General features: G+C 42.7%; 5 protein-coding genes across 15 annotated transcripts; 3 read left to right on the top strand and 2 right to left on the bottom strand.

Annotated features, from left to right (window-relative positions):
* Positions 1-8,321: 8,321 nt before the first annotated feature.
* RUFY3 (RUN and FYVE domain containing 3) lies at positions 8,322-127,699 on the top strand. Of its 7 annotated transcripts, none has more exons than XM_083174541.1 (19): positions 8,322-9,121; positions 53,097-53,150; positions 66,749-66,922; positions 67,880-67,997; positions 70,929-71,030; positions 72,961-73,084; positions 73,287-73,348; positions 75,457-75,522; positions 91,905-91,974; positions 92,067-92,147; positions 93,113-93,196; positions 94,156-94,323; positions 96,086-96,183; positions 100,129-100,248; positions 115,006-115,141; positions 118,788-118,858; positions 119,286-119,319; positions 121,631-121,705; positions 127,125-127,699. In XM_083174541.1, exons 1-19 carry the CDS (start codon positions 8,683-8,685, stop codon positions 127,266-127,268), a joined length of 2,220 nt encoding a protein of 739 aa, XP_083030667.1. In that variant the 5' UTR covers positions 8,322-8,682; the 3' UTR covers positions 127,269-127,699. The 7 variants fall into 7 exon arrangements, with proteins under 7 accessions (XP_083030667.1, XP_083030668.1, XP_083030687.1 ...); XM_083174549.1 differs by lacking the exon at positions 8,322-9,121 and adding an exon at positions 30,269-31,120 and having other exon boundaries at positions 127,125-127,696; XM_083174542.1 differs by lacking the exon at positions 53,097-53,150 and having other exon boundaries at positions 8,323-9,121; positions 127,125-127,698.
* A 2,846-nt stretch (positions 127,700-130,545) lies between these two features.
* GRSF1 (G-rich RNA sequence binding factor 1) lies at positions 130,546-151,423 on the bottom strand. Of its 2 annotated transcripts, none has more exons than XM_083174587.1 (10): positions 151,291-151,423; positions 141,877-142,027; positions 139,632-139,787; positions 137,968-138,156; positions 136,939-137,077; positions 136,259-136,431; positions 134,069-134,190; positions 133,789-133,927; positions 132,038-132,124; positions 130,546-131,176 (listed from the first exon to the last, which is right to left on the bottom strand). In XM_083174587.1, the coding sequence occupies exons 2-9, from the start codon at positions 141,944-141,946 to the stop codon at positions 132,075-132,077; spliced, it is 1,038 nt and encodes a 345-aa protein (XP_083030713.1). In that variant the 5' UTR covers positions 141,947-142,027; positions 151,291-151,423; the 3' UTR covers positions 130,546-131,176; positions 132,038-132,074. The 2 variants fall into 2 exon arrangements, with proteins under 2 accessions (XP_083030713.1, XP_083030708.1); XM_083174582.1 differs by having other exon boundaries at positions 151,053-151,404.
* Positions 151,424-151,525: 102 nt separating this feature from the next.
* MOB1B (MOB kinase activator 1B) lies at positions 151,526-254,716 on the top strand. 4 transcript variants are annotated; one of them, XM_083174591.1, is made up of 7 exons: positions 151,526-151,768; positions 163,721-163,895; positions 238,485-238,651; positions 240,013-240,106; positions 242,434-242,567; positions 245,293-245,456; positions 247,017-254,716. In XM_083174591.1, exons 2-7 carry the CDS (start codon positions 163,882-163,884, stop codon positions 247,092-247,094), a joined length of 651 nt encoding a protein of 216 aa, XP_083030717.1. In that variant the 5' UTR covers positions 151,526-151,768; positions 163,721-163,881; the 3' UTR covers positions 247,095-254,716. The 4 variants fall into 4 exon arrangements, with proteins under 4 accessions (XP_083030717.1, XP_083030733.1, XP_083030730.1 ...); XM_083174604.1 differs by lacking the exon at positions 151,526-151,768 and adding an exon at positions 151,910-151,934; XM_083174597.1 differs by lacking the exon at positions 151,526-151,768 and adding an exon at positions 153,253-153,377.
* LOC146062432 (uncharacterized) lies at positions 189,611-197,456 on the bottom strand. The gene is made up of 2 exons (XM_083174579.1): positions 197,029-197,456; positions 189,611-192,318 (listed from the first exon to the last, which is right to left on the bottom strand). The coding sequence occupies exon 2, from the start codon at positions 191,957-191,959 to the stop codon at positions 189,974-189,976; it is 1,986 nt and encodes a 661-aa protein (XP_083030705.1). The 5' UTR covers positions 191,960-192,318; positions 197,029-197,456; the 3' UTR covers positions 189,611-189,973.
* A 16,402-nt stretch (positions 254,717-271,118) lies between the features above and the next one.
* Positions 271,119-286,048, top strand: DCK (deoxycytidine kinase). The gene is made up of 7 exons (XM_083174611.1): positions 271,119-271,600; positions 271,925-272,040; positions 272,908-273,101; positions 275,828-275,975; positions 279,747-279,862; positions 280,521-280,620; positions 283,618-286,048. Exons 1-7 carry the CDS (start codon positions 271,495-271,497, stop codon positions 283,642-283,644), a joined length of 807 nt encoding a protein of 268 aa, XP_083030737.1. The 5' UTR covers positions 271,119-271,494; the 3' UTR covers positions 283,645-286,048.
* Positions 286,049-288,358: the final 2,310 nt, after the last annotated feature.

Genomic DNA, 288,358 nt, shown 5'->3' on the forward strand with positions numbered 1-288,358 from the left:
TTGAAGCCTTGCGAATCCACCAAACCCGCCTTGCAAATGGAGGCCTTGCCCACCACCCATTCGCAAGGACGATTCCCTTGCAGGCCCTGCGAATGGCTGTTTCACAGTAACATCCATTCGCCAACCATCGAATGATGTGGGTGGTCAGTGACCATCGAATGATGGCGAAGGTGCACCACATAAAAGTGATTCTAAAGTCACCTTCAGGAGGAAGTAGGTGGGCAGCTGACATCAGGTGATGTCAGCTGGCCGCCCCCGCACCATCAGGGCATTTGCATGAGAATGCTCTGCATTCTCATGGGAACACCCATGAAATGCTGGGTGTTCCAATATGCAAATGGCCCTGTCCACCACCCCCCACCCACACACACACACTTGGGTACGTGCCCCCAGCAAACACCCTGTTAGCACCCAGCCTCTGCACATGCGCAGAAATGACCCTGTGCATGTGCATATGCCCACCATTGGACGGACCCCTTGTGAATGGAAGGGTCTGAACGAACAGACCTGAATAAAGCCCTTAGTGTCACAACAGCTCTGGCAATGGCAGCTATCTATGACAGATAGATATACAGATAAATCTATCTATATATACATATAGCTATATATATATTGAACCTCTCTCCTTAAAGTTCTTGATGATCTGATAAATAGTTAATTAAAGTGCAAACTTACTAAAAGCAATATCCTTGCCTTAGGGATGTTCTTTGGGAATTATTGATGGTTTATGACCAATGTTAATTATTTTGCCATCAATGGGAGAGAACCAGACGGTTTTACTCCATCGATGGCACAGAATAAACTAATAAGGGGATTTTTGTAAGAACTTACCGTTCAAATCCCTTTCTCTGAATCCATCCTGATGACACAGCTCAACCATGGGATATAGGAGGGTCTGAAGGAGCCAGGCACCTATGCTAAAGTCTCCTCCCTTCTGCATCCCTGCATTCCTCAGTTCAATTTCCAGAGCACACTAGGATACATTAACTCAGTACAAAGCCTGAACATATTAATATGCACAATCAAATAATTATAACCATCATAACATGACCAACATGAAACGACATTACTTACTGAGCGTATAGGGAGGGATCACTGTGTCACCAGGATGGATTCAGAGAAAGGGATTCGAACAGTAAGTTCTTACTAAAATCCCCTTTTCTCTTTCATCCATCCTGGTGACACAGCTCAACCACGGGATGATCAAGAGCCGGTCCTTTGGGAGGGTATGCTCAGGCCCGCAGTTCTCATCACTGCTCGCCCAAATGAAGCATCCTCTGATGCAAACTAATGGAACCTGTAGAATTTGGTGAATGTGTGAACAGAGGACCAAATGGCAGCCCTGCATACTTGCTCCGCCGTAGCCCCGTGGTGCACAGCCCAAGAGGCAGCAACCGACCTGGTGGTATGAGCATTAGATCTGGAGGGCACTGGTTTGCCAACTTTAGTATAGGCAAATGCAATCACCGACCTTAACCAATGGCCAATGGTCTGCTTTGAAGCTGGCCAGCCTCTTTTGTGTACATCATACAAGACCAATAATAAGTCAGTTCTACAAAACCCCTTCACTCTGTCCACATAAATGCACAAAGCACGAACCACATCCATATTCTTTAGTCTGTCCCTATTCCTGACCTCCTCAGGAGGACTAAACACTGGAAGAACAATTTCCTGGTTTAAATGAAAAGTGGAAACAACCTTAGGCAAAAACTTAGGGACTGTTCTCAGCACAGCCCTATCATCATGAAATACCAAAAACGGAGACCTGCTAGACAAGGCCCCTAACTCTGAAACACCCCTGGCAGAGGCAAAAGCCAACAAAAAGGTCAGTTTCCAAGTAAGAAACTTTAGGTCAGCCGATCTTAACGGTTCAAATGGAGGTTTCTGTAGAACAGATAACACCAAAGATAAATCCCAAGGAGCTACCGGTTGTCTATAAGGAGGATTCAAACATGTTACCCCTTGGATAAAGGTCTGCACCTCCGGTAGAAAGGCCATTTTCTTCTGAAAGAAAATAGACAATGCTGACAATTGCACCTTCAGAGATTGAAGGCTTAATCCTGATGAAAATCCATCCTGTAGAAACTCCAACAGTCTTGAAACTTTAAACCTAGACGTGTGAACTTTCTGTCTTTCACACCATCTAATATACATTTTCCAAACCCTGAAATAATTAGCTGCAGAAACGGGTTTTCTTGCACTAAATGTTTCAAGAGCCAGGCTGTCAAATTGAGCCGAGGTAGGTCCTGATGAAGAAGGGGCCCTTGTCTAAGAAGGTCTGGCTGAAGTGGAAGATTCCACAATGCTGTCGACAAGCTCAGAATTTTGGAATACCAAGATCTCCTTGGCCAATCCGAATCTTGAAATTCCAGGGCACTGTCATGGCATCCACCGCCCAAGCCAAAGGATCCCTGGTCCTCACACAGAACATGGGAAACTTGACAATTGTGCCAGGACACCATCAAGTCCATCTCTGGCAGTCCCCAACGAGCCACTATTTCCTGGAATACCCTCCGGTTGCAATGCCTATTCTCCTTCCAGGAGATCCGCTCTGCTGAGGAAATCTGCTTTTACATTTCCAAACTCCTGGAATGAGGCCAGAACATTGGCTTCTGCCCACTCGAAGATCCGAGACAGTTCCTTCATCATCATTATGCTGCGAGTGCCCCCTTGCAAAAGCCTCTTCCAGACTTCTCGCAGCTCCAGTACATTGATCGGTAAGGCCGATTCTTCCCTGGACCACAGGCCCTGCAATCTCAACTCCAGGGCTACTGCCCCCCCAGCCCCTGAGACTGGAGTCGTTGGTGAACACCAGCCAATCCCATGACCGAAGGGAATGACCCAACTGGAGAGATTCCACATCTGTCCACCACAGTAAGGAATTCCTCGTTTCTGGGGTTAAGAGAATCTTCTCTGTTTTCATGGTCTTGGGGTTCCCTGACCAACACGCAAGAATGTTCCATTGGAACGGCCTTGAATGGAATCTGGTGTACTGAAAGGTCTCGAAGGTCGCCTCCATCTTGCCCAGCAGTTTCAAGCATTGCCATACTGACGGACCGGGTGACTGTAAAATGGTCCAGACTAACTGGCAAATGTCTCTGGCCTTTGATTCTGGAAGAAACACCCAATGAAGATGTGTGTCCAGAAGGACTGCCAAGAACTGAAGCCTCTGAGTAGGGCACAGCTGATACTATGGTAGATTTAAAATCCACCCATGGCTCTGCAGAAACTGAATTGCTGCTGACAGATCTTCCTGCAGCTTCTGTGCTGACTCTGCTTTGAACAAAAGGTCGTCCAGATACGGGATAATGGCAATTCCCCCGAAGCCTGAGTGCTGCTGCCATGACCGCCATTATTTTCGTGAACACCCTTGGAGCTGTTGCCAGTCCAAAGGGAAGAGCCCGAAATTGCAGATGCAAATCACCTATCGCAAAACGCAGCAAAGACTGATGTTTTTCACATATACAGTAGGTACGTGCAAATAGGGTAGGAATTCTCCTGGCTCCAGGCTCAGGAGAACTGTTCTTAAGGATTCCATTCTGAAGTGATCCACCCACAAGTGTAGGTTCAGAGACTTCAAGCTCAGAATTGGTCTGAGCGACTTGTCCGGTTTGGGTACCAAGAAAAGAATAGAGTAAAACCCCTTCTTCCTTTCCTCCCACGGTACCGGGACCACCATGCTCTTTTCCAGGATCGACTTCGCCACCCCCAAAAGGGCCTTTCTTAAGCCTGCCTCCCTGGGTAAAGGTGTAGGGAGAAACCTCCTTAGAGGTACTCCTCTCAGGTTGATCCTGTATCCCTGGAAACCACATTGAGAACTCAGAGATCCTGGCCAGATAAGGCCCAAGTGTCCCGGTACGGCAAAAGGCGACCCCCTCACTCTGAATCCAGACCAGGGAGCCTCCGGCCCATCATGCGGAGGGCTTCTCCTCACCCTTGGCAGCCTGTTTTTTTGCAAAGGCTCCAAAACGGAACTTGGGAGCTTTTCCTTTCCCAGCAACAAATCTTCCTCTACCAGACTGCCCTCTGGAGGATGCACCCCCTCTAAAGGAGGGACGAAAGGACTGGCAAAAAGCAGCAAACCTAGAAGATACTTGTTTTACTGCCCGTGTAGGAAGATATGTACTCTTTCCCCCAGTTGCCTGTTTAATGATGGATTCCAATTTAGAACCAAAAAGTAACTCCTCTTTAAATGCCAATGCCCAATGAGACTTCTTATGCCTGGTACACACCAGGATGATGGTGCTCGTCAGTGGGTTATCACAGGAACGTACGACCCGCTCATGAGCTGACGGCGTCACCGACCCACCGCGAAAATGCCCCTAATGTGATCGCGATCCGATCGTGACCCCCACCCACTACAATGGTCGTTTCTGAGATCCTAGCTGCAGCAGAAAAGACCGACCAACCAACCGGGCCACGCATCGGATCGGGATCGCATCAAAAGGGCAGTGAAATGGCCCAAAACACGGCCGATTTACATACAATTGTCCTGGGGTGTACCCCACATTAGATTTGTTGTCGGCATCCAATGCCTTAAGCCACAAGGCCCTTCTGGCAGTCACTGAAATGGCCAACACCTTAGAAGCCATTTTGACTCCCTCTTCACCAGCCTCAGGTGTATTCAGCTGCCGCCTTTAATTTCTCTGATAAGGCAAACGCTTCTGAATCTGCCTGAAAAAGCGAACACAGGTTATTTGCCCAAGCCATCATGGCCTTAAAGACCCAGGCTGAAGCAATAATAGGTCTCAGTGTAAAACCTACACCTTCAAAAACTGCCTTTAAACAACCCTCTAACTTTTTTATCCACAGAGTCCTTGAATGCAGCACCCCCTTGCACATGCAAAGCAGTTGCTTTAGACAGCCTAGCGACCGGGGCATCTACCAGTAGGACTCTCTCCCACAATTTTACATGCTCCTCAGGCATAGGGTACAGACTTAAAAACCTTTTGGGCATAAGTAGTCTCTTATCAGGCCATTTCTTCTTTCTGGTCCCATGACAAGTCTTCCATACACTCCCCGTCTTCCTCAGAGTCAATATTAGGGGTAGGTGCGGTGGATAAAGGACATCTCGGAGAGACCTCCGACTCCTTTGTAAACTGCTATATAAAAGCATTAATCTTGTGCACACTCTGAGCAGTGTCCTGCATCACTTGTAAAATGGCAGGGTCCCCCTGTGAGGGGGGAATGGAGCCAACCGAATGTTGAGAAGAGGACAATGGCCTGGGAGATCTCACCAACTCATCTCTCTGCCTGTTCAAAGCTTGTACTAAAGCAGAAACAGACTTTCCCAGAGAAGCTGCCCACGCAGGTTCTGGTTGCTCAGCCCTCTGGGCTTACGCTCCACTGGGCACAGACTCGCATATAGGACATATATCCCTATGGTCTATCTGTTCAGGGGTTAATTTAAGCACACAAAATTTGCAGTTAATTAACATGGCCAACGCTCCCTCCCCTAACACAGCAGCATTACACCTTTCAGTCATGATTATATCACAGTGCAATAAGTCAGGCATCAGTACAAAACCAATATAGATCAGTGTACTTACCTGTCTGCTGTATGACCCTCTGTGGTCACCGGGGATGGCGTTGCCTTAGAAGAAACTAGTCACTCTGTCTGCAGGAAAAAACTCTTCTTCCAGCTCTGCACAGTATGGGTTAAAGGTCGACAGGACAGAGTGAAGGAAGAGACCAAAGTCCCTGCTACAGTGGGGAGGGAGGCTCTCTGGCGCCTTTTTCCCCCTGTGAGCCGCTCCTACTGCATGTTTCTTCTGTTTCCTGTGTCTCCCCTTCAATGGGGACCACATGTTATCGCCCAGCTGTGCGGAGCTCTTATAACAGGCTGCAACCTCCGCAGAGTTCAGCCTGTAAATCCTTTCAAGATGATAGCCGCCATCGCGGGGTGCCCGTCACCCATGATCCCCCCCTATGCAGGGAGCTGGCTCCTGGGTCCACCAGGGTCCAGGAAACCTCTCTAGTGAGGTTTTAGCACTGTGCTGAGAGACCAGACAGCATCTCTCAGTACACAGAGAAACTTATATTTATTTTTGCAAGATGCCGGGACACTGAGCAGAGCACCATCCCTGACACTTGCAAATCCCACCTCTTGATTGGCCCATGGGCCATTTACTGAAAGAGCAAGGCAATTGGCATTCGATACAATAGTTGGTGACCATAGATAGACATTAGCAGCTTGGCAACCATCGATGACAAATTCACCAATGGTCATCCCTACCTTACCCATAAATCCAGCTTTGTGCAAAGCAATAATGACTGCTAGGTTAACAGAGGAAGAATAATTTCAAGCACCACCCTCCTTTTAAAGTTTCCAGTCTGTGATTCCTAAACTGGGTACACACTAGTAGATATATGTGCAGATCAATTGATCTGCACATATAGCTACAATGGATCGGGCAGCATGTTCTCCATACACACTGCCCTATTCACAGTGATTGACATCAAAACTGGGCAGGTGCATTTCCATTGAGCTCTCAATCACCGGTGGCACCTGCAGAGGATGTACGGGTGGTTGGCCAGTCACCCGTACACATAAAACGATGGGTACTTGTTTCCTAGCACGTCGCCCCCGATTTTGATCAAAGTGCATCTTATCGCATTGCATCGCGATGTGATGCAATGCGATTTTTAATTGTACAAGAACCCTAATGGGTGCCTACAATGTTAAATGCACCCCCATTGTCAACGCCACCCCCACTGTCAACGCCAACCCGAAGCGTGGCGAGCGCAGTGAGCCCGCGAGTGGCAGCAGTACGCGTCCTCCGACCTTTTCATATCCCCACTATCCACGTCGGTGTGGAGCTGATTTTAGATAGTGTGGCGAGCCCCGCGAGCCACCGAGCCCGAAGCGTGTCGAGCACAGAGAGCCCCGCGTGGGGACACGGATTACTTTACATGTATTCCGCGTGCACTCGCCACGCTTCGGGCTCATATTCCGCGTCTGCTCGCCACGCTTCGGGCTCGGGGCACTATCTAGAAATCAACTCCACGCCGACGTGGATAGTGGGGGTATGAAAAGGTCGGAGGACGCGTACCGCCGCCGTTAAACACGCTTCGGGTTGGCGTTGATAGTGGGGGTGGCGTTGACAATGAGGGTGCATTTAACATTGATGGGTGCCATCAGGGTGCTTGTACAATTAAAAATCGCATCGCATCACATCGCATGCCATTGATGCTATGCGATATTTCATTGTACAAGCACTCCCGGTAATGTAACGGGAATATTGCATCGCATCGCACACCACTAAATATGGTATGCGATGAGCGCCGTGCTAGGAAACAAGTACCGAACGATGCGCCCATATATCTTTAGATATATCCGGCATTGGGGATGGCCACCGATGATTCAAAATCATTGATGGTTTATGGCCGATGTTGAATACTTTTGCCATCGATTTGGGAGAACCAGATGGTTTCCCTCCATCGATGGCACAGCAAAACTTTTTTCAAAGTGCTGGGACACGGATTATAGCTCCGCCCCGACACCCACGAAGCCCCGCCCGTGTGTTTTGATTGGTCCACAGGCCAATCAGTCAAACATAATGGATGACCATCGATATGTAAAACATTCGATCATCATCCATTGCATCATTTTTTTTTATACTATCGATAGCCAGTTGCACTTTTGTCATCAATAGCAAAGGAAAGATGTCCATCCCGGACTAGTATTGGCAGTGTTGCACTGTCACCGAGGTGATATATCTGTGAACTATGCAGTTCACAGATATATCAGTGGTACACACTGGCCAATGGTCCACCGATATATCGGCCAGTATGTACGCACAGTAAAATAATTAGCATAACATTATCAGCATCTTGTCCTCGTCAACACTCACCTGTGTCAATGAGAGAATCACAGAGCTGGTCCTTTTGTGGTAGAGCTGAGATGCAGTGGAAGTATTGTTTTTTGGGAAGTTCATTGTCATGGCGAAAAGGGACTTTGCAATAAATTGCTATTCATCTGGTCACTCTTCATGACATTCTGCAGTGTATGCAAATTGTTATTATAAAAACTGAGGTAGCAGACTTTTTGAAAATGTAAATTTATTTCATTCTTAAAACTTATAGACATGCCTGTTAACCAAGAACACGTACTATATACTATCATTATTTCTGTTGTTTACATCCTACGTATTGCATGTCATGATAAATCCATTTCAACGAAACCAAACGCTGTCAGCAGCAGCAGGTCTCTGGTGCACACACACACACATAGCAGCGCCGTGTACACCGTATCATGTGTGCGTGCTCACACAGCCTGAGGAAGGGAGGAGTGCTGAGGGCGGAGCAGCAGCCGAGGAAGAGCCCGGCTTTCGGGCAGCGTCTGCTTCCTCCTGGCTGACGGCAGAGTTCCGGGCGTGCGCGCGCTGGCCGGGACAGTCAGTGTTCTATGTCTTACCTCCCGTATGTCTGACGTCTGCTAATTAGTGGGGAGGGGAGTGCTGTATATCCCTCACCCCGCCTGTGTGTAGCCGCCTTTCCCTCAGCCTGTATCAGCATGGAGTGTGAGTGAGCGGGGCTGGCGGAGGAAGACACGCAGAGGATACAGTAAGAGGATGACCGTAGGAGCTGTGTAGTACCGTTCCCGGGCGGCACCAAGAGCAGCGCTAAGCACCGAGAGCAGCAGCAAGGAGCGGAGACCCCGTCACACCCGAGCCGCTCAGCATGGAAGGGGAGCAGCAGCAGCAGGAAAAGAACGGCTTCAAACCCAGCACAGGGGTGCACGGCAATGGCAGCCCCCAGGGAATGGCTCTGCATGGGCGTGACTTGGAAGTAATCCCTCTGCACCTAGAGGAGAGTAGCTGCCAGCAAGGTGTGGATTCCCCCCCTGCATCACCATTGCCTCCGCCCATATTCCTCTATCCAGGTGCAAGGAGGCACAAGCATGTGCGATCTGCCCCATGCAGTGCTCCTGAGGCTGGAGTGCACCTCCTGAACGAGTATACCCGCACCTCTCCCTCCTCTTCCTCCTCCCAGCCTGGGTTCCCAGACCTGCCATCGCCTGGAGCAGGGGCTCTGTCCCCCACATCCTCCCTGCAGCTCATGATGCTAATGATGAATTACACAGGGACAGGCAGCGGGGGCGCAGATAAAGTGCAGAAAAGTGAGTACAATGGGTGCTTCTGGTTACACTTATGGACCATTTACTCCATGTACAGCGATTGTGTACTTCGATGCGTTTTGTTTATGTGCAGCTCTATTGTCTGTTCTAGTTGCTACTAATGTTTGTATGCAAGATTTGTTTATGACATGTGGTAGTGACGAGACCGAATTCTGGGGCAGATGTATTAAGATTTAACAAGAGATAAATCCCAAGTGTTATAAGGAGAGATGAACGTCCAGCCAATCACCTGCTAACTGCAAGGAGCTGATTGGCTGGACGTTTATCTCTCCTTATCACCCTTGAATTTACCTCTTGTTAAGGCTTGTTACATCTGCCCCATTGTTTTATCTTTCTATTGACATGTCATTTAAATACTAAAGATGCCCATCCACTAGTGCAACTTATCGGAGGCTTATAGTTGCATGTCAAGTCCCTTGAAGTAACCGGTAGCTTCCTTTTGCATACAATTGGGCAGATGTATTAAAGCCTTAACAAGAGATAAATGCAAGTGTGATAAGGAGAGATAAACGTCCAGCCAATTACCTGCTAACTGCCATGTTACACGCTGTGTTTGAAAAGTCAGTTAGGAGCTGATTGGCTGGACGTTTATCTCTCTATCACCCTTGCATTTATCTCTTGTTAAGGCTTAATACATCTGCCTCAATGTATTTTATGCAATCCTAGTCATGGCTGTGAGATCCTTCAAATCCTTTTGACAGCCATGACGATCTCAGAGTCTGATCTGATGTGCACAGGACCATGCAATGGAATCAGTGGTTAAACGCATGCGATATGGCGATTTTCACATGATTTATCTGCCTGATGGGTGAAAGTCTTGTGAAAAATATAGTGCAGCCTGTGCATTTAGTATCCTGTATCCGTGCATCCATTATCCGAATTATTCCAAAAACCATGGTTATTGGAATCATTCGAAAAAATTTTTTTACCCCCCCCCCCCCCCAACCCTCTTTTCATACTTACCAAGTCCCAGGGCGTCCACAGCAGGCCTCCGGCATCTTCTCCAGGGCCTCCAGCGGTCCCAGGACACCCGTGCAATGTATTCCTGGGACCGCTGGAGACCCAGAGAAGATGCCGGATTCCTGCTGGGGACTGCGTGGACGCCGAGGGACCACCGGACACCATCGGGGGAGGGGGACAGGTAAGTAAGCCTAAAAAAAAATATTCGAAAATTTCCCCTATCCGGAAAGTTCGTGGTTCCGAGCATTTCATATAGGGGATACTCAACCTGTAATAGATTGCATCGTATCTAGTGCAAAAAGCATGCTGCTGTAGCACATTGTATGCTTTTTGTTCTAGATACAATGCAATATAGTACTAAAAGCACATAATTCATTGATCTGTGTATGAGCACCTTAATATGTGTACAGTGTCAACAGATTGCCAGAGACTGACAGGTCCGGTCTCAAGCTGGCTCCTTTATATATTTGATTGACAGCTCCACAACTTTGTAGTCTGTTAAAAATAACTTATATTTTTGCCATAATTCAGACATCTCATAATTATCTATCTATCTCTGAACCGTATAAAGACATCATTTCTATATATGGTTCATAAGTTAAAAGCAAGTGTTTTTTTTGTTTTTATTACAGTATTTTCTTTGTTATTTTAGGTAAACAGACACAGGGCAGTCTTGCATTTTAATACGCTTCACTCCTAATGTAAAAGCTTTAAAGGAAAGCTGAAAAAATTCTCAAACTTAACAAAAGGCCATAAAGAAATGATGGTTATTGTGTTAAAGAAAGAAAGGTACTAATATGTTAGTTGGGCGCCCACTATAGTTAGTACGCTCATACCCCCACTATCCATGTCGGCATGGAGAAATCTTAGTTTAGGCAAATATAACTGAACTATAACCTTAACTATTTATGACCCAGTGTATGTTTTTGGTGTATCTAGACAAATGAGGCTTTAATTAACCCACAAATAAAAAAAAAATGGTTTATTTGCTTTAGTTTTTACAATTTCCTAGCATTGTATGTAGTTCGTACACCAAAACATTGCAATTCATTTAATTCAATAATTTGATACTCTGGCAACTCTTCTTACTGTTCGTATAATGATTTAGCTGAAATTTGATTAAGTATGTCATTTTACATGCTTTGGTGATCTTTCTGGGTGAAGCCATTTTTCAAACTCGCAGCTACTGTTTCATGCTGGTACAGCCATATGCCGGAGAAACATTATGTTCGTACATTTAAATGTACATTGGGATTTGAATTGCAACCTTCATTATGATACAGTTTAACCAATATTGTTGGTACTTGTTTCCTATCTGGGCGCCCGCTACGTTAATTGCGCACCATGCTATTCTCCGTATGAAAATCGGATCGCATCGCATCGGATACCACAAATGCACATACACGATATTGAACGATGCGATCCGATTTTTTTCCCACTTTTATGGTTGGCCCATAGGATATATAGGAAACCCCCCCCCCCCCCTGATGGTTTAAAATGCGCCTCCATTGTTAACGCCACCCCAGTATTGACGTCAACCCGAAGCGTGGCGAGCGCAGCGGTACGCGTCCTCCGACTTTTTCATACCCCCACTATCCACGTCGGCGTGGAGTTGAGAATAGAATAGTGTGGCGAGCGCAGCGAGCCACCGAGCCCGAAGCGTGGCGAGCGGACGCGGATACTTCACAGGTATCAGTGTCCCCTCGCGGGCTTCACAGGTATCTGCGTCCACTCGCGGGGCTCGCTGCGCTCGCCACGCTTCGGGCTCGGTGGCTCGCTGCGCTCGCCACACTATTCTATTCTCAACTCCACGCCGACGTGGATAGTGGGGGTATGAAAAAGTCGGAGGACGCGTACCGCTGCGCTCGCCACGCTTCGGGTTGACGTCAATACTGGGGTGGCGTTAACAATGGAGGCGCATTTAAAACCATCAGGGGGGGTTTTCCTATACAAATCGTGGGTTTGCGGGGTTATTACATTGAAATCAATGTAAAATCGGGTCTCAGGGACCATTTAACATTGATTCCAATGTAAAAATCGGGGTTGATCGCGTCACCGCATGCGATGCGATCCGATTTAAAATGAAATCGGGTCGGATCGCATCGTATGCCATCGTACATCATCGCGTACCGAATCCGATGCGATACGATTTCATTACGGTGCCGTACGTTGAAAACCTGGGCGCCCAGATAGGAAACAAGTACCATATTGTTTTTAATAATGTCCATTTAAATGGACAAGTGGTCGTAAAGGGTTTTGTGCTTTTTTAATGTGTAATCTTATGTAGGTTTCCCATTTTAAAAAGCTGAAGTAATGATTAGTTAAGTAATAAATGATTAATATTTGTAACCCATCCATGGTAAAAGAAAGAAAAACCTTACCAAGAATGTTCACTTGGAGGCAGCAGTCAAAAAAACACTGTCTTTGCTAATGTTCATAGCGGTCAATTCGATATGGCGTGCAGTGAATAGTGCCGGGAGGGTGTTCCCGGGGCTATTCTAATCAGTGCACTGCCAAGTTGGAGAGTTCTGGTACTGGCGTTTTTCATCTTAAGTGCCCGCAGCGATGCTCTTTGTGCCGTGCAAGGACTCAAAACAGCATAGTCCTGCTCTTGACCAGGATTGGAGTGCCAGGATTTAAGACCCGTGTTGACCCTTTCACACCACCAAAAAATCTGGGTTTTGCGGCAAATTACCAGGTTGAAAAGCTTTCACCCAGTAATTTGCGGGTGGTGTGAATGGGGTGGCTGGTGTGAAAGGGGTATAAGTGTGCGAAGCAGGTAAATACCAGGAGAAACACCACTAAAGGTGCCCATACACGTTACAATTATTGTATAAAATATTGTATCTCATCTCATTGCATAGGTTTTGCAATGCAATGAGATGAGATCTAGTACAAAAAGTATGTGCAGCACATACCTTTTGAGCTGTGCGAGGAGATGTGACAGCAGTGCGCATCTCATCGCACATAACAATTGTACCGTGTATGGGCACCTTAAGTCCTAATTTTTATAGCAGCAACACTACATGGCATAAAATGGTCCACAATTCCCTAAATGCTCCTCCAGCCATAACCTGGGGGCTACAGAGCAATAGATGAAAATGATCTGTAATAACTGTAATGTAGCTGGCCAGTGATGTCCACAGGGGACCTAATGCATGTCAGATGAAACGCACCACACCCTAACAGCGCCATCCACTGACCCGTTGAATCATCCATCTGCCTGAAACCATTGAACCTTGACTCATTGGATCAGGCTACACAATTCCAGTCATCTTGTTCACACGCCCAGCCAATGTGCACAGCCTTGTGGAACCCGTATGCCATTGGCTCTGTACCCCATAGAAGAAAGGGAACATTGCACTGGTTTAAAGCTAATGTTATTGTGTCCCCAGCATTCAATTATACAGTTCTCTTTTGGTCATTTGTTACATTGCATGCCACTCTATGCGGTCTACAGTTAGCCATAGTTTCTTCCCCAGTCACAGCGGTGTTTTACTCTGTATGTCTTCCTTGATGTAATTGCATTCCACCCATGAAATCGTTGCATGTGAAAATCCAAATTCCTTGTTGATTTTAGAGATGGAGACTCTAGAATAGTGTGCCGAGTGCAGTGAGGCACCATGCCCGAAGCATTGCGAGAGCATGCGGTGCACTGGTTAGTGGCAAAAGAAGTGTGAAACCCAGGTCAACATTTTCACTGTCGGCCTTCCCAATGTCTACCCAATGCTTGTGTCGACCTTTATCACCCTGTCAACCTGAAACCATGTTGACCTTTTGAGTGTCCACCTAAGGACTGTATACCATATGTGTTTCAGAAATAAATTGCAGAATAAAGACTGCAATCCTCAAATAGAGTAAAAGAAATCATGATGCTTCCTGTCTTACATGCAGTATAGGAATGGCTTCAGTGTTCCTGGTGAATGAACGAGATGAAGGTATATGGTTGTTGGGTCAACTAGTGTTCATTCTAGCACCCGCCATATTTGAAAACCCATGCAGTTCCTCTTCCGTGCCTGGGGTGTCACTGTCTGCTGTAGTGCTTCTAGCACAGTGTGGTCTGTAAATATGAGCACTGATATGCAAACTAGATCTGTGCTAGAAACACCACAGCAGACTGTGACACCCCAGGCAGGGAAGAGGAACTGCATGGGTTTTCAAATATAGCGGGTGCTAGATTGAACACTAGGTCAACGACGTCAACCACTGAAGGTCAACACATAGCTCGACATGGTTTTTTTTGAGCCGACATATGCCGACAGGTGGTATTTCATGCCCTACCATCCACAAGGGTGTGGAGGCAGAATAGAATAGTGTGCCAAGCAAAGCGAGGCACCGTGCTCGAATCATTGCTAGAGCAAAAAAAAAAATTTTTTTTAAAGTGAAAAACCCATGTCAACCTAGACACTATCAACATAATGCTTGTGTTAAACTTCGATCCTTGTTGACCACATCCCCCTGAGTGGTGGACTTCCCTAGGGCAGGACAAACTTACCAGGGCAGGTTTGTCCTGCCCCAGAAGTATTCACCACTCAAGCTGCATCCACTGGTATTCTGCAACAGCCGCTGCTCCCCTGGGGCTACTGCTGCCTGCTTCAGCTATTTCAGGCCGCTCGGGGATGTTCGGGAGACCTCAGGAATTCGTGTGTTCAGGCGCCCGAACACACGAACGGCCTAGGGCTCCCGAATGTCCCCGAATGGGGCCTGGTGTCGGTGGGCAGCCATAGGGGAACCCTGGCAAACCAGCGTACGATCGCTGGGGAGCCAACATGAGGGATGTGTGTGCCCCTAGAAGTGGTGCACTGCTGGAGGCACCACTGGCGCACACCTAAGATACTGTAGTAATAGCGATTTACATCATTCAATATCTTTAAACATTACAAGAGATAGACGTGAGTATTCAACCTGATTCGAATGTCATTTATTATAGTGCAGCATTCCATTTATCTAGGGGTTAAATTTAAAGTTTCTAAAAATGAAGAGGTGATGTTGCCCATAGCAACCAATCATATATTTTTAGATACTTTAGTATATTTGCCCCTTTTTATACCCCTTTCATATTGCAAATACCGGGTCGCACACGGGATTTGGTCACGGGACCGTCCCTGGAGTAACCCTGCATTTGTGATATTTGGTACTGACAGCGACCCGGCTTATTGCTGGGTCACTAACATCAGCCAGGGGCCTTGGTGGAGCATCAGGCAGGGGCAGAAGAGGAGGCAGCACTGAGGTAGCTCAACCCGGGTTACCCAAGTCGGACTACCCAGAAACCCAGGTCCGACTTGGGAATAACACTGCTTATCCCCTGGGTCGGATTGCCGGGTTGCTACAGCTGGGATATACAACATGGTCCTTTCATATCACACACAGACCCGGGATCGACCCAGGTTATTTTGATGATCTGAAAGGGTTTATAAGTGTTTTCATGTAATCGGGAGGGTTATTTCTTTCTTTCTCTATTTTTGCAAGTGCATGTTACGTTAGCAGGGTTCTTCCCTTTTTTTTTTATACACCAAACGTATTTACGTCAATAAGGGGCCCATTTAAAAATGTTTTTATTATTAAGCAGCCCATACACGGACCGTTTAACGGATCCGTTTGGGACTTAAATAGTACACATCGGATCGGATCGCATCCCTAGTGCATGCAGTGTGCATGCACTGCGATCCGATGTGTACCTAGTACAAAAAGTATGTGCAGCACATACTTGTAACGTACTATGTGATGCGCGGGAGCGCGCATCGCATAGTACAGAACGGAGCCGTACACAACGGACCGTGTATGGGCTCCATTTTTATTATTTAACTTTCTTCGTATTTGTTTTCCAGGACTTTTCAGTGGATAAAATTACAAAAAAATATGTTAAAACAACAAAGATGTGTTTGATAGTGTTAATAAAATGTAATCTCCAATGGGCACATGAAAATCCCGGAATTTTGCCGTATGTCTGAAAGGGGTATTATTAGTTAGAATATGCTGAAATGTATTGGCAGTCTACCTACATGGAATAATTTAGTGTAATGCATATAACTGACTGTAGGGGGCATTATTGCCAGTGTATTTGAACTGTTAGAAAAGTGAATACCTTGTTCAGTTACTCCGGTTTAAAACCTGTTCCCTGTTTGCAAACTGTTGACTATAAAATTTAACGTTGGAGTGTTGTACGTGCTGTTTAAAAATGTTTTTTTGGCGTTTTGTGCCAGGCTCCAGAATGCAATGTATTCCGGAGCTTGAAACCTGTGGGTAATGCCATCTTGATGTGGAGCTACCCAGTAGAAGCATTACAGGTTGAGTATCCCTTATCCAAAATGCTCGGGACCAGGAGAATTTTGGATAACTGATTATTTGTATTTCAGAATATTTTTATATTTCAATGATGTATCTTGAGGTATAATACATTTTTGTTGTACAAACACAAAATACACACAAACATATATTTTATTTATGCATGAAACAAGGTTTCAAAACATGAAACAAAGTGTGTGTACTATTTAGGGCACTGACCGTGAATGCCAATCAACCATTTTCTTGCACATATTTAGTGCCAGTCACATATCATGTCCTCAGTAGTGCCAGTTACTGTAAATATCCTGTCCCCGGTAGTGCTTTTAGCAAGAATTTTTTTTATTTTATTTTTCACTTTCTGGAATGTATGGTTTTCGGAATAATTTGATTAAGGGATACTCCTACTGTGGTGGTGGTTGTTTAACTTCTTCTAGATTAATTTGGGGTAAAAGTTCCGTTATCCAAATTAAATCTTCAGTTAAATACATTAAGCGAGGGAGTGCTATTCGTTGTGATGTGCCTCTAAGGATCTCAATGCCCAGCCATGCGCTTAATGGCACTATATTGTACTGTCATCACAAGTTTTCCCTGATGTCTTTATACTTTTGATGTTAGCAGATGGGATATGGTTTCCTAGAACAGCATACAGTATTATGCCCATTGCACTGAGTTTAATTCTAGCTGGGGGGGGGGGGGGTGTGGTTTATGGGCAAATACACTGCAGCCAACATAGGCAGAAATAGACTTGTCTGTACAGTCTATTTTCCGTGCGATACCGACAGTGCAGGCCGCGCATTGATATCGCATGCAGGGTAAATGCAGTGCGATTTTTGGATCTCTTTCTTTACAATTTTGACTGTAATCAAATTTGAAAGCGAAAATTGCATCGTGTTAATGGGGAAAAACAAAAATTATCCATGTGGCAGTGCCAGAAATGACAAAAAAACAAAAAACTCTTTAATATCTTCTTCACTCTGCAGTCACAATATGTAAGTGTGTGCATTACATTTTAAAGCACAATTCCCAGTTTATACATAACCAATCATATAGTTAAAGTGGACAGCATTGTTTAGCTGTAAGGTCTGTGTCAGTTTATTGGCATGTGGGCACAGTCGCACACACCCATAATAACATGTATGCCATAAGTCAGTTCTGTAATACACAAACCAAGCAGGCCCAATAAAACTATTTGTGTGCTGGTTTAAGAGCTCCAACAATTACAAGGAGCATGTGAATGAACATTTTTATAATGGATTACAGTGTCCATATACACACTAGCTGATTTTGACCTGAAAATCGCTAATTTTGGCTGTTTTGAGCGATTTTTCAGCTGAAAATCGCCTAGTGTGTATTGCCCACCGATGGCAGACTAGCGATGATGTGTGCTCCTGCATCATCGCTAGCAAAGTCTCCTGGTTTTACCAGCATGCCCGCGATGATGGCTGGTTTCTCAGCCATCATCGCTGAGTGTGTACAGCAGCCGGGCTGAAAGATGAGCCACTATCAGCCTGCCTGACAACCCTGCGCCATCCCCCAGCTCCCGCCCTGTATATGGAGCATACTCACCGACTGCTGCCCGGCTCTGACACTGCCACATGGACTGCTCTGCCTGCTCCCACACCGACACACACGCCATCGCCCCCCGGCCATACATCACTGCATGATGCCCCACCCAGCGGAACGCCCTGCTCCACTGTGTGGAGCATACTCTGCCCACCTATGATTTTTCTAAAGGCAGTAATATATACATGGCTGACACATGCCAGTCATGTATATATTACTGTCACCACTGCCCACCAATTATATTTATAAGGCAGTAATACAGATGGGGTCGCACTCTCCCTTGCCGCCAGCTCACCATATCGCTGGAGATGGCGTACGGTGAGCGCGATCATCTCTTTGCAGAGAATGCGGCACGCGAGCGTCTCCTGCGCGTGCACACCCCATTCTCCCCAATGGGAGCCGCTCCAAAGCAGTGGCCCCATCTGTATATACAATGTATTTATTACTGGCACCACTGCCCACCTATGTATATTTATATGGCGGCAACGTATACAGTTCCAGCAATGTATACATTGTGCAAGGCTGCAAATAATTGTTGCCATGCATATGGAGATTTAGCTTCAACGGGGTGGAGTTTTCCAGAAATGCAGTGAATAAATGGCCGCTGCTCCCACCCTTGGAATTCAAACCCCACCCATTATGTAGATAACCTTATATATGACAGATTTTCAGCAAAGTCTTTTGCCACCTGAAAATCTCTTGCTCTTTGGGGAAATAGCTTAAGGTCCGACTAGCGACTATGTCCAGTGGTTATGGACAGCGATGATTGCGTTCATCGCTGCGGGGAAAGCCACTCAGTGCATACACACTGAGCGCCTTTCCCCCTGCCCAGCGCCGACAGAGGGGGGAGGACGGCGTTGCAAAGCAGCTCATCTGCTGGGATAACCAGCAGATGAACGGCTTTCCCGGCGATGTTGCGGGAGCGCGCAGCAGTGCTCATCCATACATGCGCAGCAGTGCCGGGCCATACACACTGGGCGGCTTTGAGCGAAAAGCCGCTCAAACCTGCTGTTTTGAGTCACTTTCAGTTCAAAGTTGCCCAGTGTGTATGGGCCTTTAGTGCGTACGCACTACTTTGGTAAAAGATATCTATCAGAGATTTTGGCAAAGTCTTTTGAAATGAAAATCTTCTAATGTGTATGGGCCTTTAAATTAACAGCTTTTTATTTTTTTAAGGAAACAAATGCAAGAGTATAGAATAAAGAGAGATGGACATAGATCTCACCCTATTTTGTGCTACAGAGTTTTTTCGATGATATCGGCAGATCAGTGCACTGATTAGCAGATTTCATCATGTTGTGGCCTCCTGAAGAGTGTTGGTACTTATATGTTAGTTGGGTGCCCACTATAGTTAGTACGCTCATACCCCCACTATCCATGTCGGCATGGAGTTGATTTTATATAGTGTGGCGAGCCACCGAGCCCGAAGCGTGGCGAGCGTACGCGCAAAACTAAGAAAATAGCTTAGTGGGCGCCCAACTAACATATAAGTACCAGAAGAGTGTTTGTATGTGATGAGTGAGTTGATAATCAACCTTCAGAAGATTCTACCGTGATCTAGTTGGTGTGTGGTTTAAAGTATACTGTAGGACAGGGCTGGGCAATTGCGGCCCTCCAGTTGTTGATGAACTACACATCCCAGGATGCTTTGCATTAGTTTTGCTATGTGGCCATGCTGAAACTGATGCAAGGCATGCTGGGATGTGTAGTTCATCAACATCTGGAGGGCCGCAATTGCCCAGCCCTTCTGTAGGATATTCTTTGCATTCACTGATGTCCTGATGACGTCTTCACCAGCTGCACATCTGTTAACATAAACCGTTTTATTAAGATGAGTTTTTTTTTTATTTATTTTTTTATTGTAACGCCAATTTCTTCTTATGGAGCTCACATTTGGGTCGATTCTGTTCAAAACAATGTAAATAATGCCAGGAGAGAGCTTTCTGCGCTATTCTATTCAGCATGCTGCTAATTTGGAGAATGCATCTTTGACTTAAGTGCCCTGCGGCGATGCTCTTTGCACTGCGCTAGGGCACAAAACACAATCTCCACCCTAGCTTTGTCAGATTTCTGCTTTTCACCCCAGGATGGGTGCGAGCAGGAATTTGCTAGTCGGGGGTAGCAGAGCTCTGATGAGAATAGCTTCGGGAGTATAGAATGGACACCCATTGATTGTTGACACATGTCTGCCAGTTTTGAAGAGAAGCTTGTGATGAAATGGCAGCATCTGTTAGCTTCTGTGTCTTTCCTGCTCTCTTGTATTGATCTCTTTGCCTGTGTCTTTTGTTATTTCTGTGGTTTCTTGGCATCTACACATTGATTTTTAAAGTTTATTCATGTCCTGTGTATGACAGCCCCTTAAGCCTATGTGCACGGTACAAAATAAAGAATAGAAGAAAACCAGTTCACTATAGCTAGAAAAATAATCCTGAGCTCACAAACTGTGTGTGTGTGTGTGTGTGTGTGTGTGTGTGTATGTATGTATGTAAATAATTTACATGTGTTTTTTTCAAAGTAAAAGCTGGACTGCCAACACAAGTGTACAGTATGTGTAAAATTGTTTCATCCTGACTGCATCTAATTTGACACTACAGTTTTTTTTAGATGAATCAATGCAGTAAATGTTACGCTTACAATCAATGATTACCACCAATGGTGAAACTGCGATCAGGTATCACAAACCACACGAAGGCTGCGGCCGCACATTGCGGCTTAGCGGCACCCGCTTGGCCAGAAGGAGCCTGCCCTCAGCGGGACCCTTAGTGCGACTGTCCACACATATGCGGCAGGGCTGCAGCCACTGGATACACCGGTAGCAGGCAGTGGTTGGACAAGATGACTGAATTTCAAGGCGATCACATACAGTATATTCAAATGTATGTATTCACACAGTGCAGCTGTGTGTGTTCTACTTGAAATCTGTTCACCAGTGGCCGGATCCTGTTCTGTAGGATCCGGCAAAAATGCTGTTTGTGACTCCACGCAGCCTTCTTCCGGCCAAGAGGGTCCTGCTGAACGGGGCCCACAGTACCTGTGTGTGGCCGAAGTCTAAGCCATAGGTTCACTAAACAATGCCACTTCATAGCATTACATCACTCGCTTACTTGGTCAGAAGTGCAGAGAATGTTGAAGCCGGCACCGCAGGCAGGGCCACTGTCAATTTTCTCTAAATCAGCTGATCAGTTATACTAGTATATTACTTGCGTTACAGCACATGATACCTGTCTCTTAGGTTGACATGGGGTTAGGTTGACAGGGTCATTAGACCGACACGAGGAAGGTCAACAGTCAAAAGGTCGACATGGGCCTTTTCACCTTTTATTTTTTTTGTGGCGACAAACGGTATTTCATGCCCTACCATCCACTAGGGCAGCGGTTCCCAACCTGTGGTACGCGTACCCCTGGGGGTACTCGTCCACATGCTGGGGGGTACGCCGCGGCCCGGCCTGTAATGGCGGCCGCGGCAGTCAGACAGGCACCTTCTAATGACCTGGCACCTCCCTCACGCTCGCACGCAAATTAATCCATTGTGCCGTTTCTGGCCAGTACTTGCCTGCCGCTTCCAGCGCGCAGGAGATAAAAGCCGTCACACGCCATTGCGGCCGGGTCTGCACAGGGTGCTGCAGCGCTGGATCCTTTGCTGCTCTTTCGTCCCCCACCTATTCTTCACATCCCTGCGCAGCATACAGCGTGACGCGGTTTACACCGCGCGCCCGCCCACTTGGCTCAGAGTGACCGGACCTCACTGCTGTGACTTCCTGACTCCTCACTCACGTCTCTGTCTGTCTGCGGGCTTCAATCAACACTGGTCACCAGGTGTTCCCCCTCCTAGGAGGTAATGTCGTGAATAGCCAAGAAAAAAATAGAAATAATAAGTTAATATGTCTGTCACTTAACTTTACAGTGTTGGCCGGTGGGCAGGAGCTGCTGCAGCATTAACTGAGTGTCTGCTGCAGGCAGCATGTCAAGGGAGAGAGGGCCAGGGGGGTCCCCGGAGGCAAGATGAATGTTGCTGCCCCTCCACAAATATAAATAAATAAAAAAAAAAATATATATATATATATAATATATTGCATAGATAAGTGGCCAGTGATATAGATACCCATTAGACAGCAATAGACACACCCCGGGCCTCAAATTGTGCACCCTCAAATAAAATGGCCTGCGCACGCCTATGGCGGCAGCTACATGGCAGGGGGACACTGGACTGCCCTCTCCCCAGCAGCAGCGTCAAAGGTGAGTGTGCTGCTGCTGGGAAATACTATGGGGGCATTGCTGGCACTGTGGGGCATACTTGTTGCTGGCACTGTGGGGCATTGCTGGCACTGTGGGGCATACTTGTTACTGGCACTGTGGGACATTGCTGGCACTGTGGGACATTGTTGGCACTGTGGGGCATACTTGTTACTGGCACTGTGGGGCATTGCTGGCACTGTGGGGTATACTTGTTGCTGGCACTGTGGGGCATACTTGTTGCTGGCACTGTGGGGCATACTTGTTGCTGGCACTGTGGGGCATTGCTGGCACTATGGGGGTATACTTGTTGCTGGCACTGTAGGGGCATTGTTGGCACTGTGGGTACATACCCAGTACCATGGGGTCATACCTGGCACCGTGGTGGCATTCCCGTTTCTGGCACTGTGCGGGCATACCTGGCACCATTGGAGCATATGTGTATCTGGCACTTTTGGGGGCATATGTGTATCTGGCACTATTGGAAGGCTAACGTGATCCGTTGGAATGTCTGTTGCTTCAGTAATAGAGATTTGACAAGGTTCTGTTATTTTATATGCTGTCCGCAGAATGGGCTGAGCTTATATTGTGGTCAAGTGGTTGCACTTTTTTTTTTCTCGCCATTGCCAGTATGACTTGCCCCTGTTAAGCCACACTCCTTTTTAGGCCACTCCCTCTAAAAATTTCACGAGGGGGTACTCATAAATGAAAAGCCTAATCAAGGGTACGGGAGACAAAAAAGGTTGGGAACCACTGCACTAGGGCGTGGTGAGAGAATAAAGTACCGAACATAGCGAGTCACCGTTCCTGAAGCATGGAGAGCGACTGTGTCGAAGTTCGGGACAAAACTAGTGAAAAACCCTATGTTGATCTTCCCCATGTCGACCTAATGACCCATTCGACGTAAATCCATGTTGACCTTGAGGCATGAGCACCTTGTGGTGTCGACCTAATGCTTGTCTGTCCAATGATCCCATTCCCATTGTACACTCTCCTATCTAGCACGGAATCAACTCTGTTATCAGTTTGCACCACTAGTTTGTGCTATGAATGGTGGGGAACCATTGTTTTTCTGGCATTGATTGCAAAGTTATCTAATATTAGCATTAGACAATCAATGGCATGTAAAAATAATCATGTAATAATAATCAACTTATAATGTCCAACCCTATCATTTGGAATGGGAACCGTTGGATCAGTTGAAATGTAGAGCAACAAGAGTATTACCCCTTTCCCACTGCAGCTCTTAAATGGTAATTTGCCGGGTTTTTTTTTAGCCCTTTTAAACGGGTAGAGCTGCAGTGGGAGAGCTCCAGGTTGCTTTACCCGTTTAACAAATACCGGTATTTGTTAAACGAGTAAAAGGCAGTGTTTTACCCGTTTTAAGACCCTTTTTTTGGCAGTGGGAAAGGGTCTGAAATGGTATCCCACACTGGTCTCCCCCCTCCCCTGGTACCTTGCAGCTGGTGCCCCTCCCCTGGTACCTTGCAGCTGATACCCCCGCTCCCCCCTCCCCTGGTACCTGGCAGCAATCCTGGGGAACCAGGCAGTGCAGTCTGTGCTCACGCGGAGGAAGCAGGTACATTAGGAGAGTGTGTGATTTCCCTGCTGCAAATGGGAACTAGCGGGCCGCTCATTACATATGTGCATATGTAATGAGTGGGTCATTCATATGCGCATATGTAATGAGTGGCTCATTCATATGCGCATATGTAATTAGCAGGATCCGCTGCCTCCTAGCTGGTTTCAAACCAAATTAATTGACTAACACAATCGTGTTGAACGCAAGGCATATGTTAAAGGAAAACAAAACCTAAAATACAAGTTGCCTTGTATAAGAAAACCTAATACCAATTCAGTTTTTTGTCTACAATTTTCCTATTAAATTGGTAATCATTTTTCATGGACATGGACCACCAATCCAGGGCACCCCTGCAAGTCCCCCAAGGCACCCCAGGGTGCCACGGCACACCACCTGGGAACCACTGCATTAAAGTATAAAGTACTGTAAAGCTGAGTACACACATAGATATTGGCTAATGGCCAATTTTAACTAAGCAATTTTGGCTAAAGGCGATCAAAATTACATTATTTATTTACAGTTTCTTATATAGCGCAGCATATTCCGTTGCGCTTTACAGTTGGAAGCAACAGTGATTAAACAAACTGGGTAGATACAAACCAACATGGAGGAAGGAGGGCCCTGCACGCATGTTTACAATCTATAGGGATAATCGTGATACATAAGGATAGAATTCCATAGCATTCCAGTCCCATCAGATTACTAGATGTCCTGATGGGATGCAATTAGATATGAATGCTAGTGCAGGTTGTGTGGGGGTCCTGAATATGATAAGCGAGCCTGGAGAGGTGAGTTTTGCAGGGAATGCTTGAAATTTTAGAGGCTTGAGGAGGGTCTTAGTGTGCGTGGAAGGGCATTCCGTAAGGTGGATGCTGCCCGACAAAAATCCTGCATGTGTAAGTGGGAGGGAGTAATGAGTGTGGATGAGAGACGCAGATCTTGTGCAGAGCGGAGAGGTCGGTGGGGATATATTTTGAAATAAGCAAAGAGATCGAAGTCGGTGTAGTCAGAGTGATGGCTTTGTATTTAAGTAGAAGTATTTTATATTGAATGCGGGAATATACAGGCAACCAATGGAGGGACTGGCAGAGCGGATCAGCAGACGATGAGCATCTATCCAGGAAGATTAGCCTCGCAGCTGCATTCAAAATGGATTGTAGCAGTGAGAGTCTTTTCTTAGGAAGACCGGTAAGGAGGCCATTGCAATAATCAATGCGTGATCTAATGAATGCATGGATTAAAGTTTTTGCAGTGTCTTGTGTAAGGCACAGACTAATTTTGGATATGTTTTTTTAGATGCATGTAACATGATTTAGAGCAGGGCTTGACAAATTTCTAAAAAATCTAAGAGCCAGGATGAAAATGTAGGAGCCAGAAAAAAAAGTGACAGTGTGCACCAAAAAGTAACACCATAATGCCTATTACATATGTCACATACCACAATGCCCATTACACATTATGCCACACTCCGAAAAACCTTTTGGCCATTACATATACAACACACACCGCAATGCCCATTACACGGTGAACCAAACACGTAATACCCATTACATATAATACCACCCAACGTAATGCCCATGGCATATTATGCCACAGTGCTGCTTACTTACATGCTCATTGCTATGGGTTTCTGGCTTGATGCCAGGCAGGGGCAGACTGAGAAAAAAATGACGGGGGTGCCTGCCTCTGGTGTCTGGTGCCTTAGGTGTCTGGTGCCTCTGCGTGAACAGCGGGTCCCCGTGGCTGGTTATACTATCAGCACTTACAATAGCCTCGGGTGCCCCTGTTAAAACAAAGACACTTAAACAGATGGCCCTGCAGTGGGATCTGATATTATGTTCAATATAACAGCCAGCCCGGCGGCAGCACGGCAGAGCGGTGCACAGCTCTCCCGGCTGCCGCTGCATCAGAGCAGGTCCGCAGCGCACCTATTTCAAAACTCAAGCACGGAGCAGCATTGGTAGCTCCCGATTAGCTTGTGAGCCGCCTTGACTTATGTAATAGTCGTGCCGCGGACCTGCTCTGACGGGAGAGTTGTGCACCGCTCTGCCGGGCTGCCTGTTATAATGAACATAATAACACGCCGCGGCGCCAACTGTTTACGTGTCTGAAATGTGCTGAAAGGATAGCAAGCCACTGGGACCCGCTGCTAACGCAGAGGCTGCTGCCAGCTCCCTGCCTCTCCATGTCCCTCTCCCGGCAGCTGGGAGAGTTGTGCCCTGCTCTGCCGGCTGCTGCCGCGGTGGCTCTTACCGTATATCTAACAGTATAACCCACAGCGGGGCCCGCTGCTGTAAAGCCACCACTCTGCCCGGGGGTTCTGCTTCCTGGCAAATCTGGTCGCCAGGAAGCAGAATCTGGTCGCCATGGCGACCTGGCCCCCGGGTTTTGTCGAGCCCTGATTTAGAGACAGATTGAATGTGAGGAATGAAGGACAGTTCAGATTCCAGGATGACCCCTAGGCAGCGAGCTTGTGGAGTAGGATTAATTGTTGTGTTCTCAACAGTGATAGAGATATCAGGTTGGTAACTACTCTTGGCTGGTGGGAATATAATTAATTCTGCTTTGGAAATGTTGAGTTTGAGGTGGCGAGATGACATCCAAGATGAAATGGCAGAAAGACTGCGCATTACCTGTGCAGTCTATTTTGCGAAGTGATATTGACTTAGCAGGGCCACGCATCACTATCTTCTACAGAGGAAACGCTGTGCAATTTTGGCTAACCTTCTAGACTATTTTGACTAGTCAATATTTCCTGCCATAATTGCTGCGTACACCCGTTTTAGCGTTAATTGCCCCGTGTGTACACCTTTTTAAATCCATTTTTATAGTATTTATTAACAGTACGGTTTTCTTAAACAGGGACTGCTGGGATTCACTGATGTCAGTAGTCCCAAGTTCCTTGGAAAAATAGTTTCTTTCAGTGGCCTTCTGCATACCAAAGAGCTACATGTTTACAATTACAATGTGTCACAGTAGAGTAGACGGCTCAATAGCTGGTAAAACTGGTTCCTGGGTGGGAAGATATTACTCTGGGTTTGTTTGTTTGTTTGTTTGTTTGCAACGTGAATTATTTGGAAAGAAGAAAATAAATCTTTGTTCACCCTGTCATTTTTAGAGTAAAATCTGGCTCTTGCTCTGTATATTTACAAAGCAACTGGGGCAAAATGTAATAGGGTACTATTTTTAGACATATTTTTTTTGTTTGACAAAAATAGGTGAATTTGCACGTTTTACAAATAAATCGAACCTGTTATAATGTGTGGATTGCTTTAAAATGTGCACGTTTTTACCTGTCTAACAAAATCGCACATTAAAAATCGCATCCATGTCCATCAAAATAGTAAATGCACTAAAAAAAAAAAACTGTGGGCAGCCCCAGGCTCTTGGACCGGTCCTGGTTCCAAAAATACAGGGGACAAAAAATGTAGGGGTCCTTTGTATTTTGGATCCAACAGCCAGCAGTGTCATGCCACAGCTGGGGGACACTTTTTACGCAAGGTCCCCTGGCCGTCACATGAGCACCGTGGCTGGTTAGCCCGGGATGCGGTACCTAGGTGAGTGTGGACTCCCCCCAATAGAAGTCCATTGCCATGAAATCAATGTTTCCCTTAGCAGCTGATCAAAAAATGAACATTGCAGAATTTTTATTTTTTTTAGCAGAAACAAAATGTGACAGCCGCTTGTGTGAACAAGTACACAGTGATTTTATCTAGAGCACAGGTAGTTCACAAACTTCCATTAGAAATGAATGAAAACTGCTATAACCTTGCACAAGAGCTATACAACTATAAATGCAGTATTTGTATACATATAGTGTAGAAATTGGGCATTCATTAGACCTCTATATCTGAGACTTAACTTATTATTACTTGCTATGTCCTATGGCCTTGAACGCACAGCTGGATAAATGCTATGGTGATATAGTGGCCAATTTTGTAATCCGCCATTTTTTGTCTCTCAGCGACGGCTCTTGACATCACAGCCCTGCGCCGCAATGCTATTGTATTCTTCTTGGATGCGATTGCCGTTTGAACCTTTAAATTTATGTAAGAGAAGTCATACATGTAACTGATATATATATATATATATCTCTCATACACATGTACCGTATATACTCGAGTATAATTTGACCCGAATATAAGCCAAGGCACCTAATTCTACCACAAAAAACTGGGAAAACTTATTGACTCGAGTATAAGCCTAGGGTGGGAAATGCAGCAGCTACTGGTAACTGGTAAACCGCATATGTACGGGAAATGCTAACGCAACACTTGCAGTAACAGTGCGTACACGCAGCATGTATATTATGAGCCCTAACACAGGCTGCTCTATGCATCCCCTGCATGTTACATGATTTATTTAATTAATGTGCTCATAACCAGACAAACCATTATTAATGTGAAAAAATATTTCTGATGGGTTCTGCTGCTGTATGTTAGCAGGCACATGTCTCTTCCCCCTTACACTGAGCTGCTGCCTGTGGTGTGTGCAGGGCTGTGGAGTCGGTAGATAAATGTTCCGACCCCGACTCCTCGTACTTATGACGCCTACTCCTCGACTCCGACTTCTCTGTATTAATATGCGAATGTATTTGATACATTCCTTGAAGGAAAGAAAGGCAACATACATATAATTCCTACAGAAACTAGAGGCTGGGAAGCCAACAGTCTACTGTATTGAACAGTTTAAGCAAAGGACAAACACATTTTTTTATTAATTAATTAAATGGCTGGATAGTAGCAGTAGGCCTAAACATCAGGAACAGGAACTTTACCAGTTCAAAGATAAAAAACACATTATTTGGTTGTTTTGGGAACAAAAATAATAGGAAAGGTTCAGAAGTGTGGAGCATGAGTTCCGCATGCTTTGTGACGACAACAAAAATCAACGAGCCACAATCTTCGCTGGTTTGCTTTCTCGTCACCGTTCAATTCATGGACACAAGGAACGATTTCTTTACCAAATCGTTACTGAAAAATGGTGCCTGTACATCAATATGAACCAGCGTAAGGAATGGCTTAGTCAAGGTAAAGAAACGACCCCGCGCATGAAACAAGATCTTCATCCGCGTAAAAATGTTGTGCGTATGGTGGGAGAGCTTGGTTGAATGAATTTTTCGAGTCTACACCAGGTGATTTCTACCAACGAGGTATTGAAAACCTTATTGAACGTTGGAAATAAGTTGTAAACTACAAGGGAGAATACATTTATAAGTATTGGTGCTCCGAATTGTGCGTTGCTTGCCATATAGTGAAGCACATGAAAAGCATGCTTTTTCACGGTCACTTAACGTGTTCGTTTTGCGGTTACGTGAGGCACTGCATGCATTGTCTTTATTCTTACAGTAGAGAAGTTATTAATTATAATTTTCAGAGTCGGTGCATTGTTTGCTGACTCTGACTCCAGGTACGCAAAATTTCCTTCGACTCCCACTCCGACTCCACAGCCCTGGGTGTGTTTGCCATCTACTATTAGCTAATATTGTCCCTCCTCCTCCCCTGGCGAGCTGGCTTCCCCAGCGCTTTGCCTGCCCCCTCCTGCCTGTCACTCCCCAGGCAGGCTAGATGTTACAAACAGCCGCAAGAGATCCAATGGGAGCCAGGGGAGGGGAGGCGGCGGCTGCCTAGTGACCTGAGCCGCACAAGATCCAATGGGAGCCAGGGGAGGGGAGGCGCCAGCATAGTGACCTGAGCCGCGCTAGGTAACAGACAGCCGCGAGACCCAATTGGAGGCTCAGCACCTCCCTCCCCTGTCACCGGGTCCCGTGGCTGTCTGTTACCTAGTGCAGCTCAGTAACATGGAAACAGCCAGCATAGTGAACCCCCATGATGCCGACCAACCACTGCAGGGGATGTTAACTCTTCCGGCGCTGAGCTTCCGGCAGCACACGCTGGGCAGTGTATGGCTCTTAGATTCTATATGCGCTGAGCCTCCCGCTGGGCACAGAGGATGCCGCTGTGCAGCGCTGGGGAGAAGACAATTCTGACAGGTAATACACACTACTGCCCCAGACCCTCACTTAAGTATAAGCTGAGTAGGGCTTTTTCAGCCCAAAAAAGGGCTGAAAACTCTGCTTATACTCTAGTATATACGGTATCTAGAAAAAATATGTAAAATTAACTAATAAATATTTCAGAAAGTCTGAAAGTGTGTAAATAAAATAGTTTTCAGCTTTTGCAAAATACATTTACACTGTAAGAATCATGGTACTGGGTTTGTGTGTACATAAATTAGTAATATATAAAGCATCTCCTTAGCTGATTTATATGAGTAAATATTTCTTATTTTTTGCTGAAAATGAGCTGTTTACAGCTTTCATAGTGATGCTTTTTCCAGTCTTGGTTAGCTGTGTTTAGTGTATGAACCTGCTGCTTGGGGTGACGGAGTGAATAACTAGCTTCATTGTGCTGCAAGGATTCTGTTTGCTAGTACAGTCTGAACTGAGGAGGAGTTACAGAGTGGGGAGGGGAAGGCTGTCACAGAGAAAGCCGTGGGGTTGGGTACTGGAAGAGAGAACATTTTAATTGCTCTCCCTGCATCAGCAGCATCTAGACAGCATCCTGGGACTTGCTTACGTTCCTAGCATCTCTGGTCACATGAGTGTGAATTTTCTCTTCTCTTCATTAGTCAGCCATTTTGGTCAACACCCTGCTTACTGCGCACAACCAATCCTACAAGATCACAAGTGCCTGGGCTGTGCAGACCTGCTGCCCTCTTTGAAACATTCGGATTCCATGAATTGCCTCTATTGTCGTTTAGGTCATAGTGGATGACTGCATGGACTTCTTATCTTAATGACTGGGACAAAGGAGAGTCTTATAATCTGGAGTTAGTGCTTTAGCAAGCAGCTTTGACGCATGACGATTGACAGCAGAGCAGCAGGGGGGCGGAAGAGGCAGAGACGACTCTCCGGAATCCAGAGCAGCCCAGAGAGGTGTAACATCTCTCCATTATTGTTGTAAAACTGAAGAAATATTCTTGTAACGTTTGAAAAAATATATATATATCTTCTGTTTGCATGTTCATTGTGCAACTTTACCTCTGAGCTCACTGCCTTCCTCACTAACGCCTAATCATATTTGGACTCCTTAAAGGCTCTTCCTGCTGCTACTCTGTGTTTTTTTTCTTCTTCTTTATTTCTATTTATTTAAGTGGTGGTCATATCAACTGAGCCACCATGTCGGCTCTCACTCCTCAAAGCGACATGCCTACCCCCACGACTGACAAGATAACACAAGCTGCCATGGAGACCATCTACCTTTGCAAATTCCGCGTCTCTATGGATGGCGAATGGCTTTGCTTGCGTGAACTTGATGACATCTCGCTTACGCCAGACCCCGAACCTAACCCTGAAGGTATGGGCTGAATCGCTGCCATGACAACATCCCATAATATCCTTCTGTGTAATTCTTGATTCTTCCATATCCATCTCTTGTGCATGGTCTCTAATAGAAAAGAATCATTTATTACTTTTCTACTATTTTCTTGTCCTAAAGTGATTTTCTATTAGAAATGTTACTTAGAGATCATTTGATATATTGTAAATATAACCCTTTAGGTGGTTAAATACAGTATTCTCTTTTCTAATTAGAGTTGGATATAGGGCTTTTTCTAGTTCATAGGTTTTTAAGGAAAAAAATCCTCTATTTCTTAATTGTAGACTTGTGAAGGTCAATAGTATCTCAGCTTGCTGAGATGTTTATACAATATTTATGTGCTCTATAACTGACTAGATTTTGGTCCATAATAGACTTTGTAAACAGCAGCATAATATTGATCATGTCATTTTTTTTTTTTATCACTTTATGATCAGTAACCTTCATTCTACCTTTGTAATATGTGGTGCAGTGAAATCTGCCACATCACTGAATGAATTGCTCTAATGTGGTATGCTTCTGGGCCTGCATGGATTGATCTATTATTGCTGGGCCATCTGGTCACAGTGATTTTTGTGGTGTGTGCAGCAGTGAAGTGGTTAAATGGCACTGCCGCCTCCCTTATTGTAGAGCTCATGTCATTCTGCCTAAATAGTTTTTAGACAAAAGGCCAGTTTAACATACTGAGAGCTGCTGTCAGTCTGTAATCCCTAGTTTAATGTACTTTCACTCCCTCTCGCTCGTGATTTGTGCCCTATTCCAACTCTTCCATTGTTTTCATTTTTTGTTTATTTGCTTGTTTTTAGGGAGCCTATCTATATGTGTCTAATGATATATATATTTTTGTGTCCCATACACACCCCTGTAGATTTTCCATAATAATATGGGAGTCTGCAACAGATAGTATAACACATTCATGTGGGCCTTGCCTAGGTGTTGAGACACACCCCTTGTGACTTGAGAACATATAGCAGAGTAATGGGGCATATACCCTGAGATTTCTGCATCATTTTTATTATTATTATGTTACTTTTTTTTTTTTCCCATACTAAATCGCTCAGCACAAATCTCTTGCGCAAATCTCTGTGTGTATGGCAGATCTAGGGGGCGATTCTCTAACAGAGAAATGCAGTAAAAACCCTGATATCTGGGTTTTTATCGCATTTCTGTATGTTCGGTGTCACCGCTGCGGAGGGAATCACCAGCAAAAGCTGGCAATTCCCTGCAGAAGCCTATGGGTTTCTTAAAGCAGCACTGTGTGAGTGATTCGTCACGGATCCCTCCCAGCATGCCCAGCACCGGCGCCACATCGCAAGGGACAGCTCTTATTGCAGGAGCTGTCCCTTGCGTTAATAACCGCATATGTTAGAGCATATGTGGTTATTAATAAAGCGATTATTAGACTGTGGGAAATTCTAACATCCGCTACACTAAATTGCTTAGAACACATCTCTTGCTCAAATCTCCCTGTGTGTATGCCCCATTAGTCCATATTTTAAAATCCATAATTTTAAATATTGTTTATCCTTATTTTCTTATTATTAAAGCTGGAGGTACACACACACACACACACACACACACACACACACACATTTTTATGTCCAATCTGTCTGGTGTGAACAAAAATCTGATAATGAATGAAAGCATAGGGCAATCAAATTTGCTTCCAAATCTGAAAATTTGACAAATGGCAACTGTAAGTTAACATATCTCATCAGAGCTCTCCCAGTGGCAAACGCAGGATTTTCAGAAGGGGGTTTCCAGAGAGGGGCGGAGCAAAGCACGGAGATGGACACTTAGGTGACCCAGTATATGCCGAGTCAGTTAAAGTATTATAGATAGACCAAATGTGTATGTGTATATATATATATATATATATATATACAGCAGTGTAGACCCCTGGGCATAGCACTGTATTGGGGCACCTACCTATCCTCCAGTGGTAGGGGAGGGGGGTGCTATGAGCGGAAGCTTTGATGTCCCGCAGGTGGTAGGGGGTATTATATCAACCGCTCAGCATGTAGGGCCTGGATCAGTAATTTCCACTAATTACCCCTTTACTGCACAGATAGTGGGAGATGGGTTAGGAGAAGGGGGCATTGGGCTTAATGAAGGGGCCCTGTTGCATAACTTCCAGGGTGGTAGAGGATGTTTAATATGCAGAGGAGGGGTGTAGTGGGCTTATTATTCATAATTTTCTGGTGGGAGGGCAGCTTGCTTGACTGCAGATATCTCCAGTTCCTGGAACTAGATTTCTTAGCTTTTAATGGAATTAATGGACTAGGGGATCAGAGTTCAGGAAGCAGAGCAATCTGCCAATGAGTATCTAAAACTACATACCAGGTGTGTGGAGCTGGAGCAGTAACCAGCTGCTGGAAGGCCGATATCTCTGGTTCTGGGAAAAACTCTAAGTCAGACAGAACCTTAAATATCTGACTGGGAAGAGCAATTAACAGGCTTGGATGGGAACCACTGTTTGAAATCAGATATCTCCGGTTCCCCAGGGCCGATTTTTTTTAAATTCTTGTACCCATGGAAAGAGGGGACCCTCAGCTTTCAGAATAGTGCCCTTAGATTCCTGGGGGGATTTCTGGGTACTCAGAAACCCCCCCCCCCCCCCCCCCCCTGTGTGCGCTACTGTCTCCCCACCATGTTTTTATACTGTATTTATCGGGATCGGAGTCGTATTTATGATATACACTATAGATCAAATATATTGATAGTTTTACGATCATATTGTTGGGGACTAGCGAAGTATATATTTGCAATATTTTCCCTTCAGGTCTTAAGTGTATCCCTAAGCATCTGTATATTTGGAGTATAAAGTGTGATTAGTCAGTAAATACTTGGGAATGCACTGTATTCTTGTCAGTTATGTCTGCCATACTCAGTGGTTTCTAATGAAGTACATCTGAGACCTAGCTTAAGAGGAAGTTATGACTTACAGTAAAACAATAGGAATGTTTTTTTTTTTTTCCTATTGTGACAACTAGTTGGAAAAATGTAATTTCATGTTTGTAGGACATCAGTCACACAAATACAGAAACGTATGAACTCCTCTATCTGTTACATTTTTATCTCTTGCTGCTAACATTGATATATATAATAATCTGACCATAGAGGAAGTGCACATGATCTCAGCTCCGCACTGTATCCGGACCACATATAACAGATAAGCAATGCAGACTTTTGCCCACAACACTTGACTGTTGTGTAGGACCATCAATGGTTTCACCCACTGATTACCATCCCTGCTTTTCCACTGACTGGCCTGGGCTTTATGGATGCATTGGGGTAGGGCAAGGATCCCTATCCTTGGACAACTAAGGTTGGGCTATCAAGGGCTCTGTACTATCGATAGTGGAGAAACATTGATTCTTTGCCATTGATTGCAAAACTATCTAATGTTCGTATTTAACCGTTGGTTTGTAGCCATTGTTTAAAGGGTAACCTTAGTTGTTACAACCAATCAGTGCTTTGTTTTCAGCAGTACAGAACACATGTTTTCCATGTGCAATACTCTTTATGGCTGAAATTGTAACAGGGCTAACATGATATGAGAAAGCGTGTGAAGAATGGTACATATATGTTGGTGTCTGTGGATAAGCAGGTTTATAGAAAACCAGTGTACTGTATGTGCTTGTTTAACTGCAAACATCTGCTTTCCCTGTGTTCAGAAGTTTGCTTACTAGTGTCACACACACACACACACACACACACACACACACACACCCACCCACACACACACATAATGTAGTGTTTCTTCTAGGAACCTCGGCGGGCAGGGCACCACTTCAAAGGGGGCAGTGTGAAAGGGGCGGACCGGGCCCGCTGACATCACTATTTTGGGTGGTCCCCGGCCGTCGACGTCACAAAAGGGGCGTGCCTGGGCCGCTCCGTGACGAAAAGTATGTGAAGCCCCGTGTCTGACCCTGATAATTTGGGTCTGACACCCGGGAACAGGACTTGGGTTATTTTTTTTTACACCAAGGCCTGGAGTGGAGCTGCAATAATCCGGGTCGAGGCTCTGGTGTAAAAGGGGTATTATGCATCTTTGACCTATTTTTCCAAATGTGTAATCTGAAAAACTAGATAAACTCCAGTTAAAAAAAAAAAAAAAAAAACAGTGCTCTCAAATCTGTTATTTCTTTGAAATAAAATGTGTCTTTCCCAGTCCCATGCTTTTCTTACCCTTTTTAATATCCATTTGTGTAAGGTTCTATAGGATTGATTATTTTAACTTGCTTGAGTTAAGGGATGTACACACGGTGAGATTTTGGCAGAAGGTTTTGACTAGATAATCCAAAATCTCCTAAAAGGTTAACCAAAATCTCCCAGTGATTCTCCTTCTTATACCCCTTTTACACCAAAAACCCTGGTCGGACCCTGGTCTTTGAACGCTGGAGTATCCAGGGTCTGACCCTGCTTTATACCCCATTTACACAGCACTTTGACCTGGGTCTGCACCATTTACACTGAACCTGGTTCAGCCCTGTCTTAAATAATAAATATATATATATATATATATATATATATATATATATATATATATATATATATATATATATATATATACTACTGTTTGAATACAATTTTTGAGAGGGTAGATTGGGAGTGCTGTCCCCGGATGCTGGGAGGAGGGGGGTCCCTGCGGCTGCTGAGGGGAGGGGGGGTACCGGTCAGCCTGAGGTCGGAGCTCAGCGGAGGGGATGATGTGCGGGAGGAGGGGGGTCCCTGCGGCTGCTGAGGGGAGGGGGGTACCTGTCAGCCTGAGGTCGGATCTCAGCGGAGCAGATGATGTGCGCCGCTGCTGTATGTCTCCTTGCAGCTGCAAAGTTCCTGCGGCGAATGTACAGTCAGTGGCGGGGGTCCCTCTGGTGCATGGGAACTAGTACTAGTTCCCATGCGCTGGAGGGACCGCCGACACTGACTGTCCATTCGCCGCAGGGACCGGCTGCTGGGGGGTGGTACAGCAGCGGTGCACATCATCCTCTCCGCTGAGCTCCGACCTCAGGCTGACAGGTACCCCCCCTTCTCCCGCAGCAGCTGGCCACAGCTTCCCCAGCGCTGCACGCTGTGGACCCGCTGCGGGTGCCTGCACCCGCAGCCGGACCATTTACACCGCCATTTACACGGGTCCTATCCGTGTAAATGGACCCCGTGTAAATGGACACGGATATACCCCATTTACACCGCCGATGATCCGGGTCTGACCCGGATTTTTCGGCGGTGTAAAAGGGGTATTAGTTAAATTAAACGCTTTTGTGCATCTAATCAAAATTGGCCATTAGCCAATATCTCACCGTGTGTACAAGACTTGATGTGAGTGATTTCCAGTTAAAATATCAACAATGTCTAGGTCAAAAGGTCAACACCACATTGTTGACATGCATTAAGCCGATGGTGACAAAAAGTTGGATAGATGAATGGTTGACACATTTGCTTTCAACAGTTTTAGCTCTAGGCTGCTGGAATGTGGGGGAGGGGCTTACAGTTAGGCTTTGAGAGGGGTGGATACAGTTAGGATATGGGAAGTGACAGGTTTAGGCACTAGGGGAAGGGTTGGGGTTAAATTTGGGCTAAATTTCCTAAAAAAATTGTGTTGCGCATTTGTGTATTGATTCCCATCCTTAGTGTCGACCATTTGGTGTAGGCCTATTGATTGTCCACCTAGACATCATTAATATATAAATCAAATGATTGCTGGAAGTGCGTAGTAGTAGTAGTAGTAGGCAAACAAAAAACAAATTACAAGGTAACGTAAAGGGTGTGTTGAAAGATACAGTATAAATAGGGGTATAGCTGGTAGAACTAAAGTGCATATTTTAAGTATACCTTAAAAAGGAAACTCCTATTCTGTTTACGCTAAGAGAATCAACTCTCTATGGAAAAGGTTGCCAAGCTGAATGTCATGATGCATTGGGTCACTTGCAGGCGTGCCTTGGGTTGGTGGTCCAGGAGTAATTCAAATTCATATTGGCCTGTATAGTGGGAAAAACCAATGCTTGTTGCTTCCCATAAAATATGTGGACACAGAAGTGAATCCTGTCCCTCCCCACATAACTAACCCTATGGATAACATATAAACACAATTTACATAATTTAATATTTTTATGGGGTTCTGTGAAAAAAAATCTAATGCTCTTGGGTGCCGTGATTCAAAATTTTGGGGGAATAGCAAAATTTTAATTACTGTATTAAGGTTACCGTTGTAGTGAGATAGATGAAACTTAATAGCCTTCAACCATAAATAATGCTGTTACAATAAAAGGTATTCTATTCTTATGGCTCATTTCTAATATGGCCATACATCAGAAAGACCGGTCTTTGATTGTGTACCTTCAACAATTTCCCTTCAACTCCCCGGCAGTCCTTGGTTTTTGGACACAAAATGTACTCACAATCTGTCATACAATCCATCTGCTTCATGATTGTATGATTGTAGCTTCATTTAAATAGGGGCTGGCCTACTAGGATCAAAAGGATAGGAGAACCAAAAATCCTGTTTTTTTTTTAAATTAACAGGTTGCCAGCAACTACCAATCTGCTCACATCTGCTGTGTTATGCCATTTATTAAATAGCCCTAATGAAGCAATCCTCTGAAAAATGTTTTTTTTGGAGTAGTGATATAGTTGCGCAAAAGGAAGTCCACCGCTCTTTTCAGCCGCCCACCCATCTGCCACTGGAAACTTCTGCTGTTCCCAGCATCTTCACGGCTACCGGCCGGCCGAAATCTGTGCCTCTCTTCTCTGCTAACCAATCCGCCAATCCCCCGGGCCGGCATTGCACATGTGCACACAATCTGCATACAATCCATCTGACAATACATTGAGTTTGTATTTTTGGGTGCAATGTCTTTCAGATGTATAGGGGCCTTAAGGGGCATACACACTAAGCGATTTTGTGCTATTTTCTAAACAATCTGGCTAGATTGCTTAGAAAGTAAGCACAGATCTCTCCCTGTGTATGCCCTGATAGATTAATTATCTCTTGCTGTCAGTGCAGTCAAAATCTAGTCAAATTGCTTTGCAGGTGACTGCAAATCTGTGTGTGTGTGTGTGTGTGTGTGCAGAATGAGAGATACTGATCGCAATCTCTCATTCTGGCCTTTTTTTTTTTTTTGCTTAAAATTTGCTAAATTGCTTAGCACAAATCTCTGCATGTGTATGTGCTTCTCATGGAAGATCTGGACACCAGGAAATCACCTACCCTAAATAGCTTAGCAAAATTGCTTAGCACACATCTCTACGTGTGTGTGCCTCTTAAGGTGCGTACACACAAGGGCGATTATTGCAAATATCCCTGGAAATATGATTGCTAAGCGACCATATTTCCAGCGATGGGAGTGTACACCGGCGATAAATCGCTGAGTGCGCGCTCCCGGTTTTAGCCCCTGAATGGTCGCTGGTCGGAGGAGCATGATCCTCCGACCAGCGACATCCCCTGCCTCTTCAGCAGTGTGACCTTTTCATCTGCGACCATCTCTGGTCGCAGATGAAAACGGGACACTGAGCTATACGATTGCTGAGCAATATATTGCCAGCGATCATATTGCCCCGTGTGTACGCACCTTAAAAGCTGTGTACACACAAAATCGCTCAGCAATATATTGCTCAGTGTACTGGCAATATATTTCAGCAATATATTGCTCATTGTACCCTTTTCATCAGTGACCAGCGATTTTGGCTGAAAATTGCATGCTATTGTCTCATTCTGTCTCTACCTCATTTAGACTAGAAATCGCTGGTCACTGGTGCACAGTGCATTGTGCATCAGTGACCAGCAGTATTTAGTCATAATCGGAGGAGCATGCTCCTGTGACCAGCGACCATGAAGGGCTGGCAACGAGAGCGCGCTCCTGTAGATTGATCTCACACAGCACATGAAATCACTTGCAATATGTGCTGAAATCGCCCCCATGTGTACACAGCTTTAAGAAATCCTCAATTTTTCACAGGAGCAACCAACTAATGCCTGAACAGTGGGATTATAATGGTTTACTGCAGTGCAATACAAATAATATTTATTTTCATTTATGAATCTAAATATTGTGTATAACATATGCATCATTAAAGTCAAGAGGGTTCAGCTTAATTGCAGGATTTCCCTGAAAGATTAGAGAAAGGGTGTTTGAACTATTTCAGATCTGATTATTTTTTTTTTTTTTTAAATTGAGGTGTTTTTTTTTGTGCAGGGTAAATACTGGCTGCTTTATGTTTACTCCCTGTGTCACTGGGCTTCCAAAAGCCAGCCCAGCCCTTTTTGTAGCATGCACATATGCCTACAGAATGTTAATGTTTTTGATCCTTGCACTGCCCCCAAGTCTTGTATTATCCTTTCCTTGCTCTGAGCATGTATTCCCAGAAGTGGCAGTAGCCAGATTTTAAAGCGATACATCACATGGATGGAGACAGGAGAATGGATCTTGTGTCTCCTGGGAGCAGCACATTCAGTGCACAGCTAGATCAGATATCCGTTCGTAATCTACAGTATGTTTAAGCCGGATCCTATGCATTTCAGCAAAGGCATGTGTTTCTTTCTCAGAAAATAGAATACGGAATGGGGCCAGATGTATCACGCTTTAAAAACAGATAAAATGGAGAGTGATAAACAGCCAGCGAATCAGCTCCTAACTGTCATTTTTTCCCAAACCCAGCCTGTAACATGTCATTTAAAGGCTGATTGCCTGGCTGTTTCTCTCTCCACTTCATCACTTTTTCAAGCTTGATACATCTGGCATTTAACCCCTTCACGACATTTGACGTATATATACGTCATGGCCGGGAAGTACTTCCCGACCGTTGACGTATATATACGTCATGGCTTAAAACTGTCACTGCGTCTAGAGACGCAGTGACAGAGGGACGATGTCTGCTGTCCCTGACAGCAGACATGTCCGTGCATGCCCAGGGGGGGCTGCGATGCCGCCCCCCCGTCGGCGATCGCTGTGATTGGCTGTTCAGTGTGAACAGCCATTCACAGCGTTTTCTGTGTCACCGGCGAATAACGTTCGCCGGTGACACGGGATCGGAGGTGATTGGTGCTGTAAAGTACAGCACCAATCACCGCGGGGTGTAAGGGTGACACTGGTGTCACCCCACCTCACCCCGCCCGCCCCCAAAGGCCGTGATTGGTTCGTCGGACCGACGGACCAATCACAGCCAAGGAGGGGGATTTAAACTAACGGTGACTGCACTGCAGACGCCATTCCGGTCTGGAATAGCGTGCAGTGCGGTCACCGTGCCCAGCTGCCGCCACTACTGACCAGAACCCATCCAAATACTTACCTGATCACTGCCTAGATATTGCTTATTCTTGTGACATCTTGTGGCATCCTGTGATATCTTGTGCTGCTGCGAGTTATTAGATAGAGAGATAGAGAGAGAGAGATAGAGAGAGATAGAGAGAGATAGAGAGGCCTAGTGCTATATTTTGTGCTGCTGCAGTGTGATAGAGCTATAGATAGAGAGATAGAGAGAGATAGATAGAGAGATAGTGACAGATTGTGCTATATATTTTTTATATAACTGAAAGAGATAGAGAAAGATAGAGAGAGATAGAGAGGCCTAGTGCTATATTTTGTGCTGCTGCAGTGTGATAGAGCTATAGATAGATAGAGAGAGATAGAGAGAGATAGAGAGAGAGTGATAGAGAGATAGTGACAGATTGTGCTATATATTTTTTATATAACTGACTGCTGCCCCCCCTTTTGTGCTGATCAGTATAAATTAACTGATCAGCAACTTTTTGGGGGCGCAGGTTTTTTTTTATATATATATATATACCTGTCAGTGCTGCTGCTGCAGTGTCATAGAGTGAGAGATAGTGAGAGATAGTGAGAGATAGTGAGAGATAGTGAGAGATAGTGAGAGATAGTGAGAGATAGTGAGAGATAGAGAGATAGAGAGAGATAGTGACAGAGAGTGATAGAGAGTGCTAAATTTTGTGTCTGCTGCCCCCGCCTTTTGTGCTGATCACTATATCTGAGGTGATCAGCAACTTTTTGGGGGTACAGAGGTTTTTTTTTTTATATATACCTGTCAGTTGCTGCCAGTTGCACTGTCAGTTGCACCAAAGGTTGTGCACCTGCTGCCCCTCACTGGTAATCAGTGTCGCATCACTGATCACCTTTTTTTATTTTTTGTGAGTGCTGTGGGGTCTTTTTTAAATTTTTTTTTTACACACACTGTGATTTTGTGTGTGTCCTGTGGCCACTGTGCGCTGATCAGTGACGTACATCACTGATCAGCTTTTTCGGCACAGGGTTGATCTATTTTTTTTTTTTTTTGATCAAATTCCTGTTGCCTTTGAGCGCTGTTCAGTGACGGACGTTACTGACCAACATCTGTGCTCAATTTTTGGCGCAGGACCTTTTTTTTTTTTTTAACCCCTTCCATTTTTTTTTTTTTTAACCCCTTCCATTTTTTTTTTTTTTAACCCTTCAATTTTTTTTTTTTTTTGGTATTTTTTTTTTTCTGCACTACATACACACTACACACTACATACCCCCCGGGTTGAAATAAAGTTTGTACCCCCCCCTACACTATACACGTGTTGAAACATTTCACTACCAGTAACACAAAAATATAAATGGCATCCCAAATGTCATCCCAAATGTCATCCCAGTCATCCAGAAGAATGTATTCAGTGGAGGAGGCATATGCCATGCTTGCCTCTGACTCTGACACAGCCAGTGAGGCAAGCGGGGAATTTGAAGGATTCGTCTTAAGCTCCTCTTCCTCCTCTGGTGATGAGGGACCCCCTCAAAGACGCCCCCGTAGAGCAGCTGAGACCCCCCCCCCAATAATTGATCTCGTATGGACCCCACCACCAGACAATTTTGAGCCCCAGGTTCCTGAGTTTTTGGCCATCCCAGGAATCCAATTTGATTCAACAGGTCTCAGAGAAATTGACTTTTTCAAATTATTTTTCTCTGATGATTTAATAAATTTAATGGTGGACCAAACTAATTTATATGCCCAGCAGTTTATTGCTCAAAACCCCACGTCATCATTTGCTAGGTGGACCCCTGTAGATGCAGTAGAGATGATGACGTTTTGGGGTCTGGTGTTACATATGGGCATAGTAAAAAAGCCACAAATTAGGCAATATTGGAGTACAGATGTTCTGTACAGCACCCCATTTCACCGTATGGCCATGCCCCGGGCTCGTTTTGAGGCAATCCATAAATTTATACATTACACCGATAATGCACAGTGCCCACCCAGAGATGATCCCACCTTTGACAGGCTATTCAAAGTCAGGCCGGTCATTGATCATTTCAGTGCCAAATTTGCAGAGCTATACATCCCTGATAAATGTATTAGTATCGACGAGTCCCTTATACATTTTAAAGGAAGGGTTAAATTCCGCCAGTACCTTCCCAGTAAGAGGGCAAGGTATGGCCTAAAAATGTATAAGCTGTGTGAAAGCACCACAGGGTACACCCACAAGTTTAGGGTATATGAAGGGAAGGATTCAAGAATTGAACCACCAGAATGCCCCCCCTCCCTCGTAGGTGTTAGTGGAAAAATTGTCTGGGATTTAATGCACCCCTTCCTGGATAAGGGTTATCACCTCTATGTGGATAACTTTTACACCAGCATCCCCCTGTTTAAGGCCCTTGGTTCAAGAGGTACAGCAGCTTGCGGTACTGTGCGCAAGAACCAAAGAGGCCTCCCCAAAACGCACATTGCCCAAGTAATGAGAAGGGGTGAAAGCAGGGGAATATGCACCGAAAATATGTTGTTGGTCAAATATAAGGACAAGAGGGATGTCCTTATACTGACAACAATTCATGGAGACAGTACCACCTCCATCCCTGTACGAGGTACCAGTACCCACACCTCAAAACCAAATTGTATCCTAGATTACAATAAGTACATGGGCGGAGTGGATCTTTCAGATCAGGTACTGAAGCCGTACAGTGCCCTGCGGAAAACAAATATCTGGTACAAGAAGCTGGCCGTGTATATCATCCAGATGGCACTGTATAACGCTTACGTGCTATTCCGTTCTACCGGCCAGAGGGGGACATTTATGCACTTTCAAGAGGAAGTCATAAAGAGCCTAATATTTGGGAATCAGCAGGCAGAGGGCCCCAGTACTTCTAGTACTGGCCCCCGTATTGTACCAGGGCAGCATTTTCCCAACGAAATCCCCTCCACTGCAAGAAAGGGCAGGACACAAAAAAGGTGCAAAGTTTGCTATAAAAAGGGAATAAGAAAGGAAACTATTTTCCACTGTGAAACTTGCCCCGACAAACCCGGCCTATGTATAAAGGAGTGTTTCAAAATATACCACACATCTATGGATTATTAGGTTCATCATTTCACCGTGCTTCGGGGGTCTTGCTAATGCCACATAGCACCCACCATTCATTCCACCAGAATCTGAGCTGCAAAATCCAAAAATCACTCATTCCCTTCTGAGTCCTGCCATGCACCCAACTGGTATTTTTTGGTCACATGTGAGGCATTGCCGTACTCTGGAGAAATGGGGGCACAGATTTTGGGGTGCTTTGTCTCCTTCATTCCTTGTGAAAATGAAAAATTTTGAGCCAGAAGTACATTTTTGTGTAAAAAAATGTATTTTTTTCATTTTCACTGCCCAGTTGTACCAAAATTGATGAAACCCCTGGGGGTTTGAAATGTACACTATACCCCTAGATGAATTCCCTGAGGGGTGTAGTTTGCAAAATGGGGTCACTTGTGGGGGGGTTCCACTGTATTGGTAATGCAACATAGCACCCACCATTCATTCCACCAAAATCTGTGCTCCAAAATCCAAAAATCACTCCTTCCCTTCTGAGTCCTGCCATGCACCCAACTGGTATTTTTTGGTCACATGTGAGGCATTGCCGTACTCTGGAGAAATGGGGGCACAGATTTTGGGGTGCTTTGTCTCCTTCATTCCTTGTGAAAATGAAAAATTTTGAGCCAGAAGTACATTTTTGTGTAAAAAATTTATTTTTTTCATTTTCACTGCCCAGTTGTACCAAAATTGATGAAACCCCTGGGGGTTTGAAATGTACACTATACCCCTAGATGAATTCCCTGAGGGGTGTAGTTTGCAAAATGGGGTCACTTGTGGGGGGGTTCCACTGTATTGGTAATGCAACATAGCACCCACCATTCATTCCACCAAAATCTGTGCTCCAAAATCCAAAAATCACTCCTTCCCTTCTGAGTCCTGCCATGCACCCAACTGGTATTTTTTGGTCACATGTGAGGCATTGCCGTACTCTGGAGAAATGGGGGCACAGATTTTGGGGTGCTTTGTCTCCTTCATTCCTTGTGAAAATGAAAAATTTTGAGCCAGAAGTACATTTTTGTGTAAAAAAATGTATTTTTTTCATTTTCACTGCCCAGTTGTACCAAAATTGATGAAACCCCTGGGGGTTTGAAATGTACACTATACCCCTAGATGAATTCCCTGAGGGGTGTAGTTTGCAAAATGGGGTCACTTGTGGGGGGGTTCCACTGTATTGGTAATGCAACATAGCACCCACCATTCATTCCACCAAAATCTGTGCTCCAAAATCCAAAAATCACTCCTTCCCTTCTGAGTCCTGCCATGCACCCAACTGGTATTTTTTGGTCACATGTGAGGCATTGCCGTACTCTGGAGAAATGGGGGCACAGATTTTGGGGTGCTTTGTCTCCTTCATTCCTTGTGAAAATGAAAAATTTTGAGCCAGAAGTACATTTTTGTGTAAAAAATTTATTTTTTTCATTTTCACTGCCCAGTTGTACCAAAATTGATGAAACCCCTGGGGGTTTGAAATGTACACTATACCCCTAGATGAATTCCCTGAGGGGTGTAGTTTGCAAAATGGGGTCACTTGTGGGGGGGTTCCACTGTATTGGTAATGCAACATAGCACCCACCATTCATTCCACCAAAATCTGTGCTCCAAAATCCAAAAATCACTCCTTCCCTTCTGAGTCCTGCCATGCACCCAACTGGTATTTTTTGGTCACATGTGAGGCATTGCCGTACTCTGGAGAAATGGGGGCACAGATTTTGGGGTGCTTTGTCTCCTTCATTCCTTGTGAAAATGAAAAATTTTGAGCCAGAAGTACATTTTTGTGTAAAAAAATGTATTTTTTTCATTTTCACTGCCCAGTTGTACCAAAATTGATGAAACCCCTGGGGGTTTGAAATGTACACTATACCCCTAGATGAATTCCCTGAGGGGTGTAGTTTGCAAAATGGGGTCACTTGTGGGGGGGTTCCACTGTATTGGTAATGCAACATAGCACCCACCATTCATTCCACCAAAATCTGTGCTCCAAAATCCAAAAATCACTCCTTCCCTTCTGAGTCCTGCCATGCACCCAACTGGTATTTTTTGGTCACATGTGAGGCATTGCCGTACTCTGGAGAAATGGGGGCACAGATTTTGGGGTGCTTTGTCTCCTTCATTCCTTGTGAAAATGAAAAATTTTGAGCCAGAAGTACATTTTTGTGTAAAAAATTTATTTTTTTCATTTTCACTGCCCAGTTGTACCAAAATTGATGAAACCCCTGGGGGTTTGAAATGTACACTATACCCCTAGATGAATTCCCTGAGGGGTGTAGTTTGCAAAATGGGGTCACTTGTGGGGGGGTTCCACTGTATTGGTAATGCAACATAGCACCCACCATTCATTCCACCAAAATCTGTGCTCCAAAATCCAAAAATCACTCCTTCCCTTCTGAGTCCTGCCATGCACCCAACTGGTATTTTTTGGTCACATGTGAGGCATTGCCGTACTCTGGAGAAATGGGGGCACAGATTTTGGGGTGCTTTGTCTCCTTCATTCCTTGTGAAAATGAAAAATTTTGAGCCAGAAGTACATTTTTGTGTAAAAAAATGTATTTTTTTCATTTTCACTGCCCAGTTGTACCAAAATTGATGAAACCCCTGGGGGTTTGAAATGTACACTATACCCCTAGATGAATTCCCTGAGGGGTGTAGTTTGCAAAATGGGGTCACTTGTGGGGGGGTTCCACTGTATTGGTGCTTGGGGGGTCTTGCTAATGCGACATAGCACCCACCAAAATTCCACCAGAATCTGAGCTGCAAAATCCAAAAATCACTCCTTCCCTTCTAAGTCCTGCCATGCACCCAACTGGTATTTTTTGGTCACATGTGAGGCATTGCCGTACTCGGGAGAAATTGGGGCACAGATTTTGGGGTGCTTTGTCTCCTTCATTCCTTGTGAAAATGAAAAATTTTGAGCCAGAACTGCATGTTTGTGTAAAAAAATGTAATTTTCCATTTTCACATCCCAGTTGTACCAAAATTGGTGAAACCCCTGGGGGTTTGAAATGTACACTATACCCCTAGATGAATTCCCTGAGGGGTGTAGTTTGCAAAATGGGGTCACTTGTGGGGGGGTTCCACTGTATTGGTGCTTGGGGGGTCTTGCTAATGCGACATAGCACCCACCAAAATTCCACCAGAATCTGAGCTGCAAAATCCAAAAATCACTCCTTCCCTTCTAAGTCCTGCCATGCACCCAACTGGTATTTTTTTGTCACATGTGAGGCATTGCCGTACTCTGGAGAAATGGGGGCACAGATTTTGGGGTGCTTTGTCTCCTTCATTCCTTGTGAAAATGAAAAATTTTGAGCCAGAAGTACATTTTTGTGTAAAAAAATGTAATTTTTCATTTTCACTGCCCAGTTGTATCAAAATTGATGAAACCCCTGGGGGTTTGAAATGTACACTATACCCCTAGATGAATTCCCTGAGGGGTGTACTTTGCAAAATGGGGTGACTTGTGGGGGGGTTCCACTGTATTGGTGCTTTGGGAGTCTTGCTAATGCAACATAGCACCCACCATTCATTCCACCAAAATCTTTGCTGCAAAATCCAAAAATCACTCCTTCCCTTCTGAGTCCTGCCATGCACCCAACTGGTATTTTTTGGTCACATGTGAGGCATTGCCGTACTCGGGAGAAATTGGGGCACAGATTTTGGGGTGCTTTGTCTCCTTCATTCCTTGTGAAAATGAAAAATTTTGAGCCAGAACTGCATGTTTGTGTAAAAAAATGTAATTTTCCATTTTCACATCCCAGTTGTACCAAAATTGGTGAAACCCCTGGGGGTTTGAAATGTACACTATACCCCTAGATGAATTCCCTGAGGGGTGTAGTTTGCAAAATGGGGTCACTTGTGGGGGGGTTCCACTGTATTGGTGCTTGGGGGGTCTTGCTAATGCGACATAGCACCCACCAAAATTCCACCAGAATCTGAGCTGCAAAATCCAAAAATCACTCCTTCCCTTCTAAGTCCTGCCATGCACCCAACTGGTATTTTTTTGTCACATGTGAGGCATTGCCGTACTCTGGAGAAATGGGGGCACAGATTTTGGGGTGCTTTGTCTCCTTCATTCCTTGTGAAAATGAAAAATTTTGAGCCAGAAGTACATTTTTGTGTAAAAAAATGTAATTTTTCATTTTCACTGCCCAGTTGTATCAAAATTGATGAAACCCCTGGGGGTTTGAAATGTACACTATACCCCTAGATGAATTCCCTGAGGGGTGTACTTTGCAAAATGGGGTGACTTGTGGGGGGGTTCCACTGTATTGGTGCTTTGGGAGTCTTGCTAATGCAACATAGCACCCACCATTCATTCCACCAAAATCTTTGCTGCAAAATCCAAAAATCACTCCTTCCCTTCTGAGTCCTGCCATGCACCCAACTGGTATTTTTTGGTCACATGTGAGGCATTGCCGTACTCGGGAGAAATTGGGGCACAGATTTTGGGGTGCTTTGTCTCCTTCATTCCTTGTGAAAATGAAAAATTTTGAGCCAGAACTGCATGTTTGTGTAAAAAAATGTAATTTTCCATTTTCACATCCCAGTTGTACCAAAATTGGTGAAACCCCTGGGGGTTTGAAATGTACACTATACCCCTAGATGAATTCCCTGAGGGGTGTAGTTTGCAAAATGGGGTCACTTGTGGGGGGGTTCCACTGTATTGGTGCTTGGGGGGTCTTGCTAATGCGACATAGCACCCACCAAAATTCCACCAGAATCTGAGCTGCAAAATCCAAAAATCACTCCTTCCCTTCTAAGTCCTGCCATGCACCCAACTGGTATTTTTTTGTCACATGTGAGGCATTGCCGTACTCTGGAGAAATGGGGGCACAGATTTTGGGGTGCTTTGTCTCCTTCATTCCTTGTGAAAATGAAAAATTTTGAGCCAGAAGTACATTTTTGTGTAAAAAAATGTAATTTTTCATTTTCACTGCCCAGTTGTATCAAAATTGATGAAACCCCTGGGGGTTTGAAATGTACACTATACCCCTAGATGAATTCCCTGAGGGGTGTACTTTGCAAAATGGGGTGACTTGTGGGGGGGTTCCACTGTATTGGTGCTTTGGGAGTCTTGCTAATGCAACATAGCACCCACCATTCATTCCACCAAAATCTTTGCTGCAAAATCCAAAAATCACTCCTTCCCTTCTGAGTCCTGCCATGCACCCAACTGGTATTTTTTGGTCACATGTGAGGCATTGCCGTACTCGGGAGAAATTGGGGCACAGATTTTGGGGTGCTTTGTCTCCTTCATTCCTTGTGAAAATGAAAAATTTTGAGCCAGAACTGCATGTTTGTGTAAAAAAATGTAATTTTCCATTTTCACATCCCAGTTGTACCAAAATTGGTGAAACCCCTGGGGGTTTGAAATGTACACTATACCCCTAGATGAATTCCCTGAGGGGTGTAGTTTGCAAAATGGGGTCACTTGTGGGGGGGTTCCACTGTATTGGTGCTTGGGGGGTCTTGCTAATGCGACATAGCACCCACCAAAATTCCACCAGAATCTGAGCTGCAAAATCCAAAAATCACTCCTTCCCTTCTAAGTCCTGCCATGCACCCAACTGGTATTTTTTTGTCACATGTGAGGCATTGCCGTACTCTGGAGAAATGGGGGCACAGATTTTGGGGTGCTTTGTCTCCTTCATTACTTGTGAAAATGAAAAATTTTGAGCCAGAAGTACATTTTTGTGTAAAAAAATGTAATTTTTCATTTTCACTGCCCAGTTGTATCAAAATTGATGAAACCCCTGGGGGTTTGAAATGTACACTATACCCCTAGATGAATTCCCTGAGGGGTGTACTTTGCAAAATGGGGTGACTTGTGGGTGGGTTCCACTGTATTGGTGCTTTGGGAGTCTTGCTAATGCAACATAGCACCCACCATTCATTCCACCAAAATCTTTGCTGCAAAATCCAAAAATCACTCCTTCCCTTCTGAGTCCTGCCATGCACCCAACTGGTATTTTTTGGTCACATGTGAGGCATTGCCGTACTCGGGAGAAATTGGGGCACAGATTTTGGGGTGCTTGGTCTCCTTCATTCCTTGTGAAAATGAAAAATTTTGAGCCAGAACTGCATGTTTGTGTAAAAAAATGTAATTTTCCATTTTCACATCCCAGTTGTACCAAAATTGGTGAAACCCCTGGGGGTTTGAAATGTACACTATACCCCTAGATGAATTCCCTGAGGGGTGTACTTTGCAAAATGGGGTGACTTGTGGGGGGGTTCCACTGTATTGGTGCAACATAGCACCCACCATTCATTCCACCAAAATCTGTGCTGCAAAATCCAAAAATCACTCCTTCCCTTCTGAGTCCTGCCATGCACCCAACTGGTATTTTTGGTCACATGTGAGGCATTGCCGTACTCGGGAGAAATTGGGGCACAGATTTTGGGGTGCTTTGTCTCCTTCATTCCTTGTGAAAATGAAAAATTTTGAGCCAGAACTGCATGTTTGTGTAAAAAAATGTAATTTTCCATTTTCACATCCCAGTTGTACCAAAATTGGTGAAACCCCTGGGGGTTTGAAATGTACACTATACCCCTAGATGAATTCCCTGAGGGGTGTAGATTGCAAAATGGGGTGACTTGTGGGGGAGGTTCCTAACTTTTAGCACTTATGGTGCCTAGAAACCTACATGGTGCCTAAAAAAAAATCTCATAAAAAGGAGGCTCCAAAATCAAGTAGGTGCTCCTTCTATTATGAAGCCTGTGGTTTGGTCAACGTGCACACTAGGGCCACATATAGGATATTTTTGAAAACAAAAGAATTGGGGGAATCAATTTTTAGTCACATTTCTCTAGTAAAATCTACTGTATTCGTTAGAAAAATGTATTAAAATTGAAACTCTGCAAAAAAAAAGAAATTTTGAAATTTCACCTACACTTTGTTTTAATTCCTGTGAAACACCTAAAGGGTTAACAAACTTCCAAAATGCTGTTTTGAATACTGTGAGGGGTGCAGTTTTTGAAATGGCATCATTTATGGGGGTGTCTCACATACAAGTCCCTCAAAGTCACATCAAAACTGAACTGGTCCCTAAAAAAATCAGTGTTTGAAATTTTCATGAAAATTTGAGAATTTGCTAGTCATATTTGAAGCCTCCTAGTGTCCAAAAAAATGAAAAGGAGGTTGAAATAATGATTGCAACATAAAGTAGACATATGGTCTTTGTTAGTTATTAACTATTTTAAGTGGTATGATTATATGTCTCACAAGCAGAAAATGTGACATTTTGCATATTGCTAAATTTTCCATTTTTTCACGATATTTTGGTATTTTTCACAAAAAAACACAGACTGTATCGACGAAAATTTACCACTAACTTGAAGTACAATGTGTCACGAGAAAACAATCTCAAAATCACTGGGATAAGTAAAAGCAAAAAAAAGTTATCCCCACTTAAGTGAGACATGTCAGATTTGAAAAAAAGGGCTCTGTCATGAAGGCACAAACTGGCTCTGTCATGAAGGGGTTAATCTCTTCCCTTTATTAGGGCCTAATTTTTTTTTTCCAGAATAAAGAGTTTTGACCCATTTTGTGTAAATGCACAAATGTAATTGCCTGTGGTGCAGCATGTTGGTCAAATTGTATATTGCTGAGTCGTGAAAATCTTCTTAAAATCTTGGCAATAAAGAAAAAAATGTTTATCTGATTTTTATGCCGCATGTAAATCTCAGTGAATTTTTCCTTTTTATGGTAGATTTACAAGAGCAAACCTGAACTACCCTCTCTTAAGCAGTCTCTGTCTCGCGCTCTCTGGCCATCTCTCTACATCCAAAAGCATCCAGTATAGTAGAATAATATAAACCACCCAAATTTTAATTTCTCTAAACAGGTAACATCTGCCTCCTGCGGTGCTACATGGTCTTGCCCACTTGCATTCTATTTGGCTTTACTTGCAAATATGATTGCGGCCCCATGTACACAATTAATGCATTGATTTAATTATTTGGGTTGAAATGCTGAATGAAATTAAATCACGATATGAACAGTATCTGCTCAATAGGTCTACACCATATATACAAGGTCGACATGGCATTAGTTTTTTTTTAGAATTTTGAGCGCTTTCTCATACTTTACCATTAATGTGGACTCTTATTGGGAAGAGTTAAGATGGAATCGGTACATCTGTCAGACCAGACTTAGGTCGACTGGCCCCAAGGTCGACAGGGTTTAAGGTTGACATGGGTTTAGGTCGACAGTCATTAGGTCGACATGAGTTTTTCACAGTTTTTTTTACCTGAATGTTGACACAGTCGACATGGACACAGTTGGAGTTGAACCGCAGTCCCTCGCGTCGCTCGCTTCGCTCACGATGCTTCGGGCACGGTGCCTCGCTACGATCGGCACACTATTTTATTCTCCCACCACACCCTAGTGGATGGTAGGGCACGAAATACCGCCTGTCGGCACATTTCAGCTCAAAAAAAAAAAGGTGAAAACCCAATGTCGACCTAAACCCATGTCGACCTTGGCCCATGTCGACCTTCAACCCTGTCGACCTTGGGGCCAGTTGACCTTCCGGGGTCGACCTAATGACTGTCGACCTAAGTGTGGTCTGACAGATGACCGTTTCCCCAACAGACAGACTTGGGAGGTAGGAGAGCCCTGCTGCAAGCTTACAATCTATAGGACCCATTGACAATCTATAGGACACATTGACTGTCAACCTAGACACTGTTGACTTCTTTGTAATTTAACCAATATGAACATGTATATTTAAATACGTCAAGATACATTTGTATTTGTTTTAATTGCTGCTGTTCATAGTTGTAACATTGTGCAGCTCAAATGCAATATTTCAGGTGGTGGCTAAAAATTATTTCAATTCAATAAATGATTGTTGTGTAGGATATCTATAATTTTTTCTTATCACACCATATCCATACCATTACTACTTTTTACTATTAATATTTACTGTGCTGTTAAAAGTTTTTATATATTTTTTTTTTTATATTTTGTCTTTGTGACGTTAAAGCAGGGATGGGGAACCTTCGGCCCTCCAGCGGTTGTTGAACTACACATCCCAGCATGCCCTGCTACATACTAAAACTGTTGCAGGGCATGCTGGGATGTGTAGTTCAACAAAAGCTGGAGGGCCAAAGGTTCCCCATCCCTGTATTAAAGCCTCGTACACATTAGGCAATTTTTTAGAAGATGACGCTCAGTAGGGCACTTTTTGTGTGTATGATCAATATCATTCATTTGTGCTCCCACGCATCTTTTACGATATCCAACCCCCACCCCTTTCTCTGTGCACAGGGGACCGGGTGATGTCTCTTATCCAATATCATGTGTATGCCCTATATTGTTTGACTAGCGGCACCCACAATATAGTTATCTATAATGCCGGTGCGGCTAGTCAACTAGTGTGTGCGGGGTTATTGCATGCTACTTTTGTACTGTTTTTAGATTGTGTATCTTGTGACCAGGCTGTGGTTTTAGATTAGAAAACCATTTTCATATGATTTTAAATTAAATCATTTGAATGAACAGCATTGTGTAGCAGTAGTAAATGTAGCGTTACTGATGTTTTTTTTTTATTCTGGACTTTTATTTGCATGACATGATTTTTGCTTGTTTCTTTTTTCTTACTTTTATTTTATATTTATTTATTTTTTTGGCTATTTGCAAAGACTCTTGGGAGGATTTGACAGAGTTGATGGAGCAAATGCGTCATGATACAGAAGGTGCGTTCCTCACCACCTCACCAAATACGCTAGTTAGGTGTTTGCTTCTATGCATTATATTGTCAACAGTCATTGTGTTTACAATTTGCGTAATTTATAACCTACAGATTATATGGTGGACCCTATGAAAGGATAATTTCAAACGCATCCAATTCTGGTTTTATATGAGAAATTTTAAGTGAAAATAATGTGGGGTGATGTACTAAACCTTCCAGAAAGAGAAAGTACCAGCGACTCCGCTCCTAATTGTCATGTTACAGGCAGTGTTTTAAAAATGACAGGAGATGTCTGGTTGGTGGTTTATCGCTCTCTCTAAGGGGGAAATCAATTAGCCGCAGTAACTTGCAGTGTTGTAATCCCCCGAAACTATTTACTTAGAGCCCTTTTATAGTTCCAATAAATAAACAATAATAATAATTAGCCCAAAGGCAGCTGGTAGTCTGCAATGTACTGGGATTTTTTTTTTCTCTGGTTTGAGCAGACAAAAAAAAATAATGAGTTTTTGGGTACCATAAACCCATTAACACACAGGTAAGGGAACTTATCCCAGATTCTATTGTCATTGCTTGAAAACATTGAATTTTGCGGATGATTGAATAGCCCCATGCCAGAGCCCAAGGCTAGTGGCTACTTCCCTTTTTGCACCCATTAATTATTGGCTCTAATTGAATTCCCGCCTAATGCTTAGTCCATCTGCTCTAATATAATTCTTCTGGTGTTGTTATCCCCCCTGTCCCCCAAACCAGTGTTTATTAGCCCTGCCTCATGCTGTAATTATTGCACGGCTTCATGTGACTCACAGTTGAGGCTTCAGCAACCGTATGGCAGAAAAACAGGTAAGGCCAATATAAGTCACTGGGTAGTATTCAATGCGGCCGGCGAGGGTGTTAAACAGCGAGGATTGCAGAAAACCAGCGATCCTCGCTGTTTAACCCCTCACCAGCTGCTCGCCCTATTCAACGTTTCAGGGGAATCCTCGCCGTCACAGGATGGCGAGAATTCCCCAAAACAGTGAGGCCTGCAGCTAATGCAGAAAACTCGCTGTATTTAGCCGTGAGTCTCGCTGCTTCTGGAGCCGCATAAACCAATTCCCCCTCGTTTAAAAAACGGAATGAGGGGAAATTGGCATATGAGGGGGGTGCATTGAATACTGACAGGGTGAGTGGTGACAGCGAGCAGGAAGCCCTGCTCGCTGTTGCCGCTCGCCCACAGCATTGAATACACCCCTATATCTTGATTCTCATTTTTTAAGTTATGAGGTTGGGCAGTGATTTAGCAAAATATTAATGACAGTAGGGCACCTTTTAATATGGTGTTGAAAAGATTAAAGAGTTCTGTCTACTTTGAGAATCATTCAAGGCTTATCAATAAAAAACTATTGTATTTCTATAAACTTTCATGTAAATTAATCCCAGGTTATTAAACAAACCTATTACAGTCATGCTGTTTGAGGTCTCGTACACGTGTGTGATGACCTAAGCACTCAAAGGGGGAGATGCATGAAACCTTTCAGAGAGAGAATGTGGATAATTTGCCCATAGTAACCAATCGGCTTCTGTCATTTCATAGCCTGTGCTAGATAAGATAGGTTGCCATAGGCACTTGTTCCACCTTATTATTGGGTTGATAAATTTCCCCCAAAATAGTAAATTTAGTGTTTGTTATATCACCCTGCATATTTCAAAATCTGAGCAGTTCCTCTTCTCTGCCTGAGTTGTCTCTCACTGCTGTGGTGCTTCTAGCACAGTGTGGTCTGTATTTCAGTACTGATCTACAGACCAGACCTGGGCTAGAAATACCACAGCAGAGAGCAACACTCCAGACAGGGAAGAAGAACTTCATGACTTTTGAAAGATGTAGGGTTCTAGAATGAACAATAAGATAAATGTATAGCTAGCTTTCAAGCTTTCACACCGGTCTTTGTCATGGGGGGGGGGTGTCTCGATTTCTCCTTTCATTAAAACAAGTCTCATCCTTATGGCAAAAGTAAGATTTCAGTCTTTAATAAATCACACCTGTTTTTCTTTTTGAGGAGGCAGATATTTTTGTGATCTGGTGAAATATTTAGGAAGGATCTTTAGGGATCTAGTGGTAGGTTATGCCTACACTGAGTACACATGTAGACTTATCTGTCCAATCTGTGTGGTGGGAACAAAAATCTGGTGATATGTGGGAGCAAATAACATTGACCATTTGCTCCCAAATGCTGGAAAAAAACTTTATTTTATAAAATGTATACGGCTGTGTAATGATAGACCTAATTGTTTTGGTACTCAGCAGCAGAATGCCTGTATGAACTATGCTCATATAGTTCCCAAGCACTGGAGTTATACTGTATAGTGTTTTTACTAGTTTATTTAGATTTTATTTTCCTCTTAAAGGTTTTCATTCTTCATAATTTACACACAGGTAAAACCGTGATCCACCTGCACTTTGTTTCATCTTTTTAATTAAGATATTTGTTGTTAAATGTTTAACATACTTAAATCTATTAAATGGGAGTCACCCGAGGAAAACAGCCTTTTTTTGTTTTATTAAACAGTCTAAAAACCTTTTCATGAGTCGCTGTGATCAGTGGGGTCAGACTGACAGTGGAGATCCAGCCTGCTTTTCTATAATCTGACTTCTGTTTAAATGCAGACTAAAAATTATGTTCTATATTTGGACATGGATTATTAATTATTATTACAGGTTGAGTATCCCGTATCCAAAATGCTCGGGACCAGGAGAATTTTGGATAACGGATTATTCCGTATTTCGGAATATTTTAATATTTCAATTATGTATTTTGAAGTATCTTGCATGTATGCTGTATAAACACATAAAATACACACAAATATATTTTATTACCACATAAAATACACACAAATATATTTTATTTGTTCAAAAAACAAGGTTTCAAAACATGAAAAAAAATTGTGTACTATCTCAGATATTGAATTTGAATGCCAAGCAATCATTTTCTTGTACATATATAGTGCCAGTTACATATCATGTCACCAGTAGTGCTGTTACAAATGTCCCCAGTGAGTTTTTAGCAAAAAAAATATTTTTTTTCACTTTCTGGAATGTCCGTATTTCGGAATAATTCGGATAACGGATACTCGGATACGGGATACTCAACCTGTATTATAATTATTAATATTATTTATTAATAAAGTTATCCACAGTTTTTATCTCTCTGCTGTTTTATGGTGCAGTATAAGAATTGTGCAATTTATTTATAATACTATGCACTCTGGAATTGAAAATTTGAGTATAAAACTGCTGCTTTAAAAATCACATTTGCTGGAGAAAATGGTTGCCAGCAAAAAGGCTTGTTTTTCCCTTTACCATACATTTTTAAACTAGTAAGCCCTCTCAAAGTAAAGGCGTCGAAAGCTAGTCTGCTACCTTGTGTTTGCCTCTGTGTTTGCATGTGTGGGAGAGATGTAGTGTCACTCGGTGCCAACAGATGGCAGTGTTTTGGAGACACACAAAACGGACACCAGACATATATATATATATATATATATATATATATATATATATATATATATATATATATATATATATATATATATATATATATATATATATATATATATATATATATATATATATATATATATATATATATATATATATATATATATATATATATATATATATATATAAATAAGAATCTTTGGGGCACAAATCGTCTTTTGTTCATTCTTACACATTACCCCTTTTCTTTTTATATTCACAAAATGGTATTAAACCCCAAATACCACCCTTGAGTATTTTGTAAATATGAAAAAGTACAAAACGGTACTTGTTTTCTAGAACGACGCCTATATTTTCTACGTGCGCAAACGTAGTGAAATCGCATCGCATGGGCCATTTTAGTGCCGTACGATGTGATTTTTTAAATTTTTTTTAATGTAATTTATTCAGTGGTCTGTGTGCCCCAGGGGATCGCATCGCACCTCTGGCAAAATCGCATGCGATTTTATAGGGTGTGCGATGCCATTACATTAGCTATACAATGATATGATTGTATGACATGCAATGATGTTATACGCACCCCCCACACACACACACACACACACTATCCACGCCACCCCGAAGCGTGGTAAGTGGCGGCCGAACGCGCCCTCTGACGTTTTCATACCCCACTATCCACGTCGGTGTGGATTTGATTTTATATAGTGTGACGAGCGCAGCGAGCCACGAGCCCGAAGCGTGGCAAGCGGATGCGGATAACTTTACATGTATTCCGCATCCCCCCCGCGGGGCTCGCTGCGCTCGCCACACTATATAAAATCAACACCACGTCGACGTGGATAGGGGGGGTATGAAAAAGTCGTACGACGCCGCAGCTCGCCATGCTTCGGGGTGCCATGGATAGGTGGGGGGGGGGGTGCGGAAAACATCATTGTATGTCATACAATCATATAATTGTATAGCTAATGTAATGGCATCGCACACCCTATGAAATCGCATGCGTAAAACATCATTTTATAACATACAATAATATTATTGTATACCTAATATTACATGAAAAAATCTCATCGCACGGGACTACAATGGTCCATGCGATGCGATTTCCCTACGCAGAATACCCCACTAAGCAAATAGCTTAGTGGGCGCCGTTCTAGGGAACAAGTACCTACAAAACTTTGTTTTAGACTGCTTCCATGTTTGCTGATTTTGGGGCTTCTGTAATGTACTGCATTTAATTTAAAGTGCAAAAAAAATTGGTAAATCCTAAAAATGTTCTTTTATCTGCAAATTAATATTTGCTTATTTTTATAAATGCTATGAATGACTTCTGGTGCAGGTTAAGTATCCCTTATCTGGATATGTGTTATCTAAATTATAACGAAAACCATAGTTTCTGGAATGTACTTATATCTATAACTGGCAAAAGGTGGACATGTAGGAAAAGTCAACACCTCAAAAGGGTGACATGTTTTTCAAATTTTTGAAAAACATGCTGAGCATGCGGACCCCCAATCAGTGTACCAGAGTCCCCTTGCATGGTTTGCATAACTCGCCATGTTTCAGGCCAGGTGCCTCACGTGGCGCACTCCAATCGGATTCCCCCGGGGGTGGCTAAAAATACAGAAATGAAAACATTTGCATAAAACTTCTGTCCACCTAGACATAGTCAGCCATATGGATACCATTTTAAATAATGTATCATAAATCCCAGATCTGATTATAGTGTGAAGTTGACCTGTTTTAGAGTCACTTTATGACCTAGAAATATGCCATTTTCCTCTGCCTCCGCCATGGCAGCCATCATGAATGGGTTTCTCCCTGCTGGGTAGTGCTTTTGGAAAGGAAAAAAAGACCTCTGGATCCTATAAGAAGACTCCTCCTCCATACACCAGTGTCTTTTTTTCCTTTCCGGGTAGTGCATGTGTGTGGACACCGGCTCACCTCAGGCTGCAGACTGTCGCTCCCTGCAGCTGCTGTGGCTTCATGCAGGGGAGAGGAAGAGCATGAGCTCTCATTATGCCGAATGCGGGCCCCATGGGGTAGCTGTGCGGCGGCGTCCAGGGGAGCGATGTATCAAGCCATGCAGGAGTTTGTTGCCGGCACGCGCTCCCCTGTCCCAGCTCTGTGCTAAGGGCGGGCGCCGGGTAGTGCGCGTGACGCGTCCCCAGGAGGAGGCGCGTCATTAGGGCGCGACTTCCGGTACGCGTCACGGAGTATAGCTGTAGCGGCGTTTGCCAGTGTCACGCTGTTCTCAGGCTGCGAGCGAGGGCTACACCGTCTGCGGGATGTGCTAACTGCTTGGGCTGGACTGTCAGGCGTGGCGAACTTAGCGGACGTTGGAGTGAGTTGTACCTATCGCTTGTATTATGTTTTCGTTACTGAATGGGCAGAACTTATTAGACGTGACTGTGTTTTTTAGAGAGCGCACTACCAATTATGGAGGAAGACAGGCAGTCTGGCATAAAAACTGGGTGAGCAGCGTGCTGGTGTAAGGGTGTCCACATGGTGTTGTTTTAAATAGTTCTTAGTGACTTGTTGGTGGTTGTCATTGTAGGTCTGAGTCTAGCAAGGATAAAGGGAAAAGCAAGCAGAAAAAATCTGCGCAAGGCAAATGCGCAACTTGTGACAAGATGCTGCCAGACAAACACATGGGGACTGTGTGTGAAGGCTGTAAGGCGTCTCAGTTATTTCCCCCGGCTCAAATGGCGAGCCTGGTACAGATGTTGAAAACGGCCCTGGCGGATACGTTCGCACCTAAGGAGGATCCGGGCAAAACACCCATTAAACGAAAAAGTTATGTGTTAAATGAGGATATAGATGATACAGCGGGTCAGTCGACCAGTGCTAATATACTTGGGGGCGACTTAGATGATGAAGAGGAGGATGATCCAGGGCAAGATAGGTTGGACGCAGACTTTAATGCCGACATGGTTGACAACCTTCTGGTCCGTATTTATAAAGCATTAAATATTGAGGACAAGCAGGAGGATGTAAGCTTGCAGGAAATGCTCTTTAAAGACAGGAAACAGAAAAGTAAAACGTTTCCCCTATCACAAACCCTGAAGGACATAATAACCGAAGAATGGAAGCAGCCAGACAAAAGAGTGGCTATTCCAGGGAAGGTGAACAAGATGTACCCCTTTGATAAGACACAGGTACTCTCATGGGAGGAGGCACCTAAAATAGATGCGGCGGTGGGGAGGCTGTCGAAAAAGACGACATTGCCACTTGAAGAGGCCAACGCCTTTAAAGATCCAATGGATCGGAAGATCGAGTTGGGCCTAAGAAAGCAACATCTAATTTCAGTGGCTTCCCTGAAAGCAGCGTCAGCAATGGCAGTAACATCCAGAATAGTAAGAGGCTGGTGCCAGCAGTTAGAAGGAGATATTCTGGATGACCTTGCAAGTTCTGAGCTGTTGAAAACTGTGCAAGATGTACAGTTCGCAGTAGAGTTTGTTTGCGAAGCATCTATGGATGCGGTAAGGCTGGCGGCCAGAGCAGGGGCAGCAACAGCCGCGACAGGAAGGGCACTATGGTTAAAACCATGGGCAGCAGACGTTCAGTCCAAGAATAAACTCCTGTCCATGCCGTTCCAGGGGGACTATTTGTTCGGCAAACAATTGGACGAACTAGTGGCTAAGATATCAGGGGGGAAATCTGTCTGGCTTCCCCAGGATAAGGGAGGCAGAAGAGTACCTCCGGCCAAGTTCGGAAGATTTCAGCCCCAAGACTACAGAGAGTCACGGGCATATAGACCAGGAAGGCCCTATAGAAGGGGATCCTGGGTCTCAAGGGGCAATTTTCGTGCCCAAAGAAATAGAGATAAATTCTCCTCCAAAAAGGAGGCACAGTGACGTCGGGTCACAAACAGTAGGGGCCAGACTGCTGAAATTTGCAAGCATTTGGTCCAGGACCACTGGAGACAAGTGGGTCCAAGAAGTGGTATCCTCCGGGTACAAAGTGGAGTTCAACAAAGTCCCCGGAGAGTTTTTTGTTCATTCTCCGATTCCCAAAAACAGGGAGGAGAGAAAAGCCTTATTAACAAGTTTACAAGAGATGCTGGAACAATAAGCCATCGAAAGTATCTAAGGTTCAGGCTGATGGGCACAAGTTATCAGTTCAACGCCCTACCATTTGGGCTGGCTACATCCCCGAGAACATTCACCAAGGTGCTAGTCGTGCTGGTAGCAGCACTAAGACAGAGCGGGATAAGATTGTTTCCTTACCTCGACGACATTCTAATAGTTGCAGACTCCGAGGAGAAGGCCCAAGAGCACACAGACAAGGTGGTGCGGTGCCTGTTGGAACACGGCTGGTTGATAAATCACAAAAAGAGCCAGTTGATTCCTGCTCAAGAACTGACATACCTGGGGGTAGTAGTCAATACAAAGGAGCAAAACATTTCCTTAACAGAAGTCAGAAGAAGAAAACTAGTGCAACAAGTAAAAAGCCTACAAAGAAGACGCGTTGTATCCTCACGAGGCTGCATGGAGGTGCTAGGCCTAATGTCATCAGCTATAGAGGTTGTCCCTTGGGCGAGGTTCCATACAAGGAAACTACAGAACTGTTTTCTTCTGCAATGGAACAAAAACTCAAAGGACTTGTCCCAAAGGATAGTCCTGTCCACAAAGGCCAAACAGGACTTAGATTGGTGGGCAGTAGAAGACAGGTTGATGGCAGGAAGATACTTTGGCACGAAGCAGCAGGTTACACTAACCACGGACGCCAGCGAAACAGGCTGGGGAGCAACCTTCAATCATCAGGTGGCTCAAGGAAAGTGGCAGCAAGATTGGAGGGAAGCTCACTCCAACCTGAGGGAAATGGAGGCAGTGGTCAGAGCCTGCAGGTGGTTTCAAAGTCAACTACAAGGGACAGAACTGATCGTGAGGACCGACAACCAGGCGGTAGTGGCCTATGTGAATCGGCAAGGAGGTACGCGAAGCAGAGCATTGATGGAGGTGGCCACCAAACTGTTCGAGTGGGCGGAAGGTCGGGTTCTGAGCATCACTGCAGTATATCTGGCAGGAAAAGAAAATGTGGTAGCAGACCAATTAAGCAGAATAGAATGCCTGCCAGGAGAATGGGGGCTCAACCAAATGGTATTCGAGAATCTGGCAGAAAGATGGGGATGTCCACAGTTAGACCTTATGGCTACGGCAGGAAACAGAAAAGTACCCAGGTTTTTTGCCAGGTTCTGGGAGCCACTGGCGGAACAAGTAGACGCACTTTCAGTGCCTTGGAACATAGAGAGGGCTTATGTTTTTCCCCCAATACCAATGATCCAGAGGCTGCTGAGGAAACTGCAGAGGGAGAAGATCGAGGTAATAACGATCCTGCCATACTGGCCTCGCAGAGCATGGTTCAATACGGTACAGAAGTTGGCAGTGGACGGTCCGTGGAGACTACCTTCGACCAAGGATCTACTAGTACAAGGAGAGGTATTCAAGCAACAGCCGGAATCGTGGAAACTGACGGCTTGGCTGCTGAAATCGGAAGTCTGAAAGCAAAGGGATTCAGTGAAGGAGTAGTGGATACCTTGCTTAAGGCAAGAAAGCTGGTAACCATGAAGGTATACTATAGAGTCTGGAAAAAGTATGCTTTCTGGGCGAAAGAAAATAGTAAGAATCCTCGTAGTGTGGTCACCGTACTTTCCTTCCTACAAGAAGGTCTGCGAATGAACCTCTCCCCAAGCACTCTGAAAGTGCAAGTTTCGGCTATATCATGCATCTTGGATTGGGACATAGCCAAGAACAGATATGTACAAAGGTTCATGCAGGCAGCGAAAAGAATTAAGCCAAGGGTAAGAAGTCCGATACCATCATGGGACTTGAACCTGGTACTAGGGGTTCTAACAGAATCACCGTTTGAGCCACTACAAGAGGTGGCCTTGAAATTTCTGTCATGGAAAGTATTGTTTCTAGTAGCCATGACCTCAGCTCGTAGAGTATCAGAACTCCAAGCGCTGTGGATAAAGGAGCCGTACTTCAAACTATATACAGATAGAGTAGTCTTGAGGACAAACCCAATGTTCGTGCCTAAGGTGGCGTCAGAATTCCATATCAATCAGGAAATCATACTGCCTACGTTCTGTACAAATCCTACGAATAGTAAAGAAAGCAGGTTACATTGCCTGGACTTGGTCAGAGCCCTGTCCATTTACAAGCAAAGGACGGCTGAGTTTCGTAGAGCCGACAATTTATTTATATTATCAGAAGGAGAAAGAAAGGGGCAAAGAGCCTCTAAGCAAACCCTATCAAGATGGATTAAGAGTTGTGTTCGACAAGCTTATGTCATAAGGCAGCAGGAGCCGCCTGAAGGGTTTAAAGCGCATTCAACGCGATCAATAGCGTCATCGTGGGCAGAGAAAGGATCTGCGTCACTAACAGAAATTTGCAAGGCTGCAGGGTGGTCCTCAGCCCACACATTTACAAAACATTACAGAGTGGACGTCTGGTCCTCTGCAGATGCCAAGTTTGGGAGGAAGATCCTCAGCGCGGCAGTAAACTAGGACGTGAAGAAACGTTCTTTCTGGAGTTATGAATTATGTGGCCGGTGGCCTGTTCTTATGTTATACGTGAGTATGACCCTCCCTATGAAATACAGTACTGCTTGGGCATGACCCATTCATGATGGCTGCCATGGCGGAGGCAGAGGAAATACCGGGTTATTACCTGGTAATGGGTTTTCCTCTACTCCGCCATGGCAGCGGTATTTCCCACCCTTAAAAAAAAAAAAAAAAAACTCTCGAAAAGGGGTGGGTTATGTGGAATAATGATGTTCGTTTGTTTTAAAGCTGAAAAAATATAAAGACACTGGTGTATGGAGGAGGAGTCTTCTTATAGGATCCAGAGGTCTTTTTTTCCTTTTCAAAAGCACTACCCAGCAGGGAGAAACCCATTCATGATGGCTGCCATGGCGGAGTAGAGGAAAACCCATTACCAGGTAATAACCCGGTATTTGTCCATATATGTAACAAGATCCTTATAAAATATTTATGGTTATATAAAAAAAAAAATGTGCTATTCACATACACAAAGCAAATAATCTGACAGCTGATATTTGTCTTTGTAGATGTGTACAGTTCCATTGGTTATACAAATAATATCACGTTCCTTTAGATCGGTTTGACAATTTTCTTTGACTTTGGATTGAAACAAAATAGAGAAATAGAGTAATCCTTTTCTAGGGAAGTCTGACAAACCATCCATGTGGAAGTTTGTGGTTGTGTGAACTACAAGGCTATTACATTCAGGACTGGCCTATGCTAACAGTCTGATCTCCTTATGGATAAAAGAAATGACTGTCTTGGACTTTAAAATCATAGTTTAAAGTCTGTTGTTGGCACTGCAGGTGCTGGTGCACTAGGTTCCCCCCTGTCTCTAGAACCACTCATTTTTGGTCTCTGGTGCATCTTCTTAGTCTTCTAGCTGAAAAAGAGCTTCCCACACATAGAAAGGGTTTCTTGTATGGCCATTATTCTTTTAACGGACTACATTTCCTGTTTGAAAATCAGACTGAACAGGTGTGAATTATACCATTTTTCCACCTGTATACTGGTTTAGCTGACCTGAGTCTGACCTGTCTCAAACTCTTCAGCCCACCTAAAACAGAGAGCTCCCCTGCTTTGAAGGAGATCTCAAAAGTTAATTTATGCACCCCTGTGAAATGTAATTTCAAAGGTCCTACCATGACCCTGTTCATCTGGTCACCCCCCAAATGCTTGCTACTATCATTCAGTCTGTGTGTGTGTGATTCCTCTGTGCAAGAAGCATGCAAATCCATCCTTGCGCGAGCACCGCACAGCTTTAATGCATGTGTAATGGATAACAATTGCTCTACTTGCGGCTGTTAACTCCGCATCTGAAGTCTGGCCCTCCTGTGCATGTTGATTTGCTAGAGCACCCTTTTGTGTACACTCTGTAAAATGCATGTACTCTTGGCACTTTTTAGAGATTTTTATACAGGCACAGTAACAGAAAAATGCTCAACTATGTGAACATCGGGATTGCGTGCGACTCTGAATCAGTCTCAAATTGTTTAGGCCAATTTAGAATGGTCACGCCGTACTTTGTGTGAAGTACCATAACAGAATTGTATTTGACACTGCTAAACAGAACTTATTTTACTTCAGTATAGTTGTTTTAGAAATGGCTTCACATTTGTTTTTGGTTCCAGTGATTTTTAAGTACTTTTAATCTAAACTTAATTGCAGCGTTTGAGTCTTTTAATAACAGTGTTGCTGGGATGCTGGGCAGTAATTAAGTGAACTATGGCACTTCTGTATTAAGGGAAACAATGTCCAATTTATCTGAATACTCTGTGATGGTGTAATTAAGGGAACAGAAATATACATTCTTTACCATGAGCACAGACAGAGAGAGAGGTGAATGGGCTCTGTATAAATTCCCAGCAAGTACCGGTAATCTCATTAATGGGGGTTCTCTTGCTGTAGACACTGTTTCTGTAATGTCTGCTCAAGTACTCAGTTTTGTCTTCTCGTTGATGAAGCCAAAATCTGATCTTAGTTCGTCGATTATCAGTTTTGGTGCCCCATCGTCTTGTGGGAGGATTGAACTGACCGATATTCTTGCAAAAGGTAAACTGATTCTTCCATAGAAGCGAGTGCCATTCTGCTTAGCATTTCCTTTTTAGACACCATGTAGTGCTTTTTCTGTAATGTAACTATAGATCTATGGCTACACCTCTAGGAATAGTAATGTATGTTTTGAATCCGGGTTCAGTACCACCCCAAAATATTTACTAGCTTTGAGCCTTTATTTGAAAAATGTAAAGTAAATAAATATGCACATGTGTTGTGCTTATGTGGACTTTTTTTAACTACACTTGAGTTGTAATTATTTCCCACAAAGTTTTTGAACCTCAAAGCATTTTTTTTTGTAAATAAATAAAAGTGCTGATTTTATTATAATTCAGTAGTACATTTAATGTTGCATTCGTTTTTGATTTTATATTGAGGTAGTTGCTCGAATTAGACAGCAGTACTTTTACAGAAGATCTGTGTTAACCCTTTCAGGTCTATCATCTAGTCAGGCTCAACAGCCATAGCGCCATCAGCAGATCCAATGGTGAGCCACTTTAGAATAAGAACATTAACATTGTTCAACATTCAATGTAGACTATTTTTGAATAAAAAAACAAACAGATATTAATTTTAAACATTTAAATCAGACTGAATTGCGAAAAAAAAATCTGGACTGCAAAGGGTTAAGATTGCTAATAGTGCAGTTCATGGCCTAGACTCTTCCCTGAGATAAGAGTTTATAAAATGTTTCATCTCAATGTCCTAGGAAAATGAGGTTTGCAACAATAATTTTATGTGCTTTTTATCGAACATAACCAAACACATTCACCAAAATGTAACCAGTTAACATGTGGTCATTCTCTAACAGGTGGGTAGTATGTGAGTTTTTTAAATGGGTACTCACAGCAACTCCGGGTTACAGGATCAGCTGTAGATGGTGCTGTAACTTTTTTACTGTACTGTAAAAATTAATTATTATATTGAGTATCAGAAGTGCTTATTCCTTAGAGAAGCATTACAGCCATACAGTCTACTCAACACATAATTGGTACGATGATGTAATATACAGTCCTGGTGCAGATTTTCTTTAGATTGTGTTTTATGCCCACCCCATCACCACATGCTGTTAAATTCTCTTAATGCGCAATGATGGCTTATACATAACATATAAAGCATATAGATATTGTACTGCTTTAATCATCAGTAAATGTTAACCTAAATAAGTGTGCTTTGGTTATTGGCAAACAGTACATATACAGGGAGATGCTTCCGCTACTGTCAGGAGGCACAGGCTTAGTGCAGCAGGAACCAGGTTGGAACTGTGATCAGGCTGCACATTAGTTTGCGTTCCTGATTATTTCTGTACTAGCTGCTTAGCATAAAATGTGTGTTCTGAGCATGATGCTTCCACAATTACTGATTTATTATGTATTATTTAAGTGTCCTAAACCAGCATAAACCATAAATATTGCTTTTAGCGCTGCCGATCATGAACTCATCAACTTTGACACCTCTCTGTTGATTCATATGTTTTGTGTACGTTGTTTTTTTTTCCAGGTTTTTAAAGTGTCATTTATTTATTTTCTAGATCCCAATTATCTCATGGCCAACGAACGCATGAACCTCATGAATATGGCGAAGTTGAGTATAAAGGGTTTAATTGAGTCTGCTCTGAATCTTGGTCGAACACTGGACTCTGACTATGCGCCTTTGCAGCAGTTCTTTGTGGTAATGGAACACTGTCTGAAACATGGATTAAAAGGTAGGAACATCTTCACTTTGTGTTTGTCATGCTATAAAACAAAATGCTATTATTGCCATCAGGTTTGCCATAGGCTAGTTTAAATGGTTAGACAGGGAGTTATGGAAGGATAATGATTAGATTAATCTCTACTGTAATATCAACAACATAAGTAAGCAGAGTAATTTGTACAGTTGCTCTGTTTTTAAATCTGCCCACTATCTTGTTAATATAACATTTAGGGGGAGATGTGTCAATGCTTGTAGAGTGATAAAGTATTATCCAAGTGGCTCCGTCCATTTTTTCAAACACTGCTTTTAAAATGGCAGTACGAAGCCGATTGGTATGTTCTTTCTCTCCAAGCTTGAATATACCAACCCCTTAGTAGTGTTCATTCTAGGATTTTTTTTTTTTTAGGACATGGTGCTGACCATCGGGCAGGGCACTTTTTTCAGTCTGGAGGGCACATTTTATATTAGAAATTTACATTACAAACACACACACAAAAAAACATATATATAAGATTGCACATTGCACTAGGATTACGCCCATTAAACATAGTCATACTCTGCTATGCCCATTACATATTCTGTCGTAATGACAATTAAACATTATGGCACACACTGTAATACCTCTTACACATTATACTGTACCACACACCATAATGCCCATTCCACATGATGGCATACACCGTAATACCCATTACACATGATGGCACACACCGAAAGTTCTCAAAAAAAGGGCAGGGGACATTTTGAGTTTTTAAAAATAGGCAGGGTGTAGCATCCTGCAAAAGAAGCTTAGACGGAACACTACTCTGTCAATTGCATGGCTTATAGTGTCTGCAGTCTCTATTACTTTTTGCAGCTGCTCAGAATTTCAACTCCCTCTTTCAACAGTCACTTGCAAGAGACCAGAGAGAGAGTTCATCCTGCTGTATTCTATATAGAGGTTAAATCTCTGTTTATTGTATGTTAGGAAAGAAAACGTTTCTAGGACAGAATAAGTCATTCTGGGGACCACTGGAACTTGTGGAGAAACTTGTACCTGAAGCATCGGAGATCACAGCTAGTGTGAAGGACCTGCCTGGGCTCAGGTAAGTGGCATTTTGCGTAACTGCAGCTTCGATATTTCCTACATTTAAAACACGCTACCTATACAGCAGAATAGCTGGGTAGGGAATTGGCTATATAAATAGAAATGGCTATATAAATAGAAATTCCCAAAATATAGATAAAAGGTAGTGCTTGCCTCTCTATCTATACAGCTGCAGATCTTAGGTGTGTTTGTGAGCACACACCCCTAAAATGATGGAGCTCTGTTACACACCGATTTCTACATATGTAGCAAAAAGCTTTCAATGAGAGATACTGCGCTTCATATTTAATATTCAATATTACCAAAACAATAAGCAATAAATATTGCAGAATGAGTTGCTCAATTCTGTATATATTCAAAATAATGGCATTTTCTCTAAAAAAAAAAAATAATTAGATGTATTTAAAATATACAGATGGCCGCCTGTAATAAAATATTAAAATTACTTACATAAATTAAAATTACTTACATAAATGTGGTTATCTTCAAATAGGAAGGTGCACCTTTAAATAAATAATCTTTTTCTTTTTGAATACTCCTCTTATGTGTAGGTAACTAGATGCATATCTATTAAATTCATCCAGGTATGTATACCTGCCCTGTGTCTGTATACGGGTATTTGGTTTAAACGGAATATTATCTACCTTCTAAACTTACCCATTTCCATGTGCTGACAGACTGGACGCATTCTTTGTCCTATTTTAAATATTGTTTTTTGTTTGTTTTTTAAATATGTTTATTGGTGAATCATGATACAGAATAGAAATAGCTCCATAAATTGAAAAAAATCAGTTGTTTTGCGGTGAAAAAGTTGTGAGAAGATGTAAAGTTAAAGGGAAAAGAAAGAGACCAAGAGGTATAAAAGGAAGAGAATAGAGGTAGGAAGGAAGGTGGGAAGAAAAAAAAAAGGAAAGGGAAAAAGGAGGGTCCTCGATGAAATATGATGATAGCAGAGATATGAGATATATTAAAAATATATTGGGGGACAGTCAACAAGGCTCGGTATCATATACTGAAAGGGGAGGTGGTCCGCTGGAGGGGCCCAAGGCATCCATACTGAGTTTAATTTTTTGGAGGAGTGTTTAAGGATGCTCGTCATATACTCCATGCGGTACACGTGCCATATGCGGGATATTATGCCGCATGGAGGGAGCCCCCAGCTTTTTCCAATCCATCGCGATTTGGCAGGTGGTCGCAGAGACCACATGACGTAACATTTTGTTTTGGGGCTTGGATAGGGTTGGGACATCCAGTGGTAAAAGAAAATATTTGGGGTATTTTGGAATGGGTGCAAGTAGTAGATTTTCTATATATTGGATGAACTCCTTCCATAGATCTGCTATCTTAGGGCATGTCCGCCAGATGTGCATGAATGATCCTGCGGCACTGCATCCTCTCCAACATCTGTCTGATACATTGGGGTATATTTTGAGAAGTCTAGAGGGGACATAATACCACCTATAAAGCAGTTTATAGGTGTTTTCCTTAATTTTGACACATATAGAACGTTGCCCCATATCTCTGTCCAATCCTCATCACTTAGAGAACCATTTAATTCTGTACCCCAGGCCTTTTCAGAGGGTTGGGGGGTGGATTTATCAATGAGCAATGTGTATATAAGAGAGATTAGTCCTCTAATGTGGACTAAATATTGCTTTTTATAAAGAATTATTTCTTCATTATATATGACTGTCTTAAAGTAAAATACTTCTTAATAAAAAAAACTGTTTGATAACACAACATTGCCATTACATCATTTTGGTTTAGTATATTCCTTTACTGGGAGGGGGGAGGGGTTTATGCACAGAGTTCTATTCTTTTAGTCCTGTACGTTTTAGCACGGATATTTGTATCATATCTTCTAAACTCAGCAGAGAGCCACTACCAAGTATGATTTAAGCGTAGCTTCATTCACCCAAACATGTATTTTTATCCTTGCGCCGCTGCACGGGTTATCTCTAGGCCCGATGTATGTACAGCTCGGCGCCCTCTGTCGTATACCCCATCTTAGGACCGATGGGTATCCTTGTCCCGAGCAGGCAGTAGCTGGTTTCTCTGCTGTCGTGTGCGTAAAGGCAGTTAGTGGGCGGCTGTGAATGGAAAGTGCTGCTGTAGCCAATGGGAAGGGTTTACTAGTACCATCCAATGCTATACCAGATTGAACCATCTCCCAACCAGTTGTATAAACATTGGTCTAGAGATAACCTATGCAGGGTCAGCCTGCACATTGGCATAAGGATAAGATTTTGGCATACACTTGATCTGTTCAGGTTGACCAAAAAAAATGATCTGTATATGCTTCTTTATCAAATTGCCATTGGTAAATAGCTATAATATATAGCTATTATATATAACAAATGCACACACCACTGCCTGGATAGGATCCGGACAACGGGTCTACACCTCAAAGGTCCACAACCATTAGGTCGACATGCAAAAGTGTTGACACAAGCATCAGGTCGACATGGGGAAGGTCGGCAATGAAAATGTCGACATGGGTTTTTTCTTTTTTTTTCGGGGGGTGCCGACAGGTGGTATTTCATGCCCTACCATCCACTAGGGCGTGGTGGGAGAATAAAATAGTGTGCCAAGTGTAGCGAGGCTCCGTGCCTGCAGCATAGCGAGCCATGCGAGGGGACAGGGTGCTACATTTTAGTGTCCATGTTGACATTTTCAACAAAAAAATGTTAAAAAACCCATGTCGACCTTCCCCATGTTGACCTAATGATTGTGTCGACCTTTTAGAATGTAGACCTTTTTGCATGTCGACCTAATGGTGTTGATCTAATGATTGTCAACCTTTTTGGTGTAGACCCCTTGTCCCACACCTGCCTGGATTAAGAAATTATTCCAAAAATGGCCAGTGTTTCTGTGGTCTTATAAATGTTGTAGATTGGATTTTTTTAATTAACTGATATTTCATTGGCAGGACACCTGTGGGCAGAGGCCGGGCCTGGCTTCGTTTAGCACTGATGCAGAAAAAACTTTCCGAGTACATGAAAGCCCTTATCAATAGAAAAGATCTCATGAGGTAATATGGCAAATTTAATTCCTTCTTTTTTGATTAGAGGTGTTCCTGGATTTATGGTTCCCTTACAGACTTTTCCAGGCACGTGTGTGTCTGTGCTCATCTGGTCTGTATATTTATCACTCATGCTGAATGACCAGGTATCTGTATAAATAAGGTTATCTGACGGAATTTATGAGATCTACAACAGTAACAATGAGCTTTCTGAGCAATGCTAGATGGATCAGATGGTTAAGATCTAGTAAGATCGCTTAGAAAATACCCCTTAATCGATACGTAAATTCCAATCTCATGGTGCTGGTGAACATCAGATGTTTTAGTCTCCTACACACTGATATTACCAGAGTGTTTAAAAGTCAGACTGTCAACTACAAAGCATTGCCATGCTAAGTTCTATTTTCTATTGCAACTTCCTTGTATTTTTTTAAATCAATAACTGAAGAGGTTTGAGCAGGATGGCTGAACAGGAAGTAGACAGCATATCGGTAATACCCCTTTCACACATCCATGGAAATCCCCATGTTTTTCCACACATCAAACAGGTATCTTTTATTTTTTTTTGTGTTGGTGTAAGCAAATGACCTTGCTTCCAACCACAGTCATGGAATGGAGACCCAGGCATTTGCCACTTCTTAGACCCAGCAAATTTCCAGGTCACATGTCTGAAAGCAGCATAATTGAATAGGCAATAAACCCAGGTAACCATATCTTTGCAAATACAGGTTGAGTATCCCTTATCCAAAATGCTCGGGACTAGAAGAATTTTTGATACCTGATTATTCCGTATTTCAGAACATTTTTATATTTCATTAAGGTATCTTGCATTTGTGTTTTATAAACACATGAAATACACACACATATTTTATTTGTGCATGAAACAAGGTTTCAAAACCTGAAACAAAGTTTGTGTCCTATCTCAGACACTTAATTGGAATGCCAAGCAATCATTTTATTGCACATATTTAGTGCCAGTAACCTATCATGTCCCCAGCAGTGCCAGTTACATATCATGTCCCCAGCAGTGCCAGTTACATATCATGTCCCCAGTGGTGCTGTTACAGATGTCCCTAGTAGTGCATAAAGCAAAAAATAAAAAGTACATTCTTGAGACTATGGTTTTCGGAATAATTTGGATACCTGATATTTGGATAAGGGATACTCAACCTGTATCGGCAACAACAATCTCAGTATTTCTATTATTATGCAGTTTACAAATCTCATTGCTAATACTTTTCAGTGTGCTCAGGGAAATCCCCCCCCCCCCCCCTGTATTTAGTATGACCCCTCCCTTTCATGCACCTGAGAATTATTAATAAATTGAGCAGCTACCATTTTATAATGCTGTTTTCATAAAGGCATGTAAATGATGTAATGCAAGATGGAATACGCCTATATATGCGGGATAACCTCATGAAAACAAATTGAGTTGACTGTTAGGCTGAGAGTACTTAGACATTAAATGCGACTAATTATGACTCCACTGGTGGCTTTTCCTGGATCCGTGCACTGCTTTCAAATGCAGAATTTGAACTGATGTACAATGAAAATGTCCTGGACACAAAAAACGAGGAAGCAGTCGCACAGTGCAGTAAGACAGTGTCTGAAATGATTCACCGCTACACAGATGGGTCCCGCATATTGATTAGTACTTAGGTGATGTATTTACAACAGGGAAATGGTACCGTGTGGAGTAACAATGGGGCTAGAGAGGCAGCTGTGCTTTATAGTCCTAGACATTGCTCACTAATGTACAGCAAAATGCCAAGCTGGGCATATTTGGTCACATTTGGTCACATTGTACAAACATTTTAAATCATTAACGGGTTGTATGTAGATGGGACCTAGATCTTAAAGCAGAATATATATGTGAATGATCAGATATATTTTACAATGATAAAGTCAATTTCATATTTTCTTTTCTTGTTTATTTTAGTGAATTTTATGAGCCCAATGCACTAATGATGGAAGAGGAAGGCGCCATCATTTCTGGGCTTCTGGTTGGGCTCAATGTGATTGATGCTAATTTTTGTATGAAAGGAGAAGACCTAGATTCTCAGGTGTGTGCTTAACTGGTATCCTGAAGTTCCAGAGGAAGTAAAGTATACTCAATATGACTCAGGGCAGTTTGTATAGCTTGTCATGTAATTCAGACTGTATTATTTCTAGATGACTACCAAAAGTTTTATTCTAATGCAATTATTGCAGCCATTATGTACTAATCTCGTATTTTTCTTTCTTGTTTTTTTGTTGAATTTTTAGGTTGGAGTAATTGATTTTTCAATGTACCTAAAGGAAGGCCCCATAACCAAGTGCAGTGAAGGGTAAGTACAATGTAACCTTTTATATACTGAAGCTGGTAGTAAAATCTCAGTCATTTTGCGTTCAGAAATCAGTTTTCACTGCATGTATTTACATGGTTCCATTATGTTGGGCATGACGATGGAGATCCTACATTGTGATCATTATTACTGATTTGTAAAAATGGCTACAGTATTGGTGAAGTTAAAATTCCAATTGAGGTCTGCAAGCTCCCCTAATGTAGCTGTTCCTGCTCTAATAATGTCTAGGCCAATATGGCCAAATGAGGGCACTTACCAATAATATAGAAGGACAATGTTAATCAGCCCAATCAGTTTACGGCCCACAGGCCAGAGGTTCCCCACTCCTGCCATAAAGGACAATGGTTACATCTGGATGAGAGTGAAAATCACTCTGAAATGAAGGGTTAACAACTCTATACAGCACAAATATTGAGGTCCTTTTTTCTTGACAACAATAAACAGATCAACATGTGACCAGCCATGGGCAAATTCCTGAGTGGATTTAATCTTCCTGTGTTTGGTTACACTTTTATTTTGCAGTTTTTTTCAGTTTAACACCAGACAAAATGAGTTATTTTTTTACATAAAATACATCCTATGCATCTGTGTGTACGAAGTATTGCAAATATTGAACCAAAAAAAATGATGTAAAAAATGTTTGTATCAATTTGTGTGCGCACCATCAGAAATATAAATGGGTCACTAAACCCCCAAAACACTATTATTTTCAGATATGAACCTCGATAGCAAAAGGGAATGTGCAGTGTTGATATTCCACTGTAACTCTGTTCCCCTCTCCTCCCCTGCTGCCTAAGGGACAGCAAAGGCTCCTCTTATATCTCGAAGAGGGTTTTTTGGGGGTGACTGGTCGCACAGAAATTATCGAGGAGTATTTAAAGCAGCCCCCTAAATAAGCATTGACGGTTAATCAGACATATGTCAATTAGGGGTGTGCTACCACTGGACACAGCAGAGTTGCAAAACAAGGGGGGAAAGGAGGAGTGTCTCGGTGTGGTGCACCTACAAAGTTTTAATAAAATATAACCTTTAATTGTTATTTTCTAAAAGCTGTGAAATATACAACACAAATACGAATACAAATATGACACGGACAGTGAGATTAAAAGGAATAATCCTCACACCGTGGGGCCCCCAGGATCTGTATCCCTTCTTTTTATCTGGGTTTGTCTGTAGTGGTGCTTGTGAACATTGGTACCATTAAGGCTTGGTTTTATCTGCACTGTGACAGTTGAAACAGGGATGGTAATAATCACAACAGTATCCAAATGCCAATTAATAAAGGGAGAGGTCTCCTGTCAATTAGTGAGGGCAATGAATCTTGCTAGCAATATTAGTTACTGTTGGAGCAATCTAACAGATCTATGTCTGTTGTCCCGGTGCCAGGCAGCCCCTGTATATAATAAACAGTGAGGTACCTGTCCTCTTATATCTCAGCTATGCATCCACCAATCCATACTGTGCATTTCTCTGTCTAGCTCTCAGTCATTGTCTGCTTAATTATCACCTCCCTTCAAAGGTGGCAGCCTGCTGCAGAGGAGTGACAGCACACTTACATATATTCTTAGATATAACGCCGTAATTATCTCTGGTTAATTCAGTGCTGTAGATACACACAGCAAAATACAGCTTTTTAAGGGTACGGCTCTTAACTGACCTAAATGTATCATAATGGGGACCATTAAATATTTTTAGGTTTGTGAAAGACCTTCATTCATTTTTCTGGAAAATGTTATTGAAGATGGTCTGTCATCTTTCCAGATATGATCCCCACCAATTAACATTAAAAATTAGTTTGTATATTGTTATCCTTGAATTAAAATCCTAAAGGCTGTTTACTGATCAATATTCATTCATACATTCTACAGGTAACTCCATTTAGCCCCTAATTGTTATATTATCATATTACAATAATACAACTTTCTGTATATAAAGAAAGCAAATATCTGCCTGCCAAGGTAGCTAACCCTTAGTCACAGTTTGTGTTCTAAGTGGTTAAGGATTGTATGGTAGAACCAAGGACTAAGATTTATTGTTATGCTATGTTAGGATATTCCTACGCTATCTGACAAGTTTCATTCTATGTACAGAGATGGCCAGATTACTGCTATACTTGATCAGAAGAATTATGTAGAAGAACTCAACAGACAACTAAGGTATGGTATGAATATTTTTAACAATGAAACTGGGCAAATACATGTCCTAGAAGGGATCATATCATATATTTTTAATATCCAATCTTTTTCTTTATGAAAACAGCTGGACTTTGTTCTATTAACATGTATGTTTGTAATGATTTTCACAAATTCAGAGAGCAGGGGATGCCAGCACTTTGTTTTTTTTATATATATATTTTTTTTATTCTTATAACCACTTCTATAGAGTGAACTAAGGTTGTATCAAGCTTCAAAAAAGTGATAAAGTGGAGAGTGATAAACAACCTGACAATCTGCTCCTACGGGGTGCAGTCAAAATCCCGACCGGGTCCAAATCCCGACATTTAAAATCCCGACAAGGTCAAAATACCGACATATAGAATGTACAGGTGAAACAGTCAACATGACTTTCTGTCATGAGGTCGACATGAATTTTTTCACAATTTTTTGACCCGACATGTGCCGACAGGCGGTATTTCATGCCCTACCATCCACTAGGGCGTGGAGGGAGAACAAAATAGTGTGCAAAGTGTAGCGAGGCTCCGTGCCCGAAGCATAGCGAGCAAAGCATGGGGCTGCAGTTCACTTCCAACTGTGTTCATGTCGACCGTGTTGACATTCGGGTAAAAAAAAACTGTGAAAAAACCCATGTCGACCTCACGACCTGTTGACAGAAAGTCATGTTGACTGTTTCACCTGTACATTCTATATGTCGGTATTTTGACCTTGTCGGATTTTAACTGTCGAGATTTTGTCCTTGTCTGTATTTTGACCCATTCGGGATTTTGACCGTCAGGATTTCATACCAAATCCTGCTCCTACAGGCCATATTTCAAACCCACCCTGTAACAGAACAGCTAGCAGCTGATTGGTTGTTTATCACTCTGCACTTTTTTTAATTTGTGGAGGCTTGGTGCATCTGGCCCAATTTCTGTGACAGTATTTGCTAAATTAATAACAAGCATGTGAAAGCTTGTCCTGAGTATGTGAGCTACTGTACATATTGGATAAACTCATGAGTTTAAGTGAGTATTGATCCCTTTTTTATTGGGGGAAAATCACTGAACAGGTGGGTCCTCACACACCTAGCCACAGTATGCCATGCACGTCGGCCATGCTGAGTGTCTTTCGCTAGAGTATGTGTTTTAGTTGCATTATGATGTGACAAAACCCCTTGACTTGACTAAATAATTTCCAGTGCAACACTTGTGAATCTGTGTGAATGAAACTGCATCTGTATAAGAAGCACGACGGAGCTTGGTGTGGGGAAGAAAAAGCCACGGCTGCTGCGTTGTAGCACTTTCTATACTGATTCAGTAAAGTCCACTGAAGTAGACCACACTGTGACCAAAATGTACATGGCCACAAAAGAGACTTCATCAGGGGGTGCTGATAGGGGGGTACTATTTGCCTGCTACAGGGTTGGGGATTCTTTGGCCCTCTGGCTGTTGTTGGATTACACATCCCAACAGCCAGAGGGCCAGAGTTTCCCCATCTCTGGCCTACTGTTATGATCACCCCATGTGCTCTGCCCGCTACTGCTTGCTGCGCCTGTAGAGCAGCTCAGCTGAGTGGACCATGGGGCACTGAGAAGACTGCTGCTGCATCAATCCCCTGTTCTTTCCTGAAATGCTGCTGCAGCAGTAGTGAGCAGAGAAGTGACCTGGAGGTGCACCCCTGCTCTTTGCGGCACTGTGTTGTTGTTTTTTTAAGGGGAGGATGGCCACACCTTCCTGACATTTGGTCACACTCATCAATCAGTACCCAGGCCCGCCAGAGATCTTAATGTGCATGGCACATGGATGTTTGGCTTGACTGCAGCAATATTGTATGATGTTACTGTACATCTGTTTATATTATATTCAGCTGGTTGAGACCTATACATTTCATTAGACAGTATCACTTCATGGTCAGGATCGTAACACATGGGAGAGATGCCAGGAATCATGATGATTGGCACATTGTAATAATTAGTGACCCAATGGATTTCTTCCTACCAACAGTGTACTGTGCCTTAACCATTCATTTCTCTAGCTGTCCCAACGGTTGCCTTTTAAAAAGCAAAATAATTTAAAGCTGTATTTGTTGCTTTAAATTAGGGGTAGCCATTCTCTTCTGTTCCACTCACTTTCTGGGAACAAAGAATAATTATTTCATTCAGACAAATCATGACGTTTGTTCTTAAATATATAAATAAGTCTTAACTTCTTTGTTAACAAATTGCTGTTAGCTTATGTCCCATGTATATACTTGTGATGTCACACAAAACACATTTAGTCCGTGTGCTTGTAGTTGATTTTAGGAGTAATTATAATTGCATGTGTTTTGATATCTGTTAAAGGTTGGGTGACTTTTCTTTACCATACAGCTGCTCCTGAGTATGTGAATAGGGGCACTGACCTTTTTGTTACATAATTATTCTGTTGGGGGTAGCAGGCACCAAGTATTAGCTTGTATAATGAGAAACATAACTTGTAAAGTGCATGCATTTGTTTGTAATTTATACATTTTGAGTTTATGGCGTGCTAAACGTGAATAATTGAAGGGCCGATGAGTGCTACTGACAGAGGAAATATCCATTTTGCCCCCAAGCAGATCAGTAATTTCAATTCACTCCATTTGTCCCATTAGTGCAGCACTGATATAAATAGCTTCCTGTGGTGGCGTAGGATGAGCATGATCACAAAATAGAAGCTGCCATTAATAACCGAGGAAGTGTATCTTACGAAGTAATAAAGGTTTGATTTTCAAAGGAAAAAAAAAAATCCCTATCGCCCGTAATATTTTTGATGTGTGTCAAATGTTTTCATTTTGTTATAGCTAAGATAGAGTTGTGCCTATACAACTTGCCACGGCTGAGTACTACTCAGATCATTTCAGTATTTCAGTGAGGATTACAAAAACTAGTCTTGCGCATTACTATAGCTTGTTGTAGCCATTTTTTTTTTTTAATTCCTCTTCAATGCCTTTTGGTGTTTTACGTGCTGAAGTCTCCAATTAGCAGTAAGTAATGCTGGGTAATACATTGTCAGATGAAATGTCGGTCAACATCATGAAATCGTGGCCATATAGTTTCCGATATTTCACAATGCTAATATCCTCCCCCAGGGAAGAGATATTTACAGTTTCCTTCCCTGTGAAGGAACATGGGAAATGTCAGTAAACTGGGCGCTGCTGTGCTACACTGCCAGATGTGGCTGACAAATGATCAGATCAGTATGTGGAACAGACCAATAATCACTAATCAGTCACAATCACACACACTGCGATTATCGGCCCACTCTGCTGATAATCGCTTAATGTATACCCAGCATAAGTGTGGTGCTAAGAATAATCTGTTGATATTATGAATCATAATAGATTCCCTTCTTGTATGGCATTGTCCTTTAAATGTGCTTCATTAGCTCATGTGTTTGTAGTAATATTGTGATTAGCAATCCATTCGCAATTTTCTCGCAAATTCACATGGGACAGGTGTCCTTTCTGTCTAGGCGGGATACTGTAGTAGTATACAGGGTATATTGAAATAGTCCTCTGACATACTGTCAGTCAATGGGGCTAGATCAGCTTGGATCGCTATTATGCAAGGTCGCAATTGATGGTGAGTTGATAGCGATCCAAGCTGATATAGCCCCATTGACTGACAGTATGTCAGGACTATATCAATATACCCTGTATACTACTACAGTATCCTGACTCCATGGATTCATGTAATATACAAATTCCTTTACTGGAAATGATACATATGTGATTTAAGTGCAAATACAGACATCAATGACTATGCAGTATTTCTAATTAATTAATTCCTTTGGCAAAGCCTAAATAGCATTAAAAATAAATATTTAATTAGCTCCACTCAAACCATAAGAGCTATGAAACATGCTAACTATAGCTAGGACATGACTACCACAGACCAACGTTGGGTCAGATCTAAAATACTGTATATATACATATTATTCAAGTTCAATTAACTAGAGATCTAATATGGGAGAAAGCCAAAGATTAAACACATAAGACATATTGTAATGATCCATGTTGTATTGCAGTGCTATATCGAAAGATATAACCAGTCAACTGATAGTTCAATTGTGCTTTCTAGGTAGTGCTTCTACAACTCGCCATGAATGGGAACCAACAGAAAGCTTATTTCCAAACTCTGCATACTGTTTATTTGTGGTAACATTAGCCGTCTTGGTGATACTTAACAAACCTGCTAAAGTAACATTGCACACTTTTTTTAACCCCTTCCTGACAGAGCCAGTTTTTGCGTTCCTGACAGAGCCCTTTTTTTCAAATCTGACATGTCTCACTTAAGTGGGGATAACTTTTTTTTGCTTTTACTTATCCCAGTGGTTTTGAGATTGTTTTTTCGTGACACATTGTACTTCAAATTAGTGGTAAATTTGGGTCGATACAGTCTGTGTTTTTTTGTGAAAAATACCAAAATATCGTGAAAAAATGGAAAATTTAGCGATTTGCAAAATGTTAAATTTTCTGCTTGTGAGACAAATAATCTTACCACTCAAAATAGTGAATAACTAACATAGACCATATGTCTACTTTATGTTGACATCATTATTTCAACTTCCTTTTAATTTTTTGGGACACTAGGAGGCTTACAATATGAATAGCAAATTCTCAAATTTTCAAGAAAATTTCAAACACTGATTTTTTTAGGGACCAGTTCAGTTCTGATGTGACTTTGAGGGACTTGTATGTGAGACACCCCCATAAATGATGCCATTTCAAAAACTGCACCCCTCACAGTATTCAAAACAGCATTTTGGAAGTTTGTTAACCCTTTAGGTGTTTCACAGGAATTAAAACAAAGTGTAGGTGAAATTTCAAAATTTCTTTTTTTTTGCAGATTTGCAATTTTAATACATTTTTATAAGGAACACAGTACATTTTACTAGAGAAATGTGACTAAAAATTGATTCCCCCAATTCTTTTGTTTTCATAAATATCCTATATGTGGCCCTAGTGTGCACGGTGACCAAACCACAGGCTTCATAATAGAAGGAGCACCTACTTGATTTTGGAGCCTCCTTTTTATGAGATTATTTTTTAGGCACCATGTAGGTTTCAAGGCACCATAAGATGCTAAAAGTTAGGAACCCCCCCCACAAGTGACCCCATTTTGCAAACTACACCCCTCAGGGAATTCATCTAGGGGTATAGTGTACATTTCAAACCCCCAGGGGTTTCACCAATTGTGGTACAACTGGGCAGTGAAAATGAAAAATTATTTTTTTTACACAAAAATGCAGTTCTGGCTCCAAATTTGTCATTTTCAGAAGGTATGAAGGAGACAAAGCACCCCAAAATCTGTGCCCCAATTTCTCCCGAGTACGGCAATGCCTCACATGTGACCAAAAAATACCAGTTGGGTGCATGGCAGGACTCAGAAGGGAAGGAGTGATTTTTGGATTTTGCAGCTCAGATTCTGGTGGAATTTTGGTGGGTGCTATGTCGCATTAGCAAGACCCCCCAAGCACCAATACAGTGGAACCCCCCCACAAGTGACCCCATTTTGCAAACTACACCCCTCAGGGAATTCATCTAGGGGTATAGTGTACATTTCAAACCCCCAGGGGTTTCACCAATTTTGATACAAGTGGGCAGTGAAAATGAAAAATTACATTTTTTTACACAAAAATGCAGTTCTGGCTCAAAATTTTTCATTTTCAGAAGGTATGAAGGAGAAAAAGCACCCCAAAATCTGTGCCCCAATTTCTCCCGAGTACGGCAATGCCTCACATGTGACCAAAAAATACCAGTTGGGTGCATGGCAGGACTCAGAAGGGAAGGAGTGATTTTTGGATTTTGCAGCACAGATTCTGGTGGAATGAATGGTGGGTGCTATGTCGCATTAGCAAGACCCCCCAAGCACCAATACAGTGGAACCCCCCCACAAGTCACCCCATTTTGAAAACTACACCCCTCAGGGAATTCATCTAGGGGTATAGTGTACATTTCAAACCCCCAGGGGTTTCACCAATTTTGATACAAGTGGGCAGTGAAAATGAAAAATTACATTTTTTTACACAAAAATGCAGTTCTGGCTCAAAATTTTTCATTTTCAGAAGGTATGAAGGAGAAAAAGCACCCCAAAATCTGTGCCCCAATTTCTCCCGAGTACGGCAATGCCTCACATGTGACCAAAAAATACCAGTTGGGTGCATGGCAGGACTCAGAACGGAAGGAGTGATTTTTGGATTTTGCAGCACAGATTTTGGTGGAATGAATGGTGGGTGCTATGTTGCACCAATACAGTGGAACCCCCCCACAAGTCACCCCATTTTGCAAAGTACACCCCTCAGGGAATTCATCTAGGGGTATAGTGTACATTTCAAACCCCCAGGGGTTTCACCAATTTTGATACAAGTGGGCAGTGAAAATGAAAAATTATTTTTTTTACACAAAAATGCAGTTCTGGCTCCAAATTTGTCATTTTCAGAAGGTATGAAGGAGACAAAGCACCCCAAAATCTGTGCCCCAATTTCTCCCGAGTACGGCAATGCCTCACATGTGACCAAAAAATACCAGTTGGGTGCATGGCAGGACTCAGAAGGGAAGGAGTGATTTTTGGATTTTGCAGCTCAGATTCTGGTGGAATTTTGGTGGGTGCTATGTCGCATTAGCAAGACCCCCCAAGCACCAATACAGTGGAACCCCCCCACAAGTCACCCCATTTTGCAAACTACACCCCTCAGGGAATTCATCTAGGGGTATAGTGTACATTTCAAACCCCCAGGGGTTTCACCAATTTTGATACAAGTGGGCAGTGAAAATGAAAAATTACATTTTTTACACAAAAATGCAGTTCTGGCTCGAAATTTTTCATTTTCAGAAGGTATGAAGGAGAAAAAGCACCCCAAAATCTGTGCCCCAATTTCTCCCGAGTACGGCAATGCCTCACATGTGACCAAAAAATACCAGTTGGGTGCATGGCAGGACTCAGAACGGAAGGAGTGATTTTTGGATTTTGCAGCTCAGATTCTGGTGGAATTTTGGTGGGTGCTATGTCGCATTAGCAAGACCCCCCAAGCACCAATACAGTGGAACCCCCCCACAAGTCACCCCATTTTGAAAACTACACCCCTCAGGGAATTCATCTAGGGGTATAGTGTACATTTCAAACCCCCAGGGGTTTCACCAATTTTGATACAAGTGGGCAGTGAAAATGAAAAATTACATTTTTTTACACAAAAATGCAGTTCTGGCTCAAAATTTTTCATTTTCAGAAGGTATGAAGGAGAAAAAGCACCCCAAAATCTGTGCCCCAATTTCTCCCGAGTACGGCAATGCCTCACATGTGACCAAAAAATACCAGTTGGGTGCATGGCAGGACTCAGAACGGAAGGAGTGATTTTTGGATTTTGCAGCTCAGATTCTGGTGGAATTTTGGTGGGTGCTATGTCGCATTAGCAAGACCCCCCAAGCACCAATACAGTGGAACCCCCCCACAAGTCACCCCATTTTGAAAACTACACCCCTCAGGGAATTCATCTAGGGGTATAGTGTACATTTCAAACCCCCAGGGGTTTCACCAATTTTGATACAAGTGGGCAGTGAAAATGAAAAATTACATTTTTTTACACAAAAATGCAGTTCTGGCTCAAAATTTTTCATTTTCAGAAGGTATGAAGGAGAAAAAGCACCCCAAAATCTGTGCCCCAATTTCTCCCGAGTACGGCAATGCCTCACATGTGACCAAAAAATACCAGTTGGGTGCATGGCAGGACTCAGAACGGAAGGAGTGATTTTTGGATTTTGCAGCACAGATTTTGGTGGAATGAATGGTGGGTGCTATGTTGCACCAATACAGTGGAACCCCCCCACAAGTCACCCCATTTTGCAAAGTACACCCCTCAGGGAATTCATCTAGGGGTATAGTGTACATTTCAAACCCCCAGGGGTTTCACCAATTTTGATACAAGTGGGCAGTGAAAATGAAAAATTACATTTTTTTACACAAAAATGCAGTTCTGGCTCAAAATTTTTCATTTTCAGAAGGTATGAAGGAGACAAAGCACCCCAAAATCTGTGCCCCAATTTCTCCCGAGTACGGCAATGCCTCACATGTGACCAAAAAATACCAGTTGGGTGCATGGCAGGACTCAGAAGGGAAGGAGTGATTTTTGGATTTTGCAGCTCAGATTCTGGTGGAATTTTGGTGGGTGCTATGTTGCATTAGCAAGACCCCCCAAGCACCAATACAGTGGAACCCCCCCACAAGTGACCCCATTTTGCAAACTACACCCCTCAGGGAATTCATCTAGGGGTATAGTGTACATTTCAAACCCCCAGGGGTTTCACCAATTTTGATACAAGTGGGCAGTGAACATGAAAAATTACATTTTTTACACAAAAATGCAGTTCTGGCTCAAAATTTTTCATTTTCAGAAGGTATGAAGGAGAAAAAGCACCCCAAAATCTGTGCCCCAATTTCTCCCGAGTACGGCAATGCCTCACATGTGACCAAAAAATACCAGTTGGGTGCATGGCAGGACTCAGAAGGGAAGGAGTGATTTTTGGATTTTGCAGCACAGATTCTGGTGGAATGAATGGTGGGTGCTATGTTGCACCAATACAGTGGAACCCCCCCACAAGTCACCCCATTTTGCAAACTACACCCCTCAGGGAATTCATCTAGGGGTATAGTGTACATTTCAAACCCCCAGGGGTTTCACCAATTTTGATACAAGTGGGCAGTGAAAATGAAAAATTACATTTTTTTACACAAAAATGCAGTTCTGGCTCAAAATTTTTCATTTTCAGAAGGAATGAAGGAGACAAAGCACCCCAAAATCTGTGCCCCAATTTCTCCCGAGTACGGCAATGCCTCATGTGTGACCAAAAAGTGGCAGGACTCAGAAGGGAAGGAGTGATATTTGGATTTTGCAGCACAAATTCTGGTGGAATGATGGTGGGTGCTATGTCGCATTAGCAAGACCCCCAAAGCACCAATACAGTGGAACCCCCCCACAAGTGACCCCATTTTGCAAACTACACCCCTCAGGGAATTCATCTAGGGGTATAGTGTACATTTCAAACCCCCAGGGGTTTCACCAATTTTGATACAAGTGGGCAGTGAACATGAAAAATTACATTTTTTTACACAAAAATGCAGTTCTGGCTCAAAATTTTTCATTTTCACAAGGAATGAAGGAGACAAAGCACCCCAAAATCTGTGCCCCAATTTCTCCCGAGTACGGCAATGCCTCACATGTGACCAAAAAATACCAGTTGGGTGCATGGCAGGACTCAGAAGGGAAGGAGTGATTTTTGGATTTTGCGGCTCAGATTCTGGTGGAATGAATGGTGGGTGCTATGTGGCATTAGCAAGACCCCCGAAGCACGGTGAAATTATGAACCTAATATTCCATAGATGTGTGGTATATTTTAAAACACTCCTTTATACATAGGCCGGGTTTGTCGGGGCAAGTGTCACACTGGAAAATAGTTTGCTTTCTTATTCCCTTTTTATAGCAAACTTTGCACCTTTTTTGTGTCCTGCCCTTTTTTCCAGTGGAGGGGATTTCATCAGGAAAATGCTGCCCTGGTACAATACGGGGGCCAGTACTAGAAGTACTGGGGCCCTCTGCCTGCTGGTTCCCAAATATTAGGCCCTTTATGACTTCCTCTTGAAAGTGCATAAATGTCCCCCTCTGGCCGGTAGAACGGAATAGCACGTAAGCGTTATACAGTGCCATCTGGATAATATACACGGCCACCTTCTTGTACCAGATTTTTGTTTTCCGCAGGGCACTGTACGGCTTCAGTACCTGATCTGAAAGATCCACTCCGCCCATGTACCTATTGTAATCCAGGATACAATTAGGTTTTGAGGTGTGGGTACTGGTACCTCGTACAGGGACGGAGGTGGTACTGTCTCCGTGAATTGTTGTCAGTATAAGGACATCCCTCTTGTCCTTATATTTGACCAACAACATATTTTCGTTGCATATTCCCCTGCTTTCACCCCTTCTCATTACTTGGGCAATGTGCGTTTTTGGGAGGCCTCTTTGGTTCTTGCGCACAGTACCGCAAGCTGCTGTACCTCTTGAACCAAGGGCCTTAAACAGGGGGATGCTGGTGTAAAAGTTATCCACATAGAGGTGATAACCTTTATCCAGGAAGGGGTGCACTAAATCCCAGACAATTTTCCCACTAACACCTACGAGGGAGGGGGGGCATTCTGGCGGTTCAATTCTTGAATCCTTCCCTTCATAAACCCTAAACCTGTGGGTGTACCCTGAGGTGCTTTCACACAGTTTATACATTTTTATGCCATACCTTGCCCTCTTACTGGGAAGGTACTGGCGGAATTTAACCCTTCCTTTAAAATGTATAAGGGACTCGTCGATACAAATAAATTTTTCAGGGATGTACACCTCTTCAAATTTGGCACTGAAATGATCAATGACCGGCCTGACTTTGAATAGCCGGTCAAAGGTGGGATCATCTCTGGGTGGGCACTGTGCATTATCGGTGTAATGTATAAATTTAAGAATTGTCTCAAATCGAGTCCGGGTCATGGCCATACGGTAAAATGGAGTACTGTACAGAACATCTGTACTCCAATATTGCCTAATTTCTGGCTTTTTTACTATGCCCATATGAAACACCAGACCCCAAAACGTCATCATCTCTACTGCATCTACAGGGGTCCACCTAGCAAATGATGACGTGGGGTTTTGAGCAATAAACTGCTGGGCATATAAATTAGTTTGGTCCACCATTAAATTTATAAAATCATCAGAGAAAAATAATTTGAAAAAGTCAATTTCTCTGAGACCTGTGGAATCAAATTGGATTCCTGGCATGGCCAAAAACTCAGGAACCTGGGGCTCAAAATTGTCTGGTGGTGGGGTCCATACGAGATCAATTATTGGGGGGGGGGTCTCAGCTGCTCTACGGGGGCGTCTTTGAGGGGGTCCCTCATCACCAGAGGAGGAAGAGGAGCTTAAGGCGAATCCTTCAAATTCCCCGCTTGCATCACTGGCTGTGTCAGAGTCAGAAGCAAGCATGGCATATGCCTCCTCCACTGAATACATTCTCCTGGATGACTGGGAGGACATTTGGGAGGACATTTGGGAGGACATTTGGGATGCCATTTTTATTTTTGTGTTACTGGTAGTGAAATGTTTCAACACGTGTATAGTGTAGGGGGGGGTACAAACTTTATTTCAATCCGGGGGGTATGTAGTGTGTAGTGTGTATGTGGTGCAGAAAAAAAAAAATACTTTATACCAATAAAAAAAAAATGAAGGGGTTAAAAATAAAAAATTTAAGGGGTTAAAAAAAAAAAAAAAGGTCCTGCGCCAAAAATTGATCACAGATGTTGGTCAGTAACGTCTGTCACTGAACAGCGCTCAAAGGCAACAGGAATTTGATCAAAAAAAAAAAATATATAGATCAACCCTGTGCCGAAAAAGATGATCAGTGATGTACGTCACTGATCAGCGCACAGCGGCCACAGGACACCCACAAAATCACAGTGTGTGTAAAAAAAAAATTAAAAAAAGACCCCACAGCACACACACAAAAAAAAAAGGTGATCAGTGATGCGACACTGATTACCAGTGAGGTGCAGCAGGTGCACAACCTTTGGTGCAACTGACAGGTATATATAAAAAAAAAAAAACCTCTGTACCCCCAAAAAAGTTGCTGATCACCTCAGATATAGTGATCAGCACAAAAGGCGGGGGCAGCAGACACAAAATTTAGCACTCTCTATCACTCTCTGTCACTATCTCTCTCTATCTCTCTATCTCTCACTATCTATCACTCTATGACACTGCAGCAGCAGCACTGACAGGTATATCTATATATAAAAAAAAAAACCTGCGCCCCCAAAAAGTTGCTGATCAGTTAATTTATACTGATCAGCACAAAAGGAGGGGGCAGCAGTCAGTTATATCAAAAATATATAGCACAATCTGTCACTATCTCTCTCTATCTCTCTCTCTCTCTATCTCTCTATAACTATCACACTGCAGCAGCACAAAATATAGCACTCTGTCACTAGGCCTCTCTATCTATCTCTCTATCTCTCTCTCTCTATCTATAACTATATCACACTGCAGCAGCACAAAATATAGCACTCTCTGACACTATATCTCTCTCTCTCTATCTCTCTCTATCTCTCTATAACTATCACACTGCAGCAGCACAAAATATAGCACTCTGTCACTAGGCCTCTCTATCTATCTCTCTCTCTCTATCTCTCTCTCTCTATCTATAACTATATCACACTGCAGCAGCACAAAATATAGCACTCTCTGACACTATCTCTCTCTCTATCTCTCTCTATATCTCTCTATCTCTCTCTATCTCTCTATCTATCTCTCTCTCTATCTAGCTAGTACACTGCAGCAGCACAATTTCACAGGAAGGCACAAGTAGCAACAGGATCCAGGAAGCAGTGATGAAGCAGCGATCAGGTAAGTATGGAGCAAGTATGGAGCAAGGTTCTGGTCAGTATGGCGGCAGGGAGGTACGGTGACCGCACTGCACGCTATTCCAGACCGGAATGGCGTCTGCAGTGCAGTCACCGTTAGTTTAAATCCCCCTCCTTGGCTGTGATTGGTCCGTCGGTCCGACGAACCAATCACGGCCTTTGGGGGCGGGCGGGGTGAGGTGGGGTGACACCAGTGTCACCCTTACACCCCGCGGTGATTGGTGCTGTACTTTACAGCACCAATCACCTCTGATCCCGTGTCACCGGCGAACGTTATTCGCCGGTGACACAGGAAAACGCTGTAATTGGCTGTTCACACTGAACAGCCAATCACAGCGATCGCCGACGGGGGGGCGGCATCGCAGCCCCCCCTGGGCATGCACGGACATGTCTGCTGTCAGGGACAGCAGACATGTTGAAACTGTCACCGCGTCTATAGACGCGGTGACAGTTTAAATCCATGACGTACATTTACGCCATGTGTCGGGAAGTGCTTCCCGACCATGACGTAAATGTACGTCAAATGTCGGGAAGGGGTTAAACTTTGTTTTGCTTCTCCTTTGCATAAGGACAGAAACATAGAATTTGACGGCAGATAAGAACCACTTGGCCCATATAGTCTGCCCCTTTTTTAAACATGTTACCTTAAACCATATTTGATCCTTATTTTTTTTGTAAGGAATCAATATGCCTATCCCAAGCATGTTTACATTGTACTACTGTATTTGCCTCTACTACCTCTAATGGGAGGCTATTCCACTTATCTACTACTCTTTCTATGAGCTAATTCTTCCTCACATTTCCCCTGAATCTTCCTCCCTCTAGTTTCAGTGCATGTCCTCTTGTTCTGCTGCTCCTCTTCCTGTGCAGAATGCCTCTCACCTGTACCTTGTTAAAGCCCTTGATATATTTGAAAGTTTCTATCATGTCCCCCCTTTCCATTCTCTGCTCCAAACCATACATATTAAGATCTTTTATTCTTTTCTGGTACGTTTTGTGATGTAGGCCATGCACCATTTTAGTTGCGCTTCTTTGTACAGTCTCTAATGTATTTATATCCTTCTGGAGATATGGCCTCCAGAACTGAACACAATACTCTAGATGAGGTCGTACCAATGACCTATACAGTGGCGTTATTACATCTTTCTTTCTACTGCTGATACCTCTTCCTATGCAACCAAGCATCTGACTTGCCTTCTTCATTGCTTTTGTTACATTGCCTACCTGCCTTTAAGTCCCCTGAAATAGTGACACCTAGATCCCTCTCTTCCTCAGTAGTTTCCATTATAGTGCCATTTATACTATATTTAGTCTTTGGATTTCTGAGACCCAAGTGCATGATTTTGCATTTTTGGGCTTTAAACTGTAGTTGCCATGCTCTTGACCTTTCCTCTAATCTACCTAGATCATCAATCATTTGTTTTACCCCTTCTGGTGTGTCTACCCCGTTGCATACCTTTTTGTGTCATCTGCAAAAAGGCACATTTTACCCTCAATTCCATTTGCAATATCACCAATAAAGATATTAAAAAGTACTGGTCCAATTACAGATCCCTGGAGTACCCCACTTGTAACCTTTCCCTCCTTTGACTGTACTCTGTTTACTACAACTCTCTGTTTTCTGTCCTGCAACCATGCTCTTATCCATGGGTTTTTAAACTGTGGCCCTCCAGATGTTGTGAAACTACAAATCCCAGCATGCCGTGCCACAGTTTTGCTATAAGGGAGTGTTATAACTGTGGCAAGGCATGTTGGGATTTGTATTTTCATATATGGAGGGCCACAGTTTGAAGACCCATGCTCTTATCCATTCAACTATTTTAAAATCCAAGACCAAGCTTGCAAGTTTATTTAACAGTCTGTGATGTGGGACAGTGTCAAAAGCCTTACTAAAGTCTAGATAAGCTACATCTACAGCTCCACCTTGATCTATTACTTTAGTCACCCAGTCAAAAAAGTCAGTAAGATGTGTTTGACATGATCTTCCCCTAGTAAACCCATGCTATTTCGGATCCTGTAAATTGCTGGTTTTGAGATATTCTACAACTCTTTGTTTTAAGAGTGTTTCCATCAATTTCTCTACTACTGATGTAAGGCTCTGTGGTCGATAGTTGCTTACCTCTTCCTTCCACTTTTATGTAGTTGGACTACATTTGCTGTTTTCCAGTCCTCTGGGATTACTCCAGTAGCTAGTGACTGGTTGGATAATTCTGTTATTGGTTTTACCAGCTGCTCTTTTAGTATCCTTGGATGTATCCCATCTGGCCCCATTGATTTATCCACTTTCAGTTTTGAGAGTTCTGTGAGGACTTTCTCCTCTGTAAATGTACTTGTGTCTCCCTCCGTTTTCTGACTAAGCTTGCAAGTTAACTGTGACCCCTTCCCCCTCTTTCAGCAGTGAATACTGAGCAGAAATAATTATTAATATGATCTGCTATTACATTGACTCTCTCAAGAAGGCTTCCACTCTCTGTCTTTAGTCTCTGTCCACTTTTTGATTTTCTCCTTTCACTTATATACCTAAAAAAAGTTTTCCCCCCTTTACCCTCTGACTGGGCCATTTTCTCTTCAGCCTGTGCTTTTGCACATCTGATTACCTTCTTAGCCTCCTTCTAACAAGCATCTTATTTAATTTCTTAAAGGCCAACTTTTTTGCTTTCGCAAACCACAAGGGCTTCCTTTTCCTTGTGTTTTTCCTAACTCTTTTGACACAATGGGCCTTATTCTAGTTCACTCTTTCTGACAAAATCCTTCTTAGATGGACAAAACCATGTGCACTGCAGGTGGGGCAGATGTAACTTGTGCAGAGAGAATTAGATTTGGGTGGGGTTTCACTTCAAAGTGAGATCTATATTGCAGTGTAAAAATAAAGCAGCCAGTATTTACCCCGCACAGAAACAAAATAACTCACCTAAATCTAATTCTCTCCGCACATTTTACAGCTGCCCCCTGCAGTGCACATGGTTTTGTTCATCTAAGAAGGATTTTGTCAGAAAGAGTGAACTAGAATAAGGCCCAAAGTTCTGTTGCTTTCAGTATTGCACTTTTTAATTTTCCCACTTATCCTGCACTCCTTCCAAGTTCCTCCACAAAGAATCCCTTACAGAATTTCCCATCTCTACAAAATCAGCCTTCCTAAAATCTAACACCTTTGTTTTTGTGTGCGATGAGTCGGTCTCTGTCTTTATTTTGAACCATACTGCTTCATGGTCACTGGATCCCAGGTTTTCACCCACATTTACATCAGATATTCTGTCACCATTTGTAAGTATTACCGTATATACTCGAGTATAAGTTGACTCGAATATAAGCCGAGGCACCTTATTTTACAACAAAAAACTGGGAAAACTTATTGACTCAAGTGGGACCCTCACTCGAGTATAAGCCGAGGGGGGCTTTTTCAGCATAAAAAATGTTCTGAAAAAGTAGGCTTATACTCTAGTATATATGGTAAGTCTAATATTGCGTCCTTACGAGTGAACTCCCTCACCAATTGCTGGAGGGATGCTCCTTGCAAGGAATTCAGAATGTCCCTACTTCTGGTGGAATTTGCGGGTAGATTAAAGTCTCCCATGATTATCACCTCTCCTTTTAATGCCATTTTATTGATGTCCTGCTATAGGCTCTTGTCAAGTTCCTCTTCCTGACGTGGTGGTCTGTAGATCACCCCCTATACGAAGAAACACCTTCTCCCCTGTTTTTATGGTCACCCAAAGGGCCTCAGTTTTTTCTTCAATACTTTGTATTACAGATATTACATGTTATAGTGTATTAGTGACACATTATATTGTATGTCTTCATTTATACCGGTTCGGTGTGTAATTTTGGAATTTATGGCTCCTGTAAACCGTTGTACACGGTAGTTAGACATCTTTTTAAAGGCCTAATAGTACAGTTTCCCTCTGTATTTCAGTGCAACTGTGAACAACTTGCAGGCAAAGGTGGATGCATTCGAGAAATCCAATACAAAGTTAACTGAGGAGGTAACCAGAATTGTACATTGTCGTGGTCTGTCTTCTCGGACACTAAACTAAAGGTATTTGGGTAAATAAAATATATCGTAACTTATTTTCAGCTTGCTGTGGCAAACAATCGAATCATTACCATGCAGGAGGAGATGGAGAGGATGAAAGATGACGGTTCATACTACTCCAAGGTGGGCTGCTGCACAAAGCTGTCAAGGTTTATTGTTAACTACACTCCATTGTACTAACCGTGGTACTTATGTATTAGCAGGGCGCCCATTACGTAGTTTGCGTAGTGGTGTATTGAGAATACCAATACACCACTATGCTGACTACGCAAACTACGTAACTTACGTAACTAGAGCTGTGCTAATACATAATGCTTCATTATACCCACTATCCACGTCCTACCCTATTATCAACGTGGGCGTAGAGTTAATTTTATAAAGTGTGGTGAGCGGACGCCAATACTCGTCCCACGTTTCAGGCACGGTGGCTCGCTGCGCTCGCCACACTTTATAAAATTGACTACGCCCACGTGGATAATGGTGGTATGACGTGGATAGTGGGGATATGATTGTGTTAGTGGGTGTTCTGTGTGTAGTGCATCATACTTACCCCTTAACGATCTCCTCGCCGCCAGCGTTCCCTCGGCTCCCCGCACTCGCGGCCACCATGACAGGCCCCAGCGGCAGCAATGTACGCAATTAGCGTAGTGCCGCTGTGGGAGCAGGGAAAACATGTGATGATCCCCCAGCGGCAGTACACTGAATTACATACATTGCTGCCGGACCAGGACGCGTTCCCCGGGTGCTGCCAGGATCTCCCCCTGCGCCCAGCCGTCGATGAAGCCACTCCACCCACCCTTCAGAACGCCGGGATCTCCCCCTCCGGCCACCCGCCCACCACTGAAGCCTCGCCGGACGCCTAACTTAGTAAGTGACATATTAGCAGGGTGCCCGGCAATGGCTACGCTGACAATGTACCCAAAGCTATGTTGTCAGTGTAGCGTAGCCGGGCGCCCTGCTAATACATAAGTATCCTAACCATTTATTATTTTGTACATCTTAGAATTGAACACTTTTAAGAAAAAGAATACACAGTTCACAAAATAAGACTGGCATTAAATGCATGGGGTTTTCATTCATGTGCCTAGGGAAACAAGCAAGAGAGGACTGCTGATTCACAGATGCTTGGTGAGGTCAAGAAGCACTTAAAGGAAGAAACTCAATTGCGACTGGTAAGATCATGTTCTCAATCTGCAATTGGTAATTGAAAAAATATTCACAGGTCAGTAGGTGTGTGGCCTTATGCAGAATGGGTGTGGCTATGTACTATTGAGAGGAAGGAATATTCACTTACCACATAAAGTAGAAAGCATTGGTTTGCTATCAGCATTAAGGCACATGCTATCTTATGTTTTTCCACTCATGCCTACCAGCATTATTTTGTGTCAGCATCAATAAGAGGTGGCAGATTACACAGATTATGAAAAGTAATTTTAAAAAAATTAATGAAAAATAAGTTTAATAAAAGTAAATATATAAAAAGGATAGTCTCTTCTGAAATTGTTTACTATTTTGTATATTCAGTTGCTTTTTTGAAACTATATTGTAGACATGGCTAACGGATGTACAACCTTAACCGTCCATCACTAAGATGATAATACAATTAGCTCCAAGAGAAACAGCAGAAGCAAAAAAACATGTTTTTCCCAAGTTACCCGACCTTTCTCTGATTTTTTTTTTTCCCCCTAGCTATAAAATTTGGTCAACTGAAAAAAAAATTATTCCACAAACACATGGGTTCAGTGAAACCTGTGTGTTTTTGTGAGCCACAATGGGGCTGCTGTCTGTCCCCTTTTCGATTAGTTAGTCTAATTCACAGGTTCTCAAAGTCTGTCCTCAGGACCCCACACAGTGCACAGTTTTGCAGGTCTCCTCACAGAATCAAGTGAAATAATTAGCCCCACCTGTGCATCTATTCAAATGTGTCAGTCAGTAATGAGTGCACTTGTCAGGTGACTTGGAAAATGTGAACTGTGTGGGGTCCTGAGGACTGAGTTTGAGAACCACTGGTCTAATTGAAGAGCCCCCAACGAAATGATTACCACCAGTAATTTACTGCTGGTAAATAAAAAAAACCATAGGCTTTTAAGTGAGGTGTTCAATTTTGTTTGTAATCTTCTCTTTGTTTTAGGATGTAGAGAAGGAACTAGAGGTGCAGATAGGAATAAGACAAGAGATGGAGATGGCCATGAAAATGCTGGATAAGGATGTGTGTGATAAGCAAGATACCCTCGCAGCACTCAGACAGCAGCTTGACGATCTCCGGGCCTTAAAGCATGAACTCTCCTTTAAACTGCAGGTCAGGATCCAGTATTTAAACAAAGATTTTAATAATTTGTGGTGGTGAATGCAACATCTAATTGGACGCCTAATCAGATGCCACATGCATAACCTTGTTTCAATCCAATCAAATGTTTCTATAACCAAGCGCAGGGCACTAATTATAGTCCCAGCTGCCGTTTATAAGGGATACTCAACCCTTAGAATAAACAAACAATTAGTAAAAAAAAGGTAAACGGCGCTTCATGATGAAGCCGCTGACGTAGAGAAGGTGGGGAAATGCGTCATCACTATCACCGTCATTGCCTACCACTAGAGCCGGGGAGACCAACGCCGGAGCAGGGAGTCCTTGAGAGGGCTGCGCAATCGGGAAGACCAACAGCCGGGGACCCGCTGCTGGTCTTCCCGATTGCGCGGGTCTCCCCGGCTCTAGTGGTAGGCAATGAAGGTGTTAGTGATGACGCGTTTCCCCACCTTCTCTACGTCAGCGGCTTCATGATGAAGCCGCTGACGTAAAGAAGGTGGGGAAACGCGTCATCACTATCACCGTCATTGCCTACCACTAGAGCCGGGGAGACCAACGCCGGAGCAGGGAGTCCTTGAGAGGGCTGCGCAATCGTGAAGACCAGCAGCCGGGGACCCGCTCCAGGCCAGCCATATCTCACCCCCAGTGGATTACAAATACGCATCCTTCTGCCTGCATCCAAGGGAGCCTTAGTATTGAGCAAGTTATGATCTGTGCAATTCTGGCTGAATGAGTGAGCTATCGCAGTCTTATTACAAATCGCCTGGTTGTGTCTAACCAAACTAAAAGGTGTGACTGACTAACTTGCTTACTAATTGAAATAACTGCTTGATTGGGTGAATCTGAGAGCTTTTTTCCCCAACTATCAGGACACTGTATTAAAGTATTGAGTATATTACTCACAGCCTCACCTAGGAATAACAAGCCTCTGAAAGCCCAGCTGGGTGACTACAATGGGCTCATTAGCCAATATATTCTAACCCTGCAGGTTACAGTTTAAAGGTCTAGAATTTTTAAAGAATTCATGTTTTTTTAAGAAATTCTGTGTACACAGTTTGTGATATATTTTTTCTACCGGCCGGTGGTAATGTGTATTAAATTTATTCTCTTTTAAAAAAATAAAAAACTATATAAACTTGATACTTGAGTTATTATTTCAACCCAGTTTCAATTGCCTGCCCCATACTTTCTGCTGGATCTTCTAGATATCAAACTCTGTTCGGCACTGATCATCAGGTAAAAGTATGGAAGGGGAGGCGTTAGCTATTATGAGGGGTATTCAGTGTTGCCCAATATTTCCGGTACTCAGAACTATCAGCCAGCACCTATTCAATCCTGTCCGTTTATGAATTAGCAGCTAGCTGCTTCCGTTGAACTTCCATACTGTTTCTTAAAGTCCATAAAAAAGATTGAATAGATCGAATGCTAATTCGATCTATTCAGAGCGAAAACGGATGATATTTCCAAGGATTGGAATTTCAGCCGGGATTGATTACCCCCGTATATTTCATATATTTTACCAAAAATGAATCTTTTTTTTCAGTTAAGGGTAACAGTTTACTCAAACATAAAGAAAGGAAAAATTAAATGTAAATTCCAGGTAATATTTATATTTAGCATAACCTTTAAATTGCGTCATTGGGTAATAGGTCTCTGAAGTTTCTACACACCACGGTTATGACCCTAAATATTCTTGTATTAGTCTTGTACTTGAGTGCCTCCCTCTCATTAGTAACGGTGTCTCTATCCCCCGCAGAGCTCAGACCTTGCAGTGAAACAGAAAAGTGAGTTGAACAGTCGTTTAGAAGAGAAGACCAGCCAGATGGCAGCTACCATTAAACAGCTGGAGCAGAGGTAATGTATGCTTTAGTCACAAACATTTTACATACACTTGGTTGCTGTGTACATTTGGCCTGAAAATAACAATATTCTAGTTTAATAACATCCAATATAGTCACATTCAAATTCTTATCAAATTAGTGAAAGATCACTTTCTAAAATAGTTTTCCCACCTAAGACAAGCAAAAATCTATATTACATGTTATAATTTTTGCAACAATGGAGACTGCTAGATAGCAACTTGTGTTAATGCAGAGAGTGAGCACACAATTTTTTGTCTTATTTGAAGATCTTCCTCAGCCCATCAAGACCTGTGACACATTTAGTAGTAAGTAGAACCTAGCAGACTAATCCCCAAGCCACAAGTCTATTGAAGAAACCTATAGTATGCACTCAGTCTGCTAAAACATTTAGGCACATAGTTAAAAACGGATGGCATAATGTGCATGCTGTTCTGCAGTTGAATTGTACGTCTAACAGACCTTGGATTGTAACATACTGTACTTAACACTAGGTTTGACTTCTAAACCACAGATTAACCAATTAAAATGACTGCATGTCATCTGTGACCAAATAAAAGAATATATAAATTTGTAATATGAGATTTTGGCATGTTACAGTTTAAATAATAGATTGTTTGAGATCCACTAAACCAGTGATAGACAACATCAGCCACATAAATAAATGCAAAGAAATGGGGGTAGACAAGCTATTTTTGCATTTTTCTTTTTAGTTTTAGGCAATACAATTCGAGCCTGATTATTTCACTCTTAAATGATCTGTTTCCAAGTGAAAACCTAGAAATGTTACATTTGGACTTCCTAAACACTCCTGACTTATATGACCTAGTCATCTCCTCCAGTCTTAGGGGGTTATTCTGGTCTGTTTGCAAGGACCGTACGTTCGTACAGGGGCCGATGTTTTGGGCATGTGCAGCCGCATATCTGCACATGTGCATACGTTGGGTGCGTGCGCTAACGGCAGGCTGCAGCCGGGGGAAGTCCATCCACTTCCTTCTGAATGCCCACGCACATCTAAGGTTAACTTAGATGTGGGTGTGCCTTCCACATTATTCAATGGTCATCAACCATCTAATGATTTGGGTGTTCTCCCACAGCCTGTGAATGGATGTTTATGTTAAACATCCATTCTCAGCCCGTGCGCACGAACGTGCGAGGAGGGTGGCATGCGTATCGGCATTTGCAGGGCGGCGTCTGGCTTGCAAATCAACCAGAATAAGGTCCCAAGTCTCCATTTTATGACCTGGCAATCGTCATCTGTTGCCTCATGTCCTAATAAATAATATGGTGGCAGGGGTTGTGGTTTGGCAGGGAAGAAGAGCTAGGGGCTGATATGACATAAAGCTGGGGAAAAAATGATGGGTCATGAAGCTGGTGGAAGATGATGGCTGCTGTTCTCTATCACTGGTATATAGTGTTCAAGTTGAGTGCATGCTCATGGTTCACTTATATTTTTTACTGCAGCTGTTTTATTTTCTTGTCACTGTGACTTTTTAGGTTGTATTCAATGAAACTCTTTTTAGAAAATGTATTAAGACATATTCTGCTTTAAGGAACTATACTAAATATGCCTGAAAAGTCACAATACTGAACACCATAATCTTGGATTCAAACTTTTGTTAAACCATTATAAACTGAGTTCATCAGTAGGTTACCCAACCATCATCCTTGTAACCAGCAGCCCTCAACTCTGTGGGCGGTATTCAATGTTGGCTGCTATTTCCAACAGGGGAAATTGTGGCAACCGCCTATTCAATGATGCCATTTCTGACCGCATTGAAGGTGGATTTTGACAATGCAAATCCAACTTTAAAACTAATCGAATCTCTTTTTGTCAGGAACATCCATGGATTGTCAAATTCACATACGGTTCTGGTCAATCCACAGCCGATTTTGCAGACACACCCACTGTCTGACGAAAACAGGCTAAGATTCCAACTGTCAGAACATTCAGTCGGAATCACAGGTTGAATACCGCCCCCCAAATATATATACAACACACATATAAAATCTGTTTTAGAGAAAGATATTGACACTTAGAAATATTTTTGCACAGTTCAAAGTGTACTATATTTTTGGGAAGGAATAGTGCAGTTCACGGAGAGAGCACAACCTATTTGCAAACTGATTGTTAAACAATTTACACTAACAAGTTCCATATACTATGTTATGCTTACTCCTGGACCGCTATTGATGATGGCTTGTGATGTAGGATGAATGTCACACACGAGAGAGCAGAACATAGTATGTGTGGAGTGTGCATTATCTTTTTTTACCCACATCATGACATAGTGCATAGGGAGCTATGTGAGGAAATGCTTTTATTCACAAGTGACCGGTTCTCTTCAACAATGTTGTTCTAAATCTGTATGACTGTCTTACTGACCTTTCTCTCTCGGTGTTCTCTGTCCTATTAATCATTTGCCCATGTCTCTCATCTGACTTCTATTTTATGTTCTCATTTTAATTTTGTATTAACAAACCAGTGAAAAAGATTTGGTGAAGCAGGCAAAAACCATAAGTAGTACAGCAAGTAAACTTCTACAGAAGCAGCACTAGGTGTCTAACACAAGGGCCCCCGAACAACACTAACAGAGCAGCTTGGTAGCAGGAGGAAGAGCGGAATTCTGCCTAGTTACAGCTACTACATAGATGTTAAATGTTGCCTACTGTTATTTGGAAATTGCTGCATTTCGAAGCCATGGCTCCTCCGTTCTGTTATCCTTTTTTTCTCCCACCCCTCCCTGTAGATGGAATCTTTGTTAGAACCCCCAAAATATTTGCCAAATAAAATTTTTAAAACCACCTCTGTGTGATTTTTAATGATCCAATATATTTTTTACCTTTTGTTTGATCACCATAGGCTTTAAATATTGTCCTGACCTAAAGTTCTCAGTCTTTATGTGACAGATGAGTAGTGATTGTGAATAGTTGTCAATGAAGGCTGAACAAAGAAAATTTGAGTTTCTTATTAATATTACTGTTTTATAAAATGATGCTCATTTTTATATCAAGAACTTTATTATGAAACGTGTAGTATTAAATGGGTGGAACTCTAATTTCCTACATATTAGCAGGGGAAAAAAAACACAAAACAAATAATTTTTCTCTTACGAAACACTTTCAAAATTTCAGTATTGTGCTGAGGGTCAAGGAATCTACACTAGAAAATGATTTCAGAAGATATGGTAATGGGATTCCATGTATGGGGATGCTGATTGTAAAAGGCCTCATTTTAGACCCTTCTACTTCAGTTATTGTTAAAATCGAAACTCAACTGCTACCCACAATTTTTATATAGGATTATGCAACGATAACAGTGCCCTGATGAAAATGGCAATGTTACTAGAGTATTTTAAGGAGACCAGAAGGCTTGTTTATGAAGTGTCTGGTTCAAAAACCCAACGCTTCTGATCATGTTTGTTCTGAAATTTAAAAAATCATTATTTTTTAGTACGAGTAAAACACGGCTTGTAAAAGCATAACCCTTCTAAATTTAAGCGTAAATGCTGCAAGAAGTGCAGGGTTTCAGAACTTTCATTAAATAAATCCCCCAGGTTTCAGAATTCCACTTCTCACTAGACTTATTTCACTGTGGAAACTCTGGATCATTCTGTACTTCAGTCTGCTTATTGAAAGAACTGCTGATTACAATAAGCATAATCTAAAACCATATAATAATTTGAACCATTAAAATACATTTTCTGTGGTATTATATACGTAACCTTAAATACATTTTTGCCTGATTCACCACTATTGTTTTCAAATAAAAAGTCTTTATTCTTTTAATTTTGAATTTTTCCTTTATTCTATCCATTCTAATTTTCCCATCATTTACCTTTTGGGTTTCCTATTTATTTTGGTTATTAAAGTCCCATCCTTGTCCCTACCACCTCCATGGTTTTTGTTTTTACTACCCATTCATGTGGCTCAAATCCAGGTTGCGAGTTGTGGAGCGGGATCGTCAGGCAGCTGAGGAAGCTAACCGACTTTTCAAGGAAGAGTTTGGAGACAAGATTGAGAGTCTGCAGATGGAAGTGGATCAGCTCCGAAAGCAGCGGTGAAGAAATGAGTGTTTGGTGTAGTACTACTAGTCGCAAGCAGCGGTGATGCCTTCTTGGCATCTCTGGTGCCAGCCAATTGTCTAACCTCTTGCAGGTGGTGATATCTTTCGTTGGACCAACATAAAAATATTTACAGATGCTGTTGTTTGCAAATTTTCAGGATGATCTGAATCTCATTTCTGTGAATTGATTAAATCAGGCATGTCCAACGTTGGCCCTCCAGATGTTATGAAACTACACATCCCAGCATGCTTTGCCACGGTTTTGCTATTAGAGAATGCTAAAACTATTGCAAAGCATGCTGGGATGTGTAGTTTCAAAACATCTGGAGGGCCAACGTTGGACATGCCTGGATTAAATAGTAAAACGTATTATACTGTAACTAGTGGTGTCACGACCTGCAATGAAAAAAAAAGTATCCAATCAAAAGTTTGACTGGTCTGCTTTCACAGTCAGATTTTTAAATTTGTGTTCTATCCATTGTGGTCCTATACAGCTTTGGGATCTGTGACCTGTGTGTGTGTGTGTGTGTGTTGACAACAATTCTAGATTTTTTTTTTTCTTTAAAAAAAATGTCAGACAATCTTGAACACCAAGCTTCGTCTCTGGTGATGAGTGAGGATCACTTTTACACAAACCTGCTATACAAGCTAATAAGCACAAGAATGCCAGAGGCGATAGAAAGATGGGCTTCTCATAATATGCCTTTAGTCAGGGACACCTATGATTTACATAGGTTCTCTGGCTGATTAAAACCAGTTCATATGTTGGCTTGAATTTAGCCAGCTACAAAACTGGGTAAAACACATGTGTTTTGGATTAACGGTATGCTATAGTTAATGGAATTACCAATGATCTCTGTTGTCTTAATTAATTTTTCTGCTATGGTGCTCTATATTCAAAGTATCGTCCAAAGAATAAAATGTATAAGTGCTTTGGATAATGCCTATACATTGTATCATATTTTAAAATTTGCTGACCGTTGACAAATTCTTACTCCCTGCTGCATAGAGCAGGTCCCAAGGAATGGAGGCGAAGCAGATAAATTAGTGGTTTGTCCTGGCCCAAAACCAGTGATTACCATCTCTGACTGACTGGTCTTCTTTCTCATACATCTTCTCTCTGCCACACTACCTCTAAGCAGGCAGTTTTAAGTGGTGAACTTTTAAGTGAAGGAGTAGATGAGTGATATTAACAATTTGATGGTAATAGTTTTGGTGTCTGCTACACCGCCTGTTAATCCAGATAGCAAGGTAAAATAAAGACTCTCATCTTTATATAATAATCCTAATATTTTACTTTTAACTAATCTAAAATATTTTATTTACTCTCACTCACAATACAAAATCTACTTTACAAAAAAAAATAGTGAACTAAATGTGCTGAAAAATTGTGAACTGTCACTTTTTTATGTCTGAGATATTTAGTCAAACATATGTAACACCAGAAAAAAGTTCTTTGAGGAGAATCGGGTGGAAAGAAAATTTGTATTTAATGTACTCTGAAAATATATTTAGCCCTTTAAGTGCCAAGTGAATTTGTCAAATACTGTAGGTGTAAATTTTGTATTTATTATAATGACCTGTAATGATTAGCTTATATAGGAAATATCATAGTTTTTTACACAACATTTTTTATTTGAATTTATATAACAAATGTGGGCGATGCTGGCATTTAGAGGATGTTTTCCCTCCAACACAGAGGTGTTGGCACTCAAAGGGTTAAGGTATCCATTTTATAAATTGCCACACGATCAGTGCCATTTTGGTGCATATGTTTTTGTTTTTCAGAACCCATCTGGCACAGGTCTTCCAAATTGAGGAGCTGATCATTGATTGTTTATTGATTTTAGAAATAATGGGTCCATATGGTTTAAAATAAAATAAAAAACAAACCCATACAAAAAAAGTTTTACAAGGCTGATGGTTACTTCCAGTGTTCGAAGTGGGTATACTGCGCTCCCCTGTGGTTCGTGGTTTCGGCGCTGCTTAGCCTAAGGGGTGTCCCGTGCCCCCTATGGGTCATGCAAGAGAAATTGGGTTGGGCTGAAGCGCTGCCTGGGTGTGTTAAATGCAGTGAATAGAAGTAAGGAGAAGAAAGGTGTATTTGGTGCATAAAATGTTTATTTAAGTAAATAACAAGTGTTGCAATAATGATAATGAATACAATAAATGAAAAGACTGTTACATGGGGTGCATTGAATTTCGTGGTGATCGTTGAGTACCACTACTGAGAGCCCCTGAGGGTATTGGGGTATCAACAGATCCCTTTCTACCATAAGCCCAGAAAGGGCTTATGTCTCTCAGTGTGTGTGACCTTAACGGGGCTTGGTTACAGTCTGGGTGCGTGCTGGGGATAAGCAGGGAGCGGCGTCCCACTGGCCTGCTTCTTACCCTGTCAGCGTTGCGGGGTTGTGCACCCCCAAGCAGCATCCACCCTAATATGCAACCATTTGCAACTTCATCTCTCTCCACTTTATCTCTCTTACTTTACCTCTCTCACTATCTATCTCTTACTTTATCTCTCTTACTTCAACACTGTTCTACCAATAACCCATCCATGCCGTCAGAGCAACACACAGTCAGAAAAATTACAACAGCAATTAGCACACAGGGGCTCTCAGTAGTGGTACTCAACGATCACCACGAAATTCAATGCACCCCATGTAACAGTCTTTTCATTTATTGTATTCATTATCATTATTGCAACACTTGTTATTTACTTAAATAAACATTTTATGCACCAAATACACCTTTCTTCTCCTTACTTCTATTCACTGCATTTAACACACCCAGGCAGCGCTTCAGCCCAACCCAATTTCTCTTGCATGACCCATAGGGGGCACGGGACACCCCTTAGGCTAAGCAGCGCCGAAACCACGAACCACAGGGGAGCGCAGTATACCCACTTCGAACACTGTAGAAACCTATCCCGTAGTCTACTGCAGCAGACCCTCCACAAAATCACTCACACATGGGCTTACTAACATTACGCGAAAGCAGAATAGATAGGGCCAAGAATACATTTACAGACTTTGAACAAACCTCAGCGGCGGTAGGGAAGGGACAGAATTTTTTCCTACATTTAACCAAACTAGAGAAATTACTTAAACAAGAAACAAAAGTCTGGTGGGATGCCTTTGCCCTCCAATGGTATGTTGACCAGGAAACCATACCCAAAGGCCTTACACTAAAGAAATTACCTACACACCACCTAGATGACACAAGTTTCATGTGTAAATGGAACAAAACACTTAAGGACTGCTCCACACAACTAGCACACTTACTCATAGAACAGCACGAGAAAGACCTGCTAGTTTTAGATGAACAAATTACCCATTTACACCACGAACTTGAACCCTTTAAAAATGAACAAGGGTACAAGGAAGTTGAGACACTAACACAACTTAGACTACAGAAGGGGGAGGAAACCATTATCGCAACCAAGAAAAAGAAATTCCTTAGAGACAAGTGGGGATTAAAGAAACCACATAACACTACCCAAACAAACAAAAACAAAAAACAACAAGCCACAAGGACACGGGAGCAGAACCCCAAAAAAACAGGACCCATCACGCACAAAAGACCAGTAAACACATACACCCATCCTATCACCAAACAACCACTGACATACCAACAATACATGACATACAAACACACACAAACAACAAATACAACAAATATTGAAATAGATTCACAATCAGACATAGACACCAGCAGTACTGACCAATCATGCTCAGAACAGGAAGAATCATCTTTTTCCATACACGATATAGAGGACCAGGACTACCTAGACACTGCAAGGAAGTCCCTGGAAGCAGGACACATAACCTTCAGAAACAAACAGATAGAACTAGAGACAACAAAACAAACACCAGACACACAAGAACCAGAACAATGGGATCTGGATTTTTTAGACTTGGAGGCAGGCCTAAGATCCTGCCAAACACAAAACCCATCAACAACCACACACACCCCCCACAAAAGGAAAGCAAGGGAAGAAGCAGAGGATGCAGGGGAGGCAAAAAAAGTAAAACAGCAAGAATAGAGACTGACACAAACCTAGGCATATTCAACCTGAGCAAAACATCACTTACAGACACACACAAAGACGTACTCCGGAAAGGGTTGAAATTCGCCCCGACCAAAAAACTCAACAAATTCGAGACCTATATGGACATAAGAGCATTCACTAGAAAACTGACTCTAAAAAAATTCTTTGCACAAAACCCCATCAGAACGACAGAAACACACACGGACGGATTCAGACACACGACATTAAGACCCAAATCTACTTTCAACCCCACACACGCAAAAGGACACATCATAAAGACATTTGAAGACCTGTTGATACAAGACTTAGAAAGCATGAATACAGACAAACGCAAAAGGGGTAATTTCAACAAACATGAAAGAGAGGCATTAGGGGAACTAAAAGACAACAACAACCTCATCATTAAACCAGCAGACAAGGGAGGCGGGGTGGTATTACTCGACAAGGAAGCATACATGACAGAAGCATACAAAATACTCGGTGACAACAAAACATACAAAACACTCCGGACAGACCCAACCCAGAACTACAAACAAGAACTACAGAAGTTATTGAATGAAGGACTAGCTTTAGGGATAGTGACAAAACACGAATACAACTTTCTCAACCCAGAACACCCAGTAGTCCCAGTCTTTTACTACTTACCTAAGATACACAAACACCAGACACAACCACCAGGCAGACCTATCATCTCAGGTATAAACTCACTCACATCCAACTTATCACAGTACATCGATCACTTCTTACAACCACTAGTCAACAGACAACCTTCCCACTTAAAAGACACCACACACACACTACAGACACTACAGAGCATTGACTGGCAAGAGGACATGTGGCTAGTCACAAGCGACGTGACCTCATTATACACTATCATCGAACACACACAAGGAGTAGACAGCGCAGAACACTTTCTCAAAACAGACCACACCATACACCAAGCACAAAGAAATTTTATCATCAAAGCCATCCAATTTATTCTCAATCACAACTACACCTGGTTTGACCACAAGTACTATTTACAATGCACGGGTACCGCCATGGGGACTAAATTCGCCCCAAGTTATGCCAACCTCTTCATGAGTAAGTGGGAGGAGGAACATGTATGGGGTGGGCATGAATTTGGGGCGAATTTGGTCCTATGGAAAAGGTACATAGATGACATCATTTTCATATGGAAGGGCACAGAGGAAACACTCAATAATTTCATCACACACCTCAACCACAACAATAGAAACATCATTCTCACAACCTCTTACAGTAAAACTAAAGTAGAATTCCTGGACCTCGAAATTTACATTAAAGAACACACCATCGAAACCAAAACCTTTCACAAAAAAGTAGACGTTAATAGCTATATCTCATCTGACAGCGGACATCACCATAACTGGCTGAATAGCATACCACTTGGACAATTCACAAGACTCAGACGCAACTGTTCAGACCTAAATACTTTCAAATCACAAAGCGAGACCCTCAAAACACAATTTATAGACAAAAATTACGACACAAAACTGATCGACAAAGCATACCACATAGCGGAACAGAAAGACAGGACAAGACTCCTGGAACATAAACCCAGAAATACTGACACAGAGAACCCACACAAAGACGTTTACTTCATCACCCAATACAGCAACTCAGCCCAACAGATCAAAACTCTAGTCAACAGACATTGGAAAATCCTTCTCAAAGACGAAACATTAGCCGACATTCTACCCAAGAACCCCAAAATAGTATACAGGAGAGCCCCCGACATCAAACAGAAATTAGTGACCAACCATATTCCACCCAAAGAACTGAAACAGAGCAAAATAGAGGGCACAACAGACACCCATGGCTTCCACAGGTGTGGAAATTGTATAGGCTGCAAAACCCAAAGCACCAGATCCAACAAGACAGTGAAAACATTCCAATCCACAAACACCAAAGAGACCTTCACAATCAGAAACGAATTAACATGTCACACCAAGGGGGTCATCTATCTACTCACATGCCCGTGCGGCCTACAATATGTAGGCCGGACCATCAGACCTTTCAAGGTACGACTGGCAGAGCACATCCGGAACATACGGAAAGGGTATGAGCAACACAGTGTGTCCGCTCACTACAAAGACACACACGCACAGAACCCTGACAACATACAATTCACAATAATTTCACTAGTAACACCCAACTGGAGGGGGGGCAACTACAGCAAGACTCTAGACCGGGAAGAACTCAGATGGATTTACACCCTCAAAACTCTAGAACCAAAGGGACTAAATATTGATTTCAACATTGCCTCCATACTGTAGTACTGTCCAAACTCTAAATCAACTTATCCACCTCTTCAGATTAGATCCGCACCACATCCACCCACCCACATCCACCCCCCTCTTTTTTCCCCCTCATAACAACACCCCCCCCCCCCCCTGCAGTCCTTCCATCTCAACTCCCATCCCCCCATTGTCAGTGAACCCCCAACTATACCCACCGAAACACAGAAGCAAAACCACCACCCCCCACTCCCCCCTTCCAACCTCGCCACCAATCCCATTATCCAACCAAATGTCATAATAATTCCTACTGATCCTAATAATTCCTACTGAATAATCCACCCCCAAGCAGCATCCACCCTAATATGCAACCATTTGCAACTTCATCTCTCTCCACTTTATCTCTCTTACTTTACCTCTCTCACTATCTATCTCTTACTTTATCTCTCTTACTTCAACACTGTTCTACCAATAACCCATCCATGCCGTCAGAGCAACACACAGTCAGAAAAATTACAACAGCAATTAGCACACACAACTTTATTTCTCCCACTTTAGCATAATTACAGAACTCACACAGCGAGATTTTAAACATTTTCCAAATAGCAACTATGACACCCAGATCATCAATAAAGGATACCTACACCACAGGGACATATATTGAGCCAGATACATTCATTAGTCATTTGGAGACAGTGATTGTCATACTGCACGGAGCTACCTGCACGCCCCACTTCACCATGTACTACGCAATGAAAGCCCAAGGCCAATCAAAGAACAGTAACCTCCCACACAGCACTTACGGACCAATGGCTGAAACCCAACTCTAAACCAATCAGCACCAGCCTCAGCAAATAAATGAAGCCACGCAGAGAAACAGAGACATCCTTGACAAAGGCTATTGAAAGCCAAAACGCGTTGGACCCACAACAGCATCTCCCGCACAAGAGGGAGCATCTACATCTACAAAACAAGTCTCCTCCGTCGGGAGTCGAGCGCACCACTCTGAAAGTAACGTCACCCGGGAATCGCCGCTGGTCTCGCGAGACCCGATACCCGGAAGTGACGCGGCCAACAGAGTGAGTGGAACCGTCCACACAGACAAAGCACCGGGAGAAGAACGCTGCGGCTGCAGCGTCACCCGGTCAACAGCATCCAAACAAACCAACCTACAAGGGAGGAGGAAAGACCGGCTTCCCAGGACTGGGAAAGCTGCATCACCCGCACTGGGGGTCCACCCAAGGGAGGACCAAAGTGCTTGTGCACCGTGAACTACCGCACAACCCCGCAACGCTGACAGGGTAAGAAGCAGGCCAGTGGGACGCCGCTCCCTGCTTATCCCCAGCACGCACCCAGACTGTAACCAAGCCCCGTTAAGGTCACACACACTGAGAGACATAAGCCCTTTCTGGGCTTATGGTAGAAAGGGATCTGTTGATACCCCAATACCCTCAGGGGCTCTCAGTAGTGGTACTCAACGATCACCACGAAATTCAATGCACCCCATGTAACAGTCTTTTCATTTATTGTATTCATTATCATTATTGCAACACTTGTTATTTACTTAAATAAACATTTTATGCACCAAATACACCTTTCTTCTCCTTACTTCTATTCACTGCATTTAACACACCCAGGCAGCGCTTCAGCCCAACCCAATTTCTCTTGATGGTTACTTCCATCAGGAACAGTATCCCTATCAATAGGTTATCCGAACTTGGCCACCGATTGGATCTGACTAATTTTGCTACTCACTTTTTTTGTGAAAGATTTGGAAACCTCAGACGGCAGTTACTAATGTCTCTCTACTAAGCAGAAAATATTTATCAGCAATGCAATTGATTTAAGAGTTGGACTAGCACTGTAATACAATCCTAGGAATTATTTGCTACTTTCTTTGGACCATGAAAGCCCATCATACATTGCACTATAATTCAATCAGCGCTCAATCCCATTGTTTCTGTGCTATAATATAATTCAATCTGCCCAAAATAGTATGATTTAACTGTGGTAATACTTATCCACTAAGGAAGCTGAACAGAAACTCATTAGCCAATTATCTCTTTAGCATTAATCAAAAAATATTATTGGACTCCAGAAGTTAGTGACACTTCCTGGCTCAGTCATATTAGATAAAGTACACATTATGCCTTCAGCGATTTATATATGGTCCAAAAATACCCTGCTTTACAGCCTAAAGGTGGCCATATATCTACAGATCGATTGTCAGATTGGGCTTTTTGGAACAAAACCTGGAAGTGGATAAGTGACAGTTTTTGGCAGTTTTCCAGCTTTTAAAAGCAAATGGTCAACTGTCATTTACTCTCATCCATTACCAGGTTATTGTTACAACCAGCCCAATCTGACAATTGATCTGTAGATGTATGGCAGCCTTAACATCTGAAACTAACCTCTCCTATAGCTTGTATGAAATCTGAACTGTTAGCTGTGCCACACATCTGGAATTCTAGCCCTGAACTAACCTACTCAGACTAACAAGTCGCCACATTTGTGGCATTATTTGCATTAACTTGACTTTGTCAGATATTTGATTACTAGAAGAAACTGAAGAAAATTTTAAACCGTAATGCACATAAATCACACACACACACACACACACACACACACACACACACACACACACACACTTATTCTAACAGAAAATATAATACACAGAGGCTGATTGAGGATATATATCAATTTCAGAGGCACTATTGTATTTTCAGAGCGTAGTATAAAAATAGATCAATAAATGAAACCTTGATTTATTAACAATTTAACTGTATAGGGGTTTTTGTTTTTTCTCAAAAATGACCTTAAAAAATTGTGAATAATTTTAAAATGTGATATATATATATATATATATATATATGTCACAGGCGGCACTTGAATATGAATCACAGGAAGTGCAATTAATGCAACATTTCAATGTTTTAATGTTCACATCATCTTCAGGCAATAAGAATTCATACATACAAAAATCTCACCTTTATACCTCCACCATGATGCACGTCCGGCCGGCCACCAGGTCCACCGGCGGAAGGATGTCACGTCATCCCCTCACACGCCAGGAGCATGGTAACCAAGGACGCATGCACACAATTTAAAAACTTTATTAAAAAGATGAGGCAGAATCAGCATTAATCAATATGCAACAAAACATGCATTAGGCATATATAAATGTAACAATACAGATGATCAGATACCAATGAAGAAAATAGCGTAAGAAAAATACATAATAAACAGCATAGTTTACAAAAATGAATGCAGACCCATGTACTTATTGAGTCCACATGGTGCAAGTGTATTGAGTCAAAAAATCAGGTGGTACATTGTTTGCTTTGCAGTGTTGATATTAGTAGCTTGTACACGGTGATCCCGAACAATGATGGGATTAGTGCTGTAGTAGATTTGATTTCACGGCATCCTGCATACTCTGGACCTGATGTGTCTTTGATCAGTGACCTATTTCGCATGATTCTGACTTGTAATTATTTTATTTTTGACAAGTGTTTCTATCTGCAGGTATCTGGCTGTGCGATGGGGTCCAATGTGGCCCCATCGTATGCCAATGCCTACATGATGCATGATTTTTTTCAAAAACCCATTAGCAGCTGGACATGTGAAATTTTATGTTTGATACATTGATGATGTATTCCTGCTTTGGACCGGGGTCAGGGATCGATTTGAGAGATTCATCGATGGTCATAACAAATCGAACAGTCCCATTAAACTCACTTACTGTATTGACGAATATACTGTGAATTATCTTGATGTTGCAGTTACTATGGGGAATGACGGGTTTCACACCACTCCTTTTTCAAAAAACTACTGACAGAAACACCATTCTCCATTCTGCTAGTTTTCATCCCAGACCTCTAAAGAATCGGTTACCCTACTCCCAATTTTTAAGGGCCCGTCGTATTTGTAGCACTGACATGGAGGCCATCATACAAATTTACATGATGGCTATTCAATTTAGGGAGCAGGGGTATGCCACTGAGCTATTGGATTCAGCTAAATCCAGGGAATTGGCTGTCCCCAGACATCAGTTGTTAACTAAGAAGGTCCAACCACCAGGTGGTAACAAACTTCCCTGGGTTAATCATTTCAACACGGCCAGTGCTGATATTGGCGGTGTTTGTAAGAAACTTTGGCCATTTATCCAAACGGATCCTGATCTTGGCATCAGTGCCACTAAGCTTATGCCATGTTACACCAGGGGACTCAATATCCGTGACTGGGTTATGCATGCGGATATCTCACATTGGTACTGATGTGAGTTTTAGCTCTTAAAGTTTGTTTCCGTTGTTTGAATTGTTTAACCTGCTGCTCACTGGTTGTGGGTGATAGTTTCTGTCATCCTTATAGTGGTAAATGTTGTTTGTACCACAAAGTTTATTATTTATTTAATTACCTGTCCCTGTGGCCTTAGTTACGTCGGTAAGACCAACTGTAACTTACGTATACAAATGGCAGCACATCGGGATGCAATTCGTGCTGCTATTGCCACGGGACAGAGTGATCAGCCGGTTGCCCGGCACTTTGTCAGCAGGTCATAGTTTGGCTACATTGCGCTACATGATCATCGATCATGTGCCTGCTGACATTCATGGTGGTGACCGATCCCTCAAGTTACTGCAAATTGAGTCAAGATGGATTTTTGGACTAAATACACTTGCACCGTGTGGACTCAATGAGTACTTGGGTCTGCATTCATTTTTGTAAACTATGCTGTTTATTATGTCTTTTTTCTTATGCTCATTTCTTCATTGGTATCTGATATCTATCATCTGTATTGTTACATTTATATATGCCTAAATGCGTGTTTTGTTACATATTGATTAATGCTGATTCTGCCTCATGTTTTTTTAAATTGTGTGCATGCGTCCTTGGTTACCCTGGTCCTGGTGTGTGAGGGGATGGCGTCACTTGCAGGGCGACCTCCTTTCGCCGGTGGACCTGGTGGCTGGCCGCACGTGCATCACGGTGGGGGTATAAAGGTGAGATTTTTGTATGTATGCATTGTTATTGCCTGAATACGATGTGAACATTAAAACATTGAAACGTTGCATTACTTGCGCTTCCTGTGATTCATATTCCAGTGCTGCCTGTGACTACTTAGCTTTGGAGCTCCTGATCGGGGATCTCCGCTTGGAATGCACCGCGCTGTTCATGCTATTGTACTGGAGTGCTACCCCTACTGGAGATATATATATATATATATATATATATATATATATATATATATATATATATATATATATATATATATATATATATCCACATAGAAATAATGGGTGCACTCACCGGACTTCATCCAAAATGCAGGTGTTTATTTACATACCACAGCCGATATTCTTAGGTGACAGTGGGCATGGTCAATGTTTCGGTCTAAGCATAGACCTTTGTCAAGACCCCCTTACTCCTGCCTCCACCAGTGCACTGGTGGAGGCAGGAGTAAGGGGGTCTTGACAAAGGTCTATGCTTAGACCGAAACGTTGACCATGCCCACTGTCACCTAAGAATATCGGCTGTGGTATGTAAATAAACACCTGCATTTTGGATGAAGTCCGGTGAGTGCACCCATTATTTCTATGTGGATATTCTGTGGAAGCGCCTGAATACAGTTTGGGACTTTCTGGCTTGTGGCACCCTGGCAGTTGGATATATGTGAGGAGTGTGCTGTCCGACCTGCATGGATATATATATATATATATAATGAGAGCAGGCTGCAAGGAATAGCATATATTGCCTACCTGCCACCCCATGTAAACAGTGAGCGTAATGACCGGCACATGACCTTATCCCCTCATGGCTCTCACTGAGGCTCCTCATAGACGGCACACAATGATCTCTGTAGCTGCCATGGCCTCCCAGCAGCCACTGATGTTGTCAGGAGTCCGTGTCATGCCTTTGTACTGTATCCATTGGGAAGTGTAATCCCCCAACGGCTGGATACATTTACTGTATAAACCCTGTATACTTTATACATCCCTATTTATACACTCGCCTAGTTCACACCTGATCACAGGGCAAAGTTCTCAAAATGGGCAAACCCATGTGCACTGCAGGTGTGGCAAATGTAACGTGCAGATTTGGGTGGAGTGTGGTTAAACTGAAATCCTATATTGCAGATAGTATTTACCCTGCACAGAAAAAAAATGTACTCAAATCTTACTGTCTCTGCACCTGTTACATTTGCCACACCTGCTAGTTTTGACTATTTTAAGAGCAAATTTGCCCTGCGATCAGTTCTGGATTAGGCTCTATATTCCCAGAAAGCTGGTTAGCTAATTACTGACCAAGCTAAATATTTTCGTAGACTTGCCCTAATATCCCTTTTAAAAACAGGGCACTTATGATTTACACAGATTCTATATAAATTAAAGCCTGCATTTTACCTGGATTTAGTCAAGCCACAGAGTAAATTATAGGTCTAGTAAATTAAAGGCATATTGTGAATTTGCATCTGTCCTTGAATTGCAAATCCCAGTGTGCCCTGACCGGGTTATTCCACATTAAATCAATACAGCCATTTTCATGACCATCACCGATTTCAATGAAATTTGCTGTGCTTGTTAGGTCTGATGAGAAACTAATGTACACCAAATTTCAACACCATAGGTTGGATATTTATGGAGGTGGAGACATTTAAAAAATATCAAAATAAGCAAATTTACTGCCGCGGGGGTCTTTTTGTTTGCCTGTAATTGAGTTCTAATTAAGACCGAGAGATGAAATTAGTGTCGTTTTGAAGCTTATGGCTAGAACTTTTCACTTCAATTAATTTAGTAAGGTAGTACTAAAAAAAAAGTTGCAGCTAATCTTTTCACAGTGTCACCATCTCCATCACATGCCACTTTTCTATGGGAGGTTGCTGAAAAATAACACTTAACTGGAATTGCTCGTGACCGCAAATAATGAAATTTTTTCAATTTTTTTATGCTGAGAGGCAGCTCCATCCGAGAATTAAATGATCTTTGTAACGATCGGATACTTTTCCTTAAGAAAATGATATCTACGAAAGTGGAATAAGTTTGTTTAACGAAGTAGAATTTAAAGACATTAAAGGATTTGTCACTTGTGTGTATGATGCAGAGTGGTGGGTAGCATGTGTTCTTGCCATAGATGAAAAGTACGAATTAGTAAAGGTCAATTTTTCAAACCCACAAGGACCATCCCCATCATACAAATACCCAGGGAAACCCGACATTCTTCTAGTTCATTGTTGTGAAATACAACAGTAGACCCAATGACTACAACAGGACATGTGTACACCATTGCAGAAAGAGAAAGTCTGTCTGCAACTTCAAAATTAAACTCATGGAAAGCATGAACAAAACCTGGTCTGTTATATATATTAAGGTTATATTGCTGTTTTTCAAAACTTTATAATACACGGTCTGCAAGTGAGAATTTTGTATGATTTAGCTGCATGCTTGTCCGTAAATTATTCTTTTCTCATTATCCTATGGGAGTCATAAAGTGAAATTTGGTACATGTTTAAATGAAATATGGAAGAATTATAAAAAGGGGAAAATATCCCCTTTTTTTTTTTAAAAATGAGGTCAAAGGTTATTAAACTTTATTTTTTATTTTTTTTAGTACTACCGTACTAAATTAAAATTGAAAAGATCTAGTCCTAAGCTTTAAAATTACATTAATTTCATCTCTCTGTCTTAATTAGAACTCAAGATACAGGCAAACGAAAAGACTCCTGCAGCAGTAAATTTGCTTATTTTGTTAATTTTTAAATGGCTCCACCTCCAAAAAATATCTGACCTATGATGTTGAAATTTGGTGTAGATTAGTTCCCCCCCCCCCCCCATCCTACTGGTACACTAAATTTCATAAAAATTGGAGAGGGTCAGTAAAATATTTTTATTTATTTTTTATTTATTTTTTTATAGGGTATTTTGATGTGGAATGACCCGGCAGCATGTTCAGACTTCATTTCAAAACATCTAGGAGCATGAGGTGTTATAATTTGTACAGTAGGTTAATGAGCTTTTATAAAAAATTTTGCAAACTATCAGATGCAATATTATCACGTCTTTCATTTAAACTGGCCTCACTGCCAACATTAGGGTATTTTTGGGGAGGGGATGTACACTGGTGTAACCGTGTACATATCATTAAGCTAACATTACAGATCATTCGTGTTTTAGGTACTTAACCCATTGAGTACCAGCGTTGCTGTGAGAGATGTGCAAAATATCCGCTAAAAATGCCAGGGCCGTAGTGGAGGAATATGAATCACTTTTAGTTATTGCCGGCAAATGATCTGAAGTCAATCATTTGAAGTTTAGGTAAATATTGCACCCCTGTGAACGAGGCTGCTGTTTTTAGCGGTTATTTTGCACATATCTCGCAGCAATGTTTGCACTCGAAGGCTTAATATATTGTTAAGTAAACATTTTTATTTTGTTCTACTTTTAGTTCTCATTATGAATCTGAACTGAAGAAGGAACGGAGTAGACGCTCTTCTGGAAATCAGAGCGAGAAAGAATCTCCTGAAAAGAAGTACACACCTTTGAGAATACCACAACTTCTCCAAAAAAACACAATGAAAACGGTAATCTAGAGTTCAAGCTTTTATTAGTCATAAAGGGATATTCAGTCAATGGTTCTGATTCAGATCTGATCTCTTATCTGCAACTTTACAGATGACTGTGTAGATAGCTGCCACCCAGATGGAAAGAAAACCTGCCCTGTGCAAATCTGCGAGAAAATTGTAAATGGATCGCTATTTGCTCTTATCTGCAAATCCATATGAAAGATTTTCCCTCACCATAAAAAGATTTTCCCAGTCTGTGCAAATATCAACAATTATGACCCTACCACAACTCGCCGACAGATACATGGCTGATTAAGGCTGGCACTACCGTGACACACCCACCCTTAAAACGCCTGGACAGGCCTGTACTGAATTTTTATGAACACTTCCAGGAAAACATCCGATTACCACCCAAAATCACTACCTTCCTGTTCGTCAAATTGCGAGGGGATTGTGATTAGATATTTGGGGGATTTTTGTCACTTTTTTGGCTCATACATGTGCACAACCATATGTACTCACATGTGCAGTTATTTGATAACTGTTAGGATTGCAAATTCACACAACAGCTATAAACTCACGTGCAAATTTTGGGGATTCCCCAAACGATGTTGCGCTTGGTGTTGGAGCAAAAGAGTGTAAACAGTTTATGCGTGTTATATTAATTTCATTTTATTTTATTTTTATTATTGTTTATTATTCCTTCATTTTATTTTATTTCATTTCATCATTTGCTGAATTCCTCTCATTCTTATTTCCATTATACCTGCTTTTCTACCATCCCTATCCCCCCAACCCCCATCCCCCACACCTTCCAACAAGCGCCTAAATATCCCTTTTGCTTTTAGCAAACAATACCCCAGCTATAAACTCAGAATAGCCCCCAGTATTGACTATCATCTATGTATTAAGATTATCTGGCATCTAGAACGCATGCATCACTTACAGATTTCCAATCAACTCCTGTGCACAATAAATGCACGCCCTAGGTTTCCTGAATCTTCATCTTGAAAATAAGGTGGGGGCATTAGCAGAGCCTGCTTTTGGCTCCAATCAAAGAGCTATTTAACTTTTACTACCTCTTGGTTCTGCTTAAACACACATTACAAAAGCACAACTGTAAATGGTAAAAATGTTGTGCAAAGAATACAAAAATAGTGCAACTGCACTGGCAATAATGAATAGTATAGGGAATGTTCAGAATACCAAATTAAACTCCAAATTCGAAATTCTTTCCAGGTGTTATGACAATCTTGTCTGCATCTTTCTGTTTCATTGATAAAATGGTTGCAGTGTTTATTTACGTAGGATTAATGGGTCATTGGGCAACTGCTTTTCTGCCTTGGCTTTCTTTTTCACACTTCATTGCAAGTCAAAAATAAGTGGTCACCTCTGATCTTTTTTGCACGCATACAATTTTTAACTCTTTACCCCTTAGCTCAGTCTGCAGGCCACTGACCCTGGTCTGCTCCCTCTGCCTACCTCATCCCCTTCTTAAGGGGCGTATTTCAACTCTATATGGTTTTATTTCTTGCCAAACTCCTTGATACTCCAAACCATGAGCTCCAATGGGTAAAGGACTTGGGAAATCCACCGGATGATAACACATGGGCTAAAATTCGTGAGAGGGTTGCTAAAGCATTATGGAAAATGCTTACAAGATCTACTATATATGGTGCTTGTTACCTAATCAGTTTACATAAAAAAAAGTGTAGCTCTGCATCAGACAGTGTTGGAGGGTATGCGTTAAAGAAAGTACCTTTTTACATATTTGGTGGACAAATGTTGTACCTTTTTACATATTTTGGTGGACAATGTTGTACGGTTTTGAGACGGCATCTTCCAGATTTTCTCTGAAGTCTTTCATGCACAAATTACTTCATCATCTTGGTCTTTACTTCTTGGCTGCCCAATACAGGATCTTAATAACTGTACAGATAAGCTTTTTATGCATCTTTAAAAAAAAAATAGGGGGTGACCAGGGACTTTGGAAGTGAAAGGGTATTAGGTGGGGGTTATTCAGAACTGGTCGCTGGGCTGTAAATGTGCAGGACTTCACATGCGTTCACGTTGTTCCATGAGGCTATCCAGCAACAACATCCAGCATCTTTTCTGATAGCAAGCTGTTCTTAAGGTGATTGACACGATGCCGGCATTGGGGGTGGACATCTACCATTTTCTGGAAGTGTCATGGAAAACGCAAACGTACACGTCAGCTCAGGCCCCGATTAGCCTGTTTCTATCGCACTGGCTGAGTAGGTTACGCACAGACTATACACACTTGAAAAATCATTCTATGGTGAGTGAGTTACGAATGGATTTGCAGTTTATCGCTGATCTGTGATATTTTCGCAAGCCTTTTGTAGACCTTTCACTCTGGTGAGACAGTGGCTATCTGATCACAGGGCTCTGCAAATTAGCAGAGAAGCTATTCGGTATGACTAACTTCCTAGGTCTTAAACATAAAATAAAAGTAAAATTAAAAGAAAACAATCGGGCACAATAGTCACGTGGTTGCTCCACTAACCAATATATATATTTTATACCAAGATTTGTTAGTTAATATGTATTTAAACAGTCTGCACATGAAGATGGACACGGATCAGCCATAACATTACCTTACCTGCCTAACATTGTGTAGGTCACTCTCATGAAGCTAAAACTGCTCTAACCCATGATAACATGGACTCCAATAGCCCTATGAAAGTGCCCTGTGGTATCCAGCACCAAGACATTCGCATCAGAGCCTTTAAGCCCTGGCTTAGACCTGTCTCTTTCTGCACATCCCACAGATGTTCAATCAACTTGAAATCTGGGGGAATTTGGAGGCTAAGCCATACTGAACTTTTTTTCATGCTCCTCACAATATTCCTGAACATTGTTGACAGCATGTCAGGGCACATAATCCAGGTGGTGTGTACTTGGTTTGCAGCAATGTTTAGGTAGGTGCTACTGGCACAGTAACCTCTGCATGAATACCAGGACCCTTACACAGCAGGCTGTGATGCTAATTTGTGCTACAGAAGTTCTGTGGGACAGAACCAGACAGGCCAACTTTAGCTTCCCACAAGCATCAATGAGCATTGACCATGTTGCTGAATCGCTATAATAGGAACATGCCTCAAAACCTGCCATTTTGGAGATGCTGTGATCCAGTGGTCTACCCATCACAATCTGCCCCTTGTCAGTGTCACTCAGATCCTTGCGCATGCCCATTTATCCTGCTACCAACCTATCAACTTAAAGAACTGAGTTTTCACTTGGTGTTTTGACAGGTGCCATTGGAACAAGATAATCAATTAAATTTCAGTGCTTTTAATGTTGAAGCTGATGGTGTACACATGACTAGTAGGATAAATGATAATTAAGCTATTAGTCCTATAAGTTTGGAGAGACTGATTAAGTCGCTGGGAAAGATCACCATAGTGTTTATTCAAGTGCCAGGTCTATGTACTGCGATTCTCACCAAACTCTCTCTATCTCTGTGAATGAGAGTGAATGAGAATTGGTAAAGCAGTTAAGAAGGTAGCACTTAATGCTTTTAGAGCATGACGTTGAATATCCGTATACGGATGCCATTGTACCCTTGTTAGAGTTTAGAAATATAGCATTTTCTGATTGGCATGTAAAAATCTAATTGATCTAAATCTACTGATTTATGCAGAATGCACAACATAAAAGACTGGATGAAAATATGAGGGCTTCTGTGAATGAAACCGACACGACTCCAAACAAGTATGTCCTTCTTTACTTGATGTCAAATCTGCTTTACATTAATATTTTATGTTTTTGTTTTCTTGATTACATTTTGCAGGGTTCACTAACTAAGGGTGCTAACTGGAACTGTTTAGTCAATGATGTGAGATTCATACAAGAAACTGTGCTGCCCTGGTCATACTAGTAAGAATTGGAAAGCCTTAAAAGGGTTCTTCATATGGTGAATATTTCATCCGTGAGGATTTTTCTGACATTTGGAAAAATCTGCACAAATTACTCGCCAATTCTGAGTTTTGAGGTGGTGTATATTTTCACTTTCCTTTCCCATTAATAAATCCATTGTACCGTTTTTGAGTTATTTTTCATATAAATGTACATTTTGTTTTTCATAATGCGATGGAGCCTTAAAAATACTCATGTCATTTTATTCTATTTTTTTTTTCAGTTCATTGTCCTCTTCTATTAACAGCGAAAGTGAGGTTTGTGATGATTTCTTCTTTGTATAGTATATAACAAAATAAAACAGTGAGGTTTTTAATATTGCGTGATAAAATATTTAATATAGAACTGTATTATTACATTTATGTAATGAATAAAAGATAAAGTAATAGTTTCTAAAAAAAAATTGCCAAAAAATGTTAAATGAAGTGTTTTATACTATATGGGCAGTACGGATGGTGTAATGGTTAGCATTACTGCCTCAGAGCATGGGTTCAATTCCCCTAACTGTGCCGAGTTTGTATATTCTCCCCGTACTTGCGTGGGTTTCCTCCGGGTACTCTGGTTTCCTCCCACATTCCATAAATATACTGGTTATTTGGCTCCTAACAAAAATAGACCCTAATATAAATGAGTGTACATGTGGTAGGGAAATGTTATGCTCACCGTAAGGGAGACAGGAGCCAGGTGTCAGACGGGGACTGGAGGACTGAGGTGAGCCAGTGGACGTGAGGAGGGCCCTCCCTGGGCCTGTGGGAACTCGTGGATGAGAGCTTGGGATCCTCCTGGATTCTTCTGGGTAGTCACCCAGGACCCCCTCCAGCTCAGCCCACAGAGCACACCAGCGAGCCTTCTTGCCTATAACAGTCCTGTTCCCTTCAGACTGACTATGTCTACCGGTACTAGCCTACAGTGTAGGCTGAACCGGGGGAACCAGAGTGAGCTACCGGAAAGTATAGAGGGGACTACCCTAACTACAGGACTAAAGAAATGACAAGGGATAGAGGAATGGGCTAAAGGAGCAGTGCATGCTGAAGTCTCACTAAAGAGAATAACTCAGTGTAAAAGACAATAACAAATGCTAGATTGGTGATCCACACAACACACAGGACATACAAGTGAAATAAGAGAGCACACAAATTACAGGCTAAGAGCCTGCTAAAAGGGTGACGGCCCTTGTAAGGCCTCTGCAACAACTCCCTAATTGGTTAAAGCTGTAGCAGCAAAGGACATATGCTATACTACAGAGAAACTTTGGAAACTCTATTTAGCAAGATATAAATGGACTGCATAAATAGGTACTGTTACTTGCATTTAGCACAGCTGGTAATCAGGCGGGGAATAACTCTGGACAGAGCAAACCAGGAGGAAACTGCAACAGGGACCGGATAGACATGCAAGGCAGACAGAGAGTTCTCCACACCAAACTCTATAACCGGCATTGGACTGCCCCCAAAAAGTGTCTTAAAAAGGCTTCCCTGACCAATAATAGCAACTTCCCCGCTGGAGGTAATTTAAGATTACTGGTTCTGCTATTTGATAAGCTTGCCTGAAGAGGTGAGTTTTCAGGGAATGCTTATAGGTTTGGAGACTGGAGGAGAGTCTTATTGTGCTTGGGAGGGCATTCCACAGAGTGGGTGCATCCCGAAGAAAGACCTGCAATCGGGAATGGGAGCGAGTAATGTGGATGAGAGATGCAGATCTTGCGATGAGTGTAGAGGTCGGGTTGGAAGATATTTTGAGATAAGAGAAGAGTTGTATGTTGGTGCAGTTGGTTTATGGCTTTGTGTGTAAGTAAAATTATTTTGTATTGAATATGGTAGAAAACATGTAACCAATGCAGTGACTGACGAGTAGCTTTGCAAACGATGAACGTCTGGCTAGGAAGATTAGCCTCTTGAAAGGGTTCAAAGATTCACAAGTGGAGCTAATTATTTCACTTGATTCTGCGAGGAGACCTGCAAAACATGCACTGTGTGGGGTTATGAGGACCGACTTTGAGAACCTGTGAGATTAGATGCAGCAACACCATGGAATAGGGGTGACACTTCTATGTTGTTATTAAGCTGCCAATTTCAAAAACCAGTTTATTGAAATTTACATAGTATATTTAGAATCCTACCTCTTTTTCCATCTGGCAGCATAAAGTTTTCCCAAGGGAATTATTCTCTGTTATGTAGAACCATCAATTGTTAAATAAATACGCTTTTTATTACACATTGTGGTATTTATTTACATTTTTTACATTTATCAACAAGGAAAACACAGAATCGAAAGACCATCGGCCCAGCAAAAGAAAAATAGACTAGACTAATCCTTTTATCACATTAGAAATAATGAGTTTATTAATTTATTGAGTATCACATAAGAAATGCTATAATATGTTTAACTAATTTATTGATGAACCAGCCATGGCAATTTTGTCTATAAGGTAATTTATTAGGTGGCCCTATCTGTAATACAACAAACACATATATAACTGTATCTTCACTGCCAATTCCTCCTCCTCTCTTAGCTGTAGTGAAATAATAATGTGACAAATGTGAAATTAATATTTAATACCTATTGCAGGATCAAGATAGTGAAAAGAAGATCCTTCAAATGTGCCAGTTATGTCGGGAGGAATCCAGTATATTGCTTACCAAGGTAGCTACTTTCTGTTAAAATGTATTAGGTAGGGCTTTTAGTCAATTTTCTCATTTGGGTGATATGAAAATGTAGACTAGGAGATGGTACGTGTGTGTGTGTGTGTGTGTGTATTATGTGTTGTAAATATATGGGATAGATACCTATTGTTGCTCAGTTAGGTATAATTGTTGCTCAGTTAGGTATAATTGACATCAAAGTCAACTTAAACTGAAGTATCAGTATTTATTGTGGATGCAGAGCCGTAAACTTAGTACATTTGAGAAAAAGTACATGGAATAAAATCAGTACGTAGCCGCACTGTAGTAAAAACTTTGTGCAGGAGAGTTTATTGAATATTTAACCCTCTGGATCAATATGAGCATAAAACATGAAGGTGAATGCAGTGCCATGCATACTTCTGTAGTAATATATTAGGACAATTACTGAAGTGATGTTCCTTATAAAAGGTATACACTGTTCAGATACTGTATGTGACAGATACATTTTATCTGACTGTCTGAAAACCAATCGATATCGTGGGAATTAACACACAGTGCATGGCCAAACAATGTTTGCGTTTTCTCATTGGAAGGAGGCCTTATCCCATTCCTCAATGTGGCTGACTTGCAGCTCACAAATTATATCAGTTCTGTCAGACATACTGGATGCTGCGACATGTCTGACAGACCAATAATTTGTGTTGAGTTGCAGCTACACACTATGCAATCATCAGGCCAATCTGCAGATCAATAATTGTAGAAATATGTAACATTGTGCACAAACACACACAATAGCATTGGTGTATAATCTGTTCTTGATTACTGATATTGTATTGTAACCGTAACCTGTTTAGATACAAGTCATGGTAATACAATCTTAATACTAAATATGAGACACCACAACTATCTTTATCCACTTTTGAAAAAAAGTGACTTGCTACATAAGGTAGAATTCAATTAGGCAAAAGATATAATATAAAGATATAAAAAAGGGGGCGCTAATAGAATGTAGCTGGTTTGCACAATAGCTGTAGCAATGAAATCAGGGGAGTCACTCCCTTAATATGCAAAGCAAAAAATAGATGGGTTATGCTGCGCTTCAGTTTATCTGATACCTTTAAGATAAAAATAATAATAATAGTAGTAATACGATTATTTTATTTAATTAAACAAGCATGCTTTAAATAAATGGATTTTTACATTTTTACCCGACGCGTTTCACTGTATAGCAAACAGCCTTTTCACCTTGAAAAAGCTGTTTGCTATACAGCGAAACGCGTCGGTGGAGAGGTGTGGACTTACTGTACACCCAGTGATCCTGACCCTGTTATTCTGTGGACCATCCACCAGTAAAATTAATCTTTCTTGAAAGACCCTAGGCGGACACAAAAAAAACTGTACCACCTGTGTATGTGGACATCACCTAACCAATATTGCCAACTGGTTCAAGGGAGACAGGTATATCCAGCCTGCTGTTGCAATACAGCGAACTACCATCTCACCGGAGGCAAGATACCTCGCCAGTAACATCACAGCATTCCATCAATATTTCTCCAACCAGACATTGGAAGGGTCTTTTTTCAGATACCAGGATAGGTACTAAACTGCTACATAGGGAGGGGGGGGGCCTAAACTGCACACCCTGGACATATGAGGTGCTACCTGCTGAGACCTGTAGTGCAGCAAGCAGGAGGAGGAGTTTGCAGGTGCACACTAAATATAAATGCTAGACCTTTTAATATCTATATTGCATTTCTGAGGTTATTAGCATAATGATGGCCATTATTATCGGCTTGTCCACCGCGTCCAGGTTACCTCAAAAGGACAAGTCCCTAACAGTACTCTGAGACAGGTCCAGGGCTCAGGACCCCCCCCCCCCCCGGCAGAAACACCCCATGGCATCACATTGGTGTGAAATTAAAGTGATAGTAAAAGGGATAAGGGAAATTATATGTGATAAGACTTACCTAAGTAAGAGGTAATAATAAATGTGAAGGGTGCTACATATATACTAAACAAACTAAAGGGGTGATGGAAAGTGTACGATATGATGCCATGGAGCAGCCCAGCAATAGCAGCCCAAAGAGCCCCGTGCCCCAAACACAGTCCCACAGACTAACACTCAGCATATATGTATAGTAGGACTTACCCTCATAGTGCCTCATTGACTGCTTTTTTATGAGAATTTTAGGCAATGGGTCTTGCTACAATCAGTAAGGGGGCATACATACGGGGTGATTTTAGCCAATTTTTAAGCGATCTGTCTAGATTTCTTAGAAATTAAGCAGGGATCACTCTGTGAGTATGCCCTGGAGTGATGGCAATGTCCTGTGTGTTGCCATTGCCTGCTCAGATCTTGACCATGTGTCGTCGAGATCTAGTCAGATCGTGCTGTATGTGGTTCAAGAAACTAAGTTTGCTCAGCATACTATATATCACTGGTGCATAGCATGTGTGCAGCGATGTGTACTGACGCTGTGTGCTAAACTACATCGCTTAGCACATGGCTGATGTTGCCCCATGTTTAAGGGGCTTAAGCCTGGGTCACGCAAATAATTCAGTCAGTCATGTAATCACTGAAGGGGGAAAGTAACATACTGTAATAGATTATAAGGAGAAGAAAAAATAATGTAGGGGACACAAATCAGGAATGAAAATATAGTGCAATGTATTTGAGTGAGGGGGCCCTAAATAGGTATGTGTTCACTCTGTAGGATTTTTTAGGGCAGGCTACTTTTTTCAATGGGTAGGGCACATTTTATATTATAAAATTACAGTAGAGACAAATACATTATAAAAATTATATATTCTGTTGTAATGACCATTACATATTATACCACACACCATAATACCCATTACACATGATGGCACACAGGGAAAGTTCTCATTGGCATGTTAGTGCGGTGGGGGACAGCATAAGGGCTCACATTGCCACACACACAAAAAGGGCAGGGTGCATTTTGAGGTTTAAAAAAAAAAAATGGGCAGGGTGCAGCACCCTGCAAAAGAAGCTTAGAGGGAACACTAGGCATAGATTGTAAGCTTGCGAGCAGGGCCCTCCTACCTCCATGTCGGTTTGTATCTACCCAGTTTGTTTAATCACTGTTGTCTCCAAAAGTGCAACGGAATATGCTGCGCTATATAAGAAACTGTAAATAAATAAAATGGGTATCTTGCTTATGGCCCACATGAGGTTTAAATCCACATATGCCATCGTATTATGTGTACACCCAATCTATTGATTACTTGCATTGTTTATTAAATTGTCCCATCTGGTATACACATCAGATGTGATAATGCAATGTACAATGCTTTAAGCTGGGTACACACTATAAGATCATTTATAATGAAAAGCACGATAAGGATATCGTTAATGATCAAATACATTTTGTATAGATAGATAGATCGATCTCTTTGTTAAATGTGTGCTCACTATGCATCTGATTTAAGGCCAATAATCACAGGGTGATTTTTAAGCAATCTGACTACATTGTTTAGCAATAAAGCGCACATCGTCCCATGTGTGTGTACCCCAGTGGCTGGTCCACACAGATCACTCAGCACACATAGCTGTTGCATGGCATGTGTGCCAGCAATGTGTGCTAAGTGATCTGTGCTTAAGCAATAGAGAGTCAAATTTGGGCGAGTTATTTTGTTTCTTTGCAGGGTAAATACTGGCTACTTTATTTTTAAACTGCAATTTAAATATCCGTTTTAACACACCCCGCCCAAATATAATGCTCACTGCACATGTTACATCTGCCCCCTATTGCAGTGCACATGTTTTTTTCCCATTTGAGAGAGAGATTTTGGGATCAATTCTGAATCCGGCCCATCTCATTAATCATGTTTGCTTTTATGGGCAGGTTTGTCCTGCCCCAGCAATACTCACAACTCCAGGGCAGCAGCCAGTCCCGAGGGCATACCACTGAAGTGGTTAATAAGCATCTTATAGGTCTGTTACAATTCCATTCCATTTTTTTTTTCCGTGGTGGTGGTTAGGGAAGGGGGGGGGGGGGGGGGGGGGCATTCTTGGTTTAACTTTGCTAATGATGTTAGCAGGTGTTTCATTTTCATGAATGTTTAAATTATATTTAAAGGGTTTATCAAAATCAAGTTACTGCAGTGGCTCTACCATTTCCTGTTGGTCAGATATTAGAGTGTCGAATAGAGGATTGGGAAAGTAAGAACGAGCAACCATCTGCTTTAAGACTGACTAGAGTCATGCCATAATCAAATGAAATTCTGTAATTATGGGTATAACGCTTTAGGAATGATTGGTAAAGGTGGCATTAGTGTTTTCCACATCAGTAAAGGTCTTCATAAATACTTGGGGGGGTGTTCATAAATTACTGTAGGTTATTGTCCAGCCAGGGGCTCTCCAGTTATTTCCGATAAGCTTGCACATGCAACGGCTCATCAGGCACACAAAAATGGTGCTAAAGTGGTCAAAAATACACAGATTTTACTAAACCTGAGTGTTGTCAGGAGCAAATGTATAGCTAATTATAATTGGTTAGCTCAAAAAAATAAATATTTGGGGCAGAACGGATGATGTAATGGTTAGCATTACTGCCTCACAGCACTGAGGTCATGGTGTCGATTCCCACCTTCACCCTAACTGTGTGGAGTTTGTTTATTCTTCCTGTACTTGCGTGGTTTTCCTCCGGGTACTCCGGTTTCCTCCCACAATCCAAAAATATACTGGTAGGCTCCCAACAAAATTAACCCTAGAATGTCTTTGTGTGCATGTATATGTGGTAGGGAATATAGATTGTAAGTGGAATATGGATACGTTATATAATACCCCTTTTACACCGCTGCAAAACCCGGGTGTAACGCCGTGTCCCTTTACACAGGACTTCTACCCAGGTCCTGACCTGGGTAGAACACGGCTAGGACCTGGGTATAGGGCGGTGTAAATGGGTACGCCGGGTCATGCGACTTGGCTCCCATTTACATCAATGGGGGACGTGCAACCTGCGGACTGCAGCGTCCGCAGGTTGGATGGGGGGGGCACAGCATGCGCTGCTGTCTGCTAAACGCTGCAGACAGCAGCGGAGGAGGTGAATGGATGCTTGTGTGTGGCATCCATTCACCTCCCGGATGACGGCTGGGGGCAGCCCAGCAGTTTACCTTGGTGCTGGGCTGCTCCCAGCACAGCGGGCTTGGAGATGTCATCTCCAAGCGCTGCTTTCGTCTACACTGGGGGTGGGCACTGCAGTGTAAACGGTGTAAATCCCAGATTGGATCCTTTTTCCAAATGCTGGGTCGGATCCTGATTACCTGATGAAATTTTATTGTTAATTGGATACTTCCCAAAGTTTAGACAAGCAGTTGTCAGGGAGTATTAACAGAGGGTTCCATTTTTAACCACTTATTTGATTAAAATATTTTATCCAGTGATTTATTTTTATTGCATTATGGCTGTTTTTCAGAATGAGTGCAAGAATTGTGGCGGGATATTTTGCTCCACGTGTTCATCAAATGAAATTCCTCTTCCTTCTTCCATTAATCCTGAACGAGTCTGTAACCTCTGTCACAAGAAACTGATACAGCAATATAGTAATAGTCCATCGTAAACACCAGTATATAGATATGACAATACAGTAAGTGCAACATGTGCTGATTAACTGGAATAGACCAGCACACAACCCATTCAGATCCATCTAGAAATGGGTTTGTGTGTTTTGGAAGAGCCAGTGCTTTTTTTTTTTATCTGTACACATGCAAATAAATGTATTCTTTAATTAAAGGGTTCCTGTTACCCCCATCAAGGACCCCAAACTAACCCCCATGTCTACTAGTACAGAGTACAGCAACGCAGAATCCGCTTTTCAAACTAAAAAAAACCTTTTCATTACCGTGTATCATCCATTCGCGCTGTTGCCTTCATTAGCATAATCTGGAGATGTCCGTCCCAATGTGGGCTAACGGACACTCCCCTGTGATGCTTTCTCAGCCCCCTTTACTTCCTCCTTCTCCCCCTCCCCTTTGCTGAGATCTCGCAGCTGCGCGCAAGTTTCCCTGAAGCCGTCCTGGCAATCTCCATAGTCCCACCCTCCGATGTCATCAGGCCGCGCACCTGTGTGATTCCAGACAGTACAATCAGTACACGCCGCGGAGAGAAGACAGAAGGAAGACTCGTCGCTGCTGCTGCCTGTTTCCTGTCATCCCTCGCTGATCGGTGAGTGCGGCGTGTACTGATTGTACTGTCTGGAATCACACAGGTGCGCGGCCTGATGACATCGGAGGGTGGGACTATGGAGATTGCCAGGACGGCTTCAGGGAAACTTGCGCGCAGCTGCGAGATCTCAGCAAAGGGGAGGGGGAGAAGGAGGAAGGGGGCTGAGAAAGCATCACAGGGCCGTGATGCTTTGCACACAGGGGGAGGGACGTTTTTGAAGAATTTGACTCGATCCCTAGCAACGGACTCAGCTCCCCTTGGATACAGGGGACGCTGGAAGGATTTCAAGCCGTTCTAGTGAGTAAAATAGCGCTTAAAAAAAAAAAAAAAAACACAGCACAGCTTACATAGACCTATACTACATAGCCTAGGGGTTAGTTGGGGGTAGTAAAAGGGGGTGACAGGTATCCTTTAAAGACAATCTATTACCATTCACAAGTAAAGAACCTTTCAAATGAAGTTAAATCTCTGTTTGCTAAGACAAATTCCTTTTTAGGGATGGTTGGGTGTAGAAGTTTATAAACCTGACTTTTATAATTATTTATGGCATACCTTCCAACATGACCTGTTCCAGGAGGGACACAATGCTCTGTTTCTGGACTTCCCTCAATTAATGATTGCTATCACCTGTTTTAAACAGGTTAATTTAAGAAAGGTGTTTCACTACAGGTTATGGTAATCATAAATGAAGAGTAGAGTCCAGAAACAGAGCATTGTGTCCTCTTGGGTCATGTTGGGAGGTATGATTTATGGTGATTTAGTCATAATAAAACAAGGTATTCAGGAAGGAAAGTCAGGGAAGTTTTCTTTTGATTACCCAGCTAATTTAAAACCTTGCATTTTATTGTACCATAAAGGCCCATACACATAGGGAGACAGGAGGCCTGTGATAAGTGATCAGTCTGTGCTGACCAGTGTTTTCTGGTGATGTGACTAGATCTTGACTGCATTCAGTCAAAATCTAGTCATGTTGAGAATGACAAGTGGAACATGCATCGCCATCTCCCAGGGGAATCAATGCTTTTTTCTAAGCGATCTAGTAAGATGGCCTACCAATAGCCCTAAAATCGTTCCATGTGTAGGGGTCTCAAGGCTGATATTTAGCTATCTGCAGAATTTTCACACAGACAGCTGTGTGGCGTTCTTTACGGTATCTAAAGTATTTTCAATCTACACCTTGAAAAGGTTGGAGAGTTTTATCCAGAGTTCAGAGTTTTTTTTTTTGTTGTTAGGATGGTATATTTGACATTAGTTGGGAAAATAAGTAGGCTTTCTTTGTCACAGCTTCAAAACCTAAGAAATTAGTCAGGGATTTGGAAAAATGTAAAGTATATATCAGATTAATTGGGAATGTGGGGTTTGTTTTTCATTCTATAAGCATACTGTAGCAAGCAATGCACTAGAATGTGATATGGGTTCTTTTAAGAATATTGTGCACGCTAAGTGTCAGATTTAATCCTCTGCTGGTAATGAAGCCGACCATTCTGTTTAACAGGGACACATACAAGTGAGGGTTAGGCGTTTTATTTCCAAGCCACAAGCTTGTAATTGCATGACTAAATTCCTAGCTCAATAAAAATGCCGTTCTGTACTATTGTAGTGATACATTCAAGTGCTATTCATGGGTAAGACAGGCTTTGGGGTATATTTACTAAAGCTTCTAAAACAGATAAGTAGTATTACCCATAGCAACCGTCAGCTACCCTTTCTCTATTGCTTTCTAAAAAAAACAACACTCTGGTTTATAGGTGCAATATTACTAATTTTTTTTAGAAGCTTTGGTCAGGTAGATTTACCATAGTCAGAATTATCCTGTCCAAAAAAAAAGGACAGGCTATACTATTGGTATTGATGTAGATAAAAAAAAAAAAAGGAATGGTTTAATTAGCTTGTCTTTGAAAGATTTAGATATTAGGGCTTCTCAAATGTCGGCTACTGAACAGGTCGTGTTTTCCAGGTTAGCCAGCAGGGGCGCAGGTGTATGAAAAACTAACATTGTAAAGATCCACATGTGACCTGGGAAATATGAACTGTTTGAAGTCCCGAGGTTGAGAACTGTAATACATACACTGAAACTGGGTAATGAACAAGGGTCATCAGTAATTATGTTGCAAGCGTTCCAAATAGGAATATATATATTTTGGAATTAATAAAATGTTATGTTCTATTAAAGAACTGGATTTGTATGCTGGATTAGTTTTAGCACTTTAGCTGCAGTTTCTGATTATCCACTGTACAAAATGTGCTGAAAAGTACTACAGGTAGATGTGATGACTGTGTAAAGCATGGCAGGTGTTGGTAGCAGCCCTCTTTTTACCTGTAAAGTGATGCGGAGAAGGTTTCTGGGCACCAGCGAATGTACTATACCATGCAATAAAACAAGTCATTGGAAGACTAAAATGTTGGCCAATCACTCGCTGCTATGAATGCTTTGTACATTTGCTGTATATATTGAATGATTACATATTATGCAAACATTAAATGCAATAAATACTGTATACTAAAGACATCACAAATCTTCTGTTTATTGTTCAGTGTCTTTTCTCAAAGGTCATTTTCATTGTTTGACTGAATTTGTAAATATAAATGGTTAGTCCGTTTTGTTTCACAGTTCCCTCTGAACACAGAGACCCCACCCAAGCTGAACCCTGGAATGAATAAAATGCCGAAAACAGAGTCAATTTGTTTTATTAGACTCTACCTTAATAATGGTATAGTCTGAACATACAACCACAGACAATAAAAAGTATTCAAGACAACAGCAAAAAGTAATGTTTGTCATGTTTATTTCACTTCATCCCCACCCAAAAACACTACTATATGCATGTAACTGTTGTACATAGACTGAGATCTCATTGCTAATCCGTTATGCAAAGAATGAGTCCATATCATTATAGTGTTCTATTCCTTTCTTAATAACTTGCTAATGTCCAATGCCTGCTTTTGTTTGACAGCTAAAGAGGAGTATTATTTAGGACGTCACTCAGTTTCCATTCTCAGCATATAAGCAAGAGGCCTTACAGTGCAAATCATTCTCAGTATTAAACTTAGGCACTTTGATAAAACAACAAGAATACACAAGCTGGTTTGCAACATTTATTCCAAATCGGAACAATTTTTTTCTTCCAGAACCAATATTTACTTTAATGGATTCAATTTAGTGGAGAATGTCTTCTACTTATCTCCTGCTGAATTAGTACCAGTTACACTTTTACATTCAGCAGGTTAACCAAGATCTAGGTTTGTAAAAAGATTTTATTTCTGTTGAATGGCATGAGTTGGTGAAGTTATTCTTTTTCAGTCCTGAAACAAAAAATGCAAACTGTCAAACATTCATTTAAAAAAAAAAAGTTTCAACAGGTTTTCAGTAATAAAATGGTGCATCCATCAGACTTCCCAAAATGCCATTTCAGTTACATGGGAGATATCTGAACAAGTATTCATGATGAACAAGCCTATACTTTCAACCACAATAAATTCATCACTCCCATGGGTTGAAGTTATCAATTCCTTGTTTAAAAAAAAAAAAAAAAAAAATTGCAAAAACTGATGCCTTAAGTTTAAGTAGTTAACAGGTGCACTTTTTGGCACTGGAAATTTACAGACAGAGGGCAGTTGTAAATGCCGGGGGCGAGTTTTGACAATGAGCAGTGCTGCCTACTCTGTCACAGCTTGCACGATCAGTATTCAACTGAGCCCCAGCATACGCTGTTCCCCCTCCCCTCACTCTGATTTTGGAATAAGGTGAAAACAGCACATGCGGCCGCTAAAAGAGCAAGACTCGCGGCTAAATGCCTGCATTAGCCGTGAGTCTCACAGTTTGGGGGAAACTTCGCCATCCTCTGACAGTGAGGATTCCCCTGGAACATTTAATAAGGTGAGCGGCCAGCACGCGGATTAAACAGAGGATGTTTTCAGTGATACCCCACCTTTTAACCTTGCCGGCCGCAGTGAATACACCCCCCTAATGCTTTCCTAGTTATCCATGCTACAGTCTCACTTTTATATATCTTCTACAAAAGCTTGTATGAATAACAAAATAGCCTCCTAGGTGGATGTAAAGTTACTTTTCAGCACAAGTGATATATACTAAATAAAATTAAATATATCTTAAACAGTTAAATTGTAGTGTGCCATTTAAATGCAATATATGTATTAAAATACCTTTTGTGCGTGTGCAACGGAACTGCCAATACAGATCTCATTTGCCATCTGGTGATGAATTTAGAAACAGTTCTAAGTATCCTTGTTCTAGGAGAAGGAATAAAACACATACAGTAAAGTACATTTCATTAACTGGCAATGGTAGCTTGTAGTAACCTGGTGAAACCATATCTTTCTAGTTCAAGACAGACAATTTCTGGATTAGCTTTCAATGAGGTATGGAAACCTACTCATGCTCAGCAGCACTTCCAAGACTATAGTGCACAGGTGCTCAAACTCAATCCTCAGGACCCCACACAGTGCATGTTTTGCAAGTCTCCTTATAGAATCACAAGTGAAATAAGTAGCTCCACCTGTTGATCTTTTAAAATGTGTCAGTGAGTAATGAATGCACTTGTTGGGTGACTTGGGAACAGTGAACTGTGTGGGGTCCTGAGGACAGAGTGTGAGAACCCCTGCTATAGTGCGATAAACACAATGATCATGAATCTGTATAATTATTAACTGCAAACATTTTGCTTTGTAGTTTTTCCAAATTCACAGAATAAACTTTTAGATAAGAGATTGCAGACAGGGACGGTTCACCCACGCTGGGTGCTGACGCCCAGCAAGTCGGACTTGATTTCACCCTGCAGCTCCCCGGGAGGGGGACACACGATTAGGCACTTGATGTGCCAAGGTTTGCATATGATAAATCGCATGGATTTATCATATGCAGTCCCCGGGGAGCTGCAGGAGGAGGGAGCCGTGCGGGGGACATCAGCGGGCGGGGGATGCCGGCTAATAGAGAGCCGAGCAGGGGGAGGCTGTTGCGGTGGGGTGAGTGGTGATAGCGGGAGCAGGGCGCCGGGCAGGGGCGGGAGCCGGCCCGGGAGGAACAGATAACTTTAAAAAAAAAAAACAACACATACAGATGACTAGCAAGCCATTGATTGGCTGAGACCTCTCTCAGCCAATCAATGGCTTGCTAGTCATCTGTATGGGCTTTTTTTTTTTTTTTTAAGTTATCTGTGTTCCTCCCGGCTCCCGCCGCAGCCAGGCAGCCAGCGTCATCCTCCCTGCCCGGCACCCTGCTCCCGCTGTCACCACACCACAACAGCTTCAAGTGCCTCCAGCAGCCTCCCCCTGCTCAGCTCCCTATAGCCGGCATCCCCCGCCTGCTGTCATCCACCGCACGGCTCCGGGGCTGGGCTGCACATAAGATTCAGCAAATCTTATGTGCAGCCCCTCCCGACACCGATCCGCACGAGACCACGCAATCGGATCGGACGGGGTGTCTGCAAGTGCGATTTGGGCCGATTTCACGGCCCGATTCATCTGAATCGGGTGAAATCGTGCCCAAATCGCATAGTGTATGGGGGCCTTAAGGGCGACAGTCAGTCAACCACAATTTTAAATCAATCACCAGTAGAAAGACACTAGAGTGAGGGGAAGTTGAGGTGTGCACTGCGCTCTTCCCATCACATACACTTCAACATTTCTTGCTCAGGGCACTAGTAGGCCTGGAGCAGATCCTGATTTCAGGTGTAAGGGTTGTAATAGTGTGATAAACTGCAATCTGGATTTCTAAAGGTAAGTTGTATTATATGGAAAACAAAAGTACAAGTTATAGCTTCTCAAGACTTTAAGGGAATACAATGACAATTACATAACTTAATACAGAAGTTAAGCATTTAGTGGAACCAGATAAGCTTACCCATGGGTATTTATAAAGACAGACATCAGACCCAACAGATTGTAGCTACACTTACGCATATGGCATCTGTTTTTGGCCATGGCTGTTACAGCATCCTCATGAGTCAAAAATCTTACAACAGCTTCCCCAGAGGCACCACCTGCATCAGCACTGAACTCTATATTAATCTTCAGTGGCATCACAGGATGGAAAAACTATTGAAAGAAAACATCACAATGCAAATATCAGTCATTTATGGATATGCCAATATGTAAACATTACCAGCAATATCCTACTCAATGTATAACCAAATTATTAAACTACATTCTAAAATGATTAAAGGACTTTTAACTTACATTTGCAATATCTTGTCCTGAAGCATGGAATGGGATTCCTCGAATGTGGATATCGTGGACCGGTGATACAACTGTAAAATCATTAACATCCACAGACTTTCCAGACATGTCCTTAACATAATCTGTGGGGAAACAAAATTAAACTAAGTGGTTAAAAAGAGAGATCCAAAATAATGAAAGGTTTAAAGTATATTTTATTTCATACTAAATAATATTTACCATGGAAAATACAAAATCTACAAGAGAAAGCCCAAGAAAACTAAATGCATAGACTTGTACTAGTAACACATGGATTTAAAAAGGCTTGCTCTCAGGCAAATGACATAAGCGAGTCTGTTGGTCCCGGGTGTGCCTTTGGCAATACAGGTCATGTGGGAAAATAGTTTAGACATCAGTGGTCACATTGGAACAACATTTTGAAGACCAACTAGTAATTATAAATAAAGCTTCAATCATTTTGTATGAGAGAGGATAAAGTATGAAAGTAGTGTCCTCAAGTGACAACTTCTCTTGTATGGGTAAATTTGTTTCTTTCATCCACTCATGCATTGTACATCCCCACGCATGCTCCAGTCATTATTGGGAATGGGCTGGACAATCTTTTCTGAACTACAGGATTAGTGGAAGCAATGAAGGGACTGATTATGGTATTAAAGTGCTGCAGAGAAAGTATTTGAACAATTATTGACAATTCCTCTAACATATTGTAGGAGGGGGAAATAATTCCTGAAGCTGTGTAGACACGGTGGCGATAGGGGCTGAAATCGCTGGAAATATGGTCGCAGGCTACCATATTGCCAGTGATGGGAGTGTACCCCAGCGATAAATCGCCGGGTGCGTGCTCCCGGTTTCAGCCCCGTTCTAATCGCTCCTGCGACCAGCTGATTACCTCTGCGGCACCGCCGGCAGAGGTTCCCTTTATTCAGCGACCATCTCTGGTCGCTGATGAAAAGGAGAAACTGAGCAATATATCTCCCCGTGTGTACGGTGCTTTAGACATGACAAATCTGATCAGTAACCACAGGATTTTTAGGCTCTAACCTAAAATAAGGTATTTTCAGTCAATGATAGGATTTTATAGGCATTAAAATGCAACATTTCATTAGGTTTGAAACTTGCCATTATTACAGATGTGCAGTGGCATAACTTACCTCTTATACAGTATGGTGGCCACTAAAAACAGAGGCATGGCTAAGCATCCCAATCCTGTTGATCACTCCAGGGAGATATGGGCTTCATCTGTAGACTGTTGTCTGCAATGCTAGCTCCTACAATGTTCCAGCACCCAGCTCCTGTCAGTGAGCAGGAACCAGAACTTTGGTGTCACTGCAAATATATCCTGCTGCGGCCTTGCAGTATTTGCTCATGTAACACACACACCGTGGGGTTGCTTTGCTGCATGAGGCTACTATTCATTTGCAGCTGTGGCTTTCCCAGAGAAGCAAATTAATCTCTGAATCTGGCAGTCTTACTGCATATTCTATGCAGCAAGACTGCTACAGGACATATTTGTATATATGAATTGCATATGAAAACTCATTCTACACATTTCCACAGTACATCTATATCATTTCAACTTAACAGAATTGAGTCTTGAGGTTCTACCAGTTAAAAAAGGTCAGTTTAGGTACTATCATCCAGATTAGGTCATTTTAAATCCTGTAGAAATCAAGTATATTATTCCCTGGTACATAATAGCAAATTAAATATTTTAAATGTATTGGGAAAAAATTAGAATAGGTTAGAACTCAATAATCCTGGGCTTACTGATCAGCAAGAGATTTGTGTTGTAATATGAATCTACTGTCCTAGTTTATTGCCTTGCATTTTGCACTTAGCGTAACAGTAAAGCTTGGCATTCTAAAGCTGGATACACACTATAAGATTATCTGTCTGGTTGGAATGAGAATCTGGTAATGTCTGCAAACAATTTACAATCAAGCATTTGCTTCCATAAGCTGGAAAATGGCCAAAAACACTTATCTGCCTAAAACGGATTTAAAAAGTTCCATTTTTGTATATTCCACGTTTGGAAGCAAATGTTAAATTATCATTTGCTCCCACAAATTACTAGGTTTTTATTCCAACCAGATTGGAAAGATAGCCTTATGTGTATCCAGCTTAAAAGGTTAAATTAGGCCATTCTAATTTATTTAAAAAGGAGAGGAAAAAAGATAAGAAAAGGCTCACCATTCATGTGATTATTCTCACTTGATATATCCACTTGTCTGTCTTTTTCATTATTATGAGGATTGTTTGGGTCATATAGATCTTTTACAGTTGGATCAAATGCTTTTCGTCTCCTAGCAGGAAAATTAGCGCTCTGGCTTTCACTTCTCCTGCTTGGAAAGATTTCAATGTACCTGAAAACGGAGAGGACATGAAAAAAATAAGTCAACGGCAAAAGAGCCCCCCCAAGCTCCTAGAGAGAACATAGCTGCATAGGTGTATCAGAGGGCATGGTGTATAGTACGTTTCTTTTCATTTCTGACAATCACCCAAAATTTGGTATATACACCATTAAAAAGTGAGAGAAAAATATATATATTTGCTCTTTCTGCTTACAGGGATGCCATATACATAGAACAAAAGGGTACACACCAGGTGGAAATAACCTATGGTACTATACCAGTTGTAAAACTCCACATCCCATAATGCTCTAGCAGCCAGTGTACCAGGTTGCCTACCCGTCCTTACACCAAGTCTAAATTAGTAATGCACATTAGCATGGTGAAACTTTTTCCAAAACAACAAAATTTGCCAAAAATAAATAAACCCTAAAGGTTATATAAAATGTTAAATTGTTAACATGGTTCCTTAAACAAAATACCAGCAGCACCTCTGACATACAGTATACAGATGCCTATTACCTGCTTCCTATTTCCTGCTTGTGTCTCAAAAGTGCCTGATCTGCATGTTCTTGAGAAATAAACTGTACAAATGCTTCCCCTGACTTGCGTCCCCTCTGGTCAAAGACAAAATTTATGCCTTCATTGGCTATGGTCAGACCTGCAAGAACACAAATCATAAAAAAAAAAAAAAAAAAAAAAAAAGGTACATAATGAGTCAAAAAAAGTCAAACTTTGAGCATCTCTTGAATAAATCCATCAGCAGGATCTTAAGAATTACATGCATACAGATTTCTATACTTTGCAGTATCTTTCAGAACACTCTTGAGCTACATGTAAAAATACATATTCATTTGGTTTTTACCCCCAATTACATTTGGCCGGAGAGCAAATCACTGAGCTGTGTGAAAACATGACCAGTGACAGAACAAGGAAGCAGGAAGTAATGCGCTCTGCTGTCCAGTGCTGTGGAGTTGGGAGTTACATCTCCAGCTTCTCAGTTCAAAATAAAAAGAGATCTATAAAAGAGGCATGCAAATGGGGCAATTTAAAGCTTATTTCTAAGCGATCTAACCCGATCACATAGAAATTTGAAATAGAAGTAATTTCTGGCGCATCTGCACCCTTCGGGTGTAATAGGATCGACCCCTTAAGAAAGAAATACACCTATTCATAGCAGTTAACGGTTCCCAGAATCAAAAGAATATTCTTGTTGTATAAATCATGTTGTCACAACACAAACATCAAAGTAAAGGTGCCCATACACTACTGCAATGTGTCTTAGCAGTGTATGGGCCGTCCGACCTCCCTGAGCCACCTGCGGCCTTCCCGGGCAGCAGGATCACATGCAGTCCTTTTGCATGCAACCCCGCCCCCTCCACCAGGAGGAGGGACAAGACGGAGGTCGGGCAGCAGCAGGTCCGACCTTCATCTCAGGTCTGATGCACACGGGACCGCGCATCAGACACAACAGGGACATTAAACACATCCGATTTAGGACATGTGTAGGGGCACTTTAATTTATATAGTTAAAAAAATAAATAAAGTCACCTGAAAAGAAATTGGCAATGTCCTGATCACTACAGCTATATGGAAGACCACGAAGCCGCACTGTGCTGTCATTTGGCGTTACAGACATGGACTGTGCAGCCTGTGACAGAGAGGACTGCGTAGTGGGTGACATGACAGATTGCAGTCTTTGTAACAGAGACTCTGCATCTTTCGGGCTCATCTCAAACACTGCAAAAAACAGAAATCATTCTTTTAACACTGAAAATACAGACATAAAAAGTTCATGATTACAGAATTGCTGTAATATTTATAGGTTCTTCATTTTGTACACTTACAAACCTGGTCAATTCTAATGAAAAAATCCAACTTCCAGCCCTATTACTGCCTGTAGCTCTGACCATTCCTTCATATGAGTTTATAGGGAAAAAAATCCTTTATCCATCAGTATAAAGATACTTTGGGAAGCCCTTAACATGCTTAAGAGGGAAAACACTAAGAAACAGCAGCCGCTTGGTTGACTTGTATGACCAGTTATATTTGGGGGCTGAAATGGGTGTGAGTTGCAGTGATGTTGCCAGTGTAGAAACGCCATGTAAAATTGCACTCTTCACATATTAGACTGACCCCTAAGAGGTCACTCAGGAAACAATCTCAAGTGGCTGTAGTTTCACAACAAAAGTCACACACCAGATATACCTTTGTGAAAATCCCATCTCAGAAATGAGCCAGCTGATACAAATCATAATTGTAATCTATTTGAGCATTTGAAAACACTCTCCCAGTGAAACAAGAGTCTAGCTCGATGGAAACTTTGTGGTGACTAAATCTGGGTACACACCTAAAGATTTCTGTCCAATCTGTATCACCCCCATATAAAAAAAAAAAAAAATCACAGTGCACACTACAGACAACAAAAATCAAACTACACCAAGAGTCACTGCCTAGCTGCTATTAAGTTCTCCTAGGGAGCGAGTGGGGACAGTATAACAGGTCACCAAAGCAGCTCCTCGTCTAGCGCCCTGTGACTCAATCTCTCCAAGTCATATCCTGTGCAGTCTCATGGGTTCTTAAGCAATGAGCCCTTAAACCTTGGCACCATTACCATTGAGAGAGCAACAGTTACCGCCAAGCAATTAAGAAATGGCGGATGACAAGGAGGCGGGGCCAGCAGTAAGATCTGGACTCACTGACCTAAAAGGGTGCTCTCATGGGTATGGGTCGACATACATTAGATCGACTGGGCTTAGGTAGACACAGCCAAGGTCGACAGTCAATATGTTGACATGAGTCACTTTTTTTGTGCCGTATTTTCAACTAAGTAGACATGGACACCGTATCAGTGTAACATGTTCTCTTCCTCGTGTGCTTTTTCTACTCATAGTTAAATGATCTTCTACTCCATAATCCCTATGATGGAATCAAATTCCTTGGTTCTATTACACCCAATACTTCTTTCAGTGTTGTTTGCGGAGGCCATTCATTTAATATGCCCTGTATTTGTCCTATATTGCCTTGAACATTGAAGTCAGTTGTGCTCTTGTTTAGCATATTTATGAACGCTGTAATTGGGCACTTTAGATCTCTTGAGGCATTAGAAAATTCTGAATGCTTTTAAGCATATTTTGATTTAGTAAACTAAAGACTGACAAAAGCATTACATTTACACCTGCACATAATGGGAATAAGTAAGTCAGCGTGCTCACCTTCTACATAGCGCTGCCCCAAGTACCTTTTGTGCTGTTCTAAAGCTTTTGCCAAGTCATCGGCTGTTTCAAGCTCTATGACTGCATCTCCTCGTGGTTTACCATCTCTGTTAAACATGAAGTGTACTCCATCTTCCCCGTTCCGTATATTGCAACCTGGAAAGTGAAATGGGGACTCAATGTTTACAACATACACTTGCAAAAAATAAAAATGTCAAATGATACAAAATATAAATATAGCAAAGGATGAGCATATTTTGCTTCCATAGTAGTTGGGCAGCATATGCATACCTGGAAGATGCTCGTTCAGATTTTACATACTGTAAGTAGCTGCAATACATCCCTTAGTATATTTATAATTAGGTTATGCACTAACAATAGCTCAGTTTGCAAAACCTATTATTTCGATAAAGGAGGAAAGGAACAATCTTATCTTGTCTGGTCTTTAGGCTACTATAACATGACCAGTATGGAAATAATAAGCCATATATCTTTAATCTATTTTAACGCTCATACAAGGTAATACTTTAAAAAAAAAAATTTTTAAAGTGTGTGAACTGTAGACCACGCAGCGTTCAAATGCCTGCGGGTCCCAGACATAGAACAGCCCTGCTGGATAAATTCATAATGGTGACTCAGAAGGCTCTGCACATCTCTGCGTATTGTGGTGGCCTGAGCGACCACTGAAGCCCCCGGAGCCGCCCTGCCTCTCCCGCCGTCTATTCTGCACTATCTACCGGCCGGAACACCCACCTGTGCCGCACTGCCCCACTCTCCTCCTGCATGCTCCACTACGACCAGTAGACCCGGGCATCCTTCCTGCTGGCGGCGCGGGAGTCTACGCCATGGCTGCTCTTATTTATGCAGCGCTGAGATGGGTAGACAGCACTGTAATTCTGGACTGGTTCATGGAGCTGGCTGATATCTGCGTCCCGCTGGGCTTCCTGTAGTGTGGCTCGGATGGGCTGTTTGTGGGCTGTGCGCTGGTGTTAAGCAGAGGCTGGGCAAGGAGATTAGAGGGCGTTGAGCGCAGGGGGCATCACTGGTAGCACACACTGCTCCAGGTCATTACACATGGTAATAATGTTAATTGAAAGAAAATTTGAGGTAAACTAACTGGGAATGTGATGGTCAAAGGACTTTTCAGCAGATGGTAGATAAAATTAAGCAAACCTAGTGCAAAGCTACCATAGCTACATGCACTATACCACCAACATTCACTTGTATTTCTTTTTTTTTTTTTTGGGGGGGGGGGGGGTGATGGTGACCCCCACTATATCACCAACTTGTATATGTTTGTGGGGGGGGGGGGGGGGACCGGACCTGTGAGAGATTTTAAATCTCTAATGATGAATCTCCCACACAAATCTCTGTGTGTAGGGCCCAGAGTAATGCTGGTTGTATTGTGGGAAGTTTAGCCAATAGCCAATGTAAAGAAAATAATGAATCAGAAAGGATCTTTCAAGTAGGGATGGACATCAAGAAGCCCCCCAAATGATGGCCGAGCTTCCGCCGTTTAATCTTTCGATGAGATAGTCATGGACCATCGCATCAAGAGAATTTGATGGAAAGAAAATATTCATAGGATTGGCACATGCGCAATTTAAAAAAAATAAAATAAAAAAAAAAAACACTTTTTGCACATGCGCAACCATCTTCAGCTTAGCCACGCATGTGCAGAAGAACTGCAGCGTGGCTGGCTAGGGGCAGGACCGTCAAAACACCATCAAATGTTTACCATTCGATGGCAGCAAATATCGGAATGCCGCCATCAGATCGTAGAGACACTACCACGAATCAAACATCGATGGTAGTGAAACATTGCATTTCGATGTCCATCCCTATTTTTAAGTAGTTTATAAACCACTGTAAACCATTAATTTAGTCAATATCTGGAGTGAATGAGGGGATCCAGCAGTGAAATTTTATTCCGATCATACTCCTTTCACATGGCAAATGCCAAGGAGCACCCAGCATTTGAACACAGGTCAGTCCCAGAAGCAACTTGGCATCTGCGATGCAAGGTCCCCCCACAGCAACCCGGCAATATGCCGGGTCACGGTCATCATCGGGGGACGGGACTGAGGCAGTGCTTGGAGTAGACGCTGAGGCCTTTCACAGTAATTTCCAAACCTAGTCACACCACATCCATGGCACACACGTTATAAACTTTACAGTGGTTTGGGTGTTAATAAAACTCCTATATCCATTAATTTCCCCATATTACCAGAGTGTAAGGACATACCAGAGAAAAAATTAAGCACGTCTTCAGCAGTGCAAGACCATGGCAAGCCTCTAGCGCGCACAATGAACATCTCGCTTTGTTCTTTGCCTACAAACTCTGTTTCATACTCCGGTAAGGCAGGATATTCGTTTGCATATAAACTGGGCTGTTCCTGACAAGAGAGAAGAAGAACACTAAGTAGTGCAGTTATACAGTTTAGAACAATCAAGTCCATGCCAGTAAGACACATCGAAAGTCTTACTTTATAGATCAGTGTCAACATGCCAGCCACCAACCTCAACCCAAAATACATCAAATAAAGCACTTAGAATCTAATCTTTGTGCATGACCTAGATTGATATGGTTTACATTTACACCATACAGATCATGAAGACCTAGGCTAATACTGTATAGTAAAGTTTTAGCTATCAATATCAGTATGAAGTTTTGACATTCGTAATGTCAACCCAGCATACCAACTTGGCAGTAATGTAATGGGAAGCCTAGTATCTGCGTCAGTTCTAGAAAATGAAACATGACTGTACAGCATCAAGTTTACATTTCTAAAGCCGACACCATTATAACACTTTAAATCACTATACCAACAAATCAGGTTAGACATAACGCTAGCCCCCTTGCCATTGCTGACATTCTGAATGGCAACAAGTAACTACATCCCAAATATCTTTATTGGGTTGTTTTTAAACCCACCAATGCTCAGTGAGGTTGGCCTCATAATGTAATACTAAAATATTAAAATGTAAAACATGCCATGTTTCGCCTCAATATTGTTGCAGTTTTAAATTTCATCAACAAACCCAAGAAATAGTGGTGGCTTATAAACAGCTTTTTGTATGGAAATTGTAAACCACCCTGCAAAATACAAGTAGCCAAAGCCGGACAGAAACACATGTATACAGTTATCATAAAGAGCAATCTTTCCTGCACTGTATTACAAGCTCATGCCTTTGGGAGTATTGCTGTGTACACACAGGGGCGATAGGGGCTGAAATTGCTGGAAATATGGTCGCTGGCGACCATATTGCCAGTGATGGGAGTGTGCCCCGGCGATAAATCGCCGTGTGCGCGCTCCCGTTTTAATCGCTGGTCGCAGCAGCTTGCTCCTGCGACCAGCTGATTACCTCTGCGGCACCGCCGGCAGAGGTTCCCTTTCATTAGCGACCATCTCTAGTCGCTGATGAAAAGGAGAAAATGAGCAATATATTGCTGAGCAATATATCTCCCCCGTGTGTACAGGGCTTAAGTGTTGTTTTTCAGCAATACACACCTGTGCGGAGTTTGAATATTCTCCCCATGTTTGTGTGGGTTTCCTCCGGGTACTCCGATTTCCTCCCACAATCCAAAAATATACTGGTAGGTTAATTGGTTCCCAACTAAATTAACACTACAATGAATGAATATGTGTGTGTGTGTGTGTGTGTGTGTGTGTGTGTGTGTGTGTGTGTGTGTGCGCGCATGTGGTAGGGAATATAGATTGTAAGCTCCACTGGGGCAGCGGAATATATATATATATATATATTAGAAACTGTTAATAAATAAAACTATCCCATTTTAAAGATGTAGGGTGACATTTAATAGGATGCGTCTTTTAGTACGTTTCTAAAATCGCACCATATCCCACGTTTTCAAAATCACAATTTTTTTTTTTTTACAAAATCGACAATTTAATGGATAACTATGTCAGGTAAGGAAAATGGGATGTCATGCGATTGTGTGAGTTTTATGGTGTGTACACACGGTAGATGTGCCTTAAGATCCTATCCACGATCCGATAAAATCGTGGATAGGATCTTAAGGCACATCCGATTTGCATCCTATCTTGACTATATATAGTGCAGATCTGCACTATATAGACAAGGCAGCCAAGACTTTCTGGCTTCCGATACGTGAACGCGCATCAGGATCGCAAGGGTTAAAACCCTTGCGATCTGAATCCGATTCCGATCCGATGTTGACTATATCGTCAATATCGGAAAGGAAATCGGACCGTGTGTACACAGCATAATGGTGTGTACACAGCATAATGGTGTGTACACACGTTAGATGTGCCTTAAGATCCTATCCACGATCCTAAGGCACATCCGATTTGCATCCCATCTTGACTATATAGTGCAGATCTGCACTATATAGACAAGGCAGCCAAGACTTTCTGGCTTCCGATACGTGAACGCGCATCGGATCGGGACCGCAAGGGTTAAAACCTTTGCGATCTGCATCCGATGCCGATCCGATGTGGACTATCATCAACATCGGAAAGGAAATCGGACCGTGTGTACACAGCATTAGTCATGAAAATGTGCAAATGAATGCACATGTGCAATAGGATAGACATGGTAATACACAGTTTTTGTAAACAAAAAATAAAAATTTCAAAACGGCGTGGGGTCCCCGTTCCTTAGCATAACCAAACCCGGGCTCAAAGAACCGCTCCTGGTTTTAGAAATTCAGGGGACAAAACATAGGGGATTCTATTTTGGCAACCAGCATCAGGCACAAACAGCCAACAGGGTAATGCCACAGCCGGGTGAAACTGTTTACACAAGTTCCCCTGGCCAAAGCATTCATCCCCATGGCTTGTCAGCCTGGGCAGAGACCCTGGAGGAGTGGGGATCCCCCAAATTAAGGGGCCCACCCCTCCAGTGTTAAACCTGCCCGGGATGCCCCTGGTGCCCCAAGGGTGGTAGGCAGCAGGCTTATTGTTGTGTAAAAATGGGCATAACCATTTTACATTGATGTGGAACTATAAGTCCCAGCAAGCATGCCCCACATGCAGGGATTTTGAGACCCACAAGTCCCAGCATGTGGGGCATTAAAGGGCATGCTGGGTCTTGTAGTTCTTCACCAATGCAAATAGTAAAAAACAAAACACAGACACATAAGAAAAGTTACGTTGTACTACATGCTACAATCACACACACTATGCATAACTAAAGAGGTCCACCGCCGGTTGGTCTCATTCTCCAGTTGTATCCATGGTACCTGTTGAAGGAAAATATACTCCCACCGGTGACTAACTGGCTTCAGCCGGGGACCCCCTTTAATAGGGGGTCCCCACTCCTCCAGGGTCCCTGCCAGTGCTGACCAGCCACCGGGGTTAAATGCTTTGGCCAGGGGAACTTGCGTAAAAAGTTTCCCCTGGATGTGGCATTAACCTGTTGGCTGCTTGGGCCCAGTGCTGATTGCCAAACTACGGGGGAACCTACGCCATTTTTCCCCCAAAACGTTTTACTTATGTTTTGCCCAAAATCATGCACAGATCTCACTGGTCTGCGCATAGTTCTGTCAAACTCATCTGCCAGAACTTAGTCTATTTGTTTTGTGATTGTCCAGTTTACCAAAAATAATAAAATTAAAGTTGACAGGTCAAAATGAGCGATTTTTGCAGCAAAAAGTGCCATTTTGAGCGCAATTTTGCATCATATAACATGTGCGATTTTCAGAAACCGATGCAAATTCGGCCGCCTTTTGACTGAAAAAAAAAAAAGTTGAAATCACTCACCCTATTAAATGTCTCCCGTAATATCAGCAATATCTGGGTAGTAATGAATACCAGTGGACTTTAAGGGCAGAGCAGTGTTTTTACCCTTTATTTATTTATTAGCAGTTATTTATTTATTACCGAGGTACTTGTGGAGTATCACGGCTCCCACGATGGGCATCGCACATGAAAAAAAAATCGCATGCGATTTTTATCAGAAAAGCATCCAAATGCATTGAAATTAGTATGAAACATGTTCAATGGCCCCCAAATGGCATTTTTGAGGCCGTACCACCCCCACTTTCAACGCGAACCCGAAGCGTGGCGAGCGCAGCGAGCCCGCGAGGGGCGGCGGTACGCGTCCTACGACCTTTTCATACCCCCACTATCCACGTCGGCGTGGAGTTGAGAATAGAAAGTGTGGCGAGCGGACGCAGACACCTGTGAAGGTATCCGCGTCCCCTCGCGGGGCTCGCTGTGCTTGGGGGCCATTGAACAGGTTTCATAATAATTTCAATGCATTTGGATGCTTTTCTGTTAAAAATCGCATGCGATCGCATGCGATGCGATTTTGTCAAAAAACATTAAAAACCGGCAAAAATCGCATCCCATCGCATGCCACTATATATGGCATGCGATGGGAGCCGTGATAATCCACAAGTACCATTACCGATATTACGGCCTTCTCTAGGACTCCCTGCTCCGGCGTTCTTCTCTCAGGCTCTCGTGGTTAGTGGCGACAGAAATCAAACATTGACATAATATCGGTAAGACCAGCAGCCGGGGACCCGCTCCAGGCACGCACTTTCTCCCAACAAGTGGATTACAAATTGCTAATTGGTGGAGCGATCAGCATAAAACAAGTTGCTAAAACTTACAGCATCCCTTGAGTAGGTGGGTGCTTACAACACATTGCCCTAACATCAAAGTGACCAGGGGGTCCCGCATAATTGAGTGCATGAGTGAGTGACACGCTTGAGAGCTGGACTGCACTAACTTTGCCTAACTGTGTGAATTGGGGCAACACTGTCCCTAACACAAAAAAGGTTAAACAAAAGGATCGTATACAGTCCTAATAATACTAACCATCCAGCCTCTGTGTTATTGCCAAAAGCCCAATTGGGCACATATCGGCTTATCAACTATGTACTAAGCCATACATGCTGCAGCTTAAGTTATAGATATTTTAATAATAATTTTCTGTGTTTTATGCTTATTGGTTTTTAAATGTGCACATAATATATGAGATTGTGTTAATAAATTTGTTTACATTTTTTATTTGAATACTTGTGGTATAGTCTCTAAGCGCCATTTACAATTTTTGTCTTGTTCTTGGTCCAGCTTGAGTATCCCTTCTAAAAGGCAGCTGGGGCTATAAATCAGTGCCCTGCGCTTGGTTATAATATATCTGTCAGTATATTTTTGGATTGTGGGAGGAAACCGGAGCACCCGGAGGAAACCACCGCAAGTATAGGGAGAATATACAAACTCCGCACAGTTAGGGCCATGGTGGGTAATGAACCCATGACCTCAGTGCTGTGAGGCAGTAATGCTAATCATTACACCATCCGTACACTGCCCATCATCCATAATCCTCAGGATCTGTGAAACACATGGTAATTTTTTTTTTTTTTACAATTTCGAAAACAGTTTATTGAATCATTTTCTTTGCCAGACCTTTACCGTTTGCTGATCCATTCTGTCAGTCATTGGTTACCTCTATTCCACTGCATTTAATATAACAATATTTCCACTCACACACAAGGCTATAAACCAATGTACAGCTCTTTGCTTGTCTCAAAAGGTCTCCCAACCTGACCTCTTCACCCTCAAAAAGAACTAAAGGTGCCTATACACTACCTGCGACGTCTCGCAGCAGTGTACGGACACCCGATGGACTGCAAGCCGCCGGGAGCTTCCGGCGGCAGGGACACATGCGATCCGTTGTGATGGATCGCATGCGTCCCTGCTTAGTGCCCGTCCCAGAACGGGTGGTCGGACGGCCAGCCGGTCCGACCACCTAGTCGGGTCCGATGCTCACGGGACCGCGCATCGGACCCGACTACATGTCAGGGAGAGGCGATTTGGTCCGATTTAACGGACCGATTGGTCGCAATCGACCGAAATCGGACCAAATTGCCTTGATGTATGCCCAGCTTAAGTCTCTCACCCACACATTCCCTTTCATGATTGCAGGACTTTCTTTGGAAAGTGGAATGACCTATCATGCACAATAAGACTCTCCATTAGTCTCCAAATGTTCCCTGAAAACTCCCCTCTTCAGGAAAGCTCATCAAGTTCTGGAAGTGCCCACATAAGCATCAAACTTTCTGTACAGTCCACACATCTTCCTCTTTCGTCACTCTCCCCTGCACCTGGCTCGAGGCCAACATTGCTGTGCGACCATAATACAGCCAACTGAGAACCTTTAAAATATGGTGTCCTATCATGCAATAGAGAACACCTATACCGTAATTTGCAAGCAGTGTCTTTCTACCTCTATGGAGTATATTCCGTACTTGTTTCCTAGCACGGCCACAATCGCGGGCATCGGGTGTCATTTTTAGTGGTCTACGACGCGACCGACGCGATGCCCCCGATTTTCCCATTGAAATGCATTGAAAAAAGTCAATATCGCGTCGGTCGCGTCGTATGCGGCTAAAAAAGGCTTAAATGGTCGACGCGATGCCCCCGATTTCCCCATAGGGAACAATGTTAAATGCCTCAATTTACAAAAAAACACCCCTGAACAGTGAAATGTCCCCCCAAAAGTAGTTGACGCCACCCCACGATCAACACGAACCCGAAACGTGGCGAGCGCAGCGAGCCCGCGAGGGGCGGCGGTACGCGTCCTCCGACCTTTTCATACCCCCACTATCCACGTCGGCGTGGAGTTGAGAATAGAATAGTGTGGCGAGCCACCGAGCCTGAAGCGTGGCGAGCGCAGCGAGGGGACGCGGATACCTTCACAGGTAAACGCGTCCCTTTGCGGGCTTCACAGGTATCCGCGTCCCCTCGCGGGGCTCGCTGCGATCGCCACACTATTCTAATCTCAACTCCACGCCGACGTGGATAGTGGGGGTATGAAAAGGTCGGCGGACGCGTACCGCCGCCCCTCGCGGGCTCGCAGTGCTCGCCACGCTTCGGGTTCGCGTTGATCGTGGGGTGGCGTAAACTACTTTTGGGGGGGACATTTCACTGTTCAGCTGTGTTTTTTGGGTTTCTGGCCCTATGATGATTTGGGTCAATTGAGCCATTTAACATTGATTCCTATGGAAAATCGGGGGCATCGCGGGTAAATTGATGCATTTAACATTGTTCCCTATGGGGAAATCGCGGGCATCGCGTCGGTACCATCGCACCCGATTTTTTTAGTGCATGCGATGGCCGCGATGCCCCCGATCATGATAGTTGTGGCCGTGCTAGGAAACAAGTACCGTATATTCAATGCGCCTGACTCCAAGCTATACGGTGAGCAGTGACGATATCTCGCCAGAGTATTAAATGCCTTCCCCTTCACTCGCTATTTCTACCTTGCTGGTTCTTTTCAGCAAGGTGGAAAAGGTGAATGTGGCCATCAAAACAGCAGGGCTCACCACAAATTGCAGCAGGCTCTCTGCATTTGCGGCAAACCCCACCATTCCTTGCCGCCCTCTGACAGCGAGGATTTTGACAGAACATTGATTATGGAAAGCGGCCTGAGGGGGATTGACAGTGAGGATGGCTTGTTTTCGGCCATGTTTACCAATTATTTATCTTCAGATCCGATCGAGATCGTCCGATTTGCGGTAAAAACTGGCTGATCAGTCGGAAATTGGCCAACTGGCAAAAAAAAAAAAAAATTGTTCTAGTATCTAGTGCGTGGGCACCTTTTAAACAATATGGCTGTTTCAGACCAGTAATTAAAAAAAAAAAAAAAAATACCATGTGTGGGCTTCAGGACCACCCAATACAGGTGCTGGCAGGCCATTCTTTGAGCCTGCTGGTCCCTTCAGCACCCAGAAAGGTGAACGACACATCGGTCTGGGTCATGGCCACATCGTTCCATGTGTAGGCATGAAGAATGATGTGGCCAAGTCCTGGCACCAATACCCCCGGCACCTCCATCCGCTGGCATACACATGGAGAGGCCTGGCAGCAGGCAGGGTATTTCAAATTAATGTAACACGCCAATCAGCAGCTGCCCTATTCATCTGAAATATTTTGCCCGCTGCTGGGCTCTCTCCGTGTCTAACGGAGGCAGGGGTGACCCACAAATCAGATCAGTATCATACCAAAACACCTCACTATGCCCACATAAACACACACAATGCATCGCACGAGCTGACCAAATGCTGCATTCGACCCTGAAACCATTCAAATGTATGGCCAGCATTAGGGAGCAATTCAATTGTCTATCAGAATCTATAGTAACCTCAGGAGTTAGGTTTCCACTTGACATGTAGGTAAAATGCCATAATAAAAATATAGCAAATGAAGCATATTTTAATAATAAAAAAGCAGCCTTTTTTATCATTACTGTGCTTTATACAGAGACATGACCACAAGTTAATACAGTGAAACACTGTAGCTAAATGAATTACTAGCCATGAACTTTTATTTTTTACCATTTCCAAATACTATCAGGCGGAACTCAATTCAACGCTATATACTGCCAGCCATTGCCACACACATATTATCCAATTACGGTATAGCGGGCATTAAAGGTTTTCCTGCATACAGCTAAGCAGTGTAAAACAAAACTTGCGATGGAGACGAAAGTAGAAATGTCAAGGCACCTCCATTGCCAATAATGGAATTCCCACCTATACAAGACAAAAAAGTCACTTATGCTGGGTACATAGTAGACATATCGGGTCATCTGTGTTTGTGTACACCCAATGTCTGAATGAAGACCTTCACAGACATATCACATCGACCTGCACCACTGACATTTGCAACAATGTGTACGGGCATACTGCTGACCACCCATACAATGGCTGCAGGGACCAGCACAACTGACATCTGACATCACAACTGGGAGGGCAAATGAAAATGCCCATCCAGTTGCGATGTCTGGTCTGACCAGTTGGCAGATAAGCCTTTGCAGTGTGTACTCGGGCTTAGCAGCAGTTCTTGACCAGATAGGCAGCCATTAGAAAAGACTCAGAAAATATACCCATAGGTAGCTCTGGTTTAAAAGGTGACAAACAATGGGGACAACTCACATACAGCACAACCAGAGTATTGGCCGCAGTGTTCAGGAGTGAGATACGTTGACATGGTTGGGTTAGACATATCAAACTTTGCGAATAGGACCGGTGAAAGAGTTGCCCATAGCAACCAACCTTATTCTAGCTAGCCTTTATATAATGTACATAAGTAATAGCTAGAATAGCATTGGTTGTTATAGGCAACAACTCCACTGGTCCTTTTCAGGAAGTTTGACAAAACCTGAGAATAGCCTAGCTAGAAAGTTTGTAGATAAGGGCTGGAGAGCATGGTAATTATGTTGCAATGTATAGCACAACGAGTCATAGCTGCCACACTTATAATATTGCAATATAAAAGTTATATTCGACTATATGGTCTATACTTCGGGCTAATTCCTTTAGTGGCACCTAGGTGTGAAAAAAAAAAGAGAGCTGTGTGGCCAGCAGTGTGTGGTGACAAGAGGACACCCCAGTCCTAGGCTCCAGCAAGGGAGTATGGTTATTACCTGGCTGCTGCTGGTGGTGCAGAACGCTCTCTCCAGCCTTCTGCTCTCCTGCCCAGGACCCCACAATCTCCCCGCCCGCCCCACGCAGCTCTGCTGCCCGGGCCTTCCTTTCCACAGCAGTGCGGCTCCCCGGCCCCGCAGCAGCAGCTGAGCTATCGAGGCGCTGATGACTCTGCAGCTCCCGGCCATGCAGAGGAACGGCAGACACCTCACCCGGAAACCTAGCAGGGCAGCTCACCAAAGACAGGCCGGCCAACGCAACCCGCAGCCTGAAACAGGAAGCAGAACTACAACTCCCAGCAAGCAGCTCCTCCTCATGCTTCCCAGTGGCCACACGTGAGAGGCCGTGAAAACTACCATTCCCAGGAACCTTATCGCATTGTCGACCAATCCAAGGCAGCGATCGCAATGGATGTTGGAGTGTACTACAAATCCCGGCATACACAGAGACTATTCCTCTCCCATCATGCAACGAGCTGTGCCGAGGTCGCCCGGCTCACATGTAGCAGCGATCACATCACAATGGACGCGCCGCCGGTCACAGTGACACGGTGACATTGCGTTGGTCACATGACCTTCCTTTTGCCGTCTTCCGTTCCTTCCCCTTCATGGTGATGTAGGGTTTTAATATATGAGGACCTACTCCTGATTTATGCCAATGTGGCCCTTGTCATAAGTGATCTTGCAGCAACTTGGCGTAAATGAAACCATTAGTGGTAAAGACAGGATTATTTTGTTTGCATATCTCCCCTGTTACTGTATGTCAGACAGGTTTACTTTATTTTGATATGCCGGACAGTTTTCTGCCTTTCGAAAATGTCAATTTTACCATTTCCAATTAGTGCAAGATCTCTCTTAATGGAGCTTATTTATAAATTAGGGGTAAGCTCCTGTTTCTGCTGGTTTTGACGGAAAATAGTGGCTAGAACTATTTTATGATATATACTGTATGTATTGTATTTGTTTTGTGAAAAAATGGTGTCTTAGGGTAGTTTTCTACACTATTTCCATTGCCACTGACATCTGGCTCCTGCTTGGTTATTATAAATCATAGATTGACTCTAGGCCGAAAGTCATTAGGTGGACCACTAATGGTCGACAGAATGATCGACACTGACAGAAGGTTGACACACAACATGTTGACATAGACATGGCCAACACTGAAAAAGGTTAACACGTTTCCCTTTTTTTATTGGGGTCCATGTCTACATGGACACTGTCCAAGTGTACCGTGTTCCCTTGCATGGCATGCTCCGCTCGCCATGCTTCGGGCACACTATTCTATTCTCACTTGTATGTTACAGAATGAACCAATTCGGTCTACCAAAAAACATGAAAAACACGTGTCAACCTTTTTCAGTGTCTACCATGTCTCTGTCGACCCTTTGCTTGTAGCAACCTTGAGTATGTTGACCATTTAAAGGTGTCGACCATTAGTGGTTGACCTAATGACTGTTGACCTAGAGTCAATCTATCATGAGTCCGGATACCCTCTTGCGTGCACATTAATGAATTATCCATTTAAACTGCCGTCACTTTTAAACTTTATTAGCGGAATCTCTCAGATGGTCTACTTCTACTTTGATAAATAGTGTCACTACAAGGTTGTGAATGGATACAGTGTGAAGCATTACATCGTGTTCAGTTATACAGTAAAAGAAAAAATTATAAGTAGACCAGGGCTATTTTTCAGCAGGCTCCAGCAGGAACTGAGGCCCTTATTCTAGTTCACTCTTTCTGACAAAATATTTCTTACATGGACAAAACCATGTGCACTGCAGGTGAGGCAGGTGTAAAACCCCACCGAAATCTAATTATCTCTGCACAAGTAACATCTGCCCCACCTGCAGAGTGCACATGGTTTTGTCCATCTAAGAAATATTTTGTCAGAAAGAGTGAACTAGAATAAGGGCCTCAGTTCCTGCTGGAGCCTGCTGAAAAATAGCCCTGAAGTAGACCCCTATCACTCTTTTTTTTTCTCATGTAATGGAGTACATAATAGTCAGAAATGCAAGCATGGAAAAACTCCTGAAATCCTGTAAAATGTATGTGTAAACTGCATATCATTTTACTAGCACCTTCTTTTGAAATCACAAAGATGAAGAGTCAAATGTAATCAACCTGGTTTTCAGTGTAAATGATTGCCACTTTGGAAAACTCTCCCAAAACCTCTCACTTTCTGATTCTGACACCCTATTACAGGCATGTCTAAAGTTAGGCCCGGGGGCCAATTGCGGCCCGTGCTGTAATTTCAAGCGGCCCGCAGCATCCAGCTGGAAGCGGGCAGAGCATCAGATGTGGGACGCATAGCACAGGACACTAAAGGTGGGGTCCCGGCAAGCGCCTTTACCTTGCTGTCTGCTGCAGGCAGTGATGGACATTCAGAGAAGGGGGGACAGGCTGGGGGACAGAGTGAATGGGTGCAGACAGAGTGGGGAACATACAGTGAAGGAGGGGCAGGCTGGGGGACAGAGTGAATGGGGCAGAGTGGGGGACCATTCTGATGTGATTAATGATTCAAAGAATGTCAGGCTGAATGGTCGGCCCCCACACATTTACACTTCACCAAATCTGGCCCTCGTCGCAAAAAGTTTGGACACCCCTGCCCTATTACATTTGGCCCGAGATGTCAAAAGGACACACAGGAGCAGCCACTCCAGCATCTTTTTGCTGATTGCCAAGTTGAATAACGTAGGCCAGATACTGTCACACTCCACATCAACCTGAGTACGACTCCTGTTTAACCCTGCTTTAAACCTGGGTGGATATTCGAGATGCTTGACTCAGGTTATTTAACTTTGGCACTTTCACACTGCACCTTGGCCCGGGTCCATCCCACAATTACCCAGGTTATTTTGGTGTTGTGAAAGGGGTATATTTTAATTTCCCATCACCGGTATTGGATGGGATGTCCCTGTGATACCATACAGGATTTTGCTTCTTAAGGTCATTGATGAGCAGTGTATGAAAATGAAGACATCTCTACCTGCTATGAGGGAACAAGCTATTGTCTCTAGACCAGCGGTTCCCAAACTGTGTGCCTAGGCTCCCTGGGGAGCCTCAGGACACTTGCAGGGGTGCCTTGGGTTGGTGGACCAAGATCAATTCATATTATTTATGGTCAATGTACCAGGCAAAACCAGTGCTTGTGGCAGCCAATCATAATATATGTGGACAAACAGAAGCAAATCCTGTCCCTCACCAGATAACTGTGACATATAAACACAATGCACTTAATTTAATATTTTTTTCTGAATTTCTCGATAAGACGCATTTGGCCTAGGGGTGCCTTGAAAATATTTTGATGCTCTAGGGCGCCATGATTCAAAAAAGTTTGGGAACCACTGCTCCAGACTATTACAGGAAGGCAAATCAGGTTTTTTTCGTATTAACTTTCTTGAAATATCTTTTTTATTTCTTGAGGCACAAGTTATTTTATGGATTATATTGGGGAGAACAGAGAAAAGGTGTCTTTGGTTGGTGCACCAAAAGAGAATTTAATAATAAAACTTGACTTTTATTGGTTTCATTAAAATAGTTGCGAAGATATAAAAAAACACATAGGACAACATTGAGTGATTTAAAAAGGATATAATATATCCTCACCTAGTGGGACCCCACTTCACACTGTCCCTGAATAATTTTATAAAGCACGGTGGTTGAAATTTAAGAGTGGAAAAGTTATGTCTGGTATTGACAGTTTTACAGTGTGTATGCTTATCCAGGATGTAACAATTATCAGATACAATGTATATATTCCTGGGGCTCACTATGCAGTAGCGATAAGCGCCTGAACACGGGCTTGATCCCGTTTCAGCGCTACCGCTGGCTGGCTGGAGCCGCTAGTTCCACAGCCTGTGTGCTGACCGCAGAGCTGTGTCTGAGGTCTGCCGCCGTGCACTACCTCGCTCTTGCGTGTCAGATCAGACAGGAGTGTACACGGCTCTTGCGCTACAGTCCGTGTCACTGTACTACAGGGAACCGTGTGCTACGGATACCCTGTGTCGCCACTGGCCTAAACAGATCAAAATACAATCATATGGGGGGAAGGGAAGTGGGGTTTAACACACTAGGTGTGCAGTCAAGCGTACGCTTTTGCAAATGCTTCTTCAGGTAAAGCTCAAAAACGCGTTTCTCCGCCTTGGATGCTAGTCGGCGGCTTCCTCAGTTTGAGCTGGTTACACATACATGCCACTTATTTATGGTGTGCCGGTTTGCACTCCAAGCCTCATTTTCGTTTGGCTTGTATTTATAGACATCGGCGGCCATTTTCTTTCCTGTATTCCAAGCCTCCTTTCATTCAGCTTGGATCTGTAGACGCCGGCGGACATTTTTTATTTATTATTTCCTATATTCCAAGCCTCGTGTTTAGACAGTCTATTGCCGTGGCCATTTTATTTTTTATTTACCAATGTTGTATATTTATATTGTATTCCAAGCCTCGCTTTAACCGCGGCGATATTTATATGTTAACTTCCAAGCCTCACTTTCAGCCACAGTCAAATTTAGCATATTCTGCATATTTTATATATATATATCTCCAGCCCGCAGCCTTCTTTTTAATCTTTACTTATGTTTGGGTTTATTTAACCCTATCTTAGCCACATTCACATGGACATAATAACAGACAAACAACATTTACGTACAAAATCATATTTAAATTGGAAATACCGAATTGGTCATAGCCATATGTATTATACTACATAGTGTATATATACCTAAACAGGCATCCTATATGCAATATTTTTAGTTGTTACATATACCCTATATATAGCATATATCGCCCCAAACAAATTCCCTATAGGGAGTATAAGCCAAAGAATCGAGGGAGTACTATTCATATAAACTTGACATATATCAATGGGTCTTGTATATTTAATCATACAGAAAAGGTTCACATGATACACAAATTAAAATAAAATAGAGAAATAAAAAAGAGAGAAGAAGAATAAATGAGAAAGATAAATGAGAAAGATAGAAATCCCCTCATATGAATGAACGTTATTAAATAATCATTCCTAAGATTTAGCCCTACATTCTATAAGGAATCACCATTATTTCAAAATTTTTTAGAAATTCACATGGACAGATCACGAATTATCACACCAATTAACTGTTTAAACATTATTTAATTCAATACTGTCGTTCAGACCCAGGGGACTGAGTGTTCTTAGGCAGAATATCCAGTATGCTTCACGTCTGCACAACTGGACATATCTGTCTCCTCCTCGAGGGGTACTTTTAATGTGTTCTATTCCTATCATTCTAATCCCTTTCATTTCCCCTCGTTGGCAACCCGTCATATGTCTGTAAAGGCTATTGTTTTTACTCAGTTTCAAAATATTTTGTTTGTGCTCCATATAACGGACATGTAAATTACGAATGGTGCGGCCCACGTATTGTAAGCCGCATCCACATGTTAATATGTATATAATATATTTAGTTTTGCAGTTCAAAAAAACTTTTATAGGAAAGGTTTTACCTGACACATATGAGGTGAAGTTCACGGTTTTCCTGTTTATGTGCACACATGATGCACATGAACCCCCTGAACCTCCACTGCCGCATGAATGATACCCTTCTGGTGGAGGAGGCAGCCATGTGGGATTAATGGTCTTGTCCTTCCCTTTTTCCTTATAAAAGCTTGGTGCTAGTTTTGTTTTTAAATTATGGGACTTCCTGAACACTACTGAGTTATTGAAATCTACCTCTTTGTTCAGAATCTCATCTGATTTTAACAAGTACATATTTTTCTTCACTATTTTCTTTATTTCCGTTGCTTTGACATTGTACTGTGTAATAAAGACTGCCTTCCTCTACTTACTCTTAATTTTTATCCTATGGGACTGTGTTAGTGATGTGTCTTCCTTATTTATCAACAGTTCTTTTCTCTCCATATTTTTCACTAGGTCTAAGGATTCGGTACTCTTTACCTAGCACGGCGCCCATCGTGGGCATTGAATGCACTAAAAAATCGGGTGCGACGCGATGCCCGTGATTTCCCATAGGGACCAATGCTAAATTTCTCAATTGACCCGATTTTTCTGTTCAATGCCTCAATTGACACAATTTTTCCATAGGAATCAATGTTAAATGGCCCACAGAGGCCAAATAGCCACCCTGAAGTGTGAAATGGCCCCCACAATTGTTAACGCCACCCCACGATCAACGTCAACCCGAAGCGTGTCGAGCGCAGCGGTACGCGTCCTACGACCTTTTCATACCCCCACTATCCACGTCGGCGTGGAGTTGAGAATAGAGTAGTGTGGCGAGCGCAGCGAGCCACCGAGCCCGAAGCGTGGCGAGCGGACGAGGATACCTGTGAAGCCCGCGAAGGGACGCGTTTACCTGTGAAGGTATCCGCGTCCCCTCGCGGGGCTCGCCACGCTTCGGGCTCACTATTCTATTCTCAACTCCACGCCGACGTGGATAGTGGGGGTATGAAAAGGTCGTAGGACGCGTACCGCCGCCCCTCGCGGGCTCGCTGCGCTCGCCACGCTTCGGGTTGACGTTGATCGTGGGGTGGCGTTAACAATTGTGGGGGCCATTTCACACTTCAGGGTGCCTATTTGGCCTCTGTGGGCCATTTAACATTGTTTCCTATGGAAAAATCGTGTCAATTGAGGCATTGAACAGTAAAATCGGGTCAATTGAGAAATTTAACATTGTTCCCTATGGGAAATCGCGTCGGTCGCGTCGCACCCGATTTTTAGTGCATTCAATGGCCGCGATGCCCGCGATTTTTTTACCTGCGATGCCCATGTGGGCGCCGTGTTAGGTAAAGAGTACCAAGGATTCATCTAACAGTTTTAGGGGATAACCTTGTTCTAAAAAGGCTTGGTGTAAATCTCTACTTTGTTTGTCAAAAGCCTTATCCGTTGAACAGTTCCTTTTCATTCTCATGAACTGACTCTTGGGTATATTATTTTTCCATTTATTATAATTTGTGTATCATGTGAACTTTTTCTGTATGATTAAATATACAAGACCCATTGATATATGTCAAGTTTATATGAATAGTACTCCCTCGATTCTTTGGCTTATACTCCCTATAGGGAATTTGTTTGGGGCGATAGATGCTATATATAGGGTATATGTAACAACTAAAAATATTGCGTATAGGATGCCTGTTTAGGTACAGTATATATACTATGTAGTATAATACATATGGTTATGACCAATTCGGTATTTCCAATTTAAATATGATTTTGTACGTTAAATGTTGTTTGTCTGTTATTATGTCCATGTGAATGCAGCTAAGATAGGGTTAAATAAACCCAAACACAAGTAAAGATTAAAAAGGAGGCTGCGGGCTGGAGATATATATATAAAATATGCAGAATATGCTAAATTTGACTGTGGCTGAAAGTGAGGCTTGGAAGTTAACATATAAATATGGCCATGGTTAAAGCGAGGCTTGGAATACAATATAAATATACAACATTGGTAAATAAACAATAAAATGGCCGCTGCAATTGACTGTCTAAAAACGAGGCTTGGAATATAGGAAATAATAAATAAAAAAATGGCCGCTGGCGTCTACAGATCCAAGCTGAATGAAAGCGAGGCTTGGAATACAGGAAAGAAAATGGCCGCCGATGTCTATAAATACAAGCCAAACGAAAATGAGGCTTGGAGTGCAAACCCGGAAGTGCGAGACGCGCGAACCGGCACGCCATAAATAAGTGGCATGTATGTGTAACCAGCTCAAACTGAGGAAGCCACCGACTAGCATCCAAGGCGGAGAAACGCGTTTTTGAGCTCCTAAACACGCCAGTTCTCACAAGGCAAGATCAGCGCCTGGGTCTCTTACACCTAACAGCGGCAGGAGTTGTGTCCAGTCACTTACTGGTAAAGGAGGAACAAAGAGCAAAAACCCACAGAGTAAGCACTCGTTAAAGGGGAATACCTTTGCTCTGTCACAGCTGCAGAAAACCAATGATTGTCAGAGACTGGTAACTATATTGGATTACAAAAATGCCTTATTGAAAGGAACTGTTATATGGCCATAAGCAATTTCCAAGCCCACAAATAAGCCTCATGCTAAATAGCCAGCATTTTATGTTTCATGTTGTCTGTCTAGTATGTGATTTTATTTGTTATTAATATTGTGAAGTGCACTTCCCATATACACAACTACATACAGAGATGCAATACCAATCCCAGATCCTTCAATAACTAACCTTCTGAGTAACCTGGTAGTGCAGAGTGGCCATCTGTACTGAGATGCCTAAGCCATGTTTATTGTGTACTGATACATGATGTAACATAGTAATTAAGGCTGAAAAAAGACTTTAGTCCATGAGTCCATGGGGTTCAACCTGTCTAAAGGCCCCTATACATTTGGCCGACTTCCCCTGAGTTCTCCTGGCAGCTCCCCGGGAGAGCTTGATAAGATTTGGCACTTTATGTGGCATCTTTTACATGTGATAAATCGGCTCGATTTATCACATGTAAACCTGGGGAGCAGCAGGAGAGCAGGGTCCCGGGGGGGGGGGGAGCTGCAGGAGAGGGTCCGGGTCTGTGGCACGGGGCGGGGACCAGCGAGCGGCGGGAGCCGGGGGCTCTACACACACAGCGATTTCTCTACGTGTGTAGGCCCCATTAGACGCAACTGTAAAAATATCAGCATAGCATACATCTCTGAATCAGGAACAATGTCTCTCTATCCACAGATCACATATCATTACCCAATGGTTTCATAATGTACATTCTCATCCGCATCTGACCACCAATATAAAAAAAAAACACAAACATCCACCTATATCTATACTTTTTAATCTTATTAGCTGGTGACATATCGCCAAACTCGGGCCCCAACCACCTGTCCCACTCAGATTTATCTGGTTCCTTGCCTTATAGATAACCTCATAAATATCACATGCCTCCCACCACCCATCAAGCAACTTAAATGTGCCCTATTGAATGCACGCTCTGTTTGCAACAAATTAACATCTATCCATGATCTCTTCATCTCTCACAACTTCAACTTGCTGGCTATTACAGAAACCTGGCTCACACAATCAGACACAGCCTCGCCTGAAGAACTGTCACATGGTGGTTTCCACCTCACTCACACCTCCAGACCTGGTAACTGTAAAGGAGGTGGGGTAGGTATATTACTGTCACAATCCCTCACAAATTCAGTTCTATCACCAGTTCCTTCACTCAAATTAACATCATTTGAAGTTCACTCTATTAGGATTTTTTCCCCTTTATCTCTGTGTTTTGCTGCTATCTATCGCCCACCTGGGCTTCCCATACCTCAATTTTTGGAATATTTCTCTGTCTGGCTCCCCCCACTTCTTATACTCTGACATCTCCACCATCATCATGGGTGACTTCAATATTGCTATTGATAGTCCACAATCTCTGCATGCTTCTAAACTCCTCTCTCTAACCTCCTCTCTCAGCCTCTCCCAGTTGTCTGACTCCTCTACTCATAAGGAAGGCCACTGCCTTGACCTTGTTTTCACCAGGCTGTGCTCACTCTCTGATTTTACTAACACTCCCTTCCCTCTTTCTAATAACAATCTCATTACCCTCTTGCTCTCCTCAATTACCCCAAGCTCACTGACACTGAAATCATGCAAGCCTACTGTAACCCGTAGAAATACTAATGCTATTCAATTTTCCACAACTTTCCATCTCTCTGCAACATCTTTCACCTATTTCTACATTTGTCTCTTCTGACTCTGCTGTTTCTCACCTGTACCAATCTCTTAAAACAGCCCTTGATGAAGTGGCTCCAGCTTCCCATTACACCGCACGCAGGCTTAGATGCCAAACGTGGCACTCCAAAATAACAAGACAACTATGAAATCTGTCACCATTGGCATAATTCTCGTAATCGGAGTGCTTACCTCACATATGTAAGACTATCTACCGCTCCTACTGCAATGCTTTGGACACTGCCAAACAAAAATACTTCAATATCTCATCTCTTCTCATGCCACCAACCCTAAGTGAATTTTTAACACATTTAAATCTCTTCTGTACCCTCCCCCTCCTCCCCCACCAGCTACTTACAGTGCACAATAACTTGCCTCCTACTTTAAGGGCAAGATTGATAACATCCGAGATGATATTGTATGCTCTTCTACAGCCTTTAAGCTACTTACTTCCCCACCTGAACCCTCTGGCACTTTCTCTTCATTTGAGCCCACATATGAAAAGGAAGTATCCACATTCTTCTTATCCTCCTACTCTGCTACCTCTGCTCTTGATCTTATACCTGCACAAGTCATTAAAACTCGATCTCCTCTGCTTATCCCAGCCTTAACTAAAACCTGCAATCTCTCTCTTGCTACTGTTACTTTTCCTTTTCTGTTCAAACATGTAGTGATTACTCCCAATCTAAAAAAAAACTAAATTCTGACCCCCAACAAGGCCATTACTCAATACTCAGTCTTCTAGAGCTCTCTGCTGCATTTGACACTGTTGATCACACTCTTCTCATACAAACACTACACTCCCTAGGTCTTAATGATACAGTCCTCTCTTGGGGGGTTATTCTAGTTCATTCTTTCTGACAAAATCCTTCTTAGATGGACAAAACCATGTGCACTGCAGGTGGGGCAGATGTAACATGTGCAGAGAGAGTTAGATTTGGGTGGGGTTTTTCTTCAAAGTGAGATCTATATTGCAGTGTAAAATCATGCAGTCAGTATTTTCCCTGCACAGAAACAAAATAACTCACCCAAATCTAATTCTCTCTGCACATTTTACATCTGCCCCCCTGCAGTGCACATGGTTTTGTCCATCTAAGAAGGATTTTGTCAGAAAGAATGAACTAGAATAAACCCCTTGGTTCTCCTCTTACCTATCTTATCGCTCTTTTAGTGTTTGCTTCTCTGACTCTACCTCCTCTTCATTACCTCTGTCAGTCAGAGTTCCGCAAGGCTCAGTTTTAGGTCCTCTGCTTTTCCCAATCTATACCTCATCTCTTGGCAAACAAATCAGCTCTTTCGGATTTCAGTGTCACCTGTATGCGAACGATACTCAAATCTATCAACCCCAGACTTGTCACCAGTGGTGTGGGCCGAGTCTCTGAATGCCCCTCTGCCATCTCATCTTGGATGTCTTCTCACCACCTCAAACTCAATATTTCCAAAACTGAATTATTTATATTCCCACCAGCCAAGAACAGTTACCATCCTGATATCTCCATAACTGTTGGCAACTCAACAATCTACCCTACCACTCAAGCTCGTTGCCTACGGGTCATCCTTGACTCTGAACCGTCCTTTGTTCCGCACATTCAATCTGTCTCCGAATCATGTTACATGCATCTAAAAAACATATCCAAAATACGACGCCTATCTTACACAAGACATCTTTTATCCATGCACTCATGATATCCCGCATTGACTATTGCAATAGTCTCCTAACTGGTCTTCCCAAAAACAGACTCTCCCCACTGTAATCTATATTAAATGCTGCTGCTAGGCTGATCTTCCTAGCAAGACGCTCATCATCTGCTGATCCGCTCTGCCAGTCCCTCCATCGGTTGCCTGTATTTTACTGTATTCAATACAAAATACTTATACTCACATATAAATCTATTAACCATACTACACCAGTATATATCTCTTTACTTATTTCAAAATATCTCCCATCTCAACCACTCCACCCTGCACAAGATCTGCGTCTCTCTTCTGCATGGATCACTACCTCCCATTCACTATTACAGGACTTTCATTGTCCTGCTCCTACCCAATGGAATGCCCTCCCACACACAATAAGACTCCGCTAGCCTCCAAACCTTTAAGCATTCCCTGAAAACTCACCTCTTCAGGCAACCCTATCATATTTAAGTTCCACACGCATAACTCTCTGAGGCACTTATGTATTATATAGCTTTTCTTCTGGACTTGCAACTTGGTGGGACTGCTATGCTATTACTGATGCCTGTCCTTGTGTTTCCCTCTAATGTCCCTATAGATTGTAAGCTTGCAGCAGGGCCCTCTTACCTCCAAGTCTGCCTGTTGTTACCCAGGTTGTTTAATCAATGTCAACAATTGTAAAGCACAACGGAAACTGTAAATAAATAAATAATAAAGAAATGGAAGTTTCTCTGCGTGTCATGGCTTTCTCATCTACCCAGGGCTTAAAGTGGTCATGCAGAGGTGGGGGAACTCATTTCTCTATGCCACCTAATTACACCCCCTCCCCTCCCCACATTAGGCAGAGACAGGGCCAGTGGTAGGTTTTTTTAGCATCCCCCTGCAAACTACAATGCTTTTCTGTAAGAATTACTGTGCAGAGCCAATGTGTAGGTTAAAATGTTCCACCTCACCATTCGAGGTGGTGGAACTCAGTTCCACCCAGTTCCCCCTCACTTTAACCCCTGCATGTACCTCATCTGAAACAGTGTCCCCATTCTAAAGAGATCTTTTCCTAATTACGACTCTCCATGTCCTTTGTCATTTAACACTTTTGGTGTTATGCTGTACTGCAATACTAGCTTGTATTATATCTGCTGAGCACAGAAGCAGATCACAGTTACATATTTCTCACTGATCAGCATACTAATGTGTTTATTGGACAATTATATTTTTGGGGGGGGGGGTTTAAATACAGTTTCTGTAAAATATATTGATGTTTTAAAATTAATCATATAGTGTTTCAAATTTAGTTTGTAATGTCCTTCTGCTGTTTTGTTACAGTTGTTCTATTTAAATAAAGCTGTTGGAAAAAAAAAAAGCTTTCTGCAGCGTGTGGTTCACACCCCCGTCTCTCTGGCAGAAGGATTACAGCTGCTGTTGTGAGTGGACTGTCACCTTCTGGGCTCTGCTGCTGTCCCTGCTGCTGTCGGCTTAACAAGGAGATGAGCTTCTTGTTGTGAGTGTCAACGTGCTTGTCACCTTTGCATTGTCACACAGTAGTCTGTGATACTGTATAGCTCCCTCTTATAATGTATCATTTCTCCCTCTTACAATGTATCATTTTCTATTGTCCCAAAGTGATCTATCCATTGTCACCCAGAGTTTAATCCTCTGTCTGTCTGGCACTATGATTTATGTGCTTTGTGTGATGTGGGCATTTGCACTATATGATTCCCTCTATGCGTTTAGTAGTGTCTCTTCGTCTGTCCATTGTAGAATTTGATTTTGATCTCCTCAATGCATCTCTCATTTATATAAAGCAGACTGTTCCTATTGGTAAACTTATTTAAGGAACTAGGCCTAGTTTGGACATATATTCTAACTCCCTATGGCATTCTGGGTTTATTATTATCAATAAAATTAGATCTGTAACATTTGTGCATTTGGATGGTCTTTCCATATCAAAGGGTATTTTTTGTTTATTTTCAAAAATATTTTTTTATATTGGAGGATTCTGTGTTTATACATACTTGCTTATTATTAACACTGATATGTCATGTAATACCAGATTATGAAGCATAGAAGTGCTATGTTTAAGATATAAATTAATACATCACACTAATTATACTTGCACTGCAAAACTTGTCCTAAATGTGATATTTTGCAGAATATATGACAATGCCTTTATATGTACAGTAATTCCTAATCATGTACAGTGTATTATGCACAATGTACTATTTTTTATTTCATGTAGCGCTGTTACAGCTACAGTCAGTTGTTGTTAGTATTGTGTTACTTTTTTAAGAATTTGATTTAAACTTTGCGTTATGTTGAAATTACATCATTATTCGATAGATTTAAGCAATTTGCTCTTAACTTGATTAATTTCTAATTCATTTTTGTGCGATTTTGTTTTTCATAAAGTCATTATGGTGCCCATACACGGAGCGATGTGCTCTGTACTTTTTGTACTAGATCACATCTAGAACAAAACGCATGCGATGTGCTACAGCAGCATGCATTTAAGGTGCCCATATTTGCAGTGATTTTACTTTGCGATGCGCACTAATTTAAAAAAGAATGTGCAGCGCGTACTTATTGTACTAGATCACATTGCATATAGTACAATAAGTATGCGTTGCACATTCTTTTTTAAATTAGCACGAATCGCAAAGCAAAATCACTCCATATATGGGCACCTTAACTCTCCTGGCTCACCTGCACTTACATGACAGATAAACTATGGGGTACATTTACTAAGATGGGAGTTCTATTGAAGATGGGATGTTGGCCATAGCAACCAATCAGATTCTGTTTCTTTTTTATCTAGCACTTTCTAGAAGATAATAGGTAAAATCTGATTGGTTGCTATGGGCAACATCTCAACTTCAATAGAGCTCCCATCTTAGTAAATTTACCCCTATGTGAGGGAAGCCAGCTGGCAGTAAGCACAACATAGGACCAATAGGTCATTTGCTTACAGTGTAGGCTAATATGTTAAGGTTTATAGGCATGGAAATAAATATATATACTGTTGTTGTTGTTGTTGTTGTTGTTGTTGTTATTATTGTATATTTATAAGGCGCCACAAGTGGAACGCAGCGCCGTACATATAGAACACATTAGAACAGTACAAGGTATACAGAACAAACATAACAGCGACAGAAGAACAAAAACAGAGCACAATTAGCAGCACAAATCTTGGTACACAATACAGCTGAGCTGTAGGGAAGTGAGTATACTGTATATGTGTGTGTGTGTGTGTATGTATGTATGTATATATATATATATATATATATATATATATATATTAGGGCGGAGTGAAAAAACTGAAATTGAGAAATTCAAAATCGGCTAGTGTGGGAAAGTTGTGACTTGACCTGAATAAGAAACGTGCAAAAGCTTTTTGATCTGAGTCCACATCTTCTGTTCTGGCAAGAGGCCAGAAGTTTCACTTTTTAGGTGAAAATGACGAAACCTATGAAGATGCTCCAATCTAGTTATAATTATGTCAGGATTTCTTAGAGTGGTTCATTAATATACTTTAGCATAGTAAAAAACAGTACGAGCTTGTCCTAGTGCAAAGTGACTGACTGGCGGGAGAAAAAATCCCTAATAATTGACCCATTTTCATGGTCACAATTGTGAATATTGTGTGTTTTCTCCTGAACGTGTTTATAATAGAAGAAGCACAAATACTCTAAATGGAATTTCATTGACACTGTGTGAAATATAACACTGCATAATAGCCCTTAATCAGACCTGATCCCAGTACAAATTTGTTCTCAAAATGGGCAAAACAAATGCTGCATTGCAGGTGGGGCAGATGTAACGTGCTGAGAGAGTTAAATTTGGGTGGGGTGTGTTGAAACTGAAATCTGAATGGCAGTGTAAAAATAATGCAGCAGGTATTTACCCTGCACAGAAACAAAATAACTCAACACAAATCTAAAGGTGGTCATACATCTACAGATCGATTGTCAGATCTGGCTGGTTGGAACAAATACCTGGTAATATCTGAATGACAGTTTTTGGCAGTTTTCCAGCATTTCAAAGCAAAGTGCTCTCATCCATTACCAGTATTTTGTTCCAAACAGACAGATCGGACAATAAATCTGTAGATGTATGGCCACATTAACTCCCTCTGCACATGTTACATCTGCCCCACCTGCAGCTGCATTACAGCATATAATTATGCCAAAGATAAGCCAATATATTAACAGTTAAATACATTAAAGTGCATTATGCTGTAATAAGTATTGCTGATCAATCCTGCCTAGCAGGGCTGTCTTTTTGTATGGGCACTTGCCCAGGGGCCCCAGGCATATAAGGGCTCTATGTTGATAGCTGAGGATCCCCTTTTTCCAGGGATACCAGAATTTTGAAAATCGGCCCTGGGGAATTGCAGATATCCAACTTCAAAGCAGCAGTCCACATCCGACCTGTTAATTACAATTTCCAGTCATATTTCTCAGGTTCTCTCTGACACTAGCGGCTTGTCTCTATCATGCCCAGAACCAGAGATATCAGCCTTCAAGCAGCCGGTCCCTGCTCCAGCTCCAAACGTCTGGTGTAGTTTTATATTTTTGTCAATGGATTGCTCTGGCTCCTGATCTCTGATACCCAAGTTCCCAGCACCTCCTGAAAGTTGGGACTCTAGGTTTTTATACTAGGCTAAGAAATCTATTTCCAGATAATGGCGATATCTGCAGTCAAACAAGCTGCCCTTCCACCGGAAAATGACGAATATTAATCCCACTCCATTATCCAACCGTCCCCTGTGTATAAAACACCCCCTACCTCCCTGGAAGTCAATTACAAGGGACCCTTCATACAGCTCAATGCCCCCTTCCACATGTTAGTGTTCACCCTCCCACCACCTGTGCAGTAAAGGAGTAATTAGCAGAAGTTACTGCTCCAGGTCCTACATGTTGAATGGAAGATAGAGCACCCCCTGCCACCTGTGGGACATCAAAGCTGCTGCTGATACCACCCCCCACCCCTAGGAGGGGAGAATGGGTAAGGGCCCCAGTGCATTGCTTTGCCCAGGTGCCCACACTGCTGTTAAGACGGCCCTGCTGCCTAGAAATGAACACAGTGATTGGCATATATGTACTGCTGGACACCACTCATAGAATGATTAACCTGTTATTTTTTGAATCAATGTTCTTGTTTTTTTTCCCCTAAACATTAGATGTATTTGTTTATTTATTTATTTACAGTTTCTTATATAGCTCAGCAGATTCCTTTACGCTTTACAATAGTAGACAGTGATAAAACAAACTGGGTGATGACAGACAGACTTGGGGGTTAGAGGGCCCTGCTGCAAGCTTACAATTTATTACATCATAATACACTTCAACGTATTTAACAGTTAATATATTGGCTTATCTTTGGCATAATTATATGCTGTAATGCAGCGCAATCATGTTCCCAGTATAGGGGATGCAACACTGTTTTTCTGTCAATAAACAGAAGTGATATGTAAAATGATACATTAGTCAGTTTACACTTATGCTGCTTTCCCACTGCAGACCCGTTTAAGTTTACAGGTAATCTTAAATGGTATTTAGCATTCCCACTGCAGCAGATTACAGTTTCAAATGCCATTTAAGTACCATTCCCATTGCAGGTAAAACGTTTTAGCTCTTCAAAACGTTTTTACAGCACAAATGACACTACACAGGCAACAACCAATCAGTGGAATTGTTGCCTGTTAACAGTAAGGATGCATTCCCATAGCATCATTGGTGCCCAGTGGTGCTAAATAGATTGCTGGCATGTGCCAGCAATCTATATATTTCTGGCTTATGATTCTCATTGGTGCCCAGTGGTTCCAGAAATATATAGATTGCTGGCATGTGCCAGCAATCTATATATTACTGGCTTACGATTCTCATTGGTGCCCAGTGGATCCAGAAATATATAGATTGCTGGCATGTGCCAGCAATCTATATATTACTGGCTTAGGATTTTCATTGGTGCCCAGTGGATCCAGAAATATATAGATTGCTGGCATGTGCCAGCAATCTATATATTACTGGCTTAGGATTTTCATTGGTGCCCAGTGGATCCAGAAATATATAGATTGCTGGCATGTGCCAGCAATCTATATATTACTGGCTTAGGATTTTCATTGGTGCCCAGTGGTTCCAGAAATATATAGATTGCTGGCATGTGCCAGCAATCTATATATTACTGGCTTACAAAATCAGACATTGGTGGCCAGTGCTGCTCCGTGTGGAGCAGGACGGAGGGAGGCGGGGCATGTGGCTGGACCCGGCCAGCGTCGCTAACGGCATCCAGCCGCAGCAGCAGCCAGCCGGACACAGCGGGGCAGCGCGCCGTGGACAAGTGAGTATGACAGGAGAGGGGAGGGGGGGGCGGGGGGTGGCAGCGGGGCGTACCGCCGGGCTGAAAGTGGTTAATCTTTCAGCCCGGCAGCGTACACACACGGAGATGATTGCTGAAAAAAATCAGCAATCATCTCTACCGTTTAAAGATGCATTCCCATTGCATCTTAAACGGTAGATTACCGTGCAAAACCCTGCTCTGAAAACGGGTTGAAATACCGTTTAACTTTAAACGGTATTTCAACTCTGGCGCTTTCCCACTGCAGCCTTAAACGGTATTTTGCCCTCAAAAATCGGCAAAATACCGTTTTAAGGCTGCAGTGGGAAAGGGGCATGACTTGTAATACTTATTGTAACAGTTACTGTTTTTCAATAACAGACTGCAACAGTTATTTCTTATTTATATACACAGGATTGTCTATCTTTGTATATGCACTGCAAAGAGAGCAGCATAAATCCAATTTCATGTATTTCAGTGACACTGTGTGAAATATAACACTGCATAATGGCCCTTAATCAGACCTGATCGCAGTACAAATTTGTTCTCAAAATGGGCAAAAAAATGCTGGACTGCAGGTGGGGCAGATGTAACATGTGCAGAGAGATTTAAGGTGGCCATACATCTACAGATTTATTGTCCGATCTGTCTGGTTGGAACAAAATCCTGGTAAAAGATGAGAGCAAATGACAGTTGACCATTTGCTTTGAAATGCTGAAAAACTGTCATTCAGATATTACCAGCTGTTTGTTCCAACCGGCCCAATCTGACAATCGATCTGTAGATGTATGGCCACCTTTAGATTTGTGTGAGTTATTTTGTTTCTGTGCAAGGTAAATACCGGCTGCATTATTTTTACACTGTAATTTAGATTTCAGTTTCAACACACCCCAACCAAATTTAACTCTCTCAGCACGTTACATCTGCCCCACCTGCAATGCAGCATTTGTTTTGCCCATTTTGAGAACAAATTTGTACTGGGATCAGCTCTGATTAAGGGCTATTATGCAGTGTTATATTTCACACAGTGTCACCGAAATTCCATTTAGAGTATTTGTGCTTCTTCTATTATAAACACGTTCAGGAGAAAACACACAATATTCACAATTGTGACCATGAAAATGGGTCAATTATTAGGGATTTTTTCTTCCACCAAAGTCATTCACTTTGCACTAGGACAAGCTCGTACTCTCTTTTACTATGCTAAAGTATATTAATGAACCACTCTAAGACATCCTGACATAATTTTAACTAGATCGGAGCATCTTCATAGTTTTCGTCATTTTCACCAAAAAAGTGAAACTTCTGGCCTCTTGCCAGAACAGAAGATGTTGACTCAGATCAAAATGCTTTTGCACGTTTCTTATTCAAGTCAAGTCACAACTTTTCCACACTAGCCGATTTTGAATTTCTCAATTTCAGTTTTTTCACTCCGCCCTAATATATATATATATAGTTATTGGTTAATGTATTAAGACTGTAGTCATACATTTAGTACATTCTATTGATATTCCTGATGAATAATAGTAAGATAAATCAGTTTTAGCCAACACAGCAGTCTCTTAGTCACAAATTAAGGAGACTGGTAATAAAACATAATTTAGTGGATACCACATTGCTGCTGGAGCTCACAGCGTTATGTGTCCTTTGTATTTCCGGGCAGATCATTGGATAGTGCTCATGCGTTTCGGCTGCAAATATGCTCAGTTCTATGTTGCTTTGTGGTGTAAATGTCCCAACAAAGCTAGGATGGAGAGGAGTGTGTTCGGAGCAGAGAATGGTTATTAGACACACATTATATTATTTAACAATGTATATTTAGGAAATGATCACATAGAAGTGAAGTTGGCGTGGTTTGTGTTTTCTAATCCTTTCATCCCTGAAAGACCTTTGTAAGCAGCATTTAAATGGTACCCTGCAGAGAGAACCTGGTGATCCCAGCATCACACTGCCCCACAGGAAACCTACGAAAATTATGTATATTTTTTCTTACCTCTGACAGCTCCAGTGTCATTAATTATTTTTTTACATGATGCTCTGTTGGCTCATACATGCCGCTAGCAATAGTATAAATGTTCTAAATATTGATTAATTGGTGGTCCATTTCAGGTTCTTGAAAGCTCATTGTTTTTGCGACGTTCACGTTTGGGGTAGATGTATGAAGCAGTGACAAGAGTGGAGAACTCTGCCATGGCAAACAAATCAGCTTTGAAGTAACATTTATCAAGCGCATTCTATAAAATGTATATCTAGCAGCTGATTGGTTGCCGTGGCACACTTCTCTACGGGATCATTACTCCACTTTTATCACTGCTTCATACATCTACCCCTATATGACTTGAAGCTAAAGTTGAAAAGATACACGTTAGGTACAGCGTTTATCTGCAAGCATCTCCTGAGAGGTAAAACTCATGTTGCAAAGAACAGGCTATAATTTCTAAGAAGTTGTTGATGGGAGTTTAGCTATTCACTGTAATTTCCTGAAAGAATGATTACCTGTGAGCCACCTTCAGTAAAGCAAATGTGGAACATTGCATCCTGGGAATCCCTCTGTTATGCATGCAGTTGAAGGATATACATCAGCAGGCATTATCTTAGTTACACAGACAATACATTGGCACTTATAGGTCCTGCACACATAGCGATGTGTGTAGGGCTTCCTAGCTATGCTAGGGCGCCGCTGTCGCTAAGCACACAGTGCTGACAGCTCACACACAGCGTGAGCTATCAGCGATGTGTGCTGAGCAAGCTAACAGGAGAACACTGGCGACCAGCGTGATTGATGGACACTGCCCATCAATCTCGGACAGCAACGTGCAGGTACGCGCATTGCTGTCGCTATAGCCCCTACAGACACACACACCGATGTAGGGGCATTTCTAAGCGACTTTGCCAAACTAACCAAAGTCACTTAGTAAATGCCGTAATATCGCCATGTGTCTAGGCCGTATTAGAGTAGCTCATAAGCTGAAGGCTGCTGATCTCCTGGGGTGTAAACATGACACTTGCTTGGCTATATTTTTTATGTTGTAAACTATTAATATTATTTTATTGTGTATGATTATCAAGTTAATAAGCATAGAGTAGTCTTGTTGAGATAGATCAGGGGTACTTTTCTACATTGGGGACAAAAATGGAGCTGGTAAATGAGTTCACAGTATCATGTTATGGGCAGTATTCAATTAACATATTCACGGCGTGCATCGAATCCTGTTTAGGATTCGCTGCACAGTCGCCGTGTTCCAGAGCCTCGCTGTCCCCCTGCTATCCCCCTATTCAATGAGGCAGGGGCTCGCTGCCCCTGACCACGAATGTGAACCCCTGCAGCGAGCCTGAGGACGGCGGCAGGCAGGGAAATGGAAGTCCTGCCTGCCCCAGAACGTATATGGGGGGAGGTGGGCTCCCCGGGAGCCAGGCAGCACAGGCTGCCCCCCGAGAGAGCCAACAGGGGACCGGGTATTCACTGCACCCGGTCGTGCATATGTAATGATCGGGAGGAGTGAATATATGAATATCTAATGAGCGGCTCTCGGCTCCCGGCCCCCTGCTGGCTGCTATGTGTAAAAAAAAATATATATATATTTTTAAATTAAATATATATTCTCTGTCTTCTCATTGAATACACTCATGGCGAGAGACGGCGAATCTCAATGCAAAATCCTATTGACAAGACACAGCGATTGGTGGCGAGTATCAGATGGAGAACATCCATTATTCACTATTCGCCGACAGCGAAAATATCACATTGAATAGGGTTGTTCGCTTTTTAAGACCAAAATTCTCCGACCAACGCGAAAAAAGCAGAAATTCGCCATAAAACATGGCAAATTTTCCTCATTGAATACTGCCCTAAGTCATTGCTGAACATATTTGATTGGCTGCCTTGTTGGTGCTTGAATGCAATATAAGCATGATCAGCAATCACAGTGAGATAAAAATTACATGTGAACCACTGAAAGAAAATTTGGGTTCTACCTTAATGTTTCCGTGCTCCATCTATTCTACAACGGAGACAAATAAAGAAAAAAAACCTGTGGTGTAATCCAGCCTTTTGCATTTCTTAATGCAAGGGTTCTCAAACTTGGTCCTCAGGACCCCACACAGTTCACGTTTTCCAGGTCACCTGACAGGTGCATTCATTACGCACTGACACATTTTAAAAGATCCACAGGTGGAGCTATTTTTTTTACTTGAGATTCTGCGAGTAGACCTGCAAAACATGCACTGTGTGGGGTCCTGGGGACCGAGTTTGAGAACCTGTGTCTTAATGTAAACCTATATGCATATCCAAGTAGCAAAATATTTGAACTGTACATTTTTATATGGTAAAGTAAATGCCATTAGTATTTGCTGACCTAATAAAGCGTTGCAATTAGTTTGAGAAGTTAATCAATTTCTACCTAACAAATGTATTACAAATAAAATGGATTCATCAGTAAAAATAGACTTTTATAAACTGTATATCGTTGACAGTCGGGATTCCGATGTCGGAGAAATGACCGTTGGAATACTGACTATCAATGCGTTATACCATATCCGTCATGGTATTAGATCCGTGGTGATCATGTGATAATAACATCCAATCAAATTTCATGGAATGGTTATGTCTTCAGTCATTGATTGATGAAAGTGCTATTTATATAGTGATAGTAAGGTGCTGGTATGTGGTGTAATCTATAGGCTTAAAAAAGGCATTCTAATATAGCTGAGTACAGGGGATGCGATTTACATCCTGGCAGTCAGGATACCAGTGAATACATAGGGATCATGATGCATGAATACTGACAGCCGGGATCCCGATCGGTAAGTATGTGGGGCTCTCTAACCGGAGGCCAAGAATAAGTAGTTTGGTTTAGGCAATATTGGGGGGACTTAGGATTAGGCTGCTTGGAGGGGGGTTTGCTTTAGGCAACAGGGTGGGGGGTCAGGTTTAGGAGGCACAAGCGGGAACCTTGTGCTGTGAGGGAGGGAGGGAGGGTAAGGTCTTTTTCACACCTATTTTGACAAATTCACTTGGCACTCAAAGGGTTAAGATTGTTGCAATTTTAAATATGGTCACAATTGTGACTTTTTTCACCAAATGCTAATTGCATGTGCAATTTGGAGCACAATTGCAGGGGGCTGTGCTTCAGCCCCTGTATGTATGAACATTTTATAATAAGAAGAAGAACATCATGGCCAGACGTAAGAGGATTCAGAACTTAAAAAGATGTCAAATGCTAAAAAATTTTTTTACATGATAAACTGTTTTCCTAAGAAAACAATGAAGCTGATTAGTAAATTGCAGTGTAATCTAGTGTCACTATCTTAGTCACTTTGGATATGGGCTACTCAACCAGTAATAATAAGCAGCTACATGTATTGTCACGGGATACAGTCATTGGGTCTACAGTATGTTGGTAGACAAACATTGGGTCGTCATCGTTAGGTCAACATGGTTCTAGGTCGACATGGGTCAAAGTCGACATGGGTTTAGGTAGACAGGTCATTATGTCGACACAAACATTAGGTCGACAGTTTCTAGGTCGACATGGTTTTTTTCACAGTTTTTTGAGCCGACATGTGCTGACAGGCGGTATTTCATGCCCTACCATCCACTAGGGCATGGTGGGAGAATAAAATAGTGTGCCCGAAGCATCGTGAGCGAAGCGGTGTACTGGAAACGGTGTCCATGTCGACTGTGTCGACATTCAGGTAAAAAAAACAGTGAAAAAACCCATGTCGATCTTTGACTGTCGACCTAGACACTGTCGACCTAATGCTTGTGTTGACCTGTCGATCTAGACCCATGTTGACCTAGACCCATGTCGACCTAAGTGCGTCGACCTAATGCTTGTCGAACAACATACTGTACACCAAACAATTCCAACCCATTGTAACACCACCCTTTTAATGTATACGCTTCTGTGTGGATGTGGGTTCAAATATAAAAGTAACAGTTAAAGAACCTTGAAATATATATATTTTAGAACATACTAGAAAAGTTAGTAGTGGCATCGAGAACCACAGTGTGCTCAGATATTTATAAAAAAATAAATAAAAAAAAGCTTGTACATATAATTCCATACTACATTTATTACGGCCCATCAGATTTTTCTTTTTAAATGTTATGATATTGAAGTGAAGTGTACTAAAGACAGAATATTTCTGCTATCATTTTAGCGCTATTCCATTTATATATTGAAAATTGTCTGTAGGTTTGGTCCAGTCTGTGGTGTTCTTTCCATTCTCTACCCTATTATGATTTTCTAGCAAAGCAATATAGTTTATAACTCTATCACAGTATTACATATCTCCCAACTGTCCCGATTACAGCGGTACAGTTGTAATTGCAGACTGTCCCTTCCATGGGTCACAGTGTCCCGCCAGCATGGAGGGGCAGTTGAAGGGAGCCAGAGCAGCTGGTAATTGTTAAATAGATGCCATGCACACTCACATAGCATCTGTACAGTGCACGGAGGGAGCTGGGACGGCCAGCACCTCGCAGAGCACTGGGCTTGGCCCCAAACTGACTAAAATGGGTGTCACAGCGCTAAGCCATGACCCCCTCTATTGGAAGGACCACCCCTGCACTGCTGTCTGCTATACTCTGCAGACAGCAGCGTAGCAGGTAAATGGATGCCTCTGTGCGGCATCTATTCACCTCCCGGACGATGGCTGGGGGGGGGTTCACGGGGGCTGGGGGCAGCCCAGCAGCTTACCTTGGTGCTGGGCTGCCTCCAGCATGGAGATCAGCGGTCCCGGCGTGGATGACCGCGGTCCCGGTGCTTGGAGATGATGTCATCTCCAAGCGCCGCCTCCGTCTACACTGCGGGTAGGCACCGCAGTGTAAACGGTGTAAATCCCGGATCCGACCTGGCTTGGATCCTTCTTCCAAATGCCGGGTCGGATCCGGGATTTTTGGTGTAAAAGGGGTATTAGTCCCATTGTGCAGTGTTAACCTGTGGTTGGATTGTGCTTTGACCATTCTTAATTGTCCTACCCATGCAATTAGTATATTCCTGCTCTGCAGGCTACTCAAGCGTGTTACCAACTTTCATGTTATAAATATAACTACTAGGAATACCTGTTCTGTCTACACTGCTTCCTTGCTAAGCACACTTTCTGTACCCAGCCCTATCTTTTGGGTTCCTCCCTGAATATACAAAGGTAGCCTATCTAATATATAGTAACGCAACATAAATTGTTTGGCTAAAACTCAGTTGGGTTTCCATTTCACTGTATTCTTGTGTTGTGACACACCTTCTATTAATGATTGAATGTTGCAAATAAAGCAAACCAGGAGATTTGTTTAGTCTTCTAGCAATAGTATACTTATACATAACAGGTAGGGACGCCAATCCCGGGGCATTTTTTCAATCCCGGGATTCGGGATTGAAAACTGCTCAATTCCGGGGATCCAGTATTGGCTTCCCTAATTAAAAAGACGCCCCTTGCATATTTACTTACATGGGTGGGTGTGGCCAGGAGCCGGGCGGGTGGAGCACCACTGAGCCGGAGGGGCAGTGCAACCAAGAGCCAGGTGCTGCGGCTGACATTGAGATGGCCGGGGGGGGGGGGCTATGCGGCTTGCGCAACGTGACCTCTGACACGTCATGCTGAGCCACAGAGCCAGGAACAGGTGAAGCCGGGCAGCACCTGAGCGACTTCATCCCAGGGTTGAAATCCTGTAAATTTTTCGGGCCGAATCCCGGGATCCTCCCGATCCCAGAATTGGCCACCCTAATAACAGTTACTACTACTACTACCAGACATGCACTGAGAGCTCACTAGGATTTATTCAAATTGGACTATAAATATGTCTATCTTTTGCCTATCACGTAAGAGTATTGTTTACCACATAAATAGCTGTATTAAGCTAGTGAATCAGTTTAAATAGTTTAGGGTCATTGTCCATGGCCTGGCCACTCCTTTAAAAAGTGGTGCGTCAAGCCACCATTTCCGAAAATGTCAGACTTCCCTGCCTGTCTCTCCTGGCAAAAACACCCCTGGCTGTCAATCGGACAGAGGCGGTCACAGTTTTGCTATGCAATCGCAGAACCATTTTGACACAATGTTGTATGAAAGCATGTACATATGTATGGAACAAATTACTTTGATACCCCTATTATACCGCAAATGCCAGGTCGCACCGGGGTTTGGACACGGGCAGTGTTCCCGCTAAGCTTTGTGCGCACACAGACAACTCGTAGAGCGCACGCACAGACATTACAACAGAGTGCACAAGGGCCGCACGCCCACCTTGATAAAGGCTAATCTAGCAAAAAACCTTCCGGATTGACGGAACCAGAAAGCCAGGGCGCAATGATTTGAATGTTTAAAAGTTTTGAATGTTTAATATAATTTTGAAGTAAAGTTAACACAAATGCTGAACGTCGTTTTCCAGTTATATATATGTGACGCACAAAAATTAAAAATTTCCTTCCAAAGTTGCACAGCCAATACCTTTTGCCGCACATAGCCTTCTTAAAATTAGAGGGAACATTGGACACAGGTCTGTCCCAGGAGCAACCCGGCGTTTGCTGTCTGTAAGCGCCCTATCTGACCCTGCTTATTGCCGGGTTGCTGACGCCACATGGGGGAGGAGCATCATTGAAGGGCGGGGGAGGAGGCAGCACTTGGAGCTGACAGCACTGCCTCCTCCATAGTGTGAATGGGGCCCAGGTTGCTCAACCCTGGTTACCCGTTCACACTGCTCCTTGACCCAGGTCAGAGCCGTGTTCAATCCTGGTCGACTTGGGGTGCAGCTTTAACACCACACCTCGATCCGGGTCGGCAACATAACAAACGACAATGACACGGGTTGAGAGTGCGGTCGTAAATCGTTATCATTTACGGTTATAAAAATGTTTTGTGAGATATTTTTGGAGTATCACAGCTGCTGAATGCTTGAAATAACATCTAATGGATTCAAATTGTCTTCAATGGCTCATAGAAGCTAGATGTCTGAAGTAGAAATGTATACAGAAAGTTCTCAGACAAAAACAATTGTGCCACTAATTGGCATAGAGCTAATGATCTTCCTAGGCACACAGTTTAACAGTATAATACACAATTTGCGATGTTCCCACACAGCATTCAGCCTGTGTAAGCTGAAGCTGCCCATTGGATCCAGACTCCCGGGTCCAGTAAATCTGCATCCGGTGCCTCCATTTTGAAGTATGTTGTCAATTGCCGGGCCCGCATCCCCCAAAAGCACTAAAGCATGTTGAGCGTGCTTTGGCTGACGGGCTGACAACCATAGTAATTCTATGTAAACCATCTGAATTAGGTCCTACTGTAAGTCTATAGTTGTGCAGTATACACCCTTCTACACCCTTGGCTTGTGTTAGTCTCTCCCATGAATTTCTAAAAAGTTAAATTCCTGCTGCTGCTTTAACCCCTTCCCGACATTTGACGTATATATACGTCATGGCGGCGATGCCTCCCCCCCGTCGGCGATCGCTGCGATTGGCTGTTCAATGTGAACAGCCAATCGCAGCGTTTTCCTGTGTTACCGGCGAATCAGACGCTCGGTAACACAGGGATCAATCACCGCCGGGTGTGAGGGGGCGTGAGGGGGTCACCGGTGATGACCACACCTCACCCCACCTGCCCCGAAGGCTGTGATTGGTCCGTCGGACCGACGGACCAATCACAGCCATGGCGCGTGATTTAAACTAACGGTGACTGCGCTGCAGACGCCATTCCGGTCTGGAATTGCGTGCAGAGCGGTCACCGTGCCAATCTGTCGTGATATACTGACCTGATCCTTGCCTGATACTTACCTGATCACCGCTGGTAGCGTGCTGCCAGCAGCTGGATGCTTCCTGGATCTTGTGACTTTCTGTGTGCTGCTGCTGCAGTGTCATAGAGTGACAGATAGTGACAGAGAGTGATAGAGAGTGCTATATTTTGTGTCTGCTGCCCCCTCTCCTTTTGTGCTGATCAGTATATCTGTGCTGATCAGCAACTTTTTGGGGGTGCAGGGTTTTTTTTTTTATATATATACCTGTCAGTTGCACCAAAGGTTGTGCTGCCTGTGCAACTGACTGCTGCCCCCCCTTTTGTGCTGATCAGTATAAATTAACTGATCAGCAACTTTTTGGGGGTGCAGGTTTTTTTTTTTTTTATATATATATATATACCCTGTCAGGTTGCACCCACAGTTGTGTGCCTGCTGCCCCTTACTGCTAATCAGTGTTGCATCACTGCATCAGAGTGCAGTGGGGTTTTGTTTTTACACCCACGTTGCTTTTGTGGGTGTCCTGTGGCCGCTGAGCGCTGATCAGTGACTTACATCACTGAACAGCATTTTTGGCACAGGGTTGATATAATTTTTTTTCTGCAGTTTTTTTAAATTGTTTTTTTTTTTGGAGAGTGCTGTGGTTTATTTTTTTTAAATTGTTTTTACACCCACGTTGCTTTTGTGGGTGTCCTGTGGCCGCTGAGCGCTGATCAGTGACGTACATCACTGAACAGCATTTTTGGCACAGGGTTGATATAATTTTTTTTCTGCAGTTTTTTTAAATAGTTTTTTTTTTGGAGAGTGCTGTGGTTTATTTTTTTTAAATTGTTTTTACACCCACGTTGCTTTTGTGGGTGTCCTGTGGCTGCTGAGCGCTGATCAGTGACGTACATCACTGATCAGCATTTTCGGCACAGGGTTGATCTATTTTTTTTTTGGGGGGGATCAAATTCCTGTTGCCTTTGAGCGCTGTTCAGTGACGGACGTTACTGACCAACATCTGTGCTCAATTTTTGGCACAGGACCTTTTTTTTTTTTTTTTAACCCCTTCAAGGTTGTACCAAAAGCTGCCTTGAAGTTGCTGAGTGACGTACATCACAGATCAGCATTTTTGCCACAGGGTTGATCTAATTATTTTTTTTTTTATTGGGATCAAATTCCTGTATAAAGTATTTTTTTTTCTGCACTACATACACACTACACACTACATACCCCCCGTGTTGAAATAAAGTTTGTACCCCCCCCTACACTATACACGTGTTGAAACATTACACTTACAGAAACACAAAAATAAAAATGGCATCCCAAATGTCATCCCAGTCATCCAGAAGAATGTATTCAGCGGAGGAGGCATATGCCATGCTTGCCTCTGACTCTGACACAGCCAGTGATGCAAGCGGGGAATTTGAAGGATTCGTCTTAACCTCATCTTCCTCCTCTAGTGATGAGGGACCCCCTCAAAGACGCCCCCGTAGAGCAGCTGAGACCCCCCCCCAAATGATTGATCCCGTATGGACCCCACCACCAGACAATTTTGAGCCCCAGGTTCCTGAGTTTTTGGCCATCCCAGGAATCCAATTTGATTCAACAGGTCTCAGAGAAATTGACTTTTTCAAATTATTTTTCTCTGATGATTTTATAAATTTAATGGTGGACCAAAGTAATTTATATGCCCAGCAGTTTATTGCTCAAAACCCCACGTCATCATTTGCTAGGTGGACCCCTGTAGATGCAGTAGAGATGATGACGTTTTGGGGTCTGGTGTTACATATGGGCATAGTAAAAAAGCCAGAAATTAGGCAATATTGGAGTACAGATGTTCTGTACAGCACCCCACTTTACCGTATGGCCATGGCTCGGACTCGTTTTGAGACAATCCTTAAATTTTTACATTACACCGATAATGCACAGTGCCCACCCAGAGATGATCCCACCTTTGACCGGCTATTCAAAGTCAGGCCGGTCATTGATCATTTCAGTGCCAAATTTGCAGAGATGTACATCCCTGAAAAATGTATTTGTATCGACGAGTCCCTTATACATTTTAAAGGAAGGGTTAAATTCCGCCAGTACCTTCCCAGTAAGAGGGCAAGGTATGGCATAAAAATGTATAAACTGTGTGAAAGCACCTCAGGGTACACCCACAGGTTTAGGGTATATGAAGGGAAGGATTCAAGAATTGAACCGCCAGAATGCCCCCCCCTCCCTCGTAGGTGTTAGTGGAAAAATTGTCTGGGATTTAGTGCACCCCTTCCTGGATAAAGGTTATCACCTCTATGTGGATAACTTTTACACTAGCATCCCCCTGTTTAAGGCCCTTGGTTCAAGAGGTACAGCAGCTTGCGGTACTGTGCGCAAGAACCAAAGAGCCCTCCCAAAAATGCACATTGCCCAAGTACTGAGAAGGGGTGAAAGCAGGGCACAATCCACCGAAAATATGTTGTTGGTCAAATATAAGGACAAGAGGGATGTCCTTATACTGACAACAATTCATGAAGACAGTACCACCTCCGTCCCTGTACGAGGTACCAGTACCCACACCTCAAAACCTAATTGTATCCTAGATTACAATAAGTACATGGGCGGAGTGGATCTTTCAGATCAGGTACTGAAGCCGTACAGTGCCCTGCGGAAAACAAAAATCTGGTACAAGAAGCTGGCCGTGTACAGTATATCATCCAGATGGCACTGTATAACGCTTACGTGCTATTCCGTTCTACCAGCCAGAGGGGGACATTTATGCACTTTCAAGAGGAAGTCATAAAGGGCCTAATATTTGGGAACCAGCAGGCAGAGGGCCCCAGTACTTCTAGTACTGGCAAACAAACAAAAAATAATCAGTCCCAAGGCGCAGTCACTCTTCTTCTGCCGGTCCGAAAGAAGGGGTCACCACTCAACCCCACGTGGATGCAGTTCGGACAGAAAAGGACCAATGGCGATGAGGAGGTGTTTACCGTCCAATGAAAAGATAAAAAGATATGATAACAAGGTTAGAACCCTCAATAGCAATACTCTTAGTCACAACACAGGAGGGGGTTCTTCGTTAGCGTACCCGTACTCACACTCAGAATTGAGGTTATGTGCTCATAAAGGTATCTTTTGTAACACTAGGGGATTTCACCACGAGTGGATTTCGATAACCAAATGCGTACCGTACTCACAAGTCGGAATTGCTGGTACAGGCGCATAAAGGTTTCTTTTACTCGAAGAAAGAAGCCCAAATCTCTTATTTGCAATATGTTCTCAGCATGATCACCATATAAAAGACAAAGAAGCCTCTTTCAGGAAAGGGGAGTACACATTTATTAAAGACAACTGGCGGCACAAGAATAAAGATACTAATCTCGCCAGAAAGGAGATGAAATGGATTTTTGACCTAAAGTCACTATCTCCCCATGGCTTGAACTCAGATTTCGAGCTCAAGTGGTTCCTCTAATGCTTTTAACGTTTTTATATTTACCTATTAGAGAACGTTTTTATTAATTTTATTAATTTCATGTACCCACATACAATTTAATGTTTTATTACGTATAGTGTCCACCATGGATTTTATCTTTGTCTATCCTTTGTAATAAGCCGATATTTATTGCCCTGCACATCCTTATTCTGCACTTTAACCAGTCCGTTTTTTCTAACATGGCCGTGCGTTCCAAACATTAGAATCCATCTAGCTTTTGCTTCCAATATGGCCGTGCGTTCCACGACCATGACAGCGGGGGATTCTGTGGTCATACACAGTCTCCCAGCGCTACAGGTTACTAACTTGCGGCCGGGTAACCCTGGAAGCCGGATATGACGCAGACGCCGGAAGTCGTCATGCGTTTCATAGCCCGCAGCGCGTGCGTTCCACGCGTCTAAAGGGCTTAAGTTCTACCTTATAGAACCCTCGTTTTTGGCCACAAATTCAGGTGGTATACAGCGCTAATCCCCTGGCCACCTCTATGTGTTTTTGAAAACTTCTGAACTCCAGTTTAACGGAGCTTGTGCAAACGGGCCTACACTTCCGTTTTCCCCTTACTTCCGGGGCTGGTCTAATGAGTGTATGGGTATAAATACTGGCTTAATGTGTACTCCTCTCCAAGCCTTGAAAAAGACAGGTTATCCTGTCGAAACGCGTTGGCAGGAGAGGAGCCTTGCTGTACTGCTTTGGGGGAGATTCACCACTTGCTTGCGGTTATGATTGGGGTATAAGGCCAATACCCCAGTCACCAGGTACCGTGCTTTTTACATCTGGTGCTCCCCATCATTTTGTTTTTATATCAATAAATGTGTACTCCCCTTTCCTGAAAGAGGCTTCTTTGTCTTTTATATGGTGATCATGCTGAGAACATATTGCAAATAAGAGATTTGGGCTTCTTTCTTCGAGTAAAAGAAACCTTTATGCGCCTGTACCAGCAATTCTGACTTGTGAGTACGGTACGCATTTGGTTATCGAAATCCACTCGTGGTGAAATCCCCTAGTGTTACAAAAGATACCTTTATGAGCACATAACCTCAATTCTGAGTGTGAGTACGGGTACGCTAACGAAGAACCCCCTCCTGTGTTGTGACTAAGAGTATTGCTATTGAGGGTTCTAACCTTGTTATCATATCTTTTTATCTTTTCATTGGACGGTAAACACCTCCTCATCGCCATTGGTCCTTTTCTGTTCGAACTTCTAGTACTGGCCCCCGTATTGTACCAGGGCAGCATTTTCCTAACGAAATCCCCTCCACTGCAAAAAAGGGCAGGACACAAAAAAGGTGCAAAGTTTGCTATAAAAAGGGAATAAGAAAGGATACTATTTTCCACTGTGAAACTTGCCCCGACAAACCCGGCCTATGTATAAAGGAGTGTTTTAAAATATACCACACATCTATGGATTATTAGGTTCATCATTTCACCGTGCTTCGGGGGTCTTGCTAATGCCACATTGCACCCACCATTCATTCCACCAGAATCTGAGCTGCAAAATCCAAAAATCACTCCTTCCATTCTGAGTCCTGCCATGCACCCAAATGGTATTTCTTGGTCACATATGAGGCATTGCCGTACTCGGGAGAAATTGGGGCACAGATTTTGGGGTGCTTTGTCTCCTTCATTCCTTGTGAAAATGAAAAATTTTGAGCCCGAACTGCATTTTTGTGTAAAAAAAATGTAATTTTTCATTTTCACAGCCCAGTTGTACCACAATTGGTGAAACCCCTGGGGGTTTGAAATGTACACTATACCCCTAGATGAATTCCCTGAGGGGTGTAGTTTGCAAAATGGGGTCACTTGTGGGGGGGTTCCACTGTATTGGTGCTTCGGGGGTCTTGCTAATGCAACATAGCACCCACCATTCATTCCACCAGAATCTGTGCTGCAAAATCCAAAAATCACTCCTTCCCTTCTGAGTCCTGCCATGCACCCAAATGGTATTTTTTGGTCACATATGAGGCATTGCGGTACTCGGAAGAAATTGGGGCACAGATTTTGGGGTGCTTTGTCTCCTTCATTCCTTGTGAAAATGAAAAATTTTGAGCCCGAACTGCATTTTTGTATAAAAAAAATGTAATTTTTCATTTTCACAGCCCAGTTGTACCACAATTGGTGAAACCCCTGGGGGTTTGAAATGTACACTATACCCCTAGATGAATTCCCTGAGGGGTGTAGTTTGCAAAATGGGGTCACTTGTGGGGGGGTTCCACTGTATTGGTGCTTCGGGGGTCTTGCTAATGCAACATAGCACCCACCATTCATTCCACCAGAATCTGTGCTGCAAAATCCAAAAATCACTCCTTCCCTTCTGATTCCTGCCATGCACCCAAATGGTATTTTTTGGTCACATATGAGGCATTGCGGTACTCGGAAGAAATTGGGGCACAGATTTTGGGGTGCTTTGTCTCCTTCATTCCTTGTGAAAATGAAAAATTTTGAGCCAGAACTGCATTTTTGTGTAAAAAATGTAATTTTTCATTTTCACAGCCCAGTTGTACCACAATTGGTGAAACCCCTGGGGGTTTGAAATGTACACTATACCCCTAGATGAATTCCCTGAGGGGTGTAGTTTGCAAAATGGGGTCACTTGTGGGGGGGGTTCCACTGTATTGGTGCTTCGGGGGTCTTGCTAATGCAACATAGCACCCACCATTCATTCCACCAGAATGTGTGCTGCAAAATCCAAATATCACTCCTTCCCTTCTGAGTCCTGCCATGCACCCAAATGGTATTTTTTGGTCACATATGAGGCATTGCCGTACTCGGGAGAAATTGGGGCACAGATTTTGGGGTGCTTTGTCTCCTTCATTCCTTGTGAAAATGAAAAATTTTGAGCCAGAACTGCATTTTTGTGTAAAAAATGTAATTTTTCATTTTCACAGCCCAGTTGTACCACAATTGGTGAAACCCCTGGGGGTTTGAAATGTACACTATACCCCTAGATGAATTCCCTGAGGGGTGTAGTTTGCAAAATGGGGTCACTTGTGGGGGGGTTCCACTGTATTGGTGCTTCGGGGGTCTTGCTAATGCGACATAGCACCCACCATTCATTCCACCAGAATCTGTGCTGCAAAATCCAAAAATCACTCCTTCCCTTCTGAGTCCTGCCATGCACCCAAATGGTATTTTTTGGTCACATATGAGGCATTGCCGTACTCGGGAGAAATTGGGGCACAGATTTTGGGGTGCTTTGTCTCCTTCATTCCTTGTGAAAATGAAAAATTTTGAGCCAGAACTGCATTTTTGTGTAAAAAAATTTAATTTTTCATTTTCACAGCCCAGTTGTACCACAATTGGTGAAACCCCTGGGGGTTTGAAATGTACACTATACCCCTAGATGAATTCCCTGAGGGGAGTAGTTTGCAAAATGAGGTCACTTGTGGGGGGGTTCCACTGTATTGGTGCTTCGGGGGTCTTGCTAATGCAACATAGCACCCACCATTCATTCCACCAGAATCTGTGCTGCAAAATCCAAAAATCACTCCTTCCCTTCTGAGTCCTGCCATGCACCCAAATGGTATTTTTTGGTCACATATGAGGCATTGCCGTACTCGGGAGAAATTGGGGCACAGATTTTGGGGTGCTTTGTCTCCTTCATTCCTTGTAAAAATGAAAAATTTTGAGCCAGAACTGCATTTTTGTGTAAAAAAATTTAATTTTTCATTTTCACAGCCCAGTTGTACCAAAATTGGTGAAACCCCTGGGGGTTTGAAATGTACACTATACCCCTAGATGAATTCCCTGAGGGGTGTAGTTTGCAAACTGGGGTCACTTGTGGGGGGGTTCCTAACTTTTAGCATCTTATGGTGCCTAGAAACCTACATGGTGCCTAAAAAATAATCTCATAAAAAGGAGGCTCCAAAATCAAGTAGGTGCTCCTTCTATTATGAAGCCTGTGGTTTGGTCAACGTGTACACTAGGGCCACATATAGGATATTTATGAAAACAAAAGAATTGGGGGAATCAATTTTTAGTCACATTTCTCTAGTAAAATCTACTGTGTTCCTTAAAAAAATGTATTAAAATTGAAAATCTGCAAAAAAAATGAAATTTTGAAATTTCACCTACACTTTGTTTTAATTCCTGTGAAACACCTAAAGGGTTAACAAACTTCCAAAATGCTGTTTTGAATACTGTGAGGGGTGCAGTTTTTGAAATGGCATCATTTATGGGGGTGTCTCACATACAAGTCCCTCAAAGTCACATCAGAACTGAACTGGTCCCTAAAAAAATCAGTGTTTGAAATTTTCTTGAAAATTTGAGAATTTGCTATTCATATTGTAAGCCTCCTAGTGTCCAAAAAAATTAAAAGGAGGTTGAAATAATGATGGCAACATAAAGTAGACATATGGTCTTTGTTAGTTATTAACTATTTTGAGTGGTATGATTATTTGTCTCACAAGCAGAAAATTTAACATTTTGCAAATTGCTAAATTTTCAATTTTTTTACGACATTTTGGTATTTTTCACAAAAAAACACAGACTGTATCGACCAAAATTTACCACTAACTTGAAGTACAATGTGTCACGAGAAAACAATCTCAAAATCATTGGGATAAGTAAAAGCAAAAAAAAGTTATCCCCACTTAAGTGATACCTGTCAGATTTGAAAAAAAGGGCTCTGTCAGGAAGGCAAAAACAGGCTGCGGCGGGAAGGGGTTAAGGAATCAATGTCTGCAGATCATTACTGGCTTCTCTTTCATTCATTTCTTACTTGTCTATCCCTGACATATTGGCTATGTTTGAAGTTTAGTTTTAGTCCTGCACACCAGTGGTGTGTCTTTTCTATTGTGTATATGTTTCTTTATTTAGTTATATATAATAGTGGTGGCTATTTGGCTATTGGCATTTGGTAGTAACATACATTAATATCTTACTCTGACTGAGGCAATATGATGTTACTAAATTGTTTGGTACATTATTAACACAACCCATAGTAGGAAAAGCATGTTGCTAATTTGCAGAGAACTGCTATCAGAGTGGAATGCCCGCCATGTGCAAGGCTGCAAATGGCTAGTGAAAATATTGTAGGTTGTTGATTAGCTGCAAATCCATCCGCAATTCACTCACCATCGAATGAGTATTCCAGTGTGAGCATTCTGTGCATAGCCCATGACTTACAACAGACTGATTGGGGCCAGATGTACAACAATGCATTAGCAAACTGAAGCAGCGATGAAATAGTTATATATACTGTATATAATAATAAAAGTCATTAGTAGTGGGATGGTTTGTATTAAAATGTATAGCAGTTTTATTACTCATATTCACAATAAAATGACAAAAAATGTATAATGAAAAACTAAAATTAACTTTTCCTTAATAAAGTAGGCAGTGAAAGGTAGAAGTCACATATAGTAGTGGTCACACAAATTTTTGTATAGTAGGTCCCTCCGTTTGCAATTTAGTGGTTGGTCCTCATATGCAGTTTCACATATTAAGTTGGCAAATTTATCACCGCTGGAGGGTTCACTAGGGTCTTTTCCAATAGTCCTCACGATAGTACAGTACTGTCCAGCAAGATGGAGTTGAGAGTTACTGCTGGAGGAAAATCAATGGCCATTTAGATTATGCCCGTGGTGTATCCTCTCTAGGGAGCAATGGATCGGTGAAAGATGACCAGGTGTCGTTGGTAGATTTGGTTGGAATGGTAGGACCAGAGGGAGATGATGGTAGGTGACCCTCCTTAACACTGATGCGTTTCGCTGTCTCTACAGCTTTTTTCAAGGTCACCTTAAAAAATCTGTAGAGAGGCAGCGTAACACATCTCCCCACCCCCTTTAATGTAAATACCTTGATTTGCAGCTCTTTGGGGAAGGGGTGGTACTAAATGATGCAGTTTACATAATTTTAGCCCCTCCCCATAGAGCCGCAAATTACGGTATTTGACCAGCAGAGAGAAGGAGTGCGGGGGGGGGGGGGGAGGGGGCTGATATGGGGTTCCGGCTAAATTCGGGATGCTTGCCCACCCTTCCGGGGCCCAATTTCTGGGACCCTCCTGGCCATTCAAGGGGGGTAGGTAAGTATGCACTAATTCAGGAGTAGCCAACTCCAATCCTGAATAGCTAGCAACAGTTCACATTTTCCAGACCACCTAGCTGCTGCACAGGTGCACTCATTACTCCCAGACCCATTTTTAAAAATCCACAAATGGAGCTAATTACTTCATTTGTGATTCTGCAGGGAGACCTGGGAAATTTTAATTATTGGTAGTTTTCAACAAATGGAGTTGCACTAGACAATAGGGTAATTCCATGAAAATGGTCTTTTCAAGTAACGTTTGTTTTCATGACAACCTTTGCATCGAACTTAAAGCATATCATGTACCAAACAAACAACATTTACTTTGCACAAAATATTCAAAACATATACTCAAAAATATATTTCACGTGATCTTTTTAGTCAAAATGTAATGTTCTGTTGTTCTGTTCTTTTTCAAAAAATTAATAAAAATTACTCAATATAAAAAAAAAGTAGTTTGTTATCATGGAATGACTGAAAAAGGAGTTGGGTGGGAGGAGCCTGCACTAAAATGGGAATAATGGGTTTAAAGAGATAGGGAGATTGGAGAAAGAACTGACTATAATTGACGAAAAATAATCTTATCTCACATCACCTACCAGCCTATGCCCAGGGCTGTGGCTTTAAGAAGTGTGATGGTCAGTGGTGCACCCCCGAGTAGAGATACGTTTAGTTATAAACAAATAAAATTTGATTGATATACTATATATCTTCATACAAGACAAACTTTTTTGCATTGTAGGTTTTTAAAGCACATAATACAAAATAAATAAATTTAAAAATAATTTAAAAATAATTTAAACAAATATAAAAAAATATAAAAAAATAGATTTTTCACTTGGCATAGAAAAAATTATATAAAAAAACTTTTTCGAGCAGCTGAGCAATTGTAGATTGGGGATTAAGAGTGCACCCCACCCGAGTTTCTTTTTTCTTCCTTTGTTTATATCATGGAATGACCCAATACCATACCTCCCAACTTTAGGTTCCTCAGACTTGGGAGTTGTATTGAAGATGGGATGTTGCTATGGGCAACCAATCAGATTCTACTTATTTATTTAGCACCTTCTAGAATATAATAGATATACATTTTTTTTTTATTAATTTTATCTTGGCAGTGAGATGCTGTACACATCTCTTCACACTCCACTCCAGCTTTCTACATGATTTGATCAAAACATTAAACAAAATCTAACTTGCCTGAACATGCCCATAAGGCACAACAGGTTCTGCTTATTTACTTAATAACTGCTAAAATTACATTATGTGAATTGTGGATTTTTTTTTATTATTTTTCTTTTTATTTGTTTAAAGGGTATGTGGTATTTGTATTAAGCCCAGTTCATAACATAGATTTTCTTTGCTTATCAACCTGCTTTCTGAAAATGCATTGCCACAGCATGTCATAAAGCTCAGCTCCTGGTGATACTGGCTGGTAGCAGATAGAGTACTGTTAAGGCCCATACGCACTGGGTGACTAAGCGGAAAGCAGTTTAGTTTACTCGTTTGAGCTGCTTTCATCTCAGAAGCCACTGTTGGGAAATCGATCATGCGCCGATGTATCGATTTCCTCATATATTAATTACCTTATTTGACCTCAGTGTGAAGACCCCTTAGAGCTCCGTGAGAGTGTAACCTCATATGATATGACCAGTAACGAGGACCACAGATACAAGGTTGAACTCTGATTTAATGATGACGAAAACAACATATTTATACACAACAAACGACGTTGGTTCAATTACATGATTGGTTAATATTTGGTGCAGAGGTAGGGAAATAGCAGTGTCTTTGTGGGGTGGCTTATACATCGCCTTTGTGTAGTATTCATTAGTTATGAGAAAGCACAGAATGTACAGTGTCTAAGGAAAGTAACAAAGTTTATGATAGCAGCGAGTACTGGAAAAGAGCCAGGATATAACCACCTTGAAATCAGCAGGGACAGACACAGAGAAACAAGATGGCTGATTAACCCCTCAATAGAAACAAGATGGCTGATTAACCCTTCAATCCCCTCTTAGAATCAATGTCCTTTTTAGACAATTTGATTCTTGTAGATGGCATCTTGTTTGGTACGATGGATTTTAACATATTCACTATAATCTTCTGGTGAGGGAAGGCTTTTGGCGAGATCAGTGTACATAGCAGGTGTTACATTATCCAGGTACTTGGAACCAATCTTCTTACATATGGGAAAGACACAATATCCTACTATCATAAGTACAATAATTATAATGAGAATAAACATGCCTATTTGTGTTAGTGCGTGTTTCCAATCATTTAACCATCCAAACCAGCTACTCCAGGGGTCCGTGACACCTGAGTTCTTCTTGAGTTCGATGGATAAATCTTCTAGATGTTTAATAGCTAGGGTAGTTTTCCCATTAGGACCTGTGTTGTCTGGGATATAAGTACAGCATCCATCAACCTTACCTATGTACACGCAGGTTCCTCCTTTCTCGGCAAGCATCATATCTAAAGCCATACGATTCTGAAATGTCATTTGTGATGTAGCTTCCAACTGTTCAGCAATACCTTTTAAAGCATCTCTAGTATCATTAACAAAACGCTGCTGATTATAATATATATAATTTATCCAGTCCACGTTCTTATTGATTGTCACTTGGGGAATTAGAGACTCAAAGCCAGCAGCGACTTCATCTCGAGCCTTAAATTCATCTGGAACTCCCCGAGGGACACCAATAGTATCGATATATATATGTGGATCGAAACTTTCCTTGGGGGCATCTCTCCTAGCTCTAGAGTGTGTGTTTGTGTTACCTGTGGGAGGAGGTTGAGGAAGGTTGGCTGGGAGGATGTGAATGGGCATAATAATCTTTGCCAGGGCACATTCTCCTTTCCAAGGGCTATTTAGTTTTGTCCTCAATTTCATATCTCCACAGATAAAATAGATATCTCCCAAAGATTTCTTCATGGTGGGTATGGTGATATGTCTTCTTTCAGCACAATACCCATCAGGAAATAATTTCAATTGTACAACATTTTGATCAGTACTATTAGAGAAATAACAAGTGTAATTACCGGGGTAAATAGTTATAGTACTACCAGGGTTGGTATTCTTTGTCATAATGGGGTATTCCTTTTTCCATTGTTCACATTTGGCTTCTTCTATTACAGTGTCAGTGTATAAACTAAAAAAGCATTTATCCTGTTCAGGTGGTATGTGTATGGGTACAGTACCTAAATGGGGTCTGGACTTTCCACACACATAGCAATCAGTTTGATTAACCTTGCGGGCATTATACTTCATCCATTCTAACCAATAGTTTACATCAGAGAAACCTGTTTCCATAGACATGGTATCTTCATACGTGGGATTATCAATGGCTAACATATCATTAAAAGTAGTGACATGTGGTTTAAAGAATGATGATGGTGTTTTAGGTTTTACAGTGGTTTTGAGGGCGGTGTATTCTGGGTTATCATACATGTCTTTTAAATGGAATCTTCCCCTTGGGCCCCCGCTTTCTCCTGATTGATATTTACCCATGACATATAGTCCGGCATCGCCGGGGGCTGGGTTTTCTAGGTTAATGATAAATTGGCTATTGCAAGTGCCCTTTTTTCGTAGGGACATACGGGTTAGTAAGGATCGACCATTGGACCATTTATGGATGCCAACATCGGGGTAATATCCCCAGTCTTGGCTGATATCAAAGGCAGTGGTATCTGCTCTAGTGTTCCACCCAACAGCCCCCCATGAGTTGCAAGAATCTCCCCAGTAAGTACTAGTGATACAGATATATACGTGACTTACAGCGTGTGGTGTGTGGTGGATGTTACACAGCCATGGTAGCGGTGGTTCTCCTCGATTCCCGCCTTGATTGTTTGAACAAGATACAATATCACAATAAGAAAATATAAAAGTAGCGACAGTCGTGCTAGAAGAATTATACCAGAAGGTAAAGCGTCCATCATTTTGAGTAATATCAACTTCAGCAAAACAGTTATAAAGAACAAGCCCGAATAAAATCACTAGGGCTAAGGTGGGGGGAGTCATATCCTGTAGCGTCGTCCTTGGCTTCAGAATGTTGTACCCCTGATTCCTCGTCACCTCCAGCCGGCAGGTCTTCTCCAGGTTGGAGGTCAGAGCCACTGGCCCCCGTTATTACCTCTCTCGTCCCGTCTGTGTCAGTCTCGGGATCGGTGTCGACCTCTGTGTTGACGTGTGGTGGAGGTGGAATTTTCTTCACTCTAGATGCAATGGATCCACGTTGGTCCTTCGTCGGTGAGGACAGCCGTCCTGGTGACTGCGACCACTTCTGTCTCTGGTCCGTAGGTGAAGTCTCCGGGGTGCTTGTTTCTCGGCAACACTTTCACTACGACCTTGTCTCCAACCCTGAATGGGTGAGTGGGTATCTGTGGATGAGAAGGATTCTTAAAGATAACATTTTGTTCAACTTCATTAAGTTTCTGTATTAGGGATCTGACATACTCTTCTCTTATTATTTCTAAGTCTCCTTCTGTGGTAACTAAAGGGTTCTTTGCCCAGGGAGTGGGGAAAGGTCTGCCCATCGGTACTTCAAAGGGGGAGTAACCTAGAGTCTTTTGTGGAGTCATTCTCTGTGGGTGATATGGAATGTGAAACTTCCATTCTATTTGCAGTGCTTTGACTAGTTCTGCTGTGACTTTGGCTGTGAAGGCTGAACCTTTATCGCTATTGATTCGGAGCGGGCATCCTCAGCGCGGAATGATCTCTCGCGTGAGTATGCGGGCTACTGTTTTTGCATCTTCTGATTTAGTGGGATAAGCTTCCTGCATTATTGATATGTGTAAAATCTATTTGAAGATGTGTGAATGGTGTGGTTGGGTATTCTAGATGTTGGTGTCTTGCTTTATTTGGGTTGTTTGGGTTGTTTCTAAGACACACTATACATCTACTGATGTACTGTTTTACAAGTTCTTTGGCATTAGTAATGTAGAAATCATTGGAGAGGAGTAAAGTAGTTGTTACTATACTATGGTGTCCTACTCCGTGGTAATGTACTATGAACAATGATGCACTGGTTTGGGGTATACATGGTTTCCCCTCTTTGCAGATTAATCCAGTCCGTGGATTCTTCTGCAGTATTGGATATGTCCAATCTGATAGATCTGAATTAGAGGCAGCAGCCTGTAATTCTGTCAGTAGGTATGTATCATCTAGCGAAGGAGGCGAGATGACAGCAAGAGTGAGGTTATATGTTGCTGTAGTGGCAGCACGTTTAGCAGCGGTATCAGCGAGAGCGTTGCCTTTGCTGATGTCATCCTTTCCTCCAGTGTGTGCTTTACAATGAAGGATGGCAATTTGAGATGGTAATGTAATTGCGTGTAAGAGATCTGTGATGAGTTGCGCATGTGATATGCCTTTCCCATCAGCGCCAGTGAAGCCTCGGCGTTGCCTGAACAACTCCGTAAGCGTATTTGGAGTCTGTGTAAATTGTGACAGGTTTGTTTTTTGTAAGTGTGACAAGCTCGAGTGAGTGCAATGAGTTCTGCAGCTTGTGCTGACTGTAAGGGGACTGTCTTTGCTTCAAGGGTGGTGTTTGGAAGTTTAACCACTGCATATCCTGCCTGGTACGTGTTGTCATTGGGACGGCTGCAGGAGCCGTCAACAAATATTATGTCGGCATCGGGGATAGGCACAGTCGACATGTCTTGTCTGGGTGAAGTTTCTGAGTCAATTGTCAGAGTACAGTCATGTTGAGGCGGCGCCTCGTCGTCAGGTCCTTTAAGACCTAAAAGTGCGTTTAGTACAGGGACAGGTCCTTCTGAGTTTGTTGCGTATTTTACAGTGAGAGAAGGATTCCCTAGTAGGAGTACTTCATAGCCGCTGAGTCTTTGGGCAGACATGTGTTGTGTGTGTAGACCTTTGAGGATGGAGAGGACATTATGTGTGGTATGTAACACAGTAGGATGTCCTAATGTAAGTGATGTGGACATCTCAACAACCATTGCACAGGCAGCCAGTGCTCGAAGACAAGCTGGCATTCCTTGCACAGTGACAGGCATTACTTTTGAAAAAAAATGCGACAGGGCGCATTTTGCCTCCGTGAAGTTGGGTCAGTACACCCGCCATAGTTGTACATGTGTCCCTTGCAAACAAGTGAAATGATAACATATAGTCCGGGAGACCAAGCGCGGGACTCTGTACTAACATTTCTTTCAATTTTTTAAATGCAGAATACATTTCATCTGACCATTGTATAACCTTGGGTTTGTCTTTGAGTGTGCATTGTCTCAAGATATTATCATAGTAGGAACAATCAGAAATCCACTGTCTGCAGTAACTTACCATACCCAAGAAAGACAACATATCCTTCTGGGTAGTTGGGGTGACCAGGCCCAATACAGACTGTATGCGTTGTGGACTGATTTTCCTTTCTCCCTCAGAGAGTACAAAACCCAGGTAATTGACATTTGTTTTACACCATTGCAGTTTAGCTTTTGACACCTTGTGTCCACATTCTGATAACATCTAACCGGCTGGCCTCCTCGGTGGTACTACAGAGAAGCAGATCATCTGCATACTGTAGCAGGACAGAACCATGGGGGGGGTGCCAGGGAGCCAATGTGGCTTGGAGGACTATGCTATAGACCACTGGAGAGTCAATATAGCCTTGGGGTAAACGACACCAGGTTAATTGTTTACCTTCAAATGAAAAAGCAAAGAGTAATTGGGTCTCTGTGTCTATAGGAATGCTAAAAAAATGCATTTTTCAAGTCTATGACACTAAAGTGGGTTGCGTTTGCAGGGATTGCTGAGATGAGTGAGTTTACATCTGGTACTATCTACAGAACAATTAATTAGTTTATTATCTGAGGTCCTGTTGACCATATCTGAGGATTTACAGTGTCTAATTCTGTGTTTGGGTCAGAACTGTCAGTCATGAGCAAGTGTGGTGATGAAACATCAATTCCCTTTCCTGCTTCTGATGGACTAATTATGATTTCTAGCACAGAGAGAAGATCTCTGCCTAGCAAATTGATTGGGCAGTCAGGTATTACAGTAAATTCATGTTTTCCTATGTCATGGCCCTTTAAGGTCAGTCCCTGCCAGTCAATCTGAAATCTGGGGTTGTCTCTTGGTCTGGGTTGACTGGGCTGTATGGGGTTACTGACCTGTCGGGGTTTGTTTGAAGGGAACGTACAGTCTCTAGCCTAATGGCTATCCGTTTCATAATTATAGCAGCTTGTCTGTCTGTTGGGTGGGGGTCCCGCAGGAGCCCTCTGAGGTAGTATGTCTCTAGGAGGACGGAATGGTTTATTCTGTCTCCTAGGATTGTTTTGATTTTGGAAGCGTGTGAACGGGGTATGTGATGGTGTGACAGTGTTTCTTTTAACTTCAAAACAACCTGCTGCTTCCCCTCCACACAAATGTTTTTCAAAATCCTTTACTGTATCAGAGGTCCGGCAGCAGATTATTAATGAAAGTAGAAACAAGTAAATTATCATTATGCAGAAGCGGCAGACCTGCTTCCTTGGTTCAACACTTCTTGAATCTTTTCCAGAAATTTGTCACTGTTTCTGTTTACATGAAACTGCAATAGGCAGCGATGTTCAGTGTTAGGGAGAGAGAGACCAATACTGCAGCTTCCCCCTCAAACCCCCCTCTTCCAGCAAAGACACAGAAGCCTAGCAGGAATCCGCCGTACACCCTGAGAGCTCAACAGAAAATAGATCTTTCAAAGCTGAACTGGTGTACGGTGATTTCATTCCACATGTCAGTTATCTCCTGTGCTTTGTTAAGGGGATAGTCTGCAGCTGTTTACTATATTGCAGGGATCGGGGTATTAATACTGGGGACTTGATTCCAGTCCCATCTATTATATTGTCCACCTCATGGATTAACAAGGTAATAATTTGTGGGCAACATACTCCTTACATATTTCACTAGGTAATGGGGGTGGATAGACTGTTTTATTCTTACTATTATTTCCACCCATGTCGGGGTATGATTGTGTATCAATGTATTTTTGAATAACGTCTGTGCGCAGATGGCAGCCTAATACAAGGACCGCCTCTACAACAGTACCGTTAGACAGGGACGTGAGTGTAGATTTGAACCTTATAAGTTCACTATTGGCAGATACTATCGTCTCTTTCAGGGTTATGGTACCAGAGTACTATACTACACTGGCAATCTAAACAAGTTCCTATTTGTGGTGTTCTAGGATGTGACATATATGACTATAATATGAGAGCGTGAAAAATTCAAAGTTTACAGACTAGGGGCGCTGTCACAGAAAGGCAGGTACACCTATAGCGGCAATCTGCGAGAGTTAGTCTTTGTCTGTTCACTTTTAGAATTATGTATTCACTTTAGACATCTCATAAAATTTTTAAATGTATAATGATTTTGTTAGTGGAAACCACAGACTGTCTACGTGACAGTGGATAGAGTCCAGTGGTTTTGTTGCTGAGAACTGTATGTGAAGCCTCACATTGCGTTACTCCGAGAAGGAGAGCATAAAGTCCGCAAGTCTATTGGCATACAGTAGTCAGATTAGACAAATGGTGAAGTTATTGTGCGTGAACTTACCAGCCGCACGGTTTACAAGGAAATACAGATATCACGAGTGTGTATACTCACCAATCACACAGGGATATTGAATGAAAGAAAAACTTATACTTTAAGACAATACAATAAAGACAATTGGCCAATAAAGAATGGGCGTTCAAAGTGAGGTACTATTTAGACTAAAGACCCCAGGTCTCCTTCGTACTCCAAGTACGGCATCTGATCCCAGATCAGGTTATGTGCACAAAAATAGACTAAAGACCCCAGGTCTCCTTCGTACTCCAAGTACGGCATCTGATCCCAGATCAGGTTATGTGCACAAAAATAGAAGACTTTAACTTCTATGATAGAAGACTCTAACTTCTATATAAGACATTCAACATACCCCAGGCATGGTGTCACAGGTTCAGGATCGAGTATGTCCGTAACCTCACAACAGATTCAGGCAGACTGTAAAATCTTTATGACATCTGTGTAGGAATGAACCTCGCATCCCGGTGGCCGAGCCCCCAGCTCTGTTGGGAAATCGATCATGCGCCGATGTATCGATTTCCTCATATATTAATTACCTTATTTGACCTCAGTGTGAAGACCCCTTAGAGCTCCGTGAGAGTGTAACCTCATATGATATGACCAGTAACGAGGACCACAGATACAAGGTTGAACTCTGATTTAATGATGACGAAAACAACATATTTATACACAACAAACGACGTTGGTTCAATTACATGATTGGTTAATATTTGGTGCAGAGGTAGGGAAATAGCAGTGTCTTTGTGGGGTGGCTTATACATCGCCTTTGTGTAGTATTCATTAGTTATGAGAAAGCACAGAATGTACAGTGTCTAAGGAAAGTAACAAAGTTTATGATAGCAGCGAGTACTGGAAAAGAGCCAGGATATAACCACCTTGAAATCAGCAGGGACAGACACAGAGAAACAAGATGGCTGATTAACCCCTCAATAGAAACAAGATGGCTGATTAACCCTTCAGCCACCCAGTGTATATGGGGCAGCGATGAGCTTTAAACACTGATGCGCACTCCCGCATTAATACTGGTATTACCAGCAGATGAGTGAAGGGGTGGACGGCTTTCCATAGCGTCCCGCTATGGAAAGCTGTCCACCCTTGGGAAAATCACATCCTCATTGTAGGTGGACATATCAAAATTAAAGCTGGCCATACACTAGGCAACTTCTCATGATCCTATACTTGAGTTTCCGGACGGCATTTTGCACCCGATATATTGCATGCGATCACAGCCAAGCCAGTCTGACAGATCTCTCCTGCTGGTGGTGCGGCTCACAGGCTCCAATGCGCACACATTACCATGCATAGCATCAGACTTGCTGTTAAATACAAGCGATTTGGACGCTTTTAAAGCAATTGTTTGCAGCAATTGCATAAGAAAGTGACCAAATCGCATGCATATCGCCTAGTGTAAGGGAACCTATAGTGTGAAGGCAAATTTTAAAATGAAGGAAAATTGGCTAATGTGTAGTGCAGTGACAGAGAAATCATCCCATTTGTTGGTTCAACCTAAAACCCTCCAGAAATTTGCATGCTTTGTACTGTAATATGCCAAAGAATCATCGACATTTCTAATTAGCTTGTGTTAGCACAGCCCATGTCATTTATTTCCAGCTATATATGCCTGGCCTTGGTGTGCGTGGGCCAAGTGTTTCCTGACATTATATTGATTGTTGCTCAGGGATACTTGGATCTACGCTGCAGGGAAACATCTGGGACTTTTGTTTTCTCTCTTCCCATGTGCATTGTGCTCGGTGCATGAATAATGGAAACACATGGCTTCACATGGCAATCTACATAGGCGAGGGTTTCATTCTATTTTTCTGGCATTTATGAAGTAGTCAGGCCATGGATAGTAATTACATTAATACAATGCACCCATCATTTCTGAAATGGAGGAGGCTATGCATTTTATGTGTGATTTGCGTGTTAGGTTTTAATATAGTGATTTGCCCACATCACATACCCCGGGGGAATCACTACATTTTTGTCTGTATGTCGGTTCATGCAGGCTTTGCATAACATTTTTGCAGCCTTGCTGAACATTAGAAGAAAGCACATAGTATAGTATAAAAAAAAAAAAGTATAATATGTATTATTGCCTACTATTAATTCCAACATTTCCTTTGTGCTTCCAATAGAATACAATTCTAGACTGCAGAATGGGTACTGCCTCTCTAAGGGCCTTATTCTAGTTCACTCTTTCTGACAAAATCCTTCTTAGATGGACAAAACCATGTGCACTGCAAGAGGGCAGATGTAAAATGTGCAGAGATAATTAGATTTGGCTGAGTTATCAGCTGTTCTTGTAAGAATTTGCAAATAGCTCATTGTATCCTGTTCAAAGCGATCATCAGCTTTTTAAAAAGTTTTCTAAAGTAGCTTCTGGGTTTATGGGTCAGTTGCTAAGTGATGAGTGCTCCTAATGGCCCATACACACTGGGCAACTTTGAGCTGAAAGCAGATTAGCTTGCTCGTTTCACCTGCTTTCAGCTCAAAAGTTGCCCCGTGTGTCTGGGGCAGCAGTGAGTGCTGATCGTGTTCCCGCATCATCGCTGGCCCAGATGCTCATCTGCTGGTATTACCAGCAGGTGAGCAACGAGGTTGACGGCTTTCCATAACGTCTCACTATGGAAAGTCCCCCCCCCCCAGAAAATCGCTAAAATGGCCAAAAACCACTCAGGGCCAAATGTAATAGGGTGGAGAATCAGAAAGTGAGAGATTTTGGGAGAGTTTTCCCATTTTTCTAAAGTAGCAATCTGAAAAACCAAGTTCATTTTTCCAGGTAGATGATTGACAAAAATCAGAAAAACTTTCCCAAAATCTCTCACTTTCCGATTCTCAGACCCTCTATTACATTTGTCCCTCACTGTGTATTCACGGAGCGTTTTTCAGCCATCATCGGTCCACATACACGCTGGGCAACATCGCCCAGTGTTTATGGACCTTTAGGTCTGACTAGTTGATGTGGGAGGATTTCATTCGCCATTTAAATGACAAGGTAGTCTTCCAGGGTAGTTTTGTCACACAGGCAGAAAGAAACCATGCAGGTACACTCTCCACACATTACTAAAAAAAACTAATACATTTTGCAAAACGGGGAGTGAGTGGTGCGCTATCAACAGCTGCTGGCACTGGGTTGTCAGACCCAAAAACGTTTGAAAGAAGAAATAGGAATGTGCCAGCGCTGGCTGAATAATTAGAAAGACCAGACGGTATCTCCAAAAGTACAAATTTAATTATACATATATAAAAACAATCAAAAAAAATATAATAAACACATAAAATATTATTAAGAGCACAAGATGCTTGTCTGCTGTTGGGGAGCTCCACAAATGTGGAATATGGGATAAAAAGTTAGTGATATTACCATCTGTAGAATTCAGGTGTGAATGATAGATACACCAGAAAAGGGGTGATGCTGGAGTCCCGTATGAGTGGTTCCCTGTGTAGGGATGCAGTGGATTCTCCCTATTTGGCGTCTTCTCCTTTTCTGCTTTTCATTACCTCCTAACATCTCCATTGGATTACAAAAATTTATGGGACTCAAGCCAAGTTCCTAACTATCCAGCAGAAAAGGAGAAGACGCCAAATAGGGAGAATCCACTGCATCCCTACACAGGGAACCACTCATACGGGACTCCAGCATCACCCCTTTTCTGGTGTATCTATCATTCACACCTGAATTCTACAGATGGTAATATCACTAACTTTTTATCCCATATTCCACATTTGTGGAGCTCCCCAACAGCAGACAAGCATCTTGTGCTCTTAATAATATTTTATGTGTTTATTATATTTTTTTTGATTGTTTTTATATATGTATAATTAAATTTGTACTTTTGGAGATACCGTCTGGTCTTTCTAATTATTCAGCCAGCGCTGGCACATTCCTATTTTCTAATACATTTTGCAATTGAGTGTACTATTTTAGGTACAGTAAGACCTGAATATATGTATATCGTTTGTCAGTTATGGGAAGACTTTGAGGGGTGTTGCACCTTGAATTTTTTTGGCTGGGCTGTTTTAGGGCATCACAATGTACCGCTTATTTTACCACTTTATAGCACTCTGCCTAATTCAGCATCGACTGCTTATTAGAGAATTCACAAATCGAGTGTTTATAGAAGGACTGCACATGTGTAACATATGCATTGTGCAAGGGGAATTTTTGATTGAAAATGTGTAAGGATTGTTAACACAATGTAGCTGGAGCTTGACTGACAGGAAGCCAGTTTTTGGGTCTTGAAACTTGCATTATTTCTGTGTGTGGCACTAAAAGTCTCAGCATGGTAGCACCTTTCATGACATTTAGTTAGGGTGTGTGGTCTAGGGCCCAGTGTTTACTTTTGTAACAGGAACAAGGATACTTTCCGTATGCTTCTTTAAAAATTAGGGGGTGATTCTTGCCATTTAACAATGCCCGTCAGGTGAGAGAACTAATGGATGTCTAGCATGTGTGAATGGTTTGGTGACTACGCAAGTCCCCGAAGGCAACCTCACAGCAGCCCTGCACATCTCAAACATCGGTTCCTGGTGCAAATATGCCGGGGACCAAACAGATTAGTATGAGTTCCCAGGTTTCTAGTTTTTTTTTTCCAGAGGCCAGTAACATAGAATTTGATGGCAGATAAGAACCACTTTGCCCATCTAGTGTGCCCCTCCTTAGTCCTTTAGGTATAATCACAACCATTTTTTTGATCCTTAGTTCTTTGTAAGAATTGACATATTGGGTACTTGTTTCCCAGCACGGCCACTACGATTTCTATCGTGGTGGTCGTGTCGGAAAAAATCGTGTCGGTCGCGTCGGGTGCATACCAAAACGCACACGACGCGACCGACGCGATGTAACCAATTTCTCCATAGGCTTCAATGTTAAATTATTTTAACATTAAAGCCTATGGAGAAATCAGGTCCATCGTGTCCATAGGCTTCAATGTTAAATTTTTTTAACATTGAAACTGAGTCCATTTAACATAGTAAAAAATGGTAAAAGGGCCAATAAGGGCCATTTCTCATTGGCTATGGCCCCGTCATGTGTGTAAAAAATAATGGCCCCCCATTGTGGCCGCCACCCCCACGATTAACGCGAACTCGAAGCGTGGCGAGCGCAGCGAGCCCGCGAGGGGCGGCGGTGCGCGTCCTCCGACCTTTTCATTCCCCTACTATCCACGTCGGCGTGGAGTTGAGAATAAATTAGTGTGGCGAGCGCAGCGAGCCACCGAGCCCGAAGCGTGGCGAGCGGACGCTGATACCTTCACAGATCCCTGCGTCCCCTCGCGGGCTTCACAGGTATCAGCGTCCCCTCGCAGGGCTCGCTGCGCTCGCCACGCTTCGGACTCGGTGGCTCGCTGCGCTCGCCACACTAATTTATTCTCAACTCCACGCCGACGTGGATAGTAGGGGAATAAAAAGGTCGGAGGACGCGCACCGCCGCCCCTCTCGGGCTCGCTGCGCTCGCCACGCTTCGGGTTCGCGTTAATTGTGGGGGTGGCGGCCACAATGGGGGGCCATTATTTTTTACACACATGACGGGGCCATAGCCAATGAGAAATGGCCCTTATTCGGCCTTTTCCCATTTTTTACTATGTTAAATGGACTCAGTTTCAATGTTAAAATAATTTAACATTGAAGCCTATGGACAAATCGGGTCCATCGCATAGGCTTCAATGTTAAATATTTTAACATTGAAGCCTATGGGGAAATCGTGGACATCGCGTCGCATTGTGTGCCTTAAAGTTAAGGCACACGACAAATCGGGTCCATCGCATAGGCTTCAATGTTAAATATTTTAACATTGAAGCCTATGGGGAAATCGTGGGCATCGCGTCGCATCGTGTGCCTTAAAGTTAAGGCACACGATGCCCGCGATTGTGGCCGTGATAATACACAAGTACAACATATTGTTCTCCTGTATTGGGGCCAGATGTATGAAGCTTCAAAAAGTGAAAAAATGGAGAGTGATAAACAACCAGCCAATCAGCTCCCACCTGCCATGTGACAGGCTGGGTTTGAAAAATAACAGACAGGAGCTGATTGGCTGGCTGTTTATCACTCTTCAATTTATCACTTGAAGCTTGATACATCTGGCCCTTGGCCTCTATGACCTCTGACGGGAGGCTATTCCACTTATTAACTACCCTTTCTGTAAAGTAATTTACCTTAAATTTCCCTTGAACCTACCTCCCTCTAGTTTCAGTGGAAGCCCTCGAGTTCTAATACTTTTCTTCATTTGCGAAATGTCTCCCTTCTGTACCTTCTTAAAACCCTTAGTGCAAGTTAAAATGGGGACCAGGAAAGATTTTCAGATCTATGACCCATTGTTTCGGAGTTTTATACATACTGTAAGCAGACTCACCACTGAATGGTTTTGCCCATTGTGTACCGTCTCTGCATAAGTCAGGACCTTCTCGGGCAGTGCGATTGAAACCGGCTGATCGGGGCCAGAGCTGACATCACATGCCTTCCCTGAAAACCTCTGAGCATGCCTGCGTTTTCCTTGATAATCTCTGAAAACTGCTGGTTACCACCCCAAAAATGCCTGCTTCCTGTAAATCAACTTACGAACAGCTTGCAATTAAAAAAAGAGAAGCTGGATTTTCTTGCAGGATGGCATTGCGCATCCATATGCATGCAGATTCGATCAATAATCAGCTGACCTGCGAATTCACAGCCCAGTGATCAGATCTGAGTAACTCCCAGAGGGCGGGATGTACTAAACCTTGGAGAGGGATAAACCACCAACCAATCATCTCCTACCTGTTATTTTTCAAACACAGCATGTGACATGACGGATAGGAGCTGATTGGCTGGTGGTTTATCACTCTCCATTTTATCACGCTTCAAGCTTAGCACATCTGGCCCTGAGTGTTAAGTATTTTTTAATAAAAAATGACATGACAACTTTGCCTCCCCACAGTATTCACCCAATCTTGCCCCATGCAACTTTTTTATCATTTATTTCTTTGGATGAAAAGAGACCTTTAAGGAAAATGTTTTCCTGATATTGACGATGTGAAATGACAAAAATACTGAAAGGCATCAACAACGATGAGTTTAAAAAATGCTTTGAGCTATGGAAAAAGCATTTGGACAAATGTATTGATTCAAATGGAGAGTACTTTGAAGGTACTGAAGTTTTAGAATATACAAATAAATACACTTTTTTTTATAAATGAATTCCTATTTCTTTTGGCTACCCCCTCGCAAATAAAACATAAAAACAATGCAAGTAGGATTGAGCACTATCTAATCCAACAGATTTATTTATTTATTAACAGTTTCTTAGGTACTTGTTTCCTAGCACGGCCACATATCTTATGGATCGTGTACCTTTAGTTAAGGTACACGATCCATATGATGGACCCGATTTCCTTTGAAATCAGGTCCATTTGGCCGGCTAGGACAAAATATCGGGGGCATCGCGTCGGTCGGGACCATTAACAATGGTCCCGACGCGATGCCCGCGATTTCCCCATAGGCTTCAATGTTAAAAAATATTTTAACATTGAAATCGTGTCGGGAAAGGTAAAATATCGGGGGCATTGCGTCGGTCGGGACCATTAACATAGGTCCCGACGCGATGCCCCCGATTTTTACATAGGCTTCAATGTTAAAAGATTTTTTAACATTGAAATCCTAAAAAAATGTGAAATGGGCCAATATGACCCATTTCACATTTTAGATGTCCCCGTCGTCACCCCACGATAGACGCCAACCCGAAGCGTGGCGAGCGCAGCGAGCCCGCGAGGGGCGGCGGTGCGCGTCCTCCGACCTTTTCATTCCCCTACTATCCACGTCGGCGTGGAGTTGAGAATAGAATAGTGTGGCGAGGGGACGCGGATACCTTCACAGTTATACGCGTCCCCTCGCGGGCTTCACAGGTGTCCGTGGCGACGCGGACACCTGTGAAGTCCGCGAAAGGGACGCGTTTACCTGTGAAGGTATCCGCGTCCCCTCGCGGGGCTCGCTGCGCTCGCCACGCTTCGGGCTCGGTGGCTCGCTGCGCTCGCCACACTATTCTATTCTCAACTCCACGCCGACGTGGATAGTAGGGGAATGAAAAGGTCGGAGGACACGCACCGCCGCCCCTCGCGGGCTCGCTGCGCTCGCCACGCTTCGGGTTGGCGTCTATCGTGGGGTGGGGTGTACGCCGTGACATTTGGGGGGGTTGGGAATATTTTACATTGAATCCAATGTAAAATCGGGTCCCAGGGACCCGATTAACATTTAATTCAAAAAAAAAAATCGTGTCCAAAATCGGTCGGTCGCGACGATCGCATCGCATGCGACCAAATCGCATGCGATGCGATCGACCCGATTTTTCCGACACGACCACCCCGATGTAAATCGGTGTGGCCGTGCTAGGAAACAAGTACCGTTTCTTATATAGCGCAGCATATTCCGTTTCGCTTTATAAAGGAGACAGTGATACAACAAACAGGGTATTTACAGACTGTCAAAATGTAGGAGGGCCCTGCTCGCAAGCTTACAATCTATAGAATTGTATAACAGATGATGCTGCCCGTGTCAAGGCTCTTGCAATCAGTACTGTAATTGGACTAATAAAATTAATATCTCTTTTAGTTATATTATCTGCCTTTCCGTATCTGATTTTACATGATAATAGTAGTGTATTGATGATTCATTTCTCTTTAAGATCCGGACAATGGCTTCATCAGCTGTTGTGTTTTCTGTCATTGTTGCTCTATTTGATTATTTTCGATTTTGCTTTGTCAGTTTCAATTCTTATTACAAAGTCAAAATACATGTATTTTTAACTTGCAAAACTTGTGGTGGCATGATGTTTTGGAGATGTCTGTAATAAACTAATGCCTCTAGCTGTATTGTCAACACTTCAGTTTTTGTGGACTTGGCAGGAAATGTTTTTGCCTTACCACAACATCTAGCACAGATTCCATGACCCCAGATATTAGCACAGTTTCTCAGTCAAAGTATAGTGACATACATTATATTGTGATGAAAATAAAATAAATAAACACCTCAGTTTGGGCCTTATTCTAGTTCACTCTTTCTGACAAAATCCTTCTTAGATGGACAAAACCATGTGCACTGCAGGGGGCAGATGTAAAATATGAAGAGAGAATTAGATTTGGGTGAGTTATTTTGTTTCTGTGCAGGGTAAATACTGACTGCTTTATTTTTACACTGCAATATAGATCTCACTTTGAAGTAAAACCCCACCCAAATCTTATTCTCTCTGCACAAGAAAGATCTTCCCCACCTGCAGTGCACATGGTTTTGTCTATCAAAAAAGGATTTTGTCAGAAAGAGTGAACTAGAATAAGGCCCATAATGATTAGTGTGTGTATATACTGTGTGCATATATGTAAAAAAAAAAATATATATATATATATATATATATGCAAAAGAAAAAGAACAATGCGCTGTAATAATAAGTCCAGAAAAACCTTGCAGTGTCCAACAAATCGTCCAATCCTTCAATTAGGATAGTCTGTAAAGGCACTTAGGATATTGGTCCCAGCTGCTCCGTCTCTCATGGGGCAAATGAACCTGTATCCAGCAGGTAAGAGATTTCTAGAGAAATAAAGACGGGCGCTTCATAGTGCATAAATGTCGTTTTTTTTTTGAAAATTTATTCAGACATATAAAAACATGAAACATAGGAATGGGTAAACGTACCAACGGTGGCGGTTCTTAATCACCGCGGTCAAACAGCTTATGAGTGGTGCATGCAAGCACCCACAGACTGGAGCCGGTTACCATCCGTTCCCGGACATACAGCAAAACAGCAAAACAGCAAAACGCCCCTTAGGGGCGTGGCCTAGCACAGGAGAACACCACCACTTGCTGTTTTGCTGTATGTCCGGGAACGGATGGTAACCGGCTCCAGTCTGTGGGTGCTTGCATGCACCACTCATAAGCTGTTTGACCGCGGTGATTAAGAACCGCCACCGTTGGTACGTTTACCCATTCCTATGTTTCATGTTTTTATATGTCTGAATAAATTTTCAAAAAAAAACGACATTTATGCACTATGAAGCGCCCGTCTTTATTTCTCTAGATATATATATATATATATATAATCATTTGTGGCAATAAGGCAGCACTCGAGAATTTGAACTTCAATATTCAATGCAAAATGTTATTGCTTTTAGATAGTTTCTGACATGTTTCGAGCAGTAAGCTCGTCCTTAGGGAACAACCAAAGCACAAACAGTGCTAAATACCCAAAAAGATCCACCCCTAACAATAATCACTAGTGAAGCAATCTCACCTGTGCTGTCTCAGCGTACAATCCCATGTCCATGCCCGGCGGTATCAACGGAGGCGCTGGTAACGTCAGTGACCGCGCTGCCACTTGACACTGCATCTTGTGTCAGACAGCGGCCGCCATCGCAGCCCAGCTCGGGTGGAATGACGCAGAACTTCCTGGGCACAGGGGTTTCCATGGTGATACATAAACAAAACCACACTGAAAGAAACAATAAAAACAAGTTAAAAACAGTTGTGAGCATCATATTGGCATTAATACTCAACCATTAACATACAATTATTACAATAACAAGGAATTTAAAATATGAGTATATACAGTTGATCGCAGATATTTAATGATACAAATTTCTACCAGGTATTAAGCAGAATAACGCAGGAGCTAGATAAGAGCAATGAACAGAAGGGACAATCAAAAAAAATAGTGTAACCCCATCTGTTAGTTAAGTCCCCAAGGGAAATGGTGTCCAATAAAAAAAATCCATCTGGACTCAGCCTGTAAAAGTATTTTACCCCTACTACCCCTCTGACAGAAACAAGAATGTGGTTGATTATTTTAGATTTAAAGTTTGCTATACTATGCTACATCTTCACACAATGCCATGCAATTGGCTGATCACTTGTTCCAGAGCTTAATGCATGCTTAATAGCTGAGCAATGATTAGCCATCCACTCTTTAAACTGGCATTCTGTCCTTCCCACATAGTACAAGACACATGGGCAAGACAGAATATAGACAACATAAAGATTGGTGCATGTTAATGGGTATCTAATAGGCAATTTACGACCCATATGAGGGTGACTGACAACATTGCCTGTGAGCATTGATCTACAAGTAGTGCACCCCACACAACGATAACACCCAGCGGGGTGAGTCAAGAAGTGTGAGGGTGCTAAAGCCTTAGTCAAATTGGTTACATAAACCCTGACCAACATATCACCAAGATTTCTTCCATGTTCATACGCGGCATAATGCGTGTATCTTTTAAACAAGATAAATTATTTTATTTATCAGTGGTGATAAGAGGCCAAAGCTGTTTAACCCGCTTAGTAACCTCAGTACTACCGGTAGCAAATTGAGTGACCCAACAGATCTAACATCGCTCAGAGGATATATATATATGTATATATAGGCAGCAAGTGGACTGGCACTCCCCACAATAGGTCAATGGAAGCTGCTTGCCTTTGCCAATAATCATACCAAGCAGGGTTCCAAGCTCCAATGGGCGACAGGAAACAGTACATCACTGCAGCAGAATTTCAGCATCAAAACCGTAGTTTTATTGGACCTCAACAGCTTGTTTCAGGGCTACAACCCCTTTTATCTTACCTTAAAAAGAGAAGCCATGGCGCCATCTCCTCACCCCGCCATCACACTTCCTGTTAGCACGCTTGTGGCCAGGACGAATGGCGATGGCGTCCACGGCTCTCACCCGTGTCATCATCACCAAGGTTACCCAGGGCCAGTGCACCAAGTGGTGACGTACACGGCTCTCTCTAATGTCATCATTGCCACGGTTAACTAGTACAGCTTTAGTGGCCCTCTGGATCACTGGACTGGTTGTTGTAAATTCTTGCTTCTATGGAATGATGTCACGTGTTGTTCTGGGTTTAGACTGGAGTAACTTCCCTAAGTATTGTGATGATTTCTGTTTGGAGTTGTTTCAATAAGTAATTTGTATCCTCTACCTTACACTAACTCCCACAGCCTAAGCATACCTGTTTGCCCCTTCCCCCCCCCCCCATAGTCTATCCCTAACCCATTCTTCTTGCAGCTTAACCCTAACTGTCCCCTCCTGCAGCTCAACACTAAATGTCTACCAGCCCCACCACACAACCTATGCTTACTCATCCCCTCCTACAGCTTAGCCCTATAGTCTGTCCCTTCCACCTTACAGCCTATTCCTAAACCTCTCTTCCCGCAGCCTATCCTTAATCATCCCTTCCCACAGCCTATGCCTAAAGGCCCCCATACATTAGTCCGACTTGTCCTAGGGACAAGTCGGACCTGATTTCACCCTGCAACTCCCTGGGAGGGGGACACGCGATTAGGCACTTGATGTGCCAAGGTTTGCATATGATAAATCGCATGGATTTATCATATGCAGTCCCCGGGGAGCTGCAGGAGGAGGGAGCCATGCGGGGGACATCAGCGGGCGGGGGATGCCGGCTAATAGAGAGCCGAGCAGGGGGAGGCTGCATAGGGAGCCGGGCAGGAGGAGGCTGTTGCGGTGGGGTGACAGCAGGGCAGGGAGGATGACGCTGGCTGCCGGGCACTGCAGCGGCGGGAGCCGGCCTGGGAGGAACAGATAACTTGAAAAAAAAAGCCCATACAGATGACTAGCAAGCCATTGATTGGCTGAGACCTCTCTCAGCCAATCGCTGATTGGCTGAGAGAGGTCTCAGCCAATCGCTGATTGGCTGAGAGAGGTCTCAGCCAATCAATGGCTTGCTAGTCATCCGTATGGGTTTTTTTTTTTTCAAGTTATCTGTTCCTCCCGGCTCCCGCCGCTGCAGTGCCCGGCAGCCAGCGTCATCAAGATCTCCCTGCCCGGCGCCCTGCTCCCGCTGTCACCCCACCACAACAACTTCAAGTGCCTCCTGCCCGGCTCGGCTCTCTATAGCCGCCATCCCCCGCCCGCTGTCATCCCCGCACGGCTCCGGGGCTGGGCTGCACATAAGATTTAGCAAATCTTATGTGCAGCCCGTCCGACCTCGATCCGATGCGCACGGGACCGCGCATCGGATCGGACGGGGTGTCTGCAAGTGCGATTTGGGCCGATTTCACGGCCCGATTCATCCGAATCGGGTGAAATCGTGCCCAAATCGCATAGTGTTTGGGGGCCTTAACCCTCCCCTCTAGCAGCCTAATTCTAACCATCATACCCCACACAGCCTAACCCTTTCTATACCATCGCTATTCTCCCATCACAGTCTCTCTCCTGTCACACAAGAGACACTTGTTGTGAGGCCACCCCTGTTTTCCCAGGAGCGTGTGACAAAAGCACATGTAAATAACCCCGCCCCTTTTCATGGTGCCACTCATGTCATTTTGTTCTGGATCTGTCCCTGCCAGTACTGTTGTTGGGCTTATAGCCTATTGCAATACTTAATGAAAAATTCTGATTGCTTAAAACGCACAGCTGGATATATTTATTGCTGTGACTTAACATCAAAATATTGCAGTGTGCTGTTCAGATGACTGATTATGTCATAAACACAGGGATCTATTTTTCCTTGATCCAGTACTAGCATTCTACTAGAGGTGTTCCTTTCCTGTGTAAAGCTCTACGAGGAAGAATTTCATGTTCTGACAAGTGTCTGATATTTAACAGCTCTATTCATAGAACATGGAATTTATGCAGATTGTACTAACTGCCTTATTAATACCTGGGTCCAGACAGAATATACCATGACATTCTTGTATACCAGTAACCTTTGATTACATGCATCTATATAATGGGTACAGTTGATTTGCCTATATGCGTTTATTTTATATTTTACTGTCCGATCATTTAATTCTGAAAATAAATATAGTAATAAGCAGCGGCGGCTCCTACCACAGTATAGGAGGGGGGCTGCCGCTGGCTGCGATGCTGGTCCCCATCCACTCCTGCCACTGGTCCCTGCTGCCACCGCCCCCTCTGGTCCCTGCAGGGCTGGCTCTACCACTAGGCAGCTTTAGGCAGCTGCCTAGGGCGCCGGGATCTGGGGGGCGCCACCAAGTCTGCAAATCAAAAAAACAAGGCTGTCTATGAGGATCCTTGCTGTACTTAAAGCAGGTGGTGGCTGTGGAACTTCTAAGACCTCACCTCTAGACTTTCCCTTACTTCCTACATTGCTGCCCCCTCTTCCTTGTACCCTGTTGTGGGTGGCAAAGGGGAGGGTGCAGAGGACCTCCAGGAAAAACCAAGGGACTTGGCCACCTTCCCAGGGCGTGGGAGAGGGGGTCACGGGGATTGGATGACCACATGATCTGATTTTTTTGGGGGGGGGGGGGGAGTAGGTTGAAGTTTTGCCTAGGGTGCTGAGAAGCCTTGCACCGGCCCTGGGTCCCATGAGCAGTTTTGTCCTGGGTACTGTGCATGCGCATTCCCCAAGCTTCTATGGGCTGCTTCAGCAGCAGCCCATATAAGCTAAGTCACGGTCCCGGAGCATGTACACTGCAGATGATAGGCACCAGGACCAGCGCAGTCTCAGCCTCGGTACTGCGCATGTGCATAACTCAGATTGTATGGGCTGTAGCCAAAGCAGCCCAAATAGGCATCCCGAAGGGAGGGAACACCTCCCAATGGAACTGCCTTGGGTGACTGGAAGGTCGGTCTTCCAATAGAAAGTCACTGCCAATCACAGTGAAACCAGTGCAGTCTCACAGAGTACAGTGGTGGATTTTACCTGTGGGGGGGGAACACACCCCATCACAGAACTGCTATTTACCGGGGAACACGTACCGAGCTCCAGTGATGTCACTGCTGGAGGTGTGCCCTTGTGCCGATTAGGGGCATGCCTCCATGTAGCACACACACATCCAGACACTGACTTACAGCACTCCCAGACACGCAAGTTTCTGTCCTCCTGGCCAGGGTAGCACTGACACTCCTCACCTGACTGGACTAACTGCAGTGAGAGCACATATCAAAGTCATAGGTAGATGAGGCTGGAGATGGGGAGCACATTGCTGTTGTAACCATTGATATGCTGTACTTACAAACTCTAGCAAACATGCACCCATACTTCCCCCACCCACATCATCAATGCACCTGTACCACACCAGCACCGCTAATGTCCATCACTCACCCCATGCACCACAGCACCCACATGGGCTGCACCTGGAACTCCACCACCCGCATTACACTAACAACCGCCCCTCCCCCACCCACGAAACAAACGACTTACCCGCATCCACAGTGCACAGACACCCTGTCCCTCACCCACGGCAAACACAGCCACCACAGTCTACGCCGGATGCACCCCCAACCACAACCATCCCCCACCCAACTGTTGCAGCACCGCACCGGCCCCTACACCATGACTCACCCCCATCCACAGTGCACCCACACCCCGTCCCTTACCCACGCCAAACACAGCCATCCACAACCATCCCGCACCCAACTGTTGCACCACCGCATTCGCCCTTCCACCACCTATCCAGCCAAACACCACCCACGCACCTGCTACTCAAACACACCCTGTATCCCCGCACCTCCCACTCACCTACCCACCTTCCACCAGCCATAAAATACATTATTAACTTAAAACTTGCATCATAACTCCATTCGGTACATCTTACTCTCTAAGCGCCTTGAGTTCTTTTGGAGAAAGTGCGCTGTATAAATTTAATTTACTTACCTACACTCTTCATACCAACATAACATGCTACACTCCCTTCACAATCATACGCCCTTTTCATTTAAAATATTTAACCTCTAACTAAAGTAGCAATGCAGTGCATCCTCCATACAATCCAAAACATATTTCACACAATTAAGACCTTTACAGGTTAAGGGGTTGAAGCCCCTTATGACAGGGTGAAGAGCGGCCGGCCGCAGGGAGCGATTAATCACCTAGTTTCTATATATATAATAAATCTTACTTGGACAACCCTTACATTTTATTTCTGCCAACACTGTTTGGATTTTACATCCCTTTATTTATTTAATTGTTCTATTAGAAGTTTACTTTTTATTTACATATAAGTTTAACAACAAGATAGATTCAGTATTATTTTAAAGTCAAAATGTTAAATTAAAAGGAAACAAATGTTCTAAACAGGAAAGGACATTATGTGGGGCAGGCAAAGCAGATAACAAGGAGAAGATAACATTTAGAACAATTTACTTATGAGGCTCTCCAGATATAAGTAACCAAGACAGAAATCTGTAGAACAAAACAAGAAAAGGAATGTGTTGTGAAGTATCAAGACAAAATAATAGATGGACTGACTTTGCAAACATGAATGCATCAGTCCTTCTGTGAGAGGGCGGCAACGGTGACCATTCTTGAAAACGGGGCATGTTGCTCTTGTTTTGAAGGTGTGCAGAACCCAGACTTTCTGGCAGTGCCGGCCCTAGGCATAGGCAAACTAGGCAAATGCCTAGGGCATATGGAATGCCTAGGGGCACCAGCAGCTTCTGCTGATTAAAATGATATGCAGCATGCCTGTATTCTGTGTGTGAGTGAGGCTGTATCTGCATATGAAATAGTGTATTCATGGAAATCACTGTAACATAGCATTCCGTATGCAGGTACAGCCACAGTCACACACAGAATATAGGCATGCCACATATCATTTTAATCATCAGAAGCTCCTTGTGTGTCCTGGTCACATAACAATGCAAATAAGACGAATTTTCAGCAAAAAAGGCACCCAACGTTAGCAGAACTGGCCAGTAACTGCATGGCCTATTGAGGCAAGATGTATGAGGAAACATTTGTATCCAAGCAGAGGCAGAGGTCACAGTGTTAGCGGCTGTGCGAGTGCTGTCTGCGGGTGGGTTGGTTGTGCAATAGTGTTTGGCTTATGTGTAAGGAGCATTATGTGTTTCATGTATAAATGCATTATTAATGTGCGACATGTGTAACTGGCATTATGTGTGTCAGGTGTATAAGGGTATTAATAATGTGCAACATATGTGTAAGGGGCATTATGTGTGTCATGTGTATAAGGGTATTAATAATGTGCAACATATGTGTAAGGGGCATTGTGTGTGTCATTATGTGTATGAAGGGCATTAATAAAGGTTGGCATATGTGAGGGGCATTATGTTTATAAGGACATTATTAATGTGTGTCATGTGTAAGGGGCATTACTGTGTGGTATCAGGGGTGCCGAGAGAAAGGGGTAGGGGGTACAAATTACCGGGGCCAAAGTCTGATGGAAGGGCCCAGTGGGGGCCCCGGGCCCCATCCCCTTAAGTGACAGCAGCAGCTGCAGCTCTTCTCCTCTGCCCAGCACACGCTGCTTTGTGCTGGGTTGCAGTGTGGCCATGGAGGTGCTTAAAATACAATATTTTCTCAGGATTTTTTTCTAAGGGTATAATGTGAATAATGTGAGGAGTAATGTACATAAGGTAAAGTGGTACTACTGTCTGTTGTAACGTGAATAATGGAAACCATCGCATGATATAATGTGAATAAAGTTGCACTACTGTGTGGCATAATTTGCATTGTGGGTACTATTGTGTGGCCATGCCCCTTCCCAGCAAGAACACACCCCTGTTTGGGCTGCGCAACGAATGTGTGCACTGTTTTAATTTAAAATATTGCGGGTAGGAACACCAAAATGTTGACTGCTATGTTGAGGGTTGATGGTGCTGGGAAAGGGGAAAAGGGTCAGAGGCGGAACTAGTGGCGGTGCTAGGGGGCACCAGCCAAAATCTTGCCTAGGGTGTCATTTAGGCTAGGGCCGGCTCTGCTTTCTGGCCCGATCTAATTATACTCACTGGTCATTCTGAGTAAGCTGAGGCTTAATAGGGTACAGTACACACCTTTGCGACCACTCAACTGAGTAAATGCTCCTGATTAGCCAAGTACTGTGTACCCAGCTTGAATCCATGTGATCCCCCTGTGAGCCCTGTAGATTGTTCTTGAAATAGCTCAGTTTGCACGGGTTTCTATGGCTTCGGTAGGCTGAGCAAATAAATATTGAACAACACATTACATGCGGCCTTCCAAACCTGGCGTTGCCCAATACACATTTACAGGCATATTTATTACTTTTAGTAAATAATGTGAAAAGGGGTATTTTCAAACATTTTTACTTTATTTTGTAATCACTTAAATGTACTAATGGACAATTGGTGGATAATGTACAAAAGTCACCTCCAAGCCCTTAAATTTGCATTTTTATAGTAAGCAGAGCAAATTTCCCATACATGAAATGCGATCTGTCCATTTTAATAAATAAAGAAATGGGGGAAAAATACAGAAGGGAGCCCTGTGGCTAAAACATTATCTTGAGGTAGCATTATCCAGGTTTTGTTCCCCAACTCCTGTACAGCCTTCATTGTCTGCTGGAAGTGAAGGCTGTGCCCGGAACTGGCCCCTATGATTAGCCAAAAAAACTATAACGGACTCCAGGGACCTGAGCTCTAGTAATCTGTTACTGTGCTCCTGCTGTGACCTCTTCATCTGATCAGCAGAGAGCTCAGATGCTTCAAAGTGCGGCATCTCTGCTCATTTTGCTGATCACAGAGGTTATTGCAGTAGTACAGGAGAACAGATGACTGGAGCTCATCAATCACTGTTTCTGGATGCAGGTAATAGTCATCTTAGTGAGGGGGGTAGGGGGAGTTAGACTCCTATGGTATTTGTCACAAAATATACCCTGAGAAGTTTGGTGACTTTCAGGGACAGAGATCCGTCACAAGCTCTGCCCACCTCAACAGAAAAGCATTTAGAAGACTTATTTCTGTGCTGCTTTGATAACAACAAGCAAACAGTTAATTACAGGAATAAAACTCTATTGCCATGCCAACAGAATTTCTTAAGTACTGCTGGTTTCCTAACTGCGTTTTCATACAGTACACAGTGCACCAATATTCCCTGCTTTCCTAGTTGTGCAACAATGCAACTATTTATGGCAGTATTTTAAAATCAGTGTTTATGGGAGACAGTCTCTAATGCAGCTGTCATAGTACAGTCTTTTATCATGTTTTCCTATTTTGCTCATATGTGACCAGTATCTTCCATTTCCTTATTGCCTTTAAACAATGCAATTATGTTCACATAAGTCAAGTAATATTTCCGTTACATCTTCTGATTCTTGTTTTCGTTTCCGGGCAGAGGCAGAGCTTGGAATTATTCCTGGGAATTCTCAAACCATCCATGTGTCTGTTTATATTGACTTTATCTGTGGCTGAAGATCCATAATAAATATTCCCGGAACCCCAGCTCCTTGCTTACCAACAGCCTGCAAATTTACGAAACCTCAATTTTGAATTCCGTTTAAAAACCTGATATAAACATATGACTATGTGCACCAATAACGTAAATCCTTTCCCTACACCCTTTGTGCAAACTAATGCCCCTTTCAGACCGCACAAAAAAACGGTATTTTGCAAATTTTTAACTGTTTTAAAACGGAAATATGTGGGGTGAGATTCTATGCTTTGCGCTAAATGCGCATGTTTTATTCGCGCACCACATCACCGCAAATCGCATTTTTCTAAATCGCACTTTTCAGTCACAATTCGATTATTTAATGTGATGCGCATTTGAGGCTGAAAAGTGCGAAGAGGTGCGAATTGCGGCGAAGAGGTGCGATTTTTAGTAACAAAAAAGTGTGATTTAAAGTAACAAAAAAATGCGAGTTGTTCCGCCGGTCATGTGCGAGTTTTGGACCAACCGGAGTGCGATTTACAAAACTGTCTCCGCATGACTAAGAACCCCCAAACCTATTGGCCCACCTATGTCCCCTCCATTATGCATCACACCCCCTATATAAAGGGGCATTGGCGCCATTTCACTCTTTGATAGGAAGTAAGGAGCATGGAGAGGAGCAGTGGAAGCGTGAGTTCAGGAAGAGGTGTTGGTGGCAGAGTGATGAGTGGCAGAGGGAGCAGTGGCAGAGGAAGCAGTGGCAGAGGGAGCAGTGGCAGAGGGAGCAGTGGCAGAGGAAGCAGTGGCAGAGGGAGCAGTGGCAGCAGCCAGTCAAGTGTGAGAGGCAGCAGTGTGGCAGGCAGCATGGCCACAGCAAGGCCAGCCTCAGCCCAGACCCTGGCCGTCCAGCCCCAGCAGGAGGAGGTGGAGGATCCGCTGGCATCCCCATCCTACAGCCAAGCCCTAGACCATACCCCACACCAGCTGCAGGAGGGCCACATGTCAGAGGTGGAGGAAGATGCTGGTGAGGAGGAGGAAGACACTGGCATGGAGGAGGAGGAGGGCGACATGACTGGTGGTGAAAATGAGGAGGAGGAGGAGGTGGTAGCTGGTCGCACCAAAAGTGGCCGCATGGTCAGGTTTTCCTATGAAGAAAATGTGGCACTTGTCCGGGCTATCATGCCAGTGTTCGAGCGTCTGCTTGGCAAAAGTAATTACAAGACCACTGCCCAGCGCAAGCGGGCTATATGGAAGGACATCACCCAGGCGGTGAACGCTGTCAGTAATCACAAGCGTCTGGTCCGCAATGTGAAAAAGCGCTTTAATGATATAAAACGCCAGTTAAAGCATAAAATGGCCCTGGAGATGGAGGAGGAAGCCCCACCACTGTCAGCTACAATGCTTATGAGGTGAAGCTGAAGCGCATCATCCCCCCTGAGGTCCTGCCTGGCATGCATGTGGTGGATTCCGACAGGCCACAAACGCCACCGCGAGCTGGTAAGTGTGACCCCATGCAAACTTTAACATACATGCCAATGTATTATACCTGTAATGTGCACTTGTATTGTTATGCTTTGTAAAGTGCTGCTGTGGAACTACATAGCCCAGCAAGGTCATGTACAAGAAAATGGCTGCTCCTACTTTGAAATTGCTGATAATGCTGGGCCTTGTAGTTCCACAACTAATCTGATTGATTAACAGTGTACCATTCTTTGCAGCAGACTAACATGTATGTGTACAAAAACCCTGTGGTGTACTGGTGGTTTAGCTGCCATGCCAACATACCACCGATTATCCCATAGTTGTCATGTGTACACTAGTTTACTACTAAGTTTTAAATTAAATATTTGACTTAAAACCAAAAAAAGGTGGTCCAGATATAATGCAGTCCTTTTCCATTGGGTATTGTCCATTATTGTAATTTCAATGCATGTTTTCTGAAAATGCTTATCCATTGCAAGGTCCATAATGCCTGGCCATCTTTCCTTGTACAGATTGTCCGTCCCGAAGTGCTGCGGCATCCAAGAGAAGAAGGCCCGTTGCTGCGGAATCTGCGGAAGCAGGTAAATGACTAAACAACACCCCATTACACATACAGTACACACACCCATGTCACATCAACAGTATCTCACACTACATTCTGCTCCTGCTGCTACATTGCAACGGAAATGAGTGTAATCTGACCTAGGCATGTGACATATTATTAATGTCAATGTTGCATGCTGTATCGGGGTACATGTGTAATTGCATAACACCCCTAGGTATGGGCATCAGCCATCTATAGCCCTATGTAAAAAAGTGTAGACGACAGTGTGGCCTATATATGCATCAATACTTACCTCTTCATCTGTATCCACAGGTGCTATACAACTAGGGAGCAACACAACAGATTCTTCAATAGTGGTGCTAGACGAAATGGACATCATTCTTGATCCGGTCGACACATTTGCGGCAGAGGAAGAAATGCAGACCTCGTCCCAGAGTGATCTTCCCCCAAGTGGGGTGTCTCCCAACCCACCCCCAACCACCCAGCAACCTCATACACCAGCTACAGCTTCCCAAGTAGCTAACTCCTTGGTTAATTTCAAGGACAAACAGCTAGAATTCATGGCCTCCCAAAGCCTCCAAATTGGTAATATACAGGGGTACATGCGTGACACCTTCCTTCAGTTACGCAAAATTGCACGTAGTGTACGGGTAGGTGTAGGCACTCAAGTGCGCATTGCCAACAGTATTGACACCCGTTTTGCAGAACTAACTGCTGCAATAAGGGAGCAGAATAGCCATATTGGGAGCCTGGCCCAAAGTCTCACAGCACTAACCCAAACATGCAGAGCGCAGACCAATGCCCTACTAGCTATGCAGGCCCAAATACAGCAGCAGGAAGGCATTGTGGGAGGTGGCACTACCTCAACCCTCAGCAGTGTATCCAGCACCCCAATAAGTGTCTCCCCCACTTCCCCACCCCGTCGTAGTGTGAGGACCCGTGGTGGGCATAGTGCCGGCTCTAGAAGTGGTGTAGGGCTGCCTGATGCTGGCCGAAGGTAGCTGCTACATCAGTGTTTATACTTATTAAAATGCCAAAGATCTTTGTACATGGCCCCACAGTTGGTATTTTGCACATGTAAAAATGCAGAATGCTTTACACCAAAAAAAGTAAAAGTTGCTAACCGCATACCATTGTTTTTGTGTCTTTTTCTCAATATAAATTAATGTGTGAATTCTAACATATTGTAATGGTATATGACTATGGGATTGCAGTAAAGTCGTGTGCTATAACTCCTTGGCTGCCAAAGGTTGTGGATCTACATTTTCCAGCAGGCTCTGACACTCATGGTTTGGACTGTAATGGTTGTAGTGTGTCTGGGCATGCTGGCACATGTAGTTCCACAACACCAGTGAGCCATGTTTCACTGCAAACTTCATTCATACATGTACCAAGAGTACTTACAAGGTAGATATCAGCAAGGGATAGGTCAGCACCACCATGTGCATCCGTTGTGGACTGGTGTTGGGTTAAATGTGTATGGAAACAGATGGTATTGGTCAATAATTTGTTAATGAGGACACTTACAACACTGGTACATTTTGGAGTACAGGTCACATGTGCTTACAAGATAAGTTACGCCTGCTGATGTATGTCCGCAACAACTTCTTTATAGCAAGTAACAGTTGAGTCAAATGCTTGGACAAAGTGGCCTGTGATACCACCAAGGCCCATGAGGTCACAGACTGAGTGGAGGCTGTGGACAAATAGGAGAGGGCACACATTAATTAGTGCTGGCCAGACACTACATAGTTGGCACCCACAAAATGGGACAAATCATATCTCACCTGCTCATATAACTCCTACAGGGTAATGGGGTTCAGCGTAACCATCCCCACAACCTGTTGATCCGACAGGTAGTCCAGGTACAGGTGAGCACCATACATACGTGGGGTACCCAGTAGTGGGGGGGCTACCAGCATCTTTTGCCCACCTTCCTCCCTCCTGCGTTGCTCCTCCAAATGGGACACATCACAGATAAGCAACTTTTAAATAGTCATAAAAATCTACATGATTTAAACCCTCACAGGTGTCCTTACTGATGTTGGGGTTAATGTAGGGGGGTTTGTGAGTGATAATGAAGGCACCTGTGTTGAAATTAACCATGTGTGCACTTGACCAAAATGAGTTCTGTGCAAATGCGCCAAACAGAACCAGGTCTGAAATAAGTGCGATAAATAGACACCTAAAAAGTGCGAATTGCAAATGCGCATAGCATTAAATAAGCGGTTTGTATACTTTTGCATTGGAAAACATCTGGATGCGCTAAAAGTGCGAATTAATCTCGCACTTTTGGTCCGCATACCTTTACGCACATAATATGCGATTTCAGTCCCTTAGCGCATCACATTAAATTTGCGATTTCTATGAAAAATGCGATATCGCCATTTTGTGGTCTAAATAACGCCAAAAAACGGAAATCGCATCCCATAGAATGTCACCCGTGCAGTCTGAAAGGCACCGAACCGATTTACCATTTTAAAAAAGCCGTTTTTGCTAAACGTTTAAAATGCAGGGTCCTACCCTTTTTATTTTTGGCACCAAAATCGGGTCTGAAACTGTATTTAGGACCCAGCCAATAGTGGTCCGCTCTGTGCATATCTAATGAGCAGACCACTATTGGTCCCCCCCAACTTGGGCAGCGCAGGAAGGGAATGATCGCGCTGGGGGCAGGGGATCCCTGCAGTGTATGTTAGATCGGTGGCAGGGTCCCTAAAGCGGATGGGAACTAGTAGTACTAGCACTTCCTGCCCCCAGCGCGATCATTCCCTTTCCTGCGCTGCGATGCCCAGGTAGGGGGGTGGGTTAGACCACTATTGTGCCGTCCCTCCAGCAGTGTTCACCCTACCTCCCACCCACCCGGCAGCAGCGTCTGCCCTAAAACCCACCCAGCAGCAGTGTCCGCCCTGCCTCCCACCTGACAGCACTAGCAGCGTCAGCACGAGCACCCCCCGGCCCCGGAAGCAGGTATGTGGGGTGCATCGGGCAATGGGTAGGCCCCCCCGACCGTGCGTAGACCACTGGCTTTGACCCTGTATTTGAAAACTTTTCAGAAACGGGTCTGCCAGGTATGTAAAAAAAGCGGCATTTAACGGTAATATACGGTTTAAGAGATGCGGTGTGAAAGGGGTTTTACCTGGCAGACCCGTTTTTTGAAACGTTTTCAAATACAGGGTCAAACCCAGTTATGCGGTCTGAAAGCAACATAAAAGTTCTGTATGTAGGAATATCCCTCAATAATTTGCTCCCTAACCTAATAATGAATCCAACTCTGAGGCAAAGTTTACATCAATATTACTGACCACGTGTTTATTATACATTATTATAATGTTGCAGGGTCCATATAGAAGTGGAATATGTTAGCAACTCAATGTATTTACCTGGGGCATGCACCGCCTACCCAGTAGTCGCCACAACAATGCCCCTGAGGGAACTAGCACCATGGCGTATATATCACACTCACCTGATGCACATCCCTCAGGCCCAACCATGGTTGGAGCTAGGCGTACTGCGATTCACCGAGTTTGAATCTGCAAACCTCTGCTGCCGCCCCCCCCCCCCCCCCCCCCAAATTCACTATGCCTTGTGCACTGCTTATGCCCTCTGATGAACATAGGGGGTTATTCAGACCTGATTGCTGCTCTGCAAAATTGCTGAGACCTGCGATCAGATAGCTGCCACCCTGCCAGACTGAAATCCAACCCTGTGCAAGGCTGTAAAGGGCTTGCCAAAATCATGCCAACTGGCGGCTAGCTGTAAATCCATACGCAACTCGCTCATCATCGAATGATTTTCCCAGTCTGTTAGTAATATAACTTTTATTGGGAAGATTTAAGAAATTGTGACGTTAGGGCCTATTTTAATACACCAAGTTTAAAATCCAGTCTTGAAGTGAGCTTTTAAATATATATGCTATGCGCTGGAGATTGGTCCAGAATGGGAACAATTGGTATAAAATTTTGTTATATTTGGGCACATCTGAGGCACTTTGTAGTTCACAAATCTTTGGGTGGAAATTAATTGATTCCAGCACTGCTACTCTAGAACAAAGCCTACCTCCATCATTTGTGCTGCTTAAGGCTGTCCCCATACATCTCCATGAGGACAAATGCCTGAGTTTTGTTAAATGGCAACAAAATTGCATAGCCATAGCTGGCATTAAAAAAACCAGCAAAACCAGAGAAAGTTAGCTGGATACCCACTGGGTAAAAATTCTATGTGCTGAGTGGCAACTAGCATATTATTGTAATTATTGTCTAGCAGCTGCATGTGATGGAGGGGTGTGGTATGGTAGTCTGACAATCAGGATACTGATGGTCAGTATGCCGACATCAGAATCCCAACTGAAGTGCTACGACAGGGTGGCAAGTGCAAAGAAGCCCCTTGCGGGCTTGGTGACTCGATTCGCTCGACACAGGTTATTTTTTCCCTCTATGGGAGTCGTGGTTTTTGGTGGTCATATGGTGCCAACGTCCTATTTCTCACCATCAGTGCAAGGCCCTGCTTACAGGAACATAAAAGAAAGGAAAAGCACCCTATAGAACATTATAAAGAATATTAGTCATACCTTTGTCTCTATTAAGAATGTTGGTGACTGCAATGTGACCCATTAGCGTAATGAAGGAAATTTCTTTATTGTGTCTTACGATCGCTGGTATGTGTTCTTATGCAAAGCCTGTAGTTTTTATTGAAATAACACATTATTCTTAAGCAAGTGTTATTTTCATTATTACAACAGAATCTTGTTATTTGGCTGCATTGCATAACTGAACCATAAGACTCAAAAGCCTAAAAATAGATACTTCCGCTTTACAGGGTAACAGCTGCAGAAGTAACATATTAAGAAAATCTGTACTGTTTTCCTGAATTTCATGAGCAAATAACAGTTACATTAAGCATTATCAGTGATGCATGATATTAATCTCTCCCCTGTATTAGACAATGGTGGGGGGGAGGGGGGTATAGGATTAGGCTGCAGGAAGAGAGGGTTAGAAGAGCAGGGGAGAGTATACTTATGCTGCTTTCAGACCGCATAACTGGCTTTGACCCTGTATTTGGAAACGTTTGCAAAAACGGGTCTGCCAGATAAAACCCCTTTCACACCGCAGCACTTAAACGGTATATTACCGTTTAAGTGCCGATTTTTTGACACTGGCAGACCCGTTTTTGGAAACTTTCCAAATACAGGGTCAAAGCCAGTGCAGCCTTCAGCCCTCCCCTCCGTGCAGCTCCCCCCCCCCCCCTCGCGTGTCGACCGAGAGCATGTCGACGCCCCCCGCGCGTGTCGACGCCCCCTACCCCACCCCGCGTGTCGGCGCCCCCCCCCGTGTCGACTTACCCCGTGCCGGTACCTCCGTTGTGGACTGCAGCTCAGTATGCTCGGAAAGCACTTATGAAAAAAGTGTCTTCCAGAAAATGGCTGCCCCATAGGAAACCCTGTTTAAAAAAACTGTCTTCCGTATGGGGGGCAGCCATTTTCTGAAAGACACTTTTTTCATAAGTGCTTTCCGAGCATACTGAGCTGCAGTGCCGGGAACCACAACGGAGATACCGGCACGGGGTAAGTCGACACGGGGGGGGGCGCCGACACGCGCGGGGGGGGGGTCGACACGCGGGGGGCCGTCGACACGCGCGGGGGGGCGTCGACACGCGCGGGGGGAGGCTCCAGTGCTGTGAATACTTAATGAGCGCTCATTAAGTATTCACTGTGCTGAATTTAGGACCCAGCTCATTGGCTGGGTCCTAAATACCGTTTCTGAGCCGATTTTTGCGCTAAAATACCGGTTCAGAAACGGGTAGGACCCTGCATTTTAACCGGTTAGAAAAAACGGCATTTTCTAACCGGTTAAGTGGGACTGGACCTTTCAGACCGCACACATTACCGTTTTAAAACGGTAAAAAAACGGCAATTTACCGTTTTAAAAGTGCGGTCTGAAAGGGGCATTACCTATATTATTCAGGAGGTTGGAGAGTTTGATGCATCAGGCACTAAGCGTTACAGACCATATATCAACATAGTGAAGAATGTTATACACATATGTTCCTCCTTCTATATAAATTCAGGTGTCTTTCCCTTCTGTGGGTTTGTGTTCGGATGTAGACCCTCAGTTCAACGATGCTGTGACCATGTGAATAAAACAGACAAATTAAATATCAGAGATAGATTGCACAATATCCAAGGTAGTATGGGGGTCATTCTGGTTGGTTGGCTAAGCAGCGGTAGTTCACTGCTTAACAAACCTCCTAACGCCACCCGCCGGGTGTACTAATGCCCGCCACCTTGCGAATATCCCCACCGCACTGCGAATGGATGTTTTGCATAAAAATCCATTCTCAGGATAGCGTGTGGGCCCAAAATCATTTAATAGTTGCCGACCATCTTATGATATCTACCCTGTTCGCAAATCTGGGCTGACTTAGACTTGCGGCCTCCGAGTCTGAAAACTGGGATCTGCCCCCAGAAGGCAGGTGCCCCCACTACATTTGCATGGGAATGCCCAGCATTTTCGTTGGTATGCCCAGGAAACGCAAATGCCCCCTGCCCGCCTCCTTCCTGCCCTCCCCTGTGCGAGCACCACGGAGCCTGTGCAAGTCTCTGAAGGTGCCCGCACAGAAGCCCTGCACATGCACATATGCACATGCGCAGGACAGAAACATCAAACACACTGGGGATCGAATCCACCAGAATAAGGGCCTATATGCAGATATGAGCTTAATGTAGATGGGCGTACTCCACTCACTAGGCATATGTAGAGAATCATTATATTCACATATAAAGGTATCTTTCTTTTCTGAGATGGGGAACAATGGCGTACCATTACTCACAGTGAATCTGAAGTTGATACATCTACAGATTTATTGTCTGATCTGACTGGTTGGAACAAAATCCTGGTAATGGATGAGAGCAAATGACAGTTGACCATTTGTTTTGAAATTCTGGAAAACTGACAAACTGTCAGTCAGATATTACCAGGTTTTCATTCCAACCAGCCCAATCTGACAATAAATCTGTAGATGAGTGGCCACAGTTCCTAGGACTTTTCGTAAGTAAAGATGTGTCTTTCTGCTGTTAATTATCTGGGGGTTCTCCTCGACAATGTTGTAAATATGTGAACATAGAAAAATGTGTAGAACCATACAATCAAAACAACATCAAAATGTGTACTATTATGTGGGTTCTGATGGTTGTATTAAAGGGGTTCTTCCCTATTCATATGGGGCCTTATTCGAGTTCACTCTTTCAGACAAAATCCTTCTTAGATGGACAAAACCATGTGCACTGCAGGTGGGGTAGATGTAACTTGTGCAAATCTAATTAGATTTGGGTGGGGTTTTACTTCAAAGTGAGATCTCTATTGCAGTGTTAAAATAAAGCAGACAGTATTTACCCTGCAAAGAATCACCAAAAAATCACCAAATCTATTTCTATCTGTACATGTTACATCTGCCCCCTGCAGTGCACATGGTTTTGTCCATCTAAGAAGGATTTTGTCAGAAAGAGTGAACTCGAATAAGGCATGGTTAGGGAGATAAGTGTAGTGTATCTTATTTGGTGACTCCTAAAGGAATTTAAGTGCAAAATGTGAGATAGCAGTGTATAAAATTAGTGTATTGGGCAGGGGGGGGGGGGGGTCTTCCCTTTTCTGAATGGCGTACCCCACTCACAGAAGTTAGATGTAGTTAAAATTCCATAAAGGTATCTTTCAACAGGAGGTCAAGTACATACACTTATAATCCCAAATTCTCAAAATGGGGAAGATGTTTAAACAGCATATCCAACTCACAATCCGTGTAGGTTTTTAAAAGTGCATCAAGGTTTCTTTTCCAGCACATGGATGGGACAGTCCCAAAAAATGGCACTGTACACTGCACCCAACACACCCAATTTTCACAGGACAGTGCCATTTTTTTGAACTGTCCCATCTGTAGGCAGCAGTGTCCCTCCTTGAGGGCAGTTGTGAGTCCCCCTGTCACTCGCTGCTCTGCTTGAAAGAGCAGCGGTGAATAGATGCAGTCTGCATGTGCACTGCATCTGTTCATGGTAGACATAGGGACTGGGGGGATGGCCAGCAACTCACAGAGTGCTGGTCATACCCCCATAGTGACCGAGACTGTGGTGTGACCTCTGGCTGCGGGGATGAGAGGGTTAGGGTTAACCTTCAAGAAGGTAAGGTTAGAAGGGGGCACTGGGAGGTTAAGCATACTTACCTGACCCCTGTCAGGATTACCTTCATTGAGATTCCGGCGTTGTTATATTGACCTCTACAGTTGCTGTATTAAGAAAAGCCAAGCCTCCGACCTGAATCTTGTCTGTTGTCATTGTGATAATAGGATGGTATAATGTGTACTAGGGCCCTTATTCTGGTTCACTCGCAAAGGCAAATTCCTTCTCAAATGGACAAAACCATGTGCAGTGCAGGTGTGTAGTTAGATTTGGGGGAGTTATTTTGTTTCTGTGCAGGGTAAATACTGGCTGCTTTAGTTTTACACTGCAATATAGATCTCACTTTGAAGTAAAACCCCACCAAGGGGAGGACAAAAACAAGTATAGCTTTTGTATATAGCTCTTTCAGGATTGGTGATCCTATAGTATTCATGAAAATATCTTTCTTGTTCTCTTTATTATCGCACATACCCCAATGTTTAGTCTATTGTTAATACAAACCAGAGAGGAGCCACATACCACTAAAGTATATAATATATAAAAAAATATATATAATCCAATTGTAAAGCGCAACGGAATATGCTGCGCTATATAAGAAACTGTAAACAAAGAAATAAATAATAAGTATAATACGTTGCTCTTCAAAATCATTTCTATGAAAGGTTTATTATCGGCAATGAAAAATACATTACCACAGCAGTTTACTGATCCTCACCTGTCCAGTATTACGCTTTTTATTTTTAGGAAAGCCCCACCAGTGCTTAAACAACCAACATGGTATGTTGTGTTACATTTCCAACTCCAAATATTACTCTGCCAGTCATTGGATAGTATCTTCATTCCTCCTCATACAAATGTCTCTGCAGCAACAGGTTAATATGAATATAGTATAATACCGTTTAATAAAGAAAACACTAAAACAATATATCTAAATTCTATCATTCTTGGCAATCACAATAAAAAGGAATCCAACAATGACCGAAAACTAGCAAATTAACATATTGCGATAGGTGGTAATTTGCTATTTTTGAGCCTGATAGATTGTCTTCATTTGTGATTGCTAAGAAAGAACTGTAGGATTTGGACTCAATGTTTTACTGCAATGTTGTTTTGTTTATTAAACTTTATTGTATATATATTTGTATGTGTGTGTATGTATATATATATATATTTATATATATATATATATATATATATATATATATATAGCAAGCAAGCAAATAGACGGCGGCACTCGCAACACTTTTCAAGGCAATGATAAGAAATAAAGTCAAGCTCACACAAGTGGCTGCTGTGACAACGCTTCGGGCTTGTACACCCTTTATCAAGACTGACTGGTGTCTTGATAAAGGGTGTACAAGCCCGAAACGTTGTCACAGCAGCCACTTGTGTGAGCTTGACTTTATTTCTTATCATTGCCTTGAAAAGTGTTGCGAGTGCCGCCGTCTATTTGCTTGCTATATCTCCCAATTTCTGGGATAGAGGGCACCACAACCGGATGACCACATTAGTAGAGTGCCAGGCATCTTGTCTACCTATATATATATATATATATATATAACAGATGCGAAGAAAGGGCACTCAGGGACTTGTTAACGGTGAAAAGTGGACTGTTTATTCAGTCAATGGTCGCCTACGTTTCGGGGTCTCCCCCTTCGTCAGGACAAGGGGGAGACTTGTCCTGACGAAGGGGGAGACCCCGAAACGTAGGCGACCATTGACTGAATAAACAGTCCACTTTTCACCGTTAACAAGTCCCTGAGTGCCCTTTCTTCGCATCTGTTATCTACTAAGGGCTGAAAAGCCACTATCGCTGGCACCTGGGCACCTCATCCTCTTCTGGCTTCACTGAAGACCTGCTGTGCCGGTTCTCTCGTTTTGGCTATATATATATATATATATATATATATATATATATATATATACACACACACATATACATATATATGTCTAGTGTCCATGTGTAACCGAACCACTGCCATCCTGCCATCTGCTGGCAGCAAGTGAAACTATATATCTTTCTCTTTCACACATACAGAGGCAATCACTTGGTAGCAGACTAGCTTTTAACGCTTTTGCTTTGAGCGAGCTTAGCTAGTTATATGTACCTTCAGAGCAGTCATCAGGGGGAGACTGTGGAGACTCCAGTCCCAAACAGAAAGGGGGCCCAGGACTAGTTTATAAGTATAATTTGTCATAAGCAAAGTTCACATTTCCCTTTACGCAATGTAGAGGTTTAAAAGTGTGGCCAGTGCTGCAGGCATAGGCCTCACCAGGCATTCCAGGTGTTTGAGAAAGGGAAGGGGGGCTCTGCCTATTTTGTCAGTACCGGGCCCCACAATTTCTGATGGTAGCTCTGTATACCTTTTTTATATTCTGAATCGCTTCATATTATTTACTTGCTGTGAAGTACAAAGAGGAGGATCTAAGATACGATCCAGTGACTAGTAGAGAAATATTTGGAGTTGGGAATTTAAAAAACCTCTTTAGAAATGTGCACTAATAGCTGCTCTTTGCGCACTGTCCACTTTAATTGGTGTACTATGTACTTGTATACATAAGTGCCAAGTCTGTAGGTGCTCAAGGGCCCGAGCACCCACGGAAATTGATGAGCACCCACGGGCCCAAGTCCCGCTGCTGGGCCGCCGTATTAACTTGCTTACTCTGTCCGCGGAGTACCTGCACTGTGGGGGCATTTATGTACCTGCACTGTGGGGGCATTTATGTATGTGGAACTCTGTTGCCGTAATTTGAATATTGGAGACAACTGTGCTCCGTAATATAAATTGGTATTATTTTGTGGCCACACCCCTTCCCCATGAAGCCACTCCTCTATATTTTGGGCTTGAGCACCCACCAGCAAAATAAATCGGCACCTATGCTTGTGAAAATGAATTCTTCCCTGACTGGCAAGAGAAAGAGTTGGGGTGAGTTTTCTAAAGGATCGGCAGCATGAGATTCCCACTCTTGCTATTCTTCCAACTAATAACAGACCTTAGCGCAGCTACACAGCTGAAAATACAAACAAGCATGTGTGTGAGAATTATACTGTAGAGCTTTATATTATATTGTCAACGAAGGAACAGCTGCAAAATTATAGCTATTTTGGGCTAAAAGTGCATCATGCCCACATACAGCTGCCAAGAGGTTTTGGGAAGCAATCATTACTCCTCTGAAGCAAATAAAATGGAGATAATATATTGTCTTTTTCCCTCATTCTGTGGTTCAGCATTGTGGTGTTCTGCTGCAGGTGGGCATCAGATACGTGTGGTAAATTGCATTGCCTGATTTGTGACAAGAATATAGCTGTGCTTTATCGTTTGTGCAAACTTAAGCTAAATTAATTAATGTAGGTAAAACTATAGAACATATTCCAAAACTTCGGTGCCAAGAAGACTGTATAGACCAATCCTGTTTTGTATGCAATAGTAATAATCTGCAGGTATCATTTTGATGATGTAACAGAGATATTAAAAGCAAAACCACAGTATTACATTTGGGCCAATTACTTTTGCCAAGCAATTTATTTGAACCCTTTCATCATAACTTTTACAATGAGTGTCAATGTTCCAGGAGATTCTGATTGCCAATAAACACTTCTAGCATAACACTCCATACCATACCATTAAGAGTCTTCTAACAATGTTAGGATCTGGTTTTTCCCACATACAGTAGGCAGTGATTCTGATTGGCTCGCTAAGAAGCAAACTAACGCTGCTTAGTGAGCCAACCAGAATCACCCCCTATGTGGGAAATCGCCGACCATCAAATGATTTTTACAGTGAATGCAAATCTAAGTCAGCTGTCTACCCCTAGCAGGCAGGTGTCCGCCTTCATTTGGATGGGGACGCCCAGTGTTTTCCTGAGTTCGCCCAGCGTTTCCTGCCCGCCTCCATCACACGCCACGGAGACTATACAAGTTTCTGAAGGCGCCTGCACATGCTCATATAAGCAGTGCACAGAAGCGATCAGAATCAGGCCCATACTGTATATTTAGCTGGGCTCAGAATCATTTGTTACACCAACTTTGTGGTGCCACAGCGTTTTACTGCATGTTATAAAAAAAAATATGCTAAAAAGTGGAATGCATTACACATTGTTTAAGAAGGATGCATAGCACAGATTAAGCATATAGGACTAGTCACATAGAGCAACATTTAGGGCCTTATTCTAGTTCACTCTTTCTGACAAAATCCTTCTTAGATGGACAAAACCATGTGCACTGCAGGTGGGGCTGATGTTACTTGTGCAGAGAGAATTAGATTTGGATAAAATATTTTACTTCAAAGTGAGATCTATATTGCAGTGTAAAAATAAAGCAGCCAGTGTTTACCCTGCACAGAAACAAAATAACTCACCCACATCTAATTCTCTCTGCACATATTACATCTGCCTCCCTGCAGTGCACATGGTTTTGTCCATCTAAGAAGGATTTTGTCAGAAAGAGTGAACTAGAATCAGTGGCGCATGCAGGAGGGTTTCTGAGTACCCAGAAACACCCCCCCCCTCTAATGGCCCTAGTCTGAAAGCTGAGAGTCCCCTCTTTCCATGGGTACAAGAATTTTAAAAATCGGCCCTTGGGAACCGGAGATATCTGACTTCAAAGCAGTGGTCCCCATCCAAGCCTGTTAATTGCTCTTACCAGTCAGATATTTCAGGTTCTGTCTGACTTGTTGGGACTAACCGCCTTCGATGGACTCTAGTAGCTTGTCTCTAATGTTCCCAGAACCAGAGATATCAGCCTTCCAGCAGCTGGTTACTGCTCCAGCTCCACACACCTGGTATGTAGTTTTATATTCTCGTTAGCAGATTGCTCTGCCTACTGAACTCTGATCCCCTAGTCCTCAATACCAATTGGTAGGTTAGATTCTCTAGTTTTTAATTCCATTAAAATCTAAGAAATCTATTTCCGGGAACTGGAGATATCTCACGTCAAGCAAGCTGTCCTCCCACCAGAAAATTATGAATAATAAGCCCACTCCACTATACACCCCTCCTCTGCATATTAAACATCCTCTACCACCCTGGAAGTTATGTATCAGGGCCCCTTCATTCAGCCCAATGCCCCCTTCTCCCACCTCATCTCCCACCATCTGTGCAGTAAAGGGGTAATAAGTGGAAATTACTGATCCAGGCCCTACATGCTGAGCGGTTGATATAATACCCCCTACCACCCGTGGGACATCAAAGCTTCCCCCACCCCTACCGCTGGAGGATCGGTAGGGGCCCCAATACAATGCTATGCCCAGGGGTCTACACTGCTGTTGATGCAGTATATATATATATATTTCTCTATCATTCTTATGGGATACAGGGAAGTCGTTCTTAACGATGGGGAAAAGAGCTTATCCGAAGGAGACAGGCACATATAAAACTTTATACTGGGTGTACTGGCTCCTCCCCTCTGCTCCCCTCCCTCTAGCTTCAGTTTGAGAACTGTGCCTCAGGAGAAGCACGCATCAGGAAGAGCTCCAGAGAGTTTTATCTTCTGTTTTATTTCTTTATTATTTTGGGGCTGCTGTTTGGACTTAACAGCAGTCCTGCGTCGTGGGAGACTAGGGGAAGGGTTCAGCTGCTGGCCACTTCAAGGTACCGAGCTGTCCCTGCCACAGGACCACCGTCCTGAGTGGGTGCTGTTACCGCGGGCATTGCGCTGCAGCGCGCACACCCCTGGCATGCCGCACACCCCTAGTCCAGTCTGAAGACGTCAGTGGTATTACCCCGGGGTCCCCCGCCGTGGGGTCCCCGGGTTACTGTGCGGCAAGATGGCGGCGGTGGTATGGCGGTGCCCTGCACAGGGACCGCGCAACCCCCTGCCTACACTGGGACAGGGTACTGCCTCCTGTATTGTCCAGGGCAGTTACCAAAGAGGTTTGGACATTCCCCAATGTCAGTCTCAGTATAAAACGCAGGTAAGCTCCGGCGCCATTACGCTGGGCGGAGCTTACCCAGAGCGGGACCAGTGCTCTGTGGGCGCGCTTTTGGCTACATGCTACAGGAGCAGCCATCAGACAACACAGGACACTCCACAGTGTATGTGTTGCAGAGGGCAGAAGGCACATGACACTTTCCAGTGTATGTACTGCAGCGATTAAAGTGCTATCTCTGTCAGAGTGTTAGCCCTGTTATACATGCATGTATTAAATGTACAGTGTATATATATGTCTTAAATGTACAGTATATATATATATATATGTCTGCTACCTGCACCTCACAATGTGCACAGTTAAATACTGGTCCCCCTATTTCTGTGATAAACCCACTTGCTTTAGCAGCCATCACAAGGTTCAGCTCACACTGTAACATGACACCTGTGTGCAGCTGGGGTGATGGGGGAAGGGTTCCTGCTGTGCAGAGAAACAAGCTCAAACATGTGAGCAGCACAGATATTGTCACTAACTGCTGTGTTTAGACCAGCAACATCAAAACCGGGGTCCCCTCATGTGAGTCCCCGGTTTTGCGTGCAGCATGAATATGGCGACTGCGGTGGCAACCTCGAACCGCATGGTCACCTGCATACAGACTGCCTCTGCACTATAACTGAAGCACCATTGAGACAGAAAGCGCCAAAACCTGCTCCCTCCCTGGGTGCTGAAAAGGCCAGGGCAGGAAATCTGCAAATAACTAATAGCGCTAGTAAGTGTTACCTTGGGTACACTTCAATTGACATATTATATGTAAATATATATATATATATATATTACGGTGTTGCTTTATACACTGCATTACCAGCCCTTCAGAGCTGTGGTAAGAGTGTCAGTGTCTCTGTGTCCTTATCCCGCTGGCTTGATAGCTATGGTGCAGACACTGAAATGGTAAATGCTTCACATAATGCCTACTACACACTGTCATACATAGTCTGTGTCAATGTGTCTGGGTGGAAAGGCTCTCTCTCTCCAACATGTTGAGAAAGTTAACCTGCAGGTGGTGCAAGAATGTTTTCACTCCTGCTGCCTTATCACAAGTGACTTGTCACGAGGTGTCCCCTTAACCAATGGGGGACAGTAAGTACACTCCCAGGAGTTTGCTTGATCCAGCCATATAAGACAAGGCTGGAGAAGATGTCCTCACCTCTATGGTGTAGTGGATGCTTGCTTTCCTCCTTTGGAGAAGCAAGGTAATTACTCTAATCCTCAGTGCATACCTGACCAACTACCACTGTGGATTGTGTGTGTCTGTGTGTGTGTGATTCTAATTACTGAGATTCACAGTTGCGCTTGACTAGGGTGAATAATAAAGCACTAACGGTGCAGTTACCATTAATGCACGCAACCCTGATAAGGGTGATATGACAGTGGTGCAGGTGTCTGAAAATTACACCGCTTTCAGGACACAGCTAAGGTTCTGTGTGAGGCGCAGAAGGAGTTAGGTGCCATTAAACGGCCATAACTCAGCCATGGCGGTATTGGGTCACAGACCTCTAAGGCTTCGGCTATGGATGGCTGACGCTGACTCCAAACGAAGTATTGAAAACCTTCCCTTCACGGGTGAACGGTGGTTTGGCAGCGATTCAGATGAGTTAAATCTCAAAGCCACTGCAGGGAAGCCCATCTTTCTTCCCTCGACACCATAGGCGCCCAAGCGTCCCTTTTCCTATCACACCCAACAGTCCTTTCGGACCGGCTAATCCGGCCAAAAGCCAGGGGTGGTTTAAATGCAACCAGAGGCTCCCGAGGTAATTCAGGAAGCCTTCTGCTTCGGCCGGCACAAAGCGGCCATCCGGGGCAGCTGCAGGTAAACCCGCAGCATGACGGTGGGACTCCACCAATAGCTCCGGCAGAGGTGGGAGCCAGACTGGCGTTCTTCGGCCATGTTTGGGAAGCCTCGTGCCTCAATGCATGGGGTACAGGCTCTTATTACACACTGCTACAAGCTGGAGTGTGCAGTACAGCCACCTCAGAGGTTCTTCAAATCAGGCCTTCCAGCGTCCCTAGAGGACCAAGTGGTGTTGCAGCAAGCAACCCAAAAGCTGGTACAGGCCAGGGTGATAACCCCGGTCCCTCCCCTAGAGAGGAGACAGGGTTATTACTCGAATTTATTTGTAGTTCCAAAACCGGACGGGTCAGTACGCCTGATCCTGAATCCCTTCTTGAAGGTGACCAAATTCAAGATGAGTCCTTGCGGGCCGTGATAGCGGCACTGGAGGAAGGGGAGTTCTTGGCGTCCTTAGACGTGAAGGACGCCTACCTTCACATCCCAATATGGGCCCCTCATCAGAAATACCTGAGGTTTGCGCTATTGAACGATCACTATCAGTTCGCGCACTGCCGTTCGGCCTGTCCTCAGCCCCGCGCATATTCACCAAGGTGATGGCGGAGATGATGGTGGTTTTAAGGGAAGAGGGTATCTGTGGGATACCATATTTGGACGACCTGCTGGTAAAGGCGCGGTCGCCAGAGGAATTGCAGGCAGCCTTACAGGTTACTATACAGACCCTGTCGGGTCATGGTTGGCTCCTGAACTTGACAAAGTACTCTCTGATCCCTTCACAGAGACTCCAGTTCCTGGGGATGGGGCTGAACACGGCTCTCATGAGAGTGTCCCTGCCACAGGACAAGGTGGTAGACATTCAACAACTGGTCACAGACTTGTTGAAACCCCCAGGTGACGGTGCACTTGTCCTATTAGGAAAGATGGTAGCCTCTTTCGAGGCTCTCCAATTCGGGAGGTTTCACAGCAGGATTTTCCAGCTCGACCTCCTGGGAAAGTGGTCCGGTTCACACCGCCAGATGCATCGGCGGATTGTGTTGTCATCTCGGACCAGACTGTCGCTACAGTGGTGGCTCCACACGCCCAACCTGCTGGCAGGGCGTCGGATTGGCATCCAGGATTGGGTCTTAGTCACCACGGATGCGAGCCTCACGGGATGGGGTGCAGTGACCATGGGTCAGTCCTTTCAGGGCAAGTTGACCCTATGGGAAACACGCCTCCATATCAACAACCTGGAGTACGTGCTGTGTATTACGCACTTCTGAAGGCGGCCCCTCTCCTCAGCGGTCCGGCGGTCCGCATCCAATCAGACAATGCCACTACTGTGGCATTCCTGAACAGACAGGGCGGGACCAAAAGCAGGCCCTGTATGAGGGAAGCATCGAAGATCCTGTCCTGGGCAGAGAGTCACTGTCAGGCTCTCTCGGCCATATTCATACCCGGGGTGGACAGCTGGGAAGCAGACTTCCTCAGTCGCCACGAGCTCCATCCCGGGGAATGGAGTCTACACCACCAGATATTCAGTTCTCTGGTGACTCGGTGGGGGACCCCACTAGTAGACTTGATGGCATCAAGACACAATTGGAAAGTATCCAGGTACTTCTCCAGGGCAAGAGACCCTCAGGCAGAAGGAGTGGACGCCCTCTCCATACCGTGGACGTTCAACAGCCTGATGTAGGTCTTCCCACCGATCCTCCTAGTGGCTCGGGTGCTAAGGAAGATAAGAAGAGACGGAGCCGAGGTGATCCTTGGGGCTCCGGACTGGCCACGAAGAATGTGGTACCCAGAACTTCTAAGTCTGCAAAGGGATTCGTGGCGCCTACCTCTGCAAAGAGACCTGCTCATGCAAGGTCCGTGCGTCTTCCAGGCCTTGGAACAGCTGCGTTTGACAGCCTGGAAGTTGAGCGACAGATCCTGACACAAAAGGGATTTCACACATCAGTCATCAAAACTATGACAAGTGCAAGGAAACCAGTTACGGCTGCACATTACCAACATATCTGGAAGAGATATGTGGGTTGGTGTGAACAGGAAAGGTTTACTCCATCAGAGTTTAAACCTTGAAAGATTTCTCAGATTTCTTCAATCTGGTTTGGATCTGGGCCTACGGTTAGGCTCCTTGAAGGTGCAGGTATCTGCACCATCTGTCTTTTTCCAAGAGAAACTGGCTAATATACCTGAAGTGCATACATTTCTGCAAGTAGTATTGCAGATACAGCCTCCTTTTGTGGCCCCTACTCCACCACGGGACTTGGATGTCGTTCTGACGTTCCTAAAATCCTCCTGGCTTGAGCCATTGGAGACAATTGATCTGAAATATCTGACATGGAAGATGGTGGTCTTACTACCCCTAGCTTCGGCTAGGAGGGTCTCTGAGTTAGGGGCATTAACTTGCAAGAGCCCATATTTGATCTTCTATGAAGACAGGGCAGAATTGCGCACAAATCCGCGTTTTCTGCCTAAAGTGGTGTCTGCGTTCCAGGTGAACCAGCCTATTGTGGTTCCTGCTAGTGGGCCTCATTCTGAGGTGCCAACATCTTTGGATGTGGTAAGGGTTCTCCGGTCTACATCAGGAGAACAGCGAGAATTCGCAAGACTAATGGACTTTTTGTCCTTTACGATGCCCAAAAGATCGGGCGTCCTGCTTCTAAGCAGTCTATTGCACGATTGATCTGTGCAACAATTAAACAGGCTTATGTGGTAGCAAAGCTTCCTAGGCCTGCTGGGGCGAAAGCCCACTCAACTCGTTCAGTGGGGACTTCCTGGGCGGCTGCCCGAGGAGTATCGGCCTTACAACTGTGTAGAGCTGCCACATGGTCAGGCCAACACGCTTTTGTCAAGTTTTACAAATCTGACGCTCTGGCCACTGAAGATACTCAGTTAGGGCAAGCGGTGCTGCGGCAATAGGTTCCGCACAATCCCGCCCGTTCTGATATCTTTGGTATATCCCCATCGTTAAGAACGACTTCCCTGTATCCCATAAGAATGATAGAGAAAATATGATTTTAATACCTACCGGTAAATCCTTTTCTCGAAGTTCTTATGGGATACAGGGCGCCCGCCTCTGTGCGGAGATTTGCCTTACTCACTTGGTGAGGTGTGGACCAATACTGGGTCCTTCTGTTGCCCTTTTGTTCCTTGCGGACAATAGGGTGTAGGTTACCAAGGTAACTTTACTGTTACATCGTGTACCTTAGTGGTTCACGGGTGTAGATTGTCACTTAGGTGATAGTTCTTATAAATTGTTCCAGTTGGAACACAGTTCAAAAAAGTTGTCATGTTTGACATGTTCTTAGGCCCTTAGACTTCCCAGATTCTGGGGTCGCTAATGTGGTCTATGTACGTTGAATGTATGTTGGGTGTGCTGGATGAATCTCACCACGGTAAATATACACATATTCCTCTCATATTGTTCTTCTCCTTCGGCACAGTTCACTTAACTGAAGCTAGAGGGAGGGGAGCAGAGGGGAGGAGCCAGTACACCCAGTATAAAGTTTTATATGTGCCTGTCTCCTTCGGATAAGCTCTTTTCCCCATCGTTAAGAACGACTTCCCTGTATCCCATAAGAACTTCGAGAAAAGGATTTACCGGTAGGTATTAAAATCCTATTATATATATATTTATTATTATTATTTATATACATTTGGTCTATCTATAATACTTTAACTGACCGGCATATACTGGGTCACCTAAGTGTCCATCTCCATGCTTTGCTCCGCCCCTCTGGAAACCCCCTTCTGGAAATCCTGCGTTTGCCCCTGAGAATAAGGCCCTTAGTGACAAAAGCAAGCAGATTCTTGGTTGTTAATTTAAAGAAAATGTGGGGACATGCAAACCTGTCACTAAATACTATAGGGCAGGTGGGGCAGATGTAACATGCAGAGGAAGTTAGATTTGGGTGGGGTGTGTTGAAACTGAAATCTAAATAACAGTGTAAAAATTAAGCAGCCAGTATTTACCCTGCACAGGAAGAAAATAATTCCCCCAAATCTAAATGCCCCCAAACACTAGTCGGACCATTTTGCCCCTTAAGCTCCCCAGGAGGGCTCATTAACGATTTGGCACTTGGCGCATGCAATTTATTGCATGTAAAAAACCTCCTGGTGAGCTGGCAGCATCGAGGTTTGGTCGGCGGGGTCTGGGCAGTGGGGTCAGAGCGGGAGCTAGTAGCAGCATTTGCCTTGAGGCAGGGTGGGAAGCAGCTGGTGAATGAAAAATTTTTTTTTTTTAAAGAATGGCCGGCCAGTTATTGGCTGAGGGAATTCTCTCAGCCAATCAGCATCCGTCAAGTATTTTCAAAATATTTTTTTTATTCACCAGCTGCTTCCCGCCCTGCCTCAAGGCAAATGCCACCCCGTCTCATGGCAAATGCCGCTACTAGCTCCCAGCTGCCGCTCCGACCCTGCTGCCTGGACCCCCGCCGACCAGCCTCTGCCGCACGGACCCCACCGCTGCACATAGGTGTGTGCCAGCAGTGCTTCTCCCCTTGCACACACCTTGGATCAGGCCCAACTGATGAGTCCGATCTGATCAATTTAATGCGCAGCTCGTCTGACCTCCCCACTCCGATCCAATGCGCATGGGACCAGGCATCGGGTCAGAGCGGATTTCAAACACAACCGATTTGGGCCGATTTCTCTGTCCGAATCACATAAGTGTATGGGCACCTTAACTCTTCCTGCACATGTTACATTAGGCTCATAGTCCTTTAGGTGATTTCACAGTGCAGCATTGCATTTCTGGTAAAGCAACCTGCACTATATTAATTCTGATATTTTAATGGATTGCCCAAATCAACAACACAACAGAAGTCACAACTGGCATATAGGCCTAAGTGTAACAAAAATACAAAGTCTATCAATGTTAAAAAATATATATTATATATCATATACTGTTTATACATAAATACAAAAGTGTGTGAATGTGTTGCCAGTGCTATGCATGTGTATAGATAATAGCAACAACACCTTGAACAGCTGTCTTCTCTCATATTGTTTAGTGGCAATCGTTCTTCGAAGACTTTTAAGCCAAAAAGGAGTATTCCCGAAGGCTCCCACCAGTACGAGTTGCTGAAACATGCAGAAGCTACTCTGGGAAGTGGAAACCTGCGTATGGCTGTCATGCTACCGGAGGGAGAAGATCTCAATGAATGGGTGGCTGTGAATAGTAAGCACTTTCAGTTATGTACTGTAGTTTATGATTATTATGTGGACCTACAGTACAAAGTACAGCTTAAATATACCTCCCTACAGTGTCTGTGTTGGAAGACCAGATTTCTGGAGGGCTTTTCCATTAAACCCATGTTTCCTACAATTATGCAGGAACTATAGTTCTTGCATTATTTTTATGAATCCCAGCTAGGGTAATGCAAAGAGGCTAATAGGCACTACCATTGGTACAGCAGGTGCAGAGCATGGGGCCCCTGGGGACTAATGTAGGGTACACACCACGACGACCCACTCACGATGCACATTGTGAGCGGGTCGTCAGTGTTTCTTCAGACCCGCTCACGATGATGCGGGGGGGCACGACCCGCTCACGATGTGCACCGTAAGAGGGTCCGATCCGATGGCGACCCGCACCCGGCTGTATGGTCGTTCTTCAGATCCTACCTGCTGCAGGTAGGATCTGAATAACGACCGACCGACCTGCGGGATCGGCATCGGTCCACACCAGGACAGAAAAGGGCCCAATCACCACACAATCTACATCCAATTGGTCGGAATTGGATCTAGATTGATGGGATCAGGCCCTAGTCGTCCTGGTGTGTACCAGGCATAAGTGGCCCACTGCTGCCCCTGTCACCTTTCTTCCTGTCACCCACTGTTGTGTTGCATATTGTGAACCTGGGTTGGGGTGGAGGAGGAGGACAACCCAAATTATACTTTTGCACCTGGGTTTACCACCCACAAGTTCTGCCACTGGCGTGCATCATTACAAGTATAGTGCATACACTCTAAATGATGTGCATGAAAAAATCATTAACTATGGTCGAGCACATTGTTCATGATATCTTCTAGTGTGTACGCACCTTTAGTTTATTAGGCTAAAACAAAATTGTATCCATATTGTGTGAAATGTAAAGATGTTATTCCCTGCTAAACAAAGCAAAGCAACACAATCCACTTGGCTCTTTTTATCACTAGGAAGCTACCGTGACAGTGGGGGAGATGTATCAAGTCTATGAGTGCAGATATTGCCCAAAGCAACCAATGAGCTTCTAACTGTATTTAATGTAGCACAGTCTTTGAAGTCGCATTTAGAAATTGATTGGTTGCTCTGGGCTTTATCTAACTTAATAGATCTCCCTGCAACTGCATTCACCACCAAACAAGCGCAATTTAGTAAAACTAGTCACTTCAGAAAATACTAATGAAATGACTTTGATTAGTCATAATTGGTGGTTTTATTTTGTAATGCATCATTTGTTGTCATTGACTGTTTATGGCCATGATCAAAATGTGCTGAGCACGTCTTCACCATCTGCTCATATTTATGATGCTAATAGGTTCTCCTTTCAATTCCAGCTGTGGATTTTTTCAACCAGATCAATATGTTATATGGAACCATTACAGATTTCTGTACAGAGGAGAGCTGCCCAGTAATGTCTGCTGGCCCAAAGTAAGACAATTATTTATTTGTGCTAGTTATTTGTATTAAGCCTGGTAAAGTGATAAAGCAGTGTTAAATTGGACGGTGATAAAGCACCAGCCAATCAGCTGTGTTTGAAAAATGTCAGTTAAGAGCTGCTTGGCTGGTGCATCATCACCTTCCACTTTATCCCTGCTTTATCACTTCACCAGGCTTAATACATTGCCACATTGTATTATATATAACATGGATGTAGCAAAATGTGTGAATAAAGCATAATGGAAAGTTAATCCAAACTTAGTGGGAGTTACACTGTATTTGTAACAATAACTAAACTTATTCATCAAAATATTCAGGTATTAAGAACTATTTAAAAGCCTGTCAAAAGGAAAATGTACTTTTACTTTGATCTGTGACAGTTTTCAGCCTACAAACTCTCCACCCCCAGTCCCTATCTGCTCCTACCTCCAATATCTGTCTTCAGAGATCCCTTTCTCCATATCCAGCATGTTTATAACAGATCAGTATTTTTGGAATAATTGCTTTCACTTTCTGTTTGTAAGGGATGTGACCAAGGCGGTAAAGGTGGCACTGTTGAACTTGCCCAGCAGTCCTTCAAGCCTCCTGCAGGTTAAGACTTCACCTATAACAGCCATGTTTGTGAGGGAGAATTAGGTCCGCCCCCACTCTGGTGCCTTTAGGTCTTACAGAGGGACAAGGCTACTACAGGAGGCTGGTCAAGGCAAATACAGGACTGGAGTCAAACTGGGACACAAAAGGAAGGACCAGACACACAGGATAAACAATAGACAATAGCACACTACTGTGTTCGATTAGCACATGACCAATGTGGCAGGTAGTATACATGAGTAACACTGCACTGGAGATGGAATTACCAAGCACTGGGCAGTGAACAGCAAAGGCTGAGGTGTAAGCAATGCAGTCGCTGTAGCGCATGATTACAATGTGAGTAGACAGAAACGGAATGCGAAGCAATACCAGTTACAGGCAGACAAATGGACTACTAGACTGGACCAGCGCCACCACAGGTGTACTGACATGTAAGCACAGGTATACACTGTACACACAGAAGCTCAATAGGAGCAAGTACATAAAAGACACAATAAGACAGTAATATGAACACAAGACAAACAGAAGCTCAGTATGAGTAGGGACAGACATGGCAAGGTATATTACACAGGACTAAAGCAAAAACTCTATTAGAGTAGGTACAGGCTAGAATATGCAGGAGAGGAATACAGACACAGGATCTTGCAGAGCAATAGCAATAGGGTTACCACCTAGTCCCTTTAATTCCGGACACATGTTAATTACACAGGTTCTGTGGGAGTTTAAAATCAGGTGAAGTGGAGTTTTAAAGTCAGCCAGCCACAGAACCTGTGTAATTAATATGTGTCCGGAATTAAAGGGACTAGGTGGTAACCCTAAATAGCAAGCTAGTTGTATCTCTAGGTGCATTTCTGGGTTGTGGGTCCCCCTGTAGTGGCCTCAGGAGCAACACAGATTAACACTTATTTTCATATTTACTTTCATCCTTATCGTGTGTTTTGTTTCAATGTAACTCCTTTTCCACTTTCATTTCTCACTACTTTACCTCTCACTACTTTATCTCTCACTTCGTTACCTCTCACTTATTTACCCCTGCTATTTTCAGCGGCCTCTCTCACTAACCTATCTTCACTTTTTTTCACTATATATTTTTCTATACTTGTGTTGCCCTGGGGTCACTCAGCTGCATCGCTTTGGGGTGCTCCGTGCCCTAGATATGTAGCCCTCCCCCCCCAAATGTTAGGGACTTGCCCGACTAATAACGTCACCTGGTCGCAGTGGGCAAGCTGTTACTTATGGCCATAACTATGGAAGAACCTCGCACAAAATGCAAATTGTTGCAATGATTGTAAGCTTTTGAGCTTTGTATACAATACTACTGAAAGGTCTCTGCATGGTCGCCTCTCTCATTACCACTGTGCTCCCCAGGACCCCACCCATGTATATCTAATGCTGTGTATTTACATACACAATAAAAGGCCAGAGACCCCTTCTGCCTGGTGCTAGCACCCACGCCTACCTTTCCTATATGTTGGTTGTAAAGCGCAACGGAATATGCTGCGCTATATAAGAAACTGTAAAAAAAATGTATAAGGTTATTGACATTTGTTAGACTCCATGCAGGGCAAGGTGAGCCCTGAACAAATCGATAGATAGATAGATAGATAGATAGATAGATAGATAGATAGATAGATACCTTGAGCTTTTGGGTCAGAAATCTGAAAAAAAAAATACTTTTTTTTATAATGGCTGATAGTATGTCTATAATTAATATGTCTTTCCCCCAGGTATGAATACCATTGGGCTGATGGAACCAATATAAAGAAGCCAATTAAATGTTCTGCCCCCAAATATATTGATTATCTAATGACCTGGGTACAAGATCAACTTGATGATGAAACTTTATTCCCTTCAAAAATAGGTATGAATACAGTCACAACAAAGACAAATATACCTGATAACCATTATACAATACTCTATTTAAAAAAAAAAAATCAGTTTTTATAAAGCAAAGGGTGTTTTTTTTTTTTTTTTTATCATTTTCTTTATTAGATGTTTGTATATATAAATGGAGATAAATAATGAGTCTAGTAATGACAGCATTGCCAGTGCTGCTATATGCAGTACTACAGTAATATATTGTAAAAAGACAAAATCCAGTACCTATTGCCAAGAGTCACTGAAAGATAGAATTTCTTATTCAAAAAGACATGAGACTGTAATTGCTGCCAAGGGCACATCAACAAAGTAGTGAGCAAAGGCTGTGAATACTTATGCACATGTTATTTCTTAGCTTTTAATTTTTTATAAATTTGCTAAATATTTTCCCAACATTTGTTTCATGTTGTAATTCTGGGGTATTGTGTGTAGAAATTTAGGGGGGAAATGTATCTATTCCATTTTGGAATAAGGCTTTAACATAACAAAAATGTGGAAAAAAGTAAGGCGCTGTGAATACTTTCCAGAAGCACTGTATATCGCAGCGCTAAGCCCTTCGACAGAATTAGCTGGAATTGCATACAATACATCATGTGCAAAAGGACTGCATATGGTGTGTCATATGCAGTCCTGTCACCTGTGACATTCCTGACAATTAAGGGGGATTGTGCCCTAGTGTATGGCCACTTTACAGTTGGACTTTACAGTGTATGGTCACCTTTACAGTCGGACTTTATGGTGTATGGCCACCTTTACAGCCCATTTTGTGTGTTACAATCTCACAGTGCCCACCAATTCTTTATGTCTGTTAAAGGGAATGCTGGGGATTTTTAACAGGCTATTTTTTCCTGCTTTCCAATGGATCACCAATCATCGATGTCTGCTGATCAGGCTGGATTAGTGGATTGGATCGCCAAACTGGAAATTGGAGTTATAGATATATGGCCCACATAATGAGCAGTACATATTGGGCGGTATTCAATGAGCCTGATTCGCCATGTTTTTATGGCGAATTTGTGCTGTTTGGCGAATTTCTGACTAAAACGGTGAATCACCCTATTCAATGACCACATGGCGAATACATTTCAAGGTTTTTTTCACCATGATTCACCGAGTAGCAATCGCTATCTTTTTATGGTGAAGTGGAATGTGAACTTTTAAAATAAAGTGTTTTGTTTTTTACATTTGGTGTCAAAAAATCAGGAATTTTATTCTGAGGAGGGGCATGCTATTTTTATTCATGTGCTGTAAGCACATGAATATATATTTAATTTAAAAAAAAATATTTTAAATTTTTTTTTTTTTTTACACAGCAGCCAGCAGGGGGCCGGAGCCGAGCCGCTCATTACATATTCATATATTCACTGCACCCGATCGTTACGATCAGGTGTAGTGAATATACGCTCCCCTGCTGGCACCCCCGGGGGGCAGCCTGTGCTGCCTGGCACCCGGGGAGCCCACCTACCCCCCACAAAGTTCTGGGGCAGGCAGAGAGACTACCATCTCTCTGCCTGGCACCGTCCTCAGGCTCCCTGCGGCAATCGCCGCAGGAGCTCATATTCGCCAGTCAGGGGCAGCGAGCTCCTGACACGTTGAATACCGGAGCCCGCCGGCTCCGGAACGTGGCGAATGTGCAGCGAATCCTAAAAAGGATTTGCTGCACCTCGCAGGTATTCTCATTGAATACCGCCCATTGTGTAATATGGGCCATACATCTGCTACATGATTCTCTGTTCTTCTGACCCAGCAATCTGGTCCACCAATGACCGGCAAACCATCAGGGAATTTCAACAAGTTTATAATCCCCATGTCTTCGATTCCAAACATTTTTGGGTCAGAATAAGGGAATCAAGATTATTAGACATGTTGAATTTCTCCGACCTCCAAAGCATGGTGTCAGCAGAACAGGGAAATTACCCAATACAGACTAGATGTTCGGGCCTCCTAAAACAGGTCATATTCTAAAGCAAAATATGTTTTTTTATTTACCATTTTAGCAATATCAAAAGGATTTTTTATTAATTATTATTGATATAAACCCAACTAGGTAGACAATAGGATATTTTTGATTGTGATGTACATACTGTTCTAGTAGCGGAGTGCAGTCAGCTCCTGACTGTCACCCACCAAGCAGTGACACCAAAGTGCTGGTTCGTGCTCAATGACAGGAGCTAGGTGCTGCATAGTAACATTATGTGCAGCACCTGGCTTCTGTCACTGTGTAGGAGGCAGCACTGCAGTCACAACAGTCTCCAGTAGGTGGCCTGCATCACCAAGACCCCCGTATTGACGAAAACAGGGGTTCAGGGACGTGAAATCAGTTCTTGACAGGGGCAGGTAAGCATACTTAATCTCTCCCTGGAGCCTAACCCCCCTTCCCAGGAGCCTAACCCTACTCCTAAACCACTTCCCCAGCCTGTTGCTATCGTTCCCCTGTTACTCACCATTTGGTATTCCGGCAGTGGAGGTTCCAGCATCCTTACTGGTGTCAGGAGTCTGGCGCCGGTCTCCTGCCAGTAGTTGGGATGCCGGCGTCAGCATTATGAACGCCTGTGTCGGCATTATGAATGCCGGCATCCTGACCACCGGGATGCTGAATGCATCCACATATGGGTGTGTGTGGTTATGTTATGTGCAATATAACATATGTTTTACTTGCATAATGTATGTTTTTTTTATTATATTATTCCACTTGATGTATTTTGTAGGTGTTCCTTTCCCGAAGAACTTTATGTCTGTAGCTAAAATTATATTAAAGCGACTTTTCCGAGTCTATGCCCACATCTATCACCAGCACTTTGATTCAGTGATCCAGCTTCAGGAAGAGGCGCATCTCAACACATCATTCAAGCACTTTATCTTTTTTGTTCAGGTAACAATGAAACCAATGCCACTGTATAGTTAGCTTATGGCACTTTCTAATGTCCAAATGAGAACTGCTGACAGCTCTATTTCATCTGGTCTGCACATGGAACATATTAATGGTTCACACTCAAAACAGCCATGTCTTTATCAAACATGCATTATAGGCAGTTAATTGAAGGAAACCTGTCATACTACTGCCAGTAACTATTAACACAACTCAAATGTAGCCCATAATCAAATAAAAGGCATTTCAATCTCCCACACACAACAGAAGAAGCACTTTTTAAAACATATCTGCTACAGTGTATTATATAGCAATTGTCTGTTGCTCATTAGGACAGGGGTAGCTAATTCCACGCCTTGAAAACTACAGTTTACATTTGTTAGACTATCTAGCTAGTAGTGTATTGAATACTCACTGACACATTTTGAAAGATCCATAGATCCTTCTGCAAAGAGACCTGGAAAGCATGAACTGTTGGTTGTTTTCGAAGACTGGAGTTGGCTACCCCTGCCGTAGCAGATATGTTTTTATTCTGATCTTTGACACGCACTCATTTTTGCTCACACCTCCTTGTTAACATAAGATGTAATGCGACTCACACCAAGTTGAATTGCCATCTTAAAACTTGCATTTGCCCATGCAAACTGGCACGGACACAAACTAAAAGATGCATAAGTGCACATTTGTACTTTTGAAATGTTATTAAAACACACTACAGTACCTCATATACAAATAGAAACTTATGTAGATGCATACAGTACATAAGTGCTATGAAAACTAGCACTTATTTGGTGAAATTATCACCAATCTATCTGTAACTCGTTGCTGTGCTGCTACCTTTGAAGAGATTGCATGTCCTAAGGCACGTCCCTGTACCAGACCACTGAAAAGGAATAATAGGGTATTATAATCAGTGTTATATTCTTTCAGTGGCTTATGCAGAGGAGTAAATACACAGATATGATGACTGTTGCCAGAGCTAGATATCTGCTTCTGATTGCACTTTCACCATTATTGCGTTCTTCTTTCCTGGTGCCTATATTGAATATTATTAAATGATTTTATGCTTTTATTCAACATATTCACAATATATTTATATATTATTCAATATATACGCACTGGCCAATAATCGTTACAATTTAGCAGATTCCGATGGGTTTGAAGGACAAAATCGAAATATGGTCCAGTGTATATGCACAATGTCGCTGACTATGCGTGCTTCCTCATGTCTTCAGTGACATCCTCCGTCGGTCCTGCATGTGGGGGCCATGCTGAGGAATGCAGTACGGCTCCCCGGGCATTGCTCGACGTGGCATGAATCGGTAGACACACTAAATTGTAAAACAAGTTTGTATTATGGCTTTACTAATCTGATGATTTCATTTCTGTGCTACCATAATATTATTATTTTTTTTTCACACTCCAGAAATGTTTCGATGGTTTAAGGGTGGGGGCGATAGAATCGATGATATTGAATATTACATACAGCCTGAGTAACTGCACATAACAAATTGCATTTGGCAGTATGTCACTTGCATGTTAAATTCTGTTCACATTTTTCAGGAGTTCAACTTAATTGACAGAAAAGAGCAAGCTCCTCTGCAGGAACTCATTGAAAAGCTGACGTCCAAGGACAGATAAGATTCAAGTCATTGAAGCACAGAGGCCTTTCATGCAAGCAAGAAATGTTTTACTTTGTTCCATTTATAACAGCCAAAACCTATGTTATGTTAGCGTGTGTGCTTACAGAGGGAATGTGATGTACCTGATTAATTGCCTTCTAGTGATTCCAGTTGATTGTATTTTTACCTAACCATGTTCAATAGAGAAAGGAATCTGTGAGACCCATGTATTAATTTGCACACTTTTACTGCACTGAAGAGGTTGTTAAGTATAATGTGCCTAATTTAAATACACCTCAGCCCCTTCACAACCACTACAAGTTGCACATTTACATGAATGCTTGCTGATTTTCTATCTAGTGTAGTATGTTAACCAAACAGAACATGAGATCTGATTTATAGAATGTCTGATTTGCCTGTATAAATCAGTGTGATGTTAGTTAGATTGGGAAGATTGATTCTATTGCACACATGTTCTGCAAGCATCTAATACGAACTGAAAATGGGTAGTATTTCAGAAACCCATATTTTTGCCATTTGGTTCTGATTTCTACTCTGTGGAACTAATTTATACATGCTTGAGAACTAAGGCAGCATTTATAAGGTCAAATGTTTCATATTGATCTTATTGCTTGTTTTAGTAATGCTTGCCTTAAGGTGGTTCAGTAAATACAATATATTGCATTTTCGATCCAACAAGAGTTGGAGTGCTCAAATATAAACTACTGCATTCATTTGAACACTGACTTTGTAGCAAGTAGCTGATAACCAATCAGAGAAGAGCAATGAGTAAAAAAAAAAAAACAATTGCACAGAAAAACTATAACTTTACTTTCATTAGAAAAGCAATATTTTAAATAAGTATACACAAAAAAGTTTTAATAAACAGGACTTGGTATGTAATCTACTGTTGCAGGCATATGAAATACAGTAAGATACTGTAATACAGTACATCAGTGTAATTATCTGCGTTTGAACATGGCTTCATTCCTGCTGCATACAGTACAACACAGAGCATCACACATTTACCCTGATATGTTATGTGCATGCCAACCATTTATGGTGGAACAGAATTTCCTGCAGAGGCTATTTTGCATGTCATTTCATTGGCACCTTTTTTGGGGGTTCCACGTGATTTTTGACATTAGGGAGAATTATATTTGCACTGTTTTTCATAAATTTTCATATTGTGGAATGAGTTATGTTAGGATAACTGTGAATGAATTCTACTGTGTGATGTAGTTTGATTGGAACTCGGCCACATAATGTCAAATTCTGCCCATTAAATGTTTGAAACGTTGTAGCCAAACGTGGAATGAGGCCAATGTAACAAAGAATAGTTTGAAACACTTAGCATCTAGTCTTTACCATAGGAATCTTTATTTTACGCTCTGTTTGTCTTTCATTCACCTCAGGGTGGGGAGGATGCAGCTGAGGTGTGTGTGTTATATATACCTAATGGTGCCAATTTTCTTCCATTGTAATAGCCAATAGTTTACCTAGACTTTGGTCTAGGTAAACATCAAATTGTAGTGTTAATGAGGTCTGGACCCAAAAATGTGGATCAACATCTCATCAGGACCATTCCGCTTTTGACACAGGTGGCTAGTAAAATGCCTTACTTTATGCTATGGCAGGTAGAATATAAAAATAAAATAGAAAAACTAGAAACTAAAACACTTATTTGATAATGGATTAAAGGCACTTGTATGGACAATAATTTGGAAACTGTAATTGGCTGTATGTAAGGCACACTTCCCACAGAATAATAAACAACATTCCCTATAATAAACTGCTAACTTCGGATATAGTAACATTAATAGTTAACTAAGATATTTTAGCTATTTTTGGTTTAAAACGCTGAAAATGGATGAGTATTTACAAATGATACTAATGAAACAAGTCTTGAAACCTTAATATAACGAGTAGCCAAATGTCCAAGGTCTTCCCAAATACTGTTCCAAGTGATGCTTCTTCCACTAGTCTTGGTTTTACCGCAGAGTGATATAGGCAGGGGCAAAAGCAGGCTTTCAAGAGGGGTGTTTACATATGCTTAATTTTAATCACGCAAGTGTGATGAGCATACAGAAGGGACATAATAAGCACATAACAAACTATAGTCTGTGTCATACAAAGTGCAATGTATGTAATACTGTACATGAGACATATAGGGCAAGGGATTACAGTAAGACATCCTGCATAGTCTTGAGAGCGTTAGAGCAAATCCAGAAGTCTGGGGGAGCGGCAGATGAACTTTGCACCAGACCTGGACATTTATATACATGTTGGCCTCCCTATACACAGGATAGTGTATGTAATGCAGCATTAATAATAAACAATATAGATGGTCTGTAGTATTCATTTCCCAGTCTGTGGGATATATTTAGTTTCTGGGTTTCTACAGCAGCCATTGGGTATTTCTGTTCAGAAACTCAACCGCTGTCATTTTTAGTATTACTTCAGTTTTCCTCTTGCAGTCCCAGATCACATGCACAGTCAGGGCTAATCTTTATTTTATGGTAAAAATGTTTGGAATCAGGGGTCGATTCAGACCTGTCCGCACAGGCCGGCATTTGGCTCCGTCACCGATGGTGCGGGTCTGCGCATGCGCGATTATGCACAGATGCATTTCCAAAATGATTGTCAGCCAGGGGGCGTTCTCTGGGATCCGCCCAGTGTTTCATGGGCATACTCACGAAAACGCTGGGCATACCCCTGCGAATGCAGGCATGGCCTTGCATGCTTGGGACCAGCGGATCACATAAAATGACGTCAGTGCCTGCCCCAAACGCGTTGGGAAGCGGCCATATGAAAAGTAAGTCCAGGCTTACTTTCATACCGAACAGAGGAAAAATCATTCCATGGTAAGTAACCATGAAATGATTTTTCTTCTGTGCGGCCGCATGTAAGTGGATGTGTAAGCGTACACATCCGTTTGTATGATACTTCAGGGATTCAGGGGGTGGGCGTGCATTCGCTGAGGTGGCATTTACCTGCTTCTTAGGCAGCGAATATAGGCAGCCTAGCGAGCAGGTCTGAATTAAGCCCTTAGTTCAGAACCCTGGGATACCCCCTAATAACTACTTGGAAGTTTTCAATTATCTTAATTGGGCCAATAATTACATGTCATTATTGTGGTTAAAACAAAATGGTCTCAAATGACCCCAAAAATCTACTTTTTTTTATGCACCCCAAATGCAATTAAAAGATTCAGTTACACCAAAATATATATATATATATATATATTTTTTTTTTATTCTTTATATTTTTTTTTTTTTATTTAAAATGGCTGAAATTACCCTAAAACCACTTGTTTCTACTTTTTATGAAAGAAGAAAACACGGACGTATTCCTTATTGTCTGACATATATTAAAAAGCTAATTGTGATGATACTGAGGAAATCTGTAAAACATGCACTGTTAGGATTCCCAGAAGTCCAAGTTTGGGAATTAGTGGTCTTTAGTATAGGCTGTAGGAGAGAGTCTAAAAACAAGCCTGCTGTATCAAATATATTTATCTCCTATAAATAACATATATAACTGGGCTTTCTAAATACATTCTCCAATCACATGTTAAGACATCTGTCTCTACTTCCTGGCAGCTGCTCTCTGGTCCAGTGCTCTTATCAACACACACACAAAGAGCAGACTTGGTAGGAGACACTGCTGTTATTGAGAATGTGTATTTTGTTCCGTCACTGCTACTGCAAGTTGTAACAGCCAGCAGCTCTAACAAGATCATATTATGTACTTTGTGATCCTTGCTGAATTCGGTGGCAAGGCCGGCGGGTTCTGGGCAACTGGAAACCCATTTGCACTTGCGGTAAGGGGCACTCTGAAAGAACCTTAAAGCAAGTAACTGAAAATATATAATTTATCATAAAGTAACATTAATTTACAGATGGGATGTTGGTACGGTGCCAACATTTAACTGGACTGTCCCACCAAAATTAAGACCATTGGGAGGTATGCAGTTAGATGTGTCAACATTTTTCAAAATAACTATTGTAGCATTTATCAGAACAGAATATCTATTGCTTTTAATTCACATGATAAAATATTAAATACAATATACCATGACAACTTTTGCAGTTAAATAAAACAAGAGTACACCCGTGTCTAAGCACGCTTCCATTTATTATGCTTTATCAATTGGGACACTGTCAGACTGGAATCTTAGGAGGGGTATTCAGATGACAGCCAAGGAATAATATTAAGTGCTAATTTATTCCATGCTTCTTAGCCATTACCTGTCCTGGTGTACTGTAGGGGGTGAAGTTCTTAAGGTGACTGCTACATGGCTGTGCCAATGTAACTTACTGCGGAAACCATTACTTTATGTACGTTGTGCTACAGTTCCAGCTGGGCAGCCTCAAGCCAAAGTCTCCTTCCAATGCCACAAGTATTAGATCATACATGGTAGTTGTATACCTTTCGTTACATATACATGGGCAGCATAAAAGGCAAGTCCCCAAGCACCCAAACACAGGGCCCCTATTTACCAGCCAATACTGATAAATTTATATAGCACATCTAACTTACAGAGGGAAGATGGTCCCCCCCAAAGCTCTGGGCCCCATAGCAGCTGCACCCCCTGCACCTACGGTAGTTACGCCTTTGGTCTTATGCAAGTGAGCATGCTGTAACACCCCCCAGTATGTGTCATCCCTAGACACTTGCCTCACATGTCTATTGGGAAATCCACTAATATCACTTATACAGAATACAAAAGGTGTATGGAAGGGTAAATGCTATCTATTAACAAGGAACCAGTGTTATTACTAGGGCACTTAATTTCACATATCAAAAGACTGGTCCTTAACGAATCCTAAATATTTGTTTCAGCTGTGACTTCCATTCTGTGTAGCTGATGGATTTGACATTTAAAATATAATAATCTATTTATTATGATTTCAAAACCCAGTTTATAATCTCCCACAATCTTACCAAGGGCAAATACAGTATTTACTACTAAAACAAATACTCTGCTACTAGCTGTTAAGCATGTACTTCTATTTCATGTCACATTCTGTACACGTGTGCCCTTTGTACCAGTTTCCATGTTTCTGCTTTAATTGGTCACAATTAAGGGGGGCAGTAACCGCAAAAGGATCTGTTTTTCCTATGTATTGAGTTATATGAAAGAACAATATTATAATGGCCCTACAATTTAGTAACCGTAAACCAAAAATACATTGGCAAGTGCCTAGGGCCTAGATTACCTAGCTATAGGTCGGCATTGTTCTTTAATGACAGTGTCATCTTGGTTTATACAGTGAAATGCAAAGTTGTATCTTGTACACCTGGGAATTTCTTTTTTTGATAGTGCCACCAACTACGGTACATGCTGATGGTTAAAACGCTACAAATTAACCAAATAATACATTTTCACACCTAGCTCTCCATTTCAATCTCAGAAACAAGGTGCTAGTCATGAGTCTAATTACCTGCCATAGAGTACATCCACCAGAAGAGGCTGAACATCTATGTTTACAGGAAACCATTTTATTATCTCAGGAATCTTTGAAAGAAGATATCAGTAAACATGGCAAACATAAGAAGAGCACATTTATCACATAGATGATGATTTCACAAACTTATTTTTATATTGTAGGCCATGCTCAGTGTTCCAGCGCCGGGAGCTATATAAGCTTGTGGGTAGTAAAACAGTGATTGTGCTCACTGTACAAAACAGAGCACTGTCCTTGCCAATGTCTTTGTGAACTGTTCTTTAATGAAGGAGAAACCGTTTGTTTCAAATACTAGCCGATGGGTAATAAAGTTTAGTGGTACCTTCATGTACAAGCAAAGCAAAACACCCGAGAGTCGGGTTTTGCACCTAGGAGGTTCCCTGGAAGATGGACATTTAGGTGAGACAAGAAGCTGTGTTTTATGGCAATTCTATTTTACCATGACACTTAATAGGACAAGCATAGGTTTCCTTACTTCTAGCTGAGAGGTTCAGATCTTATTCTCTCCATTCACCACAGTCTTTGTACTGGCAATGCTCCAGCAAGGCTGCTTAGTATATTAATCATGTTGTTATTTTTGAGACATACATAACAAATACACAATGGTCAAATTTTTTACCTTATTTTAGTTGTATTTACCGATATACCATCTGACATAACATGCAGCACACGGTGTGATAGAACAAAAGTAAAATGCTCCTGTTATTGTAAACAGCAGTCCAATGGTAGACACATGCTTTACATTTCAGAGATTGTCTTGTTGAAATACATGAAACACTGCTTTGCTTGTGCCAAACATTAAGGGAGAAACATAATATGATTTGGATTTGTAAAAGTGCAGATTTTTCTGTCATTTTGTTGTGTCTATCTAAAGTGGCCATGGTTTTATAGGGAAAAACTATCTAGTAATATAAATGCACTGAAATAGCAAAATAATCAGCATTTCAACATTGGACCCTATTCTCCCCCAATAATGTAGAACATTGTTTTACCATTCTATTGGAGAGGTTAAGCTGTAATGTAATAGTGTTGCTTATTCAACATTATATAACATTAAATATTACAGCACAACAGTTTTTTTCTTTCTATTATGTTATTAAACAGTACTATGAGAATGTTTAATACGTTCACACCAGTGAAGAGTACAACTAAACAGAGGAGGAACTACCATTGGTGAAGCAGGTGCAGTGCGCCGGGACTCCTGAGGACTAAGGGGCCACTGCTGCCCCTGTCACCCTCTTCATATCACCCACTATTTTTCCCTGTCATACTTTGCCTCCCTCTGCCTCTCCCTGTCACCCACTGCTGTGTTGCTTATTGTGAGCTTGGGTTTGGATGGAGGGGGGAGGGGGGGGGGGGAAGTTATATTTTGTGCACCTGGGGTCACCACCCACAAGATCTGCCACTGCAGCAAACCACACTGTAAAATGCCTATTTTCTACAGTCATAACCTGCACATCTCTGCATAATCTTAGTTAATACTAAGTGACAAGTATACATTCTAGTTTGTTCAGTGGGTTGGAGGCTATTAGAGAAAAATAATCACCTCTAGGACATTATTGCTGCACAATGTGCACATTAATTCAACTGATAACTGCAATAGTGTAGACATTATGTATGTTACAGTAATATTTGTATACAGTATAATTCTAATAATACTACAGTATGTGCACACAATACAACATTACAACATTACAGATGTTCCTCATACAGTAAAGTATGGTTTCATATTGTAGCAATTTGTATTCAGCTCATTAGCATACCTCACAATGCATCATATTGTAGTTTTGCTTTGCCATGACTATAAAGACCTTGATGGGATCTTTTTGGTTCAGAAAACAGAAATAGTCATGTCAAAATGTATGCCTTCTACACTTGGAAGTAAAGTATTTTTGTTTTCCTTAGTATAGTGAAAGCAGGTAGAATTCTATTAGTGACGTATAACGTAAGCTGTGTGTGTGCCAATAGTTATTCAGCTTTGTAACTCAACCTAAACTCTAAGTTTATAACAAAGTTCTGAAGACCGAAAAAGAATGTTTAAACTCTACAAAATGTAGACAGATGTAAATAATGTATACAGATTGTATTTGATGGCTTACAATATTTAAAACATTTCTTTCTTTAGAGAAAACTGATGTTTTTATGAAATTAAAAATCTTGTTTGATCAGTTGTTGTGTCTTTTTATTATAAAAAAAGGCTATCCTATCTTATCCTATCTTATCTTAGGCTGCATCCCCACATTGGCCCTTATTCTGATCGGTGTGGCCGGATCCGAATATGCGGCCAGCACCGTGCGTCCTAAACCCCACCTTCCATACGGATCGCCAACTCCGTCCGTACGCGGTAAGAAGCTGTCCGAACGGACCGCACGTGTATTTCTCATGAATACACCTCCTCCATCTCAGGGAACCTCCCCCATCATTCGATGGTCGCAGACCGAGTGGCCAGGCAGCTCCCGCAACCTCAGACCACACGGGCATTTCTCCGTGCAAAAGCAGGTATCTGGGCGGGCAGCTGACATCCGGCAATGTCATATGTCCGCCCCCTACACGTGCGTCACAGCCGGATTTCCGTACGTACGCCCAGCGTTTTCATGGGAACGCCCATGAAACGCGGGGTGTAAACATATGGTAATGAGCCCAAACAGCCCTTCACACCCCTCTCCACCCCCTGTTCGTAGTGTACACATTTCATGCGGAATGTGGCCGTGCGTCCCGCTCGCACATGTGCAGAGACGCCTCTGCACATGCGCAGACACAAAACATCGGCGGCACGAACGCACGCGGATATTACCGCACCAACCAGAATAAGGGCCATTGCCTTTTGACAGGTCCCTTTTAAAGGGACCTGTTTGGCAGGAAGGAGCATGCACATGTAAGTCTATGGCTGTGTCTTCACATTGCCTTTTAGCAGGATGCAGTCGAACAGGAGCTGTTCAGCAGGATGTTTACTCAAGAGGATATTTACACAATCCTGTTGCATCCCGCTGCAACAGGATTGTGTGTAGATGCAAGAAGCTTCATCCTTCTAAACAGCTCCTGTTCAACTGCATCCTGCTTAAAGGCAATGTGTAGACGCAGCCTAAAGGCATGTACACATGCTTTGATTTGGCGGCTGTTGATACTGATTCAATATCGACGCCCGCCGGGACCCTGTGTGTGTGTGTGTGTGTGGGGGGGGATGCTGCACAGAGCAGCATTAAACTGCCTTCGATCTTCGAGATCGAAGCAGAAATAAGCTTGCCTGCCAAGTCTATTTCTGCTTTCAGCTAATTGAAAACATCTCAAAATTGAAGCGTGTGTGTGTATGCCAAATTACTGTGTCATGTATAAACCACTGGTAAACTTATCACAAATTCTCAAGCATATTTCCCTTTTACAACACCCTCTTCTTTCCTCTATACACAGGAAATAAATATGCATATTGATTTTACTTAAATTGGTTTTGTAATAGGTAATGATTTTATTTTACAGTCATGGGGGGGTATTCAATGTGTGTCGATAATTCCATTAGTCGGAAATATCGGCACACATATATTTAACGCATACGCATTGTTGCCCATGCAGATTAGATTCATTTTTTAAAAGTTCAATCTGCATTGTCGAAAATGGATGCTAAATTGTCTAATCTGTAGCTCTTTTCTACATTCTGCGGACGTTTTTGTCAAAATTACTGTCTTTCTGACCACCAGAAATTCGACATACTCTTGTCAAAAAATGCCAATATTTCTGATTGTCGGAAATATCGGCACATATTGAATAACTCCCATATGAAATACAAATACTCTCAGCATCTTTTCGGGAGAGATTCCAGTTTAAAAATATAATTTGTTTATAAATGTAAAACTAAAAAAGAAGAATCCTAATAAGTATGGATTACAATTGGCTGTTTTGTAGGGCAACCACCCATTTTTTTTTCGAATTTAAAAACTGCCTGATTTCACCTTATATTTAGGGGTGAATTTACTAAAGTGTGAGGTTTTAGAAATGAGTGTTGCCCATAGTAACCAATTCAATTGTACGTATAATTTTATAATTTATCTAGCACCTTCTAGTATAATAGCTAGAATCTGATTGCTTGCTATGGGCAACATCTAATGTTTAAAGACTCATACTTTAGTAAATCTACCCCTAAGTTTTTATCTGTCCTGTAGTTCCTTCTAAGAGGCTTGGCATGTGCAGTTTCTGGTCTATGGGCCCACAAACACATCAGTTTCCCAATGTCAGTATCTCATTATTGGAAGCAGAATTTGAGAGAATGGATTTTTTTTAGGTGTGAGATATGGGGATATATATACAAACCTATAAAGAAAGAACTCAAAGTTTTTCCTAAAGATTTTCAAACAACCCTTACAACTTCATTGATTAATTTACCATAAACAATTAGCAAATTCTAAGCATAAACCATCTAAATACAGTACAATAAGTGTCATTTTCTTTTTAAATTATTTGTTTAACTATTGAAGAACATGAGGGGGGTTACAAACAAAATAGGAGGTCAACCCAGTCTGGTAGGGACAGCCTATCTTCACATGAGGGTAATGTGGAAGATCCAGTCCAGGTTTAAGAGCAGCAGCAGGATATTTAGATGCAGTGCAGGTTTCCTAAATGGATGTGATCAAGGTTTGGCTGATTAGCAGAACCTGCTTCTTCCTGTTATATGTGTGTCCAGGGCAGGGGGTCATTGCTCCCAATGCTGAAAAGCAGCTGGGTGATAGGCTGGTAATGTAATAATATGTTAGGTGCTTTGGAGTGCACCCTGACTGTGAAATCCGTGGAAAACCCTGTGATGCTGTAACCTTGTTTGCTGAGCTGTTAACCTGGTATGCTGTTTACTTGCTACAAATGAAAGACACAGATTTCATCTCTATCCAGTGTATGTGATTCCTTGTCACATCTGGCACCCAATGTGGGTTTCACATTGCTGGACATTGCAAAGCAGTTCTGTGAATCTTAGTGGTCTGTTTTGTGAATCTGGCGCATTATATTAAGCCTCCTTAATTTACCCTTGAAGGGAAATTGCAGGACACTATTGAGCCATTAATGAAAATGTTTGCTGAACTGTTGATCTGGCTGCTAAACAGCAGGCCCAGATACAGATGTTGCGTGAGGAGTAGCAAGCCCAGATTTAGCTGCTGCATGAGGAGTTAAAGGAGATGAAAAAATGACAGAAGTGGGAAAGGTTACCAAAGCTCATCCTAGCTGATGATATTGAGGCATTTGTAGGAGAAAAGCGCAGATGACGCTGGAGATTTGCATAAAAAGATTTCCTATCCTCCTAGGGTCCACCAAATGAGAGTACTTGTTCTCCCATAGTAGGTCACATGGAAAAATGGAAAATAAAATAGACAACAATGTCTAGTCTGTCTTAAAGCAGAATTAACAAGAAGGCGATATGGACACCTCAATGCGTACCCTCACACTGTAGGAAGAATAGATGTGTGCATAAAGGTTTCTTTGCATGCATGAGGGTCAAACCTCATGCTCAGGATAAATACCTTGCCTCCCAATTTTAGATAATGGCATACTGTACACACTGGTTAACTAACTTCAACATTCACATAAAGGCAGTGCTATTGTTCAGCAGGCTCCAGCAGGAACTGAGGGCCTTATTCTAGTTCACTCTTTCTGACAAAATCCTTCTTAGATGGACAAGACCATGTGCACTGCAGGTGGGGCAGATGTAACATGTGCAGAGAGAATTAGATTTGGGTGAGTCATTTTGTTTCTGTGCAGGGTAAATACTGGCTGCTTTATTTTTACACTGCAATATAGATCTCACTTTGCAGTAAAACCCCATCCAAATCTAATTCTCTCTGCTCAAGCAACACCTGCCCCACCTGCAGTGTACATGGTTTTGTCCATCTAAGAAGGATTTTTTAAGAAAGAGTGAACTAGAATAAGGGCCTCAGTTCCTAGAAACTGTTTAGGCGGGAGCCTGCTGAAAAATGGCACTGCATAAAGGTATCTTTATAAGGAGGTAGGCTAAAATCCCAGTAAAGCAGTAAATGCTTATTAGTGTGAGGGGTTCCATCGGCCAGAGGATGACAGGGGAAAAGAAAATATATGCAAGACTGAGAGTGTCTCTGCAGATCACCACTATTGCTTTACTGGGATTACAGCAAACCTCCCCATAAAGATATCTTTAGGTGAATCAAAAAATCATGGCAGTGATTTCCTTTTTGTGGAAAGAAGGCATAAGTGTGGTACCAATCTCTTAAGAAAATGTCTGTGAGTGCCTTTTGGGATGCACTGCATGGTGCCTCAGCAAACCAGCAGGGTCATGGGACTCACATGAACAAAGATGGATAACTCTTTTGCGCTGATCACTGGAGGCAGCTAGTACTGATAGCGGAAAGTTCACCAACTTTCCCAATACATAGGATACAGAAACAAAGATAACAATACATATTGTAAAGCGCTTTCCAGGTATAACTTACACTAAATATATGTAAGTGTCCTTAATAGTTTGCGGATATAATTTTCTTAAACTTGGGCCAATCCCAGGGTTAATCAAGTAGGAAGGGTCCCAAATTCTCCAATGACTGTTGGATAGTTGAATGTTCTAAAACAGAAACAAAAATAGTGCAACACCTTTCTTAAAAGGGGAATAACAATTTGTTTTGCACTCACAAATTCCAGGTTTAAAAACAGCATATAATCACCAGCCGGTGATAACTTGTGGGAGGTTACACCCAGAAATTTCTTCACCGATTTTTCCAGGCTCCGGACACCTTTCTTCTCGGGATAGTATTCCAGGATCCTCCAGTCCAAACAGTACAGATACGTTAAGGTGATTCTACCAGCCACGGGAACACCTGCTTAATGCATTTCGGACCGTAGGGTCCTTCCTCAGAAGCATAATGTTTCCCGTGGCTGGTGGGATATATATAGCAGAAAAGGTGCCAAACAGCGTTACGCTGCCTTGACGCTGGATACAGGAAACGGAAGTGAACGGCGCCACAACCGGAAGTGGAATGCGCTTCTTTTGCGTTCCACCTGGTGCTATCCTTGCGTTCCAAAGGGCCGGAACGTCACTTCCGGTACGTTATATTGACATATTGCACATTGCCCATTATTACAGTACATTCATATTTGCATTTCAAGTTCATAAATAGAACATATCCTCTGAAACTTTGCCTTAATCATTGTCCTTAGTTCAAACGCCAGTTCTTTGCAGTGTGATATTGGTCCGCATTATTTAGATCAGTCCATATATAAGAAAAAAAGGGGGAGGAGAATAAAAAAGGGGCAGTCAATAATACTCATCATATCCGTACATTTACATACACAATGCGATCGCAACCGATTTTGCACTGAAATGCATCAGAATGCATTGAAATGTGTATTAAACTTGTGAAATGCCCACAAATGCCATTTTTCATAATGCACCACCCCCACTATCAACGTGAACCCGAAGCGTGGCGAGCGCAGCGAGCCCGCGAGGGGCGGCGGTATGCGTCCTACGACCTTTTCATACTCCCACTATCCACGTCGGCGTGGAGTTGAGAATAGAATAGTGTGGCGAGAGCAGCGAGCCACCGAGCCCGAAGCGTGGCGAGCGGACGCGGATACCTTCACAGCTATACGCGTCCCCTCGCGGGCTTCACAGGTATCAGCTCGCCACACTATTCTATTCTCAACTCCACGCCAACGTGGATAGTGGGGGTATGAAAAGGTCGTAGGACGCGTACCGCCGCCCCTCGCGGCCTCGCTGCGCTCGCCACGCTTCGGGTTCACGTTGATAGTGGGGGTGGTGCACTATGAAAAATGGCATTTGGGGGCATTTCACAAGTTTAATACACATTTCAATGCATTCTGATGCATTTCAGTGCAAAATCGGGTGCCATCGCATCGGATGCCATCGTATGGCATCCGATGCGATCGCATACGATTTTTGAGCTAAAATGCTCAAAAATCGGTAAAACATCGTATCGCATCGTATGCCACTACATATGGCATACGATGCCATGCGATGGCATACGATTTTTGAGCAAAAATGCTCAAAAATCTGTAAAACATCGTATCGCATCGTATGCCATCGTATGCCACTACATATGGCATACGATGCCATACGAAGGGAGCCGTGATACTCCACAAGTACCGTAATTACTTCGAGGCCACCAAAGGATTTGATACAACATTCTTCAGAGTTATGAACCTTTTTAAAATGAGCTGGAACAGTGTGGGTTTCCAAACCCCTTCTTATATTGTACACATGTTCAGCTAGGCGTGTTTTCAGATTTCTGGTGGTCCACGTAAAATAAGCCACAGTCACATTGTAAAAAATAAATTACATTTTTGGAATTACATGTAATAAAATCATTTACTTTAAAACTGATGCCATTAAAAGTGAATTCTCTGGTTTAACTTGTACCTTTAGCTGTTCTGCACATCAGGTACATTCCACAGCAGTGGAACCCCTTTGTACGATCACTGGTTCGGGGTATCACGTCAAGACAGCTCTTAACAAGTTTATCTTTCGGTGATGGTGCCTTCCTGTAAATGAAGCTTGGGTAGCATGGTAAAGATGCTCCTATTACTGGGTCATTTTTTAGTAGATGCCAGTTCTTTTTAAAAACAGCTTCCACTTTTTTGTGATCAGGATTATAGTCAGAAATGAAAGACCATTCTGTATTCTTTTTGGATTTTACAACTTTTTCCCCAAGGAGATCTTTTCTATTAATAGTGTCAGCTTTTTGTTTTGCCACCATTAGTTCTTTTTGATCGTATCCTTTTGCACAAAAACTATTTGACATTTCAGCCACTTGACTCTCATATATGTAATTTTCTGTACAGTTACGCTTGACCCTCAGAAATTGGCCATAAGGGATACCCTCAGGCCAATTTCTATGGTGCTGGCTATTTCTTTCTATGTAACTATTGGAGTCAGTGGCCTTGATGTGGTTTGATGTGCAAATAGCATTATCCTTAATATAAATGTTAAGGTCTAAAAACACAATTTTTTCCATGCTCCAGACAAAAGTTAAATTCAGATTAAAATCATTTTGATTAAGACTGTTAAAAAATGCTAAAAGGGTTGTTTCATCCCCCTTCCAAACCATAAAAACATCATTAATGTATCATTGCCAGGAGACCAGACTTGCCCCCAGCTCTGGGCCTGACCAGATGACAAGCTCCTCCCAGTACGCCATATACAAGTTGGCGTAACTGGGGGGCAAATCTGGTCCCCATTGCAGTCCCGACCATCTGTAGATAAAAATTTCTGTTAAAATAGAAGTTATTTTCTAAAATAAAGGTTATACTCTCCAGGATAAAAGTTTTGAGTTTTTCAGACATTGATGTTTTGTCAAGGAAAGACCTTACAGCTATTTTTCCTTTTGTGGGGTCAATTATAGTGTATAACGTGGACACATCACCCCTCACAAGGAAATACCCCGACCCCCAATTGATCTTCTCAATTTTTTGTAACACATCCTTCGTGTCTTTGAGATATGCCTTAGTTTCTTTTACTATTGGTTGAAGGTGGTAGTCTACTAAGGCAGATAAATTGAAGGTTAAGCTGTTTGTGCCCGACACTAAAGGCCTGCCGGGCGGACTGGTCAGACTCTTATGAACCTTTGGTAATATATACATTGTAGGTACCGAAGGTTCTTTAATTGTAACAAAGTCATATTCAGCTTTAGTTAATACTTCATCCTGTAAGGCTTTGTTAATGAAATCATCAAACGATTTCTTAATTCATACAGATGGATCTATTTAAATTTTTTATACGTCTCACCACTTTCAAGCTGTCGGTTTATCTCTGCGATGTAATCATCTTTATTTAAAATGACAAACCCCTCCCCCCCCCCCTTATCGGCGGGTTTTATTATAATTTCTTTGTCATCCTTTAGAGATTTTACAGCATTTATTTATTTTGTGGTGAGATTATGATTTTTTCTCTCTTCTCTCTCTTTTTTTCCTGGAGATTGAGCTTAATTCTTCTGCAACAATTTTATTAAAACTGTGAATAAAACACCCTTTTGCATGTGATGGGTAAAAAGTGGATTTCCCCCTGAAACCTGACCCGGATGGACCTCCGGTCTCAGGTTCAGGTTCCACATTTTTTTCCGCAAAAATATTTTTTAATTGTTATTTTGCGTGTACATTTTGGAAGATCAACATACAATTTAAATGGATCTGTCTCATTAATAGGTGCGAATTTCGAACCTTTTTTCAGAATTTTTTCTTCTTCAGTTGTTAAAATTCTTTTACTAAGGGTAAATATTTTACCTTGTTCAATATCCTGTATTGAATTTTTATTTGAAACACTTTTTTTAGGTTTTTGTTTTTTCTTTAAACCACCCCTCTTGCCTCTTTTGTTTTTTTTTGTGTTTTAATTCCGATAGCGGCCTCTCATTTTTCCTCCCCTCTCTAAAAAAGGTGTGTGTTTGGGTTCATCTAGAGCTAAAGGATCAAATCTATTTCTAGTATGGTACCGATTGTAAGGGGTCCTTTCCTCTCCACTAGGATGATTTTCCCTATACGGTTCCCTGTTGATCTTATATTGATTAGGTATTCTTTTCCTTTTAGGGGGTAAAAATTCCTCTATCAGTACTAGCTGCCTCCAGTGATCAGCGCAAAAGAATTATGGAATCTCTGATCCCAAAAGGCTTGAAGATAGATAAAGTACCTTCCTTCACGACTGAAAATAGTGAATTCCGTATGGAATGGGAAAAAATCCTAGACCATTGTTCACTAAAATTGGTAGAGCTGATATTAAAAGAGAGACGCCTTAAAATAAACAAATAGTGAAGAAAAAATCCTTAGGAAAATAAAAAAAGAAACTAAAGATCTTAAAGAGAAAACAAAATATCAAAGGGATTTATAAATTAAAGATAATGTGTCAAAAAAATTGGAAGAAATTCCTGTAACTGTAAATATCCCCTCAAAAATACAACCCACGATTGAAACCCCCAGGTGGAGAAAACAACCTAGAAAGAAAGTTCATAAAAAAAATAATAATCAAGGGAATAACCAGTATACAAAAATAAATCAAGGGAACAACCAGTATACAAAAAGGTTTAATTATCCCCCTGAAACCCCATACGTAATACCCCCTAAAAGGAAAAGAATACCTAATCAATATAAGATCAACAGGGAACCGTATAGGGAAAATCATCCTAGTGGAGAGGAAAGGACCCCTTACAATCGGTACCATACTAGAAATAGATTTGATCCTTTAGCTCTAGATGAACCCAAACACACACCTTTTTTAGAGAGGGGAGAAAAAATGAGAGGCCGCTATCGGAATTAAAACAGAAAAAAAACAAAAAAAGGCAAGAGGGGTGGTTTAAAGAAAAAACAAAAACCTAAAAAAAGTGTTTCAAATAAAAATTCAATACAGGATGTTGAACAAGGTAAAATATTTAACCTTAGTAAAAGAATTTTAACAACTGAAGAAGAAAAAAGTCTAAAAAAAAAAAAAAAGGTTTGAAATTCGCACCTACTAATGAGACAGATCCATTTAAATTGTATGTTGATCTTCAAAAATGTACACGCAAAATAACAATTAAAAAAAAAATTGCGGAAAAAAATGTGGAACCTGAACCTGAGACCGGAGGTCCATCCGGGTCAGGTTTCAGGGGGAAATCCACTTTTTACCCATCACATGCAAAAGAGTGTTTTATTGACAGTTTTAATAAAATTGTTGCAGAAGAATTAAGCTCAATCTCCAGGAAAAAAGAGAGAGAAAAGAGAAAAAATCATAATCTCACCACAAAATAAATAAATGCTGTAAAATCTCTAAAGGATGACAAAGAAATTATAATAAAACCCGCCGATAGGGGGGGGGGGGGTTTGTCATTTTAAATAAAGATGATTACATCGCAGAGATAAACCGACAGCTTGAAAGTGGTGAGACGTATAAAAAATTAAAATCAGATCCATCTGTACGAATTAAGAAATCGTTTGATGATTTCATTAACAAAGCCTTACAGGATGAAGTATTAACTAAAGCTGAATATGACTTTGTTACAATTAAAGAACCTTCGGTACCTACAATGTATATATTACCAAAGGTTCATAAGAGTCTGACCAGTCCGCCCGGCAGGCCGATAGTGTCGGGCACAAACAGCTTAACCTCCAATTTATCTGCCTTAGTAGACTACCACCTTCAACCAATAGTTAAAGAAACTAAGGAATATCTCAAAGACACGAAGGATGTGTTACAAAAAATTGAGAAGATCAATTGGGGGTCGGGGTATTTCCTTGTGAGTGGTGATGTGTCCACGTTATACACTATAATTGACCCCACAAAAGGAAAAATAGCTGTAAGGTCTTTCCTTGACAAAACATCAATGTCTGAAAAACTCAAAACTTTTATCCTGGAGAGTATAACCTTTATTTTAGAAAATAACCTTCTATTTTAACAGAAATTTTTATCTACAGATGGTCGGGACTGCAATGGGGACCAGATTTGCCCCCAGTTACGCCAACTTGTATATGGTCATCTGGTCAGGCCCAGAGCTGGGGGCAAGTCTGGTCTCCTGGCAACGATACATCGATTATGTTTTTATGGTTTGGAAGGGGGATGAAACAACCCTTTTAGCATTTTTTAACAGTCTTAATCAAAATGATTTTAATCTGAATTTAACTTTTGTCTGGAGCATGGAAAAAATTGTGTTTTTAGACCTTAACATTTATATTAAGGATAATGCTATTTGCACATCAAACCACATCAAGGCCACTGACTCCAATAGTTAGAAAGTAATAGCCAGCACCATAGAAATTGGCTTGAGGGTATCCCTTATGGCCAATTTCTGAGGGTCAAGCGTAACTGTACAGAAAATTACATATATGAGAGTCAAGTGGCTGAAATGTCAAATAGTTTTTGTGCAAAAGGATACGATCAAAAAGAACTAATGGTGGCAAAACAAAAAGCTGACACTATTAATAGAAAAGATCTCCTTGTGGAAAAAGTTGTAAAATCCAAAAAGAATACAGAATGGTCTTTCATTTCTGACTATAATCCTAATCACAAAAAAGTGGAAGCTGTTTTTAAAAAGAACTGGCATCTACTAAAAAATGACCCAGTAATAGGAGCATCTTTACCATGCTACACAAGCTTAATTTACAGGAAGGCACCATCACCGAAAGATAAACTTGTTAAGAGCTGTCTTGACGTGATACCCCGAACCAGTGATCGTACAAAGGGGTTCCACTGCTGTGGAATGTACCTGATGTGCAGAACAGCTAAAGGTACAAGTAAAACCAGAGAATTCACTTTTAATGGCACCAGTTTTAAAGTAAATGATTTTATTACATGTAATTCCAAAAATGTAATTTATTTTTTACAATGTGACTGTGGCTTATTTTACGTGGGCAAGACCACCAGAAATCTGAAAACACGCCTAGCTGAACATGTGTACAATATAAGAAAGGGTTTGGAAACCCACACTGTTCCGGCTCATTTTAAAAAGGTTTATAACTCTAAAGAATGTTGTATCAAATCCTTTGGTGGCCTCGAAGTAATAACACCCACATGGCGAAACAAAAACATAGAAACTCGCCTAGCTCAGTCTGAAATTTATTTTATTTATTTATTAACAGTTTCTTATATAGCGCAGCATATTCCGTTGCGCTTTACAATAGAAATTTACAATGAAATGAGATGGATTTTTAAGCCCAATACTCAATATACCTAATGGTCTTAATAGTGAATTTGAGATTAAAGGGTTTTTATAAGTACCTCTTTTTTAGCTGTTTTTAATAAATTTTTAACTGCCTTTTATATCTTTTTATTGTTTATATAAATTGTGTATGTAAATGTACGGATATGATAAGTATTATTGACTGCCCCTTTTTTATTCTCCTCCCCCTTTTTTTCTTATATATGGACTGATCTAAATAATGCGGACCAATATCACACTGCAAAGAACTGGCGTTTGAACTAAGGACAATGATTAAGGCAAAGTTTCGGAGGATATGTTCTATTTATGAACTTGAAATGCAAATATGAATGTATTGTAATAATGGGCATGTGCAATATGTCAATATATCGTACCGGAAGTGACGTTCCGGCCCTTTGGAACGCAAGGATAGCACCAGGTGGAACGCAAAAGACGCGCGTTCCACTTCCGGTTGTGGCGCCGTTCACTTCCGTTTCCTGTATCCAGCGTCAAGGCAGCGTAACGCTCTTTGGCACCTTTTCTGCTATATATATCCCACCAGCCACGGGAAACATTATGCTTCTGAGGAAGGACCCTACGGTCCGAAATGCATTAAGCAGGTGTTCCCGTGGCTGGTAGAATCACCTTAATGTATCTGTACTGTTTGGACTGGAGGATCATGGAATTCTATCCCGAGAAGAAAGGTGTCCGGAGCCTGGAAAAATCGGTGAAGAAATTTCTGGGTGTAAACTCCCACATGTTATCACCGGCTGGTGATTATATGCTGTTTTTAAACCTGGAATTTGTGAGTGCAAAATAAATTGTTATTCCCCTTTGAAAAAAGGTGTTGCACTATTTTTGTTTCTGTTTTAGAACATTCCACTATCCAACAGTCATTGGAGAATTTGGGACCCTTCCTACTTGATTAACCCTGGGATTGGCCTAAGTTTAAGAAAATTATATCCACAAACTATTAAGGACACTTACATATATTTAGTGTAAGTTATACCTTGAAAGCGCTATATGTATTGTTATCTTTGTTTCTGTATCCCATGGGACTCACATTACATTAAATTTTTTAGAAGGTTGACACAAGCATTAGGTCGACGATGGCTAGGTTGACAGTAAAAAGGTCGACATATGTTTTTCACTTTTTTGTCCCTCATGTCGCCATGGTCGATATGGACACAGTGTCAGTGTACCGCGTTCGCTCGCCATGCTTCGGGCACACCATTCTTGTCTCCCTTAATGACGTAGTGGATGGTAGGGCATGAAATACCAGCTGACGGCACATGTCAACTCAAGGAAAAAAAAATTTAAAACCCCATGTCGACCTTTTGACTGTCGACATACTAATTGTGTCGACCTTTCCCACATGTCGACCTATTTTATGTGAACCAATGTCTTGCTTGACCTATTTTATTTGTCGACCTAAACATGTCGACCTTTAGTGGCTGAACTAATGCATGTCAACCTTATATGTGTTGACCCAGCAACTGTATACCGTTACAACAGAATGAACATAGGAACTAAGGGGACAAATTATTTTTACAATATGATTGTCATACTTTTCACTTATATAAGACCCTAAACTTATGATTGGGACATAAACAAAATCTCTAAACTATCAATTTTCTTGTAACTTGTGTAACACAAATATAATGTAATATTTCTGTCTCCAGTCACAGGACTCTGATACAAATTACTCAAACCTGTAGAATCCACGTGAATTACCATATATACTCGAGTATTAACCTACTTTTTCAGAACATTTTTTATGTTGAAAAAGACCCCCCTTGGCTTATACTCGAGTGAGGGTCCCACTTGAGTCAATAAGTTTTCCCAGTTTTTTGTTGTAAAATTAGGTGCCTCGGCTTATATTCAGGGCGACTTATACTCGAGTACATACAGTAATCAATCTTCATGATTTAACTGTGAAGATGTATAAAGTGTTTCTTCTGGCGATGATGGTCATTTCCAGCTTCCTTGACTGTGTTCACTATGGGGCTCATTTATGAAGGATCGCATTTACAACGCGATCTGGGCGGAATATTACCCCCCCAGGACCTTATTGTAAAATTGCTGTAATGCAGGATCCCCTATGTGCAGAGACAGGGCTCCAAAAGGAACCTGCTCCTGTGATATGCTGAGCCAGGCGCCGGGTGGGTGTGCGTATGCCTGGTTAGCACCGACCCTAACCCCCCCCCCCTTTCCCCGCCTGCAGTTCAATATGTAGCCCATAGGCTACAATGGGCTACTGCCATCTCACAATGGTGGTAGCCCAGGGATGTGAAGCACTACTGCCCGATGGTGATACATCGGACAGCTTCAAATCCCCCATAGAAACCTTTGGGGGATGCGGCCAGTGGTGGTGAAGGAGGGATTGCAGCAGGGACCAGAGATTCCTGCTGTTTTGACTATCTGTAGCTACCCAGTTTGTTTTCTCACTGTATCCAACTGTAAGCGCAAGAGACTTTGCTGCGCTATATAAGAAATGGTTAATTAATAAATAAATTATAGCCACACTGAGAATTTGGTAACATGTTTGTAGATATTGTTATGCAGAACAGATGAAAGGGCATGATCTCTCCTATCTGGTCTGGTACGGCTCTGCCAGCGAGAGAGACAAATGCAGACCTGTACCTGTCCAGAGCAAAAAAAACGGTCAACGAAGATAGTCAAGGACCAACTACATCCTGGCCATGGCTTGTTTAACCTGTTGCCATTAGGCAGACGCTACAGGGCTATTCCCACCAGAAGTCTAAAAAGGTTCTTCCCTCAAGCGGTTCACCTGTTGACACGTGAACCCATGAACACCTCACTGTCTAGTCGTGCCGTAACCCTTTGCACATAATCTAACATGGTGTCCCCTCGGAATAACTTTCTGCATGACTGTACATGTTCCGCCACCTGTTTATATTGTTTATACTGTATGCTGTTTACTTGTTACCCACCTGGCTGCTGCAGAGCAAACCGAAAACAAATTCCTTGTATACGCAAGTATACCTGGCCAATAAAGTTGATTCTGATCTGGAAGGCCCCATCTTGGCATCGATATATAGAGCTACTGACATGAGACTGAATTTAAGAGGTAGCTTCAGGATTTAGATCTCACTGGATACCTCCCAACTTTGAGGAGGGAGGAGCAGGGATGATGGTGGGACGTGACCTAGTGGGAAGGGACATGGCCTATACTCGCAATGCTCCCGTGAGGCCACGCCCCACAATTTCACTGCTGTGGGGGGCATGAATAGATGCTGTGCACATGCGCACAGCGTCTATTCACTGGTAACAGGGGGGACACCCAACTGCCCCCCTCACCACAGTACACTGCTTGCCCTGGTCGGGATGCGGGAACGTCCCCAAAAAACTGGACGTTCACACGGAAAGCGGACAATTGGGAGGTATGTCATTGTCATGGATACATGCCTTATGATGGCATATAACCAACTATTCAGTAGCTAGAGCTATTCATGGTTACTCATGCAGACAAAAATTATTTAGTTTGGGCAAATGCAACGGAGCTCTGCCACAAACTCCAAGACATTTCCCCCATATATTCCAATTGGAAAGCCATGGACTACACTGACTATGCATGCACAGCAGCCATTCATGTTCAAGTGGAACCCTCTGCCTGCTACAATAATACCCCTTTCACACCAGAAATGCAGAGACAAACCCGGGAATTAAATTCCAGGGACAAGCAGGGACATTCCCGGGTTGGGACCCATTCACACATGCTTTTGAAGCAGGGACAACCCGTTTCGGCACCTTTCCCACTGAACCCGGGATGACCATGCATTTCTATGAGAATAGCATTGAAAATTGCCTTTTTTAGGCTCACATTAGATTATTGATTATTAATAATTAAGACACAAAACATTTCTAGTGTTTCAGCCTATGTTTACTTGTATAAAACAAATTAAAAGGCATATGAAAGCATCTTCCCCTCTAATGATTAATAGCTCTCTCACCTCCTCATTTGTCCAAGACATTGCACACATTGCAGGCTTTCAGGCGTTAAAATGAACTTCTGGGGTCTGTGGTGCCACAGAACATGCACACTGTCTCCCTGCATGCTGTATGCTGTCTCTGGGCATGTCTGTGAGAGTCCACCACAACAGGAAGTTGCCCTGCTAGCAAATCCGCACTAGCAGAGGCAACACAGGAAGCAGGGACATATCCCTGCACCTTTCACACCAGCCAGTAACCCTGGAAGGACCCGGGAGCAACCCTGCTACCTAGCAGGGTTGAATTGCTGGCAAATTAACCCGGGAATTTGTCCCTGGAACCTTTCAAACCAGAGTTAGTCCCGGGTTGTTCCCGGACCCAACCCGGGAATTTAGGCTGGTGTGAAAGGGGTATAAATGAACTCTTTAGCTCTGGGAGCCAAGCTCATTAATGCTTTGCCCTCTAGAGTTTGACAAATTGGACAGCATCAGATCCACCTATGATAGTTGCTGTTAGGAATATAGGGATCACAGCAGATTTTGGAAATAACTCCTGTGATACATGGAGGTGCTACTCAATATTTGTGGTTTACCCCCGAAAATGGGTGTTTTTAGGAAATAATCTGCAAATATTTAATGATAAAAGGCCACCTATGTGAGACATCAGGCTGTGGTGTGCATTGTACACAAAGTATACAACTATCATGTGACTGTATTTTATTGTATACATCAGAAGAACTTATAGCACAATAGTGTGAGCAACAGCTAAAAAGTGAACGGTAGTTCTTCTTGGAGGCCTATTGTGATATATGCTCACTCACTCTTTGAAAATAACTGTTCAAAAGAACTAGTTCACTCACGAACAACACATCTCTAGCTATAATCTCCCTCCTCCCCTCCCCTCTCTCTGGTGACAGCTGTCATATGCATCCCGGGACAGGACATTCCTTGGACAGTTTGATGAATGGAGCAGGACCAACTGCAACATTCTGAGTTCTGATACGGTTTTTACCCATTTCCCCTGGCATTCCCTTGCTCTCTCCTATCTGTCTGTCTCTCGGTTCTCTATATGAGTGGCTGCCTGATAATTCCTCTCACACTCAGACATACACCGTCTGGTACTGACCCAGCAGCATCATTCTCTGTGCCCCAATAGACTCTCTCCGCTCGACTCCTCTCCGTGACGTCACCGATGTCAGCCGGCCGCCGCCTCCCATTGGCCCAGCTCGCATGTTTTGAAGCACACGACGTCATTCGGGGACAGTGACACCCAGCCGTGCCGCCGGCGGGAAAACTCAAACACACAGCGAGCGGGAGAGACACTAGTGACAGCAGCAGCCCTGTGCCCCCAGCCCGGACACCACCAGCCGCGACGCACCGCTACCATGGCCACCCCACCGAAGAGAAGCTGCACTGACCTCCCGCCATCACCCAACTCGTCCCCGGGAAAGAGAAACATAGTGAAGCGGATTTCTGTGGAGGGAAATATTGGTAAGCTAGGGGGCCGCGTCCCTTCCCTCCTGCCCGGTGTGTGGGCGGCTGGCATACAGGTGCTATGCTCCATGCCCGCTGCAGCAGTGGCGGCAGGGGTACCGCTACTGCGGGGAATACCTTCCCGCCAGGGGCAGAGCACTAAACCCCCGCACGCAACAGCCTCTTCCCGCCCGCTAAAGTCCGGCACCAGCTGCTGCTGCTCTCCGTGTTGTAGGCTGGCAGGCGGCAGTGTGGTGGTGTCATATACGCTGTGGCACCATCGCCTAGATGTTGGCTTGAGTGAGCTCTTGCGCCGCCTTTACCGATCTCTTCTTCTCACAGCCGCCGGGAAATCCACCTTTGTGAATCTTCTGAAGAGATGCGATGAGGACTGGGAGGTGGTTCCTGAGCCAATAGCGAGGTGGTGCAATGTGCAGAGCTGCCAGGACCAGTTCCAGGTAATATCCAGGCTTATCTACCTGCTCCTAGTCTGTAGCACATTTTATACTGTAGAGATCATAGGATTGACCACTGGTGTGGGGAAGGGAAGGTTATAGGTCTCATTTTATGTATACCCTAATCATCTGCAGCATCCCAAAATATTGTATCTCTGTAGCATAGTATTCTGAAGCTCATACATGTTCTTTCTACAAAGTAAGAAACACCACAGTAAACCTAAAATCTGTGTAGGTAACATTACACTGAGTTGATACCCTGGCTTGCCTACCCTCCCGGAATTGCCGGGAGGCTCTTGAAAATTGTGTCCCCCTCCCGCCGCCCCCCGGTATGGTTGGCAGTTCCCGCACCCCCCCTTCTGTGTTTTGCCATCCTCTTAACCCTTTGAGTGCCAATTGTGAATTTGGCAAAATAGGGGTAACAATTGTCAAGCAAACCTATTCATCATAACGTTTACCTGTTTATAGGAAATATAATCTTTTTACACAATTTTTTTTTTTTTTTTTTTTTATTTTATATAACAAATGTGAGTGACGCTGGCATTTTTAGCAGATATTTTGCACATCTCACAGGGATGTTGGCACTCAAAGGGTTAATTAAATTTTTTTTTTGTTTTTTGGGTGTTTTGATGTGGAATTACCCATATACACTGGGCGATAAAATGAGCAATATCTCTCATTCGAGATCTATATGTATTTATATTCTAACAATAGAACATAAGTGCTGGGGAAGCAGATGTCTGTACTATATTCTATTTTCTGACCATTAGTGGTATATGGTTATTCCGTTGATAAATAATTGAACTGCTACCATAACCAGTAGTTTCCAATATTGTTACGGGTTTTCTCTCATCCTTTGTTCATGAACAGGAGTTAACCACATCACAGAAAAGTGGGGGCAATCTCCTCCAGATGATGTATGAGAAGCCTGAACGCTGGTCTTTTACCTTCCAATCATATGCTTGTCTCAGCCGTATTCGGGCCCAGCTGAAGGCTTTTGGAGGGAAGTTGAAAGAAGCTGAAAAGCCTGTACTATTTTTTGAACGTTCTGTCTACAGTGATAGGTAATTTTCAGGTTCATGCGGTTTATAAAGTAGTCTGAACAAAGCATGTATCGTACAGTAGTGTCAATTGTACAATATTCATACACTAGTTACCAGCCTGCCAAAATGACGGAACAACATAATAGTAATCTCAGCCTCGGTGGCTGTGTGAGCCGAAACGGCAGCACTTTAATTGCTTGGTCAGGTGCCATCTAGTGGCCGCTGGCACGAAAAATATTTTCATTACCCTGTATTGGGGATGAGCAACACTAGCCTTTAATTGTATAGGATGTTAGTGTGCACTCTAGGCTGTTTTTAGCTGGGCGCTGTGCCCTGCTTGATTTTTAAAGGGCAAAATGCACCCGCCCGATTAGCTGTGCCTGCAGTGCTCTGGGGAAGCCCAACACCAACGTAGATGGTAGCACACCCCCAATAGAAATGTTGGCGGTTGGGCCTGCTGCATTGAAAGTTCCCCTGGCACCATGCTCTCGCTTGATCCTGGAGGGATCACAAGAATGTGATTACATGTCCAATCCTACAGAGATGATGATTACATTGCAAAGCAGTCTTTTTAAATTTACTTTTGTAAAAAAAAATTGTTTTAAGTCACACAAACAGGTTTGGAAAAAAAAAATAAAAAATGCTATTTTGCATAATATATTAATATTCATCCCTGTTTTGAATTTCTAAAAAACACTTAGGGGAACATTTACTTAGTTGGGAGTTCTATTGAAGATAGGATGTTGCCCGTATCAACCAAGATTCTATCTATTTCTAAAGCGCTATCAAAAGCAGAATCCTGATTGGTTGCTGTGAGCAGCATCCCATCTTCAATAGAACTCTTACCATAGTAAATTGACTCTTTTAGTGTAAGGTTTGTTATTCAGTTATAGATACAATGGCGCAAATATAGGAATACTTGAAAGGAGTACTTTCGGGCTCCTCTTTTCGTGAGATGAGGTGGATCTCAGATGAATGTGGATTACCAAGCCAGGTACGTGAAAAAACAAGAAAAAATAAACAATAATTAAAATCCGTGTGTGAATTTTATTATAAACACTCTAATGAGTGATATCATGAGTGCTGAGGTAAGCTGAGTTCCACAAGGCGTACCAAGACTCACGTTGGTTTTAGATGTGGTCCCTCTTATAAAGGTTTCTTTAGGCCCAATCTTGGGGAGCTCAGCTTCTCATCATCAATGGGTTTATTTTCGTTTGTGATGAAATTACACAAGTGCTCAAAAAAAAGAGAGATAGTGTCTCAGCAACAAAGTGATTCTTTGAGTAAGTGGGGGGCTGTACAAAAATGATATGTTTTGACAGCGTACCTCACTCACATTTTAATCAGGTGAAATACACATCAAAAGGTTTCTTTAATACTGAATTTCGTGAAAGCGTACCCCTACTCACGGTGTATTTAGTAATTTTGAAACCTATAAAGGTTTCTTTTATACTGATGTGACGAGTGAAGAACTTGTGAAAGACCAGGTGAGTGTCTGTTGGCTCGGTGGCTCCGATATTTCAGGATATATAAAACATAAAAAGGGATTTTACCAATGTAATTGGATATCATACGAAGTATGTTTTATGTCATAGGTCTATTCGCCGACCAGTGATGGCGTACCTTACTCACCCCTTATAGAGGGGGGCAAAAGCCCATAATGGTTTCTTTTCCTATTGGTAATTGATGATTTGAGTTTCAACAGGAATAGAGCCAAAAATTCAATTCGGTAAAATATTCCACAAAGTTTAATCCATATAGAAAATTATTCCACATATGTCCCATGAACAAACCATGCGGACTTGAAGCAAAAATCAAAAAAGTAAAAAAACCAAAAATGTCCAATAGAATCCCAAAATTTAAAACATAATTAAAAGCATACATACATCCAGGAGTGTGGCTGCTCACTTTCCTCTGACAGGATCTACGCGTTTCGGTCTTGATAAATGTCAGCAAGACCGAAACGCGTAGATCCTGTCAGAGGAAAGTGAGCAGCCACACTCCTGGATGTATGTATGCTTTTAATTATGTTTTAAATTTTTCATGGGACATATTCAATTCAGTATTAAAGAAACCTTTTGATGTGTATTTCACCTGATTAAAATGTGAGTGAGGTACGGTTAAAACATATCATTTTTGTACAGCCCCCCACTTACTCAATCAAAGAATCACTTTGTTGCTGAGACACTATCTCTCTTTTTTCGAGCACTTGTGTAATTTCGTCACAAACTAAAATAAACCCATTGATGATGAGAAGCTGAGCTCCCCAAGATTGGGCCTAAAGAAACCTTTATAAGAGGGACCACATCTAAAACCAACGTGAGTCTTGGTACGCCTTGTGGAACTCAGCTTACCTCAGCACTCATGATATCACTCATTAGAGTGTTTATAATAAAATTCACACACGGATTTTAATTATTGTTTATTTTTTCTTGTTTTTTCACGTACCTATATGGCTTGGTAATCCACATTCATCTGAGATCCACCTCATCTCACGAAAAGAGGAGCCCGAAAGTACTCCTTTCAAGTATTCCTAGTATCTTTGAAGTAAAGGTGTATCTTCAGGGGTTGTGATCTAAGGCAGCACTGCGCCACGTATCTACTGTCACTTGTTTTGCACATTGTTATTCAGTTAATCTAACCAACCGTTGAAGTATCAAAATGCTTTTGGAAAACACTGTATATATTGTATGTGTGTGTATGTATTTGGAAATATTATTTACTACTTTTCCCATTTTCTTTCCCAGATATATTTTTGCTTCAAACTTGTATGAGGCAGAGTGCATGAATGAAACTGAATGGACGGTTTATCAGGATTGGCATGAGTGGATGAATTGCCAATTTGGTGGTGATCTTAAACTGGATGGAATTATTTATCTACGAGCTTTGCCTGAGGTACTTGGAGTTTATTTGTAGGGTAAACAGTCTGGTTATCATGCTCTGCATAAGAACAAAGCCCTAAAATGTTTCCTGTGAACATTTATTCCATGATTTTATTGACCGGCTGTTTTTGTTTCTAGACTAAGCAATGCCATTTCTCCTTCAATTAACCTCAAACAATATTTTTTATTGAAGCATCAAATGTTCACATAGCATACAGATTTGTGCATACTAACAGATATAAAAAACAGTAACATTTAACCAATTTGTCGGAAAGAATAGGTTTGTCTATTTTTCCAGCGGTTTAAGAGCAAATGGGCTATTGTCACTTGCTTCCATACATTAACCAGATTTACTTTTCAACAACCAATGCTAAGGCCCGTATTCAATGATGGTCACCGCGGGCGGCAATGGGGTTAAACAGCGAGGATCGCAGAGAACCGGATAAACAGAGAATGGATGCAATTTTCAATAAAAGAAGCATTACCAGCGATCCTCGCTGTTTAACCCCCTCGCTCTATTAAAAGTTCTGGGGAAATCCTCACCGTCACAGGACAGCAAGGATTCCCCCAAACAGCGAAACCCGTGGCTAATGCAGCGAATCTGCTGCATTTCACCTTGGGTTTCGCTGCTTCTGCAGCAAAATACGCCGACCTTGTTTGTTTCAGTAAACTTCATACAAATTTTAGCCCTGTGGTCAGTTGCCTCACTTGTGATTATAATCAACTTTGCCCTTCTAGTGAATAGATCATATCCAATTCCCTTGGTTATGTATTTCTCATATTACAAATTTTGAGACTGTGACCCTTTTAAATACAGAGTACTCCTCCAAAATAAATGTTGCATCTTATGTGCTCTGTTTTATAAGTGGCTTTATGAAATTCAAGGGACATTACAGAAAAAAAAAATGTAAAGTGATGGCAGTCTCCATCTTGTGGTGGATATTGTTGACTGCACCTTGCACATGGCCTCAGTGAACCTTTCTCTACATACAGAGGTCAGCAAAACATTACACTCGGACAAGGAATTTTAAGGCCCATACACACTAGAAGATTTTCATTTCAAAAGACTTTGCCAACATCTCTGATAGATTTATCTTTCACCAAAGTAGTGCGTACACACTGAGCTATTCTTTCATATCTTTCATATAAAAGGCTATTTACATAATGGGCTGGGTTTGAATTCCAAGGGTGGGAGCAGCGGCCATTTTATTCAGTGCATATCTGTTCTAAGGGCCTGATTAAGAACTGATCTCTGGGCTGTGTTTATTCGGAGCCCAGCGAACAGGTAAACGCCACCTCACTCTGCTCCGACTGGTCAAAATCCCTACCATGTGCACAACTACGATTACTGGCTTCAATGTAACATTGGTGGCCAGAGGTGCCAGTAATATATACATTGCTGGCATGTGTAAACAATGTATATATTACTGGCTTGTAAGTAACATTGGTGGGCAGTGATAATTAACATTGGGCAGTGTTAATTGGCTAATTCATAATTCTTTGTGGGCAGCAAGCAAATTAATAATCATTGGTGCCAATAATATATACATTGCTGGCCTGAGCCAGCAATGTATATATTACTGGCTTATAAGTAACATTATATTGGTGCCCAGTGGTGCCAGAAATATATAGATTGCTGGCATATGCCAGCAGTCTATATATTACTGCTTTAAACATGAAAATTGGTGGCCAGCAGTACTCCCTGCTCTGTGTTAAGCAGAGGGGGGGGGGGGCAGCAGAGTGTGTTGCCGGGTGGCTGGAGGGAGAAGTGCTCCGTGGTGAGCAGGGCAAGGGGCCGTGGCAAGCAATCAGGATGTGTTGCTGGGGACTCGGACCAGGACGTGTGGAGCAGCAGCACTCGGACAGGGTGAGTATTATGACAGGCGGGGCGGTCCGCCGGGCTGAAAGTGGTTAATCTTTCAGCCTGGCAGCGTACACACACAGCGAAGATGGATGGTAAACCATCCATCATCGCTACATCTGCTGGTAAAACCAGCAGATGAACCACTTTGCTAGCGATGATGTGGGAGCGCGCATCATCGCTAGTCTGCAATCTGGGGGGCATACACACTAGGCGATTTTCAGCTGAAAATCGGCAAGTGTGTATGGGCCTTAAGTCACACTTTTTTTTTTCTATAAAACTTTAATTGACACACTGTTTACAACTATTAATACTTTGTGTATAATCATTTTGTTCCAAGTTGTCATGCGTGTCATTAGGGTACTTATATGTTAGTTGGGCGCCCACTATAATAACTATGCTCATACCCCCACTATCCATGTCTGCATGAGTTGATTCTATATAGTGTGGCGAGCCACCAAGCCCGAAGCGTGGCGAGCGTAGCGGAAAATTAAGCAAATAGCTTAGTGGGCGCCCAACTAACATCTAAGTACTTATTAGTTTTTTTTCTTGAGGTCTTATCCCTATGCCATATTAAGATACGTTCTTGTGAGTAATCTTGGTGGTCATAGTCTTGAGGTTTTCTTTACTTTACAATTGTTCAAAGATTCTTTGTTGGATTTGAACCTGTGCTGTGAATTGACCAGTAAATAAAGAAGCCTGTCCCCCTTAGCTTGTGCCGACTTTGTCAATGTCAATCTTGGGTATGTCTACCATTTCAAGGTGTCAATATAGTGACTGTTGACCTAGACATTGTCTGCCATTTATATTGTGTCCATGCATGCACTGTAGGTGGGGCTAATGTAACGTGCAGAGATTTAGATATGAGTGAGTTATTTTGTTCCTGTGCAAGGCAAATACTAGTAGCTTTATTTTTGCACGGTGGGGGGGGGGGGGGTGTTGTGATTCTATGGGCTGTTCGGGGTGGTGCAACAGTAGAACATATTTGCAGATCGGCAACTTGGACTTCCACTAATTCCTTTTTTTTTGCACTTTTACGCATTTAATAACTTTTGCTTCCCAAGCCTCGGCCTTCCAGCAGAGTGTTCTGAATGCAGCTCAGGCGCGTTCCCACCCTTAGGGGGGGATCGAAGAATAAAGGAACATAGGTCTCACCTATACTCTCTCTTTGAGGTACTCAGGAGATGCACTCCTTGCCATGCCTGCTTCAGTTATTAGTTATAGTTTCTGAATTTCGTTGTCCGTTTGTGTGAACTAGAATGTTTTGCTCTCAAATAACCTGGGGACATTTTGTATGTGGTTCTCCTCTTCCTTCCTACCTCCTGCCTTGGACTTGCTATCAAGAACTGGCTGCCTGGGAGAGGAGGTGGGGCATAGGGGGAGGAGAAGGTGCCTGGGGAAGCAAAGGCTTAACCCGTTGGTGCCAGGCCACTTCAACCCTTCAGCCCTGTGTCTCCTGGGTACCTCGAGGAAAAAGATTTAACAGGTAAAACCTAAATCTCCCTATTTAAATGTTGAATACCTAATCATAAGATACATAAACATCCTTAAACCTTTGGGTGCCAAAATGCTAAAAATGGCAACATGTCTTGGAGATCGGCATAATGAGTGTCCGCATCTCTGCGAGATGCAAAAAATGCCAATGTTTTATAAATGTGTTTAAAAATGTGAGGTAAACATTACAGGTCATTATGAATAAAAGTGTTTGCTCTGCAATTTTGACATATTCGCTTGGTATTTAAAGGGTTAAGAGTCATCACTTCCTGTATTTCCACATGTATTAATGTTAATTGATAATTCCAGAATTTTCAATTTGTTTACTTTTTGGTGTGGTCTTTCTGCAGAATGCAATTATTAGGTGTATTTGGTAACCACTGTAATCTAATTACATTACCAGTAACAATCTTCCTATTTTTTTTCCAGAAATGTTTAAATAGAATTTATTCTCGTGGAAGAGAAGAAGAGCAAGGGATTCCTATGGAATATTTGGACAAGCTTCATTATAAACATGAGAGCTGGCTGTATCACAGAAACATGAGGTTAGCTTTGAGCAAACGTTGCATTCTACTACTGTGTTTATTGTGTAAAAACTATTTCTGCTCTTTAGACCTCCAGCTTCCAAAGCGCAATAAAACTGATTACTATTTGAAATCTATTACAGATTGATTACTAAATAAATGACAATATACTCTAAAGTTATATAGCTGTAATTTGTACATGTAGAGTGCCTAAAATTGCTTTACAGAAAAAGGCAATCCTACATTGTGTCCAGGTCCCATCATTTGTTTTCTAAAATCTATTGCAATCAGACCACCTCACATGCCCCTAATTTTTTTTTTTTTTTTATATATAATGTTTGATTTGTAATAGTTAGATAAGTAAACCCAAGGTTGACTTCACACAATAGCATTTGGATGATACAATGGTATAGCGCAGTTTTAGAACAAATAATATTTTTTTTGTTTTCATTATAAAAAATGGTAGAAAAGTATTTTAAGTCCAAAGGGATTTTTAGTTTAGAGAAATTTTGAGAAAGTACCAGACAAATTTTCTCCCCATTTTGCAGTTTGAAAAATGTCAGGAGCTTCTATATCCTTATTGGAAATAAAACGTTAGAAATGCCAATGGTGTAGATGGTGACATTATGTTGGCACCTATGGTGTTTTATATAAATGCAAGCTACCTGATTTATTATAGGATGGATTCTGCATACCTGCAAGATATCCCCATATTGACACTTGATGTAAATGATGATTTTAAAGATGATAAGCCGAAGCAAGAATGTCTGATCGAAAAGGTAAGTTACAGCTTTATTTGTATGTGTTGGTGGAGTTTTTGGTTTGGCAGTTTGTTCACGTTTGTAAGAAAATCGCTCATTATAAAGCAATGTATAACTTGTTGCAGTAGTTTGACAGGTATCTGGTTGGGGTGTCAGGTGTCAACATGTCCTCCTTTTTACATGTTCACTGTAAATATTAGTGTTTGGCTTCAATATGAAAAGGGTAAATTTTGACTGTTGACATTTGCAACCTGCTGTCCAATCATATCGCACCCCTTAAATGCTGTATATCTGCTTTCATGCAATAGAAGAAATGAAAGAAAAACAAAGCCTATTGCTTTGCTTGACTTTATCCACAGGTCAGTGTGAAAGCACCTAGATGAAATAACTCTACGGACTGGCATTTCAACCCATTTAGTGACCAGGGTTAAATGCTGGTTCAGCCCAGTTCATGGTGCAGTGTGAATGGATAAGCCAGGTTGATGGGGCCTTTTAAAAGCATGGGAAGAGCCAGCGCTTGGGGATTTAACAGGTCTAAGCTTTAGCTCATTACGTGCCTTCGATCACTTAATCCATTGTTTTTCAACCTCTGTCCTCAAGTACCCCCAACAGTGCACGGTTTCCAGGTCTCCACACAGTCCCAAATGAAATAATTAGCTCCACCTGTGGGTCTTTTAAAATGTGTTGGTGAATAATTCGTGCACCTCCCAGGTGACCTGGAAAACGTGCACTGTTTGGGTTACCTGAGGACTGAGGTTAAGAACGATCGACTTAATTGACCTGGCAGCAAGCCAGTTCAGGCCACCAATCTGAAAGAGGTTCTAGGCAGGTTGGACCTGTGTACACAATCACAGGTGCAGTACAAAATCCTTAATAAAAACGTCCCTCTCTTTGGATCAAAGGCAAACTAAATTCACTTGGTGCAATAATTATTGCTGCTTTATCCAATTTTCTGGCTTTAGTTTACTGTTATCTCCTATTTCTTGTCATTTTACATAATTCTACTCCAAACCTGCAAGGCCTGTCATTACAGAATCTGCATTGCCTTAATTTGTAAGGGCATTACATGTGGCGATTTTTGCTTTTTTTTTTTCTAAGAGTTCTGTCTAGATTGCTTGTACATTAAGAACACATCGCCCAGTGAATATGCCCCATGGCGAGGTGGGTTTCGCCATCGCCCACTGAGATATTTAGTGCATGCACTAAATATCAAGCCACATCACCGGGGCTAAATTGCTTAGCACAGATCGCTAAGCACATGATCGCCATGTGTTCACCCCTTTAGGAGGAAAAGATAACCCAATACTATTTTTCCTGGTTCGTTCTGCTATTCGCTGTCCAGTAATGCTGCTTTCACATTGCAAACCTGATTTCAACCTGTTTTTGTAAACGTTTAAAAAAACCGGTAAAGCCAGTAAAACCCCTTTCACATTGAATCTTCTATATGGTAAATGGCCATTTCAATAACGTTTTTGTACCTTTCATATTCAACTGGGAGGCTGGGTTTTATCCCACACCTCCATTCAGGAAATATAGCACTGCGGCCAGCTGTTGGCTGGTGTCACTGTGTGTGCGGCGAATAGATGCTCGCAGACCCCGGTGTATGGGGACATTCCCGGAAGACTCCTCTCCCAGCAGCAGCGCAGATCTCCCCGGTGCAAGGGTTGGATATAAGGCAGGGTTCTGATGTGCACGCCGGGCAAAGTCTGTAGCAGCGGGCACCTCTGCTCCTTAGGATGAATGTGGTAGGGTTAAGTTTCCTGCCGCTGGCCGCCATTGGAGTGACAATGGCGTGGAAGGTGTTCCAGACCCTGCCCCACCTGAAGCCCCAGTGCCACACAGCGGCGGGGTCCCTAGTTCCCATCCTCCGCAGGGGGGTGTGGTATAATTACCCGACAGTCGGGATTCCGACAGTCATTAGTCAGACGTCGGAATCCCGACTGCACAGCGTGGGGAGCGCAATGAAGCCCCTTGCAGGCTCGCAGCGCTCGCCACGCTGCAGGCACGGTGGCGAGCTGGGCTCGCCACCTATTTTATTCTCCCTCTATGGGGAGTAATGACTGTCGGGGAGCCGTCCGGCATCCTCGCAGGGACCCCGTCGCTATCTGCCCATCCGGCGAAGGGACTCCCTGGTTCCCATCCTCTGTAGGGACCGCAGAGTGCAATCAGGCAGGGATACATCCTATCACCTGCCTGATTAGTCATGTGGTCAGAATACCGTTTCAGAGCCGTTCACACTACACACTGGATCGGCTCTGAAACGGGTAGGACACTGCATTTAACCCGTTTTGAATTACCGGTTTTCTTAAACCGGTAAATTCAGAACGGTCCTTTCACATTACAGCTAGAACTGTTTAAAAGCCCTTAAAAATCGGCAATACAGGTCGAGTATCCCGTATCCGAGTATCCGTTATCCGAATTATTCCGAAATACGGACATTCCAGAAAGTGAAAAAAAATTTTTTTTTTGCTAAAAACTCACTGGGGACATTTGTAACAGCATCACTGGGGACATGATATGTAACTGGCACTATATATGTGCAAGACAATGATTGCTTGGCATTCAAATTCAGTGCTGAGATAGTACACACATTTTGTTTCACGTTTTGAAACCTTGTTTTTTGAACAATTAAAATATATTTGTGTGTATTTTATGTGGTAATAAAATATATTTGTGTGTATATTATGTGTTTATACAGCATACATGCAAGATACTTCAAAATACATCATTGAAATATTAAAATATTCCGAAATACGGAATAATCCGTTATCCAAAATTCTCCTGGTCCCGTGCATTTTGGATACGGGATACTCAACCTGTATACCGGTTTTTAGCTGTAATGTGAAGGGGTATCAGTGTTATACTGCTGGCTTTCAAACTCACTTTGCCTTGCTCCTACATAACAAGTGAACACTTACTTAATGAATAGAGTATATTTGTGTTTTGCAACAAAACTATTTGAAATATTTTTTTTTATTAGTTCTTCAAACTAATTTAATTCCTTTTTGTTTGCAGGTAAAAGAATTTTTAAGCACTTTATAACACTGCACATTCCTGGCAACGAAGCTGATGCTTATCGTATGGGAAAACTGAATTTATAAAAAAAAAAAATGAATTTTACAATTTAATATTTGTGTGTAGGAGGGGGGTGTATATATTTTCCTATTAAGTGCCATGGGTGCTTGTTTGCAGTTAACTCAATTTAATTGAGCAATGATCATATGCAGCTGCTGGGACCATGAGATTGCTGATTAGGTAGTAGAACAAACATTTGAGTAGTTACTACTTATTTTGCCCTTTATATAGCAGACACGCTGTACAGTCGCTCAGTGTTGTCAGTGAGTATCTGCAATTAAGTATATGTACATATTTGTATTTAAAATTAATTTGCTTGCATTAATATTGATGGTGGAATTTTTACTTGGTTATGTGTGTCTGACTGTTTTCCTAAATATTATACTTGGTGCACAAATTTGCAGTGCAATTAAGTTATTTAGTAGGCAAATGTCTACAATTGGTCACTGGGCATTTTTTGTTTCAGTAACGTATGATACATCTTACACTCATTACTACGCAAATAAGATGCACATGCAAACGATTGATTTAAAATGATATACAGCATGCCTATATTCTGCATGTGACATACTAAATGTTATGCTACAGTGGTTTCCTAGAAAACGGTAATGTAATATTTCAGATGGAAATGCAGTCAGTCGCACACAGAATACAGGCATACTGCATGTATTTTTGATAAGCAAAAGCTGCTTGTGCATAAGATGCAATTTAAAATAAAAGGTCACATGAAAAATATGCTCTGCACTACCAGGTCACACCACACCACATTATGGCTTCACTAGTGTTCTTTCTAGCACCCGCTATACTTGAAAACCCATGCAGTTCCTCTTCCCTGCCTGGGGTGTCGCTATCTGCTGTAGTGCTTCTAGCACAGAGTGGTCTATATACTGTATCAGCACTGATATGCAAAAACAGACCTGTGCTAGAAACACCACAGCAGACAGCGACACCCCAGGCAGGGAACCGGAACTGCGTGGGTATTCAAAGATAGCGGGTGGTAGAATGAACACTATACTAGATACGTTGTTTAACATGCACGGAAGGCTAGATACATGTGGGCAAATCTGCAACTGATGTACTAATTGAGTCTCGAGCTGAAGCATGGATCTCGCTAAATCTGGACTGTTAAGATGGGTACACATTAGGGTACACATTAGATGATTTTTCTAAATGATCTGCACAATAACGATATCATTAACAATATTTTCATGTATATTGTTCAGTGTGTGCGTACTATATGGTTGAGGACGTGTGCTCCTGCGTGTAGTTAACAACCCCCCTCTGTCAGAATTTGGGGTGTATTTAATGCTTTCTGTGAGCTGTGACAGAGAGCAGGGCTGCCTGCTCTCTGTCACATCTCACAGGGTCAGTATTCAACTGACCCTCTCTGCACAAGCCGTCTCCCCCCCCCCCCCCCCCTCGCTAGGTTTTTGTAGCGAGGAGGAAATGGCATGTGCGGCCGCTAAAACAGTGAGACTTGCGGCTAAATGCAGCAAGTTCCCTACATTAGCCACGAGCCTCGCTATTTGGGGGAATCCTCGTTGTCCTCTGACAGCGAGGATTTCCCTGCCTTGTTGAATAGGGTGAGTGGCTAATGCAGGGGTTAAACAGCAAGGATCTCTTTTTTTCAACAGTCACCACCATTTAACCCCCTCAAAGGCTGCATTGAATACACCCCTTTGACTGCATTTACAGATGACAAAGGGGGGTTTTCAATGTATGCAGATATTTCTGAGAGTTGAAAGTATTGGCACAATTCAACAAAAGCTAGCCAGTCTCTGACTGTCAAATGTAGGCTACGAATTCCTGGTTTCATGTGTACCCAGCATTAGGGCTCTAAAGAAGAATGTGGAAGAAACGCAGGGATAAACAATTTGATGGCTTATAATACATTGATCTATGTGGGAAAGCAAGAGTTAATTTTAGCTTAATTTGGATAGTGCTCAGAAAAATATTTGAAATACAAAACAATCTAATTATTTGACTAATCTACATGTTTCACATGTTCTAAACCTTCTGGTGAACAAAATAATGTGATTTGTGAAACATGTAGTAGTCAAATATCAACCATGACATGTCCACTTTAAAGCAACATCCCTCCCATTGAATACTTCTCTCAGAATGAATTCCAAATAAATGGTGCTTCTACAAAACAATACGTTAACATCAAACAAAAAATCACTACCAAATAGCCCAAAGGGAGAATTGTATAGACAAGCATATGACTGATATTTTATATGGGCAATTTCTACGCAGATAGACTTTTATGGATTTGTATTACATTTCAAAAATAATGTAAGGTTAAAAACCACTTGTTTTGTTTGGTTTAGCAATATGATTTTGTACAAGGTTGTAAACTATTTTGCTAAATAAAATAATAAAAAAAAAAAAATCTTACTGTGTTTTGTATATTCATTTATTGGATAAATACCATCACCCCTATGTGGATTTAGTGGGTATATTGCATGTGTTTGAGATGGTACTCAAATAGATGGATATCTAGCTATATAGTTTTCTTCTGAAAGTAAAGCAGTCAAGTTTTTCTTTAATACACATTGTAGAGGGTTATGGTAAAAACCCTTATCTCGAACAATAGGGCAGATGTATTAATCCTGGTGAAGAGATAAAGTGCAAGGAGCACACACCAGCCAATCAATGCCCAACTGTAATTTTTTTTGTCATGGCTTGCTTTCGGTGAGAATTGCTGAAAACACTAAATCGTCACCGTTTAACCCAGGCATGTCCAACGTTGGCCCTCCAGATGTTGTGAAACTACACATCCCAGCATGCTTTGTTACAGTTTTGCTATTAGAGAATGCTAAAACTATTGCAAAGCATGCTGGGATGTGTAGTTTCACAACATATGGAGGGCCATCGTTGGACATGCCTGCTTTAACCTTCACCGGCTGCTCGGCCTATTCCAGGGCTGGGCAACACCGGCCCTCCAGATGTTAGTGAACTACACATCCCAGGATGCTTTGCATTAGTTTTGCTATGTGGCCATGCTGAAACTGATGCAAGGCATGCTGGGATGTGTAGTTCATCAACATCTGGAGGGCCGGGGTTGCCCAGCCCTGGCCTATTCTTTGTTCCAGGGAAATCCTCGCAGTCAGAGGATGGCGAGGTTCCCCGCTATTCCGCGAGTCTGCTGCATATAATCGTGAGCCTCGCTGTTTCCACCTTGCTTTTAGAAATGGCGAGTGCAGGGGTTGAATAGTGAGCGGTCTGTGACTGAGCAGTAAGCACTGCTGGTCATCATAGTTTGCCTGTTTGGCATTGAATATACCCCAAAGGGTTAATAATAAAAATAAAAAAAATAATGAACTTCCGGTTCCGGAGCTGGAGGAGCAAGCTGCTCTAGCCTAGTGCTCCGTGCCTCCCAGCCTCACCATCGCCGGACCGGACCCGTTACCACCCCAGCAAGCCTGTCTGAAACCTGGGAGAACACCCCAGGACGACCCCGCCGCCTTGATCGCCCACCTGTAAGCAGCGCTGACAGTCCTGGCGCCGCGATCCCGGCTCCCTCCCGCAAGCCGCCATTACTCCCAGCCGGCCGCGTCCACGTGACCTGTGACGCGGCGGCTCCGACTACACCAGGGGAGACGGGAGAGACGGACACCGCCGGCGTGCACTCCGGGCGACCACCCCTACCTGGACTCGCCTGCCCAGCTGCCCAGGAGAAACCAGACTCCAGGGACTCACCCCCCACGACTGGCCGCCATTACAGCAGACCACCCGCACCCAGGTGACTGGCGACGAGATTAAAAGGAAAAAAAAAAAAAAGAGCCTGCTACTCCTCCACGCTCCCTAACCTCGTGCAATTCAACTGTGAGTACAAGTAAAAGCTAGAGGGATACATCTACACTACTTCCCCCTGAGACCCCGGGACAAGGCAGCACCTGACCCCCTCCCCCCACCTGCTGCTACTAAGCACCAGTGCAGGACTGAGAGGGACTCACCCATACATCTCTCTACCCTTCCCTACCATCACACCTCCGCTACTCTGGCTGCCAACAAGCCTGAAAAAATGCAGGGGGCCCCAGCCCCTGAGGACACCCCCAGACACCGTTCCTCTAGCCGCAACACTAGAGATAAGATGGCGGCTGTCCCAGCTACCCAGACACAGAACAAGCAGCCACAGCCCACTGGAAGGGGAAGAAAGGGTACAGATGCTGCAGAGACCTTGATGTCAGCCCCATTAGCCACGAGCGAGGACTTATCCTCTATACCGGACCCCGGATCGCCTGATCCCTCCTGTGCTGGCGCACATTCCTCCCGACCCACAGATGTATTCCCGCTACCACCTTCACACCAATCGCATGAGCCCCCCATAACGTACTCGGCTATGGTGAAAGCCATCCAGGACACTATTAGCCCTATAATGGAGGCCCATGCAAACAAAGTCACACAGGCAGTGCAAGACTTAAAGTCACAGTACAAGCAAATATCTAAGAGACTCACCACCACTGAACAAGTGGTGGGGGACGTTTTCCAAGACGTTGCGGAGCTAAAGAATAAGACGACACTTATGCAAAAAACACAATACCAGATTCAATCCAAGTTAGACGACCTCGAAAACCGATCCCGCAGGAATAATTTACGAGTGGTGGGCCTCCCCGAATCTCTGAAGGGCGCTGCCCTCTTTATCTTCATCCAGACCACACTCCCTGAGCTCTTAGGA

This window comes from Crinia signifera, chromosome 1, assembly GCF_055691185.1.
Source record: "Crinia signifera chromosome 1, ASM5569118v1, whole genome shotgun sequence".
Lineage (NCBI taxonomy): Eukaryota > Metazoa > Chordata > Amphibia > Anura > Myobatrachidae > Crinia > Crinia signifera.

Excerpts from the sequence above, each read along its gene's own strand:
- LOC146062432 (XM_083174579.1), bottom strand. The coding sequence starts at position 191,959 with ATGACTCCCCCCACCTTAGCCCTAGTGATTTTATTCGGGCTTGTTCTT.
- MOB1B (XM_083174591.1), top strand. Across the intron at positions 238,652-240,012 it reads TGAATGGGTGGCTGTGAATA|CTGTGGATTTTTTCAACCAG; the intron begins GTAAGCACTTTC and ends TTTCAATTCCAG. Across the intron at positions 242,568-245,292 it reads TTTATTCCCTTCAAAAATAG|GTGTTCCTTTCCCGAAGAAC; the intron begins GTATGAATACAG and ends TGTATTTTGTAG.
- DCK (XM_083174611.1), top strand. The coding sequence starts at position 271,495 with ATGGCCACCCCACCGAAGAGAAGCTGCACTGACCTCCCGCCATCACCC. Across the intron at positions 275,976-279,746 it reads ATCTACGAGCTTTGCCTGAG|AAATGTTTAAATAGAATTTA; the intron begins GTACTTGGAGTT and ends TTTTTTTTCCAG. Across the intron at positions 279,863-280,520 it reads CTGTATCACAGAAACATGAG|GATGGATTCTGCATACCTGC; the intron begins GTTAGCTTTGAG and ends GATTTATTATAG.
- RUFY3 (XM_083174541.1), top strand. The coding sequence starts at position 8,683 with ATGGAAGGGGAGCAGCAGCAGCAGGAAAAGAACGGCTTCAAACCCAGC. Across the intron at positions 67,998-70,928 it reads AAGGACCTGCCTGGGCTCAG|GACACCTGTGGGCAGAGGCC; the intron begins GTAAGTGGCATT and ends TTTCATTGGCAG. Across the intron at positions 75,523-91,904 it reads GAACTCAACAGACAACTAAG|TGCAACTGTGAACAACTTGC; the intron begins GTATGGTATGAA and ends TCTGTATTTCAG.
- GRSF1 (XM_083174582.1), bottom strand. The coding sequence starts at position 151,241 with ATGGCCGGGAGCTGCAGAGTCATCAGCGCCTCGATAGCTCAGCTGCTG. Across the intron at positions 139,788-141,876 it reads CGTGCTTAATTTTTTCTCTG|GTTGCAATATACGGAACGGG; the intron begins GTATGTCCTTAC and ends TTCACTTTCCAG. Across the intron at positions 137,078-137,967 it reads CATTGCCAATTTCTTTTCAG|GTCTGACCATAGCCAATGAA; the intron begins GTGACTTTATTT and ends GTGTTCTTGCAG.